Source organism: Dermochelys coriacea, chromosome 13 (genome assembly GCF_009764565.3).
Source record: "Dermochelys coriacea isolate rDerCor1 chromosome 13, rDerCor1.pri.v4, whole genome shotgun sequence".
Classification (NCBI taxonomy): domain Eukaryota; kingdom Metazoa; phylum Chordata; order Testudines; family Dermochelyidae; genus Dermochelys; species Dermochelys coriacea.
In genome coordinates this window covers 5987847-6273998 of record NC_050080.1, presented here as the reverse complement: position 1 = coordinate 6273998, position 286152 = coordinate 5987847, and the positions used below count along the sequence as shown (strand labels likewise).

General features: G+C 44.8%; 3 protein-coding genes and 1 long non-coding RNA gene across 14 annotated transcripts in view; 1 reads left to right on the top strand and 3 right to left on the bottom strand.

Moving 5' to 3' along the window:
* Positions 1 to 35587: 35587 nt before the first annotated feature.
* Positions 35588 to 44725, bottom strand: LOC122456556. The gene is made up of 3 exons (XR_006275488.1): positions 44712 to 44725; positions 44605 to 44611; positions 35588 to 35692 (listed from the first exon to the last, which is right to left on the bottom strand). It is a non-coding gene; the product is annotated as an uncharacterized LOC122456556 (long non-coding RNA).
* A 34659-nt stretch (positions 44726 to 79384) lies between these two features.
* On the bottom strand, positions 79385 to 195432 carry KCNQ2 (potassium voltage-gated channel subfamily Q member 2). 7 transcript variants are annotated; one of them, XM_043495802.1, is made up of 17 exons: positions 194883 to 195432; positions 149941 to 150031; positions 147673 to 147799; positions 143928 to 144103; positions 141666 to 141791; positions 135167 to 135277; positions 133235 to 133330; positions 130494 to 130588; positions 124240 to 124269; positions 117499 to 117567; positions 114789 to 114836; positions 114616 to 114645; positions 100418 to 100641; positions 99452 to 99560; positions 96875 to 97006; positions 83735 to 83858; positions 79385 to 82872 (listed from the first exon to the last, which is right to left on the bottom strand). In XM_043495802.1, the coding sequence occupies exons 1-17, from the start codon at positions 195176 to 195178 to the stop codon at positions 82135 to 82137; spliced, it is 2622 nt and encodes an 873-aa protein (XP_043351737.1). In that variant the 5' UTR covers positions 195179 to 195432; the 3' UTR covers positions 79385 to 82134. The 7 variants fall into 7 exon arrangements, with proteins under 7 accessions (XP_043351737.1, XP_038226311.1, XP_043351739.1 ...); XM_038370383.2 differs by lacking the exon at positions 114789 to 114836 and adding an exon at positions 109204 to 109257; XM_043495804.1 differs by lacking the exon at positions 114789 to 114836 and adding an exon at positions 91018 to 91125.
* Positions 195433 to 223479: 28047 nt separating this feature from the next.
* EEF1A2 (eukaryotic translation elongation factor 1 alpha 2) lies at positions 223480 to 249994 on the bottom strand. Of its 5 annotated transcripts, none has more exons than XM_038369358.2 (8): positions 249721 to 249994; positions 247356 to 247571; positions 242821 to 243000; positions 239108 to 239404; positions 228491 to 228641; positions 226501 to 226757; positions 225662 to 225896; positions 223480 to 223834 (listed from the first exon to the last, which is right to left on the bottom strand). In XM_038369358.2, exons 2-8 carry the CDS (start codon positions 247497 to 247499, stop codon positions 223707 to 223709), a joined length of 1392 nt encoding a protein of 463 aa, XP_038225286.1. In that variant the 5' UTR covers positions 247500 to 247571; positions 249721 to 249994; the 3' UTR covers positions 223480 to 223706. The 5 variants fall into 5 exon arrangements, with proteins under 5 accessions (XP_038225286.1, XP_038225287.1, XP_038225288.1 ...); XM_038369359.2 differs by lacking the exon at positions 249721 to 249994 and adding an exon at positions 249230 to 249556; XM_038369360.2 differs by lacking the exon at positions 249721 to 249994 and adding an exon at positions 247713 to 247959.
* A 26900-nt stretch (positions 249995 to 276894) lies between these two features.
* Positions 276895 to 286152, top strand: part of PPDPF (pancreatic progenitor cell differentiation and proliferation factor) — a 13196-nt gene continuing 3938 nt past the window's right edge. Inside the window, exons 1-2 of the mRNA XM_038370044.2 lie at positions 276895 to 277073; positions 284612 to 284701. Coding sequence (XP_038225972.1) covers positions 284647 to 284701 — 55 coding nt within the window. The 5' untranslated portion in view covers positions 276895 to 277073; positions 284612 to 284646. The remainder of the gene's footprint in view (positions 277074 to 284611; positions 284702 to 286152) is intronic.

The window sequence follows — 286152 nt, the reverse complement described above, 5'->3', positions numbered from 1 at the left end:
ACAGACTCACTGTGTCACATAATTGGTCTGTGCCTCAGTTCCACCTCTGTGAAATGAGTATAACACTATTTCCCTACAACGCAGAATGAGTCAAGAGCACAGATTCACTAATGTTTGTAAGGTGCTCAGGTGCTGTGATGTGGGGCCATCTAAGTACCTAGACAGACATGCATGTGCAACTCCTTGTGTCTACAAAACTGGGGACTACATGCATTTGGCACACACCACACTAATGGCCCTTCTCCTGTGCACCTAAGGCAGTTGGGCATTCATGTCCCCAGTATGCATGTGCTTGGCTACCTCTGCAGGCACACTTCGTTTGCATATGCAAAGGTGAGCACACAGCAGCAAGAGACCTGCTTGACTGTGATAGGAAAGAGAATTCTCCCAGGGCAAAGACTGGATTTTTTTATTTATTTGTTTACTTTAAGATCTACTCTAGTTCAAAAGGAATTATATGGGGGAAGCTCTCTGGCTTGTGTTAAACACAAGGTCAGAGTAGATGAGCACAATGGTCCTTTCTGGACTTGGAACCTACGGTTCAAAGAGGGAACGTGTTGGCTTCAGGGCTGTTTGGTTCCCCCAGGAAAATGGTTGAGACTTTTTTCCTTGAAAAACCAGTTATGTGAGAGCAGATGAAAAGAAAAGCAGCTTGTTTTCCCCCAGTGATGGCCATGCATTGTGTATTTCAGCCCAGTCGGTAAGGGGGATGTACCAATAAGGGATTGAGTTCAAAAGCACCACGCAGTAGAGGCTCAATCCTGCAAAGGTGCTAAGACTGCTCAACTCCCACTGGCTTCCCTGGACCCGGGAGGCTGCTCAGCAATGCGCAGGATCAGGCCATTTCTGCACGAAAGCGCATTTAGGGAGGTGATGCAGAAAGGGAAAACTTGTGAAGGGGGAGCAACACAGAGGGAGGGGCCTGTGTTACACTGATATCACCGCTAATGGCCTGTAACAAGAGGGGACTGCTGCCTGAAGCTTAAGAGACAGAAAATTGCAAACTCATTCCAAACACACACAAAAAGGTTTGCTTTCCATCCAGCAGGAGCTTCCTCTAATGAAATTTTAAACAGGAGACAGATTAGAGTTTAGCCAGCAGAGAGAAATCTGAGGCAGACATGAAGGACCCTCAGTGGCCTTCTGCCCTTCCTCGGCACATTCAACCTGACTGACATTAAGCGTACCCTGTACATTGACCAAGCATGGGGCCTCGCTCTGAATGCTAGAATGGCAAAGTGTGCTGTATAGCAAGGTTTACGGGGTGGGAATTTAGTCGAGACAAAACTAAAAGACCTTTTCCCAAGCACTAATCTTAATCCTTCTCAGGGTTTGGGGTTTTTTGAATTAGTATTATTATTCTTAAATCTTGAAACTGACAGATATTTTAATGAGGTGGAATGAAACGCTTATGAGAATCAATTGAAGAATGTCTAGAGCTTCAGAGAATGGGACTAATCGAATATATTAAAAAATATTACAACTATTAGTACTTGCCAGTTAGGTTCTTTACTTGCTGTGCAATGAACCTCCCTTTTTATAGGTTTAAATCTTTCTTTCAGAGTGAGATATAAATTTAAGCCAACATTTTCAAAGTTTGGTATAGGCTCCTAAATCCAGATTTAAGGTGGCTAAACAAAAAGTATGTGATTTTTTTTTAAAGTGGAGAAATGCACCAGAAGCTCCTACCAACATCTTTGGCTTCCAGTGACTTCTTGCCCTGGGGGTCCACATTTAGGCACTCACCTGCAAAAATGTTGGCCTAGATTTCCAAGCAGGTGAGACTCAATCTCCCTGGCTGTAGACACAATTTGGCCCAGATTTACAACAGTACATAGGTGCCTAAAGAAGCAGTGTCTACAGACCTTTGTAAATCTGGCCCTTTGGGCCTATTCAAAATGCCCCTGTATTTATGCTAAACTGGGTGCAAGCACAAATGTTCACATATTTGCCCAACTACCTGCTGGATTTTCTCCAGTGAGTTCAGGTGTATGTGAAATTGGTAAGCTTTACCCCTGCAGGTTCTGATGGATGAAAAAAAGTACAATTATGTGCATTGTTTGCAACTCAGATTATAGCTTGCTTCATCCTCAGAGTCCATCTGGGCTCACTCAAGTAGAGAGAAGGGTGTTGTCACAAGGTGAAGGTGTGGAATGGACATTAACAGCTGATTCTAGATGTGGTAGAAATGAGGTGGTGAAGCCATATCTTGCATGTGGAAAGTCTCCCTGCCCTGTGAAACCATTGGAAAGGAGAAGGCCTAGGTCAAAGCATCTCCCTTTCCCCTTCCGGTGTCTAGAGAAGGCAATATGGTCCAGATCCTTAAAGGTATTTAGATGCCTAATTCTCATTGCTTTAAATGGGAGTTAAGCACCTAATTACGTTTCAGGATCTGGTGTCTATGAGCTCCCAAGAGAGATCTGAGGTTGGGCATTGGGGGAAGGGTTGGGGGGAAATTAAGGGGAATGAAACTTAAGCAAAGGCTGTTGAGAAGAAGAAAGGGGGAGCAACACAGAGGTGTTGACTTGTCTACCCTTACATCCTGTAGATGGGAGACATGTAAGGGTAGACAAGTCAATTGGACTGGAAAATCAATGTGGTTAGAGATCTGACTTGTTAGCCTTGCACACTAATGAATGGACTAAAGAAGCAAAACTGACATCTCTCTGATGAAGTAATCACCATGTAATCCATTACACTGCTTCAGCACAGAACTGCTAAATTGAAGATTTTCCAGATCAGTGTTTGCACCATAGCCTGAAGGAACCCAAATTCTCTTTCCATCGGTCCTTCACATTAGAGGCTCGCAAGCCCATACCCCCATGTCCCCAGGCACCACCAGATTCTTCAGCTATGGACAGGCTTTGGCTGCATGCATTGGTTTATCAACATCATGAAATCAAATGATGAGAATATTGTATTTTACCACAACCCCTTACTTCCAGTTACCACAGTTACATCCCCTCAGTATCAGAAACTGTTGCAAAATCTCATCAGTAAGACATCCTATTCTTTTTTTTTCATCATTTTCTTTATAATTTAGCAGAATGTGGCATGCTTTTAAAAATGAAAGACAAGTAGAACATGTCACATTTTGAAGAACTGTATGGTCCTTTGGAGATATGGATAAATATCCTCAATGAACAAGGATGAGAAACCACAAAACAGAGTTAATTTGTGATGTAGCAGGGTAAAGTAAACACAGAACAGGATGTACATTGAATATATTCATTTAAAAAAAAATCCCCATACCATTTTCCTCATGGGGAGAAGAAACGAGAAAGAAAGAATGATGTGACAGGTACAGGTCAGGTGACTTAAAGCACTTCTGGAAGATGATCAGATCCGGAACAGTATCCCCGATACTGTCACAGCTAACCTGGTGGCAGAACTTTGTGACTTTGTCCTGACCCATAACTATTTCACATTTGGTGACAATGTATACCTTCAAATCAGCGGCACTGCGATGGGTACCCGCATGGCCCCACATTATGCCAACATTTTTATGGCTGACTTAGAACAACGCTTCCTCAGCTCTCGTCCCCTAATGCCCCTACTCTACTTGCGCTACATTGATGACATCTTCATCATCTGGACCCATGGAAAAGAAGCTCTTGAGGAATTCCACCATGATTTCAACAATTTCCATCCCACCATCAACCTCAGCCTGGACCAGTCCACACAAGAGATCCACTTCCTGGACACTACGGTGCTAATAAGCGATGGTCACATAAACACCACCCTATATCGGAAACCTACTGACCGCTATTCCTACCTACATGCCTCTAGCTTTCATCCAGATCATACCACTCGATCCATTGTCTACAGCCAAGCCCTACGATATAACCGCATTTGCTCCAACCCCTCAGACAGAGACAAACACCTACAAGATCTCTATCATGCATTCCTACAACTACAATACCCACCTGCTGAAGTGAAGAAACAGATTGACAGAGCCAGAAGAGTACCCAGAAGTCACCTACTACAGGACAGGCCCAACAAAGAAAATAACAGAACGCCACTAGCCATCACCTTCAGCCCCCAACTACACAACAGAACCACTAACCAGGGAACCTATCCTTGCAACAAAGCCCGTTGCCAACTCTGTCCACATATCTATTCAGGGGATACCATCATAGGGCCTAATCACATCAGCCACACTATCAGAGGCTCGTTCACCTGCGCATCTACCAATGTGATATATGCCATCATGTGCCAGCAATGCCCCTCTGCCATGTACATTGGCCAAACTGGACAGTCTCTACGTAAAAGAATGAATGGACACAAATCAGACATCAAGAATTATAACATTCAAAAACCAGTTGGAGAACACTTCAATCTCTCTGGTCACTCGATCACAGACCTAAGAGTGGCTATACTTCAACAAAAAAGCTTCAAAAACAGACTCCAACAAGAGACTGCTGAATTGGAATTAATTTGCAAACTGGATACAATTAACTTAGGCTTGAATAGAGACTGGGAATGGATGAGTCGTTACACAAAGTAAAACTATTTCCCCATGGTATTTCTCCCTCCCACCCCACTCCCCACTGTTCCTCTGATATTCTTAGAGACTAACAAATTTATTAGAGCATAAGCTTTCGTGAGCTACAGCTCACTTCGAAAGCTTATGCTCTAATAAATTTGTTAGTCTCTAAGGTGCCACAAGTACTCCTTTTCTTTTTGCGAATACAGACTAACAGGGCTGCTACTCTGAAATCTGATATTCTTGTTAACTGCTGGAATTAGCCTACCTGCTTGTCACCATGAAAGGTTTTCCTCCTTCCCCCCCCTGCTGTTGGTGATGGCTTATCTTAAGTGATCACTCTCCTTACAGTGTGTATGATAAACCCATTGTTTCATGTTCTCTGTGTGTGTGTATATAAATCTCTCCTCTGTTTTTTCCACCAAATGCATCCGATGAAGTGAGCTGTAGCTCACGAAAGCTTATGCTCTAATAAATTTGTTAGTCTCTAGGGTGCCACAAGTACTCCTTTTCTTTTTGCGAATACAGACTAACACGGCTGCTACTCTGAATACAGTGATAACGGCTGTATAAGCATTTGAACAAAACATCAAGTAATTTCAGTTTGTGTAATTTACACAGTTGCTCAGCCATTGCTTTACTGTTACTGTGGCGAAAGTGAGGGGAAAGCAGTTTACAGTTTATGCAGAATGCAAATAGAAAAATAGCTCCAGGATTATCATTTTCTTAAAAGTCCAAGTTGTGAATAAATAAAAATCACATCAGTGTAAAGTTTTCTCCAGGATGAGACATGAAAGCTAGCACAGGAAATAGGTTAAATAAACATAACTTAGTGTAGTTCAAAATATTATGCTTTCATTCCCCAAGATTTTCTCGCAGGCTGTCGGAAATCTTTGAAGCACGTCTCTAAAAAATAACACAGGCTGTTTTCGCTCATTTAGTAGAAGTCGCAGTGCCCGTGCAATGGGGAACAGCGAGAGGAAACTTCAAAGGGAGCAGAATGGGAGAGGAGAAGGAAATTATGGAACCACAGTTCTAAAATCCAATGAAAATAACAATCTAAACTCACGAGCCTCCTGCATTTGCTCATGCATATCACATAACTGTACGCCCAGACAGATATTTGTACACTCACCTTGATTTGTGCTGGGATTTTAAATTTGGCCTCATTAATCTGGCCGCTGATCCAGGATACTGACAAAGAGACAAACCAAATCTAACAGTGTAATCCAGGGGTTCTCAAACTAGAGGTCGGACCGCGCAGGGGGTCACAAGATTATTACATGGGGGGTCACGAGCTGTCAGCCTCCACCCCAAACCCCGCTTTGCCTCCAGCATTTATAATGGTGTTAAATATATAAAAAAGTGTTTTTAATGTATAAGGGGGGTCGCACTCAGAGGCTTGCTGTGTGAAAGGGTTCACCAGTACAAAAGTCTGAGAACCCCTGGTGTAATCCTACATCCAGGTGGCTGTCGCTCAGATTTAGCCAATTGGTTACGATCTCAAGCAGGCTAACCTGTGGGGCTTAGGAATTACTTTTTACGTGAGGAGGGGAACATGGAGATAAATGGTGAATTCGCTCAGAATCAGGGGCCAAAATTTTAAGCAAGTTCGGCATTCCATCACATGGGCGGATGCCATGCACCATGTATGTGTAAAGAGCTAAGTAGGTGCATTTTCCTGAGCCGCCATCCAGTTTACACCCATGTTCATAGTAATTGATTTCCAGGGGCAAATTAAGTGCGCTGCAGATTTCTGCGGGGAGGCTGTTGTGTATGAAACTCAGTCAAACAAGGCAGTTTCTATACCATAGATACACCCTAGGTATACTGGCAATTCACTATATAAGAAGAGCGCAGATACATTAGTGCCAAAGGCTTACTCATTGTAATAATTCAATAGTTATATTAGGTGCCAACTGGGGTCTTGTAACATCTTTCTTGTATTTTTATATTCTTCAAAGTGAAGCAGAAAATGACACTGAGGTTCAGTTTGCCCTCAGCCATATTGATTAAAAAAAATCACTTGCCCAGATCTCCTGGTTTCTAGTTCCAGTTTGTGGCTACCAATTTGACATTTGGTAGCACAGTCAGCCTGTGTTTTAAATATCTGGATGTTGGAAGGCACAGTAGCTTGGTAGTGAGACGCTTCTCTATCTGGATCTATAACAATCTATAGCTTGCTCTGCTTTTTTATTTGGTCTTCCGAGTAAGCAGCAAACTGTCTTTTGGGCTTTGGTCTAGTATTTTGAGATAACGTTCATCTACAAACAAAGCTGTTTGTAGTTTAGTTCTAGACATTAATGCTGGTGAGATTATAGGCCAAACTCAGCATCATTTATCTTAATGTAATGCCGCACCTTAGGGATTTGAATTAACCGGGATTCAGATCTGGACTACTCCAGTGTTGGATTATCAAAACAAAGTCTCCCCCTCTACATGATATCTCCCCTCCTCCAAGCAGATTTTGGGGTCTTGCATGCCAGCTTCCCAGTGGAGGAGAAACCAGTAACCTGGAGACTGGGGATTTTCTTAGTGTAACTTGTTTTATGTACACATATACACCAGTCGTTGCCCAAAGACACTGACAAACTTCGCTTCCACTAACTTCAGCCCTAATGCAGAGGCCCCAGGATGCAACTCTATTCCAGGAGTTGACTAGTCAAGGATGTTAAAGTGCTTCAAAGTCTCCTGCCTTAACAGCAACTCTCCCCCACTTCCCCAAAACTAATGACAATAAAGCATTTTTTCAAAGACTGAACAATGCTCGTGTGCTAAGAACTTGAAGGACTGTGTGAAACAGCACCTCCTGGTGACTCCTACAGCCTCTCTATTTGCAACCTGGAAGAGACGCCATGTAGAAATGGAGTGGAGCTTCAAGGCCACAATCTGCTTTCAGTCACATTGGTGTCTATCTGGTAACTCTATTAAAATGCCTGGCATTACTTTGGATTGACACTGGTGTAACTGAGCAGAGTTTGGCACTCACTGCCCTTGGACTTACGAAGCCTTGTGCCTATAAATCTTTATTTTAAAAAAAACCAAAAACTTAAATTCAGACTTCTGCTTGCTAGTAATTGGAAGTTAGAGACTGATTCTGTATTAATTACAAAGCAAGCAATCATTATATGCTCAGAAATAGCTCAATCAGAGGGGTTTTTTCCTCCCATAGATTCTAAAGCTAGAAGAGATCATTATAATAATTTAGCCTGACCTTCTGTAAAACCCAGGCCATAGTAATTCATTCAAAGCATTCAAAATGCATGGCAGCATTTTCATCCAAGAGCTCCCCACTTATGTATGCACAAAATACTGCACACATTCTTTAAACTCTCATACTTCCACTTGCTGCAGTGAATTTATCAGCTGCTAGCGTGACTGGGTATTGGCTTAGGGTCATCCAGAGTTAAAATCATGAATCTCTACAGCTTGAGCTAAAGAGCCAGACTCTAGCTGGGAACTGTAACACACTCACATCTTCTGTGGATTGGGTGCAGAGGGGGACCGGTTCCACAAGCACTTGCATCCACACAGGTGTCAGATTATTTAAAGATGCAGGTGCAATTGTTAGACCATGTGTGTGCTGAGCAGAGGCTATGAAGAGGCTTGGCTGAAAACTGATCCCACCATCTTATTTTTTAAAGAGGGTTTATTTTTTCCTTATTATTGGTTATTTTGCATTATGCTGGCACCTACTGGCAAACTGAAATCATGGCCACTTGGTGCTAGGTGCTGCACATATAGTAATAGTTTAGATTAATAGATTATAAAGCCAGAAGGGACCAATGTGATCATCTAGTTTGACCTTCTGCAGAACACAGGCTGCCACAGAACTTCCATGAATTAATTATGTTTGAAGTAAAGCAGATCTTTTAGAAAAACATCCAGTCTTGAATTAAAAATTGTCAATGATGGAGAATCCACCAACACCCTCGATAAATTGTTCCAGTTATTAATTACCCTCACTGTTAAAAAAGTACACCTTATTTCCAAGCTGAATTTGTTGAGCTTGAGTTTACAGTAATTGGATCTTGTTAAACCTTTATCAACTAGAATGAAGAGCACACTATTCTCACATTTCTGTTGTCCCAGACTGTGAAATAAGTATTATTAGCCCCACATTTCAGGTGGAATAACAGACACAGAGTGGTTAATGACTTGCCAGGGCCACAAAGAGAATCAGTGGCAGAGTCAGAATAAGACTTCAGAGGTTTCTGGCTTCCAGTCACTCTCAACCAAGCCTTGGAAGAGACTTCAGTCTAACATCTCATTTGAAGAAATGGATCCCAAAACAAGTTAAAAGTGGGGGGGGAGGGAGGAAAGAGAGAGACTATACTATTATTTGAAACCCTTCCCAAAGATTTGTGCTTAATTGATAGATTTAAATGAAAGGTCTGATGGCTTCTTGATGGCTCTGTGTTACGTTTATCTGAAAAGCTGGGAAGGCTGTGCTTGCCAGGTGGATGACATTTGTCAGCCAGCATCCCGGGTACAGGTGTGGAGTGAAGATAACCACCATCTTTTGCTTCGCTCCTTTTCTCCCAAACAAAAGTCTTGACAAATGATGTAGATAAAATAAAAGCATGTAATGTGCACTGTCCCTCTGTGCTAGGGTAGATTTTGGAACATACCCAGGGAAATATACATAGCCGAGTACAAAGGCATCATCCATCAGCAGCATGCTTATTGTGAGATCTTCAGAGCTATTGTTGCTGCAGTCTGGGCATTAAACTGTGTTACCATTGTCTAGCTGTTTGCTGTGAATTAGGAAGCAATAAGATTGGTAGTACAGCCAGAAATCTCAAAAAGGTTCAGGAACCCACAATAGGAGTCAGAGTAGCAACCATGTTAGTCTGTATTCGCAAAAAGAAAAGGAGTACTTGTGGCACCTTAGAGACTAACAAATTTATTTGAGCATAAGCTTTCGTGAGCTACAGCTCACTTCATCGGATGCATTTGGTGGAAAAAACAGAGGGGAGATTGATATACACACACAGAGAACATGAAACAATGGGTTTATCATACACACTGTAAGGAGAGTGATCACTTAAGATAAGCCATCACCAGCAGCAGGGGGGGGAAAGGAGGAAAACCTTTCATGGTGACAAGCAAGGTAGGCTATTTCCAGCAGTTAACAAGAATATCTGAGGAACAGTGGGGGGTGGGGTGGGGTGGGGGGGAGAAATAACATGGGGAAATAGTTTTACTTTGTGGAATGACTCATCCACTCCCAGTCTCTATTCAAGCCTAAGTTAATTGTATCCAGTTTGCAAATTAATTCCAATTCAGCAGTCTCTCCTTGGAGTCTGTTTTTGAAGCTTTTTTGTTGAAGGATAGCCATTCTTAGGTCTGTAATCGAGTGACCAGAGAAATTGAAGTGTTCTCCAACTGGTTTTTGAATGTTATAATTCTTGACGTCTGATTTGTGTCCATTCATTCTTTTACGTAGAGACTGTCCAGTTTGACCAATGTACATGGCAGAGGGGCATTGCTGGCACATGATGGCATATATCACATTGGTAGATGTGCAGGTGAACGAGCCTCTGATAGTGTGGCTGATGTGATTAGGCCCTATGATGGTGTCCCCTGAATAGATATGTGGACAGAGTTGGCAACGGGCTTTGTTGCAAGGTTAGGTTCCTGGGTTAGTGGTTCTGTTGTGTGGTGTGTGGTTGCTGGTGAGTATTTGCTTCAGACTAGGGGGCTGTCTGTAAGCAAGGACTGGCCTGTCTCCCAAGATCTGTGAGAGTGATGGGTCGTCCTTCAGGATAGGTTGTAGATCCTTGATGATGCGTTGGAGAGGTTTTAGTTGGGGGCTGAAGGTGATGGCTAGTGGCGTTCTGTTATTTTCTTTGTTGGGCCTGTCCAGTAGTAGGTGACTTCTGGGTACTCTTCTGGCTCACAATAGGAGTGATATCCTCAAACTTGCTCAGCATATTAGCTGCTGAAGTCTTTGGAAAATCTGGTCCCAATCGCTGGTACTAAGCACCTGAAAATTTGGCCCTGAGTTCCTCAGAAATTCCAGCCCCTGAATTTCAGTCAATAACCAATGCAAGATTCGACTGGATCAGTTGATCTTCTCTGAAGGGGACTTCCAATACTGGAAACACTGGGGGTTAGTGCAGGATGGAAAGGACACCTCCTCCCACACAATAAATAATATAAACAGGCTCGAATCCTTCTCCCCTCAGGTTTGGGTGGACATAGGCTTCATGTCCCTGGTGATTTTCCACCACCAATATTACATTGTCGTGAGCTTTTGTGCATTATCAGCAAAATAAATGTTTATTAAATACGACTTCTTTTGAGGACTAAGAGCTGTGCAATACTGAGATGAACAGCGGACTCCTAATGGAATGTGACCCACCTCTCAACAGATGACATCTGCCCTCTCAGAATTCTAAGGCCACGGAGGGGGTTGTGATCCACAGATGGTTAAAGGAGGTGGGTTGCGGTCCACAGGTGCTCAGATGTGACAGTGATGCAGGTCCAATACACATATAGGGTACATCTACACTGCAGCTGGGAGGTATGATTCCCAGCTCAGGTAGACATACATGCGGCTAGCTTTGATTGAGCTGGCACATAAAGTAGCGTAGTGTAGTCACAGCAGCACAAGCAGTAGCTTGGGCTAGCTGCCTGACTATATTCCCAGGGTCCTCCTGAGCAGGTTTATACTCTGGCAGCTAGGCTGAGCCACTACTTGTGTGGCCACAATTACGCTGCTATTTTTAGCATGCTAGCTCAATCAAAGCTAGCGCTTGTATGTCTGAGCTGGGAACCCACCCAGCTGCACTGTGGACGTACCCACAGAGACAGAGAAAGGGGCCAGCAGTGGAGAGTTTACAAATGTCATAGCTGTGTGACCCACCTCAACTCGTTTTCACAGCGTGACGTACATCTCAAACCCAGGCTGTGTCTGAATGAATAATAATTAAAATGCTTGGTACAGCATTTAGTCGCAGCCCTAGCAAAGGGAATCCTACCTCCAAATGGAAATAGGGAGTGCTGTTTAAGGTGTTGATATTGCCCATAAAGCTCTAAGTGACTTAGGTTCTTCCTATCTAGAGATCACTTCTCCCAGTGACCCATTGCTACAGCGGAAATCACCAGTACCCCTTTGGTATCAAACAGATGAGGAAGCTGGCAGGGCATTCTCTGCTAAGGGCCACTTTCCTCTGGAATGTGCTCCCCTGCACCATCGGTCCCAAACATCCTACATCTGCCAACCTTCCAGGCAAGCTGCAAGGTCCATCTTCTTACAAGGGTTGCAAATATTATCAGGGATGATGTGCAGTGGGAGACGGGCATTTGTGGTTTCCTTTCCATGCTGTCAGGTGATTGATTATTATTGTATGTTATGGAGCTGCGATTTCTCTTTTGGTTTATTGTGTTTGTTGGTTAACTGGCACATTCGGAGAGCCACCTGTTGCTTTATAAATCAAAATTATAAAATAATAATCTGTGTTCAGATTCAATCAGGGAAATATTCATCCACACTCAGCAGAAAGCATGTAAAAGGGTCTCTATACTGCCCGGTGTCATGTCTTAAAAATCTCCCTGGCAGCAGGGCCTAGTGATCAGCCTTTGGCAGCCTCACATGGGAGATCTGGGTCTGATTCCTTTTCATCTCCTGCTCCTTAAGGTAGACGTGGCTAGAGGCATTTGAGAAGGGGGAGAAATACCTTATTCTCTTCGGCAACCAGTCACCCCTCTGTGTGTAAATACAGCAATGGCACTTGAGGACTTCTTTATCCTCTGTTCTTTGTTTAAAATCCCATGTTTTTTCCCTTCTTGACAACTGACTCGTGTTAAACATCTCACTTGAAAGTGAAAAATCCTCAAGATCATTCAGTAAAGCAGCTTGCCAAGGTTCGTTTCGCACTGTCACCTCCAGTTGGGACCAGCCTCTCTGGTTAATCACCTGTAATTCTCTGAGAGTCTCTCCTACCGATCAATGCAAACAGGGCTGTGCTCTTGCTTGACAATTTTGAGGAGTCTTGTGCCAGGCACCTTCTGGGACCTCATTGGCCTCCCGTCTGGAGTTAAAATGATTTTTTAAATAAGAAGCACCAAAAGGATGGCAGGTCTTTTCTTGTGGGTGGGTGGGGTGGATCGTGACAAGTTGATGCATCAGACAGTTTGTTATTTTACTTATATGATGCATTGCCTGCCTCAGAAAAATCACCTAAAGATTCCCTGAATGTTCACAGGATCCTTTCTTAGAGCAAGAGGATTCCTCAGGAAGGGTGAACAGCAGGGATCTTTGAACAGGGTGAGAAAAATCCTAGTGTCATATTCTTGCACAGGATACACACATATATGGGGTGGGGGGAAGCTTGCTCAATAGGATTTTATTATTTCTGGTGTGGGGTTTAGAAGTGGAACAAATCAGTGTGCTGTTAAAGCAAATACTAACAAATGCATGGGAGGGGAAATCAGTTAGACCATATCTCCACTTAGCTTTGTTGGTACACATCCCATTATTGTGCAGTAGAAGCATTAGCATAGCCGGGCTTCGGGGGGTTTTACTGCCGTGTCATCCAGTGTAGCTCAGAGGAGGTCTAGAGAGGGCAGTGGTATCAAAGGCTTGTGGGCAGCCGACAATAGCGTGCCTTGCTAACTGCACAGAGCAGTGGGAGGCAGATTTCCCCAAACAGTCCAATATACACAAGCCTCCAGTGCCTGTCTGTGTGGCATTGTGTCTGCTAATTTCTTAAAGGGTGTGGCACAATGTGTGACTACCTTCCTCATGAGCAGTAAAGGAAGAACATGATAGAAGCTGATACTTACCAGCTGGAAAAAAGGAAGATCTAGCAGCTAGCTGCAAAAATGGCTACTTTAGGGCTGAAGGAGCCTAAGAGCTGCTAAATTTAAAGGGCCAGTCACAGAGAGGCATGCTGGGAAAAAAGGTTATATAAGTAGGCAGACTTGCAGCAGAGTTTAATAATATAGGCTAGGTATTCACAAAGTGAGAGGGCTTCTCCATAAAGGGCTGCTTGTGTGTGTTTTAGGGCATTGCTACCTTTTTAAGTCAAACACAGGTATCTTAGGGCTGAGTGTACTTGCTTTTCCTACATTCTAATTCTACTGGACATCAAGAGCTTAGAAATTTAAACTTAACTTTCCAAGATGTTTTGTTTTGATTGAGATTGGGGGTGACTGGGAGAGAAGAGAGCAAAGCAAAAATGGAGGGAGACAAAAAATCTTGCTACCCTGAAAAAGGTGAATAGCTGAGAGTAGGAAGGGAAGGTGTAAAAAAGAAGTAGACATTCTGTATGTTAGCCCTCTGCTTGTGCTAGTCTGTCTTAGGAGGAACCCTTATGTCCACTATACAGCCCCTTTAGCTCAAACACATAGATAGGGGTTGTAATGAACCATAGTGATCATCTAATCTGACCTCCTTTGTAACACAGGTTATAGACTTTTTCACCCCACTCCCTGCTTCAAATCCCCTAATGTGGACTTTAACTAGAGCACATCTTTTAAAAAGTTTAACCGATAGAAAGAACAGTTTGCAAAACTTCAGAGTCCACAAGCTTCAATCTGAATTAACTCAATTATCCAGCAGATTATCCACCCCAGTGAGTTGAACAGTAGCTCTCCCACTGGTCATGCCTCAGTGGATTTTCAGAATTAATGAATACGTCTGACCTTGAACTGGGATCCCTACAAATAAGAGGTTGCATCAGTATAGGCTAGAGCAGGGTGGCCAATGGAAAATGAATGATTTATTCATTGACTCAGACTATAGCTCTTTCTCTGGAGACATAGATCGCATGATCTTTCTTTTCCCAGATTGGATGTGTCACTCATTAATAATATGTGACATATGTTAATATGTGAAAAATCACTATGAAGAATATGAGAATTGTTTTTATGTGACTATTGTGCAATAATTACGTGAAATTCACTGTTTGGGAAAATAGTGCTGCCAGTAAATTAATTCACTAGAATATTTGAGGAAAGGGAATACAAAAGAGATGTGAAGTCAGTCCAAGTAAATTCATTTAAATATCTGAATTCACGTTCATGGACACTTCTTCTATTTTATTCACCAGCTGTTGCAGAGATTAAATGGGGAATGAGGACATTCTGATGCACAGAAGTGTTTTTTTCTCTACTCTTGGTCTCCAAACTGTCATTTTTAAGATCAATATAAAGCTCACTTTCAGGGTAGAAATTTAAGTATCAGAATCTCGTCATCCCAGTCTCCAATGACAATGTAACCAAGCCCTTTTGAGAGAGTTCAACTCCTTCCTCAAGCAGTGTCGACTTTGTTCACTTGCTCACATATATTATTTTTCTAAAAGATATGCTCTAGATCAAACAAATTTAATTTGGAGAAGTCATATGGCCTGTGTCATGTAGAAGGTCAGACTAGGTGATCACAATGATCCCTTCTGACTTTATAAGCTATGAATCTATGAATCTATTATAATAAAGAGAGGTGTTTAAATTTTCAGGACATTAGGACAGCAAGAGATTCCTGGTGTCGAACCAGAGGTGGGATTATTCCACTGTAAATTGGAGAGTGGTTTATTAATTATTATTTATTTAAAGAAAAAAGGCAAATCATCTTAGTGATATGATTTCTAGAGCTAGGTCCACCCAGCCAAGAATCTAGACCTGAATTCCCCCCAAATTTGGGAGATTTTGGATCCAGAGTTTTGGCCTGAGCCCATTTCAAGTGGCTTGAAATGGGCTCAAGTAAGCACATAACAAAAGTGTGGGGAAAACTGAAAAATCTGTTAGTTTGAAGGGGCTGGTTTGTATTGACGACATTTTTGATAAGACAACTAGCACACTGTATGTAGATTGATTCATTCACTGCTGTTGCAAAGAGATTGTGCTCAGAAACAAAACTGCTGATCTTACAAAACCAGTCGGACAAAGAAAAAATGATGGTTTGCTCCAGTTCATGCTGAACAGATTTGAAAGGAATATGTTTTTATGCAGCAAAAATAAAATCACAAGTGACTAACATTTTCAGTGCCAGGGGATCTTCTGGTACCACCCCAAAATTCTACAGAATTCAGGCATGTAGGGACTGCAACACCAGGGGCCTACAGACACTCCTTTAATGGTCACTGTGCAGCATGTCAGATGCCCACAGAGAAGTGATTAATTTAAATTAAAGTGTTTCCATACATAGTAGGATAATCAGTTAGAGAAACCAGCTGAATATTGTAGAAATAATGATCACACCGCTCCCAAATATGAAATCGCTCATGTCCAGGATCAGCCACTTAAGAAGTCTGTGCTTTTTCAATGCATGGGGCTTTACGCATACAATTCTCTTTCTATCACAATGAGACTAATTAGCCCTTTTGATCAGACCCTACAAAAGTGAGAAGTTCTTGCTTGGCAGTTACTTCCTCTCTACATTTTGCATATATTTATTTTGGTTCTTGGCACTCAAGAAGTATGTGTTTCCTAGCACTGGCTACAAATGTTTCCACTGAGGGATGGCATTATATAAGACCCGTTGCATAGTTCTGTCATTACATCTTATTTGTGACCTACACCACCCCCTGATTGATTCACTCCTGGGCAGACACTTCCAATCAGTCTAAGGCAATTAAGTCAATTTCCAAAGTGATTTGTTGCAAGGGACAAACATCTGCGAGAGACTTGATCGAAGCAGGCATCATGCTCATTTCACCTGGCACTTTATCAGTATTTGGGCCCAAAGGTCAGCTATATCAGAGGAGATAATGAGCATGTCTCTTGGGTTCCTAGAGTTGCTACTCACTGTGCCACTTATTGATGGAGCAATTAAGCTTTGTAAACAGAGAACAAGGAATCACTTATGCATGCATTCATTCTTCTCAATTTAAAAACTGTTCCCCACCCCTTCTTATAAATTTGTGGTGAATTCTTTGAATTAATTCATACAGCAAGGACCGATTTGCCATATAGAAATTCAGATTCCCGTTCAAGTCATGCTGGCCAAATGAAGAAGGATGCCCAGGTACCTCCCACTTCTGATTTCCTGAGCCCAGGCTTTGCCTTGAAACCGTATGTGGCATTTTCACAAGATACAGTCATGGTAATTCTAGTGGTTCTTCTAGCCACCACCTTCTCCCCATCCCCAGTGTTGTTTGTTGTTTATTTCTACATTTTCTACATTTGTTGTTTATTTCTATATTTCAACATTAGTTAGTGGATTGGTGTCAGGTGATAATGTAGCACTGAGGCATTCACAGAATATCAGTGTTTTTCCGCATGCATTGTCTTTTCAGAACAATTGCAAACATCTGCAGAGCACTCAGCAAGATCCTCCCCAAATGCCAATCTGTACAACTTGCCTGGCCTTGTCCTGGGATAGATAGGGTCAAGTTTTCGGAGGAGATGAAGTCAACTGGAGTTGTAAGTACTCAGCAATTCTGAAAATTAGGTCCTTACACTGCTGGCTGCCAGATCACCATGATAGATCTATTACACGACACCTCATCTGCATGGACGCTCCACCATGCTAAACTGGAGACAACATGTATACTCAGACTAGCATTTTGGCTCATGTGAGCAGAGTACTCAGCAAGGTGAATCCCCAAGAGGTAGGAGAAGGCTCTGAAGACAGCTCACAGAGACACAGGCCCGTGAAGGAGGGAAAGTTGAGAAGGGGGAGTTGCCTGGAGGAGGGAAAGTGAGTTGAGACCTAGCAACAGTCAAAATAGAGAGCAGCTGTTTCTCACCTGTTGCCATACAGTGTGGAAATTTCTTGTCTGATGATTCTGGAACGAGGAGAGAGAGTCCGGAGTCAGAGGCTGAAGCAGGGTCTTACCAAATAACATGCTAGTAAAACCTAGCAGAGATTTGAAAAGATAGAATAGACTCCTAGACTCAGCCATTGTCAGGACCATTCCCATTGATGCCTTGACTCTCAAATGTCAGGACTGAGACATCTTAACGCTAACGTCCATCAAAACCGGTGGATACCAAAGAGATGAATCCAAAGTGAGATCCAATGAGATGAATCTCTGGTGAAATCACTCATTTTCCATTTTTCTCTCCTTTCTTCCCTGTTTCCCCATCACATCACCAGGAGTATTTGCCAGCAGCCGTTAAGACAAATTTTACAGGATTATTGAAATAGTCCATCCCCTGTACCACAGGATGTTGTACAAGTGATAGAACCAAACTTCCCGCACAGAAGAAGAGACAACCTCATGGTGTGGATGGCACCCCCCTCCTCCTCTCTCCCCTCATCCCCCACCCAGCATTCTCTCCCTCCAGCTTTTGAAAGGAAAATAAAGTGACCCTTGCAAATGTCATTAGTGCTGACTCCAGACCTTAATATTGGCACAGCCTTGCTGTGTAGAGTCTAAGAGATCCTCACTCGGCCAGTGGGTTGGCTGCAGATGATCATTGAATGGAGCTATGGCAGCAGAGGATGTGCTCCTAAGATCCACCATCATAAATCCTCATTTTCAGAGATTTACAGTAGGAATCGAAAAATCCAGAATCATTAGTTTCCTCTTCCTCCTTTTCTTTCCCTTGATATATTAATTTCAATTTTCTGAAAGGAGATGGCACCTAATCCAAAGCTCTAGGAGCCCTGTTGTTGCTAAAAAATCATATACAAAATTGTACATATTTTGTCGCTTTTTTCCTAAGAAGCTAAATTAATCTTCTAATTAAATTAACTACTCATGGAGGAACTTCAACTGAAAAATCAGGCCCCTAATTGAATGTGTTCCTACATCACTGCCTGAGGGGCCAGCTTAATTGAAAAACCTCATTCTATTTATCATCACTTGTCTGATTTTTTGGTAAGTTTCCCCCCCACCCCCATCCTTTTTGATCATGTTTCTATTCCACTGCTCCCTTTCACCTCTCAGGCTTGGACACATTTCCTTTCCCATTGGCATGTTTATCTCTATGCCCTCTATTCCCTTTCCTGTAGCCTGCATTATTGCCAATTCACATCTACGTATGCCAATCTCTTATCTGATCTCTTAAAGGCCTGGTTTACCTTCTGGTTCTCTGTAACTCTGTGTCTCTCAACTTCATAGATTCATAGATATTAAGGTCAGAAGGGACCATTCTGATCACCTAGTCCGACCTCCTGCACAGCGCAGGCCACAGAATCTCACCCACCCATTCCTACAAAAAACCTCACCTATGTCTGAGCTATTGAAGTCCTTAAATCATGGTTTAAAGACTTCAAGGAGCAGAGAAGCCTCCCTCAAGTCAACCATGCCCCATGCTACAGAGGAAGGCGAAAAACCTCCAGGGCCTCTCCAATCTGCCCTGGAGGAAAATTCCTTCCCGACCCCAAATATTGCGATCAGCTAAACCCTGAGCATATGGGCAAGATTCACCAGCCAGATACCCAGGAAAGAATTTTCTATAGTAACTCAGATCTCATCCATCTAATATCCCATCTCAGGGGATTAGTCTTATTTACCCTGAATATTTAAAGACCAATTACTTAACAAAATCCCATTATCCCATCATACCATCTCCTCCATAAACTTATCAAGTAGAATCTTAAAACCAGATAGATCTTTTGCCCCCACTGCTTCCCTTGGAAGGCCATTCCAAAACTTCACTCCTCTGATGGTTAGAAACCTTCATCTAATTTCAAGTCTAAACTTCCCGATGGCCAGTTTATACCCATTTGTTCTTGTGTCCACATTGGTGCTGAGCTGAAATAATTCCTCTCCCTCTCCTGTATTTATCCCTCTGATATATTTATAGAGAGCAATCATATCTCCCCTCAACCTTCTTTTACTTAGGCTAAACAAGCCAAGCTCCTTAAGTCTCCTTTCATAAGACAAGTTTTCCATTCCTCGGATCATCCAGATCCTCCTGTATAATATCCCGATCCTTCTCCGAATTGGCAATACCTCCCAGCTTTGTATCATCTGCAAACTTTATTAGCACACTCCCACTTTTTGTGCCAAGGTCAGTAATAAAAAGATTAAATAAGATTGGTCCCAAAACCGATCCCTGAGGAACTCCACTGGTAACCTCCCTCCAACCTGACAGTTTGCCTTTCAGTAGGACCCGTTGCAGTCTCCCCTTTAACCAATTCCTTATCCACCTTTTGATGTTCATATTGATCCCCATCTTCTCCAATTTAACTAATAATTCCCCATGTGGCACGGAATCAAATGCCTTACTTAAATCTAGGTAAACTAGATCCACTGCATTTCCTTTATCTAAAAAATCTGTTACTTTTTCAAAAAAGGAGATTAGGTTGGTTTGGCACGATCTACCTTTTGTAAAACCATGTTGTATTTTGTCCCATTTACCATTGACTTGAATGTCCTTAACTAATTTCTCCTTCAAAATTTTTTCCAGGACCTTGCATACTACAGATGTCAAACTAACTGGCCTGTAGTTACCCGGATTACTTTTTTTTCCTTTCTTAAAAATAGGAGATATATTAGCAATTCTCCAATCATTCGGTACTACTCCTGAGTTTACAGATTCATTAAAAATTCTTGCTAATGGGCTTGCAATTTCAGGTGCCAATTCCTTTAATATTCTTGGATGAAGATTATCTGGGCCCCCCGATTTAGTCCCATTAAGCTGTTTCAGTTTCGCTTCTACCTCTGATATGGTAATATCTACCTCTATATCCTCATTCCCATTTGTCATGCTACCATTATCCCTAAGATCCTCTTTAGCCTTATTAAAGACCTAGGCAAAGTATTTGTTTAGATATTGGGCCATGCCTAGATTATCTTTAACCTCCACTCCATCCTCAGTGTTTAGCGGCCCCACTTCTTCTTTCTTAGTTTTCTTCTTATTTATATGGCTATAGAACCTTTTACTATTGGTTTTAATTCCCTTTGTAAGGTCCAACTCTACTCGACTTTTAGCCTGTCTCACTTTATCCCTACATGTTCTGACCTCAATTAGGTAGCTTTCCTTGTTGATCCCTCCCATCTTCCACTCCCTGTATGCTTTCTGCTTCTTCTTAATCACCTCTCTAAGATGCTTGCTCATCCAGCTTGGTCTACAACTCCTTCCTATGAATTTTTTCCCCTTTCTTGGGATACAGGCTTCCGATAGCTTCTGCAGCTTTGATTTAAAGTAATCCCAGGCCTCCTCTACCTTTAGATCCATAAGTTCTTCAGTTCAATCCACTTCTCTAACTAATTTCCTTAATTTTTGAAAGTCAGCCCTTTTGAAATCAAAAACTCTAGTTGCAGATTTGTTTTTGTTAATCCTTCCATTTAGTTTGAACTGAATTAGCTCATGATCACTTGAGCCAAGATTGTCCCTTACAACCATTTCTTCTATGAGGTCCTCGCTACTCACCAAAATTAAATCTAAAATGGCATCCCCTCTAGTCGGTTCAGCAACTACTTGATGAAGGAATCCATCAGCTATCGCATCTAGGAAAATCTGAGCCCTATTATTATTACTAGCACTGGTCCTCCAGTCTATATCTGGGAAGTTAGTCTCCCATGATCACGCAGTTTCCATTAGTATTTATTTTATTAAAAACACTAAAAAGGGCTCTATCCATATCCAGATTAGATCCCGGAGGTCTATAGCGCACCCCAAGCACTATCGTAGGAGAGGCTTTACTAGTTATCTTCCCCAATGTAATTTTTACCCAGACGGACTCTGTCTTACCCATTGCATCGCTTCTTATTTCTTTACATTCTACCTCATCATTGATATACAATGCTACTCCACCACCTTTACCTTTGTTTCTGTCTTTCCTAAACAGCACATACCCTTCAATACCTGTAGTCCAGTCATGACTACTATTCCACCATGTTTCTGTTATCCCTATAATATCTGGTTTCACTTCCTGCACCAGTAGCTCTAGTTCCTCCATTTTGTTACCTAGGCTCCTCGCATTGGTGTACAAACATCTTAATTTTTGCTGTTTGGCCTCGCTCACATTTTGTAGCATATTAGGCACAGTCATTCTACAGCCAGTATAACCTATTAGACTAGTATCTACACCGCCCTCGCTCCTTATATACATTCTCCTACCCACAGCTGTATCCTTTCTTACTTCGTCTTCTTCCCTCAATGCTAAAATCTGGCGTGGAGATTACCTGGACATCTCCCAACCATCTCCCCCTAATTTCTAGTTTAAAGCTCTCTTTATCAGTTGTGCCAGCCTCGATCCTAGAAGTCTATTTCCTTCCCTACTCAGATGAAGTCCATCCCGAGAGAACTGTCCTCTGTCCGTGAATGCCTCCCAGTGGCCATACATCCCAAAGCCCTCCTTATAGCACCACTGCCTAAGCCATCTGTTGACAGTCATAATCTTGTCACACCTTTGTTGCCCTTCTCTAGGAACAGGCAGGATCCCACTAAAGATCACCTGAGCCTCAATTTCCTTAAGCGTCTTCCCCAGCCTAGCATAGTTTCCCTTAATACTTTCCAGCGAAAATCTAGCCGTATCATTTGTTCCCACATGAAGGATAATTAGGGGATTCTTTCCCGCTCCCTTTAGGATCCTTTTCAACCTCAGGTCTACATCCCATATCTTAGCACCCGGAAGACAGCATACCCTTCTATTCTCTGGATCAGCTCTAGTTACAGGCCTGTCTATTCTTCTCAATAAAGAGTCCCCGATCACATAGACCTGCCTTTTCCTGATGACGGTGTTATTCTCCAGTCTCTCCCCTGTTCCCTCTGGCTGCAAGTTCTTTCCATTCCTATTTTCCCTTATAATCCTCTTCAACCCATCCTGTATCCTCCTGGGGCTCATATTTGGTGTAGTCTCCCTTGACTCTTCCGCTTTTCCTATAGGACTAGCCTCTCTTCTCTTCTTCCTTACCCTTCCACCTTCAACAAGTACCTCCTGAGCCCCTTCTTCATTTTCCAACTCTGCAAACCTATTCCTAAGCTCTATTTCTCCTTCACTAGCCCGTCTTTTCCTCTGCCTGGTTCTTTTAGTCACATGCTTCCACTGACCACTTTCCTCACCCAGTCTCCCCTCAAAATTCCCCAGCCCTGCTTCCATCTGTGAGTCTGAGCTTTTCTCTTCAGATACCTTATATCTTTGCTCCATCATCTGCTCAAACCCCTTCCTAAACTCAACGAGACTTTCCACCTGCATCTCCAAACCTCGGATCTTTTCCTCCATCAGCTCTATCAGACGGCATTTCATGCAGAAAAAACTCTTACCAGGTCCCCCCTCCAGGATCATGTACATACCACAGCTTCCACATCCAGTCATCCTCAATGTGTCTTTCACTACAGGAGTCACTCCCACAGCTGCCTCCGTATCTGTCATCACCTTCCCACCTAAGTCCTGTTAATCTGGGAAACACAAGTCACACCAAAAAGACCACCCCCCCAGCAAAAGCAAACACCAAACAAGCACCACAATACAAACTCCCCTTACAAACTCCCACTCAAACTCCCGTTTACAGCTCTGTTTGCTAGTTCCTGTGCCGCTGCAGCTGTCTGTCTTCCTCCCCTTACTATTCGCAACTACCCCCTATATAACAGTTCCCAGGTTCTCTTCTCCCTATACATTTATATTTGTGTAGCAAAAATAAGGCTTTGCAGACAACGAATCTTGCTTTCTATACCCAGTGTGCATTTTCTTTATCTTTTTTGACATGCATACTCAAAGGCACCCATCATCTGGTTCTGCAAACCGAATGTGCCAGAGCGAGGTTTAAATGCCGTTGTGCACACTCCAACACCTAAATGGCCTCCATGAGCTTTGCTGTGTGTATGGAGTTGGAATTTTCCCCTAGAGGCGGAGGTTGGTGTGGTGTATTGAGGTGTGTGTTGGAATTACAAGGTGGGGAAGGTTTTCTGATTGCAGGCTAGGGGGCTCTATAGGGAAGTGTGCTGTCAGAGTCAATCTGGTATTGTATGTTTTTGTCTAACTTCTTTGTGTGTATCCTGAGAACACAACAGCTGGGAACATAAAAACTGGTGGTGGACAAATAGTGTGGCCTATTGAACTCCGAATGTATTGGTGCCATTGTATTATCCGTATGATGATGTTTTCTTGTAAGCTCCACAGAAGTAACAACTAACCGGTAGGGGAAAAGATAAAGAAGGCAAGCTGGCACTGCAATCTCTTTCCCCTTTTCCTGAAGTTCTTCACTGACATGGAAGAATTGTGAGATGGTTTCTGAACACAGGATAGATTGAGTTGTGCAAATGATAGGTGGGGCTGTGTTGAGTAGCAGGGATTCATCCTATTACAATTGGAGCCGGGTGATGAAATGTGTTAGAAGGGTCGGAGAAGGGAAGAGTAGGAGAGAGGGACTGAGGAGGTCCAGGCATCACAGGGGGGTCCAAGAAAGGGATGGGACGCGACAAGGAAAGTAGGTAACATTTCAACAATGTGTTTCCAGGCCAGCAAAGAATAACCTCAGAATCTTGTGTCTGCAAGACAGCACAGTGCTTGGATGGGGGCAGAAGGCTTGCTTAGCACAAATTGAACATTAATATTGTTGTTACATCTCTTCAAAGTGACAAATACCAGCCCATAGTTGAGTGGCATCATCGAAAGGATAGAGTCAAGTATGCTGGTTGCCCTGACAGTCCTCTCCACATTTTGGTTGTGTTTACTTAAGGGATAATGACTCCTTGTCAGGACTAATTTTTTAAACGGTATGACAACCCATTTATCAGATGATTAGTGTCATCTGCTGTTGCTCACATCCACTTGGGCTGCCTATCTGCTCCTTTGTATACAAAATGACTTCAAATTATGCCATGTTTTCTTGGAAGATTTGGAGGAAGGCATGTGGTGGAAATATGGCAGGTCATGTATTTCTAAACCTTCCTGAGATAACTTGGATAAGTGGCAAGTTACTAGAAAAAGATTAAAATAAAATCCAATATTGTAGGTGGGGAAATAAAAGAGGTTGACCATCTGTTCTATGGATGGGCAAAGAAGCAATTTATGGTCCAAATTCTGCCCTTAGCTAAAATGTGTAATACCAATGCAATCAGTGAAGTTATTCTGAATTTACCCTAGTGTAACTGAGTGCAGAATATGTCTAGATCTCTGTTTATCTGGCCATTCCCCATTCTTGTAGTTCCACCTATCCATAAAACATCTGTCCTGTGTAAAATGGGGGAAGTAGGTTGAGTCTATTTCTCTACAGTTCTTGTGTTTTTCTTATTCTTTTCCTTTTTGGGAGACAGAAAGCAGTGAAATGCCCACGGGTATTTACAATTTGTCCAGATTTCCCCACGTCATGATCACTTAGATGAAAAGGCACCTTGAACTGTGGGTCTCAAAACCCTAGACAATATCCCCTTTACATTTACAAGGGACCTACAACACCATCAATGAGCTGCCAATTTGTGGGACCCAATACCAGTTCAGTTGTAAATTTTCTTGCAAAGCTATTATGGATTCCCCCTTCCAACTCATTTTATGCTCAAATGGCCTTGCCTGTCCTTGGAGGATGTGATTCATTATGCAGGCAGAACGTCATTGAATTCGCTGCCTGCAATGGATCAGTCTGATCGGGATTAGCTGAGTAATCTTTATTATATAGTTCTTTATATGTGGCATAATTAGGTCTCAAGCAGGGAAGCACCCTCTCCATTAATGAAGGGGGATGGAAGACCGTTGTTGTTAAGCCCACTTCAAACATACTTCTCTACTGACAGCTAAAAAGTTGATGCTATGAAATTAGTTGCCCCTTTGGTCAAATATTCATTACTTATCATTATTCATCTTGCAAAATAAAGACTCTCATAACTCTATTGCATTGGTGTCTTAATGGCCAGCAAGGTTTTGCCATAACAAGCCCTTGACCTTGATCAAGGACAAATCAAATAGAGTGGCATAGCAAGTTAGACAGGTTGCTATTCTACTAGAGAATACAGATTTGCTTTTCATCTATCTAAAGTTCAGTGGACTAGATGCTCAGCTGGTGTACATCAGCCTTGCTGCTTTTACTTTGATGGAGTGACTGTGATTTGATCTCATCTGGACCTGTGTATGCTCTTTCATAGCTCATGTTGTCAGTACGTTAGCAAGATTTACTTTCCTCTGGACAGAATGAAACTATTGTGGGGGGCAAAGGGAACTGCCAGACTGCAGTATGCCTACTAGACGAAGTGTGGAATCATGTCACTCTAATTACAGGAAACACTTACAGTATGTTGTCATCTCATTCATATCTGATTGTTGGATGCCAAGTTAAAATGCAGCAGAGTCCCCAGAATGAGGGAAATTCGTTGTTTTCTGACCTTGGGCATCGAATGGTATTAGTGTGTGCCTGTGTCATTTGTCAAGCAGCTCATTTGCTCTGACAACTTTTCAGGGTTTCTTTTCCTGAGTTATATGGGCCCTTAAAATAACTGATTTCAACATCTACCCTGCAAAATCTTGAAATAGAGAAGAGTGAAACTGGAGGGAAGATGATTAATCATATTTAATGATATAAAATCTGTGAGCATAGGAGCAATTATATGGACCTGCCAAAACAAGTCCTGAGAGTATGTGAGGGGATCTTATTATCTCCATACAGTTGTGGACATTTATTCTGTAAATTCTCTGTGGTACACCTGGCCTGATCTTCAGACACTTGAGGATAGGGCTTCATGATGTATGTTTGACTCATTTGCATACACAATTAGTGCAAATTGTTTCTACTGTAGTTCTCCTCATGGAGGGCTTGCAAGGTTAGATTTAACATGTATAGACACATGTTAGAGGAACACATTTCAAAACCAAATGTATGAACTCTGGGCTTGGCAGGTAGGAAAAGAAGGAATAGCTTTTCCAGTTGTCAGATGAAAGTTAATGTGAACTTGTGAAGCACTGAGTGTAAACCATGGAAGAAGGAACATGAGCTACTATCCAGGGTTCTAGTTGTCACTTAGCAATAATAATTTATTGAGCTAACATGCCAGGGATGACAATCAAAAAAGTGCATGGATAAAGACGTCAGGGCAAATCTTTCTCGAGATTGGAAAGAAAAGTCCTAAGGATGCTAAATGTGAGGTCTGAGTCACTGTGAATGTTGAAATATCTGACAGACAGGCAGGAAGTTCATGGAAGTGTAATGATGGATTATTAAAGCTGTCTCCACTGTTGAGAGAAGAGCTATCCATGTGCTGAAAAGAGAAATGTCCAGGTGCCAAAGGGAATTAGGCCTCTGATTTGTGACTATGGAGCCATGCTGGAGACTGCATTTAGGTCAGAGATGGGGGGAAGGCAAACTGGACTATACAATCTCCTGGATGGAAACTGAGTCTCACCTTGGGGCCAGTGAATTAGCCTGTGGGAAGCACAGAGCTTTCACTGACCCTTGTCCCTTAATAAATAAATTAATAATAATAAAAATTCTTACCTTTAAAATGTATTTTGTTAGATGATCTGAGAAAAGATATCTAACAACACTTTTGATGTTGTTTTCCCTAATTTGCATTACAGTGTAACACAAACTCCGAGGCAGAAGTAAATTCTACTACATGTATTTAGACATGCATAATGAAGCCTGCAGAGAGACTCATTTTTTATTTGTATCATGGTAGCACCAAGAAGACAGGGCCTCATTGTGCCAAGAACAGAACAAACAGATCAGAAAAATATCGCCCCATAAAAGAATTTCCAGTCCAAACTAATCTCATCTCATTGATCTTTGAAAGGAAGAAGTTTCATTTAATCAAAAACTGTGGTCTTCTAATCCCCCACCCAACTGCTGGGAAGCAGATGTTGATTCAGAGATATAGTCTATGACAGTTAGATTTTAACTGAGGGGACAATCTGCTTTTAATGCCCATTTTGATCTTCAAGTGTAACCTCCCACACATGGATGGAGAGAGCTTCTTCTACAGCTTCATATGACATCACTATTGATGTCCCTAAAGATCTTGCCCCAAGGCCCTCCAGCAAAAAGGGGGATGGGTGGGGAAATTATTTCTAATTTTTTTAAAGTAGAAAAAGAGTGTGCTTTTATTTTTTTTATTTTTTTTTTTTTTGGAAGTTGAGGCTATCTTTATTCATGAGAGAGAAGAAATCAAAAAAAAAGGAAGGGGGGTAATTTTCCCTTCACAAGTCACTTGGTGCTTCTACAGAATTGTGTGTCTTAAAAACAGAATCAACATCACCTGAATCCCAGCACTGTGCCTATCCAAGAAGTGCAAGTGGGCAGGGAACGAATGGGTGGAGACTTAGTTCCACCTCCTGCCCAGTGCAAAATATTTCCCTGTTTGTGCAGGGGGGGCAAAAAGCACATAACTGTGTGCCCAGAATCTCACTAAACTCAAGGGGTCCACGCCTGCAGTCAGTGGCAGCTCTTCTGATGCAATGACTGTTATGTCCAGCATATCTCTGTAACTACCTCAGAATGATACATTCCTTTGCCTGATTGGTCTTCTGTCTGTCTTTCCTCTGCCACCTTCATCCTCTCCCACTTCTCTTCCTTCCTCTGTTCTTTCTCTCTCTCATCCTTCCTCCTACTCCCTTCTTCTTTTCACCCCCCCTTTTCTCTTTTCCCCGACTTCCTTCTCACATCCTCTCCTTTCTCTGCTCCTCTTTCTCCCCCTCCCACTTCTTCCACTTCCAGATCATCGTAAATCCTTTTTGACGTCTGAGCTTTTGTCTCCCTCCTTTCCTGCTGGGACTTTACGCTACCTTTCTGTTTACACTCATGTCTATACAAATACTACATCTGCTAAACCCAAGAAAAATGCCCCGCTGAGACCAGTTTGCTTTTTGCAGAGCAGACTGTCCTTTTTGACACAACAATGAGTCAGCACCGCCAGGGGAGAAGGACCAGATTTATTCAGAGGGATGGCTTACGGGTTTCCAGAGCAGATGAGTGGCACCAGCTTTTGAATGACACCCTCTTGTAGAAATTAGCTGATGCCAGTCAAGAAAAACTACAATTAGGCTTCCCTGGGAATAGGAGTGGGATAAGGAAAAGGACTGAACATTTAGTGCAAAATGAAGTTTGCTTTGCTTCTGCTCTGCAGTAAGGAACCATATCTCCCCCAACCCCAATGCACTATTTAGAGACTGGCCTGAGGACAGGTTGAGTGTGGTCTTGGACGTCTCAGTTCTCCAGAATCGGGCCCAGAATGACTTTGGGGTCAGCGCAGGGCTTTTATTGTGCCATTGGGCACCTCAGAGGGACCTGGGATCTCACCCTGGTGCAAATGAGTCACGGTTCCATTGAAGTCAATGGAGCTGTACTGGTGTGTGTGAGATCAAAACGGGCCCCTGTAATGTCACTCATTCTTTGAGGCATTCACTCTGACACCAGAGGTCAGTGTCTTTATTAAAGATATTGGGCCAGAACCTAGCCTCTGATCCAGGAGGAACAGCAGGCAGAAGCCCAGCTTCACTGGCCAGTCAGGGACTTCCCACGCTATTCGGATCCTGACATGTCATCAGCCTAACTACTGTGCATCACCCCACTGTTGTGGCTCTGATGTAGGGGGCATGACCAGAATGGAGTGCCACGGCATCTTGGGAGATGTTGCTGCTGGGTACAAGTTAGAGCAGCCCTTATGCCTTATCGCCACATTTGACCCCTCCTTTGGATTATGCAGCACATGGATCCCGGTTATGAACATATGCAAGTGTCCATAAATAACAGATGAAAAGGCTACATCTCCCATGATAAAACTGTTACTATGGAATGTTCCATTACTAAATAGGATCCTGTCCCTATACAAATAAATGGAATCTTAAATCAATCACATGGAATTTTGGTGTCATTTGTGGGTCTGTTCATCTTGTTGGCATGTGCCAACCTATATTTTTCTTATTCTGCCTATCTCTGCCGCTTACCTGTGTCTATGCATTTCAGTTTTACCCACTTTGTAATCCACCATCAATTTCTCTCCGACTCACCGCATCTCATCTTAAGCAAAAGAAGAAAAATTTAGCAGATCCTTTTTTCCCCCTCTTTGCACAGAGCTAATAAAATTCCTCTTTGCATTTTTTCCACAAGTCACCAAATTGTCCCCTTCACTTCTCACCTAGAGCAAGGAGAGAAATTTTAATGAGTTACCAGCTTCCTAGTCCCAGTTACTGTTTATTATTTAGCTGCATTCTCATCCACTCTGTGGGGGGGGGGAGTTTGCAATTGCACCTTTTGTCAGTTGGTTTCTTATTTTACTTCTTCTAACATTGATTCTAGCCCAGCTCCTGTTGTCATCAGTCTGGTTTAATTTTATTCCTATGGTACCTTCTCTGCTCTTGGTACCTTTGGAAGATGGATTTGCCCTAATCCCTTTTTGTCCTGGTGGTATAAGTGGAAAGGCTAAGCTAGGATTTCCCAGTAATGTAGCATGAGGACACTGCTGTGAAAATAGTGATTTCACTAATACAAGATAAGTATGCGGTAGAGGTGATTAGTAGAACAGATTCATAATGAATCTTCCTGAGTCTGTAATTTTGTCCGTTGTCATACTAGCAGCACTGAAATGCCTAAGCACAAGAGAGAGAGACTTGAGTGAAGGGAGATATGGAAGCCATACATCAAAATTTCCATGTTTTCTGGGTTTATCGCAATCTTACTGACCCTTTCATTTTAATATCATGGGTTCAGATTTAATGTATAGTACTGGGCATGGCTTTGGAAATGGATAATCTCTGCTTATGGCATTTTGATTCAGTTTCTATAGAGATTAAAATAAGTTGTCCCCGAGACTCTCCGTCCATGTCTGAGGATGATTATCTCCCCCCCTTCCCCAGGACCCTATAAGCTCACCTTGCTTCCACAAAGCTACCTCTCTAGATTTTAATACAGGCTGGATATTGGGCAAGGCACAGGGAAGGCAGGATATTCTCCTGTGGAACACAATGTGGGATGGCAGCACAATAATAGAAGGAGTAGTTCAAAAGCACAGAGCCATATCTCTGAGTCTGGCTGACTAGCTCTAAGCCACCTTTCCACTCCCAGGACTCTTAGCCCTCAAAGGCTGAACCAGCTCCTGACATAACTAAGGATAGCCTTAGAGCTGCTCTAAGTTACACTGGCTGGACCTCTAGTGATCATTCTGCCAACCTGAGAATCAGAGGAGGCTCTGCCCCCTCACATCTTCAGCCTGCCCAGAAGTATCCTCTGTGCTGGGGCAGTGGGGTTGGAGGGGTGGGCACCATAGAACAAGGGGAGGTTGCTGGTGCAGAGAGGTGCCACTGAGTTTACTGAGGGAATTAATGGTGAACTCTATATGTCTGTCTAATCGCACATATATATATACATATATATATAAAATAGTTGCTCCCAAAAGACAACTAAGCTTTACCTCCATAAACTGCTACTGCAGCTGGGCATGTCACAGCTGAATTTCATGCCTACATATTAATTTCCAGGTGCATTTCTGTCTGTTTTTTTCAAATACACAATATAAAGGTCATTCAGGTGTTTCCTCATGAGTAACGTTTTGAGTGCTCAGAATTCCTGCATGACCCTAACTTTGTATGCAAACTGAAGTCTGCAAACAAGGTCTAACAGTGTAGCTGGGAAGGTTTTCACAGCACTGGGAACACTAGGAAACCAAAAGATCATATTTAAATGCAAATCTCCTGAGTGCCCCAAAATATCAGTCAGAGCTATTGTCTTCAGAGTTACAAACCCATGTGCCAGAGAGATGCTTCAGTTTGAAACTTGGGTTGTTGGATATAGAGAATGTCACAAAACGTTGGCCAAATGGAATCAGAAAGTTTGAACAGGCTGATGAAGGCAATGGGAAATTTCCCACCAAACTTCAAAATATTTCCTTTCCCTATTTTCTTTCATCTTTGGTTCTCCCTCCCCTATTCCCACATATGAGGTCCTGGAGGGTAATTGTACGTTTCATGGTTTATGGGGGCTACTTAAAAGTCTTAATCATAAAAGAAAGATCCTGGCCCTGAATTTGCAGAGCGGCCCTTTTTCAGTTTTGCTAAACTTCTGTCTTCACAGAGATTGCGCACTAATATTAATTAGCATGTGGAAGAGGAGCTTTTAGCCTGCATTATTCATCTCTGATTTGATTCACTTCCTTTCATCTGGAAGATAAACAATTCAAAGGCTACCATGATGCTTGGTCTAATGGGATTGACCAGAGGCACGGTCAGTCTTACTCGAGAGGAGAAAATGCTGTGTTATTTGAAGTTATTCAGAAAGTCTATAATGCCCTTCTGAGTCAGCTAGCACTGATTAGACCCATTTTCAAATGAGGTTGTATGAGCTTTTCTCTTGGTGATTCCCATTTAGGATACCACAATGCCTTTCATCCCTGCAATATTGTTTAGCTTTTTAATCACTGAAAGACTAAGGTTCACAGATTCTTAAATTAGGTTTAACAAGGCAGTCATCTGTATACATTTTAATAGAATAATTGATTTTTTAAAATAGCCATTATTTAATAAATGCACCCAGGATAAGCACGTCAATTTTAGCCTATGAATGGGGAATGAATTCTCCCTCCAAACCCACACATTTTGGAGGAGTAACTGACTCAGTGAATAATGTTGGGAACCATTAGGAAAGGGATAGATAATAAGACAGAAAATATCATAATGCCACTATATAAATCCATGGTACGCCCACATCTTGAATACTGCGTGCAGATGTTGTTTCCCCATCTAAAAACGGATATATTGGAATTGGAAAAGGTACAGAAAAGGGTAACAAAAATTATTAGGAGTATGGAACAGCTTCCCTCTGAGGAGAGAGTAATAAGACTGGGACTTTTCAGCTTGGAAAATAGGTGACTAAGGGGGGATATGATAGAGGACTATAAAATCATGACTGGTATGGAGAAAGTAAATAAGGAAGTGTTATTTACTCCTTCTGGTAATACAAGAACAAGGGGTCCCCAAATGAAATTAATAGGCAGCAGGTTTCAAGCAAACAAAAGGAAGTATTTCTTCACACAACACACAGTCAACCTGTGGAACTCCTTGCCAGAGGATGTTGTGAAGGCCAATACTATCACAGGGTTCAAAAAAGAACTTGATAAGTTCATGCAGGATAAGCTAATCGATGGCTGTTAGCCAGGATGGGCTGGGATGGTGTTCTGTTTATTCCCTTTGGGGCACCTGGCATTGGCCACTGTTGGAAGACAGGATACTGGGCTTGATGGATGTTTGATCTGACCCCGTATGGCCATTCTTATGTTCTGACCTGGCTTTATGGCTTAGGTCACAAGTGGGGCTGAGTTTGATGGTCTCATCCTACTCTCTAGTAAATGTCTGTCCACAGCACAATCACAAAACCACCGTACAGTACAACTTGCATGGGATGGCCTTCCACTGACATTACTAGCAGGTTATGTTTGAATCAGAAGTATACATGCATTAGCCAACCAGCATGGGGGAAGACTGCACATTCCCTAGTGCCATCAGGTTGTCACTTTCCACAAAGGGAATTGCTAGGAACAAAAGGGTCATCAGCTTTGCATCAAGCTAAGCAATGCTGGAGACTTTCATAGTCACTAACTATAGTATTTTGTTCTTTAGTTTGACTTGTATGATGGAAACTTAACAGGCTTGTGTTTCTGTTTCTTGGTGTTCATGTTTCATGCATCACTGCTTTAGTCATTCTGATGTCCTCCTATACAGACTGGGTATAGCCTTCGGCAATAATACATTATTAACCTCCTCTTTCTGGGCACAAGCAATCAAAAATTAATAAACTCACAGCAAGTATTTCAGTTCAGCTAACTCATTTTGTCCTCTTTTTCCCAACTAGCACTGTCAATACAATGCATTTGTGGAGCTGCCAGAACCTCATTGCAGTGGAAGTGGAATTTTGCCATTGAGTAAAAAGTAAAAGGAGGGAATTTTCAGTACAGAAGCTTTATCAAAGTTATTACTCAATACTAAAAATACTTCTTTACCAGGAGGATGTCAAATCCTATCTGTCTAGTCAGGAAAATATGGACCTATATCTGAAGTTTTATGGATTTTTTTTTAAAAAAATCATTCGAGTATTAGATTCTTGTGTCCCTTTGTGTTCCATATTCTAAGCAGCCAGCTAGAGTTCTCCATTCGACTCTCACAAGAGAAGATTAAATTTAAACTCTGCACCTCATCAATAAATCTTACTCACCTAATTTTTCTCAGGACAATGCCTTTGCAAAAGAGCATGTGTGGGATTTGCAAAAGCAGCATTAGCCTAGCTGTGCTCCTGTTCCATGCTAAAACTTGCACTGACTTGCCTGGGAAATGGATTGGGCTAATGCAGAGTGTTTGTGAAAATCTCACCCTGTGAGTGTCCTGCAAAGAAAACAGTCTGACAATTTATAAAACTTTCCCAGTCCTGCTTATCTCCTATCTTTCTCTGACCATCAAAGCTCCTCTGAACAGAGGAGTTACACTCACCCGATCAGGGAACAGAAACAATAACACATGGCATATATGACCAGTGATGACTAACCATCAGAGCTTGAATGTGTGCCCTGGATACTTGCTGATCCATTCACACTGGCTAAAAAAACCCACCATCAAGTACATTTGAAGAACGAGTAAATCGGGAATAGCTCCCATAGTCTGTGGGCAAGAAAAGACTACATGCTTAATTGTGACTAATTTATTTAACTTTAATTGCAGGGCACAAAAACAGAGACTGGGTTGAGGCCACATTACAAATCTGGCCATGGATGTGCCAGCCAAATGCTGAACAGTTGTTCATTGTTAAATAACCTGATCCCTAATGGCAATAAAATCCATCTGCTGATGAGATTTAAAACCCGAAGGACAAATGTAAACTGGGCAGGATAAAAGAATGATGTTGACTAATAAGTCACTGTGGAGATCCAGCTGTGCTGCAGCTGAATTACTGGTGGCTTATTTTTTTAAATGTTATAAAATTAACACATAACAGGGCTGGATTAAGGCAAGCCTGGGCCCCAGGCCACACCACAATATGTCGTCCCTTGTGGCTCCATCCCCATGACTCGGCCCCTGCAACATGGTCCCAGTTTCCAATTTGGAGTGCCAGGGGAACCCCTATTCCTGTCCCAGAGATGCAGGGGCAGAAGCACTGAGGACCCTTCTCCCTGCTCCAGGAGCACCGCTAGGGGGCCACCTTCCCTTTGAGAATAGCAAAGGGAGCAGCAAAGACGATCTGCTCTCCACCTGCTGCATATGTCCACTTGAGTTAGTAGGCTGAGCCCTCTGCGGTCTCTTCCACATCCTCCGCTGGCGTGGAGTTGGCAGAGCCCCCCTCCCCAGCAGTGAACCTTGGAGTTAACCCCTGGAGGCATGCATAGGGCAGGTCACACCTCTCAACTCAATTGTCTCAGGCTCTCTGCAGACTCAAGCAGAGACTCTGCAGACTCAGTTACATGCAGATCATATTTTCAGAGCTTTTCTGCATAACCACAAGGGCTTGAAACTCACTTTTTTTAATTAAAAAATAAAAGAGCTTGAAATTTTGATGCAGACATGTGAGTCCAGGAGCTGGGCTCCTAGGCATGGACCTATAATATCTATGCCTTATGAGGTGCTGCATAATAAAAACAATCAAAGAGGGACGTGATAAAGGAATACCCATAATTCCTGTGTGTTTAAAGGAACTATGATTCTGCTGTCGTGCCTTAATATCTATGCATGAAAGTATCCCGGCATAACCTCCCCGTGTTGTTTTATTACTCAGAGGTGACACAGAACAGAACTGCAGAGGGACTAGGATTCTGTCAATCAATTGATAGATAAGCCATAGCAGATGTGGTGAAGTAACCAGAGAAAAACGTTTAAACCAGCTAGTTAAGTCTCCTGTCCAGCAAAGCCCTCAAGCATGTGTTAAACTGAAGTAAATGGCTACTCATATGCTTACAGTAACATATGCTTAAGGGCCTTGCTAAATGAATATAATTCCACATTGTAATTCTTCACTGTTTAACGCCAAAGAGCAGCTTCACCAATGACCCGCAGGTTGAGGGCTGGCCTTTAACATTGCTACTTCAAATGCCAGCTGAGGTCAGCAGCATTTTTTAAGTTACTGTGACACGCGCGAGGGTGGAATTTCACAAGGCCGACTGAAATGGAGAATCCTGAAAGTACAGCTGCAGGAGGAACAAGTAAAAGACATCCAAGGAAGGCAAATAAGGACAGGTCAGAACAAAGGAAGGTGAGAGATTTTCGCTTGGCCTGAAGAATCCTATACACAAACTCTTATTCTGTGAGGAAATAAGCCATTAGGCCTGCTCCTGCTCCTGCTCCGACTGCAATCAATCAGGACTGGTTCTAGGCACTAGCAAAGCAAGCACTTGCTTGGAGCAGCACAATTCCAGGGGCGACATTCCGGCCATCCTTTTTTCTTTTTCTTTTTTCTGCTTGGGCTGTTGTGCTCTCGGAGCTTGGGGCAGCAAATTTTTTGCTTGGGGAAGCAAAAAACTAGAGCCAGCCCTGCAATCAACGGTAAAATCCCCAGGATTATCATGCTCTTTCCCAAGAGCTCATTGAGTCCTTTGTAGGACTGCTCGGTTTGCAAGTGATATTTGAATACCATCTTAGGAACAGCTCAGGGCAAAATCTGCCTAGCACAGAGTACAAAAGCTAGAACATTTGAGAGGGTTTTCATTAGAAGAACTCAACTTGTGTCTTCTGTTCCCTCTAATTCCTTCAATATCTGGCTGACAGATGCCATATTATCAGGCACGTATGAATAAAGTATTATCTGAATATATTCATTCAACAGCTTAGGCCAGATTTCAGTTGTTTGACATCCTAAAGAATCATTAAACTGCATATGATGAAGAGATTGTATTGACCATCCAAAGGCCAATGTTACATGAATCAATTATCACTTTCTACAATAGCCTAATATTTGATTCACTCCCTGTTAATATGACCTAACGTGGATAGATAGACAGGGAAAGTAGCTGGAGAGTGTGGAAACTTAGAATAGCTCCAGTAGCAACAGACATTTTTCAACATGATATAAACAGAAAATGAACAAGGAATTCTTGGGATTTTTCTAACAGAGACATAAGAAAATTTATATATAGAAATTAATAAATTGGGGTGAGATTCTGTTACCAGGGCTGACAGCTACAATTTAATGGCAGATAGATCTCTGGGTTTGTAATAAGGAGATAATTGGTAAAGGGAAATATTTATCCTTGAAAAGTTGCCTCAAGAAAGGGGAACTTCATCTTCTGAAATTGACATGTTGGCATATGCAACACTTTCACATTGGTGCACAGCAAAGGCAAAATTTTGTAACTCAAACTGACTGGCAAATGGGACAAGAGAATTCCCAACCATTATGGAGGGGGAAGCTATAGGGGATAAAAGAGGGGACAAATTATTCATGAAAATAGGTGGGGAAGAAATACAAATACTGATTTCCTTCAGTTTGGTTTCCCACCTAAAGAAGGTTTCTGGTTGTGGGATTTTTCTGGTAGGTCATTCTAGACGGAGTGTGATCTGGTGGCTGAATGGACCAAGTACTGCTGAATTTAACCAAAATCATACTTATCTATCTAAATTCTATGGTTGTCTCCCTTTGGAATGAATCCTGCTCACCTGAATCATGTAATTTGTCCTATTGAAGTCAATGGGGCTACTCATTGGAGTAAGACCAGCAGGTTTGTACCCCTTACCTTAATGCAGCAACTCTTCTGCATATTGAACTAATAACACACCTTTGTCCCAGTCCTGCACCTGACGCTCTGAAGTTCAATAGTTCTCTCTTCATCAAAACATGCCTCTCTCGCCTTCCTGTACCTCACTAATTCTCACTTCAGCATGAGCTCACCTCTCTGTTATTTTTGGTTTCTTCAAAATCCTTGAATGGTTGTTTTGATCACACCATGAACTCTGATTCATTCCTTAGCATGCTGGGGAAAATAGGGGGCTGGATCTTTCAGGTGGTGTAAATCAACATAGCTCCATGAAAGATGATGAAACAATGTTGATTTACACTAGCTGCAGCATCTGGCCCAGTATGTCTTGCTGGAACCAAATAAGGATTTGATACCTCTTATACTGTCAGTGTCATGATGACTCAGGATACATGGAGGTGGAAATAACAGTTTGGTTGTAGAAAGAACAATTATTATTATTATTATTTTAGAAGAAAATAAAATGATGGGAAAACGTTATTCAATGCTTTTTCTTTGCATCCCCTCTCACAGTCCATGAAAAGGTGTTTTTTTGGAGGTGGGGAAGCTAGGCCTTGTTTGTCTTTAAAATGCCAATCAAGCCAATTTCATCTAATTGTTATGAAAACCTCTATCCTCTGAAAAAATAAAAGGAGGACTTGTGGCACCTTAGAGTCTAACAAATTTATTTGAGCATGAACTTTCGTGAGCTACAGCTCACTTCATCGGATACTCATGAAAGCTTATGCTCAAATAAATTTGTTAGTCTTTAAGGTGCCACAAGTCCTCCTTTTATTTTTGTGGATACAGACTAACACGGCTGCTACTCTGAAATCTATCCTCTGAGTCAATCTAGCAATCTTCCCTCCCCCTTTGTCTTTTTGTACAGTTTGGTCAGTAATGCAAATTAAATGGGAGTTAGGACTCTCATCATCTGCCGTTCACGATGAAAATGAAACAGCAAGAAGAAAGTGGGGAAGCATATTGAAAATTCATAAAGGAGGAATCAGGGTTAGTAGATGGACCATGTCTTCAGGGGAAAAGGCGGTCCAGTAGCTCAGGATTTGGCAGTACAAAGAGGTACTGGATAAGCAGTAAAGGCTGAATTAATCCCTGGTATAACCTCACTGACTTCACAGGAGTTACTCAAGGGTTGTAATTGGCCCTTGATGTTTGTTTCAGTCAAGGCAGAATCTCAATTCCACTTTAAATAGGATTTGGAATCACTCAGTGCTGGTTTGGAGTGCAGAAACAGCAAAGCCAGTTTGACTGCACTAATCCAGTGCCACTTACCTTTTAAGTGTTCTGTAAATATAATCTTGTTTTTCCAGACTCTTATCTACCTCCTTATAAATTAAGAATTGGCAAACATTTCAACTTAGCCCAGGAAGTGGGAGGAGTAAGGGGAAGAATAATACATTTATCTTTCAGTTCTAGGATCAATCCCACCTACATTATGTGTTTTCAGTGACCAAGTTTGGATCTTTGTAGAACTACTTTACCATTTCATTGAGTGAATATCACTGCATGGTTTTTCAGAGCACTGTGCAAATATTATCGCATGTAATTAACGCTCACAACACTCCAATGAGGGGTTGCACATAGGCATTGTTTTCCCTAGATTTATAGATGGGGAAACTGAGGTAGACAGGTTAGGTGAATTGGAGTTTTATGCGTGCAGGGCTTGTAGGATAAATGGGTCAAAAAGTGACTTGTCCAAAATCAATCAATAGAAGAGATGGGATTATAACTCATTAGCTAGGAGGATGGGAATTTCCAGACTGGATCAGACCCAAGGTCAAGCTAGTTCAGCATCTTGTCCTCATCAGTGGCCTGCACCAGATGTTTCCGGGGAAGGTGAAAGGGCTCTCCCCTGAGAACGTTCTGCTCTCAGCCGCCTCCAATTTCCACTTGGGGCATCTCCATCTTCTCTGTCTCCATTGCTTGTAGCTCCGCTGATGGAAGCCGAAACCTTCACGGTCTAATTTGGGATTTGGGTGATACCTTCATCAGAACACTGTCTTTTGGGGTGTGCAGTCTGGGCTTTCTGAAGTTAACCTGGTTAAACTGAAGCTCTCTATAATGGAATGCGGCTCAAGGTACAGTAGCTCTATGATAAGGAACAGGAGACTTCTGTAGTATGGGTGGACTGTTCTTTTCTGATGAGATGTTAGCAGCTCCAAACCTGAGCACTGGGCAAGCTGACGCTCAGGAGCTTAGCGAATGCAAAAGAAAGCTGCCGTATTTCTCCCAGCAGGATTCATACAGCTAATAAAAGCCAGCGCTTAGTGGCTGTTTTTTGTTTTAAAGGAAAAGGGTAAATCCTCTGATGTCAGCTGTGTGTCCCTGGGCAGTAAACGCCCCTACGCCTCAGCCCAGGCAAAGAACTTGCTGCAATGTCTGTTTCCCAGGGCTCAGCCAATTGTTCTTTCCTTTAATGGCATTGGATCTGCCAAGGGCTCTGAAAAAACAAATTGTAAATTCAAATCAGCCATTTCCATCAAACTACTAAAAAAAAAAAGACATCTGCACCCAGGGTATAAAAATGCAGGTGTCTGAAAGAGTGGAGGTGTGTTGTGTCATAAAAATAAAGGGAAGGGTAAAAACCTTTAAAATCCCTCCTGGCCAGAGGAAAAACCCTTTCACCTATAAAGGGTTAAGAAGCTAGGATAACCTCGCTGGTACCTAACCACAATGACCAATAAGGAAACAAGATACTTTCAAAGCTGGAGGGGGGGAGAAACAAAGGGTCTGTCTGTGTGATGCTTTTTCCGGGGACAGAACAGGAATGGAGTCTTAAAATTTAGTAAGTAATCTAGCTAGATATGCATTAGATTATAATTTCTTTAAATGGCTGAAAAAATAAGCTGTGCTGAATAGAATGGATATTCCTGGCTTTGTGGCTTTTTGTAACTTAGGATTTTGCCTAGAGGGATTCTCTATGTTTTGAATCTAATTACCCTGTAAGGTATTTACCATCCTGATTTTACAGAGGTGATTCTTTTTACCTTTTCTTATATTAAAATTCTTCTTGTAAGAAATTGAATGCTTTTTTCTTTGTTCTTAAGATCCAAGGGTTTGGATCTGTGGTCACCTATGCAAATTGGTGAGGATTTTTATTAAGCCTTCCCCAGGCAGGGGGGTGCAAGGTTTTGGTGAGGATTTTGGGGGGAAAGACGTTTCCAAACAATGCTTTCTCAAAAATAAACCCACTTAAACATTTGGTGGTGGCAGTGGAAGTCCAAGGGCAAAAGGTAAAATAGTTTGTACCTTGGGGAAGTTTTAACCTAAGCTGGTAAAAGTAAGCTTAGGAGGTTTTCATGCAGGTCCCCACATCTATACCCTAGAGTTCAGAGTGGGGAAGGAACCTTGAGAGGTGGGGATAGAGAGACAGAAGTGGCTGACTGTAGACAGGGCCTGGAGTCTTGAGATAATGGAACCCCATTTGGTGAGGCATTATTGATAATTTGCCAATGGCCTGAGCCTCGATCAGAGAGACCAAGATCTCTCTCTCCAAATAGAGGGAGAAAGATGCACAAAGACCAAGGCCTAGTCAGGAGCAGCCTGCCTGCAACAGATAACTGTTCTGCTAGATTGCTTTGCGTAACCAGCCACGGCTTAAAGGATAAATGTAGAGGCCCTGTATTCATGTAACTTAATGCACTTTTAGAAATGGAGGCAGCAGTGATGTCAACCCGTGACTTTCTCTGAGTTTGCACTGCAGACATTTCCGCATGGGGTTGTTATTTTTTCTTTAGCAAAATAAAATTGTGGTGCTGGTGCAGAAGGGAGAAGATTCTGTTTCTTGCAACAGAAAGTAACTGGTCCCTTCACAGACAGACTATCTAAGGCCACGTCTATACTACCCGCCGGATTGGCGGGTAGTGATCGATCTATTGGGGATTGATTTATCGCGTCTAGTGTGGATGCAATAAATTGATCCCTGATCACTCTGCTGTCGACTCCGGAACTCCACCAGGGCAAGAGGCAGAAGCGGAGTCGATGGGGGAGCGGCAGCGGCCATCAATCCTGTGCCACAAGGATGCGAAGTAAGTGATTTTACGTCGATATAAGATACGTCAACTTCAGCTATGCTATTCTCGTAGCTGAAGTTGCGTATCTTAGATTGATCCCCCCCCGCCAGTGTAGACCAGGCCTGAGGTACTTACATTGCCCATACTACTGTAGTAGCTGAGTGTCAACACACCTGGAGGCAGGGCCGTGTTGTTATCCCCATTTTACAGATGGAGAACCGAGGTGCAGAAAAACTGTGATTTGCTCGAGAACACACAGGAAATCTTTGAGAGAGTGGGGACTTAATCAGGTGTCCCGGGTCCCAAACTAGCAACCCTTTACCATCCTTCATTTTAATGCCTTCTTGGGTCTAGAAATCAGATTAATTCATGTTCAATACAGTATGAAGCCCTTTAGTATATTCTATTTCTGCACATTTTGGGGTGTTTTGGATCTAAGGTTTTGCTTCCAATTTTGGATCCTGATTTGAATTTTCCATAGTTGGAGAGAGTTTGGATCTGGGGTTTGGTTTGACCTCGTTCAACTGATAATCATCCCTCAAAAAACCCCCTAAAGAACTGATAGGTCAGACTGCAACAAGCTAAGCATTGTAGGCCAGGTCCTCAGCTAGGGAAAACTGATGTGACTCCATTCACTTTAGTGGCAAATTAACTCAAAAAATATAGAGACAATAATAGCCGTTATCTTCAGACAGTTTTGAGCACTTCTTGTTTTTGTTACATCAAATGGGATCCGCATTCCCTATGCCCTCTTATATATCTAGATCAACAGTCTGTCAAGAAAGCAGCTATTTGATTGCTAACTGTTGTTTATTTTACTTGAATCAAGACACTTGGAATGTTTTAGTGATTTAAGACCTTTAAAGCCAATGGAACAATTCCCCTAGACTGGAATGAAGGTTGGATCAGGACCCATGTCTATATGTTAATTCAACCTGGCGTGGGTTATTATTTACGGAGCACCTTGGATGTACATAGTGGTTTACAGAACAAAGGAGGACACAATAGTTTATGGAATAAGGACCTCATCCTGCAGCCATTTGCTACCATGTGTATTTGATGGTACACACAGTGGGGCATACCCTCAGCTGGTATCGATTGTCATAGCTCCACTGAAATGCATTTTGTGGCATGCCGGACAGTAAGTGGTTCTAGGAGTAAACCTTAAATTAGCATGAGAACAATAGCCTTTCCTATAATTGTTTAGGAGTGAAAGGACAGTCTTATGGCTAAGGCACTTCTCTAGGAATCAGGAGATCTAGCTTCAAGTCCTGGTTTTGTCACTCAGCCCCAGTCTGATCTTGGACAAGTCATTTATTGCTCTGTTCTTCAGTTTCTCTATCTGTAAAATGGGAATAATGCTGCTTTCTTTCTCCAGTCCTATGTCTCTCTTGCCTATTTGGACAGTGTTCAGATCAGGAACTATGTTTTATGTGTATGTACAGCCTCAGCACAATGGGGCCTGATATTGGTTGGGACCTCTAGGCAATATTGTAATAAAACTAATATCTAAAGGAGATGATAATAAAGGGAGGAAATGGGAAAGGCTAGGACGAGGGGCTGAACAATAAGATGATCTGGTTACTGGGGATGTTAGTGCATGCCAGTTTTACTGCATTAAGCCGTTAACACTTTTAAGTGTTCTTTGAATATAATGTTTTTCCTGACTCTTATCTATTATTACTATTATTAACAATGATAATTTGTATTGTCGTAGCCCCTAGAAGCACCAGTCATGGATGGACCCAATCGTGCTACGGTTCTGTACACCCAGAGAGCAAAAAGATGGTCCCTGCCACAGAGATCTTACAATCTAAGTATAACACAAGAGACAACAAATGGATACCAACAGACAGACGGGGATGCACAAAGATACCATGAGACAATATTGATTAGCGCATCTATTAAAAACAAAGGCTTGACAAACACTTTAACTCAACCCAGGTCTTGGTGGTCTCAGTTCTTTTCTGTTTTCATTTATGATTAGAAAATATGTTGTGTTTTGACGCAATTTTCCTTTACAGGAGGTTTAAGCCAGCACTTGGTATCGGCATGTTAATGCAGGTGGAGATTTTAGGATTAAAGTTCATTTTGATTGAATTGTTTACAGAAGTTTTTCTCCAAGTGGCATTTGGGACGAGTATACAAGACTAGGTTGTGTGAAAGACTTGCTGGCTTCTGGGGTGCTGGGAAGCATGATGGATAGCCACTGGTGGCTCTATGCTCCTTGATGTTCCAGACAAGTTTTTGGCTCATTGTTCCAGACCAGCAGATCTCACTTGTCCATGTGATTTCCAGCTGCATGAAAGGATGAGGAAGGGACTGACAGGTTTCATTAGCTGTGGCTTTCTGAACACTCAATTCCTCACAGGAAGCCTCATCGATCCCACCAGCCAGCGTAGGCAAGGCTGTGACTCTAATACTCTGGTGACCCTAGGAACTTTTAGGAAAAAACTTTTCAAGCTAAGCTTCTAGTCTGTCAAACTTGCTTCCCAGATCACTCATTGTGTTTGCATGTCTTGTCTGGTTTCTGTCCCCTGGGATTCCCACAGAGACCATATCTGTCAGAGACAGAGTGCCAGAAAGCTTTGAATTCTGTCACTTAGGGTGTGAGAAAATAACTGCACACATCAGCAGAGTTTGAAGTCACACCACATTATTTTGCTGGGGACAATTAAAAATATTTTTCCACTAGCTGTATGGCTACATTATATGACTTGTGGCCAACCTACTTTCATACTGTGTCAGATTGCACTGCCCCTTACCAGAAATCCTTGCACTAAGCATACACACAAGGTCTTTACTGTACTCATAATATCTATTGCCCATGTTTCTGTAAACTGGCTAGCAATTATTTTCAACATTACACTTACAAGTCTGGGGAATCTGGGATCAAATATCTCTTGTCCTTTAGAGTAGACACAGAGGAGGAAATGGGTGAAAGCTTTGACTTGTTGTGGTAATCATAACTGCAGAAAACACCTGGCGTGAAGTTGGTCCAGTGTTCCAAAATCAAAGGAACTGAACGGTCTGTGACAATATACCTGAGGCCTCTGAACATATGCCCTCTTGGTCTGATGAGAACAGCCATTGTGTGGATGGCTAGCTCAACTTTGAGACAATCAATATATATCTCAATTGCATATGATTCCTGGATGTTATGTTCTGTGTTGAGAGAAGAAGATGGGGTGTGTGTTCTTCCAGACCAATGTTCATTTCAGCACTGGAATGGTCCACTTTTGTAAAGAAGAGCCTTTGTAAATTACAGTGCCAGGAAAGTTACCAAAGCATGAAATTCCTTCTTCACCGTAAGTATATTCAAACTGATTCACTGTCATGGGAAATGTGTTCACTCTTGCTCCTACATCCTTTTTCTTCTGTTTCAATCCACACAAAGCACCTACACGCAAGAATTGTTTTTCTCTGAGCAAACTGAAACTTTGGCATCCGTTCCTACTGCACACTGTACTGACACAGGAATTTCACAGGAAACAGGAGATCCTGCAAGAACACTTCCTTACGAAATGGAGCCACAAAATACTCCTTAGAATTTTGACTCCTTGATTTGCATAACATTGGGCCACATTTTGAAAAGTGTCTCCCACTTTGTACTTGCAAACTTGTGTGCACAACCTTTTGTCCACCCCCAAAAAACGGACTTTGCACGATCACATCCCCATTTTCCCATATTACCTGTGTGAGCAAATGATGGTTTGAACAAATCTAGAGCTGGATTGCTCTTTAAAAAATTGTCCCTAAGGACTTTCCTATCCCTTATTGTGTCACATAGTAGTTATTATTAGTGTTTATTTGTATTTCCATAGCACCTAGTCAGGGACCAGAATCCCATTGTGCTTGGTGCTATATGAAGACAAAACCAAAAGGCTGTCCCTGCCCCAGAGCATCCTGTCTCTTTGTTTTGTCTGGTTTGATCTGAGCAAAAATCCCAGTGGGAATCATGCTTTCATGCAGAAACAAATTTAGGAAACAAACTTGGCTGTTAGTAGCATCCTCCATAGCTAATAGTCTGGATTTTATTATAATCTTGAATTCTTTTTTAATATGAACCTGAGTCAGAGAAAACACAAAATCTCTTTGTTTATCCTTGTTGTGTCTTATTTCATGGCTCTGGAGACTGGATGGGGTTGACCTCTTATGACACACCCTGCTGTGCCAGTAGCAGCCTATGCTGATGGGAATTGGGCCAGTCTCATTGCACACACACCTTTCAGAACAGGAGCCAGATGCCATAAGTGTTTGGGTGTTTCAGACAACCACAAAACTAGGGATGAACCTGCCCCCAAACCCCAGGCCCAAATACCCTTGAATTTGGGGGCTTTTTGGAGTGTGGAACCAGATGGATGCACAAGGGGTGCAAAGAACACTTTGGCGGGTGCCACTTCCATAATGGGGGCAATGCAGAGCTTGCCTCTTCCTCAGAGAGTTCAAGAAGCACGTTCCCTCCCTGAGTTACGGCATGCAGAGGTGGTGTCGAGCCTTCACCATCCATTGGTCCTATATGCACTCTACCCATTCCTGCCCTTTTTGGAAAGCTCTGCCCCCTGAAGGAGAATATGGGAGCTGCTTCTTTGCTTCCCTCAGCTCAGGACCCTTAAATGGTGCTGGCTGTTATTTTAGGGTTGCCACCTAGCCAGTTTTTGACCAACCTGGCCAATTTTTCTAGTGCCTTGCTGGCTGCTGGTCAGAAGAAGTAATTTGCCGGGGGGGGGGGGGGGGGTTGCTGCACACGCAGTGTCTTAACTACCAGATGCACACATCATGGCTGGTAACATGCTGCAGCTATCTAGTCAGCACTCAGGTCCCACTCTGCGTGCATGCAGTGTGCCGGGGCAGCCACCAGCCAATGGGGAAGTGGCACACAAGTCCCGCCCCGAACCTCTCCTAGTCTTGCATAACTTTCTGAGAGCTGAGCCCCTCCCAGGCCTGGGACCTGGCTCTGCCCACAGACTGGCCCCCCACCCCTGGAACTTGACCAGCCCACCCCCAGAAAGGCGAGTTTTCCAGTGCCTTTGGAGATGGTAGGCCCTACTTGTTATGAGGTGTAGAAGGTTTTTCTTGCAACTTTCCACTCTGTGCATCCATGAGAGGGCCAGCAACAACCTGGCTCTGAGGGTGTCCCTGAAACATTCCAGATCCGGTGTATTGCAGACAGGATGGAGTTAATGGAAATAATTTCAAATGCAAATGTCAAGACAACAGTTTGCACTGAAAATCAGCAGCAGCTGAATGTCAATGAATGAGTTCTATAAGCGGCATCAGTCTCATTTGGACAGCGTGTTCAAATGTGGGCAGAGTTGCTATTTCTGAAGCCTTGTGCTGGAAAGACAAAGGTTGGCCACAGCTCAGGAACAATCGGAGAAAGGGGCTCAGCCTGTTTGCACTGGGGGTCCCAGAATTGGGAAGTTCTCAGACCTCTCGAAAGTGGCATGGACGAGCAGCCCAGAAGACTGTCAAATGATGAGACTGCAAGGGACAGGGTTACCTGGGAGATGGCTCCCAATGAGAAAGAAGCTATCACAAGCTTATTGACATCTTCCCCCTCCAAAACCGAGTGTTGGCCCTTTGGGCATCAGCCCTATGAAAAACCAAGAAAAGAGTCAGTCACCAAGTCCCCCTTATCATAGGATTATAGCAACAGGATGGCCTATTGGGATAGATGTGGCTGCACAGGGGACATCTCAATCTGTGACCCCCTAACAGGCTGAGTCAAGAACTATGCTACAGACTCCTGGGAGAACTGGTTGCCTGTTATGAAATCCTGGAATTCTCTGGGGAAGGAGAGCAGGATTGAATCAAATGAATGAAAGAGGCACTGGATAAAAATGAAAACTGGCACAAGCACAATAGAGCTGGAAACTTGGTGAATTTCTCAAAGTGGGGAAGTTTCAAAAATCTTGTTCAAGTTTGCAATCCAACCAACCCTCGCACCGAATATTGTCCACTCTTTTTTTTTTTTTTTTTGCACAAGAGAGATTCAGTTTCAAAGGAAAATCGTGCTTTTCAAACAAAACAAATGCAGATGCTACTGCATATATTTGGATCCACCTCTCCTTGAATGCTGATCTGGCACAAATAGGTCCTATCCACATGGTGTGTATATCCATGCAATGCTATCCATGTGATCCACTTTCTGTATCCACAGAGAAGAAGGCTGGTCTTATGATTAGCATGCAGCAAGGGACTCTGAACACCCAGGTTCAATGCCCAGCTCTGCTACAGATGTCTTGTGTGACCTTGGACAAGTCACTTATCTCTCTGTACCCCATCTGTCAAATAGGAATAATAATCCCATGTCTTCCCCCCTTGTCTATTTAAATTATAAACTCTTTTGGGGAGGGAATGCTTCTTAGTATGTGTACTGTGACAAAGCTCTGTCCTTGCCTCCGTGGGTCCCATGTTTCCTGGCAGATTTCGCTAGCCTCAGAGGCTCACTGTGACCCTCCATGTAACCCTTCTTTCTCTAGAGACAAGGGTCACAGTCTACTGAGTCGTTTTCATCATTAGACAGCGAGGGAGGTGAGGAGAAGATATCCTTCCTTGCACAGTCTCTGTCTCCCAGTCTCAGTGATTAAACAGGGGGCAAAGGTGGGGGGGGGCCCAGGCCCACCCTCTACTCCGGGCTCCAGCCCAGGGACCCTAATAGTATCAGCTATGGTAGCTGACCTTTTAGAAACATGACATGTACAATTCCCTTGGCTACTTCCCCTGCAGCAGCCCTCACTTCCTCAAGCTCCACTTCTCCCTTACCTCAGGGCCCCCTTCCTTTTGCCTGATATGGTGTGTACTACTCAGCCTCTCCAACAGCACAACTTCCTCCCACAGCTCCTGACATGCACACCCACCTGACTGACTGGGAGGCTTTAAACTAGTTTCAGCCAGCCCCTGATTGGCTTCAGGTGTCCCAATCAACCTAGCCTTCTCCCTGCCTTCTGGAAAGTTCTTAATTGGCCCCATGTGTCTTAATTGACCTGGAGCAGCTGCCATTTCACTTATCCTGGTACCAGGGATTTGTTTAGCCTGGAGCTAATATATCTATCTCCCACTGCTCTTCCATAGCCATCTGGCCTTGCCTCGTCACATATCCCCCGCCCCCTGCTCAACACCATAGAGTTGAGCAACTTGGGACACCAGGCAGTGTGCTCGTGACAGACCATCAGCGTTGCCATGGTGGCATCCAGCCCTGTACCGGATGCGGAACTGGAATGGTTGGAGGGATAAGAACCCCCTGGTGACCCTTGCATTCTTTTCCTTATTCCGCTGCATCCACTGGAGGGGTGCATGGTCCGTCACAAGAGTAAATCGCCGGCCTAAGAGGTAATAACGCAGTGTCTCCATAGCCCATTTGACAGCAAGACATTCTCTCTCGACTACTGCATATTTCTGTTCTCTTGGGAGAAGCTTTCTGCTTAGGTAGAGGATCGGGTGTTCCTCTTCTCCTACCATTTGCGACAGAACTTCTCCCAACGCCACCTCGGAAGCGTCTGTTTGTAAAACAAATTCCCTGTTAAAGTCCGGGGCTATGAGTCATTACAGAGGGCTGTCCGAAGGTCTGTAAATGCCCCCTCTGCTGCGTCGGTCCACTTTACCATGTCTGGACCTCGGGCCTTCACCAGGTCCCTTAGGGGCGAAATGGGGAATAAACCGTCGGTAGTAGCCTACCACGCCTAGGAACGCACGGACCTGCTTCTTTCGGGTCGGCCGGGGCCAGTTTTGAATTGCCTCTAGCTTATCCGTTTGGGGCTTCACTATGCCTCTTCCCACAATATATCCCAGGTACCTAGCTTCTGCTAGCCCTATGGTGCATTTAGCGGGATTAGCAGTGAGACCAGCCTGCCTTAAGGTGCGCAGTACTGCCTCAACTTTCTCCAAGTGGGTTCCCCAGTCTGGCATATGGATGATGACATCATCTAGGTATGCAGCTGCATAACTAGTATGGGGGCGCAGCAGCTTATCCATGAGGTGCTGGAATGTGGCTGGGGCCCCATGTAGCCCAAAAGGGAGGATGGTGTACTGGAATAGCCCATCCGGGGTGGAGAATGCTGTCTTTTCTTTAGCTTCTTTGGTCAGAGGAATCTGCCAGTACCCTTTTGTCAGATCCAGTGTAGTCAAGAATCAGGCACTACCCAGTCGGTCAACCAGTTCGTCGATGCGTAGTATGGGGTATGCATCAAACTGGGATATTTCATTCAGTCGGCGAAAGTCATTACAGAATCTCATGGTACCGTCAGGTTTTAGGCACTCAAACAATTGGACTGGACCACTGACTGTAAGATTCTTCAATAACCCCTAATTCTAACATTTTCTTTACTTCGGGCTTGATTTCCTCTCTTTTGGCTGCTGGGATTCGGTAGGGTATCAATGTTATCTTGGCTCCGGGCATCGTGCGGATATGGTGATAGGTCTCAGTCGTCTGCCCTGGTTTTGTAGAGAACACATCTCTGTTGCGATTAATCATGTCAGCTGCCTCGATCTTTTGGATCGGCGTCAAGTCGGATGATATCCTCACTTGCTCGTGTAAGTTATCCTCCTGGGGAAGGGTCTCCTGCATGACTAAGCATGTCTCTCGATCGTGCCAAGGTTTTAGAAAATTGATGTGGTAAATTTGCTCCAATTTCCGGCAGCCTGGCTGCCACACCTTATAGTTTACCTCTCCCACAGCTTCGATTATTTCGTAGGGTCCCTGCCACTGGGCCAACAGTTTACTTTCTGCTGTGGGCACCATTACCATCACCCGATCCCCTGGTTGGAACAGTTGAAGCTTTGCTTGGTGGTTATAATGGGTTCGTTGGGTCTCCTGTGCTCTCTCCAAGTGTTCCCGTACAATGGGCGTAACTCGGGCTATCCGATCTCTCATCTGCAGTACATGCTCAACTATGTTCCTTCTGGGATTTGGCTCCTCTTCCCAGGCTTCTCCGGCTATATCCAATATGCCCCGAGGGTGGCGCCCATATAGTAGTTTGAATGGAGAGAAACCTGTGAAGGTTTGTGGAACCTCCCAGATGGCGAACTTGAGGTAAGGCAATAGGGTATCCCAATCTTTCCCATCCCGGCTCACCACTTTCCTGATCATGGCCTTGAGGATCCTATTGAAACTTTCCACAAGGCCATCTGTTTGCGGGTGGTATACAGAGGTCCGTAGGGCTTGTACATAGAGCAATGAACAGAGATCTTTCATCAACTTGGACATGAAAGGTGTCCCTTGATCAGTCAATATCTCCTTGGGTAGCCCAACCTGGGAAAAGATCTGTACTAGCTCCTTAGCTATTGTCTTGGAAGCTGTGTTGCGCAGGGGAACAGCTTCCGGGTACCGGGTTGCATAGTCCAGTACAACAAGCACATATTGGTGGCCTCGGGCTGTCTTCTCTAAGGTCCCTACCAGATCCATGGCTATCCATTCAAAAGGAACCTCTATTATTGGAAGAGGTACCAAAGGAGCCCGTAAGTGCAGGCGAGGGCTATGTAACTGACACTCCAGAAAAGAGGTGCAGTATCACCGGACATCTTCATGTACTCCTGGCCAGAAGAACCTCCGCAGGATCTGTGCCTGGGTTTTCTCTACCCCAAGGTGTCCTCCAAACAGGTGACTGTGGGTGAGACTCAATATGGCTTTTTGATGTTTTCGTGGTATCAGAAGTTGTTGTATCTCTTGCTCCTGCATTTGCACCACACGGTACAGGAGATCTTTCTTCACTATAAAGTAAGGTCCGGGACCTTCCCATCCATGGGTATCCCATCAATCTCGGCCACCTCTTTCTAGGTGTTATCATATTTGGGGTCCTCCGCCTGGTCCCGCCCAAAAGTCTCTCTCCAGGGACTAACCTGCCCAAGCTCCCAGGGGCCAGCTTCTGCTTCTTCCAACGGCTCGCCACCGTCATGGCTGGGGACAGCTTCTGGCTCACCTTCTGTGGTGGAAGTTTCTCTGTTGGCTGCTCGCGTCCATCTGCCTACTAGGGAGGTCTTCTGGCCCTGGGTCAGGATCTGGGTTCCCAAGGCCTTTGCAGCCTTCCTCTCCTTTTTTGTCTTCCGGGTCTTTCGGGGGGCTGAGAACAGATCCTGAGAAATCTCAGCGAACATCAGGGATTGACATTCCCCCGGTGACGAGTCGCTGTCCTCAGGGTACCCACCTCCCTCCAGCCTCTCCGGGGGGAGTAAATTATCAAACCCTGGATAGTCCCTCCCAATGACTACAGGATATGGGAGTTTAGGAACTACGCCCATGGTCACCTCAATGGGGTTTCCCTGAACCTCTATCTCCACTGGGATGGTGGGGTAATGGCTCATGGCCCCATGCACACACGTCACTGCTACGCATTTGGCTTGTAGCAGCTGACTAGTTTTTACCAGCTTACCCAATATGAGGGTGATAGCACTCCCAGAGTCCACAAGCGCTGTAGTCTCTGCTCCATTTATCCTCACTGGCCTGGTGTAATTATGCGGGGCTAATGCGACCTCCACAAGGTGGATAAGGGAGCATGGGACCTCCCAATCCCCCAAGTTACATTGCATAGGCTCCTCGGTGCTGGGACACTGTGCTGCTATGTGTCCCCACTCCCCACATGCATAACATCTATAATTGCTTTTAATCACTCCCCTATCCCGGGGGTTTAGTCCTGGGGCTCCCCCCACTCAGGCCAATCCATTCCTTCTGGGATCCCCGCTGGTTTTCGCCCCCTCCTCCCGCCTTCTTCCACCAAGGACTCCCCAGGGGTTTGGCTGCCCAATCTTCCAGGGTTGGGGTCGGGTGCTTGCTTCGAAAGGGGCCTTCCTTGAGTAGTCGGGTCAGTCCCCTGGCTGTCATCCGTCTTTCTGCCAGTGTTATCATCTCGTCGTACGTGGACAGATCATTCTGGCCTACCCACTTGCGGAGATCTGGCGGCAGTCTCTGCATGTAATGGTCTATGACCAGGGTTTCCAAAATCTCCTCCGGCCTGCACACCTCGGGCTGTAACCCCTTCCGTGTGAGGTGTATGAGGTTGAATAGCTGGAACCTCGGAGGTTTGTTCTCCTGGTATTTCCACTTATGGAAACTCTGGGCCCTTACCGCTGCCGTTACCCCTGCTCGTGCTAGGATCTCGTGCCTTCAGACAGGTATAGTCAGTGGCATCCGTGGCAGGCAAGTCAAAGTAGGCCTTCTGGGCCTCTCCACACAAAAAAGGGGTGACAAGTAATGGTATGACAATGACCCAGTGAGACTCTTTTCAACTAGACTGCATCTTCAACTTCACAGGAGTGGGTCTCTAAGGTCTCTCATAATATGGTAAACTTACTGCATTACAGCTAAGGGCTAGTCTACCTGGGGCAATTGATCAGCATAGCTATGCCTGGTTTTCTGCAGATGGTTGCTGAGGCAGAGTGCAATTGTATAGGAACTATCAGAAGACACAGAGGTATTTAAATATATTGTATACATAGATCTGCTGCAGATGAATAGGTATATTGGGGAGTGACTGGGAAAATTCTCTATATTTTAATCAATCAAAGGGAAAAGTGCTTTGACCCTAAGAAACACAATCAAGCCAAGCCAGTATGATGCCTTTCTTGTCTTTTTCTTTTTTGGTATTGTTTGCTGTAGGTTTCTGCACAGAAAATGAATTAAATGTTTTGAAAAACCCCTTTAATGTGAGCAGCATTTTATAACCTCTAGAACCAAGAAAAAACATTTTATACATAAGGAGAAGCAAGTGGATTTTTAGCTTTTTCAAAAACACTATGGCTTTCTGAACAGATCTCCCCACAAAAAACAAAGATTGAGCTGCCTTTTGGGGGTTTTTTTTTGCCATTGTTGTTTAGCACATTTTGGCCAAAGGCAAGAGAATAGAACATTTTTCCCCTCCCTAGAAATTGCTTTTTTTGTTTTGCTTTGCCAGAATGAAGCATTGCACAGAAATGGAAGCTCATGCAACTGTGAATTCTCAGTGCTCTGATAGGAATCACATCAAACATCATGGCACGGCTATATATTTGACACACATGGGAATCTCTTTGACTGCACCACAAGCACTTACATGACTAGCTTCATGCTTTTAGGACCTGATCCAAAGCCAGCTGAATAGGAGTCTTTACATTGACTTCAGCGGACTCTTGATGGATCAGGCTCCTTGATCGGAGGTTCGACCAAAGCATTGCTATATCCAGTGGTTTAGTTCAGTTCTTCCTCCCATACACACAACCTCTGACGCACTCCATGTATTGGAGAACATGCAGGACATGTGTTTACTGGCAGGGGCGTGAGTGACACTTAGGAATCTATTCATTTAAATGAAAGTGCTCTCCCAGAAGCATGACCCATGAACATGGTGTATTAGATGTAGTGAGTTTGTCAGGCCTGATAGGAGTTGCTGTTACAGAATAGTGAATCCTTTGCCAAATGGTACTGAGGAGTCCTGAGGGTCATAAGTACAGCACCTGTTACTTTGATTCCCTTATCTACTGCATGTCATTTTAAACTGTCTCATTGTTTCCTTGTATTGTCAGCCTCTCTGTAGCTATTTGCCACCTCTTATGTTAAACTGAGATTGTAAGGTCTTTGGGGCAAGGACCATCTTTTTGTTCTGTGTTTGTACAGCGCCTAGCACATTGGGATCCTGCTCCATGACTAGAGTTCCCAGGCACTATGGTAATACAATAATGGTCGTAAAGGATTATTTTCGTAGAGGGTGACAGAATTGGACACAGAGAAGCACGTATTTCCATGGTTCTGCTGCATTTTACTGGGATCCTTTGTGCCAATGATGAATTTACCCCATTGAAATTGTTGGAAACTTCTGGGGTTTTTCCTTGTAATTGTATCAGCCATTCACAGGGTTTGTAAAAATCCATTCACGATTTGCTGGAAAATAAAATCACAAAATGATACTACGATGCCATGTCTGAGATCTGGTGTTCAGCATCTTTCCCACTACTCAGCTGATATTGATAAATCTCTAATTTAGCATGTCTCATTCCTCTTTAGCTTAGGAAAGAGAATTACATGCTGCCAAATCTGAAGTACTGACACAGCAAGGTTCTTGGGTTTCCCTTGAGGGTATCTGTTTTTATGGACTAGCCCCTTACATTACCTTTCTTTCTGGGTAAAGAAAACAAATGCTGTGACAAACTGCTATGATTTCATTACTGACTCACCAACCAGTTATTGTGCACAGGGGCATCCATTTATTCCCTATGGTTAGGGCCCTACCAAATTCCTGGTCCATTTTGGTCAATGTCATGGTTATAGGATTTTTAAAATAAAAAACAATTCATGATTTCAGCTATTTAAATCTGAAATTTCTCAGTGTTGTAATTGTAGGCGTCCTGACTCAAAAAGGAGTTGTGGGGGTGTCACAAGGTTATTGTAGGGGAGTTGTGGTACTGCTACCCTCGCTTCGGTGCTGCTGCTGCTGGCGGCAGCACTGCCTTCAGAGCTGGGTGCTCAGCCAACAGCTGCTGCTCTCCGGCCACCCAACGCTGAAGTCATCACAGAAGTAATGGTGATAATAACATGACTCCCCTAAAATAACCTTGTGACCCCCCTGAAAGTCCCTTTTGGGTCAGGACCCCTCATTTGAGAAACGCTGGTCTCCCCCATTATATCTGTATAGGGTAAAAGCGCAAAGAAAGACCAGATTTCACGGGGGGGAGACCAGATTTCATGGTCCGTGATGCATTTTTCATGGCTGTAAATTTAGTAGGGCCTTACCTATGTGTCATGGCTCATCCTTCTGCAGCTGTTTCACTCTGGGCTGTGTGATCATATCCAATTTCACAAGATGGCCTGGGTGTGAGATCTCCAAGGGAAGCCCAAGGTGTTACATGAAGTGATGCCACTATTTTAGCAAGTAGTGCTCTACACTGAGGCCATATTGAACCAACTTACCAACATGATGTCATGGAGCTCTGTGTTGTTGGAAGTGTCCGTTTTGGATGCAACATAAGACAGCTTCTCTCCACGAGTGGTCACTAAAGATTCACAGCTGCTTTTTGCAGGAGCAAGGGTGTCATGTCCCTGCGTCACTTACATTCTCCTGGAGTTTTAGCTGGACAAAACATTCTCCTGCACATCTTGTCCTAAATAATTGCACATTGTTGATGTACACAAACTTACTCATCCTCACCCAAACCACCCCCTTTCTCCAAAGATAAATCATCATTTTAACGCAATCCTCATAAATTAATAACATCTCCCCTACAGACCATCTCAAATCCACCAAACCCCTTTCCATTAGCCAGAGACCAAGAAAACAGATGAGCCTTTCAGCATGCCCTATAGGTCATCAAGTCCAACATCAGTTGGACAACATGTGACATTATGTTGGAATGTTGCGTCATGTGGTTGCAATGTAGAGTAATCATACTAAGAACTTAAGAAGTGCTTTTCAGCCTCAAGGATCTCTTTGTCCATTAGCTAAATGACACTGTTTATTACAGGCAGGGGGAAAGATCTTTGTTGTGTGTGCTACAGATTGCCTGCCTGTATCAAAGTTGAGTTGGTCTCGAAGTTTCTTTCATATCCTGCCAAACAGGGTCGCAAGTCTTGGAACACAAACAAGGAAATTGGGACTGTCCTGAGTTTGTTTTTCAGGACCAGAGGCAAGCAGCTGTAGCGGAAATAGGGCTTTGGTTAAGTGTAACCCTACTAAATAACATTACCATGCCAAGTGAGACGCTACTGAAACCCTAAAATTATGTGACAGCTCCCCCTCCTGGTGGAGGGATTTGTACACATCCATTATCTGTGATATATTTTTACCTTATATGTATAAAAAGGGGATAATTGTTACACTTAGAGGGATGTGGTGAGGCTTTGATTATTCATGTTAATAACGTTCTTTGGGATCCCTGGAAGCAGGTTATAATGGAGAGATAAAGTACCATGTACCATCATATATTTGACATACATTTGGGAAAACTCCCCTTGACAGTTTTGCTCCAAGAAGACCACATTCAAATATGGTTTTAAATTAAATGCTTCAAGAGATCCACTTTAAATGGCGCTTTAGAGCAATGGTTCCCAAACTAGGGCCGCCGCTTGTTCAGGGAAAGCCCCTGGCAGGCCAGGCTGGTTTGTTTACCTGCTGCATCTGCAGGTTCAGCCGATTACGGCTCCCACTGGACACGGTTCGCTGCCCCAGGTCAATGGGGGCTGCGGGAAGCGGCATGGGCCGAGGAGTGTGCTGGCCACCGCTTCCCGCAGCCCCCATTGGCCTGGAGTGGCAAACCGCAGCCAGTGGGAGCCGTAATTGGCCGAACCTGTGGACGCGGCAGGTAAACAAACTGCCCCGGCCTGCCAGGGGCTTTCCCTGAACAAGCGGCAGCCCTAGTTTGAGAACCACTGACTTAGAGGAATATACAGAGTACGCTTTAAAAAAAAAAAACCCTCACCCTCTGATAAACACAACAAGGGTCCAATTACATTTTCTTTTTAAGGTAGGCGTGCTCGAAAATAAAGAGCAAAGGTTGGAACCAGCATGGTGAAACAGCAAATCACCAGGCATGCTGCAAAGACTAAAACCTCGAGTAGATTTTTAGAGCTTCCCCACGACTTTTTTGCTGTCCGTTTCCCTGCTGACTTGAATGACAGTTATGAGGCTTTGTGTCACTTCAAAATGGGGATTAAGCATCCCAGATAAACAGAGGGGAGAAGCATCCAGACAGAAGGAGAATCTATTCCCTGTTTACTCCCAGACCAATAATCCTTTTATATCCCCCTGGTTTAAAGGTTCACCACCTCAACAACTTTTGAAGAAATCTCTCATCTGAGGATTTGCCTGGAGCAGTGTTATTTACAGACTCAGTCATCCATCCTTTATGTGGCTGGTGTCTCTAGAAAAACAGCATACACTACATTAAAGAGCACTAAGTAAAGGGTTGGGAGACAGGAGCTGGAGGAAACTCAAAAGTTTCCAACATAGGAAGAAAGCTTAGGAGGAAGATGAAGTTTAAAGAGCGCTGGTAGGGGTAGTTGGACAAACTGAAAGGAGGGCCAGTAGCAGCACAAAAGAGGAAAAGCTGGGTTTTGAAACAGTTAGATGAGCAATTAACTCAACTGTGTGCTTAAAGTGGGCAACAGTGCGTGCAGGTGGTCAGCCTTGTCATGAGCTGGCGGGGGCAGATCTCAGTTAACTGAATCCGGAAGGAAAGGCATTTAGTTCAAGAACAGTTCACTGGGACACCAGGCAACAGATATACAGGGCAAAGACTGCAACTTGTATAAGTGGGTCTAAGTCACCCAGGCTTTGTTGGACCAGCTCCTATTATTCTCCATCTGGCTCATGACTTCCACCACCAACAGCAGCACCTCCCAGGACGTGTTTCTCCCACCTTTGGCTCCAGGTGTGTCTGGAACCAACTTATAAAGTCCTTCAGAAGGATCAGCTGGCATGCAGCTGGCCAGTTAGGGGCCAACCCCTCCCTGAAGCTTGTCCCAGGCAATCTCATCCTGCTTTACTCCTCCTCTCTTTTTCCAAGTTGGCTCTGGGGACACAGGAGCCCAGATTTCCCCCTTCTTTTCTCGTCTTGAGCTTCCCAGCACAGGGGCAGCACATATGGGTCTGTCTGGAACTAACAGTGTGAAGCGCATGGTTTGATTTTCAGCTCTAGGCTTACACTTGTGCACTCACACTAACATCTACACACACACTTGCTCAGATCAAAGATTTGGGTATTGTGCATACAAATGCTGACAGCCACATACACAAGTGCAGGATCACTCAGCCATGCACAAACGTGTGTGTGTGTGTATGTGTGTGCGCACGCAGAATTATCCAAACAGAAACAGAGTCTGGTTGTGGCTTCACTGAAAATCAGGCCCTAAACCCAATTAAAATCAAATCCCTTCATTAAAAGTCTCGCCACACTCTTAATGAAAAATCTTGGAAGGCTCTGCACAGTTCCCTGAGAATAAGAAAGCAGCTTCTAAAGCCTGTATCAGAAAAGGATCTATTGCAAGCTTAATTCCTTATGATCTAGTTAAATAAAGATACACTTATCTGATTAACTGTGCTCTGAAGTCCTATTGTGCTTCTATCTCAGCACACAAAAACAATACCCTGGAGATTTAAAAATTGGGCTAGGGAGCAGATTGTCAGCAGGGGAGAGGTCTGACTTGCTAATAACTTCCAAAGGCTCAGACTGATTGTGTCCTAAACCAATGGAGCTCCGAGTTCCTCTCTGCAGTGTGATAACTGTGACCAAACAGCCCGATGGGATCAAATGAAAAAAATCAGGTAGGAACTTTTAATCTATTCCTCCCCTCAGGGGAACAGGTCTTGCCATGGATGGTGCCCTTTATGCTATGTATGGGAAGGCAAGTGGGGCCACGCACAGTTGCCCATTAAGAACCAGGAGGTGAGCCAGGCTTTCAGAAAGTTTCCCAAAGTTGGAGGAAAGGGGCAGGTGAGAGTGGGCCCAATGCACAATAATAATAATAATTTTGCTTTTAATCTGTAGATTTCAAAATGCTTTATGAAGGTCAGCGTTGTTATTCTCAGTTATCAGATGGGAAAACTGAGGCACAGATAAGGGCAGTGATTTGCCAAGTCACCCAGCAGGTCGATGGCAGAGCCAGCACTAGAATTCAGACCTCTTGAGTCCTAGTCAAGTACTTTCTCCACTAGGCCACATTGTCTGTCTTGCTGCTGTTACTTTCCTACAGGAGGGCTCGTTCCAGCCAACATGCCAAATTCACATTGTGCCACTTGTGGTTTTGAATGGAGTAAACCAATGGAGTTATAGCAGCCTGAAGCTCACGTCACCCCCTTGTGAATGAGAGCTAGCCGCTAACACAAACCTGCAGAGAATTGCTCCTGCATTTAAGAGATGTTCAAGGGTGAAGTGTGACAGCCCGAAAGTGACAGAGGTATAAAGGCATTTAGAGTAAAATCAGGTTTGGTTCCCACCCCCTTTCTCCGTTTACATAGAACTGGAAAGCAGGTCACCGCAGTTCAGGAGGAGGCTTTAAATAATACAGCATGCACTATAAATAAATCATCAAATAAAAGCAAAATGGTGTTTGTCTCCCTCTGTTGCCCTTGGTTTGAAGGGAGAGAGGTCAGGTGGGCAGGGCTGGAGGATTTGAAAAGAGGGCAAGGCCTTTTTCCCACTGCAGAGAACATGCAGGAAACAGGTTAAATTAGTTTGTTTGGCCAGCAATTTTAGGGAGTTGGGGAGTGTGTGTACGTGTATCTCTTAATTCCTGGCACCATGACAAGTCTGCACCTAGTTAGCTGAACACTCTAGTGAGGGAGCTGCATTGTTTAGAGATATGTTGTTATAAATCTGATAAATATTATCATCCTTGGTAGGGAACCCCCGCATTTCATGTGCCAACGGTCTGAGAGGGTCATGTGTGGCTAGAGCTGGTAGTTCCTCCCACCAGCTCTCCTCCCGTTGAAGGATGGGGATGCAATTAAAGCAGGGAGCGTGCAGGCTGCAGGAGACGGCCCCTGCTCTGTTGAGCTCAGGGCAGCAGGGTCAGTCCCAGGGAACAGCCTGCCTGCATGGCTGCTACGTATGAGCATGCACCATGCTGCATGCCAGAATCAGCCGGTGCCCAAAGGGAAGGAGGTGCACTGATTGGTAACTCAGGCACGGATGTTGGGGGGGGGGGCACTTGGACTGTTTTCATGTGAATTTCTAGGTGAATTCCTGCCTCCCCAAAGGCTGTAGGGCAAGGCACAGGGTAGGAATTTGGAACTAGCCTCACCACATTTGCTGTAGCACATAGAGGCTGTAGGCAGGGGTCATGGCTCCATAGCTCTAGGTGCTGTACAGACATGTATCAATGCAAAGTTGGCCCCTGCCCCAAAGAGCTGGTAATCAAATGAAAGTAAAAGACTTAGAGCCATTGCTCCCTATCCTCCCAGGCAAGGGGAATCATCAGGGGGTGATAGGAAACCCCAGGCCTTCTTTTCTGACCAGCTCCCACAAAATTCATCCTCTCTTTGACTCTGAGTAACTGAACGCACCTGGCTTCTGCGGAGCCTCCTGACCGCCAAGGGGAGGCTCAACCAATCAGGACACGGGAAGAAATGCCACTTGACTCCAACCATTGACCTCAGACCATGGAAATAACCCCACACTGAAAGTACACGGAAAAAAAAACAAACCAAATATGGGCCCCACTGGAGTGACCACTTGGCCGATGCAAAGCATTTGTCTGCAACATGGCCTGTGTGTATCAGCTCTGCAACTCCCCCAACAGGCCACAGGAGACTGTTTTACATTTGGCCCTGACGAGCTTGTGACCCTGCCTTGTTGTTGTAATCTGGGGCTCCACACAGCTGTGTAGAATCCCACATTCCCAGCCTACATTGTCCATCCAGCCGTCCCAAGCTCAGGTTTGCTTCCATTCCATAGCATGGGGTGGTTTTAAGAAGACAAATGAGCAACCACACAGAGACAGCCAGACATGACCTCAGCAGGATTGGAACCCCAGTCTCTGGAAAGGCAAGGCCCAGGATTTAAACCTGGGAGCAACCTCACATCCTTGAGGGAATATTGATTGTTTTTAACGCAAAAACTGCATTCCTTTTAGGGAATCAGGTTTTTTTTTCTCTATCTGTGTATTTTTGCCAGGTTAGGGCTGTTTTTCTGAATGTGTAAATAACAGTGTATAGTTACATACAGCAGATGTTTTTGACATTTACTGGTAATTTAAAGCAAGAATATAGTGACTTCCCTTGCAGCATTTATATCAAGGCAAAAGATCATAGTTTAAACCACTGCTTACTTTGCATGAAGCTGATATCTCTTTGAAAAACCTCCTATTGAACTCCAGCCCATTGATGTAAATGAGAAATCAGCATCAGAGATTTTTGCTTCCTTCTTTGTTGAAAATGGTGCATTTGTGAAATTCAGGTTCTTGGCTCCTTAAGGACTCATCTGTTCCTGCAATTTATGTGCAATCTGAATTCACGAGTAATCCTCTCTTTATGATCTCGTCATTATCTCCTATGCAAACATTAATTCTAAGGTACGAGTGGGCTGTGTAATTCCCAAGGAAATCCATTTGAGTTTGGCAATTTAGTCATTTAATTTAAATTATTGAGCAAGGCTAAGGCTAAGTGGCTTTTTGGATTCCTCTGAGCTGATAAAAATAAAAATCAGACGAGAAAGCAAATGCTTTCAGATCCTGAGTTTGCATGCTAGTGGTGTTCTGACTTTGCCATAAAAAATTCCCTCCATCCCCAAACAGGGAAGGAAAGCCCCTGGAGATAGCGCAAATGGCCATTTAACTGCATAGGAATGGTTTGATTTTGTTGCCGGTGGACTATGTTAAAACAAATAAAACAGGATATATTTTTTTCATTATTTAATCAATCGGCTTTTGAAGCGCCAGCCCCTGTAAACTGTGCAAGGCCAAAAGCATGGTTCTGTCCAGCAGCACAAGAGACTTCTGTCTCTTGCACCACCGTTCCCTCTGAGGCGTGTTAGCTCTGCCATCTAGAGGGCATTCTTGGTGGCTGACTCTTGCAGCTTTCGAATGTGTCTGATTTCTTCACTGGGTAAACAAAGGAATGGTGAAGGGTTTTTTTAGGAAGGGCTGAGCTCATTTGGGCTTTGATTATCTGTGGAGGAAGGATAGAGAGAGAGTGTGAAGCAAAAGGAGCCATTTTTATTATTATTATTTATTTGTATTACTTAGGTTCCCTGATGATAAACAAGGATCACGTGGTGCTAGGCACTGTATAAACCCAGAACAAAATTATTTAATTACGGCTGGATAATAAGAGGCAAGGGTGATGGGGTTGTTCCATTTATGATATAATGTACGTGATCTAAAGTGGCATCCTGGTGTCCACAGCTTTACAGAGGAAGGGTGCCTTGTTATTTTAGAGAACAAAATGTTGCCAACTCCTGTGACTTTATAGTGAACCTTATGATATTTAGGGTTTTGCAAAAAGCTCTAGCTCCTGGATTTATGTGATAATTAGGGGGAAGGGACAAAATATAGGGAAAGAACAGATTAATGAATATTTAGATAAATTTGATGTATTCAACTCATCAGGGCCTGCTGAAATTCATCGCAGGGTACTTAAACATATAGCTGAAGCCATCTTGGAACTGTTAACAATTACCTTTTGAGAATGCATGGAGGACAGGTGAGATCCCAGGTGACTGGCGAAGTAAAAAAATAATTCCTATCTCTCAAAAGGGGAGCAAAGAGAACACAGGGAATTATAGGACAGTCAGCCTCACTTCGATACCTGGAAAAATACTGGAACAAATGATAAATGATTTATTTGTAAGCACCTAGAGGATAATAGGGTTATCAAGAACAGCCAGCGTGGATTTGTCAAGGATAAATCATGCCAAACCAACCTTATTTCTTTCTTTGACAAGGTTACTGGCCTAGTAGATGAGGGGAAAATAGCAGATGTGATATATCTTGCTTTTAACAAAGCTGTTGACACAGTCCCACATGATATTCTCATAAGCAAACAAGGGGAAAAGACAGTTACCTTTTCTGTAACTGGTGTTCTTTAAGATGTGTTGCTCATGTCCATTCAACTTAGGTGTGTGTGCTCGCCACATGCAACAGTGCTGGAAGTTTTTCCCTCAGCAGTATCTGTAGGGGACCGGCTCTGGCACCCCCTGGAATGGTGCTCACATGCCCACGGTATATAGGGTGCTGCCAGATCCCCCACCCTCAGTTCCTTCTTGCCGGAAACTCTGATAGTGAGGAAGGAGGGCGGGTTGTGGAATGGACATGAAGGCTGGGTGGAGCCGGAGCTAGACCTTGTCCTTATAGAAGACCATGTATGGTGTGGTTCTGAGGTCAGGGCTCGTAACTCGGAGACTTGCCCTGCCGATGTCACCGCCACCAGGAAAGCTACCTTCCATGATAGGTGAGATGGAGCACGAGGGCTAAGGCTCAAAGGGTGAGCCTGTGAGCCTGGACAGAACCAAGTTGAGATCCCCTGAGGGGCCGGGGACTGTACTTGAGGAAAGAGTCTCTCGAGGCCTCTAAGGAACCTGACAGTCACGTCATAGGATAACACAGTCTGCCCCTGGATGGGTGGATGAAAGGCCGAAATGGCCACCAGCTGCACCCTAATAGGAATTCACCAGGCCCTGATTCCTCAAATGAAGCAGGTAGTCTAAGATCGACTGCACCAAAGAATGCAAAGGTGGCCACCCAGTGGGAGAACCTCGTCCACTTTGCCAGGTAGGTCTGCCTAGTCGAGAGCTTTCTACTCTCGAGGAGGACGTTCTGGACCCCTTCCGAACAGGCCTGTTCATTTGGGTTCAGCCACACAACATCCACACCGAGAGGTAGAAGGACGCATGGTTGGGGTGCAAGAGTCGTCTGTGATCCTGTGACCGCAGGTCCAGTCAGTTCGGCAGGGACTACGATGGGATTGCTGACAAGCTTGATAGCGTCCCGAACCAGTGCTGGCAAGGCCACACCAGGGTGATCATGATAACCTGCTCCTTGTCCCTCTTGATTTTCGCTAGGACCTTGCTGATGAGTGGAATAAGAGGGAACATAAACATCAGGCTTCCTGCCCCCCAGCAGGAGGAAGGCATTGGAGAGGGAACTCTTGCCCAGACCCTGCCTGGAGCAAAACCTGTGGCACCTCCTGTTCTGCCTGGTGGCGAAAAAATCCACTTGAGGAGTTCCCCACCTCAGGAAGATCATGCCAGCTACCTCCAGGTGGAGCACCCACTTGTGGTGAGAGGAGAAGTCCCTGCTTGCATGATCCTGGCACCCGGAAGGTGACACACCTCTAGATGGATTTTGTGGTCGATGCAGAAGTCCCAGAGACAGAGTGCCTCTTGGCAGAGGGCCAGATTTTTGTTGTTCACCAACAGGTCGAAGTGATGGCAGGTGGCTAACAGCATCGCAATATCCCTTTGGACAAGGGACCTTGCTCTGACCTTGACTAGTGAGTTGTCGAGGTGCAGGTAGATCTGGACATCCGAATGTCTGAGGTGGGCAGCCACAATCGACATGCACTTGGTAAATACCCTTGGTGCTGTTGCTAGGCCAAATGGGAGGACTGCAAACTGACAGTGGTTGGGACCTAGTGTAAACCCGAGGCAGCGTCTGTATCCTTTGAAGATGGCGATTTGAAAGTACACATCTTTCAGATCGAGGGCTGCGTACCAGTCTCCTGGATCCAAGGAAGGGATGAGGGAGACCATGCAGAACTTCAGCTTTGCTAGGAAGTGGTTCAGGTCTCGCAGGTCTAGGATAGTTCATAGACTGCCATTGACCTTAAAAAGTAGCAGGAATAGAACCCTTTGTTCCTGAACTTTGGAGGACCGATCTCCACCGCACCTAACTGCAGTAACCCCTCTACCTCCTGCATGAAGAGACTCTCATGAGAAGGTTCCATGAACAGGGACGGAGGGGGTGGGTGGGAAGGAGGGGTAGACAACAACTGAAGGGTGTAACCCCACACCAGCATACTGAGGACCTATCAGTCCGATGTTATAGATGCCCACCCAGGGAGGAAAGGAGAAAGGCAGTTGGCAAAAATAAGTAATCTATAAACACTAGCAGAAAACTATATAGTGTATACAGAAGATAACTAGTTCGTACGAACAAGCAGCTACAGCATTAACTGAAGCAGCAACAGTTTCAGCACCATCGCTGGCGGCAAGAAGGAACTGAGTGTGGGGGGAACCGGCGGCACCCTATATACCGCAGCATGTGCATGCCACTGCAGCGGGCGCCAGAGCCGGTCCCCTACAGTTACTGCTGAGGGAAAAACTTTCAGCACTGATGCATGAGGAGAACACACACACCTAAGTTGAATGGATGTGAGCAATCACTCGAAGAAGAATGTGGTCTTAATGAAATGACCATCAGGTGGGTGCAATGAGTGATTATCAATGGTTCACTGTCAAACTGGGAGTGTTGGAAAAATATTTGTACCCAAGTGTGCTGCTTTTACTATAGGTATAGTCATTATTTTATATTTTAATATAAAATACTGTGTGAAATCACAGTAAATACATGCATAAGATAGCTGGGCATTTTGTGTGCATAAGTGCAGACCTAACTAGTTTGAAAATCTCACCTTAACGCTATCTTAACGCTATTCTCAGAAGCCAGCACCTTATTTTTAGTTAGCATTTCGTGCAGTTCCACACACTGATGCGGAGCAGTCAGTCTTTCTGCCTTGTCCTCCCATTGGAGAGCAATGGGACTCTTGAGGAAACTGACAAGAAACTGCAATATTGACATTAGTCAGCCATGAATAGTCTCACCTTTTGGCTTTCTGACCATGCTAGCTTCAGCAAAATTACCAGGTGTGATGATTTCCAGGAAACAAACTGGCTTTTAAAAACTAAATTCTTATGTCCTGCAATGTAAGTTACCTTGGAAAAGCTGCAGAAGGGTGTAAGTAGAACTGGTTGAAGTGTAACTTCCACTCCATATACTTGAAGTATGAATATGCTTTGCTGCGCTCTGCTGGTATGAACAGTACCTGGATAACAGTTCTTTAGCTTTCTGGGTAGAATTATGTGCTTCTGGCACCTCAGCTGGAATCTTCAGTGTACAGAGCTGCCCGGGATGTCTGTATTGATGTGCACAGACAATTGGATCTCCAGGTATGCCAGAGCACTGCTCAGTAGATCTGAATGGGGAGGCCAGCCCAGGTGACTTTCTACCACTGTGGTCCATTGCAAGTTAGAGCTTGAAGGCTGCTCTAACTTGCACCAATAAATAATAGGCCCCTAGACACAGATCCATCAGCCGGAATCCCCATAGTGTATTGCACTCTGAACCTACTGGGTGAATTCCTGACCCCATTGTAATCAACAGCTTTGCCACTGACTTCTATGGAGCCCCCACCCACCTTCTCCTGGTCGTGAGTCAGCCTAGCCTATGCTAGTGTTTTTTTCTATTACAGACACTGTAACTAAGAGCTCTGAATTTCACGTCTACTGCTTGAGTATGCACACAGCATTGATTAAGCTTCCACAATACTGTCCCAGAATGGACTGGGCTCAATGCCAAATTTGGAAAGAATTCATTGGGGACTGTCTCTTTTGTTGTTCTAAAGTTCTGGATGGGATAGGCCCAGGGCATTACATTGCTGCCATGTAAATGGACATAATATTTACCTACTAGATCATGTGTGTGATCCTGTGATGGATGGTGCTAAAGAAGGATAGCCTGTTATGTGTTAAAGGTCGTCTTTAGTCTTAAAATTAAAAGCTGCTAAAAATAGTACTCTGAAATATTCTGCCTGGATCAGGCCCCAGGATCTGTTGTTAAGCGTTTTTCAAGCTTTGCAGTCCTTTTTGCAGCTTGCTGTTCGGTCTCTCACCACCCCAGTAACTGGCCTCTCTTCTGCGTCACTTGTTAATAATACACGTTTGTCCACATAGTGGTTTTAACTAAAAGAAACAAAGTGAACTGCAGGAGAAGTGCAAAGAAAAATAAATGTGTATTTCATCTCACAAAGGTTAAGTCTCTGGCATATTTACTGGATGCAAGTTGTCCATTCTGATACTTTGAGACCATTTTTTTTAAACTTTCCTCCATTTCCCTTAAGATTGCAATGATTTTTTTTTAAATTTCACACATATACATTTTCTTAGCTGTCACTCATCCATTTGAATTATTAATTATTTTTCCCAATTTAAGCCAGTACTTACCAGCACTCTTTTGTAAACTAGTTTTCCCCCAGGAAACTGCCAACCCTGCATCTCATCCTGTAAGGTAGTCAGCCAGGCCCAGATACACATGGTTTCATGCTCAGTGTTTCCATGTAAAAGTCTGTGCTACTTAGCTCGTCAGTGGTAATCGTGTAAAACCATCTGTGATTGTATAATTTAATATCTTAGCTATTCTAATAGAAAACTGTAGGTCATTCCCTTGGAATCTATCCCTATGAAATGTACAGTGCACAAAATCCATGATTGAAATGTACAGAGGAAATTACACATTCACACAAAAAGTCAATTTGCTATATTACAAGAGAAGTGTTTACCATTTCAATACATACAAAATGTTTAAAATTGTACATATGTACGAAAGGCATTATGAAATATCCTTTGGAGCTGGAACAAAAGTGCAAAAAAGCCAAGGCAACAGAGCAAATTAAAGGAAGCAAAGTAGCTGTCTTTGCTTTCTAAAGGACAACCAAACTTTAATGCTTAGTTGAGTGTCTGTGGAATTTTATAAACATGCTTGAGAGGGAATATACTGACTATCACCCAGTCAAAACTCTGGGGTAAGGTGAAATTCATCTCTTTGCAGAGAATCAGCACAAAGTATATGTGCTAACTGTCTTCCAGTTAAACTCTATTCGGACAGATCCTCTGCTGGTCTAAACTGTCATAGCTCTACAATGGAACTATGGCAATCTACATGAGCAAAGTCATCTGCCCCTAGGTTGAGGACATATGTGGGACTTCAGTAGTACCTAAGTCTGCTGCAAACCCTCTGCTGAGACAGATTTCATGCCAAAGAAGAAATCCAATCACAATTCATTCAGATATGTCTTATGTTGGAAATCTTAATTCTTCTTCTTCAGGTATTTTATTTTTTACTTTAAGTCTTTGAAAGAAAGACAAATACTACATGGGCCAAGAGTGTAGGCAACACTTTAAAAGATTAATAAAACCACAGGGGCTGATTATCATATGTACTGAGACATGACGGCTTTTCTGTGGATTCAGACTGGAGGCCAGGGTGCCGAGCCACCTGGAAAATCAGGTCCTTAATTGCTCAATATTCATTGTTGTATTCATCTCAGCCTTCAGAAACTGAGTGGTGTTTGTGCAGTTACTAGGCCAAGGTTTTAATAAATGGGTGCTTAAATTTAGGCACTGAAGTTCATATGTAGAAACCAAAATTAAGGGCAAGATTCATGACCCACTTAAGTCAATGGGAGTCAAGATTCATGGCCCATTGAAGTCAATGGGAGTCAACTGCTGAGATCCATGGGGACATATGACATTTTTCTCATGAATCTCGGAAATTGACACTTTGTTTTAGTAAAGATTGAGCATCAAGTTTTGCTCATGTAGACAGATATGTCTGAAATTGGCACTCTCTAAGGGATGTTCTATTCCCATTGGAGTCAATGGGAAGTTAGCTATTGACCTTGGTTGTAGCAAGTTTTGGATGCAGAATTGGTACTGGTCCATCCAATAGATTTGCTTTTAAAAAAAGAAAACCAAATCAAGTAAATGATGGTGTTTTTTAAATTTCTAAATGGGCTGTGATTCCTTTCAAATTAGACTGCCTAGCTGGGATATAAATCTGTGTCAGTCCTGTTACAAATCAGAATGGTTTTCCATTTTGATATAAATGTTATCAAAATAGACTTTCCTTTTGGTTTGACTTATTTACTCAGATGAGAAAATAATGTACTTTCTTTTAATCTTATATGCATTTTTCTGCTTCAAAGCATGCAGTGTATATGTATATGTACACACATAAATATATGTACATGTATATATCTACGTGTGTCCAAACACACACACACACACACACACACACACCACCTTTTGCAGCCAAAGCTATGTTGTCCTTTTATCTTGCAGTTAATGACCGAGGTACTTTATACATCATTCCATCTGTACAGTATTTACAGCTCAGATGAATAACAATGAAGAATATATAGAAATACAGTATTTTAAGTATTTCAAAAAATTAACACTCCAGAAACAGTTTCACTTATTTTTGCTTTCTGGTAAAATATGTTTAGAAGCATTCAAATGCAGTGTATCCCTTAACAAATGAGGATTCTCCCCCTCCCTCCCCCCCGGTACTTTGAGTGACGTCACAAAATAGGCAGGTAACGCTTTATATCTGGTGTCTATGGAACGCATACAAGCTAAATTACATGTAACAATATCTATCAACAATTGGCATGTAATGTGCAGTTCTTGTGTGCTTCAGGAATTTACTATGCCAAAGTGATGCTAACAAGAAATCTCATAAATACAATGCCTTTACTGATGACACAGGAGTATAGTTTTCGTATATGGGGCATTACTGTTAAAGTACAGTGAAGTCTGCATATTTGAATTACTGGTAAAAGAATGAAACATTTATAAGAATAATTTATTTCATCTCCCAAACAATTTTATACATGCCTTTGTAATGGCAACTATTTAAAAACCTGCTGTTAGATCAAAACAAGGAACATCATAACCCCCCTGTAAATGATCAGTTATACTTTTTTTTCTGAAAACTTCAGATTCTCCCCCAGTGCATGACTTTGGAAGCTGTGTAGCCAGCACAAAATGTTCTGCTTAAATCTTGGGACGAGGGAAAGGTAGTTGTTAGCATAACCAGCATGGAATATTCCACATTTTGGTCCTAGAACAGAGGATCTCAATCTCCAGAACAGATGCTAAGCCAGCGAAAGGGACAGTGCTTGCTCATTGGCTGGCACAGAAGAGCCCAAACACCAGGAGGAGTTGTAATGACCATCATCACCAGGGATTGAACTGGAGCATCCAGAGCTACAGCTTGGACTAAAGGACAAAGCCTTCCAGCTGGCAGCTATAGCAGATTGGTATTCTGCATGGATCAGGCATAGACGGAGATAGGTTACGCACACCAAATGGTGGATTAGTCAGTGTATTTGTCAATTTTAAAATACTACAGTAAAACAACTACTTATACTGTAATAGAAAGTGTTCACTGCATGCTAGAGTGGTGAGAAATTAGCCAGGCTGGGTTCAGATGGTGTACCCACCTCTCCTTGTTCGGTGGGCAGAAGGAGAGATTGTCCCCCAAGTTTCAACTTAATTTCAAATGTACCTGAATTTTCAAGTGAAACTCAGATGCTACCACCATGTTTCACCTGGTTTCAGATCAAAACTATTCAAACTGTAGAGATCAGCATGGTTTCTACCCGAAACCATCAGCCCTGTCCCAGCACCTGAAAAACAGGCCCAGTTTGGCATGAAACTCTACCTGAGCTTTGCATTGAATCATATCGCAGGTAGCTTCGGTTTCACTGGGAATGAGGGGAGACATCACAACTGCAAGGATGAATCTGGTGCTATGACTATGGAGGCTTAGGAGCAGGCAAAATGGTTCCTTATGCGGCTGGAGCATGCTTGCTAGCCTCCTTTAAAAACAGCATAGCTTGTGCTATCCACCAGGCCTGGCTCTCCACTATCAAGCTGGTTCCTGGTGTGCATGGCCATGGATGTGCCACTTCTGGGAGACTGGGCAATACTGAGTGAACTAAAAAGCCTCCACTTGCACTCGGGGAGCAGAAGCAGCCACATTGCTAGGAACCACATGCTCTTTCTATGAGCTCAGGAGACCAGTTCTCACATAGTTTTATCATGAACTGCTATTGACATGATATCAGCAGCATGTTGGGTGCTGAAGAGATGGGCAAAATGGCTCAACCTAAACAAACGAGGGACATTTTGGACCCACAGATGGCTCCAAGGGGTGAAAAAGCAATAGCTGATGAAAAGCAAACACCGATCCATGAACTGATATGTAAGAGATTGTAGGGATGACTGTGGGGTGTAGTCATGTGAAAAAAATCAAGAATAGGGTTGCAGCCCTGCCAAGGCAGTAGCTTCCTTTGTATATGGTCTGGACTAGGAACACGGACAACAAGGGACCCGGTGGCCACAAACAGGTACTAGATTATTAGAATCTAGCAAAAAAATAGTGCAGCAGGGACTGAGAATTAAGGAGCATGGTAAAATTTTAAGGACAGTCTCTGGAAGGGGTACTGTGATGCTCTGTGGGAAATAGCATCAAGACACTTAGTGGGTGTTGAGGGCGTTCAGCACCTCACAAGACCAGGTAGAGAAATGATCAACTACACAATAGAAACAGTTGGTAACTTTTCAAAGGGTGGCCTCTCTTCGCATGGGCCCAATTTTCATTCAAAAAGTTTGTACTCTCATTTTTGCACCCACGATTGAACTGCAGGCACAAGGCTATAAATACCTGTGATCCCCGTTACCCAATTGTAGGTGTCAATGAGATCATGGTGAAATTAGAGTGCTCTCATCTCCTCCTGCAGTGAATTGGACAGGCAAGAAGTGTGCAGGTGCCAGTTCAGTGGTTTCAAGTTGCATCCACTAAAATGGAGTCCTTCAACATATGTACCCCAGTATCCCTCCTCCTCAATGCTTTCCACAGCCCTCCGGATAGGGTATTCCCCTACTCCCCCTCTAGTATGCTCCTGTTATCACTGCCTGCATGAAATGCACAAGATTTCATGCAGAGCCAACTACCATTCTTTTTTCCATATGCATATTTCTACAAACCTCTTCACCAGTGGGTGCACATGACACATGTATGCACCCCTCAGAGTCACATGTAGCAGAACCAGTATTGATGCATGTCATACTAGACATAAATAAATTAATCACAGTATCAAAGACACATGGTATATTCGTGTTACCTAAAAAACCCATTGGGTTGTTAATGAACTTTGACACCCTATACAATGTATAACTGACAGCATGTTTGGTTTTTAAAAGAAATGTTTTGCAATTACTTTTTAAATTCTATTTCAGATACAGATATAAGGGTACCAATTTCTACTCATCTCAGATAGCATGCACTAGCAGGCAAAATTGAGAGTACAGTATGTGACAGTCTGGAAAGCACATTCATATGTTGAAAATGAACTCTCTGCCCCTCCTTGGTTCATCTGATAGGAGGGGGGCCGCAAGTGACTCTGGCTGATATCTAAAATCTGAGCTTGGTTACTATTGTATCAAAATATTGTATACAGCCTTTCCCTCTAAACATAATGTAAGGCAAGCAATATAGTGCCAGTGGAGAATCGAACACTAGATACACTAAAGATTCCTATGTATTTATATTAATTCTTTAAAAAAAAAATCAGTAGCCCACACCCTGACATTTTAAATAATGTTCAGGTTGTGATATGAAGTGGAGAAGTCAGGGAGGTTGACTGTAAAGGCAAAAGTTCTCCTTTCTCACCATTGAGTAATAAAATTACCCCCACAAGAACAGGACCAAGATGTAGAGAAATTTGGTTTCCATTTGAACGTCCATCACATTATCATTATGTCTCTGCCTTGTGTAAGAGGTTTTGTATCTGATTTCCTTGTTTCATTTTTGTTAAATGAAGTGTATAAAATGAAAGCTATTGACCCGAGAGAGAACGCAAAGGGAGAGTAATATGGCTCTGGCTTTAACTGCTGCCACTACAACCCAGGTACAGTGGAAAGTCAATTTGGGGATGATTGCTGAGGCTGTGCTCAAAAGTGGTAGGTGCTGGATGGAGAAGATGGTGTGGCCAGCACACTCTGAGGACATGTGCTCACTCAGTGCATTCCTTGGCAACTCCACAGGCAAGGCTGATGGGAACACTATGCAGAAGTCCTATAGGGTTTAACAGAACAAGCTAGCCTAGCTATAGGGTTTTAGACCTTTGTCAGAACATAGTAGAGAATTTATATCCTTGCTATGGAACTTTATAGGATGGTTAAAAAACAAAACAAAGAAACCTATAGGAAGGACAGAATTCTTTGTTACATTCTATAGGACTTTGTCCAAAGGAAAATACCAGCTGAAAGCTAAAGCTCCCCTTCTTTGCAAATAGCGCCGGCGTTTTCCTAAGAATGAATGTCCCATTTGGGATACAATAACTCCAACTGCCGCAGGGCCCACAGTTTACATGCCCTGCTCCAAGAGCACTGAATTGAGCTGTTCCTATATAACGCACGCTTCAGCCTGTAAGGGAAAGGGGAGAGGGAAAATCCAAGTCTTTCAAAACTGCATGAGACTACAGAAGCTTGAATAAATCAGCAGCTTGCAGAGCACAGAAGCCTGGCACTGTTTTTGCAAACCCTTAGGTAGTTTTTTTTAAGAACATTTATTTTATAGCTGACAAATGAGAATTATATGTATGGATCTGGGGTTTTGTACTTATGGAGCATAATGAGCTGTAAGGGTCTGTTCCAGGCCTTTGTTAAGAATAGAATTAAACAGTAGTTGTATTAGCATGTAGGCTCTGTATATGGTACCTGTCAAACCATGATCTCACTAGAATAAGATGATGCCAATGTACTAACTCTTTCTATAATTACATATAGATATAAGGGCTTGATTTTACATTGTACAGTTCATTGCTATTATTTATTTTAAATATGCAGTAGGAGCATTCCTAGTCTGCCAGGCACCTTATACAGTCCCACACATGCCATTTCCGTGCTCAACTGAAGCAATCTCTCGGCTGCCTCATGCTTCCTAAGTACAACAACCCCGATTGCCAGTGTTTGAATGGAGTGGTTGAAAGAGAATGAGTTGGAACCTTTGTGTGTGTGGGGGGGGGGGGGTGTGCACATTCTACCCCAATAACTTTTTTTGGATGTGCCTGACATTTGGCAAATTCCAAAGAAAAACTATTTTTCACCCCTCAAGAAATACCTTGACGAACCCGGAACGAAAGTCACTGCTGGTAGGATTGGGTATAATGGTATCTAGAGAGGGACAAAAACAATGACAGCAGGATACCAAGGGAGGAAACTGTCTGAAATGGGCCACTCTCATTACCACTTCAAAAGTTATTTTTTCTCCCTTGGTATCCTGCTGTCAATTGAATTATCTCGTTAGACAGACCTCACACTTGATAAGGCAAGTCACAACTTTTCATGTATTTATACCTGCTCCTGTATTTTCCACTCCATGCATCTGATGAAGTGAGTTCTAGCCCATGAAAGTTTATGCCCAAATAAATTTGTTAGTCTCTAAGGTGCCACAAGGACTCCGTGTTGTTTTTGCTGATAGAGACTATCACGGCTACCACTCTGAAACCTGGCATCACAGAGAGGGACAAACTCTCTGAGATAGGGATCCCCACCTCACCACTTGCACTTTCATAGAATAGATCCCTGGAGCTCCATCCTGATGACCTGCTTCGACTCTTAGATCTTGTCTGTGATCACCAGGAAGTAGTGGGGGCAAGAAGCCTAACTGGTTCTAAACTGGAGCTTGATATGTTTATGAAAGCGATTATATTATGTGGTTGTCTGCAGTGATGGGTACTGGATTTCATTACCCTGGAGGTCCCTTCCAATCCTTTATTCATAGATTCATAGATACTAAGGTCAGAAGGGACCACTCTGATCATCTAGTCCGACCTCCTGCACAGCGCAGGCCACAGAATGTCACCCACCACTCCTATGAAAAACCTCACCCATGTCTGAGCTATTGAAGTCCTCAAATCATGGTTCAAAACTTCAAGGAGCAGAGAAGCCTCCCTCCAGTCAACCATGCCCCATGCTACAGAGGTAGGCAAAAAAAAAAAAAACCCTCCAGGGCCTCTCCAATCTGCCCTGGAGGAAAACTCCCTCCCGACCCCAAACATGGCAATCAGCCAAACCCTGAGCACATGGGCAAGATTCACCAGCCAGATACCCAGGAAAGAGTTTTCTATAGTAAATCAGATCCCATCCATCTAATATCCCATCTCAGGGGATTTGGCCTACTTACCCTGAATATTTAAAGATCAATTACTTACCAAAATCCCATTAACCCATCATACCATCTCCTCCATAAACTTATCGAGTACAATCTTAAAACCAGATAGATCTTTTGCCCCCCCTGCTTCCCTTGGAAGGTTATTCCAAAACTTCACTCCTCTGATGGTTAAAAACCTTCGTCTGATTTCAAGTCTAAACTTCCTGGTGGCCAGTTTATACCCATTTGTTCTTGTGTCCACATTGGTGCTGAGCTTAAATAATTCCTCTCCCTCTCCTATATTTATCCCTCTGATATATTTATAGAGAGCAATCATATCTCCCCTCAACCTTCTTTTAGTTAGGCTAAACAAGCCAAGCTCCTTAAGTCTCCTTTCATAAGACAAGTTTTCCATTCCTCGGATCATCCTAGTAGCCCTTCTCTGTACCTGCTCCAGTTTGAATTCATCCTTTTTAAACATGGGAGACCAGAACTGCACACAGTATTCTAGGTGAGGTCTCACCAGTGCCTTGTATAACGGTACTAAAACCTCCTTATCCCTACTGGAAATGCCTCTCCTGATGCATCCCAAAACCACATTAGCTTTTTTCACAGCCATATCACATTGGCAGCTCATAGTCATCCTATGATCAACCAATACTCCAAGGTCCTTCTCCTCTTCCGTTACTTCTAATTGATGCGTCCCCAACTTATAACTAAAATTCTTGTTATTAATCCCTAAATGCATAACCTTACACTTCTCACTATTAAATTTCATCCTATTACTATTACTCCAGTTTACAAGGTAATCCAGATCCTCCTGTATAATATCCCGATCCTTCTCGGAATTGGCAATACCTCCCAGCTTTGTATCATCTGCAAACTTTATTAGCACACTCCCACTTTTTGTGCCAAGGTCAGTAATAAAAAGATTAAATAAGATTGGTCCCAAAACCGATCCCTGAGGAACTCCACTGGTAACCTCCCTCCAACCTGACAGTTCGCCTTTCAGTAGGACCCGTTGCAGTCTCCCCTTTAACCAATTCCTTATCCACCTTCTGATGTTCATATTGATCCCCATCTTCTCCAATTTAACTAATAATTCCCCATGTGGCACGGTATCAAATGCCTTACTGAAATCTAGGTAAATTAGATCCACTGCATTTCCTTTATCTAAAAAATCTGTTACTTTTTCAAAAAAGGAGATTAGATTGGTTTGGCACGATCTACCTTTTGTAAAACCATGTTGTATTTTGTCCCATTTACCATTGACTTCAATGTCCTTAACTAATTTCTCCTTCAAAATTTTTTCCAGGACCTTGCATACTACAGATGTCAAACTAACTGGCCTGTAGTTACCCGGATCACTTTTTTTTCCTTTCTTAAAAATAGGAACTATATTAGTAATTCTCCAATCATTCAGTACTATTCCTGAGTTTACAGATTCATTAAAAATTCTTGCTAATGGGCTTGCAATTTCAGGTGCCAATTCCTTTAATATTCTTGGATGAAGATTATCTGGGCCCCCCGATTTAGTCCCATTAAGCTGTTTCAGTTTCGCTTCTACCTCTGATATGGTAATATCTACCTCTATATCCTCCTTCCCATTTGTCATGCTACCATTATCCCCAAGATCCTCTTTAGCCTTATTAAAGACTGAGGCAAAGTATTTGTTTAGATATTGGGCCATGCCTAGATTATCTTTAACCTCCGCTCCATCCTCAGTGTTAAGCGGCCCCACTTCTTCCTTCTTAGTTTTCTTCTTATTTATATGGCTATAGAACCTTTTACTATTGGTTTTAATTCCCTTTGCAAGGTCCAGCTCTACTCGACTTTTAGCCTCTCTCACTTTATCCCTACATCTTCTGACTTCAATTAGGTAGTTTTCCTTGCTGATCCCTCCCATCTTCCACTCAGTGTATGCTTTCTGCTTCTTCTTAATCACCTCTCTAAGATGCTTGCTCATCCAGCTTGGTATACAACTCCTTCCTATGAATTTTTTCCCCTTTCTTGGGATACAGGCTTCCGATAGCTTCTGCAGTTTTGATTTAAAGTAATCCCAGGCCTCCTCTACCTTTAGATCCATAAGTTCTTCAGTCCAATCCACTTCCCTAACTAATTTCCTTAATTTTTGAAAGTCAGCCCTTTTAAAATCAAAAACCCTAGTTGCAGATTTATTTTTGTTAATCCTTCCATTTAGTTTGAACTGAATTAGCTCATGATCACTTGAGCCAAGATTGTCCCCTACAACCATTTCTTCTATGAGGTCCTCGCTACTCACCAAAATTAAATCTAAAATGGCATCCCCTCTAGTCGGTTCAGCAACTACTTGATGAAGGAATCTATCAGCTATCGCATCTAGGAAAATCTGAGCCCTATTATTATTACTAGCACTGGTCCTCCAGTCTATATCTGGGAAGTTAAAGTCTCCCATGATCACGCAGTTTCCATTAGTATTTACTTGATTAAAGACATTACAAAAGGCTCTATCCATATCCAAATTAGATCCCGGAGGTCTATAGCACACCCCAAGCACTATCGTAGGAGAGGCTTTACTAGTTTTCTTCCCCAATGTAATTTTTGCCCAGATGGACTCTGTCTTATCCATTGCATTGCTTCTTATTTCTTTACATTCTAACTCATCGTTGATATACAATGCTACTCCACCCCCTTTACCTTTGTTTCTGTCTTTCCTAAACAGCACATACCCTTCCATACCTGTAGTCCAGTCATGACTACTATTCCACCATGTTTCTGTTATCCCTATAATATCTGGTTTCACTTACTGTCTTACCAGGGACAGCAGAGATTGGGTAGTATCTCTGCAGGGTAGGGCACTCAACTTCTTTGAGGGGTGTCGGGAATAGCTGACATTTCTGAACAGCACCATCTCTGCTTGGTACAAGAAGATCACTAATGTTGGTTGGACAGCTGAAAACACAGGGATCAGGAAGTGCAAACACTACAAATAATTCAAAAAGCTTCATTCAGGGATGTAAGAAAGATGTGGAGCAACCTTATTCTCTCTTGAGTAAATATTATACTTCTTACATTTCGATTAGCATATTTAAATAGTTTAAGTATTATGACTCTTAAGAAATTTTGTTGATCTTTTCCCAATAAAATTCTAACTAAACAAAACAACATGCTCAAGTTAAAAGCTTTGTTTAAATGACATTAGGTTTCTGACCAAACTGAAAGCCAAGTCATTCAAAATCGTAGGGCCAAATTCTATCTTCGAAGCGGGTGTTTATTTGTCACTGACTTTTCTTGGTATACATCTCAGGGCAGACTATGGCTCACCGGTCTTGACTACATTGGGAATTTACCCTGATCCCAGCCATTGAACCTGAAGTGTAGACATGAAGAGCCATGATTTGCACTGGCACGGCTTCCGTTTGTTTGAAGCATGGCTAAAATCAGGGCAAATTCTTGCTGTAGACAAGACCATAACTGCTACCGAGTCATTCCAGCAGGGTGTAAAACTGATGTTTCAGCCCTGACTTTGGATTTCTCCATTTGTTCCAATTATGCCAGATCACCCTGCAAATAGAAATGACCCTACTGAAGATATCTGAATCCCTGAAGCTACTTTAGAAATATTTTTTTACATACCTGATTCATTATGTGGTTTGCCTAATGACATGCAATGGCTCTCTGGGTCAAACAATATGTTTTTCATTAATTTCCTTGATATTTTTGTTTGTTTAGAAATTAATATTAAGAAAATGAGTCAGCAAGGAAATTCACATACAAAATCTATATTTAAATAACATTAAAGTTCTTTCCCAAAAGTTGGGAAATTCAAGCTGGCGCTGGTGCTCCGCTCTAATGTCTCAGGGCCATAGTCTCCAAAGGCCTTCTCTGGACCGAGCTTGTGATGTCTGCAACCTCAGTTCTTTGTCAGATGTGCACAAATTGCGAAATTTGCAATTGGACTTGGACTTGGACTTTGAACATCCCCAAATTCAGTACGGTTTCATACCCAGTTTTTGAGCTGGCCCATTACAAAGATGGGGGCCGTTTACAACATTCAAAGCAAGATCTGGGACCAGATTTTGAAACCTTTCAAAGTTTCCTGGGGTTTAGATCCTGGGTTTTGTTTTAAGGACATTTTTTCTTCTTCTGCATGCATGTGGACACAAACCCAGCTTCTGTACGTCCAAACAGACACAGTTACGAATACCAAAAGTGCAGGTAAGAAGGCCCATTGAAAATTTGGCTCACAGCTTGTCTGGAACAGTGTCATTCACTTTGAATTTCCTTGCTTTTCTTGGGCTTGTGTCACAACTTAGCAGCTCCTAAAACTAGTTTCTGTGTTTGAGTGTACAGATTATATAGCTAGAAACACAGAGATGCAACAGATGCTACAGATAGGCTAAGCAGCAGTGAGGCAGAGGGGAGAAAGTTTACTTGGCATTTCTCATTAAACATCCTCATTGGAGGACATTTATGAGCCAAAATCAAACCTTTTCTCCAAAAAATTAATGTTTCTCAACCATCAAACTGAGAAACTCAGAAAATGTTGCATTACTGGCTCTCTAGTAACTGCATATGCAATGGGAGTGGGGGAAGGAATGGAGACAGAAGGATCGCGAGGGGAGTCATGGGGAGGATTAGACTGGAATTTGCAATGAGAAAAACTATGCAAGTGGATGAGCAATAAAACCATCCATTAGGTCCAAATTCTGTTCTGAGTTACACCAGTGTAAATATGGAGGAAATCCACTAAAACCCAGCCATGAGTTTTTCTTTGCTGTGTAGAACCCAAGTACCCTGGGTTTACTTGCATGTGCAAAAGCACGTGTTCCTCGAATTGGGTAATTGTTTACAGCTGAGCAGTCAGCTTTGCAAATGCAGATTTTTGCATAAGTAAATGGAATTACCTGCAAATATCATGGGTACATTTTTAGTGGCCCATTAGAAGATGCATCTTTGTGGGCCCCATTGGAGTTTGCCAGCATTTTTGTGCCCACCTATATATATCCTTTTTTTTGCACATGCTTAAATACAGTTGCATGGGCAAAAGCCAGATTTATACATTCATGTGCAGCAATTTTCCATGTAAATGTAGCCTGTGGGCCACATCTTATGAAAGTCAGGCCGGGTGAGTTTAGAGAGAGCGTGGGAATAACCTGCCCTTTATAAATATGGATTTTAATGTATGATAGTTCCAAATTCAAAGCAAACACTCTTATTAAGGTTAGGTGTATCATACACTAATTACTTTTAGTTAGATACATCACAGGAGCTACTCCTGATTAGGAATTCTAGAGCCAAAAGAAGGCTCCAGGCAGCTTGAATGGGGAAGAAAGAATTGCAGAATATGGCAGAAATAGGGAGGAAGCTCTGGACCTGCAAAGGTCCCTCCTCTCTATCCTTGGAGACATAGATGCACAGGACCCCCTAAAAAGAGTAGGTTACTTCCCTTTCACTCATATATTGAGGCTAATTGGATTTGAAGATTATATATCATTTTCCCCCACCACTCCCAGGCAAGTGCTGCATGTTGGCCCTGATTAGATGTATAAAAGAATTGTTTTATTTTCCCTCCAGAAACCATAAAGACCCACCTGTTCAGCAGGGAATTTCCTGCCCTGGTGGGTAAATCTCACAGACTCATAGACTTTAAGGCCAGAAAAGACCAGTGTGATCATCTTGTCTGACCCCCTTCACCCTGCAGGCCATAAAACTTCCCCCACCCACTCCTGCAATAGGTAACCTCTCACTAAAGTCCTCAAATCTCGTTTTAAAGACTTCATGTTCTAGAGAATCTCATGGAATCACATTGAGTTCTGGGACAAGAGCTGTATGTTTCCCTCTAGATGGTGTTTTATGGCTGCCAGATTGTGTGCACCCCCCCGATACCACTGAATTGCAGTGCATTATGCCTAAATTTGTCTTTTCCCTCCTTAGCTTCCCAGGATGCTTCTCCTAATGACCGGAAGGAACTAATACACCAATTTCTCCTCTCACCATCAGAAGGTCAACCTTGCAAAATGAAAGGATCACACTTGTATTAGATGCAGCAAGGCCTAAGGGAAATGGGGGCATGCCATATATTTGAAATATCATGAAAACTGGCCATTGACATTGGCGGGGGGGCGGGGAGAGAGAAGGACACAAATAGCTGGCACAATCCTGACTCCACTGCAGTTTATCCCTTTCAGAAAACACACAAGGTGTAGGGCTCCAGGTAAATGGGTGCATTCAGTGGGCATGGGCTCCTGTGTAGCAGCCCTGACTGTTGATCCAGATTTCCTATGACCCATCCCCTTGAGTGACCCCTGCAGCTCTGGGACAGTAAAAGATCACTTTGTGACTTTGTTTTGGTCCTGAGAAAAACCTCCTGCATCATCAGTTTTCCCCCAGCTTCATGCGCCAATAACAATGACATGATCTTTACCTGGCTTTTCAAGAGAAAGAGGAAAAAAATAGAAATTCTTCCACTGCCAGCACTTGTGGATAAATACAGGTCACAGGTGTATAAAAAAATCAGGAGGAAACAAGGAAGCACCTCATGACTCAACATGAAGGATCTAACCAAACAATGGAGAAGTCCAAAGGACAGCTTTGTGATCCAGGATCGGGTAGTGGAGGAAAGGAGGAAGGAACTTTGCTGCAAAAGCATCCAGACATAATGCGAATGGTGTACGAAATGGGCAATATTTTGAGTTACAGGGCTCAGGCGCTGCTGGTTCTCTCATTCCTTGCCTTGCAACAGCAGAGGGGTCACAGTATCTCGAGTAACGTCCCTCTCCCCGTAGCTGTGTCTCTTGTGGCTGTAAGTTCACCACAGTGCTGCTGGCAATATCAAAAATTACGAGAGCAACTTCAAGTTACTACAACCCCATTGGTGGAATTATGGCTTCCCGTTCTGTAAATTTTGACGGGTACACTATTAAATATAATACATAGTTTAAATGTAAAATGCCTTATCCCATGTCCTATGTGGTGTTCCTCTTTGCCTTCAAAGACAGATTTTGTGTCTTTGACCTTCCTCCTCCACCTAAGCCATGTAACAAATTTAATTTGAAAATCATTCTGGTTTCAAATGGTGCCTGCTAACATTCTACCTCGACTCATCCTGACAGCATATGTCTTTCTTAGGGCAATACTGTAACGTGAAAGTAAACACCCCAATTTGCCAAGAGCCAACTAGGCTTCCATGAATTATATGGTAATCACACTACATTCCCGAATGGTTAATGGAGGATCACGTTCCGCAAATTCAAAAGTAATCATCGTGTAACCTGGAATGTTTTACAAGACAGAAATAATCATGTAATCGCATTGCAACTCCAAAGTATTTGACTGTGTAATCACGCAGTATCACGGTATGGTAATTACCATGTAAAAGATATGTTCAGTCACCAGTTAACCCCCTTCCCCCCCAAAAAAAACCCTGGCAGGTGATATTTGTGCCCTGTACCCTAAAGGATTACCAAGAAATGTGGTTGCCCTACCCTGTACTGTGATATCGTTTCACTTAATTATCTTAGAAAGATAGTATGAAAGAAATCAAGACACTTCAAGGCTCCGAATTATTCACCACAGTGGCCTCTTTCTACTGAATGCTGGCTCAGCGTCTGTCCCCAGAGTAAGCTGTAAGTAAATATCCACAAGCTAAGTATGTTCTGGATTCATAAAACCTTAGCTGTAGATCTCCTCAAGAAGTTCGACATGGGGATGGCATGAGTGGGTGGCTGGCCAGTGCTCTGACTTGGCTCAATAGATGTCAAGATGCTTCACTGTCTTGGAGCTGACCAGCCCATGTCACTGAAAGGTCCTTCACCTGTGGCTGACCTGGGAGGTGGGCCACAAGGTGTGCAAAGGTCAGAATCAGTGTCTGACTCTCCTTCTGCAATGTAGGGTCTGATTTTGGCACAGGGAGCCACTGCTGCATAGCAACCATTGTTAAGGACGTCCAAATTTTCTTTGGACTGGGAAATGCTAAATCCACTAAAGGAGCGTTCCAGTTCCTCGTGATCGACTGATGGAATGGAAATGGACGTGTCACTGTCTCTCAAGGCGCTGTCATGGTGTTTAGCTGTAATGTCTTCGTTCCTCAGGCACTCAGCACTGGCCCTCTTCCCGCTACTGTAAGCAGACAAGGAGCGCTCATGTGAAGGTGGGGGCGGGATTCTTACCAAAGAGCCAGGATCTCCAACTGGGGAGGATCCATGGCTATGCCGCTGGTATGGCTGGTGCTGCCAGGACGTTGAAGGGGGACATGTGTTGATTGGCATTGTTGGGGCTGGTGGTGCAGAGAAATTCTTTTGTCCCACTGAACTGGTAGACCTGACGATCTTGATGATGCAGCCATTTTTGTCCATGTGCTCCCGGCTGTCTTCTGGACTGTGGTAGGGTGGCGCCGGGTCTGGTTCTTTGGACCCAAAATAGGCTTCTGCTTCCGTTGGTGGGATACCCATCCTCTGCATGTAAATATTCACCAGAAAGTCCAGCTTCTTCTCCATGGACAGAACCTGCAAAATGCCACACAAGTGATATCTATGGACCAATACCCTGTATCCAAAGAGCTCTACTCCAGTCCATGCTCAAACGGGGAATTTCATAGATAACCCCTTCCTACACTGGCACAAACTGGACTTCCTTGAACTTTGAGAGAGAGCTGGGATCCAAATCCAGTCTGAACTTTGGCAAGGACCTCTCTCTTTTTATGGAAAATGGATTTTTAAAAATATTTTTAAGTTATTGTATCCAAAAAACGCTATTTAGTGCATTCATTTGTGTCTGCAATGGCCTTTGTGTTTTCTTTAAACAAGCATAAATGCTTGTGAAATGTGACAGATTTCAATAGGACTGGAGAACACTTAGCACCAGGCCAGAGGTGCTCAGCACTTCATTGGGTCAGGCCCTTACAGTGCGTGTATGGGGACTTTGAGCAAGCCTTGTGCTCTGGAGTGAATTTCACCTTGAACGAGGCATGGATCCTGTGGCAATAAAAATCACACCAACGGCCTTACTTGAAATTGTTTAGGTTAGAAAGGGAACATTTCAAAGGCACCTAGGTCACTTTGGAACCAACGTTCTGTTTTCAAAAGAGACTTTGAGACTTAGGCTCCTAAGGACCTATGACTTTCAGTGTGTCTTAGGCACTTAAGGCTTAGATCCTCACAGGTATTTTGGTGCCTAACTTCCATACCTTTGAGTCTCTGGGCTTTAAGTACCTAAGTCACTTTTATAAATAGGGTTTAAGCTGCCAAGTTATTTAGGCACACTTGAAAATTTTATCCAAATCTTTCCTCTATTCTTAATTTTAACTACTTTTAAAATCTCAACATACAACATGAACTTTTTCCTTATAAGAAACATCTGCCCTCATACCTGCTTTTCAACTTTTCCAAGCCTCCCCATCATGCTTGGGTCTTCTGGAAGCTCCCCCTCTGCTGGCCCTTTAGTTCGATCCTTGTCTGTCATTGATGTCCCTCGTCCAACAATCTGGTCAACTCTACCAGGAACAGAAACAACCCCCCCCCCGCCCAGAAAAGGCCGTTGAGTTAGTCAGATACGTCAAGGAAACAGGACTCTGCTAGCTGCTGGCTCTTTGTGGACAAAGCAACAACCTCTCTCCCAATTAACCCTCAAAATTACTTACACAAACAGGGAGAGGCAGCTGAGTGTTATCTTCGATGTAAATAAGTAGCTATATTTTCACAGTAGTATTAGCAGAGTTTGAAATCTATCAATACTGTTTCTATAGATATAATCTGGCACGTTATGCTCAGTAAATTTGCCCATTGGGAAGAATTTCACTCTAAGCAGGGTTTCTACCACATTAATTAGCATTGTATTTGTTACCGGTAATAATTTTGCTGTGGATAAAGTTGTGTGCCTAGTTGGTCTAGATGAAATTCATGTTTTTCCACATCTTTACAGCCGAATCTTCTGCTTCTTTCCTACATACTCATGTCCATCGAAATAAAAATCTTTAGTTCAGCACTGAAATGGTTACATCCCTTATTTGTAATCCCTTTTCCCCTGTCTAAGAATTTAAGGCTCCACATGGAAGTCAGAGGAGTCTACATAGAACAGGGGTGGCCAACCTGGGGCTCCAGAGCCACATGTGGCTCTCAGACGTTATCATGTGGCTCCTTGTATAGGCACCGACTCCGGGGCTGGAGCTACATGCGCCAATTTTCCAATGTGCCGGGGGGTGCTCATTGCTCAACCCCTGGCTCTGCCACAGGCCCTGCCCCCTCCATCGCTTTCCACCCCCTCCCCTGAGCCTGCCATGCCCTCGCTCCTCTCCCCCCCACCCAGAGGCTCTTGCACACCACAAAACAGCTGATCGGGAGCTGCGGGGAGGGAGGGAGAAATGCTGATTGGCAGGGCTGCTGGTGGGCAGGAGGTGCTGGGAGGGAGGGGCGGGGGGAGCTGATGGGGGGCTGCTGACGTATTACTGTGGCTCTTTGGCAATGTACATTGGTAAATTCTGGCTCCTTCTCAGGCTAAGGTTGGCCACCCCTGGTATAGGAAGTCACAAGCTAATTATGTTTAATGCATCAAACCTAAATTTGCTCTATAGGTAATTAAACACGGGCATCTTCTGATCTAATAAAAAACAATAAGACATCTCCAAGCTGGGACATATTCTTAATCTTAACCCAATTTATAGCTATCTCCCTAAGCATAATCCTCACAAATTTTACTCATGCATAATGTGCCAGAAGTGTAGGTGACAAAAAACAGATAATTAATCTGGTTGAAACCAAGTTAGTTGTCTTGAGCGGAAATAAAAAATGCTTCTTATGCAATTCTGCAGTGTGGGTAATGGATCCATGCACTAGTATGAGACAAAGAATGGGCTGAACGCAGACAAAGGAAGATTAACAAACGAAACACAAGGAAAGGGATGAGCCACAAGGCCATTTCCAACAACAGCACCATCTAGTTGGCTTTTCTTTTGTGTGTGGAGGGGGGGCTAGTTTCTTACACTTTCTTTTTTTTAAATAGAGGGTGAGATCATCCGTTGATATGCAGTAGCACAGCTCCCTGGACTATATTAGAGAGACAGCAGTTTATACATGCTGAGGATCTGGCTCAGGGAGATAGAGCAGATGAGCACATCATAGCTAAGGTAGCAAATATATAATAAGCAAAAATTATTTAATCCAGGTGAACTGACATAGGTAATACTTTATTTGGGCAGAAATTTTCAGTACTACTACTTCACCTACAAAGTAATGTCTGACCATTTACTTACATGGTGAGTACCATGTGCTATAATTACAAGAGTAAGTAACATACATGCCTTATTTCTGTGTTGTATGCAAAGTGCACATTATTTACATTCATGAAGACTACCAAGTGTTCAGCAGAAGCATGTAATTATCAACATGGTAATGTTGTAACCTTGTAAGCAAAGAGACATTTAACAGGAAAACTGGGGCTTTTTCTTGATCTGGAATCAGAGGCCATGGTGTAGTAAAGTCATACTCTTATCTCCTTTCCTGCATATATAAACATGTAGACCCAGTAAAACAATGGTCAGGGCATATGTTTTAAGAAGCCAAAAGTCTAATCGCTCCTGATTATTTGGAGAGGCCAAGGAAAGAGGTTGCTTTCTTGTCCTAGTGTAACATCCTGCTGTAGTCATTGTACTGGAAGAGCTTTAGTATTCTATTTGAAACCAAAACCAAAATGTCCTTCAGTAATAATTGCCAACTAAGGAAACAAGAGAGAACAATTTGTAGTATAGAGGAAATTAAGGCAGCCCCACTGGGATGCCTCAGAGCATGCGCCAACCCTAGAAATACTCTTTTGCTCTTATAACCCTGCTCCAGAATTCACAGATGACAATGTAAGACTCATATTGACTTTGAGGCAAGTGACTTAGTGATCCAACTATTCAAAGGAGGGAGGGAGCGGAAAGCCTGAGCAATGGGTGCCTTCCTGCAACTTTCTCCCAAACCAGCATTTGCCTACACCAGCTTACAAAAACTGGCTTAACACACAAGCAAATGAATGCACCACTTCCCAGCTGGTGGCCACAAATATTTGTCCTCCCCAGAGGTATTTTTGTATGTGCATTGTTTGTGCATAAAAGTGAGTCTCAGCTTTAAAAAAAAAAAAAGTGTCCCTTATAGCTGAACATTGCTGATGAAAGGGAAAAGAGAGAATTATTTTATAGCCCTTGTGTTTTGTTTCCATTTTAGAAACATTGTTTGGCTGCATTTGGTGAATGTGGTTACTAATGGCCGTCAGGAACTTTCAGCATTGATTATCAACAGGTATTTTGCAGGCTGGCTGCTGTGCAAATTTCCCAAATACACTTTTGCCTACATGTACATCCTTGGCCTACAGCACCCTTTACTGGTCTAGTCGTAGGCTCTTGCAGGGCACAGATTGTTAACTGCATGGTGTTTTCATTGGAATGTAACTGAGACTGACCATAGTAATATCTGTGTAATGCTTTCTCATCCAGATTTCTAGCAATGAAAGTTAGTGTTAGGATAGGATTTCTAAAGGGGCATATAAGGAAATTAGGTGGCCAATTCCCACTGACTTTCAGTGGGAGTTAGTCCCCAATGCTTAAGGCATTGTTGAAAATCCCTTCACTTGCAGTACCGTTAAGCCCCTTTTTCATCATTTTGTACTGCCTTTTTTTTTTTAGTTCAAGTCCATGGTGTGCATAAAGTTTCAACGATAAACCAGCACACTTGGTCTTCTTTTAAGCATGTGGTCATAAAATGAAATCAAAGCCATCAATTCTTAAAGCCAGCGCTTCAAAGGCAGGTGCCAGAGTTGTGCCCCAAAGCCTTGTGCGCCAAGCTTTTGTGTGCCCCACTTCCAGCAAATGAGCATTTCACACCTAAGTCAGGTAATGATGTTAGCAATCCAGCTGTCTGGGCAAATGCTGGGTTTGCAAGCAGAAGGCCTTCTGTGTGTGTGTAAGCGTGGGTGTGTGCATGCACTTAAGGGGGCTCCTTTCCCCCTCTTACATCCCTGTGCAGGAATCAGGCACAACTGCATCCCTGTGGTCATGTGAGTGAAGAAAAGGCTCCTTTGCCAGCATCCCTGGGGCACTAGCCACCCCACACAGAGCAAAAAAAGGAGCAAAGGAGGTCGAGAACATGTTACAATTTCCTAAGGGGTGGTGCAGGTGAGCACGGTCCCTGATGCTGGGGGAGCATTGAGGAGGCCTTAGGCCTTCCCTAAGTTGCACATTGTCTGCTGGGGGTCCCCCTGGACCAGTGTCCTTTACACTAGCCTCAGGGAAAAGGCTTGTGCCATAAAGACACTATCTGGTCCCAAGTGGGTGCACTCACAAATTCCTGGGGATTTGTCTTAGGCATCATCCTTTGAAAAATCTGTTCCCTTGCTTTAGATTTGTGACAAAACAGGATCAAAAGATTGCTGATGGTATGTGACCTACTATATCACCTGCAAGGTTTGCCTGGTTCTGCTGCACCTTTAGTTTGAAAAAGCTTTATTGATTATTATTGTATTATTTATTATTACATTTTAAATAATATCTTTCCTTCTTTTGAATGATACAGAAAAATGTAAAATTCTTGCATCAGCCATGGTGCAGTTTTTCTCATGCTTCATGCTTACAGTTCATGCAAAGAGGTGTGTCGAATGCCACCCTCCGGCCAGAAGCAGACATCAAAGGTCAAATGGCTCAAATGAGGAAAAAATGAAAAGTTTGGAAATATTTATTCAGTTTCTTTTTTTTTTTTACATAATCCAGGCACAGACACCAAACCCCCTTCATCCATGTCACATGACTGGCTACTTATCTTCTGATTGGTTAATAGTATTTGTACGAGACATATTTAATCTAATAATACCAACTACTCATGTCTATGCTGCTCAAAAATAGAGTTGGGGCTACCTGGATTTTAAAGTGATTGTATCTTGAATCAGCTGAGCATTCGAAGTTCATGAGCATACAATATGTGCTATACACTATAGGCTACATTCTGCCATCAGCTACACACTAGCAGTCCGTTGTCTTCACTGTAAGCTATATACATATATCTGAAGGCAGAATGTGGTCCTTACACACCCTTAGGCTGCCAAATACAATCCAATCGGTTGAGAGGGTTCATGTGACTTCCAATAGTTTGGCACCATTGTTCTTCCAGCTGACTAACAGGTGATTTTTATTTTATTTCATGTTTTTTTAAATTGTCTGGCCATCAGTTGGCTGAAATGAGGACATGTGATGTAAAATAGAAGCTCAATGCAGGGTAGCTCTGCTGTTGTGGCACATTTAGGGCAAAACCACCTCAGAGCTGGGATGATTATTTTATCACCCATTTAGGGCCAAATCTGGGAGCTCTTACTCAGCTATAATGTTTGCTGTAGTTTTGCCTGAATCAGAATGTCTGGATTTGGGGCTTGAATCCTGCAGGGTGCTGAAAGCTCTGGCCCCAATCATCAAAGCACTCAAGCAGGCGCTTAACTTTAAGCATCTGAGCAGTCTCCATTCAGATAAATGGGGCTATTCATGTCAAAGTTAAGCATGTGCTTAAGAGTTATGCTGGATTGGGGGAAAAGTGCTCAGTACCCTTCAGGATTGAACTCTTGGTCCTAGGGTCCATTTTGGGGCTCCTCTGCTGCCTGCACCCTAGTAAACAAAAATAATGGGGAAAATTAAATGAAAATGGGGCAATAAATACAAAATACCCCTAGGAGCCCCAGAGGGTAAAGCCCAATAATACTGCAGGTAAGAATGGAATTATTTTCTGCTGCTAAGGGTCAGAAATTGTTTATATAGCAGGGAAAAGTCACCCCAAACAGTGTCTTAATTTTAGCTCTGCAGTCAACTGAAGAGGGTCAAAGTTCCCTGAAAGCTAAAAATGGAAGCAAGTTATAAAAAAAAAAAATTTCCCAAGGGGTTATAATAGTGTTATGCATACAAGCATCCTGTTTTCGATTGTGGGAGTTATATGCTTGTGAAGGAGCAGTATTAGGCTAATACAAAATAGAATTTTTAACATATGGGAGATAATATTATGCCTTGGGTTGAATGAGTGACCTGGAAAGGATAATATAAATACCCTCAGTTTGGCATTTTGGGCATCCTCTCCCATTGCTGGTCATTTTTTCAATCTGCAAGGCAGTAATTTTAGTGTATAAACCTCCACTCTAGCCAAGATGTTTTGTACATTGTATATAGTTGTAGCTACATATTATGTACAATCTTCCCATTTTTTAAAGTGCATTTCAAAATATTGTTATGGCTGAGGAAACAATTTCATGTTTAAAACCTGTTTCAGGTCCTGAACTTTGAGAAACAACTGTTACCTTTTGGGTTGAAATTTCTCAAGCTAGATCTAAGTTCAAAGTGGGAGGTTTCTACAAGGTGCAATCCAACTGGGTTTTTTCCATCTTCAAGTTAACACAGTGTGAATAAATCGGTTTGAAAAAAAAAATTCACACACATTTCTCAGGCACAGATAACTCAAAACAACTTATATGGAAAACTACAGATCTGTCATGTATCCATGTTCTTAGTTCTAAGTGAGGGCAAGCATATTTGGAAAAATATTTTGAAGGAATAACATAGTTATGTTTGAAATCACCTTCTACCTGTGCACCTAATATGACTTTCTACCAAATATATACATATGCATTCAGGTGTGATGCTCTAGATAAATGGGGAATATTTTGGTCAAAATGCTTGTCCCCATTTTTGAACCCACCTGTGAGCGTAAATCTGAGTATTTTGAACTTTACTTTGAACTATCTCGTTGGGTTAACTACTCGTGTTTGTGCCTGCAACACATTTGGGCAGTGAAAACTTACAGACACATAGGCGAGACCTCCCTCCAGCTGAAAATGTGCATATAACTGAGAACTGTTGTTTATTTCACTGATAAGACATGCAGGAGTAAAATTTTCAAAATAACTTGGTGTTTCTGAATATTTTACCCAGAGTGAATCCTCAGTAATGTCAATGGTAAAATTCCCATTGATTTAAATGAGGCAAGGATTTGACAGAGAGTTTATTTCTGTACACAAAATTAAGGATTCTTTTGAACACTCGGCCCAGCGTATGTGACACTTTAAGTGATGCTATACATTTACTCTGGTCAATATAGTTGGACCAGGGGTGAAAATGGTTCTGTGCATTTATTCACTTCCTTCCCTATAAATATGAAACAGGTTTGATTCTAATGTTGCCCACTGAAAAAAAACAAGGAATATGTTCATTACAATGAATATAGGTGGGTAGATGCAAGCATATATTTGCACCTGCTTGTATACACACACAGAGTGAGAAGTTTTCCATTCTTTAGTTAATCTTACCTCTTCTTCTAGATGAAAATAACAAATCTTGTTGCTCTTGAAGATATTTTTGTAGTCTTTTATATTGGCTGCAATATCATAACAAATTATGATTTTGCCATCCCAAACAACTAGTTGAGGATGACTGAAATATGCTCACAGGAGAAATCAATGGTTGTATATTTTTTTTCCTTAGACTTGCCTTAATGTGAAAACCCATCACCAAAAGTAAATCCAAGCGATTTTGAGTTATATGTCAATGAGCTGCCTTATTAAGTGATACATGCCGTCATATACCTGGCATGAAAGGGGTTTGACATTAAGCAAATGAAAAATCCAGAGAAAGCGCCATTTTGGTGAATCCTAACCTAGACGAGTATTGGGGTGACTCTTTGGAAGAGAGCATGGGTCCTTTGGTTGAATACTTCTTATGCCGGGGAGTTGAAGGGGGCGGGGGACCCACAATCATATCTATCCTGGCAAAGTAAATAAGAAAAAAGACACCAGCAAAATGCATAATGAAGCAACACGTAGAAAGAACTTGGTCGGAAAGTTGCGGAAACATAAAGAACAACTAAAAAAATAAAAAATAAAAGACAGAGAGAGAGAGAGAGAATTGGAAAATATATTCCGCTCGAAACAGAATGCAGCATTATATTGCCTGATCGTTCATGGTTAATGCCAAATCTTATCTGGCCAAACATAAGATTCACGGAACCGGGCATCAAAAGAACGTCACTACTGCTTAAAATGGGAGTCACTCTGCATATAATAGGCAACATACTGTACACACTGGAATATATTTGCATATATGTGGCAATGTCCCATTGGAAATGTCAGATAAAAGACAATATATATTCTCATTTCTATTACAGTGATAGATAAAACATCCTCAGCAAGGTGTAAATGAGGTACACTGTAGAATTGTACACTCAGTGAATGAAATGCATCCATGGTTGGAAAGATGTTGGAAAGGGATGTGAGCCAGGGTCAGAATACCAAAAAGAACCAATTACAGACATGTCACAAGAGAGGTGACAGAGAGTTATGAATGATTAAAGAGAAAAGTGCATGTAAACACCCCCACAAGTTTGCCTGAATAAAGCTTTAACCCAACAAAACACTGGCCACAGAGAGCTAACATTAAAGATCATCACAAATGCTGATCATCACAAACTGTCTCTCTCTCTCTCTCTCTCTCTCTCTCTCTCAGAGAATGTATTGCCTTGGTCCTTCATTGCTGCAGGGGGTATTAATCTATCATTGCTCTACACCTGCAATAAATTGCATTGCCCCACTTCCCTCCTCTCTGTACCAGCTCCACTGTGCTGATCAGCATGTTGTGGGGTGCACCCAAGTCTTGTCCTCTTCCCCATCCATACCCTGCTCATTCTCCACCAACCTGTTCTGGGGACGGGGGAGTAAGTAGAGAGAACAATGGCCTGCGTGCATCAGATGAAGCTCTAGGTAGCCTACCTGGGCTCTAGGAGATAGTTTTACTCCTTCCTTCCTTCCTTCCTTCCTTCCCAGGATAGAAGGAAATATAGTCTACGTCACAATCTACCCCAATGATTACTGCATCCCACTGCATGGATGCAACCGAGAGGAGCATTTGGCCTTCTCTTTCTGAACAGCCACTCCCGGTTCCACCCAAAAATCAACCAGCCAAACTACTTTCTCTTTGGAACACATAATCTCAGAACAAGAAAAATGCAGGCAGGACTGGAGAACCTTACTGGGGATCAGGTTCAGCTGAAGACCCCAAAAAGTACGGGTGCCCATCTAGATCTTCCCTAACCTAGACAGACTACTTTACTGTGCACACCTCGGCTGGAAATCTCAAAAGGAGAGATTTTACTCAAGTGATTTCATACTCTTACAGCTAAACCTGGGCTTAAGTGCTTTTCTTGACACAGTGAGTTTGTGATAGAAAGCTCAGTCCTGCTCTTTGAACGACTTGAACGAAAGGATGAGGTGGATGAGGCTTTCTTCCGGCAACTCACGGAAGCTACTAGATCGCATGCCCTGATTCTCATGGGTGACTTTAATTTTCCTGATATCTGCTGGGAGAGCAATACAGCGGTGCATAGACAATCCAGGAAGTTTTTGGAAAGCGTAGGGGACAATTTCCTGGTGCAAGTGCTAGGGGAGCCAACTAGGGGGAGCGCTTTTCTTGACCTGCTGCTCACAAACCGGGTAGAATTAGTGGGGGAAGCAAAAGTGGATGGGAATCTGGGAGGCAGTGACCATGAGTTGGTTGAGTTCAGGATCCTGACGCAGGGAAGAAAGGTAAGCAGCAGAATACGGACCCTGGACTTCAGGAAAGCAGACTTTGACTCCCTCAGGGAACAGATGGCCAGGATCCCCTGGGGGACTAACATGAAAGGGAAGGGAGTCCAGGAGAGCTGGCTGTATTTCAAGGAATCCCTGTTGAGGTTACAGGGACAAACCATCCCGATGAGTCAAAAGAATAGTAAATATGGCAGGCGACCAGCTTGGCTTAATGGTGAAATCCTAGCGGATCTTAAACATAAAAAAGAAGCTTACAAGAAGTGGAAGGTTGGACATATGACCAGGGAAGAGTATAAAAATATTGCTCGGGCATGTAGGAAAGATATCAGGAGGGCCAAATCGCACCTGGAGCTGCAGCTAGCAAGAGATGTCAAGAGTAACAAGAAGGGTTTCTTCAGGTATGTTGGCAACAAGAAGAAAGCCAAGGAAAGTGTGGGCCCCTTACTGAATGAGGGAGGCAAGCTAGTGACAGAGGATGTGGAAAAAGCTAATGTACTCAATGCTTTTTTTGCCTCTGTTTTCACTAACAAGGTCAGCTCCCAGACTGCTGTGCTGGGCATCACAAAATGGGGAAGAGATGGCCAGCCCTCTGTAGAGATAGAGGTGGTTAGGGACTATTTAGAAAAGCTGGACGTGCACAAGTCCATGGGGCCGGACGAATTGCATCCGAGAGTGCTGAGGGAATTGGCGGCTGTGATTGCAGAGCCCTTGGCCATTATCTTTGAAAACTCGTGGCGAACGGGGGAAGTCCCGGATGACTGGAAAAAGGCTAATGTAGTGCCCATCTTTAAAAAAGGGAAGAAGGAGGATCCTGGGAACTACAGGCCGGTCAGCCTCACCTCAGTCCCTGGAAAAATCATGGAGCAGGTCCTCAAAGAATCAATCCTGAAGCACTTAGAGGAGAGGAAAGTGATCAGGAACAGTCAGCATGGATTCACCAAGGGAAGGTCATGCCTGACTAATCTAATCGCCTTTTATGATGAGATTACTGGTTCTGTGGATGAAGGGAAAGCAGTGGATGTATTGTTTCTTGACTTTAGCAAAGCTTTTGACACGGTCTCCCACAGCATTCTTGTCAGCAAGTTAAGGAAGTATGGGCTGGATGAATGCACTATAAGGTGGGTAGAAAGCTGGCTAGATTGTCGGGCTCAACGGGTAGTGATCAATGGCTCCATGTCTAGTTGGCAGCTGGTGTCAAGTGGAGTGCCCCAGGGGTCGGTCCTGGGGCCCGTTTTGTTCAATATCTTCATAAATGATCTGGAGGATGGTGTGGATTGCACTCTCAGCAAATTTGCAGATGATACTAAACTGGGAGGAGTGGTAGATACGCTGGAGGGGAGGGATAGGATACAGAAGGACCTAGACAAATTGGAAGATTGGGCCAAAAGAAATCTAATGAGGTTCAATAAGGATAAGTGCAGGGTCCTGCACTTAGGATGGAAGAATCCAATGCACCGCTACAGACTAGGGACCGAATGGCTCGGCAGCAGTTCTGCGGAAAAGGACCTAGGGGTGACAGTGGACGAGAAGCTGGATATGAGTCAGCAGTGTGCCCTTGTTGCCAAGAAGGCCAATGGCATTTTGGGATGTATAAGTAGGGGCATAGCGAGCAGATCGAGGGACGTGATCGTTCCCCTCTATTCGACACTGGTGAGGCCTCATCTGGAGTACTGTGTCCAGTTTTGGGCCCCACACTACAAGAAGGATGTGGATAAATTGGAAAGAGTACAGCGAAGGGCAACAAAAATGATTAGGGGTCTAGAGCACATGACTTATGAGGAGAGGCTGAGGGAGCTGGGATTGTTTAGTCTGCAGAAGAGAAGAATGAGGGGGGATTTGATAGCTGCTTTCAACTACCTGAAAGGGGGTTTCAAAGAGGATGGCTCTAGACTGTTCTCAATGGTAGCAGATGACAGAACGAGGAGTAATGGTCTCAAGTTGCAATGGGGGAGGTTTAGATTGGATATTAGGAAAAACTTTTTCACTAAGAGGGTGGTGAAACACTGGAATGCGTTACCTAGGGAGGTGGTAGAATCTCCTTCCTTAGAGGTTTTCAAGGTCAGGCTTGACAAAGCCCTGGCTAGGATGATTTAACTGGGACTTGGTCCTGCTTTGAGCAGGGGGTTGGACTAGATGACCTTCTGGGGTCCCTTCCAACCCTGATATTCTATGATTCTATGATTCTATGACTTTCACGATGACATGACGAATCCAGAATTAACTGGGAATATAGGTAACACACAGTATTCTGGCAACACAAGTACTTTTATGGGGAATATGAGGTAACAGACATGGATTTATCTCAAATCGTGGCTCCATCATTTAGATTTTGAAATTAAAGAGCCAAAGACAATGTTCACTGTTTCCTGTCATATGCCTTATCCGTGCAAAGGACCCAATCTAAATCCTTGTGAAGTCAATGGAAAAATTTCCATTGGCTTCAATGGGGGTTGGAGAAAGACCCTTTTAGGCTGGAGAGCCATGTCTACTTGAGCACCCATTTTTCATCTACAAGTTTGCAGAGGCAAATATTTATATGACATTACTTGGTTGCCTCTGTCTGATACACAGACACAAGCAGTGAGTTAGGCATATAAGTGACATTCACTTTGATTGAAAGTAATTTAAGGTGCAAAGACATGCCTTGAGTTACATGTAGCTACACGTTGTAGGCCGCAAAGGGCAGATTTTCTTAACTGACACGATTGAGGGTTATTTGTAAGGAGAGAGGATACTATTCTTACTATCAATGGCTTTTCTCTCATCCACGGCTCATAGGTTTGAATTCAAACTTTTCTGAGGTAAAATAATTTGGGCGTTGGAAAGGAAGGGTGGAGTTTAAAGTATCTCTCTCTCTCTCTCCCTCCTTTTATACTCTTCCTAATGCTTCCTCTTCCATACAGTTTAAACACAAGGAGCTCGATCCTGTCCTGTGTTAAATCCCCTTTATGCACTCCCTCGCCTATAAAACCAACTCAGTACGCACGGACAGTTATACAGCGGATGTAGTTTAGTTCCTGTTCCACTGAGGCTACCCAGCCGGGCTGATAGGTGAAACTCCCATATTTTTAAGACATTCTTCCCCCATTCCCACCCAATCCAAACAGAGGTCAGACTTCTCCCACTTCCTAGGGCAAAAGATGTCAAATATTTACAAGAGCCTCTCATACTGGGGCCATTTTTCTAATAGCTCCTTTTTTCTTAACAAGAGGGCCAAAAATGGTACTTTCAAAGTAGCTCCTTTATTTTATTTCACTGCTGGAAAGGACACCCGATATGCCACCCAGCCACCCGAATGCTGATACCAAATCATAAGTATCCAACAGCAAAGCACTGAGACATATGTCCCAAAATGTTTCTGAAAGATTTACATACACCCTGCTCTGCTCTTTGACCACATGCTGGGCCACAGGGAGGGAGGTTAACATACTCTCTGTGGGAGGGTGAAATGTGAACCAACTTGTGTGTGTGGAGTGGGATGGGGTGGAGGGAAGAGAAGGATCCTTCAGTAAGGATTCTCTGGCGGTGCCATGGCATGGGAGGTAACATGGCTTTATGGGCACAAAGAGATGGAACAGGGTTTGCTTCTGTTTCATAACAGAGCCTGAGGCTGTTTCTGGAGCCTGTCTAGCACCCTTACCCAGAATTCCCAGCTCCCTCCCCTAGACTGGACACTTACTTATCCTTATTCCCAATGGAAATAATGGGCACTGTAAAACTAATCTGCCCTCCAGCCACTCTGTGCCAAAAATTCACCCCTTGTGGCCAACTCACAAGCAGGAGTTATTCAGAAATCCATTGTTTTCCTTTAGGCCTTTTTTTAGAAAGAAAAATAAGATGTGGGTGTTTAAAAAAAAGGGACTTTATCTTGACCCTCTCACTCCTACAACCCACCCCTGGGGTGCAATCACAATCAGCAGTGGAGTCTCTTGCCTGGACTGGAGATTTTTAATCCGGGACAGCATATCCAAGTGACCGGCTGAATACTGCTCGATGACATCCATCACATCGTAAGGCCGAAGGCTCTCCTTGAACTTCCGTTTGGAAACAAGAAATTTCATGATGCTAGGGGAAAGAGAAAGGAAAAAATGTGATTCCTCATGCTGGAGCCATGTACTGTAGAGTGATAGGCATGCCCATGCTGCAGAGAGTGACCTGGGAACCAGAGTGGAACAAGACATTTGAAAAGCTAACACCATCTGAGGCTACTTTAGACAAAGCAGAGAAAACCAAGGCTCAAAATGTAGGGCTCCGTATGCTTTCAGGGCTGCTGGTCTCACTAGCCAGCTTGGTGGAAAGTCTTTCAGGCAGGGGAGGAGCCTCAGTAATGCACAGCATCCACAACCCCCAGCTTGCCCCACTGGAGATCTTGGGGGCAGACTGGACCAACCCAGCTGACCAGGGGGTAGGGTTTGAAGGTGCTGATTCAGTGCCTCTCCTAGGTGGCCTTCTGTGGAGTCCCACAGCAATTTAAAGCTGCTCCCCCTGGCAGAAGCCCTGGGGAGGGTAATGGCAGTCAACAACCCCCCACCCCTGGCCCAGAGGTGTGCAAATGGCAATCCCTAATGCCTCAAAGCTGTAATTGTGATCTGTGCATTAAGGCATCTAGGATGGGGAAAGGACAGCATTTTCTTAGGCTCTTTAATATTCTCCTTGTGCATTTCACGCTGATGCCAGCAGGAAGCATAGATCCAGCCAAAAAAAAAGTTAATTATTGGAAAATATTCTCTGGTGGGTATGTATTTTTTCCTGCTTTGATCTGCATGCTGGGCAGCAATGCATTTACTGAGGGGGCGGAAATGGCATCTATAAATCCCTGCCTCCCTGAGGATTGAAGCACAACTCCCCAACAAAGCAATGGGCCCACCCATAATCCAAGCAGTACAGAAGGACAAAGCTCTTGGCATTTGGATGGTGCACATTAGGTGGGGGTTACCATTATCTGAATACTGTCTGGATCTCAGCTAGGAGCCGAATAAGAATAACAGGCCATCCCTTAGCCACGGGACATTCCTCTCCTAACAGCGAGCCCTGTGCTTCTCTTTCTCTGCTTACCTTTAGCCATTTTCTGAGGAGAGACTGATTTTTCAGACCCTCCCAGAAAATTCTTAGGGAAAATGGCTCCTCCTTTAAGACAATGGAGAGGAGGGGGATAGACAGCCACTAGGTTTCTATCAATAAATGGCTGAAAATAATGGAGCAACCTGGGCCTGGGTGGGGTGGGAGTGGCAGGGGCCTCTGGGAAAGGAAGGGAATGGCTATCCCCTGCTGACAAGGATTGATTTCCTCAGCCTCTGATGGAAGCCTCCCGTAATGACATGATACAGTGACAAAGGGTGCCAGATGGTTAGGACATGAGCTCCAGTGGTTCCTTGTAGCTCAGAAAAAACTTCCCGAGCTGGAGGGCACGTATTATACTGGGTGATCTTGTCTGAGTGTGCATGCACACCCCACTGATCTCTAGGTGCCAGAGGACTAGAGGCTATACATCTTAATACTGTTATTACTATAGCTAATAGAGATGATCATTTAGGGCGAGTCAGAGGAGTCCATGGTTTTGACGCCCAGGGGCCTGCGTCCCCTCCCCAGATCGGCACTTGTGTGTTGTAGATGATGACTCGTATGTCTCTATCTGTGCACCTATGGATTTGTTACAGTGGCCTATTTGCAACATGGTGAGTGAATTCCAATGTTTTCACTTCTTTAACCTTGCCACTCTTGAGGTGCCCCCAAGGCACTGGTCTAAAGCTACCGCCACAGGCCTTCCAACAGGAGGAGGCTGGGTCTAAGAATAAGACCTGGATCCTCTAGGTGGCATTTTGTTTGCTAGGGCTTAGGTCACTGGACAGGCATCTTGACTGAACAACACAGGAGACGAATGGAGATGAACACTGGTTCTAGCACCCATGCCCCAAACAATAAGTTTGGCTCTGGATCCAGAGCCGCATCTGAATCCTCCAGCTCTATACGGAGGAGGAATACCAGTGCTAGACACCGCCAGTTTTGCGGGACGTTCAGTCTTGGATCCAAATCCAAAGTGTGTGGCTTGTAGAGAGGGGCAGGCCAGCTGGACCCACCAATGTGAGTGGGGAAGAAGTGGGGATTTAGGTAGGGATTTTGTGTCAATACTTCTGGCAGCTAAAAAAAGGACAACATAGCCCCAGTATCCTTCGGTCCGTCAGCCTTGTGTGTCTTCTCTCCATCTGGTTTTGTAAATGTCAGCATTTAACCACAAAGTGAGCGATATGGTTTGGATGTAACACTTTTAGAGCGTTTTCCCATTTCTCCCTTTACTCCTCCTCCAAGCAAAAACTGCTTTTCCCTGCTTAGCTTTATACAAAGGAAAACAGAGCACCTGGGGGGGATCCAGCCAACAGCGATGGGATATGTGTGTTATTCAATGCTGCTTGGTTTACAAATACCCTTATTATTTATTTTCCTTTAACATTTCACCATGTAAGGAGGTCTCTCCATCTTCCTTCATCCCCCCTCCTCCTTTTTCTTTCTTACCACACTGCCCTGATGCTGACTTTAAGTCCTGGCGTTAAATCTTCCGTCACAAACTCGCAGTTGCAGCTTTTGTTATCATCGGGAATGTCTTCTCCAGGAAGACTTGCTTCTGGGTTTAAAAAAAAGAAAGAAAAAGAGAACTGACAGCTAATTAGAGCGTCATTGCAGCAGGAAAAATGGAGTGTCAGACTCCCAGAAAAGAGCACATGGAAGACATAAATGGCATGTTACCTTTGCATCTTAACAAAAGCTTTCTCTCCCTCTGAGCTAGGCTAAGATGACATCTGATACCACTAGTTTTAGTCCCTAACTGTCTTTAAGGGCATCACATAACTGAATGAAGCTCTCTTCTTTCTGCTCCCACCCCAGCATCCTCATGTGGATAAAACCATGCCTTATGTGCTAATAAGGGAGAGAATGAAACAGTTTGGTAAGTCTAGATGGTTCAAATCCCCTTCACCTCCTCCAAACCAGCTGAGCGAGGAAGGATCCTGTTTAAATGAACTGCCTATTATCCAAATCTTCAAGGCATAGAATGAGTAAGAATCACTGAATATAGATTCTCCAACTTCCCCTGCTACTGGGTAATCGGTATCTGATCCCTTTTGTGGTGGGCACATAGATGGCTGGAGATAGAGAAATATGCACAGAATATCCAAAGACAACTCTTGATCAAAGTAGTCTGAGAAGCCTAAATATCTAAATCAGAAGGTAAATAATTTAAGTATCAAACCCCCAATATTTCCTATGTGAAGCTGATTGCCTTATACTGTACCAAGCAATGGAGATGTCCTTACTGACTATCTGCAGGATTCACTCCAGCCAGTAAAATTCCTGTTATGGCAGCACCATGCAGATCTTCTATCCAAGCGCTGACCCAGCCTGACCCCACTTAGCTTGGGAGGAAACCAACAGGATGACAGTCCATGGTGACAAGGCAAAATGGCTGCCCTCAAAAGCGCTCACCTTCAGAGTTCTGTCGAGACGCAGCTCCCTTGATCCGGAATGCTTGCCGGGCTCGGCTTCGGTCTCCGAAGCTCCAGCTTTTGGGCACCTTGCTCGGGCTATCTTCAATGCTCTGATCAGCGCTGGGGGATCTCCGGAGGCTCTGAGCCTGTGGAGAGCTTTTCCCTTTAGTTCCAGAACCTCGGGGACTGGAGAAGACACGGTCTTTCAAGCTGACCTTCTGACTATTCATGGAAACAAATTGAAACAAAGACAAAAAGGAGACAGCAGGGGGAGTCACTCTGGAAACCGAACGTCCCTTCCCCTTCAGTCCTTAGAAAACCACGGCATTACAAAGCAGCAGTGAGATGTTCCAGTTTTTATTTTTTTTAGAGCATTTCAGAACGGTTTCCATCATCATGAATGAAATGCGAGGGGTCGTTAATTGGGAAAAAATAATGGAAGTTTAAACAGAAACCCCTCCTATTATTAGAGGGCTTGCCGAACAGAATGGCATGAAACAATGATGTTGATGATTCCTTAAATAATTTATTGGTTCCTATCATGAGTTATGATGCTTTTTTCCACAGTTTCTCTCAGAAAACCTTTTTCAATAAGAAAATATAAACAAAAGTTTACCAAAAATGTTTCAAAGTAAAATTAAAAAGCTATTTATGACTTTTCAGGCTAGTCACCTGTCCCTTTTCCCCTACTGCTCCCACCATCTTTCTACCGACTGAAAAAGTTCTCAACCCATTTTCAATCTTCAGGTTAAAATAAAAATCTTTTTTCTATACGCGTAATGAATGTTAACTACACAGTTGTGAATTAAAATCCTAATAAGGATTTGAGGTTAAAAAGTGCTTGCATATTTACTAGGGCTGTTCAAATATTTGCAGCAAAATTGGAACACTTCAAAATCTGAGATGTTTGTATTTAATTGCAATTTCTTTTAAATGACCCAATTTTATTGCAAAATATTCTATTTTTTGTTTGAAAACCATCCTGTTTTTGGAGTAAAGATGATTCCCATTGATAAACAGTCTTATTGTGGAGCCAAACCTCTCTATTTTCAAATTTCTGAATTCTGAAATTTCAAATGAAGATGATGAATTTTCACATGAAATTTGCAAAAAATGATTTTGTGAAACTTTATGAAAGGGGCAAAAATTGATAATTGCAACATTCCCAGGAACAAAACTGAAAATATGTTTAGTTTAGTTTAGTTTTGACCTAATATTTACCAAGTATGAACTGATTATTAACAGAAGACATTTATTGAGAATAGATAACTACTACAAAGCACTTCCTTGTTTATCCAATATTTTATATGAATGGAAATGAGTAAAGTTCAGATGTAATTTTGAAGTGGTTTCTATCACAATAACAGTTAACATTCTGCATTGGAACATCTTACAAATTCAGCAACAGAAGTGCACATGAACTGACTGAATCAAGTAGCTGATTATGCTTAGAAAAGTGAATCAGAGAGAAGGTTATTGTGGGAACCTATCCTATCTGAATGACTTCTAGGACAAACTTGCTTAGTTAAAGTAGCAAAGATTTTTTTTTTTAGCTGTCTGTGCCGCCACCTCAGATCTAAGAATTAAGCTGCCTCTTATTTCATCATTAATAATAAAGATTCTGCAGTTACAATATAGCTGTGGATATGTGAGACAGTTTTCTCGGCTGTGCTGCGCTACGCTGCCAGGACTGAGCATTTGGTTTTGTCATTAAAGAAACCAGACACGCAGGGAGCAGATCCCTTGTGCTATTTTTATATAGTCGCTTTATATTGTGAAACCTCATTGTACAGACTGATCCAAATGCTTAACTACAACTCTAATTCTAAGAGCAAAACACAGGTGCCATAAATTAGAAGCACAGAGAAGGCTACTTTTTAAAGCTAATCCTAAATGAAGGGTGTTCTTGGAGCCTATTCATTTGGAAGGCTCATTTGCGTTGCATGTACAGTTCAAATTTCTTTATTCTACAAGTTTCAGAGTAGCAGCCGTGTTAGTCTGTATTCGCAAAAAGAAAAGCAATACTTGTGGCACCGTAGAGACTAACAAATTTATTAGAGCATAAGCTTTCGTGAGCTACAGCTGTAGCTCACGAAAGCTTATGCTCTAATAAATTTGTTAGTCTCTAAGGTGCCACAAGTACTGCTTTTCTTTTTATTCTACAAGGTCTGTTTAAATGTTTTTTCTGACGAAGTCGGCCGAAAGCTAAAATCCAGAATTCAACCCTATCTCTTAGCGCTTCATCCTGAGAGGTGCTGCATGCCCAAATTAGTTTTCTTGAGAATTGTGCATGCTCAGCATGTAAAGATTGTTTATCCATCAGAACGGCCAGACTGGGTCAGACCAAAGGTCCATCTAGCCCAGTACCCTGTCTTCCAACAGTGGCCAATGCCAGGTGCTCCAAAGGGAATGAATAAAATAGGGAATCATCAAGTGACCCATCCTCTGTCACCCATTCCCAGCTTCTGGCAAACAGAGGCTAGGGAAACCATCCCTGCCCAGCCTGGCTAATAGCCATTGATAGACCTACCCTCCATGAACTATCCAGTTCTTTTTTGAACCCTGTTATAGTCTTGGCCAGGGGTCGGCAACCTTAGGCACCTGGCCCATCAGGGTAAAACCTCTGGCAGGCCGGGCCAGTTTGCTTATTCGGAACGTCCGCAGACACAGAGCCCCGCAGCTCCCACTGGCGCGGATCGCCGTTCCCGGCCAATGGGAGCTGCAGGAAGCAATGTGGGCCGAGGGACGTGCTAGCCACTGCTTCCTACAGCTCCCGTTGGCCAGGAACAGCGAACCGCAGGCAGTGTGAGCTGCGGGCCTCCGTGTCTGCGGACGCTCCAGATAAACAAACTGGCCTGGCCTGACAGAGGCTTTACCCTGATGGGCCGAGTGCCAAAGGTTGCTGACCCCTGGTCTTGGCCTTCACAACGTCCTCTGGTAAGGAGTTCCACAGGTTGACTGCACGTTGTGTGAAAAAATACTTCCTTTTGTTTGTTTTAAACCTGCTGCCTATTAATTTCATTTGGTGACCCCTAGTTCGGTGTTATAAGAAGGAGTAAATAACACTTCCTTATTTACTTTCTCCACACCATGGAAAATCACCAGTCATGATTTTATAGGCCTCAATCATATCGCCTCTTAGTCGCCTCTTTTCCACGCTGTAAAGTCCCAGTCTTATTAATCTCTCCATATATGGAAGCTGTTCCATACTCCTATAATTTTTGTTGCCCTTTTCTGAACCTTTTCCAATTCCAAGATATCTTTTCTGAGATGGGGCAACTACATCTGCACACAGTATTCAAGATGTGGGTGTACCATGGATTTATAGAGAGGCAATAGAATATTTTCTGTCTTATTATCTATCCCTTTCTTAATGATTCCCAACATTCTGTTTGATTTTTTGGCTGCCGTTGCACACTGAGTGGATGTTTTCAGAGAACTATCCACACTGACTCCAAGATCTCTTTCTTGAATGGTAACAGCTAATTTAGACCCCATCATTTTATATGTTTCCCAATGTGCATTACTTTGCATTTATCAACACTGAATTTCATCGGCCACTTTGTTGCCCAGTTGCCCTGTTTTGAGAGAATCTTTTGAAGCTCTTCGCAGCCTGCCTGGGACTTAATTATCCATCACTGAATAAAACTGGGCCCTTATTCTGGTGGCTCCTATCCCATTTCCCAAGAAAATATGTTGCAAAAGTTTCCATGAACTAAGGATGGCAAATCAAAAAGCACTGAATTTCCTACAGAACATGAGAAAGAGGAATTTCATATTAGGACACCACAAGGTGCAATATTTTACTCATTAAAAATATCACTTATGAATCTGAGGAACATCTAAAATCCATTCAGGTCTGAACCCTGAGTACTCAAACTCTCGACATTTGGAATGCCTCCAACATTCCTTTGTATTAAACAAACAAACGTTAACAATAAAGACAACATTGGTAATCCATTAAGGTTTTCCTTCTGCCATGCAATTTTTTCAATGTAAAAGCTGACTACAATCCGCATGCAGACACAGGCCCTGCAGTGGAAAATGCAGGTGAGAGGCGGCCGGAGCTGGGGAGGGAAGAATGCAAAAGAAAAGCAAATGCTTTCAGCAAATCTAAGATCATGTCCCCATCCAACCAGAACGTCATGCAAGGGGAGGTGCAGTGTGTCAGAGAAGTGATACTTAGATGCCAACCACGCAGATGGTAGATGGACATTATTTGGTTGTACAGTATGTGCGCTGCTTGAAAGGGGGAAGGGAATGGTTATTCTGACACACACAACTGCAAGAAAGGAGGCTTGTAACTGTGACTCTTGCATGAACTGAGGGAGAATGGGACATTCATTCTGCCTGTTTTAAGGGCAAGGTAGGAGAAAGCGAATCACAAGTTTTGTAACCTGTACCAAAATGTATGGGAAATAATAGTAGAATTAGATGGTCTGGCTGGTTCCTGTATCAAAACGAGGTAGCTACTCTTGGTTAATATTTGTTTCAAACCCATTTTTTTACTATTATTAAAAAAAGAACCCTACAGCATTACTGCACAGACTTAAATGAGAATTTGCTCAGCGTTTAACCTGAATCCAATGAAGGGTGGAAATGTATAATTTACCTTTTCTCTGTTACTGAAATGTGCTTTTACTTTCTAACGCAGGTTCCTAGCAAATAGCTATGCTGATAAATGAAGTCCATACTTGACTCGCAGCGCACTTAGGGCCCCAATCCAAATTCCAGTGAAGTTAATGGAAAGACTCCCACTGACTTCATCGGGCTTTGAATTGGGACCGTCTGGCATGTGATGGTTACAACATTCACCAGAAAAGTGGTTAAGAACTAACCCTCTGTGTACATACACAACACAGAACAGTTGGTTGACACACAATGTGTTTATGGATATTGATGGATTAAGTTCTTGTTGGAAATCTCCTGGGTTTTGTGGGTTCGTTTCATAGCCTTAGCAATCTCCTGATGTTCTGTTTTTGCATTCCCTTACTCTTTGAGGATTTCCTGCATTCACAGTAATTCTGGATCAATAAAAATGACTACCTACTGTTTTCGTCATGTATTTGAAATTACACTCATCCAGCTGCTTTATTTTCTCCTTTTGCCTGCATATAGCAAAATACTAGCCAGACTGATCAATACCATCCAGTATGCAGTGTTGTTGTAGCCATGTTGGTCCCAGGATATTAGAGAGACAGGATGGGTGAGGTGGTATCTTTTATTGGACCAACTTCTCTTTGGTGAGAGAGACACAGAAGTTGGTCCAACCAAAGATAGCTCACCTGCCTTGTCTCTCCAATACATCCTGGACTAAATAGTCATTTATATGCGAACTAAGCCGGCAATAATATATGTTCTACTGAACAGTATATCCAGGAGAGGGAGAGAGAGAGAGAGGAAGATTATGTTCTGTTGGAAATGGGGCCATTGTTCAAACCACAGTGTGTGCCGAGTTCATGGCCTGTCAGAACACTTTGTAAAAGGTAGGCAGAACTGCTGAGATTGAAATAATAGCCATTGTTGACCACTAGGTTTCTGGTGTGAATAACGGGTAGAAGCCAACTGCTGAAAAGATCAAGGAAAGAAAATGTGGGTACACGAATGCTTGCCGTGGCTGGCTTAGAATTCAAAAGAGGACAAAAAATCATGTCTGGTGTATCTCCACTGGCTTCCGCAGAGTTAGAGCAGGGGTGAATACAGCCCATGGAACAGAGGAGAAAGTAGGGCTCACCGAGTAAAAATTCCAAGTAGAATTTGGTGGGAAACCACCATTTCCCCTGCTATAACCTGAATGGACCGCAGTGCTCGTACTGGGGTGACTATCTTCCTACCTTCCGCACTGAGTTTGAAATAACTGAAAATGCTCAAGCTGCTTTGGTGCTCGAGGCCCAAATATTGGAAGATATTTGGACATTGCTGCACTCAGTGCCAGAAGGCCTCACTGATTTAGGAGCCTAGATTTCATTTCCAAAAGGGATTTAGGCACTTAGGAGCTAAAATCCCACTGAGAGTCACTACAATGCTGCCTAAGCCCTTGAGACCAGACTGAGCAGGGAAGCCAGGGAAGAAACACCTCAGAAATGCATCTGGCTCCTGTAGTGAAGCAGGAAACCTATTTCACCCTGTGGTTAGGTATTTTTAAATTACTGCTGACTTTTTGCGCTGTTCTCTGCCTCGGCTATTTCTAGCACAAAGCTTTTGTCCCCTGTGTTTTTTCAGCAGATAGAACTAGTATTATGGGAGAACATTCTAGAACGCACTATGCATGACTGAGAATCTTCTAGAAAGTCCTGACACCATCTGCTCTTTGCAAATTAAGCCAGGTTTGTGCCTGTTTTGCATTGCTGGAACAGTGCTAAGCCTGCAGAGCACATCAGCAAATCTCACCTATTCTTTACTCAACCAGAATCACCTAAACTACCATATAGAAACATCCTACATTCCATTTCAGGCATCCCACCATCCCCATTCCTGACCCCATGCTACCCCACTGTTCTGCAAACACCCCTTGTCCATTATCAGTCCACACATCATTTCCTCCTATGATTGGTAAGAACATCTTTCTTTTTCCACTCTGTCTGGGTAGACTCCAAATACGTCTTCTCCTTCTACAAAACAAAATATGCCATCAATGATTGATACAAATAATAAAAGAGATCTACCTATACCAAAGACCAAGATTCCTTTATGGCTCTAAGTCCCCAATTCTTAGAGACTCCCTCTTGAGATCTTGTATAGATTTGGAAGGATCCTTAGTTAATGAATTGGTTCCTTTCCTCCTCCAGCAGAAGTCAAGAAGGGGGAAATAAAAGAAAAAGCCGAGTGGGAAGGAAGGAGTTAGATTTCTTCTAAAGAAAGCAAGGGTGAACAGTGATTTATACTGCCTTTGCATATAAGAAAGTATCCATCCCTAGGAAGTAATACAAATTCACTTGGCCACTGACACCAATGTCAGAAGACAAACAAGTGAAGATCAGAGCTTCCAGTTTTCCAGGAGGTGTACTGTGTAATGACAAGCGAGAAAGAGTGTTATTAATATCATTCATAAATGCCAAAAAGAGCCCTAAAATTAAACTGCTGGCACCATCAATGTGCAGGAGGGAGGAGCCTTCACCAGCTAGAAGCATACACCTCCAAGGATAGAAAAGTCTGCACTGGTAGATGGGAACATGGAAGATAAGATAAGATAAAATTTAAATGTTCTGAATGAAAATATATAGTAATGACAGCTCTAATTTGAAGCAGACTTTTTGTAGCTATGTAAGTAATCTCTATGTAACTAACCATGCGCCAATGATATTAAAGTCAGACATTCCTAATATAAACTCTAGGGCGGCCATAGCATGTTTCGAACATACAGCGGGAGACCATATGAAGATTCTGGCTATTAGTTAAGCTACAGATGAATCTCACTATGGAGAATTGGTTACTGTGAACCTTCCTCTTTGTCACCCATTAAGACATGGGATTTACCTCTGATTCTGAACTTCTGGTATATAAAAATATTCCCAGATAAACTAGAAGCTATCCATTCATGGCAGGTATATATATTTATATATATATATAAAAAACAATAGCAATCAAGGAAAAAAATACACAGGGTGAAATAATTCATTGAGAAAACCAGAGAGATTTCTTTAAAACTCTACTTTAGCTGCTTTCTAACAAAGAGACAAGGACTCGTGATCTTGAGGATTAAAATGGATTCCAAAAAGAGCATGCATAAATCCCATGTCACAATCATGCTGCATCACTCAGCTCCCTGCTGCCCCTGTGCTTGTGATCCTGCACTCATTGCAAGAAATAAATGGGAATTCACTGTCACCATTCCAAGCATGCAAATGCTGGGGATTAGTTATTCAACCACAAGGCGCTTGTTGGCTGCCTGTAAATTCAGTGTTGGGGAGGGGAGCAGTTGAATCTAATGTGAGCAGGAGAATAACGGACATATTTCTACGTCAAGAAAAGAAAAAGGACACTGGAAATTCCTTATGATCCTCAGACAAGTGTGTCAAGGAACACAAGTTTGGGAGAAGTCTTTGAAGATGGTTAGCAGTCATGTTGTCAACTTGATAAAAGACACTGTGAGTATCAGACTCTAAAGTCTATCTATTTATTCCCCACTCGACCTATATGCAGGATCACTTTTAATGCAAATAGGAAAGATGCCCACAATAGGAGAGACAATATATCCTCTCTGTCGATTACAATAGGTTGAAGATTAGTCCTTCTCTAGCTGCATAGTAGAGGTGCTAGATAGACAAGCCATGCTTCCAAATGCCACAAGATTAGGAAAGGCCCATTCATAGGTATTCAGAGAGCCAAAAGAACAATGTTTAGCGGAGGTGGAGAGCTGGTGGTTTTTCTGTTACTAAATTTGTATTGCTTTATAATATACAATTAACTGTGCAAGGGTTCCCTGTTGCATAGGGTAGGGTAGAGAGATGATGAATGTTTTTTTTTTAAAATGTTCTATTTTCCATCATTGTTTAAGCTCAGTTCTTGGCCTCCTTCATTGCTACCAGTCTCTGGCTTGCTAGCCCATATCCAGTGTCAGCATTACACATTTCCCCAGCTTCTGTTGATTCTTGTGTGCTGCATTATTGGAAAATGAGAGAGCCTCTGATTTCGGAGAAGGACATGGGGAGGCTCTTAAATTTGTTTTACTCATCTAGTACCTCTATTAAGCAGGGAAGTGATCAGAACGGGTGGTAGCAGGGTAGAGAAAGAATGAGCCGTGCAGCTTTAGATTAGTTCCGTGCGACGCATTTCCCGTGGTACCTAGAGTTTCCTGAGCAGCATCCACATAGTGACTCTCTGCATGGTTTGCTTTTACTGGAAATGAGGGGAGAGTAAAGATTAGACCCGGAAGCAAATGCCAAACAGGAAACTTTGATGATCGTTTCTAGGTTTAATAGACAGGCTTTTTTGATGGATGCGTTTGTGATGGGATATTAACATTTGACCATTTAAGAAAAAAAAGGGTTTTATTTGTTGCAGTGAGATTCATGAAAGGAATTGCTCTGTAGTAACTTAGGAATGACCAGCTATTAGGAATGACCCCTTCTGCACTCAGTTGGTTGCATTACTTCACCAACTGTTGACTTTACTAACAAAATGAGTCCACCAGGTAGATCCTACCACCTGCTTGGAAAAAAAATAGTCCCTCCTTAATTTCTTGTAAATAAATTTAATCGCTGATTTTTCAGTTCCCCGAGCACGTGGAGTCCATGTTAATGTCCCAGGATAAAAACAGTTTCCTCCAAAGCCATTCAAAGGGTTTATTTCTCTTCTTTTGAGTATTTTGTTATTAATGTTTTGCTCCTTCTCTGCTTGCCACAGTGCTATGTGAAATTAGGTGTTAAAAACCCACGTCAATGCAACGTGGCAAATCCCCCCGTGCTAAGGAATTGGAATTTCAAAATTCACAAAATCCATTTTTTGTATCACTTGCAAATCAGGATCTAAAAAAGTGTGTGAGGAGGGAGGCAGTTATGGACTTGTTAATGAATCTATAAAGTTCCCATGAATCTGACCCGAGTCACCCTCTTTTCTGTGCTCAGGGACTCGCATACCGTTAGCCATTCACCAAGACAGGGTTCCCCCGACACAGAGCTGCCTTCTCTTTGCAAAAAGGTTACAGGATAGTCCACTGACATAACCTGAAAATGCTTCAGACAGCTGTGCTCAAGTATTACTAGACGACTTTGGAATTATATTTAAATTTCAGAAGGGGGGAACCCTATTTGGCTTTCTCCCCGTTTTCTTAAATTTGAACTTGGCATCCTGAAGGGCTCGTGTTTAGTAACAGAAGGAATCTGTAAAATTCTTTCTGCTTTGTAGCAGCCAGTGCAAGTTCAAATGGAATCCACCCTCTCTTTCTTTAGGACTCCGAAGGCCTCTGCAAAAAGTTCAGTGCAGACAGACCCTGCACCCACATAGAGCCCAAGTGACAGGTTAGTGACCTGGATAGCCATACAGCTGGGCTCTATAGATAACATCATAGACAGAGAATATTCAGCATGCACAGATTTGGAGAGACACATTGGTTACTTGGTTTCTTAATCTCCTTTTCAGTCTCTAAAGAAAGTAGCAGTCCCTTCTTTTCAAATAATCAGTCCCCATTATGGCAACTGATTATTCCCAGATTATATACGGTCACAGCATGAATATCTGACACCATTTTAATAACAGTATCATTTTAATAATAATATTATATATAGATATATACACACACATATTTTTTAAAATAAATATATTGCAGTGGGACCCAATCCTGCACCCATTTAAATTAATGGTAAAACTCCCTCTGATTTCAAATGAAGTGGGATGGGGAACCACAATCTACAACTTGAAGATGACCTTTTAAACTGGTTGCTAGGCTTATTTACACAATCTCAGGTGACCCTAACTCATGCTGGAGCATGTAATCTGCTTCTTCTAACTCTACAGTTCCCTAGAATTCTCCTGTTTCTTTGCACTCTGATTTTTTTTTTATTTTACCTGATCCTGTCCTGAAAAATACAAAAGGAAGGGCATAAATCTCATCACAGATGCCTACAGATGTTCAACAAACCATTTTTAAAGAACATCTGACATATATTTCACATAGAAATCTCCACAGACCTAGCTAAGCCATACATGTGCCCCTTAATACTTTGGTCAGAAGACAAAATAAGCAGAGACAACTTGCCACACTGAATTTTCAGCCTGATTAGTACGTGAATAATCACATCCCATTACCCTATCTGAATAGTAAGCCTTGCTTAGTAGGAGTAGTGAGAAAAGTCACACCCCCTCCCTTCTGCTTCCCCTGAAGCTAACAGACAGGGCAGCCAGCCGGCCATACTTTCATCTCCACCTGGAGAGAGACACAAGAGAAGTGTGTTCTTTTAGAGGGAGTGATCATAGCTAGCTGCACCCTATAGGTCAGCCATCAAGACGTGAAGAGTGCTGCTTCCTCACCCCTGTCATAAGCCGATTGCGATGCAGACGGACAGACAGCACCCAAAGCACTTTGCAACAGAGCAGACTTTATGAGGAGTTAAAAAAAATGTAGCCAAATACCAACATGGTTTGTGTCCATCACAACCTGCACTGCAGGTCACAGAGAAATGAGCTTATGGTTCTTAATAGATGATCAGCAAACAACTTCACAGTGCTTGGTAACGGGATGAATGCAGACAAGTTTGAGCATAAAACATAACAGAAAAATGGCAAAGACAAAACCCATCTCCAAGCTGCGATGCCTAATTCAAATCCAAGGCAAAATAAACTAACTCCCTTGGTAATTAAAAAAAAAATACTAAAGAGTTATACAGTAATAGGATAACCCCAAATTGGGTAACTGCATTACGTGTAAAGGGGCATTGACTGTCAGTTCTGTACAGCCCCAAGCATACTGGGCTGTGATGCATGATTGGAGCCGCTATACGTAATACAAATAATAAATAAATTAATAATTGAATCCCTGTGGGTTTAAGGGTACTGCATGTGAAATTAGGGGCATGGTCTTCCAGAGTATACCCTGGCTTCTATGAGACCTTCCAGTGCTACTCAATGTAAGCGTATTGAGGTCTGTTCCTAAAGGGTCCAGACATCTATTTGAATGGAAAGAATTTCTTTATGGGCCCTGAGAATGTTGGCAATCTCAACCCTCACATGGGAAAATGTGCTGATCTTTGTAAAATGCCTTCATCAGTTCTGCAGCAGTGTCAGAATAATGGTGTGGAAGGAAGGATTATTACACTAGCAAAATATCGGGGGAAAATTGGTTTGGCTGCGCTAAGGAGGCTATTGAGAACAATATGGAAAATATTTTAATGCCATTATAAAAGTAAACAGCACACCCTCAGCTTTGAGTACTCCTGTGTAGCCACTTTTCTTGAAGAGCAACAAAAATGATTTGAAGCATGAGGGGAATATTATAAGGACTAAGAAAACTTAGTCTGAAAAGGAGACAAGTGAGGAAGTTATAGAAAATAATGAATAGGAAAGAAAAGGCCAATCATGCCACTTCCATTTACCCTCTCCCCTAACATAAGAACAAAAGGGCACTGGATTCAATTAAAAGGGAAAAAATTAAAACCACTAAAAAAATATTATTTTAAGATGTGTATTAACCTGTGGATCTTACTGCTGCAGGATGTTAGTGAGATGACAAGAAAAATGCTTCTATGATTGAGGATAGCATCTGCAGTTACAGTTACACAGGCTAATATAAAATCACAAAGATCTATCAATCCTCAGACTTCGGGGTCTAAACAGGACCTTGGCTGAGACCAAGTAGAGATTCTTCTTCATGGCACAACTAGGTGCAATCTGGGGATTTTAATTTTTCCTCTGAAGCATACAACATATGCCACTGGCAGAGACAGGATACCAGATTAGCCAGATTCTTGGGATGACATCCTGGCTCCACTGGACTCAATGGTACTGGGGCCAAGATTTCACGCTTGGTCTCTTCCAGGAAAGCACTCGCTATGTTGTTTTCCTTGCTGATGATATTTGAAGTGGAATGGAGGACGGGAGGCCATATTCCTTCTCACTGCACAAGGTTAGGCCTCAAAGCAGAAGAAAATAAGGTCTGACTTGTGAAAACGTGATGTTGGTGATTAGATTTATTTGGCAGCTTGTGGATGGAGCACTCTGGAGATCCTACATGCACAGAAAAGCTCAGATGAGTGACAGGAAGGAAATAAAGTGGAAATAACAGTAAAGCTGGGCACTTAATCCTCTTAGCTGGCACCTTATCTACTTAAATATCCTTTACTGGATTTTGTGCCAGGGAAAAGTTAACTTGTTTCTAGCCCCTTAGATTGAAAGGTGCAGCAGACCTTTACAGCCAATACAGGAACACCATCCTTAGACTAACAACTGTCTTGCTATATTTACAATGTTAGTGAACCGCAAGAAGTGTTTAGATCCAACAGTATTTCCTTCTTAACATATTTAGGTCATAAACTAAGTTGGGTGGGATGGAGGGTTAAAAACATCCAGTTAGAAATTCAACCTGAAATTATTGCCAAGAACAACTAACTGATGGGATACTGACATGCAATTAACTAGGTTGAGCTGGATGGAAAATGAGGAACATTTGTCTCAAAAATTGTCATCAGCATTTCCCTCTCTCCCGTTTTGCATTGGAAAATCTGTTTAAGCTTAAACTTTCCAGTAGCTCTAGTTGACCGTTGGCATGCAAAAACATCGGTCGCATACATTATTCAGCAAGTTCTAAGGCAGGGAGATCTGTGATCCAATGAGGTATACCCTACTTTAGGTGATTCCTCAGTTCCAGTACCTGCTGCCAATCATGCTAGTGGCATCCTCTGTATCTTGCAGTGATGGTTTGAAACAGGCATAAAATATTATGCCCGTGCTCTTTAATTATATTGGGCCAAATCTTGAAGCTTTCCTTATTCATGCAAAACTCCACCTGAAGTTAGTGAGTAAAGACTATGTGATTGAATCCAAAGAGTATAATCAGTTATTGTACAACGGGTTTGGCAAGAAGGGGTAGCAGGGGCGTGCTGGGAGGTATTTGGAACTGTTGACGTACAAAGTGATTGCATGGCATGCAGGGCCTGTGGACGTAGGCAATGCTACATTTCTCCTAAACCCATGACCTGGGAGAGTTCTTAGAGTGTCTGGCTGAACTCACTTTGGTTTTTTGGTACAGGGACTGAAAGAAAGGCAGAGCCAGGGTTGGGCTCAGTCATGGGACGTGCGGTGGCAGGGGAACAGAACATAAAGTGTTAAAACTGTGTCTATATTATTATTTCAGCTCTCAGATTCTGGAAACAGGCAGAGGAAAGAGAGGCATAAAACAGTCCCCCTTTTCCCATGTACTCTGGACACTCATCTGCCAAAAACTCAGAAGACATCAGCCAGTGACAATACATTTCTGAGGGCAAATTTGACACACCTCAAACTTCATCTGCTGCCAGCACAACCCCCATAGACACTATCCACATAGCTACAAAATATAGCCAAGGTATACTGCAAAGAAGGAAAATTTGATTTAAGGCCCAGCATTACATATATGTATGACACACGGTGACATGTCCCACAGCACAGAACAAGCATGACAACCCGCTATGCTGGTTTTAATCCTTGTTGGTACTGGCATACGCAGCGCGCGCACTCTCACATACATGTAAAGCATGGAAATGGCATGTTGGCAGTGATACAGACCTGGGTGATGGCTCAGGCTGCTGCTCTTTCCTTTAAACAGAAGCAATAGTACATTATCAGTGGTGTCAGGTGGGAAGGATGCAGCTGCATTCACTGTTAAAACATAACGAAAGGACAGTACCAAACAGTACAACTAAGCGAGGTGGATGGAAGGGAGGGCATGGAGCACTTACTCCTGGGACTTCCGGACGGGAGAGAAGATAGCCGCAGACTCACACAACCTTGGGAGGAGACACACGAGACGTACAGGGTCAAAAAGTCACAAAACCCACCTCTTTGTGCACACAGATTACTACGGAGCCCCGTGGTTACACCACTCACATGAGCAAACGAGGGACAGCGAATGGTCATGCTACTTTGAAAATTTGAGTTTGTTTCTGAGCAACCCCCCAGGACTTTCACAGACCTTTCATAAACTTTCCTTTCAGCTCGTAGGCATAGAACCAACTGCGATGTACCAGGCATTTGCTGCCCCCTACCAGAGGCCCCGCCCAACCTTTGCACACCCCTCTCTACAAAGTGGTCCCTTTGGAAATGATTAAAAATGAGTCTGGACCTCCAAAAATGGTCTACAGAGATCTGCCAGGATCAGCTACCGGTGGAACCAATGAGACTTGGTCCTCCTGCAGCTAGAAGGGCTGGGAGCAGGCAGAGGCCAATCAGGGTTCAGCAAGCAAGATAAAAAGAATTGGCTGCTTCTTTCAAGGGCCAATTCTGGGTGAAGCTGTGACAGCAAGCTCTCCCTCTCTTAAACTTAAGAAACCTGGCCTATCAGGGACCTAGCTCTAACACCATTTTGATTGGCTCAGCAAAGGGCTGGTTATTTTATGTTATGATCTTTAATGTCCAGGTGGCCATTTTGAGTTGTATTAATTTATTTTTCTGTAAAATTAAGGCAAGTCGGCTCTGCAGGATATCCTGGCTCAGGCGGGCCTGTTACACTAACTCTAGGAGATGTTGTTTCATCGATGCATCTGCCCCACGCAGTGGCTCAGTAGCGCAGAAGTTTTGTTGTTGTTGTTGTTGTTTTTTTGGGAGGGGGGTCGGCTGGAAGGTGCACACAACTCTTTTTCCAGCTCCTGCAAGAGCCTCAGCTGTGACTAAAGGCTCCACATGAAAAATTATCTTTGGCAACTGCTCATTGAGAGAGAGAGAGAGAGAGAGAGAGAGAGAGAGACACGAGCCATGTTTTCAAACTCTGGCAATTTGGGTCTGCAGTTGTTGCATGTCATTTAGATGTCTAAATACCCCAGTAAATCAAGGGCATAGAAGACAAAGTGAACTAAATGGCACCTTTACAATTTCAAGCACAAAACCAGAGGCCAAGTTAAGGCCAGGCTGAAAATCTCACCCAGGGTTCATATACGATTCAAGAACTTCTCTCTCCCAACAAAAAAAAAATGATGAAAAATGGCCTGGTGGCCTAGTGGCAGTTCTTTGCATTTCCACCTAGAAGAGCTGCATTTGATTTCTGGCCCCCATCTCCCATTCTCCAAGCTGGCAGGGATTGAGAAAGCTGCAGAGGCAGCTCACTTGGTCCTTGGGAGAGAGGGAGTGACACATGTCCCCCAATGAGGAGGGATTTGCCTGAGCCAGAACACAAGATCACTCTGGGGAAGTTCAGATGCAAATCCAGGGACCAATTTCCTAAAACTCTAGTGGACATACAAATGCAGATCTCCTGGGCCTGGCTCTACTCAGCAGTGACCATTTTAGGTAGTTAAAAAAAGTGGTATTGATGAGCTCTGAAGAGAGTCCCATCCAAATTCCCTTGAGCAGAAGTAGAGTAGCCATGCTACAGTGCCTGGGGGGAACATAACACAGATGACATTTACAAACAAGCCAGGAGCCATGCCCAATCCTGGGATTAAATATACAAATTGTAAAGTCCTTTAGTCAGGCATGTTAAGCTCCTGATGCTTTAAGAAATTTTCTGAAACATGAGATAACTCCAGAGGTCTTAAAAAGCCCCACTCCCCTTCAGCACTTTGCTCAGACTGGCCAGGTAGCCAGAGTGGGAACCACTCTTACTAAGTGCAGTGCTGCACCTTCCAGGGACCACGACTCCTTAGGGAGGTCACAGTCCACTAGGCGTAGGGAGCCTTGTTAGTTAAAAAAAAAATTACAAGGGACCCCTCCAAAACTCACTCTGAAGATATAAATTGCAGCGGGGGACAGTCCTTCCAGGTGCTCTCATTTGTAATTTATCATAGAGGGCCTATCAAAAATGAGTTGGATGCTTCTGATTTACATTGATTAATATCCGTTGGCTAGTGTTTTTCACCTGGCTAGTTAAGGAAAGAAAAATAAATCTGCAAATAGCGTCCAGGCTTTGTGGCTGGGGCAAGATAGACCGCAGTGAACGTCCCTTCCATTTCTTGGTTACTAATTCAACCTTACTGGTTCTGAGGGAGCAGCGGAGGTGGGGGATTTAGTGGGCTGCAGAAAGAGCAGCGTGGTAAGTAAGGACTCAGACCCCAGGCTGGGCTTGACACTCCTCTCTCACCAGTGAAAATCGGGTGTAACTACATCCAAGACAGTGGAGTTATCCTGGTGTATGTGAGAGGAGAATCAGTCCCTTTATCTCTTATCTACATCAACTACAGGACTCAACTCCAGGCTTTACCTCATGACATATTACTTTCTGTTATCAGCTGAACACCCAGGGAACGTTTAATAGAAGATGATGTAGGAAAGGGTCTAGCAAAGGAATTTACAAGCATCACCTGGGGAGAGGGATGGGAGCCAATGCACCATATATAACCCATTATATGGCAGCATCCAGGTACACAGAATTATCCAGGGCTGTGCACATACCAGGGAAGGAAGGAAATTGGTTTACCAGCTGGGTGTTTTCTGAGCTCTCCCAGCTCTGTTGCTAACCTGAAAGTCAGTCCCGATTTGCTCTTCAGGTTCCTGAGGAGTTCCAGCTGGTTCAGAGGCGGAATGAGTCTAAAGTGAGAAAATGAGAGACAATGACATTCAGGCAGAGACAATATCACAACTTCCTGTCGCAGGAACTCCCCCACCCACCTACTTTCAACCAATCTGAGCTTCGTGTCGTGGTTTGCAAACACTGGGTAGCTTGGGGAGAATGAACAGGGATTGGACTGCTAAGGCCACTTTTCCAAGTGCCCGAAGGTTGGTGCAGGAGAGAGAGATAGCAAGGCAGTGAGAGAAAGAGAGAGAGAGAAATTTCATCTGCATTCTTGTATCTCTAAACTCTCCGAAGTTGAGCAGTGGCCATGGTTCCTGTACAGTACTGTTACATTTGGCAAGGCAGATGTTTACAGCATGGTGTTTAGCAGTTGGCCCTACTTTGTTAGAGGTGTCATGTAGGCCCCAGAGACTAGGGCTGGCAGAAGAACTCAAAGTACACTGTAGTGTGATTCTGTTGCCAGGGGCAGAACTCCAGAAATTGGGAGTATACTGGAGGAAGAGGCAGAATCTTACAGTGTGAGGAGGGGACAGACTTCCAGAGGCTGCGACTATCCAAGGAAACTGGCAGCAGTTTTTAAAACTTATAACAAATACTCGGTCCAGCTTTGAATTTGGATGAATGTTTTATTCATACTTCATGCGTCCGGTCCTGGTGAAGACAAAATAAATGGATGATATGCCTTGTATCTTAGGGTAGAACTGAAGTTTCTTCCTCATCTGTGATCTGAAAATTACAGAAAAAAGAGACTGACCCTACCACTCTGATCATCCATGGGTTCATGGAAAATTCTGCCTATCTGGCTTTATCTTTCTAACAACATAAAACCTACTGAGTTGCAATAGCACGGCAGGTATTAACTGTGCTGCCAACCTGTATGTCAGCTGGCAGAAGTGAAGGAGAGACGTTTATGTAAAGGGCAGAAAGAGTGCTATTGTGAGTCCAGGAAACCTTTACAGAGCTGAGGATGGCTCTACAAATATTTTACATTGATATACACGGTAGAGTTCTCAGTTACGAGAGAAGCAGACTGGAAACGTCGGGAGACGGGATTCGTCTCCGTAAAAGACACAATTCGCTGGAAAGAGCAGCATCCACTCAAGCGTCTGCTCAGGGACTCTGTGCTCAGGATCAGGGGCTGATGGGACAAATCCAGATGCTTGTTGAGACTTTCTTGGCACAACCCTGGTGTGTCCTTGTCAATATCCGAAACTCCTCCTTCCAGCATGTCTTCCCGGAGGGCATGAAATCAGCACAGATAACCCTCTGGCCTGCCTGTGACAAGTCTCAAAATATTCACACTCTTGCCTGAAATAAATGGGCCCAGACACTAGCTAGCTGAGCCTGGAATGGGTGTAAGAGCTTGTCTTCACTATCACGCTACATCGGTGCAGCTGCACCAACATAGCACGTCTGGTGAAGACGCCCTGTGTCGCTGGGAGAGAGCTCTCCTGTTGACCTAATTACTCCACCTCAACGAGAGGCGGAAGCTATGTTGGCAGGCGTTCACACCCCTGAACGATGTAAGTTACATTGGCTTACGTGATCGTGTAGACAAGCCCTAGCTAGCCAGACCCCTATGCAGCTCTTGGCATCCTAAGGCAGCACATCAAGGAATTTATGCTCATTCAAAGGACAGTCACCCATCCTGGACTTCTGCCTCCTCCTTCTCAACATACACAACACCTCCTTCATGACAGCTGTCTGGGTTCCTTAAAAATGTGCCACTCACAGCATGTAGGGGAGGGCAGTCCTTAACATCGGAATATCAATGCACAGTTAGCAACTAAGGAGGGCAGAGCATCAAAGCAAGCTGCTCTTTCCCCCACCATGTTCTGTCAGATGACCACTTCTGTCACGCATCCAGTCTCCTGGTGAAAAGAGCGAGAACCATGAGGTGTCTCCTGTATGGGCAGGATCTCTTTGCTGAGCTATGACCCAGCCGTTCAGATCCAAAACTGGACTCTACCCTTCAAGTAAAGGAGATTCTGCATTAGCTGTCAGCAGTCACAGGACTGATATCTAGTCATTACAGGGCAAGAAGCATTCCCGAACTTAGATGTTCCCTATGGATTGGACGCACCTGTCTGCCCCAGATAAGCTATCACACTGGTCATAGACACTGGTCCACGTTTCTTATGCACCTGCTCAGTCAATCTTGGAACAAAGCAGGGCATAATTATGGACAGTGTTCTTCAGCAGCTTTAAATTATAAGGGAAACATTTTCAGTGGTCTTGCTTAACTGAACACACATGATTACAAGAGCACGTGTGCTGCATGGACAAAACTCACATTTAAAAGCACAATTATCCATTCAGTGAATGTAATGGTTGGGTTTTTGTGTGCCCGAAATGGAGGTGATCAAAAAGTTCCTAAAGTGGTTGACAAAAATAGGGCCTCAAAATTTGGCCTGGCTTCTTTCCAGAGCAGTACAGCCACATTCCTCTTACATCTCTCAGCCAGAGTTTTGTTTCCACCTAAAGGATAACACATATTGAAGCCAGCCATCCTGATGAGTTAATGATCCTACCAGGAAGACCCTGATCTCAGTGCAGTGGAGTGATGCATGAAGCACTTCATCATTATGTTCATTCAGGGCCACTGGCTGTTTTTGTAGATTCCTTGCAGGGCATTATCTGAGCAGATGTGTGCACAAAATCAAGCACAAAATGCCGCTGATTTTTACTGGAAGTTGTGCACCTAATTCCTTTTTGTGGATTACTTTCTTCATCTCCAGTAAAACATCTGGTGATGGCCCTGCTTTTCTGCACTAGGGTGAGCAAACTAGGAGTCCAAATGGCCTGTCCAGTGTGACCCAGCAAGTCGGTAACTCAATCAGAGCTAGGTCTCAAGATCTTCCTGTTGCCTCCCAGTCACTTGCTCCGACCACTGGAACAAACGCATTAGGCTCACATTATGCTGAAAATGGCTGCCTCTCTGTAGAACAGGTTCAGCCATGTGGCTTCCAAACGCCAGCAGTTGAATGCAGCACTGAAGCCAAAGGAATGAAAGGGAGTTTGCAAATGCAGATGTTACATTTTAATGGTGGAGTCTGTGCATTTGGGGAGCAAAAGAAGGAAGGTTGACTAGTCTTCTGGCGACCATCACTAGAGACAGGAGCAAACCTGAACATGCTGAACCCAAAACCTAGATGTGAGCACCGCCGCTCGGCCTCCTCTCTAGCTATCATACCAGTTCAGGAACCAGTTACTGAGCTGCCCTCCCAGTGAGGGACACTGTGGCTTTTATGTCTTTATATGCCTCATATGAAGGGAAATGGAGGGCTCAGCTAACAACAAATAATATTGGTTTCGCTGAGTTTCATTACAAACTGTTGGATCTTGCCATCTTTGTGCCTCTAAGGGTACGTCTACACAGCAAGTGGGAGTATGCCTCCCATCTCAGCTAGACAGACACGCACTAGCTCTGCTCGAGCTAGCATGCTAAAAATAGCTGCGTGGCCATTGTGGCCTGGGCGATGGCCCAAGCTAGCCACCCAAATATGGTCCCGGGGGTCAGGCGGGCTTGTACTCTGGCTGCTAGGCCATGCTGCCGTCAGGGCCGCAAAGTCCACATTGCTATTTTTAGTGCACAGCTCAAGCTGAGCTAGAGTGGGTCTGTCCACCCAGGTTGGGAGGCACCCTCACAGTTGCAGTACAGAAGTACCCTGAATGTGCACGGGTGGAAGAGAACTGTGTGTGAAGTAGGGTGTTGTTGTGTTTTGCGCTACGATGTGGAAAAGAACCTGAGATTGTGGTGTTTGACATTTTCTCTCTCTCGTCCCAGCATTCGTTTCACTTGCTTGAAGGGTGCATGTTTCAAGACCAGCAAGGCAAGAGGATGCACGCACCAAGGTACAGTACTACACGCAGCTCATGCTACCCAACACAGCAACGGGTTAGAATTTCCTGCTCGCTGCACAGGCTCCACTGGTTTGTACTTGTGGCTCCAGAGTGAATCGTCTCCTCTCTCTCATTAAATTGACCACCCTGCTCTTGTTGATACATCACAAGAAACACAACACTAACATCAGGCATTCCCTGCCCACAGCAAAAGGAGCACAAAATTAGCGTTGCTGGGAGCACAAATATTCAAGCATAGCAGAGCCGGGGCCGTGGGGTTCTCATGCCTCAAAGCCTTCCGCAAAAAAAATATGATACCATCACAGAATACAACACGGGGAAAACAGCTGGACGAGGCAGTGTGCACGCACACGCACATGCACACACACAGAACCGATAGTCATTATTTCATAATGCAGCCCCAGGGAGTGAGGGAGGAAGACGGAACAACAAAGTGATGAGAAGAAGTGGATGTCAGAGCTGGGTGGACAGCATGGTACCGTGAGAGGCCCAAGATGCAGCAAGTCCTGTCTCTGAGAAGAACCAAGTGCCCACACTCGCAATGAACCCTCCTTTGCATTGTGGTTTTGTCTTTATGGACCGAGACACCACAAAACTGATAATGAGGATCCCTGTCTTACAGCTTTTACTCACACAAGCAGTCCCATTGACTTCAATAGCATTACTCATGTGAGTAAGGCTTGCAGAATTGGGCCTTATGGGCCAGGTCTTTGTTGGCATAAATAGAGCTATGCTGATTTATACCAGCTGAGAATCTGGCATTGTATGCATATGAATTTTGAATGCATATGAATTTTCAGCTGCAGTCCCTGATTTTTGCATACCCATGTTTGCATATGCAACTGATTCTGCTTGCAAAAATGCATAGACTCATTCTGCACTTAAATATGGGTACTGGGGGTACTGTTGTCAGGGTAGGCAAATGTGCTCACACAAAAGTTGAAGGCCAATTTGAGGCTGGCGGAAGTTTGGGCCTAGTAACTTGCATAGGGTTTTCTTATCTAAATCCCATTTTAGCTACAGTACATAACAATTTTGCAGAGAATATCTGGGACCTGATCCTTATTCCAATGAAGTCAATAGCCTATATGGCATTCAGGACAGAAATAACCATGCAGTTGCTTTGTAATTGTAGAATAGTAAGTCTGTACACAAATGGCTAAAATATAAAAATTGAGGTGAAGTATGTGTCCTGTAAAATAAACTATTTTCTGAAGTATGACTTTGTGGCTCTGACCTGAACAACTCTTCATAAATTTTCCAACTTCTGGAAGTTTGTAAATACCTTTATTTTATGGACTGCAAACAAGAGGCCAGTTTTTTATCTCAATTATACCAGAGTAAAGGCCTGCTTTTCAAACCGAGCTTCCATTCTGTGCCACAGTGAAGTATATCCGCAACTCTGTACCTGTAGTTCATTGTTGCTTTTTTCCTGTAAATTAACTGCAGGGACAAAAATGTGACTGCAACTCACTGTGGCTGTAAAACGTGCAACTGCAAAACCTGAAACTGGGTTTGGAAAAACAGGCCTTAAATCAGATTGACATCAATGGAGTGTATGTGGATTTACACTGGTTTAACAGAGAACAGGATCAGGCCTGCAATTTTGAAATGCAAAGCAGCAAATAGGTGATCACTGTTCTCCTTTTTAAAGTAAGTATTTACTTTCCTTTGGGATTTCCTTCATGTATAACATATCCCTGTGATTTGAAAATCCACTTTTTAGTAGCCCCTGAGATAATATTTATTCATAATAAATCTTTTACATGTATCATATATAGACCCTTTCAACCTGAAAGACCCCAAAAGGTTCTTGTTAACTGCTGGAATTAGCCTACCTTGCTTGTCACCATGAAAGGTTTTCCTCCTTCCCCCCCCCCCCCCCCCCCCCGCTGCTGGTGATGGCTTATCTTAAGTGATCACTCTCCTTACAGTGTGTATGATAAACCCATTGTTTCATGTTCTCTGTGTGTGTGTATATAAATCTCTCCTCTGTTTTTTCCACCAAATGCATCCGATGAAGTGAGCTGTAGCTCACGAAAGCTTATGCTCTAATAAATTTGTTAGTCTCTAAGGTGCCACAAGTACTCCTTTTCTTTTTGCGAATACAGACTAACACGGCTGCTACTCTGAAACCCAAAAAGTTAGACTCACTACTCTGAAACCATTCACTGAATGAATTATTCATTGGAAACAGTTCGCTCAGCTCTAGCTCTGACCCAGAGGGAAAGCGCCACCTACTGAATTGCCAATAACTCTCATAAACCTTATTGAGGTTAAACTGTCCCTTCGAATGCTAGCATAAGCTGTCAGGTGAGGTCAAAAACAGTCATTTCGGTTTAACATATCTTCACTGGTAGCTAATGGCCACAGCTGCTACAACAAAGAGTGGACTGGGATAAGAGAGGGCTGGAGAGGAGGAAAAAAGGGTTGAAGGAGAGGAAAAGTTGAGAGATGGAAATAAGAAAAAAAGAATGGGAAAAGGGCAGAAGAGAACGGGGAGTTTTCTTATTAACTGTCCTATGAATTTGAAGATGTTCATAACTTCAACTTAGAAAACCAAGCTCACTGAGAAATCTCCTGTTCTCCTTCCTGACATTGCCACTTAGATGTACAGTTTCCCAACACTTGTACAAACCACCAGCTAGACTATTGATGAAGATGCATGGAATTAGCCTACAGACAGTTGAGCGGGGAGGTTGATTTTGGAGCTTTTTTTAAAAAAACAGGGTTTTGGTTGTATTACAGCTTTACCATATTACAGTCCCAGACAAAGAAGGAGTGACATAACACATGGTTTCAGATTCACATGCACTTCATACCTGGAGGCACCATACGTTTGCGTTTGTGAGCTTTTCAAGTGTTTTCACCAAAGAAAACAAAAAGAGCCAGAGAAAGAAAAACAGCAAAAAGGGTGGAAGGAGGGAGAAAAGAAACAGAAGAAAGAAAATTAGCATGTGAGCTACCTGTATTTCAATGAGCAGATGTACTGTGAACCGGGCTTACAGGTGGCTGGCAAATCTGAATTGGCTCCAGCTTTCCCAACCTCAGTAGGACTACAAATTGCTGCAGATCCGTATCACACTTCAATAATGGCTAGTCTAGGGTTTGCTCAAAAAGCAAAGGTGAGCAAAAGAGATTGAGGGGAAAAATGTAGAAACCTCCAAGCAACCTTTTGCAGACATTCCCTGGTGAGGGGGTTCCCTGGGTGAATCATTACACTCGGAGGTTCTGTCAGCTGGGGCTTCTTCCTGGAATCACATGATCTCCTCACTCTGAAATGCTAACTAATGAGGTACCTCTCCAGAAGCATAGCTCCTGGGTTCAATGTGTCCAAGAATGAGGTTCAGAAGACCTGCACTAATTCCATACCATAAGCATATCTCTAGTGGCCATTGATTTATACCCTATGAATGCCAATACACAGGGAGAGCACTCACATCAGGAATAATAATGTAGTCGAGAGCTGGGTATTGTTATAACTGGTAGTGATGAAGGACACAGTCCTTTTAAGCAAATCTGGTTACAAATGTACACAAACGTTTCTGATGTCTTGGTGTATAAGTATGTACATGCATAAATGCCCATTACAATGTGCTTTTCTATGCAGATTCAATCCATATGTTTCACGTTTTATTTATTTGAACTTTGGTACTGACATACTTTGAGTGTAAGGGTTCAATTTTAGATTTTCTTTGGGAATAAAATATCCTCCCAAGAAGTGGGTCTAACTCTACTGCAGTAGGTCATTGCAATGAGGTTCTGGAGAAATCTGATGTTCCCGCAAGGCGTATGTAATAATTTTCCAGTATGAAACAATCCATTCTTTATGGGAGCAACATCGAGAAGACATGTAAGCCCATGTCACAGGGCTCCTGCTGACAGCTACTTAATGAGGAAGCAGTACAATGTGAGCAAAAGATGCGTCAATGCCAACCTACCAGCTTTGTGCCAAGATACCAGTCACCACATCTTACTTATCACGCAGAGGAAATACCCACTTCCCCATATGCCCTTCCAAAACAGACTTATTCATCTGCTAGATTACAGCAGAGGTAACCCACAGGAGGGCTGTCCTGTGTCATTTCAGGCCATGTGGCATTCCATCAGTGACTTATATTGCTTATTTCATCCAACAATTTGAAATAACATATGAATTCCTTAGGGAAGTGGGTAGAAGAAGGCAGAATGGACACTGTGCCTCTGTGTGTGATGAAAGCTACAGCCAGAATATCAAGTTAACCCCCCCTTCCTTTTTTTAAGGGGGGGGAACTATTTGTACTGAGCTTAGCCTGACAGATTTCAAGGGATATTGACATGGAAGGTGATACATTATGGAGTGAACCCCATACATTAAATCATTCACTGTGAGAGGCTACTGATGTTTCTGTGCAGCATCCAGGAGAACTTCAGAGGATGTACCACATCGCATGAGTGACACTGGCACTCAGTGCTCAATTTGTAATGAAAGCGGTGCCAGGGCACAAGCAATTTTTTTAACTTTAATAACTGACGTGGCAAGAGGTGCCGGGGCTATGAACTGCCCAGCCTAGAGGTGCCGGGGCTCAGCCGACACCATGTTTTATCCAGTGTGTCGGGCACATTATGCAGCAGCACTCGGGTGGTTCATTTATATCATGGTAATTTTGGTTCAATGGTACACCTTTGCACGTCAATTTAGCAACTGTAATAAGAGGATCTCCGATGGTTTACAACCATTTATTAATACGCCAGACACCCACCTGAGGCCAGGTTTATAATCCCCATTTACAGTCAGGGAGATTTTGTTGTAAAGAAGTTACAGTAAGTGACTTTTCCAAGATCACACCACAAGTCAGTGACAGCGCTGAGAACAGAACTCTGTCGTCCTGGCTCCTAGTCCCATGTCTATAACCTCCCGCTCATACGTACTCCCCTGGATATGGTGTTATATGGGACTTCATAGTAATGACAGTGTTGCTAGAAACTGATTTAGAAACTGATGTACAAGGGTTCTCAAACTGGGGGTCTGGACCCCTCAGGGGGTCGTGAGGTTATTACATGGGAGGTTGTGAGCTGTCAGCCTCCACCCCAAGCCCCGCTTTGCATCCAGCATTTATAATGGTGTTAAATATATAATATAAAAAAGTGTTTTTAATTTATAAGGGGGGGTCGCACTCAGAGGCTTGCTGTGTGAAAGGGGTCACCAGTGCAAAAGTTTTAGAATCACTGCTGTAGTACAATCGAAACCTGTTAAGCATTAACGAGGTGCAAACCAAATCCCTAGACATGCCGACCTGCCATTTAAGGAAGTTCATCAGATCTTGTTCCACATTCAGATCTGTCTCCAAACTATGTAGTTTATGCCACATTTAACATATTAGTGTGACATGGGTTTCTTTTGACCTTTTGGGTGACATTCACTGAACCTGCATACAGCACAATAATCAGGGTTTATACAGATGAAATTGGTGGGAAAGGAAAGTGAATTGGAGACAAAATCTACCCTGCCCAACCCAGGGAAATTGCATTGGGATGCAGCCCCAGGGATAGAATAATGGCCATTGTTTGTGAGGGGTGTTATGGCCAGTGAACCCACATATTCAAATGTCCCCAACCCTTAGTCATCTCCAGCTCCACCCTCTGGGCCAGCCTGTACAGGACTAGTGGTAATACCTCCTCCAAGGACCACAGGTCATGCAGTTGTTCCTCAAACAGAGCTTAATTGCCTTGCATCAGCCCCTCACCCCCACCCACCATGAGTAACTCATCCTTGAGGGGTTTTTATTTAAGATGGCTTTACTCTTTCAAAGGCTAAATTTCAATTCAACGCATCCAAAAGGTCTTCATTTACCTGACCAGATTAGCTTTCCACCTGAATTTTAGCTTTTGGTCCACGTGATGCAATGATTTTAACAGGCTAATTGCTTTAGCAAATAGTCATTGAAAAGGGTTTCACTGTATGTCCGGCTCTGTCCAGAGGCTTATTCTTTCAAACACCCTCAAGGCCTGATCCATGGCCCACTGAAATCAATGGCTGTGCTGCCACGGACCACAACGGACTTTGGATCAGATCCAGTGCTCTCACCCTTGCTGAGAGCTGACTTCAGTTGGAATTATTTAACCTCAATTAAAGGCAAGGAGAAGGGAGGGAGAGACTCACTGAATGAGTGCAATGCTATTGGGAAACAGGCTTTTTAAATAAAACACTGAAGGTGGTTCATAAATGTCTTCAGCTAAAAGAAATAAACATAGGGAATGGATCCTGTGCAAAACGTGCTGATCATAATAGTAATGTGAGTTCCAGTGGACTTTGAAAATGGATTAACAGACTGGCTGCAGGGTTTCTGACAGGCCCACCCACCCAAGGAAACATATTCTGATTGTCTGCTAGGATTCAAACACACACCAATAATCAGGGAGAACAGAAACAGATTTTGATTTCTAATAGACAGCTCTTCTGTCTGACAGTTCCTCCCGGGGTAACAGACCTTCCGTTCCAATACTATACCATGCTATTCTCTAGTGAATAAGAAATAAGAAATCCATGGGCTGTCTCAATGCCTGACAATGAGAATGACCAGACAATGGCCGGCACCATCAGTCTATTCCTACTGTGGGACTCACCCGGTTGATTCATTCAGCATCACAGACCGTCCTGTGTAGCTCCATGTATGCACATTAAAATGACAGGGATGCACAATGCTGCCTGGCGATGCATTGCACATTAAGCCTTGGGTGTGTAAAATGACACTCATTGCTATTTTTAGCATCAAGGGAAATCCGTAAAACCCCCCCATCTTGGCATTGCCATATTGTCAAGCCTGCCTGTGGGGGTCGGGGAGCACAGGCTGTTTTGCCACATGCAGAGGACAGAGAGGGGCTGCTGAAAAGGTTCCTTACTTTTGTGAGTGTCTCTTCAGGGTATCATGCCTCATTCTGGGGATTTCCTAGGGAATTTCAGTGCATCTGCAAGTCCCACCCTGAAGGGAATGCCACTCTCCAGCTATCCCCACTCTAACTGGGGTCATTTAAGCTTCAAGTGCTGCCTTAATATTAGCAAGAGGTCATTCCATTTAAACCATGCCAAATTGACACGGATGCCACTCAATGTGGCAGCTGCCCTGCGGCCAAGCAAATCAGATTTATTTCTTGCAGCTCTTCAGTCTTTCCCATTTGCGTGGAGCTGCTGCTGGTGGGAGGGAGGGACAGCACACCTGGAATCTGAATTTTCCCCCTTTGGGAGAAACTGCAAGTGACATGAGTTGCGGGGAGAGGGATCTGACCCATGTGCTACCTGGCCGTGGGGTGGGGGTGCTGCTGGCTTTCCGGGAATTGAGGATCAGTGGATCAGCTCGGGGCCGCACAGAGGATGGCTGGTGGGTAGGTGCTCAGAGCTGTATGGGAAGTGACAGCTTCTGGGGATTGTGAGGGGAAGGATGGGGGTTGAGGGCTGTTTGGAGGGTGGGTAGGGAAGAGGGCCGTGTGGGGACAGGCGGGTGGGTCAGGAGTGGGCTGGGCACTGTGTGGGGTTCAGGCCTGGATTAGAGGTGAGGGTTGGCAGCTGTATGAGGAGAGACTAGGGGGCTCACTGGGGACAGATGGAGGCTGGGAGTTGCCTGGAGAGTGAGGGTGGTAGGTGGCGGCTCGCTGGGAGAGCATGGTGACATTCCTTGAGCCCCTGCCCTTCAGTCCCTGCCGATTGCTGTCTCCTCCTCCTGGATTCAGCAAGGGCAGCAGAGAGGCTGCCTGGATAGCAGGCACCACTGCAGCTCCCAACTGCCAGGAGAAGCATCTGCAGCCCTGCCCGATGTGGGTGGGCACCCCTATGGGCTGTGTGACAGCACGACAGCACTGCCAGGTGTATGTGCGAGTCACACAAGATGCTGGGCTCTTGGCAGCCCTGGGTTGCCCCCCTACCCAGGGTGAGCTGCAAAGGCAGTTCAGGCTGCAGGCAGAGCTGTTACATACACAAGCAGTTGCTCCTATAGGTCTGATATCAGCAAAGCTGGGAGGTCAAACTTATCCACAGGCATCTGATAGGATGGGTCAAGCCTCAGGTCTTAAATAAGCTGTATACCCCCTGGCGTAAGAGCTATGGAAGATGCCTGGGCATCCAAACCAATTGTTTGGAAATAAACTTTTCTGCTGCTCTCCTCTTGAAGATGCAGGAGAACTCACTGGCGCTGTGGCAGTCCTGCCTACTGACATGTCTTTGCTATCAGTCTGAGAGATGCTGTTATCCGATGTCACAAAGGCAAGCATGGATTTCAGGCTGGGAGCAGTGTGTCCCTGGTGCCATGACTGTCAGAAAGTGTCCACTTGCAGGGAAGGCAGCTGTGACTATTCTTTTCATCAACATCTACCTTGGGTTGCCATTTAGGATTTCTCTCCTATTGCAAGCAATTACCTGGTCTCAATATTTGAAGAGATATAGAAGGGGAGGCTTTGCCTCATTCAAACCCCCAGAGAGAGACATGTTCTCTGTTTAATTTCTGACTCTGAGAACCATTACAATAAAGCCCAACATCACTGCCCCAGGGCCTCATCCTTTCTGTATCCCACCAGCCTCGGTGGAATCAGAGGAGGCTGCAGACCCTGTAAATGCCAATCACAACTCAAGGAAGCAGTGAACAAAGTGCTGTACTCTGGGAGAATGTCAGGACCCATCAAGGGATGGGAGCAGAAGTTTGCTGAAAGGCAGAAGAACCATTAGAATCTGGTTACAATGACATGATATCACAACTCAGAACTAAGATCTGCATGGCAAGGCAAAGGACGCATTTACCTACTTTCCAAGGCTGCTCTGGAGAAGTCTTCACACTGCCGTAGCAACTGTCACAACACAATGCAACTACCAATGGATACAGAGAAATAAAGGTGAAAACAACAACACGCACAAAAAAGTAAATTAATATCATGGACATTAAAATAAAACAAAAAAAAATAAAAAGAAACTTAAAATTACACCAGCTCTTGTAAGCTTTTCAAATCAAATTTTAAAAATGTATTTAATTAATATAAAAAATGAATGGGCTGGATGGAGTCATTGGCATCAGGAAAGAGGAACCTGTAAGAAGGGGTTTAAAGTTGGTACCTGTACATGGGAACGGTGACTGTCCGTTCATAGTACTCCCAGGTAGAGTGCAGGTCAGTTCGAGAGAGGTTGGTGGCATAGAACCTCCAAGCAGCCTGTGGAGGAGAAGGGAGCTGTACATGTGAGTGAAAAACAGCTATAATTGTCCTTTGCACCCCAACCCTCCAATCCACAGCAAGAGAAATATGATCAGCAGATTCATCAGAGGACCAGAGTGCTAGCCAGCTGCGAATGGAAGGGTTCTTCTGTTGATTCAGACCAGAATTTCTAAAAGAGATGACCAGACCTCTATGCAATAGATGAGCCTATGAAAATACACAGTACCGATTTGTACTGCTGCTCAGTAAACAGTTTAAAATTGAAGATCTATCCCTGCCTCATGGCACTCGCCTCTGAAAACACTGCCCTCGCTTTGTGGCTGGTTATGTTAAAAACAAAATAAGCAAGGCCCACAAACAAGGCTTAGAACCTGACTGTTAGAAGTACTGTGCTTACAACCCCAGCTGAGTCAAGGGGAGCTGTGAGTGCTCAGCATCTCTGAAAATCTGACCCTTCAATCTGACCCTTCTCAGAGAACACATCCTGATAGTCAATATCCATTCAGCTGGGACACACATCAAAGTTTTCAAGTCAAAGGATTACATGGTTCACAAGTAGCTCAGTCTAGTAGCTGAAGAGCCTTTCCGCTTCCTAAACCCAACGATTCAGGCTGTCACAGATCCACTCTTTGGGTCTGATTCTGATCTTAAATTGGTGCATCTACACCGACTCCAACACCGCTGCTACACTTGATCTATGTGAGTCTGTCTGAGATCTGAATCAGACCCTCTGCCTTGAGCCAGCAGCTCCCATTGGGTTCCTGCTCTGCTGGGTTTTATTGATAAAGAACAGGGTCTTTCTGTAGACTGGAAGACCTGACAGTCTATGCCTTTCCTGCTGCAATAGCAGACTGTTACTTAGATTACAATAGTGCCTTATGCACAGACTTCTGTTTCCATCAAAAAATGCTCCCAATTGCAGCATCACATTCATATAAATTTTCTCTTTGCATAAAACCAATTTGGGGAAAACAAGCTGAATTAATGAATTGTCTGCATCATGTATTAACTAAATCTGCTTGGATTTTGTCTTTTTCCCCTCAGACTGGCTGACAGCATCAGCTGTCATCCTGTGGATGATTTCCTTGCATTTATTTTCAGGGCTGCTATCTAGCACCTTTTGAGCTGTCTCAAAATGCCACCTTCCCTCCTCCTCCAGAGAGTCTCACAGAATAATGAATCAGAAACAATTCGTCTGAGACAGTTTAATATAAAGGTTCCTTGCTTGAGTCCCAGATGTTGATCCCTTATGTTCATTTCCCACCTGTAACATTCTTAAAACCTCTCACTTGCACTGTTTCATGGCTTAACGGTATTCTTCAGTGCAAGAATAGAGGGTACGTCTACACTGCAACACCCGCACCTCTCCCCCGCACCAATGAGATGCTGAGCCTGGATCAACTGATTTGAGCTCACACGGTTTGCACAACAGGGCTAAAAATAGCAGTGTAGACGTTTGAGCTCAGGGTTGCTGGCTTTCAGAGCCCAGGCTCCAGCCCAAGTCAGAATGTCTACATGGCTATTTTGAGACCTGCAGCCCAAGTCCTGAGAGCCCTTCAGTTGACCCAAGCTCGGAGACTCGCTGCCACAGGTCTATTTTCGCAGTGTAGATGTACTCTGTGTGTCCATTCCCAGAAGGCTGGTTAGAATGAGGGTTAGAGTCTGTTCCACAGCTTAAGGAAGTCCATGAGAAGCCTCCCATCGATTTTGATGGGAATTAGGCAAGGCCCACAATGAAGAAGACCTTATAAGGAAAGGGAAGTGCACCTGAAGCTCTTTACTTTGCACTAGGATGACTTTCAAATACTCCACGTAGAAGCAGCATCAGTACCTGCAGGAGGCAAAATGGGGTGGTTTTTTTACACTGGTCTTTCTACACTGAAGACATGGGGCTAGACCATCAGCTGAGTTGAGGGGGGTGAAGAAGAGGTGGCTTTAAGCCATTTTTCTGTTCCCCAATTCTGGACTGGCTGGGGGAGCCAAAATGGCCCCATAGGGACCACTGCACCAGCTGAAGGCCAGGCAGAGCTCTGGTCACTTCACCCCAGCCCCTCCCTGCCCCCTATGTGTAGGTGATGTGGAGCCTCTTTGTCAGCAGGAATCTTCAGCTGTCCCATTGGGGAGGTTTCTGTCTGAGGCTGTGGAAAGCAGCCAGAGGAGGGACCGAAGACCTGGCCAGTTGAGTCAACTATGGGTTAGGCCAGGAGTGGAATGAGTGTGCCAGCCTCAGCAGACCCATATTCACTTCCCCCAGGGTGTGATTTCCAGGCTCCAGGAGGGCAGGTGGAGATGCAGTGACAGAGCTAGGTGGAGAGAACATGCACAGCACTTGCCTGCACTATGCCTTGTCTGGCAGTTCCGAAATCCTCCCAATTCTATGAGTATAAAAAGATCTCCCTTCATTAAAAACAATTAATCAGAAGCAATTCTGCTGAAACTGTCCAGATAGACGTGGCTCCTTTGTGTTAGTTCATTCCTAGCCATCTATTGTTACCAATACAGAAATGTAACACACAAAAATCCCAGCCACCCCTGGACAGTCATCTCTGGGCCAGAATGTCTGCTGAGACAGAGCAGCTGCTGGCATCAGGGGAGTTCATGCAGCGCATCTCTGTCGTCAGGATCGGGGCACTGCTTGCTAACCTGAATCAGGCCAGCTGCAGGGTTTCGCCTCTTCTCAAAGTGCTTTTGCCGATGCTGTTCTTGAACCTTCAGGGCAAAGCCAGAACCTAAAATGCCCTGGTAGAAAGAAAGAAAGACCATTTGCTCTAAAAGATTGTGTTTGTAATAGCCCTACTGACAGCTCACTCTCTCCTTTGATTTGTTCTCTTCTCATTTTCTGTCCCATTGAGATCATCTTGTACTTCCCCTCTCCCTAAGCTAATAATTTCCACCCACTGTCAAATTCTATGACTGAGCGATATGGAGTCTGGGGGTAAATGTTTTACTTCTCTCAGGTGTTGCAATAAAGTGTAAACTGTTCACCCAGTGCTGCAGTTCCATCAAGAAAAAAGGAGTTTTCTGCAATGAACTCCCAAACCTTTGCAAAAATGATTGTAGTAGCTTAATAAAATCTCTCCAGTGGCCCAGGAGCAAAAAATGGCACTATCACTGGCTTGTGGGGATTGCAATTATTTGGGGACAAAAACAAGGCCAATGGTTTCAGTTGCCCAAATATTTTTATTTATTTTGCAGCACACAGTCCATAAAATTTATCCTGTCCTATAACTCCCATCATGCACTTTATGCAGTCATATCTAAGGAAGCCAGTGAGTGCATGAAGTACGAATATACAAGTGTGCCTCTCTCGTGTTGTCCCTCTATGCTGATTCAAAGGAGTATGTGTAGCCAGAAGACAGAGATACATGGAAGTAGTATGGAACATATTATGCTATTGTTACTTAGTTGTTTTTCTGTGATCAATTCCAGTCTACACAGATGTAAGCCCAAATAGTCTTCAGTATTATGTGGTTGTTGTCTTGTTCCTTGAAATACCATATTTGGTGGCAGGAAACAAGAAACCAAACGCAGGACCAAACTTTCATAAATGTGCAGCCCCCACAATTGGGACCAGGTTTTCAAGAGAGCTCGGTACGTTTAAAAAAAAACTTGCGGTCTGTGGGAGCTGAGAGCTTTTGGAAAGTCTGGTTCTAACTGAGGAGTCGAAATGGGAGCTGAGGTTGTTGGAAAATCTGGCTCCAGTTATGGGTGCTGGGCACTTGAAAGCTAATCTGAAGGGCTTTGCTGCAACTAATCATGAAAGTGCTCACCAAGGGGAAAGGGTTGTTCAGTCAAACCCTTTGTGTTTCTCTCTCATAAATAAAGATTAATTACAAAAACTCCTTTCATGCATAAGCCGTGGAACGGATCCTTTGCTGCTGTAAACCAACATGGCTACACTGATTTATACCAGCTCAGAATCTGGCCCTAGGTATCTTATCTATGCAAAAGATGGAGCTGTTCTAATCTTTTAATTAAGAGGACTAAATCTTGAGAGGCACCAAGCAGCCACAATGCTCACTACAGTCCCTGGGCATCTCAGGTGTCCTGCCCTTCTTAGTCAGTGTTGCCAACTGTCATGATCTTATCACAAGTCTCACGATATTTGATGTTTTTCCTTAAAACCCCAGCTCCTGGACTCATGTGATTATGTGTGAGTCTCAGATTTTATTTAAAACAAAAATAAGTTTGTCACCTTCATGATTACAGAGAAAAGCTCAAAAATGTACATCCTAAAAGTTAAAAAAACAGAAAGCAAATCAAAATGAATCCCAAAATGTGTCCTTTTATTTTATTTTTTTTTTAATCTCATGACTCCATAGGGCAGCCTCAGGACCTTCTGGGGCCTGACTCATTAATTTTGAACACTGGGTTCTGGCAGTACTGGGATTTGGCCATTGAGCTGAAATCCTTTTGCTGCAGTAAGTAATTAAATGACTGCAAAGTTATCAACGTCATCAAAAAAATCTGGAGAGAGCCGTACAGGCAAGACGGCAGCCTCAGTGAATGTAAGCGGGACTGTGCAGAGAAAAAATCATGTTCTGTTTTCACGGTAACGTTTGGGTGCTTACTTACAGCAGGGAGGGCGAAAAAGGAGACCCCGATGAGGGTGAAAGTTGCAGCCAGGAGACGCCCATTCCAGGTCTGTGGATACTTGTCCCCATAGCCGATGGTGGTGAGTGTAATCTAAGGAAAGAGAGAGTCAGAGCCTGTTCACTCCAGTGCCTTTTGGCTGGCCCTGTATTGAAAACTGAAACAACAGCTGAATGCAATTCTCTCTTCAGCATAATCTCCCCTTCCCTGGTTATTTCTAGACCAGATCCCAGGATTTTATCCTGTAGAGTACTTCACTGGCATATTCATCACAGTGGCTATTTCGATAGAAATACATATGCACAGAGGGGTGTTGGAGCCCCATAGAGAAGTTTACAGGATCTTTTATGTTCTCTAGAGCAACGGAACCACGTTACTGAGTACTTAGTGTGTTGCTGTTACAGAGGCAAAGTTCCTCTGCTTGCTATATCTTTTCACAATGGAAACTGGTTTACAAGAATTGAAAAACTGATCTGTTTAGTCTAGAGAACAGAAGGCTCAGTGGGGACATAACAGTCTTCAAACATGTAAAAAACGACAATGATCAATTGTTCTCCAGGTCCGTCAAGGGCAGGACAAGAAGTAATCGGCTTTGCAGCCAGGGAGACTTACATTAGATATTAGGAAAAACTTTCTAGTTATAAGCTCTGGGTTACCTAGCTGGTTGCGGAATCCCCACCCCTGGAGGTGTTTAAGAACAGGTTAGACAAATCTCTGTCAGAGATTATCTAAGTATACTTAATCCTCCCTCAGTGTGTGTGCTGGACCTCATGGCCTCTCGAGGTTCCCTTCCAGCCCGGCATTTCTACAATTCACTCACAGCACTGTCACAAATTCTTTCTTTCTTGTGCCTATGTATCTGCCTTAGCACAATGGCTGCCACCAGCAGCAGCCACAGAAACAGCCAGCTACAATCAACAACATACTGCCACAGACGCTCTGCCTACAGGGGGGAAATGGCATCTTGCCAAGGCAATTTCAGAGGTGTTCTAGCCATCTGCCTCGGCATGTACAGAATCCCCATCACCCGAGTATCTCAGCCCCTCCCAAAGGTTTGTGGATTTATCCGCAGGCACCCTATATATTGCTATCCCCATTTCACAGTGGGGGAAGCTGAGGCTCAGAAGACCAGATTTAACCCTTCCTTGGTGCCACTACCAGGAGGCAGCTTGTATCTCTGCTACTATGAGGCTGCCCTAGTGCCATTGGCAGGGCACACATCTCCCAGGCACATGATCACCCCAGCCATGCCTCCTCCCGTCCCGCTCTCTCCCTTCATTCTCTGGACCACCCCAGCTGGTCCCAGACCACCTCTGCAGTAGGAGGGAGGGGCTCAAAAGAGGTGCTGTGGAGTTTACACCAGTCCTAGGGCCCCTTTCTACAGCTTATCTTGCCTATGTTCACCCAGGGAATCTGTGTCAGAGCTAGGCACTGCACCCAGAGCCTCTGATTGCCAGTCCAGTGCGATAACCACCAGGCCATCCTTCCTGCATGCTGTGCAGAGGGATACGAGCTTTTACATCCATCCCTCAGAATGGGCAGCTTTTTGCATTAAACAGGCATATACACATCACTGCCTTCTGGGGAGAAGGCTTATGCGTTTTAGTCCAAAACATCCATTCAGGAGATGGAATGGCTCCTTCAGGACTGAGAACAATAACCGGGATTCCCCAAACTCACATCAAGCATTTCAGCTGTGGCTCTTTCAAATGAGACAGAGTTATTTCCACACATAAAGGTCTGAAAGTGTTTATTTCTAATCCTTCCAAAAGTGCCTATTAACTGGCTTCCCTTCCTATTTCAAAACAGCACAGTCCCCTGAAGGTACGAATTACTGCTGCTTAATACAGCCTGATTCACGACTGCGAATATATTACTGATTATATTGCTATAATATTCCAAGCAGGGGTTGGGACGTTTGGCATGTATGTGTGTTGTGGGAGATTTGCAAAGATACCCTTGACCTCTAGAATGCAGGAGAAGAGACAGGTATAGCTTTACTGCCATGATTCTGCTGGTAAAGGATGGAGAAACTTAGGCTTGTAGCCTCCAGCAATGGGAAGTCCGCCCAGAGCAGGGTCACAGCGGGCTACAACCCTGCTTCCCCAGGTGGTCCAGCACAGCCCACGAAGTGGGTGGAGCAAGCCAGGATGGGGTGAAGCAGGCAGGGATGCGGTGATTCAGAACATCTTCTAGGCAGCCTCTACAAGCAGCACTCCTATGTATCCCTCTCCAGAATTGAAGCTGCCCCTCTACAACTGCTTTGGGCACAGCTGCCTCTGAGGGTTCAAACTGCACCTCAGCCCTGCACCTATGGGGTTAATTAAACCTGCTGCACATTAACTTAAAACAAGCTCATTTTTATATGAAGAAAAATATAATCAGTGGCTTTCCCTAAAGCATTTTATAGAGATAAGCAATATAAAATTTTTCCATTAGATGCCATTTAGACAAAATATGTAGCAAAACGCATCTTAATGATTGTTCTATATTGAAACATATCTTGGAAACAGCTTTATTCTATATTCACTGAGAGGTTACTACACAGATTTCAGCAGGGAGTTATCTAGGCCAGAGCCACTAAATGCAGATCCAGAAAAGGATCCAAACATTCCCAAAATATGGGGGGCGCTTGCATTTGGAGTTTGAATTCAGACCTACCTCTTTGTTGCTATTGATTTTTGTATGGAAGTAGTGCGTACAGGCCAGACCCCCTTGTGCTAGGCACTGTACAAATATATAACAAAGAGCCAGCCTCCTGCCATGAAGAGCTCGCAATCTAAGCAATATGTGATCAATCTCTCCTCCATTAAAGAAAGTGTTACTACAGACATAAAAACAAATCCAATCCTGTAAGGAAGCATTGAACTTAAATACAAACTCGTCTTAGGTAGTTCTTCTGCCCTGTACCATTCACTTTCAGTTCCAGGGCCACTGATCAGGATTTCAGGACCATGGTCAGTGGCCAGAACAGTCGAAGTTAAGATTTGTTCTTACCCTAAAACGAATCTAATTTGCAAAATTTGGAACTTTCGTGATATTCTGACCCCACTGACGTCAATGACAAAACTCCCATTGATTTCAATGAGGCTAGGAGGTCACCCCTGGATTTCAAACCCCCTGTGGCTGTCTGTTCCCTGACTTCCAGCAACCAGGGAGTTAAATCTCTATTTAGACCTCTCACAAAGTGAAATATTGAAGCAGGGTTGGGCGTGACAGCTCAATAAGACTCTCAGAGGAATACCAGAAGCTGTACAAGCGGTTATTTGATAGTACAACTGTTCCAAATTTTCAATGGAAATTTTCAGAGCAATTTTAAATATCAATGAACAAAAACCTACAGGAAAAATATTTAAGGAAGTGTTTGCAATATTTTCCCCATTTTTGAGCAGTTCTGTTTGACAGATAAAAAAGATAGCTCCAAGTCTAGTTGTCTTGGAAAGGAGGGGAGGATAGTAAACTTGGCTCTGAATTTTTCTCATTGTTTGTTTTCTAGTTATTTCAAACCACGCTTTGTTTTCCTAACTGTAACCAATGTGCTTGAAAACCTTGATGAACAATTTACTAACAGTCTTCCCATTGTTGGATCAGCTGATTCCTCCCAAAGCTTGGAGCTGTTAAGATCTCGGATTTTGGTTGGGGGCCCATCTGTAGGTTTTAACAAGCTTTGTACTGAGGTCGAGACTGGCTTCCAGAAGTGTTGGAGCAGGAGAACAATAGACAAAGTAGATTAGAACCTCGTTAATTCTCCCTTTGTTAATCTGATAATCCAATAATTCACATACACACACACACACAAAGAAAAACTAAAAAGCAGTGTCCTCTCAGCACTTGTCGGCAAGATTTAATAGCAGAGTGACTTCACGACTGAAAGCATTCTATTACTAAGACCTCATTACTTTTACAAAATATGCTCCACGCATTTAGCAGCACATTATGATGTATTATTATGAATAATTAAAAGCAAATAGCACTTGTCAAAATACATGATCAAAATGCATTTAGTAATTCAGTATCTCTGTTAGATATGGCTCAACTGTTCTGGTGCAACTAAGTCCATGGTAGGAGGTGTTATTGAGTTGTAATATCCGAGGGGGAGGTCTTGGAAGCATTGTGCCTCTGGTATTCCCAGTGACCCCACAGAGCACAAGTGTTGTACCAACCTTGAAAGCCATGGTCCTGACCACTTTGAAAAGATTGGTATGAGGAGCATTTCCTCCAGGAAGCCTAGGAAATGTTTGCCAACTAACACTGACTCGGCTGAAGCACATTTAAGGATTGAGGCTATTTAGTGCTTGCTAAGTGAATATTTCGGTTGATTATGTACTTTATCCCTTTCTGCCAGCCCTTTGGAAGAAGCCTATTGTCTTAGGCGGTCAACTGTTCAGGACTGGAGCTTGGGTGGGATTCTCCAAAATGCTAAAGCCCAATGGGACTTGTGTTGCTAAGTTACTTAGATCTTGTCTACACTTGTAGGGTACATGTGGCTACATGCTGCAGCACAGGTGCTGGAACAATTTGTATAGTGGGGCTGCTGAGAGCTATTGAACCACACTGTAAACCCTGTATATGATGGAAACCACTTCAGGCTAGGGGGTGAGGCAGCACCCTCAGCACCCCTAGTTCCAGCACCTAGGCGCTGCAGTGAAAAGCAGGATGCATCCCCACTGTCTGCGGTGTCTTGCAACACGCAGCAGTGAAAGGCTCTGGCAGAGTAGAGCCTTTCCCCGCTTCCAGAGTCTTTCATTGAGATGGGGAAAGGAGCCAGGAGGCAGCGGGACATTACAATGCTAAAAACAGCAATTTAGATGGGGCAGGCACTGCCTTGGCCTGAGGGTTCAGGCACATAGGGCACTCGACTTGCCTAAGAAGTGCCTCACCATCTACACTGCTATTTATACCCATGCTAGTTGGGCATGCAGTGTCTGTACGCTACAGCCACCGTAAGTGTAAACCTGCCCTTAGGCACCTTTGAAAATCCTATTCTTTGTCTATGGTCAGTATCTAGCACTTTTTCGACGCCAGTGGACTAACAACAGCAGAACTTGCCTCAGACAGCTCTTGAACTCCCAGCATTTAAAGACTTCGATTGTGTCCAACTTGTATCAAGGTTAAGTAGGAAGGCCAGTGAACTCCTCCTCCATCTTATGTGCCTGCTTAAGCGCAGAGCTCACTCTGGTCCACATTGTTTGTTGCTTATTCACTAGGAGTCTACTCCAAAGCCCATTGAAGCCAATGGGAATCTTTCCAGTGGCCAAATTCCATCACCACGCCAAGTCCCCCAATCATTAGCATGAATTAATTAGGTTCTGCTGAACTGCTCTCATTGCAGAAGACCAAAGCTTGAAGGCAGATCACATTTCAACAAGGCTGCCTAAAGAATAATGCCAGTTTCATGGGAATTGCCTGAGGCATACGGGACCCTTATAAGTGAGGAAAATTAATTGAGGGAGGATCCAGAGAAAGGTTGACAAGCCCCCTTGTGGCCACAATCCCAGAAGATACGTGGGTAGTAATACTTAGCACCTCTAGGTAGCTTGAAGTATTCAAAGCACTTTACAAAAAATGAGTCATATTCTCCTCTCAGTTGCCCTCAGGTAAGAGGAGAATTAGTTAACTAATCCTGGTCATCCCTCTGTGAAGTAGGAGAGCATCATTATTTCTATTTTACAGGGGAGAAAGCTGAGGTACAGAGAAGTTAAGAGACATGCCCACGGCCACATGATATGCTGTAGCAGAGCTTAGATCAGAAGGCAGGAGTTCCTGGCTCTTTGATCAGCTCAAGCCACTAGACAATGCTGGTAGTTTCATATCCCAATGGTGCAAGACTGGCATAGGGCAAGTCTGAATTGATTGCCATTCCACTCCATGATTTTCAAGTACAGTCGAACATTGTTTAGTCGAACATTGTTTGATTCTTCTTCTCCTTTCCTGATTTTGCTCACATTTCCTCCCTTTCTTTCCACTCCCCTGCCCCCCTCATGGTGCTAAGCTTCCTTGAACCCTACAGAACTGATGTCCAAGATCAACCCAACCCTCTCAAAACGCACACCTACACGGTGACATCTCCGAGGTGCTCACGTGGGGGGAGCCACTGAGTGGCACCTCCTATAGCCCAAGCTTCATTTTACCGTGGTTAACCTCCCGCCTGCAGAGCTGAACACAGCTCCCTTCAGAACTTCATTAAAACAGTCACTTTTTGGTCAACTGGTGCCAAAGTTGCAATGGCCAGATTGTCCTTCCCTAGTCCTGGGAGCAGAGGGTGCCTCTCCTGTAGCTGTCTATGATCTGGCTAACTCAAGGAATGAGATAGTGTAGCATTCTCTAAGGGGAATATTTGTGAAAAGGCTGGAAACCATTTAATAATAATGTTAACTAAACACGCATCAGTCAACTTCTCACATAAGTGATAAAGGATGGGAGGGTTAATAGCCATTTCATTTTAATAACCGGCAGCTGCTGTTTTGTGGAAATTACTCACCAGACCCCACCAGAGCGCATCTGCATATGTATCAAAGTGCTCATTTTCTCCTTTCTCAGCCAAGTACACCAGGAAAGAGGCCAGAATGAGGCACAGAAAGCCAATATACCAGGCAGTAATCAGCTCCTGCAAGATAGTTAAGGAACAGAATAGAATGATGTGTTTTCATACTATGCATTTCATACTCGGGGTATCCCCGAATGCAGAGCCAGGGTTCAAAGCTCAACTTTCCCAAAGTTTGTGAGTGTTCAGCTCTGGGGTTTGGTTTCAAGATTATTAGTAGAAGTAGTATTACAGTAGTGTTCAGACACTCCAATGGGCAGGGCCCCATTGTGCTAGGAGCAGTACATACACATAAAGTAGAGACAACTCCTGCCCTGAAGCACTGACCACCTGAATAGATAAGACAAGATGGGAGACAGGAAGTATTATTATCCCCATTTGAAAGATGAGGAACTGAGACAGAGAGTCATTAAAGCCCAGATCCCAAAGGTATTTAGGTGCCTACCTCCAATTGATTTCTAACTACCTTTGAGGATCCAGGCCAGAGAGATTTGCCCGGGGTCACATGCAGAGTCTGTGTTAGAATTGAGAACTGATCTCCTGGGTCCCAGTCCAGTGGTCTAAGCACATTGGTCTCATTATGGAGACCACCTACAAAGTTTGAATATGCATCTGGATCTTATCCCCACATTTCAGGGGTGTTTGGATCCCAGGATTTTAGTGTGGGCTTACCCCTGCTAGAAACTTTATAACAGTGAATTATATACTGAAGTGGCAAGCTCATGGCCATTAGGCAGCTGAAGCAGAGATTTTAAGCTGAGCAGCAGAAGGCACATAACCTTATTGGAACTTTCATGATTTCCTACTTGTTTAGGAAAAACACCACAACTTGGATAACCATCAGTGTTTGACACAAGAGAGTGTGATCTAACGAAAGCTGTATGGTCTTGGCTTTAGTTCACATAGCTTCATGTAAATGTTTTCTTTGGTTTGGATTTGGGTGGGGTTTGTAACCCTGAAGTTTTGTGTAAAGGTTCACACCCAAGTGAAGCAAATGCACTGGAAAACATCAAGTTTCATTCACCAAAACAAAAAGCCCTGATTGGCTTTAAATCTTCTAATGGAATCTGGATGAAGTTTGTAACACATCAGGAAACTGCTAGGTATTGTATTGTCTCTGGTTTCCTTGGGAACACTTTGCACAGCTCTAGGTTTAATATTTCACCTGAATGGCAAAGCATCTAATGGTGCAGAATCAGAGGATACCACCCAATCTTTCTCTCTCATTTTTCCACTGAAGTCATACAATGTCAGAATGATCACATACTTGATCCACACCTAAGGAAAAGGTTTCAATAACCAAAGTTGCTAAATCAAATACTGAGGTATCTCTTTATCACATTAAACTGCAGATGCAATAGGATGATTCATGCTTTCCCATTTCCCCCACCTCAGAACCGCAAAATGATTCTTTAAGAGACCTTATTAGTTTGTTGAGACCCACTATATCCACATTTCAGCAAATTGTAGAAGAAAGGTCGCATTAACTACATAGGAAAGTATGTCAGAGGTAAAATTATGCATCTTTAAACTGTCACATTCTTGGACAAAGCTAATACAAGAGCAGATGAAGGAAACCTGGTGGACTGTAGTTTTCTGATTCTTTTACTAAGCTTTTGATTAATTTGCTACGGCTCTTAAGGAAAACAAATAAACCTCAAGATAAGGGACAAAATATTGTCATAGATTAAGTGATAGGAAACAAAATGTTGTTGTGAACGAATGCTCCTCAAATGGCTGGAAGGTGAATAATGGAATATGCTAGGGATCAATTCTGTGCCTGGAACTAGTTAATACATTTATTAATGATTAGGAGGAGGACATGGTCAAGATGGTGCTATCTGCAAATGGATGACCCCAAGGGGTAAATTTTCAGACATGCAGCCTTTTTGAAATACATGCTTTATATAAAGCATTTGCAACACCATCAGCATTTAATCACATATGTATTGGCTGCTGCCAGATGCAGTTTAACCAGCCTCCCAGCTCCTTCATGGCTGTGGGTTTGTGCAGGCTAATTACTAACCCACATTGCTTCTGCAAATAGCTACTGCAGCCACCTTCAAGGTACTTCCCACAAATGATATCACCCACGCATCAAAATATTAGGGGTGCGGGGGGGGGGGAACCAAAGTAATGTTCATTGTGGGGGAAAACGTGTAAGGAGCTGAACAGTCCAGTTATCCAGGTCTCACTCACCTTGCTGTGGGCATAGACCACAGACCCCAGCAGCTTCCAGGTACCACCTCTACGGTCCATTCGTATCATGCGTAATATCTGCAGGAACCGCAAACTCCTGAGAGCCGAGGTGGCAAAGACATTCCCTTGGGATCCCGCTGCCAGCACGGCAATGGACGCAATCAGCACCATGATGTCTGCAAGGAAGCAGGGCATAAGAGGAAGGATTTCATGGACCTCATACACCAACCATCACCTCTCCTGGATGGGCTTTTAAAAACAGACTCCTCCGTCTTTCCTACCTCTTTTAGAGTAGCAGCCGTGTTAGTCTGTATTCGCAAAAAGAAAAGGAGTACTTGTGGCACCTTAGAGACTAACAAATTTATTAGAGCATAATAACATCCGATGAAGTGAGCTGTAGCTCACGAAAGCTTATGCTCTAATAAATTTGTTAGTCTCTAAGGTGCCACAAGTACTCCTTTTCTTTTTCCTACCTCTGTGGGTGATGAGACATGAGGCTGGCACTACTCTAGGGTGAGCCCCTTGCCTTTGGTCTGGAAAGGATCCCTCACTCATCACCTCTGTTCTCACCTTCCCTTATTAGCTGGAGTCAGTTTGGTGGAAAGAAATAAAACAGTTTTGGTACCATCAGCCAGGGTTGGTGGTGACTCTGCTATTGACTAATCATGCCAGTTTAGTGATGGATGCTTCTTCCTCAGGCTAAACCCTAGAACAGCATCTTTTATCCACACAGGCCCCCGCATCCCAGATACCCCACTTCACTGCTCAGTGTTGGGCAGCCACATCTCCCAGCTGGCCTCCTGAACTCCTCTCCCTCTTCCACGTCTTTCCTATCCAGGTATTCAGGGTATTACACTGCACCCATCTCCATGGTATCTGAGCTCCTAACTCTGCAGAGCTGGAGAAAAGATAACATATCACCTCAAAGATTCCGAAACGTATATACTGCTAGTAAGCCCATTGGGAATAGGGGTAGGTGCGCGCATGTGTGTGTCTGTTATAAAAATGAGTGATGTGTCTGTCACATCCTATGGAGGAAGCACATGGCCACGTACAACTAATATTAACCCACGCTGTGTGATTCACTGCACGGTTTAATGAATTCACATTCCTCTTCTTCTCACACCTCCTCCACCAGGAGAAAGGTTGCCAAGACTCTAAAGACTGAATTCTGGCTTGATCCACAATGCAACATTTCTAGCCTGGAATAAGCCTCTGCAAAGTGCATCAGCAGAGGTGCACGATCTTCTTTAGCCAGTGTACGGCCGTTTCTAAGGTCCACCTTGACATGGGAGTCCCACTGCCCAACGCATTCAGGAAAAGGCTGAGTTTTAGGAAGGCCTGTTTCTGCCACTGATGGAGGAAAGGTGGGTGCATGGGAGCACCCACCTTTGCCCAAAGCAAAAGCCTAGGTCTCAATACCCCAGGGCTTTCAGGGATCTGAAAACCATTATTCAGATCACTGTGAATTTTGTAGATGCCTCTGGTTTTATAATGGGCTAAACCAAAACCCTGCATAAAGCATCCCCAGCTCTGTGATGGTCAAATCAGGGTCCAGATCCAAATGTGGTAGCTTGAGCCCATCTCTAGAAAGCACTGAGAACAAATGCATCCCTTCTCTCCCTCTCCCTGCCCACCTCTGACCCCACCTCACCCTGTTAAAAATAACTGCTTTGCACAGAGACAGCCCCTTCCACCACAGAATCTCAAAGAACTTTACAGCCAATAATTAATTAAGATTTATAACTCCCTTGTGAGGCAGATAATTACTGTAATATCAGTCTTATGGAAAGGCAAATGGAGATACGGAGTGACTTGTCAGATACAGAACCCCAGACCCTAGCTCCCATCCCCATGTTCTAATGGTTAGATCACTTCTCCTCTCAAAGGAGACACAAAGGGCCTGATTCTGAACTACACTTATACTATTGCATCCTTCTCACACCCATGTTGGCACAGAGGGAAGAAATCAATCTCTTCCATCCCCCTCTGTCATTAGCTGCTGCTTCCATCTGCTCCAGGGTATTGAGATCAGCTGTTCTTCTCCCCCACCCCCGCTAAGATTTCTCTCGGGCTCCCTGTTTCCTCACACTAAGTGGTTTTCACTTGACAGCTTCGTGGAGGAGTCTGTGCGTCTGGAGTACATGCCCCAGATATGGCCAATGCTTCCTTCTAAGTCTAGTGGAGACCAGCTGCAGGTTGGTGAGTTCTCGGATCTCTTTGTGAGTGGTGAAGTCTCTCCACCCTATGCCCTGAATCTTTCCTAAGCGCTTGTTTTCAAAGGGATCTAGGTTTCTAGCTAACATTTTAATAAATCTTCAGCTCTCACAGCCATATGTTGGCTCTGAGGTTACGTTTGAGTGGAAAATCCTCCCTTTTGTTTTGGTGCCATTTAGCTTTAATTTCCATACATTGCTGAATTACATGAATGCTGCAGATGCCTTTCCTATCCTTGATGTCACTTCTTTCTTGACATTTCCTTTGGCTAGCATGGTGCTGCCCAGCTAACTGAGCTGTTCTACTTCCTGGATCTTTTTGCCCTCTGATACAATATTACTGCTTGACATCTGGGTTTCAAAAATATTTGTTTTGGTGTAACTGATTTTGAGCCCTGCTTGGCCTGCAGTTTTTGCTAACGATTCTATCTCTGTAGCTTTTGAGGGGTATTGCTCAAGCGCATGACATCAATAGCAAAGCCGAGATCTTCTAGGTATTTGCCATCTACCCATGCTTTGTCAGTGTTTGTGCTGCTAATACAATTCTTCATTATCTAGTCTATGGCAATGCCAAACAACAGCAGAGATTGAACGCAGCCCTGTTTCACGCCAGCATCCACACTGAACCACTCTGTTATCTGGTTATTCACCCTTCCGGTGCCCTTTACATTGATGATGTTGATGACGTCAGCTGGAATTCCATAAGACTGAAGAATATTGCACAACATATGTCTATGCAGGCTGTCAAATGCCTTTTGAAAGTCAATGGCATTGATAATACGTTCTATGCATTGTTCTATGATAGGCCTTAGTGTGAATATCTGATCTACCAAGATCATCTGGGCCTGAATCCTCTTCCCTAAGCTTTGCATCCACCACCTCTTTCATCTTGTATAACATCTTACTACAAAGGGTATGAGGGGTCAGCAGCATTCTCTGCTGAGCAGCCGCCGTTACTGGAATGGCAGCCTGGTTTTGTTTCTATCACCATGGACTTTGGACTTGGTTTGTGTTTGGTTGGTTGTTTTTTATGAGGCTAGGTGGCTGGCCTTGCACTCAACTCTCCCCCCTTTATCTGGGCATAGGAGCGGCAGCCACATCAAAGGTCACTTTATGCCATTCTGAGGCTGCTCTAACTTTATCTGGGACTGGGCAGGGCCCTGCACAGGTCCAGGACACGAAGAACACAAAGATGGGTTGCAACCACCTTTGCCCCATCTTCCATCCCTGCTCCAACCATGAGAATGCAGTAGCTCAGAATCAGGCCCAGGCCTAAAATAAGCCCGAATACTCCATGGCAGGCTCACTGTCCTCTAGCTCCCTGTAGGACCTCTACATCAATACTATGCATTCCTCCCAGGGCGGCCTTGGGCCCACTAAGCAAACCAGACAGCTCCCCTTGACCCAAAGTACAGCAAATTCAGCGGTCATCCTGAGCACGGCCCACAAGGCCCTTATCCCATTTGTTGTGCCCTCTCAGCAGTAGCTGCTGCCATCCATCAAACCCACTGCTGGGCAGCAGTTCTTACCAATGACACAGAAGGGTTTGCGGGCAAATTTTAACCTTCCCCTCCAGCCCCGGTATCGACAGCAGCAACCGGCAGCCCAGATTCTCACGAAGTATTCCACACCAAACACCACGATGGTGACTATTTCCTGCATGGGAGACAATGCAATTAGTCCAAGAAGAAGGCACAGGGAAGAAAGTGTTGCAGATTCAATGCAGAGGGCTGAAACACCATCTACTAATAAAGCTCATTTTGTTCCTCACTGTTACAGTCCTTTCCGAGGAGAATTATGACTCTGACCAAAAAATGGAATCTGGATCTGGATCTTGAGTTCTAACAGTTCCAAAGAGATGAGATTGTGATGCAAGATAAAGATAGAGGCTAATTGCTAGAGTCATGTCAAGATCCAGATTCAGCTTTCAAATTCCTCCAAAATTTGGGGGAGGGGGTTTTATTTAGCATGGCACACTGTGTTCAAGTCCTTCCCTATTTTGAAACCTTCTCCCTCATTACAAAGTTAATCTTTCCCTTGGAAAAACAGTTTTAGCTCTGTAGGGAGACAAAAGTTTAGCTCTGGCCCAGAACTGACCGTTTCCTATTTTTGACCCTATCGTTGGACTTCAGGACCCGAGGGAGGTGATGGGGAAAAGAGAATTATGAGCCAGATTTTTAAAAGAGCTCAATCCATTGGGCAGTGATCAATTCTGAAAAATCTGAAGACAAGGGTCACAACAGGAGCAGCTGGTGAGTAAGCACCTTATATCCTTATTTTGGTGTCTAAGTGGGAGCTGAGATCTTCTGAAAATCTGGCCCAATTATCAATGCTGAGCAATTGAAAGTCTGGTCCTAAGCCCCTTGGAAAGTCTGAGCCGTGTTCTTCTATGTCTAAATATATATATATATATATATATATATATATATATATATATGTTTCTGAACTCTAATGGGTTAACCCAAACTACCGAAAATCCACACCAGTCTCGACTGAGTTCCTACCCTGTTCCAACAGCCTTCTGCCTCGCCAGTTGAGACACTTCACTATTGACCTGCTGTTTGTGCCAACACACAGTTGCTTTTCTCCCCACAAATAAAGATACAGAGGGAATGAGCCCACCATGCTACAAAGCTCCACTCGCTGTCAGTATGTTACGTTCTCTCTGATTTCTTCACTCACGGTGTTCACCTAACGTGGGCTGACGCTGAGTCGTACATGACTCTCATTAAACTTTCAATAGCTTCTGGTATCTGGTTGATGTGCGGAGTGGGAGTGGAGGAAGGGAAAGGCAAAGACAGGGAGATGCGATGAATTCTGGGACCCTATGAAGTAAGCATCTGTGCCGACAGGAATTCTGCTACCTATCACTCAGCATGTTACTGGAAGCCAAATTGTCAGCGGAAGGCATGCCAAGCTGTTTAAGTAGTAAAACCATTCTGCTTTATGTCAGCTCAGATAAATGCAGAAATGTATAGCATGGGGAACGGAGGCAACCCACCTAGGCTGATTCTGCTGTGATACAATGTCAGCTTAGCCATTTAGAGCCATACTTTTAAACGGGCATCAAACCAGCTTCTAAATGCAGGCCCACAATACTGCAGGATTTTGCAATTGCAGAGAAACACACACACACACACATACACACACACACACACACACACAAATTGAACATGCACCAGTTCAGGTTTTTAAAGTCATCCTTGAGACTGTGAGTCACATTCTTTCCTCATTTACATTGGGGCAAATCCAGATAACTTCAGATTTACACTCAGTGTAAATAATAATTGATTTCGGCCCTGTGAGTGCAGGCTAAATGCATTGTTATTGTTACCCAGACCTGAAACAGAGACAAGAAAAATTAAAGATGATTCAAAATGAACCAGGTGGCACCAGGAGCTAATACACCCCAGCTTAGATTTGGAGTCATATTTGTCTTTCACCTTAAGAGAAAGTGGTTATTGTTGGATCTTCAGGATTTTTACAGGTTAATACAAACGCTCCCCATTCCTTCCAAGGGGTCTTACTCTTCGGTGCTTGCTTTTAAAGATTTACATAGCTTGCGGTTGGAAAGCATGTCAAATCCAGACAAATGTTTGCATAGAGAGAAAATGCTTATCCCTCACTTAGAAGGCTGAATCTCTCCATACCCCAGTGATGTCTCAGCCAATTCTCAGACATAGCCTCTGCCCCATCCATCCTGAACACCACAGCTCAAATGTGTGCCATGTTTGAAAAGCCCAATATTGTTTGTTTCTTGCTCACGCTCTATCTTATGTTTGCAACTCCCAACTTACCAGGATGTAGAGGGCCCCTTCTGAGCTGTTCTGATACTCATCGATGGTTGAAAAGACGGATAGTACCAGGCAGGAGAAAACTAGGAGAAAACTGGATGACACAAAGAAAAGGAGAAAAAATAATGCCAATCTTTAGAGTGTACATTTTGAGTAGTTCATCGAGCTATTTATCCTATATCACACTTTCAAATATTCCAGACAATGCTATTTTAGTAGCGCTGTCCCTCTTTATAAAAGTGGTCTCTAACAGATCGTCAGTGGAATATTTGACCTGTGCTCCCCAGGCATTCTAAAATGGGTAAGTCATTGATGAAATTCCGCAGTTTGTTGCAAGCATGCAAACTGAGCCGAATGTGGCTCCACAAAATATGATCCGAGTTCTCATTTAACAGCTATTAGAAAAGTGTGTGCACTGGGTCATTCCCCAGTTACTTCACTTTACTTGACCAAATGAAATTGTTGCAAGTTTTGATAGCAATTGCATGGGAAGTAACTGTGAAATGAGTGCATATCACCACTGTATATGCCAGGCAAATACATTTCCATATATATTCCCATAGCAATTATGTACTCCTTCACAATTTCTCAGTTATTATATTACTCACAAATTAATTCAAAATCTCTGCCACATCACACGTTGTTCTTAGCTCTCCAAAGAGAACTTTGGTTTAGGAAACAAAACAAAAAGACCTCTGATTAATCTCTGATTAATTTTTAAGGCCAAATAGGCCTGTGCAAAAGGGCAAATTTGGCTATTAAAATTCAATTCTGTTCTCAGGTATGCCAGTATAGACCAAGTTTCATCCCACTGAAGTGAACAGAATAACTCCAGATTCACACCAGCCTCAATGAGAGCAGACTGTGGTCCTCAGCCTATCCCTACAGAGCTCAGTATTTACAGCATGGGGTAAACTGGTTTGGGTGGGACTGGAGAATGAACAGTCAAAATTTTCACTTATCCCTTGAACTGAATTCAAATCTTTTCCCCCATGTTTGAACAGCAGCCAAAAGCAAACAAATGTTAAAATGCACAAAATACTACTGAAAATATTATGATGCCATTACATAATTGAATTGTACACCCTCATCGAGAATACTGTGTTCAGGTCTGGGGCACCCCATTCCAAATGAGGTACAGCAGAAACGGCATGAAAAGATTTCCAGTGACTGGAAAAGATTAGGGCTGCTTAGTTTAGAGAGGAGGCTAATAGGGAGGGCTGACATGATAAAGGTATACAATATAAACACTCTAGAGAAGAAAAGGAGTACTTGTGGCACCTTAGAGACGAATAAATTTATTTGAGCATAAGCTTTCGTGAGCTACAGCTCACTTCATCGGATGAAGTGAGCTGTAGCTCACGAAAGCTTATGCTCAAATAAATTTGTTCGTCTCTAAGGTGCCACAAGTACTCCTTTTCTTTTTGCAAATACAGACTAACACGGCTGCTAATCTGACTCTACAGAAGGTAAATCAGGTGTTCCTATTTACCCTTTTTCAGGTCACCAATAGAAGTGGATATGCAATTAAACTGAATTGCAACAAATGTAATATGATGCAAATTTAACCTGTGGAATTTACAGGATATTTGGATAAAAAATGTAAGGGATATCAATCCTCATGGATCAGGGCATAAGCAAATCAGTAATTGTGAGAGTCACGAAGAAATTTCCCTAGGACAGGTTATCTTACACTTGTCCATTACTCTGGATTCTGAAACATCTGTCTTGGCCACCATCAGAGACAGACTATTCTATCTATAATGAGGAGTCCTTGTGGCACCTTAGAGACTAACAAATTTATTTGGGCATAAGCTCCATCAGACGCATGAAGTGAAAATACAGGAGCTGAAACCTATTCTATCTTAGGGTTCTCTACTGCTAATAGTATCTGAGTGCCTAGTGCTCTGATATGGGATGGCAGTTCCTTTGTTCCTATGGTGGAAAAAGATCCAGCTTTCCTCTCTTCCAAAATAGATGCCTCTCCTTCTTCACAACCTTCCAGTAACATTAAAGGGAACCACGTGGCTAAATCCTCGCATCTTGCACTGAATATTTAACACTGAATCTTACTTTAGCACACTTCTCTGTCCTGTTTGCTTTTCTCTGGGGAGTGAACTTTCTCTCTGTGAAAATGAAGAATTAATCTCGCTGTCTGGCAGCAGGCTTGGTGCCATGCCTGGGGGAGGAGGGAGAGGAGAAAAGCAGTAGGCTAATGATGGAGAAACCTTTCCCTAGAGGTGTCACAATTCATTAAGCCCACTGATACAACCCCACAAACCCCAGGGAAACTAAAGGGATGGGAGAGTTAAAAGGCCAAAGGTACTGGGAGACTATGGGGGCAAGACACACAATCCACTTTCAGGCTAAAACATTAGCAAGCCACTAATAATTCAAAGGCGTTTAATGGCAACCTCATGCTTTGTACGGCCCATACATGTTGGCAAGTAAGCACTAACGTAGATTACAAATACCCACCAGCTTTTTGAAGAGATAATGTGGCCTGTAGGCGCACTGTATTATAGCTGGATAATGTATAATATATATTAGCTATCTACAGAAACTACTGATATTATTATGATTTATTTGTATTGCAACAGTGCCTAGAAACGTCAATCTCTGTGTATATAAATCTCCCCACTGTATTTCCACTGAATGCATCCGATGAAGTGAGTTGTAGCTCACGAAAGCTTATGCTCAAATAAGTTAGTCTCTAAGGTACCACAAGTTGTTAGTTGTTAGTCTCTAAGGTGCCACAAGTCCTCCTTTTCTTTTTGCAAATACAGACTAACATGACTGCTACTCTGAAACCAATCACAGAGCAATGTCCCATTGTGCTAGCTGTTGTACAGACATGTAACAAAGAAGACAGACCTTACCCTGGCCAGCTCGCAATCTGAATGACAGACTGGATTCAACAAGTGGATGAAACAGACAAGCTGAGTGGGGGAAGATAAGGTGACAATAAAAATAATTTATCAGAAAAGATACCCCCTGGTGCCTTTTTATATAGAAACTAGAAGTGAAAAACTAGGGTGAAAATACACCATTCAAAATAATGTCAAGAGGATTCTTAAAAATGGTGAAGAATAGTTAATAAGAATATGACTCTGTAGAGTACAGCATCTTTCTCTGAAAGAGCTTAATTCATTTTACAAACATTGTTGAATTAATCCTCCATGTGAGAGAAGGGTAGTGTTACTGCCAGTGTTCATGGGATAAACTGAGGCACAAAGGAGTTATATCAGCGGTTCTCAAACTGGGGGGTCAGGACCCCTCAGGGGGTCATGTGGTTATTACATTGGGGGTCGCAAGCTGTCAGCCTCCACCCCAACCCCACATTGCATCCAGCATTTATAATGGGGTTAAATATATTTAAACGTGCTTTTAATTTATATGGGGGGGTTGCACTCAGAGGCTTGCTATGTGAAAGGGGTCACCAGTACAAAAGTTTGAGAACTACTGAGTTACATGATTGTCACATATCAACATCACTAGTGATACTACCCAGGAGTCCTGCATCAAAATTGAAGTCTGTAACTACTAGAGACCATTTTCCGCTATAACATTAATTGAATATCTAGGTTTATCTGCAAAAACTAAAGACGATTACTCTGTATTTGTACAGTACCTAACACAATCTGGTGCCATTCTTGGTTGGCCCTTAGCCACTACCATAAGAAACATGATTAATCAATTAATTAAGTAACAAGTGTAAAAATAGCACTTTGGGCAAAACCTACGAATGCTAAAACCCAGGGTAAAACTCCCATTTACTTCAATGAGATCTGGATTTGGTCTTTTGATATTCAATTAGCCTAGCCAGTGAGATTGTGGAATGTTCAAGGGATGAGGTTAAGAAGCTGCAGATATGATGCTGTCAATAAAGCAGTTTCATGATTCCTCCTCCCCATCTCACACGCACTGCAAATGAATGGAGGATCTTCATCATCCCTCCTGGAGAATGCAAAGGTTAATAGGCCCAATGGAAGATCACAGCTGATGATGTCCTAGCTGGAGAAGATGGCTGCTATGTTTTCATTTGCACTATGAAAGTAAGGGGCTGACTGCCCTGGCTTTAGCAAGGCATATTACCAGCAGGCATTGTACTAGCTTCTTCCACAGTGCTGTCCAAAACTATGTCCTGACCTAGACCACAACCTGTTTAACCCAGTCCTACTCCTCCCCTGAGTAAAAAACGCTGGCCGCACATAACTGAATAGTGGACTGCCCACCACCAGAGGCTAGGACAAGAACACTAGTAAACTCATACCTGGGGTAACCTCATTGACTTCACTGGCCTACTTGCTTTTTAAAGGTGTTCAGAATGTGAGTGCAGATCTCTCATTTAAGAGGCTCAGTGGACCAGCCCTGTGTACCACTTCATCCAGCATCTCTGTTGCTTTCCATGAAAATTATGGGTGAGGTTTTCAAAAGCACCTAAATGATGTAAGAGAACATGAATGGCCCAGTGGTTGGGGCCCTGGCCTAGGTCTTGAGAGACCTGGATTTTAGTCCCTGCTCTGCCACACATTTCCTATGTGACCTTGATTAAGTCCCTTAGCCTTTCTGTGCCTCAGTTCCCCTTCTGAAAAATGGGGGCAATCGCATCACTCTACATCCCAAGGGCATCATATGGATCAATACATTAAAGACTGTAAGGGGCTCTGGTGAGGGGGGGCCATGTGACTATCTGAAATCGACAGATGTCCCATTGGCTTCCACTGGGACTCATGTTCTTAATGCAATTAAGCACTTCTGAAAATCCTGCCCCATCTGGATTCTCTGAGATGGATAGTGAGGTGAGGAGCATTTTACCACTCAGTCTCCAGTTTAGATCCAGCCCACAGGAGCGAGAAGTATTATCAAGTGAGCAGTATAACCATCCAGTGGCTCTTTGGTGGCCTAGGGGAAACAAGGTGGTCTCCGTCTAATTCCTAGTGGTCAAACACCTACAAATCCAAAATCTACTCTTTGGATTGGCATCCTCACGAGCACTCTCAGCAGAGAAATGCCAGGGACGAACAGGGCCCTGGTTCCAGCAATCTTGTCACCCATGGATCCGTGGATAAAGGCAGGACTTCTGTCTCCGAGGCTGTCTGTTTTGTACTTTTTTCAAGTACTAGATGCACTAAAACCAATTAAAAGACAGAAAGAGAATGACCCTGACTATTGCCTGAGGACATAATGAAATCTCAGGCTATTTGGACGCCTTGTTAAGAAGATATGTGGCATCAAATCACGAACCAAACGGGTATCAGTCAGTCAGCAGCAACAAGAACTGGCTCAAACAAGATGAGTGAAATTAATTTACTAACAATATATTTAAAATACACTAAAGGACGCCAGCTCGGAGAGAAACGAAAAGCCTGCACTTTGTAAAAACATTCAATAATTCATCCCGCTGGTTCCGCTTGATGCCGCTGCAAATTGAATTTTGACTATTTCTAAGACTATGTTCGTTTGGGGGTTAGCGTTAGCTTATGCTACAAATAAAATGTGTTTTGTTCCACAGAGCTCAGCCGATGCCACAGATCTCTAGCCTCGCAATGGCCATAAACATGACAGCAACAAGTCCAGGTGGGACAGAATTACAGTATTTATTTGAACCCTGGTATATGATGAAAACTTGCGGGCTCCTGTAGGTTGACAGCCATCCAGAGAAACCTCAATAATGCTGCATTTTCGTGAACACAGGCCCTATCCCGGCAGATGTCGTGCAGTGACTGTGAAGACACGGACAGAATCCAATATATGCTTGTTCACTCTGGAATCCTTTTTATGACATCATGTTCAGCGCACAAAGGCTGAGACAATGAGGGTGAGTAACTGACTAGCCGTTCTCTCCTTATAGGCTAGAGCTTTTATACATCTTCCATATGGCCCGCAGTGGCCTGTCTAAACAGTGGCTCTTGGCAACCACAGCTAACACACCTGTGACTTCCATGTCACTCAGCGGGAGCTTCGGATGTGCAGCACCTCTCAGGGTCTGATCCCAAGTATTATCTCCTACTTTATGTATCTTTGGGAGTGCTCAGCATTGGAGCCTGAGTTCAAATTCTCAGCTCAGTCACAAGTGAAATTAACGACAGTTCCATCTTAGCGCCTGTCCCCATCGCAAAAGCATCATGTCACTAAGCACAGGTGGGAGATGGCGCTGCAGATCAGGAAGGACGCCCCAGCCTCTGCCCCTAGTGCTCTGAGCAAGTGCTTAATCACAACCTCGGCTTGGGTGGAGAGTGAGGTTTAAGTTAAGAACCTTTAGTGCCAAAAGCATGAGCCTCCATCACTTGAGCTAAAGAAGTAAAACTATTTGCTGGAAACATCAAATAATCCTGTCAACACAGGGACCAGCCTCTGGAGAGGAGGAAGAACCAGACTCACACCTTATATTTCTAGGAACTCCGCTTATCTTTGCTGCTAGCTCTGGCAGATGGGCACAGCCAAGCATGGTTCCCTGCAATGGAGGCAGATGCAGATAACCCATCAAATAAATCAGAAAGGACAATGAAAGCTTCTTATAGACGTGCATGTTCACCAGACTACCCAAAATCCTGGGCTGCAGAACTCAGGGTGTCTGTATGAGGAAGAGCCAGCCCCGGTGTCTCTCTTCCCAGGTAGTCTCTTTAAACCTGACTAACCATTGTGACTCATCCCTTGGGCTACCCATGGCTACAGCACAGAGGGGAGTCCTCCGGGCACCACGCACCAAGAAAGCAGTGTCCTTGGCCAGTAACATACAAGGCTCATGGGAAGTTGATGGGGTCCAGTCACAGGATTCATCTCCACAGTGAATCAATCCAGGCGGGTAGGCAGCTGAGCACTGAGGCCATCCCTCTCTTTCTACAGTGGAGAGAGGGTGGGAGGCTCTGACTGGGTGTCTGGGGGACCCGTCTGAGAGCTGCTCCCCCAGACTGTCTCTTGCCCAATTCACATCTCTCTCTCCTCTTCCAGCTCAGCATATTTTAGGGGGGAGTTGGGGTCGAGATGAGGCTTAGGACCCTCACCTCGCTGAGCAAGCTGCATTGCTCTAAGGTAGCCAGCTAGCTCCTGTTCCTAAACGGAGCTATAGAGCAGGCTTGCACGGCCGCACTGGGAAGGTCGGCTAGAGTTCTGTCCAGTGGGATCGACAATCAAACCCGTCACCCTCACTGACCACACTCCACATGGCCAGGACAGCAGCATGAGGTATTCAGCCACTGCCACTACAAACACAAATGATGTAAGAATCAGTCCAGAAGTTACCCACCGCGAAATGGGTGCCAATGGAAGGAGCACTCGGCGCTACGCTTTCCGCATCCAGTAGGAATGTGCGGGTGCTCTTTAGCCGCACATGAAATGTTCCAGCCACTGGTGAGCCCAGGGTAGAACATCACTGTGGAGTGAGACCTGCTCCCCGGAGGGACTTGCTGCTGACCTTTGCTACAGCTTCTAAACCCAATCCAGAATCCTTTGCCCCTCTGTATTTTACAGTGAATCCTCCACAGAAGAGGCCACTGATTTGCAGCAGAGATAGCCACAGTTTTACTGGAGGACCACATATGAGTTAGCCATCCCGCCAGCGTGCTGAATGGCACCTGGTACAGCACTCAGGTCTACAGCCCAGTCTCTCCGTAGCCAGTCTAGCGGGCAAGCAGGCAGCCACCTGAGTCCACTTGCTCTTGATTTCCCCCCCTTGACAAAGCAGAAATAACGGAGCAATTCAGCCTATAAGGGAGTGTGGGAAGGGAACCACAGTGGGCTGAGACACAAAGAGCAAGTGGCCTGTGGCTGCATGATGCATCAGCAGGAGGGAAGCTGAAAGAAGCAGCAATCTGGAGTAGCTGCAGCTCCAAGTTGCAATCAATAGATGTGGTGCTACCCATGTGCCAAAGAGCTTTGACCTTTTGGATCTCAGGGTCTCAGCATTTGGAAACAAGGCTCCAGCCCCCAGGCCTTCAGCTTGCCAAACTTAAGCAGCTTCTGGTTATTAGGCTCGATTCTCTCGTGCCTTGCCAGGTGTGCCATCAGTTACAGCTGTGCAAAGTGGGTGTAAAATGCTACCATTCTGATTTAGCAAGATCGGGCCCAGGGTGTCCCTAAGATGTTTTCTCTTCCACAGTGGATATTGATTCCCAGATCAGCTCACCGTTGTTGAGATGAACTGCTCCGGCCTCAAGTGACTCACCCTGCAGCACAAATGCTCCTGGAGTAAAATTGTTTCCTGACTGCACAAAGCCAGGTTATTTCTGGTTCGTGCAAGGAATTCCACAGGAGTAGGGATACTCGACTGGCACATCTCCAACTACAGGAAAGGAATCAGATTACAGCACAGCCCTTCCGCGGCTACTACCTCTCCATTAACCCCTGCGTAATGTATTGGGGCCACTGGAATATCCCCTGACCTGCCCAGTGTCCACCCCAACTGACCTGTACATCCCTGCCTATTCAGGGATACTCAAAGCCCTGCTTCATGCTTTAAGTGGTGCCTAAGGGGTACGAAAGGCTTTGTATGGAGGCTCAATACTTGGTGAATTTCTCCCTTTGAGACTAGCTGCTAGAGAGAAAGAAGAGCTCAGGTCCCATAGTGGAGGAGAAATTAAGGTGCAAACATACAAACAGGCCAGGACTTCAGTGCTAAGGACAATACTCAGAGGAAAGGCTGTATTACCATTCAGAGTCAGGAGCTAGGGGCCAGTAGTTGCTGGTGGTGGATTTCATCTTCACCCAAAGCTTAAAGTAGGAAAACAAAAGTAATATTGCAAAGCTAGGAAGCAACACAGGGTAACATATGAGCGTTAGCACAGCGGGACAGTTTCTGAGTTAAAGGGACATTGGCAAGACAGGCCTGAATTGGACACCCCAGCTGCACTTTGGTTTTCAAGAACACAATTCACATAACCCCAGTGCTTTCCCTGTGCACAAAGATGGGGCAAACCAGCAGAGTAAAGGGGTGACGTGTAACAAAGCACACACTGAACTGGAGAGGGACTTAGTACCCTGGGTTTGTCGTTGGCAAGTCAGTTGGTTTTAACTTCTGCAGCAACCTAATTACATTCACTGCACCAGTTCCATTAAGGGCACTGGAAACAAGCAGCCCCATGGAACTCTGGGTAAAAGGGACACCAGCAGGCTCATTTGTCTCAAAAAATCCTACAGAAATGCACTGTTCATTGTAAGTCCTTGTAAAGTTTCCAACAGATGGTGCTCGTTGGCACTGACTACGGCCTCCATTATGAACCACACAGAGCCAGAGCTGTCACTCTGATATCCCTTCCTTCACTATTAACCGCTGGTGTTGGCCCCTGGCCCTGCTCCAAATAAGGGTAGGAAATCAATCAGATTTCCCCGCCACTCTGTAAGCCGCGTGGGCTAATGGCACTTCACTGGACAAGCAAACAAAGCTCCACGTGTACACAGGAATGCATTGCCCAAGTGAGGAGGGAGTGTCCAGAGGACCACGACCAAACCCATGGCTTTAAAAAAGCAGGCGAGATGAACACATTCTAAGTGACATTCAATATCCTGATGCAAATCACATCTGACCTTGGCTATGAAGCTTGGGGACTTGCAACAAGTGAAACTCCTCAGGCCCCAAGAGGTTCTTTTCATCCCTAAGTCCTAACCAGAGAAACCATGTCCTGAGAAGACATGACATTTTAATGAAGACATATGGGCACCTAAATGGAGGTCCCATAGAATTAGACCCTGGCCTGCAGTCCTTCTGGAGACCCAGGCTTGATGCCTTTTCTTGGCTTCTTCTATCCTCAACCAGCTGAGATCAGGAGCACAGCGGAGGGAGCCCTCTCAGCGCTGGCAGAAGCATTGTCAGAGAGAGTTGCCCAGCACTGATTCTTTAGAGGCTGATTAAGGAGTAGAAGCATGGTCAGACTATGGGGAAGAGCTGTCCGATCTTCCTTAGCCAGAAAAACTCCACACTAGTTTTTTTTCCCCCACAACTTGCCACGGAGCCGATCCAAGAGCAGAGCCAGAGTAATTCTTCAGCAGGTAATAGCTTCCTGCAGTACTCAAGCTATTTCCAAAGATTTGGAGTCTGCCAGGAGATTTACAGTTATTCATCTCATTTACATGGATCAACCTCCTTGAAGTGACAGATTGTAACAGAGAAGCCAATCAAGCATTACAGAGTGAAAGAAACCAGTCTGGCTCAGCCAACCCTATTTGTGGCCTGGCCTAGATTTTGCTGCAAAGACCTACTTTAGAGAAAGAAAGAAAGAAAGAAAGAAAGAAAGAAAGAAAACTTACAGGGCCTGGTTAGTGAACAAGGATGTGGGTTACATTTTTGATAGCTTTATTGAGGACATTGATAACATGACCTGAACACACACACAAACCATTTCGCCCACCTAAGGCCGCCACCTCTGCTGGACCTAGGAACATGGCAGCTGTTTAACGACAAGCCCCAGGGAGAAAAGAATGCTGTGGCCTGCTGCAATAGCATTTTTGTCAGTTATATTTGTCATTTGCAATTGTTCCCTGCTAGGTATGGAAAAAAAGAAAACTGTATCTGTATAAGTACCAAGGGGCTGAGTTGAAAATATAATTCAGTGTGCGCAATTACTGGACAGGAGACACAAAGAAGACACAGACCATGTGCACAGAAATGACAAGTGATCTTTCCTTTGCGCCTGCAAAGTGGATGTGCAAATGAGGTGCCTTGCTGTATGGGTGTTGCTGAGTGCTGGTGACGGTGCAGCAGTGGGGGTGAGGGCGGCTGCCTTGGGACACTGGTACTGAAGGGTGCTGGGGCTGGTTGAGGCTGGTGCAGGAAGTGATGCTGGGTAGAGAGGGCTCCGTTTCCTCCACCCTCTCCTCCACCATTCAGCCTCTTGAAGAGGTGCTGAGTGTGGCATCAGCGGGGAAGGGAAGGGAGCGTGAGGAGCTGCAACAGAGCATGATTAGGGTAGAAGTGAAGCTGGGAGTGAGAGGAGCAGGAGCAGCAGCAGGAAGAGGGAGGGGACGAGTAGTTTCTTTCATCCCCTTCACTGATGCCTCCTGAGACCTTCCCTCCATGGGAGTTTGCTGCTTTTCTTTTTTTTTCTTTTCTCCACCCATGGGGTGCTGCAAACCAGCCCAGCCCCTGTGCATCCGACCCCAGAGTGTAGATGTCTCAGGCCCATCTTTCCCCTTTGGATGCCTGGGTACAGAATGCAGCATGCATTCCTTTACACGACAAAAGGAAATATGCAGAACTGCTGCCTTTCCCATCAGTCCCCAGCTGTGTCTCTGATATCCGAAGACGAGAGTGAGATGGGAACAGTGACATGTGATTACTCTGCTCGCTGCCAGTGAACAGTCTCCTTAGTGTTATAATTGATTTGAGCAATAGACACAGGTGCTTGCTGGTAAGCGTTCCCCTGAGCTCAGGTTGCCATGGAGCCCAATTAAGAACTGATGCTGATGACACTGCCAGGTCCAACATTAATTACAGCATTGCCACATCCCTGCGCTATGTGGGAGGCTGCAGGAAAGACACTGGCAGTCTGATGGCCAGGCTACTTCCTGTTCTCAGCTCCACTGGTTCTATTCATCGCTGAAATTCCACAAGCAAAATTCCCTCACATAGACCAGAAACCAGAAACCCCAGAAATACAGGGTCCACCAGGAACCAGAGCAAGACACGGTACCTCGTGATTGGTACAATTGTTAGCAGCAAGGCTGAATAGTGGTGCCATCAAGGAAATGGCTTTCTTTCTTTCTTTCTTTCTTTCTTTCTTTCTTTCTTTCTTTCTTTCAGAGGCTGTAACAGAAGAGCTGGCCCTTTAAAGACAAAGTGCCACCATCTCCTCCATTAAAGGGTCTTTTAAGGGATTCTGAGAACATGCTGACTGAGAGACAGGCCTGCTGGGATACAAAAGAGGCAGCCTTTCCCTCAGGGAGAGAGAGTGTCTCTCCAATGGGACCATAAAGAGCTGGCAGAAGGGGCGGAAGAAGGGCTATAACCAGAAACTGGTGAGCAGCACAAGGGCAGCCTGAAAAGGGCAATGCAGACTCTTGCAGGCAAGGGACGATGGAACTCTCTGCAAACCATAGGGCTGTGGGAAGAAGGGTTATTTGCAGTCCCTAGGGAGAGAGTGGTGAGTGGAACGACAACTAAACCCTGTAGTTGTAGGAAATGCTAGAACTCCTGTGCAGCTTTAATTCAGCCCTCTTGTGTGTAGGCTTTACTATCCAACCTTTAATTCCATAATCTCCCTTTTTTCCCCCACCGGACCCCTGCCTCATTCAGTGTGCACAGGCTGGCCCTGCTCTGGAGATGGATCAGGGTTGTGTAGTGAAGGAGAGTGTTGTCTGTAGGACCCCTTCCTTATTTGCTATAGAAGTTGGAAGGTTTGTAGTGGGAAGGCAGGAAGAGAAAGGACGGTCGCATGGTTAAGGCAAACTGACACCCTGGAGGATTGGATTCTATCCCTATCTCTGCTATCGAGTTCCTACAGGATATGCTGAGCAAGCCACCTAAGTTAAACTTTTCACGGGTGCCTCATTTTTATTGAGGCACTTGGGATCTGATTTGTAGAGGCTCTGGCCACTTACAGCAGCATCTACATTCCATACATTATTAATAAGTACCAAAACACAGGACTGTCTGCATAAGAGAATGTCAATGAACGGGTGTCCTGATTCTCCAAAAGCAATGCCCTAATATAAAATAGTTCTCAAAATACCATCCTAGACTAGGGCTTCTAAGCATTAGCACTGCACAATTAAGAATAATATAATCCTTACTGGATTTAACAGGCAACCAGCTAGTATAACTTAACCGCCATGGAATGATGCTGATTTCACCAGATGGAGAATAAAAAGTGCCTCCCCAAAATGGTAGAGGGGAGAAACAGCTCTTAGAAGGACTCCATTTCTAAGAATTAAGATGGTATCTGTTCCCATGCCACTCACACAGATAGAAAATCTGGAGAACAATAATTTTTGAGCCTGGTTTAATTTTGCCTAACCCACCATGACAATACAGAAAAGGGCTAAGGACAGAAATGGATAGCTACAGAAAGGGAACTGAACCAGCAAAGGGTGTGGAGTTTGGAAAGAAATCTAATTTTTAAAGCAATACATCAAATCAGAGCCAATTATCTCTGCAGCCCTGACTCTGGGTAACGTTAACATGCAATAAGGAACATTAATTTCAAATTCATTGGAGGGGACCTCATTAAAGGTGCCAGTTCTGGTTAGAATTATGGAGAAGACAGTATCCTTCTCCAGAACAGGGGGTCACAAGGCCCTGCAGGATGTTATCAATGGAGTAGCAGTATTGGCTTGCTCTCATATGCAGAGATGAATATTTATCAACTGGGCTAGATAAGAGAGAGGTATTAATTATTATTATTATTGCTACTTGTAGAAATAAAGCTGCTTGTAGGATGCAAAGCTCAGATCTGGTGAAACTCTCTGAAGCGCAGGGGTACACGGATATGGGGTCATGGTTTTGAATCTATTTTTAAGGCAAGTATGGACCAGCGGGTTAGAACACAAGCCTGGAAGTAAGGAGATCTGGGCTCCATTGCTGGCTCTGCTGAGTAACACTGGGCAAACGTTTCACCTCTCTGTGCCTTGCTCTACCCATTGTCTGTCTTCTCTGCTCAGACTGTAAATTCTTCAAGGCAAGGTACATCTCCTGCTGCAGTTGTACAGTGCCAGGCACCATGAATCCCCAACTTAGATGAGTCCTCTAGGTGTTCCTGTCACAGAAATAACTAATAATAATAACAACTCCAAAGTCCGCTGAAATAAATGCATGTCTGTCCAAGAGAGATCCACATGCTATGTTAAAACAACCCTGCAAACTGACAATTGACCAGCCCTGGCACAAAATCTGCTTGCCACTCTGATTCATGACGATTAATGATAATGAAACATACGTTGTATTTAATGTACCCTCTCTGGAAAAAAATAAATAAAATAAAGCCACTTGCCCCACTGAGTGGAAATGAGTGAAAAGATTTTTCCAAGGCTATATTAATGAATCACTGAAAAGCTAAAAAACTGACCTGCTCTAAAGAAGTATGTACTTGTGAATCCTCTGAATCTAAACATCTCTTTTTCATAACAATAAAAAGTCCATCAATTTTGTTGCTGAACTAATTTTTTTTTTATAAATAACCACTGTTAACATAGGTCCTACAGAAATGCAGTACCATGCACCTGTGCTCCCTCTGGTGATGCAGCCACCATATCATTTTTACCATATAGTTATAAAATAAATCAATTGGAATATAAATATTGTACTTACATTTCTGTGTATAGTATATAGAGCAGTATAAACAAATCATTGTATGACATTTTATTTTGTACTGTCTTCGCTAGTGCTTTTTATGTAGCCTGTTGTAAAACTAGACAAATATCTAGCTGAGTTGATGTACTCCCTGGAAGACCTCTGCGTACCCCCAAGGGTGTGTACCCCTGCTTGAGAACCACTGACTTAAACAACAGACGAGAAAATTGGAAGGGAAAAAACATTTTGTTTTATGGCATTTTAGAGTCATACAATAGAGAATAAAAATAAATTTCAAAATATTTTAAAGGACTTGACAATGGTCTTTGGGGAAATAAACTAAACACTAACTGTTGAACTACAATAAAATTAAAATGATTTCTGGCAATGTGCCAGTAGTTCTGTGCTGCGATCTCTGGAAACTGCTGACTTTAAAGGAATTCAAGACGTAGTGTAAACTGAAGGCTATGCAAATGCACCCCGACAATAAACCAAGGTGAAATGGCATTTACATTTAAGGTGACTAGAGCTTGTAAAACCCCATTTAATACCCTGAAAGCCTCATTACAAGCACCAAGTACCAGAGGCATTTACAGCTACATTTTAATCATCCGGAGCTCTGATGAGAACCCTGAAGATGGTATGATTTTACGCAAAGAGGTCAAGTTTTTCACCTATTTCCTGCAATTCTTTAGCCACAGGAGTAGTCCAAATTCACATGAGTAATCTCAGCATCCCTTAAAATCTGGCCACTTAATTTACATGCACAAAAATGAATTTAAGTGCCAGATTTTAGGCTCCCACGTTTGAAAATTCAGGAAGCACCTGAATTTCTGGGAGCTTTGGATGTCTTTCTAAAAGCTTCTCTCTAGCTCAACCACAGGTCACTGAACCTGATGGAGAAATCACTGGAGAATGTTCTAATGCCTGTGTTAGGCAAGAGGTTGAGCTAGATGATCTCAGTCATCCCTTCTATGACTCCAAACCCAAACCCAACTCCCAACCTTATGAGATCCATGTATCACCAGTAATGGATGGAAGGAAAGCAAGAGGATTATGGATGAAACTAATAAAAAATAGCTTAGACCTTTATCTATCCCCCACCCAGAATGACTGTGGCCTCCTTCTCTCTCCACCCATTAAGACTCAGATCTTTCTTGCCTTCCCTTTCGCCCTCCAGAAGGACCCCGATCTTCCTCCTTTCCAACCTGTGGTCTTCTAAGCAGTAATAAGAGCCACCTGTGTCAATGACCTAGGAAGTGGCAGGAACAGACTTGCTTGTTTGGACAGGTCCAGTTACCATGTTGAACTAATGCACTTAGAGCGAGTTGAGTCCTGCTGAAAGTTCCCGAAGCTCCATACAAATACAGCTTCTGTGGCAAGAAGAGCTAGCAAGACCCAAGAACGATTTTCATGGTTTATAAACTTTTAAATAGCTAAATCTGTCAGCAGAAGCCTGCTTGGATTAATGTTCGCATTTTCTGTTCCATCCAAGCATATTTAATATCCTGACAGCTGAGAGCCTCAGATAAAAGTTGGTCTGTAAATGCAAAGCCCTGAGTATTATGAATGACAGCAGCATAAAGTGGGAAGTGTAATATCTACAGAACCCTATAAAAGGGACAACTTCTGGTCACAGCCTGAACATCTGGGGAAGTCCATAAGGGGTAGGTTGGGCTGGAAATCTCCAAGTTGCAGAGGGGAATCCCTGTACAGCGCAAGCAATATGGCTGCTCTATGGATGGTCCTCTGGATACTGCTGGGTTGGGCAGCAACCATTCCCCTTGGATACAATGGAATCATGTTGCAACAGTGGAACCAGATTGCAGTCAGTGCTGTCCGCAGATCCAGAGAGAACATGGGTAGGATTTGCCCCACAGAGCATGTCCTAATTTTCAGAGACAAGTCGAGATGAATGACGACACCCTGAAATTAACCTTTCATCTATTTCCATCATACTACAGGAGGCTACTACGGGAGCCTCACCAGGGCACTGGGGTTTGAAAATGGACAACGTTATCATTAGGTCTCCCTATAGCAAGTCAACAAGCAGGAAGATAACTTAATCAGGCCCTTCGCTGAAGACACAGAAAGAGGTGCTGGAAAGGTTAGATGGAGCCTCTCGGCATTTCTTTTGAGCTGCGGGGGAGGGGAAGAACGGGTCATTCTGAGTAGACTGAGGCTTGTTAGGAAGGAATTTTAAAGAATATTTGGTTCTTTGAGCTTTCTGTGAACATAAGGATACTGGTGGAAAAGTGACTCTTTAAACACAGCACTGTTTGCACACATCACTGTGTCTCCTTTTGTCTATCTAGACACGTCTGCATATTTACTTCCCACGACCATTTGTATGAATGAGGTTTTGACTGCACCAATTTTAAGGGTGAGGCTCATTTTCATTTTTGTGCAGGTGCAGGTATCTGCAGCTCAGTGGCCCACGTGGTTGTCTTAGACTGGCACTGAGGAAACAGATCAAATGGGGCATAAAAACTAGTGGCCACAACCTTCAGAAAGACGGTCTGTAGTTGTGTACACACACACACACACACACACAAAATAACCTTGGTATGGATGCAAGAAGAATAAACTGAATGTAAATTCTGCTGGAAAAGACCACTACTACCAAGAGCTCATATCCCTCTCTCCTTTTCAGAGAGGAAAGAACTGGATATTTTAAAATCTGAGTCCCATGTATTTAACCAGTAATGCTTGTTTTAAGGAAAATTTCCTGCCCCTTAGAGAATCAATTTCCCCTCCTCAATCCCAAGACCTGCAGCAAGCATGTCTTCACTACAGTCACACTGCTGCAGCGCCATAGTGTAGACACTTTCTGCATTGACAGAAGGGAAATTTCCGTAGATTTAGGTAATCCACCTCGCCAAGCCACAGTAGCTAGTTGATAGAAGAATTCTTCCATCAACCTAGCTGGGTGTGCACTAGGGGTTAGGTCATCTTACCTATGACCAGGGTTTACTAGGCCTTTATTAGGCCTTTTCCTCCTGTTTATAAATTATAGCCACCCAACCAAAGTATAGGAACAATGCCACGTGGCTTGGTTTCCCAGTCATATAGCTCAAAAATTGAACAGCAGCTACTGAGAAGTTGTATATTAGTGGCTCAGTCCATGAGCAACCCCTAGGCTGAAATATTTTTTTGCACAGCGGATCTGGACCCCATCCCAGCAAAGCATTAAGCATATGCATACCTGGAATGCATGTGGTTAGGTGGTTTGCTAGATTGGAGCCTTGTAAAAGAAATACAAAGAAAGAAAAGAAAAATGAAAACTAAGCTCTATTTGTGGAATATCCACAAGTGCAGGGTAGAGGGAAGAGTTCAAATTGAGAACTGAAGTGTTAAGAAAAGTTTACCTGGTGCTAATCATTTGACTTACTTCGGGCATCTGATCAAGGAATAAAAACCTTATTAATAAAAATCCATAAAGGCAAAGTTCCAGCCTCATTTGTTTCTCTTTGTCCTAATCTAACATGAATTATTTGGTAACGCTCATCCGCATATTCACTTTGCACTGTGCAGACAGCCACAGAAGAGCCAGATGTCTGGAGAAAAACCCTCAGTATTAATCAAGACAGTGCAGCTGTCAAGAGGGTCTGTGCTGTGCTACAATGCAGCTCCGGAGTGCACTGCTGGGCTGAGAGATCTTTTTATAAACTGTATGCAATTGACCAACTGGTATGTATGAGAGAATTGGATAATTCCAGCACCTTATGAAGGGAAGTACACATAAGTCCATTTATGTTTAGCACACATTGTTTGGCATTTAACCCATTTCAAAGCAGGCCGTGTGGGCGTTTATTCTGTGCCCATCCTTTGAATTTAATATGAGTTACAAGGCTCAAACCCCATGCAATACTCTACAAATGTTATTCACCCTGAAATAAAAGTGCAACCTTTGATTCTACAGCGCACTCCAAAAAGGTTTCAGAGTAGCAGCTGTGTTAGTCTGTATTCGCAAAAAGAAAAGCAGTACTTGTGGCACCTTAGAGACTAACAAATTTATTAGAGCATAAGCTTTCGTGAGCTACAGCTCACTTCATGAAGTGAGCCGTAGCTCACGAAAGCTTATGCTCTAATAAATTTGTTAGTCTCTAAGGTGCCACAAGTACTGCTTTTCTTTTTACTCCAAAAAGGGTGTCTCCTCTTCCCCGACCCCTTCTGAGAAACTATCAGTCCCCGCACCAGAGTTCTCTTCTTGCATAAACAAACCCAACCCCTTTGATCCTCAGATGTCAATCCCTGCTCTGCCTTGGTCTCTGGTTTCTCATCAGAAATACACAGTAACACAGAAGAAAGTTAAGAAAAATGCCGTGTAATCTAATGGCTCAAGCATGTGAAGCATAAGGGATCCTCCTGCATTCTTCTCCTCTTGCTGAGGTCGTGCTTCTCTCTGAGTGACTTCAGGCAAGTCATTTGACTTGAGTTAATTCAACTGTAAAACTGGGTGAAAAGCAAAATTTTGGTGAAGAACGAGATGTTGCATCTGGTCTAAACATTCCTTGGGGGAAAACGAAATATACAAAAATAGGACTCTCTAAAGGATGCAGCCTAACTGCAGGCAGGAGGACTGTCTCAAAATGCACACTTACTGGACCTTACTGCATACAGAAATTGTAGTAGGCCCGCCCTAGGATGTGAGATTCAGCTTGCACCTGTAGTTTATGCCATATGAAGGACAAGATCTCTACCTCTCAGCACACCTAGGCTTGACTGTGTTCTGCTTGGCTGTGTGTGTGCAGGAACACAGATTAAAATGTCTTGGAAACAAGCACCAGACTCTGAAAGCTTACGTAGGGGATATTTAGGGTTGACAACCTTCCAGGATTGGCCTGGAGTCTCCTGGAATCTCCCGGTGAGTATTGGAAGCAATCCGGGAGATGTTAATAGGATATTTTAAGTAAATGACATTACATCATGTTGGGGGAAAAAATCTCCTGGAATAGCTTCAGTCAGAGTTGGCAACCTTAGGGATATTGCGACACAACTTGCATTCACTTCAGGAGGAATGGAATGGCTAAGATGGCTTTGCAAATTTCAGCCTATAGGTCCCTGGTCCGGGCCTGCCCCTAATTAATGCTTTATTCAAGGAAAATCATCAAGTCAGCATCCACAGAACTATGCTCCCAGGGGCACTCCATGAGAGGATCGAGCTAAATGAGGAGGCAGTGTGGCCTCATAGATAGAGCAATAGACTGGGACTCAGTAAACCACGGTCTACTCCCAGCTTTGCCTCTGGTTTCCTGCATGACCTTGGGCAACTTCTGTCCTGGCTCAGTGCCTCAATTTCCCCACCTGTAAGATGGAGATAATGACACTGACCTCCTTTTCCAAGTGCTTTGAGATCTCCTCATAAAAAGAGATGTACAAGAGCAAGATATTATTATTAAATGAACAATTAACACCAAGTAAGAATTATTTAAGGTGCCTGCATGATCATTTTGATGGTTCATAGGAGGGTTTGTCAGTTCAAAGAAGCCTGTGCTCCATTGTAACATAAAGGCATTCCTTTCTTAAGGAACAAGTTAGATTCAGGCCCCAGCACTGTGACTAGCAGCAAATTATAGCATTTGTTTGCAATATTGGGAGTCAGGAGACCTGGATTCTGTTCCTGACTTGGGCAAGTCACTTCATTTCCCTGTGATTCTCTCTCCCTGCTTGCATTTTGCCTGACTTGTCTAGTTAGATTGTAAGCTCTCCAGGGCAGGGATTGTCTGTTACAATGGGTGGGTACATCACCTAGCACAATGGGATCTCGAGCTCCATTGGGGCTTTTAGGGACTGCCATACACACAAGAACAACCATTTTTATTGTGGAATATCTGCCCCTGTTTGTTCAAGTCATTTGCCAGCTGTCTTGTTCCTCGCACTGCCTGGATAATGCAAGAAAATAAGAAATTGGTGTCTCAGAGCCAGAGGCTAATGAGCAGCGCAGATCTGGGAGGAGGGACACTTCATAACCACAATTAATTTCATTTGCTCTTCAACTAATTTATTTAATTAACTGAGTTCGGGGCGGGGGGTGAGATATTTTCAGGCATCTAATGTGCCTTATACTTGGTAATTCCGTCGTCTGTTTAATTGTATTTTCTTCTATCTCACTTAGGGATGAAAAGAAACTGAGGGCCAGGAGCCAGTAGCTCTGATTCCTGGCATTTTTCTCATTTGCTCTCCAGAGGCTGGAGGACCCGGAGACGGGCATGAGGAGGAATGTACACGATATAAAGAATAATGGGTGGGGGCTGCGGAGCGGGGAGTCACATTCCCTCTAGCAGTTCGGCAACATGAAAACCCACAAGACCAGAGCAAATGAGTCTGATTCTCCTCTCATTCATCCCAGCATTAATCAGGAGTAGCTCCACTGAAGTCAATGGAGATGCACTGATACAAGAGGAGAACCGGACCGACTTTTACCAGAACGCAGTGACATGGTATTTATTCCCTACGCCTTTCTGCAAGGCCAGTTCAAACAATTAAAATGCTAATGCTCATAGCTTGTAGAAATGATTGGAACTATTAAAAAGGGCCCTGGATTAGAGAGTGCTTAGTTGAAGTTTGTGAATAAACTGAGGCCAATGGGAATTTTGCAGAGATGAGTCTGATAAGAATAAAAGGGAAAGTACTGAAGTCGCTTTCAGACTCAGTATTCTAGCTGCCTATTTATTCCGGACCAGATTCTGCAGCCTTTACTCACATTGGCAGACGCGCTACTTCTTGTGAATGTAGGTGGTGGCATCTAGCCCTTAGTGCATTATACGAGCAAAACTAGGTTTCTGTCAGGACCAGAACATTTCCCATCAATTCCCCACAGGGATGAGTGCATTAGAAACGCTGACAGGCTGAGCAGCTAGGGGCACCAATAAAGAAGGGTTGCAGAGTGAGCTGAGATCCCTAAAGAGTTCTGAACAACAGGGCAGGACCTCTGGCCCCAGAAAAAAACCTGCAGCAGTGAGTAATGCTCCTGGAAGTTGCGGGGGGGTGGGGGGGGCAGAAAGCTGAGGAGTACAGTATAAATGTAAGTGGCTGTGAAATTGTGTTCAACTCCTCCTGCATTACGATTGTTTTAGTTCTTCAAGCAATGCAGATGTTCTTTACGGCTCTCCTCCCTTTTATTTTGGATGGATATTTGGGCAGGCAATAAAACTGCTTCTTCGTCCTCCCTTGAAGGAGGCAGCGAAGTCTCCACAGGGGTTTTTGTTTTGTTTTGTTTTGTTTTTTTGCCTGGAATAATATTGCAGTTATACAGGACTGCTACTCTTCCAGGCACTTTACAAACACAAATTACGCCTCGCAGCAGTCCTCTGAGAGAGACAAGTGAGCGGTGTTTATTATTATTATGCCCTGTGTACGCGCAGCGCATGTGAGGAAGAAAAATTCCGCTCACACACTCAAAAATGGCCTCTGAGTCTCCATGTTCATTGGGCCCTTCTTTGAGGGGCTGTGTAGTTACAGCTCCCACGGCTTTTCCTTCGAGTTGTGGGCGCTCAGCACCTCTGACAATCAGGCGCTAGATGTTTTAAATGTCAGATTAGGGCATCTAAACTTAGAAGCCACTTTGAAAAGCTGACCCTAACATGAGGTGCGTGAGGCCAGAGGAGTCAGAATCAGAGCTGGGAGTGGAAGTGCGCAGTTCCTGGCTCCAGTCCTGAACATTTTCACGAAGCACAAACCCCTCCCACATCTTGCTTGCAGCACCCAGCCGGCTTGCTCACCACAGGCCTTCTGACCGAAGCTCCAATAAATCTGCACTGGTGCAGAGAGAACCAAGTCAGACCTACCATCGCGAGGCACCGCCCTTTCTTTGCAAAGCGGTGTGAATCAATCCCCAGTGGCAGCTGGGAATTAATCACTTCTATTATCTCAGACTTCATCCCTGGCATAACTCAAACACAGCAAGCAGGTGAGAGGAGGGGTTGGGCTGGGTGCTAACTGGAGAATCAGCCTGCATCATGCATCACCTGACCGTCTGGAGAGTGAGGGAGATGGGAGACTATGCCTGGCTCCGAGGTTTAAGGCAGTCAGTAGCTTGATTTATGACTTACACTGAATTAGGAGTTAGAGAGCAGGCTGGGGAGGGTTCCTCTGTTCTTGCAAACCTGGGATCTTCATGTGAAGCAAAGAGATCCTTTTCCCCAAGAATTAGGCAGGCACAGACAATCTTAACTCTTGCCTAACACTCAGAATGCAGGGACCTCCTGTATTTAGTAACTAGGACATGCCCATTTTTAAAGCCTTCTGAGTTATAGTTTTCAGAGTAGCAGCCGTGTTAGTCTGTATTCGCAAAAAGAAAAGGAGGACTTGTGGCACCTTAGAGACTAACAAATTTATTTGAGCATAAGCTTTCGTGTGCTACAGCTCACAGTCAGTTGTGGTTTTTTTAAAATTACTCCAAGGCTCAGTTGTACCATGCCATTTAGTGACAGCCCATTGTGAATGGCACTGCAGAGCTGCTCAATTCTAGGGCATGCATGGGGGGCATTCTTGCGGGATGCCTTCAGAAGCTCCCTGGCAAATACAGGACACAGCTTACTACCATTGGCCTATCTCCTCTCCAACATCAGTGGACTAGGGAGGGAACAGTCCCTGTATTCCCCAGGGTAAAATTCATTAAAGTGTGGAGAGCTACAATGAGGCCTACACGCCACTTAGGCCCATATTTAGTAGATTTTAACGGATGCCTAGCTCTTGTGCTAGCTCTCTAACTGCTCAATGTCACATGTGCACCCAGCCCGGAGCTCGAGGGCTGGAAATCTTGTGCGAGCAAATTACATGCACAATTGTTCAGGAAAGCTGAGACTTGGTTAATAGTGTGAAGTAGGCTCTTCCACTATTTTTAGCGTTCTGTTTTTATTACAGTGTGACAGTAAACCCCACATTAAATGTAAAGTTGCAGCAGAAAGAAGAGAGTGTTGAAAAGAAGGCACAAGCTCAGAAAATTATTAAAATAAGGAGATGAGAAAATAAACAAGCCTGATTATTTATCATCCTTCTCTTATAATGGTTTCAGCTGACGAAATGGGATGGGGACCAGGAGACGTTTCCTAGCCCATGTGGCAGATGTACCTGCTGCTTCTCGGCTCTATTTAATCCTGTATAACTCGCCACATCATCCAGAGCATTAAAACACTGCACATTCACCCTAAAAGTACCCTCCTTTAGTGCTAATGAGCACATATCTGTCCTTATAATGGGTCTGATCCAGCAAATCCTGGCACATGTCATCCTTACACAAACAGTCCCACATGACGAGGATCTTCAAAATAAGTCAATGGGCCTGCTTATGAGAAGAAAGACTACTCTCAGGAGTCAGTCTTGGCAGGATCAGATCCATGGTCTTGTTATGATCCCCACACCCAAGAAGAGAGCAATAAAACTAAAGAGAAATGATCTAATTTCCACTTGTTAAAGTCATACAAATGAAGATACAGAGGAGCTGCACGCGCCTCTGGAAAGCTATCCTTTTTGTTACTTAGGAAACATTCTTTCCATTTAAAATGGCACGACAAGACTTGGCAAAAAGGGTAACTTTAGCTCCATCGTATTTTTGCAACTAAGGAGGGGTGGTGGAAAAAGGAGAACATATTTGCACATGTTGTGTCCGTGAATTAGAAAATTAGACAATCTGAAGGAAATTATTAAAGAGATTCATTTTATGACAAAATGCCAGCTTCTTAGAGGTCTGCTGAACTGCTGACTTAATGCTCCAGTAAAAGATCGACATTTTAAACAGAACGACAAACAAATTTATTTTCTGTTGTTAGCAGTTAGACTCTGTCTTGCACATTATTGGAAAAGTGTGCCCCCTTCTCCTATGGAATTGTGGTACAGTCAAATATGGACTGTGCTGGAAATGGACAAGCTGTCATACCAAGTACATACACAAAAGAAGCACCAAAAAGAGGACAGGTATATTATTAAATGTCTAGAAAACATGATCTATGCGGGAAGATTGAAAAAATTGGTTTGTTTAGTCGGGAGAAGAGAAAACTGAACAGGAACATGATAACAATTTTCAAGTACCTAAAAGGAGGTACAAGGAGGAAGGATAAAAATTGTTCTCCTTAAGCTCTGAGGATAGACAAGAAGCAATGGGCTTAAATTGCAGCAAGGTCGGTTTAAATTGGATATTAGGGGAAAAAATTCTAGCTGTCAGAGTATTTAAGCACTGGAATAAATTGCCTAGGGAGGTTGTGGAATCTCCACCATTGGAGATTTTTAAGAGGAGATTAGACAAATACCTGTCAGAGATGGTCTAGATAATATTTAGTCCTGCCGTAAGTGCAGGGAACTGGACTAGATGATGTCTTGAGGTCCCTTCCAGTTCTATGATTCTATGAAATTTGGTCACCCTTTCTAGCATACCCGGTGGGGAAGGTCTCCCCAGCCAGCTAGCCAGAATCTTTAGCCAGGTTCTTTGAATATTAACCTGATCCTGAATAAGTAATACACAATGTAGAATATTAGAGTTTTATTGTAGTTTTGCCTTAATGAAAAGGGATTTTTTTAAAGGGTAACATTATCATTGCTTAAAGCTGACGTTTCCTACTTAACTCAGGTGTTGAGTGGATCTTACCTATAGCTGGTCAAACTGTTGGCTACCAAAGTTTGTTACAAATGTGTAATCCCTTTCTGGTTAGTGAACAATTCTCACGCCCAATTCCTTTGAATTTGAAAAATCTGTGAGAAATTGCCAGAATATTTGCATAGATAACTTTCCGATTATGGGTTATTTACAAGCTGTTCATAGTTTGAGTGTTGGCTATTCGTTAATTGCATTAATTTGCCTAGGACATGTGTTATTGTCTCTGCTTCCAGATTGGCTCAATTAAATTTATTGAACAGGAGAACAATGAATAATGCAACTCTTGTCTGGATTATTCCTGCTAAAATCCGTGCACTTCTGCAACCACACAGCTGCACTCTGTTTTCTCACAAATAATAAAAATATGACCCCATGAATTATAGCAAGCTGAACTTGGCATTTTAAAATGTCTATACATCAAATCTTTTACTAAATCACCTCTAGTCTTCACCTGCATACAAGACCCCTTTCATTTGTACTTTCTAACTCTAAAATAACAACCATTTTAGACTGGAAGTCCATATTTTGCTTATGTAAGGGGACTGTTGCCCCCTTACTAACATTAAATGGCGGTGTTTTAGTTGCTAGCTCCCAGTACTAAAAGGGGAAGGGTCGATGGGGAATCAGGACCCTGAGACTGATAGTCCACTGGAACAATGGGGAGAGGCCAGTGCTCCAGGTCGGCCTGAATGACAGGGCGGGCAGGCTAATCAGGGAGTCAGGAGGCCAAGGAGGTCCCGTCCTCCATGTGAGCTGGAATTGCCTGGGTCAGACAGAGTGGGGCCGAGCTAAGGAGAAAGCAGGGGCTCAAGCTGAGCTGGGGAGCAAAGCTGTGCCAGATCCAGAGAGAGCAGCCCCTGGCCTGGGAGCAGAGCTGCAGCCCCAAAGCCAGAGGCACAGCCCAGAGAGAGCAGACTTGCCCTCGGAGCAGAGCTGCAGCAACCAGAGCCAGAGGGCCAGAAAATCAGCCCAGGAAGCAGGTCAGTGCTGGGAGCAGAGTCACAGAAGCAGCCTGCAGAGCAGACCTGTCCTGGGAGCAGAGCTGCAGCAACCAGAGGCAGAGGGGCCAAAGAAGCAGCCCAGGGAGCTGGAGGCAGAGCAGCAGCAGCAGTCCAAAGGCAGAGTGGTAGAGCTGGGGCTGGAGCAGTCCGGAGCTGGGTGCGGTGAGCAGCTGGGGAGACCAAGGGGGACCCTGGTCAGCGGGCCCAGCACAGGGAGACGCCTCAGCCAAGAGGCTCTGCAGGCCAGGCTTGGATCATAACCCCGACAGGGCGGGGGAGACACTGGGAAGAAGGGTCCTACCACTTAGAGCCTGAGAGCGTGTGGCCACCACCAGAGCAAGTGTCCAACCCACAGCATCCTTGCAGCACAACCAGGGCCGGAGAAGAAGGCCTGGGACTTACAAGGAACAGACTGTGAACTGCCCTGACGTTCCAGAGACACTGTTTGTGATGTTCCCTGCCACAGAGCGGGGTGATGTGTTTCCTTTAACCTTTCCCATTTTCCCTTATTCTTTTTAAAATTAATTGTTGATTAAATAACTTGCATTTGCTTTAAATTGTATGTAATGGTTAGTGGGTCGGAGAAGTGCCCAGTGCAGAAAGAGTACCCCGGAGTGGGGACACCCCAGCCCCTGTCCTCGGTGACCACAGCAGGGTTGGGGATCGAGCCCTCCAGGAATCCTGGGCCCAGCCTTGTTGGGTAAAGGAAGTGGGAGCGAGGACTCAGATCCTTTCGCTAGCCCACTTCACCGGGGTAGTGCAGAAGCCAGAAAAGTTCCTCACAATAGCGGGACTATTCCCCCACTTACACTTATTGTGTAGGAGAAAACAAAAGTACAGAAACACAAACCAAACCACCCTTATCCTCCCTTGGACAATATTCTAGTCTGGATTTGTCACTGGTGCTGTCTGGAGAACACAGGCTACACCCCCCCACTTGCTAACAGGAAATGTTGGGCACCTAGAATTCCCAGAGCACAATGGTGGGAATTTATCTCTGTAAATCTGGCATCTTAGAATTTACAACATCAAACACTCTGCAGCCTAATTACCATCACAAATTCCAATTCAGAATGTTTCACCATAGCAATTGTTGCCAAGGAGATCTGCTTCTTGAGCTACAGGTCCAGGCACCTTCAGACACAGAAATAGCTGAGACAGCCTGCATAGACACTGTTAAACGCCATGCTGTTCACCCCCAGTGATATGCTGCCTTGCTCTGAGTCCATCCTGGGTCCATCATTTATTTTCTATGAGACATTCAAGGTATTATCACTCAGGGGCAGTGAAGTAAAAAGGAGTCATGAGTGAATTTTAGGATGCTATCAGGAGGGAATGCTTAGATGCAATAGAGATGGTTTCTCCATAAATCAAGCAGACACTGTTGACAGATATGCCAAATAATTTTATCTGTTATTTTTTTTAAGCTAAAGGAAACAGGCAAGTAACTTTTTCCCACAGATTCCGGATACACTGAAAGCCTGGTAACCACTCCATCATTACAGATCAGATTTTTTTTTTAATTCCATTCATTGTACATCCCAGAGGCAGATGAAGCTGTATGTTTTCTGTGGTCATGGGTTGTTTAGTTAGGAAAAGGGGAGATCTTCCATGCTGAGAACTAGTTCTTTCATAACAGCTTTAATAATGGAGCTCAAAGTACTTATTTAATAATTAGAGGTCTGGGAAGGCCTTGGACAAGAGATATGTTTTGGCCAATGTTCTAATCTCAGTGGAGATTAGTATTGTCATCAGAGGATGGATGATCTTGTGGTTAGGGCATAGGACTCAGGACAGGATCAGCTCCTGGCTCTGCCACAGATTTCCTGAGTGACCTTGGACAAGGCACTTAGTCACTCTGTGCCTCAGATAATGGGAATAATAATGTTTCCCTCCCACATGGAGTTGCGGATTGAGGCTAAATCCATAAATACCTGGGAAGTGCTGACCTCCTACAGTGAGGAGGGCCCTCTCGGTACGTTTACCCTGCCGCTGGGAGCGAGTCCCCCTGCCCGGGTCAATAGGCTCCCACCAGCTCCTGAACCTAGTGCTAGTGGAGCCTGAGCTAGCGCTTGGAAAATGCCATTGTGGATGTTGCAGCTCTGCAGCCTCTGGGGTCAGGTGGGCTGGAGAGTCCGAGCTTCCGCCTGGGCGGGAATGTCCAGATTGCCATTTACAGTGAGCTCACTACCACCCTGCCAGCATGAGTCTGTCTAACTGGCCTGGGAGATTCGCTCCCAGCTGCAAATTAACAGACCCAGACAGGTCACACTGAAATAGCTACCTAAAGCATAGCATGTGTAGACACTGAAGTGCACCAACACTTGCCACTAACGCAGACCGCTGCCAGGGTCTGACCATAGTGCACAAATGTCTGTGAGCCAGGCGCACCGATTGCCACCCACTGTTGTGTGGCAGGAGTGCACGCCCACATCCGACACTGGCACCTGGATCAAGATGCACCTGAGTCAGACATGTGGCCTTCTCTTTGCTATTGATTTGCTGGCAATGGCTCATACTTCGGACATCTCATTTACCCAAACATAAGAAACCCATTTGAAAATAAAATGTTTCAGTATTTGAGGCACAGTTCTCTGCTGGGCATCCTGATTCTTTGCTCCCAACTAAGCCGGGTGAGTCACCTTCACTTTGTAGCATCTTAGAGAGGTCTCCTTGGTGACCCAACAGCAGACCCCTAGATATGCTCAGCCTGTTTGGGAATTCTGTCCCCAACCATGACAAATATCACACAGATATTTTATAATCTCTCTCTCTCTCTCTCATTCCTTTTCCTTCTCCTAGCAGGGAGCTGTTTTGACCTCACTGGGAATCTGTAATAAATTAAGGATGACAATAGTGCTAAAAAGCAGTGAACAAAGAACAGCTGTGCAGTGTTCTGATCGATGGAATCATCAGCCTGCCTCTCCCCAGATTGTAAGGCTACTCTCAATAGCTGCTTATCAAGTGTTGCCCATGGTATATTTCCCATAAATAAGGGGTCGCTACCCTGCACTCCCATGAGAGTGCAATGGAAACAGAATTTGCTCAATGAGAGGGGCTGTGCAGTTTCGTTTCCTCTGTATCCCATTACGTTAATCCCTTTCCCTCCCCGCTCCACACCAGCTAGAAATAGCAGAGTGGGGAAAATTTAGCTTCCATTAAACTTCATTTAATTTCTGCAAGGCCTTCAGCAAATGAGAAATCACTGAACCACCCAGCCAGGTTCAAGCTGTCTCGGCTTCTCCCTGGGCCAGCTTTCTGCTGACTCACTGTCTTTCGCCTTCCCAAGATCCAGCTCCACATGGAGGCTTGCAGAGCGGCCCGCAGCTCATGAGACGCTGGTTAACGCATTGCAGGGGCAGGCTCCTCTCCAGCTGCTGGTGTATGCTTACGCCACACTGGGATTTGGGTCCTGCCAATAGGCCACTTCGGATTTGGAGGGGAAATAACATTCCATTCGCGTAATGAATTTCTCCAGGGTAGCTTAAAGAACTGCCTGTTCTCCCTGCAAGAGATGGGCCCGAATCAAAACTCCAGCTATGGAAAGCAGATCAGGAAATACCTGGGTATTGGCCAGATTGAATGGAACTATGGGTAAATCTGAGAAAACTGCATTCTCTCTGCAGAGAGTTTGCAAAGTGGCAAAATTCACTGAATAAATTACTCCTTAGGAATTGTCTCCCCTGCACCAGCTATAACACACTGGGGCAGCCTGGTAAAGAGCTACTGTCATGTCTCTTAAACGTGTCACTTCACACAGGTCACATGCAGGCAACTAAGAGATTTCTGGGAACCTGGGGGGAGGGGGGAAGGCTTGGTGAGCAGGGCAGGACCTGCTGTACATTCAAGACATTATCTCGCCAAGGTGCACTTGGAAATTGGCCAATGAATTCAGAAGCAGGCAGCCAGCACGGGGCTCTGAAGTTGGAGATAGTGGCAACATCCCACACTGATCCAAGAGTGAGTGAGCACCAACACAGCTCCCCAGGCTGGAAAACGGGGTGGAAAATCATATTTCAGGCATCTACGTGTTAAACTTGCTCTGGCTCAGGCTTGGGACACAGGAATTCACAGGCTAAGGTTCATTAGCTCATTCTGGATCACTCATCGTAACTTGTGAAACATCAGCCTTCTGCAAATGTGACTCTTAGCTCATTAAGGGAATGCAGCCCGGGTGTCCTAGAGGGGCAGGCAAGAGGCGACGTCAAATCATGTCTCTTTTCCATTGTACAAAGAATGCTGTTTTCTGGAACTCTCCTTCCCTTCCCTCCATTAACCAACTGCAATATGCTAAGAGTCAAGCCAACAAATAGTGGAGTACCATTAAAACACCCAGCTGTTAGCACTGGGCCGGATCCTACCCACTCTTAATGGAAACATGAGCACTTGATTTCAGGACTGGGCCCTTTGATTTTTGTGGTCTCTTGTGAACTACTCAGAATGAATAAACAAAGGGTTAATTTTTCCATGCAGCAAGCACAAGGTCCCATCTGCACCTCTGCCTCCTGGTCCATCAAACTCCCCATGTTGCACACTGAGAAGTTTCCCACACCCACCACATCCATGTATATACCACAACATGGTGCCTGTACTCCAACCCTCCCAGTCTCTGCCCCAGCCTCTCCCAAGACCCTGACTAAAGAAGGCAGCTCGCAACACCTGGGAAAGGCAGCAGACACCCCTCCCCCTGTGCGCCTCAGGAACAGCTCCCTGTGGTGTCTTTGTCTGTATCACATGGACTGGTCCCTTCAAAAGCATCTCTGTTCCTGTCTCCATGATGCTGCTGGAGGGAGGCTGAGATGGCTTCCCTTCAAAGCAGTCACAAGCTACAACACTCAGCAAAAAGATAAAGAGAGCTATTTTTCCTCCAGGTTGCATTTTCATGACTTAGCACCTCACAGCTAAAAAAAACCTCGGTGTCAGTGATTTTCTGGATGATGCTAATTTGCTACCTCGCTGTCAGCCCCTCCACAGCAATGTGAACCCAATCTCCTGAGAAAAGAATCCAGGAGAAGAGGTCCCCGTATCATATCCAGAAGGTGCTGGAGTGAATGGAGTGAAACTCTGTTTTTAAAGGGTGATGGGCACAACTGTGAATTCAGAGTCTGGTCTCTATCCAGAGCACTCCAGTCCTTTGGGTGGCTCTGGATTTATACCAGTAAGCCTGAGATCAGAATCTAGGTCTAGATCATGCCCATACACAGGGAAACTCTTTGGGTACTGATTGCCCCAAAAATGCAAAAGGGAAGGGTGCCCAGATGTCTCCAAAGTACTATCCTTCCCCCTTTTTAGGACCAGTGAAGCCCTCTTGGTGGGGGGAGATGCAGCCCCACACTGAGTGGGATTGGGGTCAGGGAAACACTGTCCCCCAGCCAGCCACACAGAGCTTACCCAGAAAAGGTAAAACTGCCTAAGGTGTCTCTGATAGTACAGCTTAATTGAATCATGGAGGAAGGCCAGCTGGGGCATAAAGTCAACGTGGGAGGTCAGGTAGCCCTGACTTTCTACAGAAGCTCCCTGGAGATCCTCCAAGGGATGGACCCTGTAGCTCCTTCCCTGGGGACAAACTCAGTCCCGCCGCAATAGAATAACCAAGGATCCACAAAAGGCTCTTCATGAGGTTTTTACCCTTAACCTCCTCCTTGATTTTACTGCAAGAGGGTGTGTTCCAGCTCCCAACCCTAGCTCTCTATTTGTGTTCCGGTCAGATCAATTAACTGTAAGACTTTGCAATGACCCGAGGCCAGTAAAACTGTTCACTTAAAAGTGTATTTATTTGGATATGTGATCATCTGAATCTCACACCCCTACTGACTCTGATAACTGATGTGAGATGTCAGTGTGCTATTGCTTACAGTTCTTTTTATTTATTATAAAAGGGAAAACCAAGGAAATTCAATGCAAAGACCTTTGGGAATGCAATTGCTGATGGAGAATTTAAATGCAAAGAGGTCAGAAAATAGTATGTATTTATCTAGGTTTTTATATTGTGCTCCTCCCCAGAGTAACTGAGCACTTCTTCAGAGAGAGAACAACAATGATATTGGTATCTGTCCGATTGTCATACTAACCATAGCCTGACTGCACTGCATATACAGAGACACACGTTCTACACAATGGTCCCTAATATAAGATAATGGACATGTGCAAAAGAGAGTGAGATCCCAGTTGCTGGGGGAAGCACAATGTGTGTCTGACTCCTCAACCATAAGGTCACATTAACAAAGTTTGTTTTGCTCAGAATACATATTAAATTCCTCAGTCCCCCCAGGCTTCCGTTGTGCAGCCCACATGAAGCACTAGCAATTTAGTTTTAAGACATAATACCATGAGGACTCTCCCCGCTGGCTCAGAATGAAATGCCTAATTGGGTATGAATGCAGCTTTAGGATGAACACTCACTGCCATTAGCTAAAAAACAGCCTCACTTCCTTATGGAAGTTCGATACATTGCAGGTATTTGGGGATCCATTACATGGATGTAGGCTGATCAGATGTCCCGATTTTATAGGGACAGTCCCGATATTTGGGGCTGTGTCTTATAGAGGTGCCTATTACCTGCCCACCCCTGTCCCGATTTTTCACACTTCCTGTCTGGTCACTCTACATGGACGAGACCATTTCTTGCTCTTCCAAACTCCGAATGGCAGTTCCAGTGGGGTCAGACACATCAAAACAAGAAGGATTTATGAAAGGAAAGCAAAACAATGACCTACCAGCTCAACAGCTACATCAGCCTGATACCCCCACCTGCTCCAACTGCCCTAGCTTTTATACTGTGACACTTTGGTCCTCATTACTTAGCACAGGTTCTGTAACTGCAACATGTGTACAGTTTGGCTGGATCAGGGTCTTAGACATCAATTGCACTACTAATTTCACTGTTTACTTTGGTTGGGCAAATTCAAAAGCACACCTAGCTGCAGAATCCATCATAAAACAGCAGCACAAAACAGAACTGGTGGTTTTGTTTCACTTTTCTTACCCTTCCCTTTATTAAACGCTGAACCATCAATATTATGCTCGCATTTCTAAACGGGCAAGAGCAATAAATAAAATGAATCCATGATTAAAAAAACCTTTCTTCTTCTGAGCCTACCTTCAGGTATTTTCATTAATTATTATTATTACTATTTATTATTCGTATGGAAGTAGCTCCTAGGAGCCCATTGTCATAGGCTCTGTACAAACCCACAAAAAGTGTATGTGCACACATTGCATTTATTCGAATTGCAGAGACTGGACCAATCTCACCATATGCACAGGTTCACTGCTAAAGCCAGATAAGATCAGTGGATGTTTTGTTACTGAAGTATGTTATTCTGTATTGCACCAGCCCAACATAAATAGGAGTTTCTGCTGGGACACATCACTACAAAAACTAATTTCCACCTGCTGATACTCACACCTTCTTGTCAATTGTTTGAAATGGGCCACCTTATTTACATTTGCCTCATTAGCACTACAAAAGTGATTTCCACCCCTTCTTGTCAACTGTTGAGAATAGCCCACTTCCACCTTAATTGAATTGGCTCGTTAGCACTGACCCCCCCACCTCCACACACACACTTGGTAAGGCAACTCCCATCTTTTCGTATGCTGTGTATTTATACCTCCCTACAGTATTTTCCACTCTGTGCATCTGATGAAGTGGGTTTTAGCCCATGAAAGCTTATGCCCAAATAAATTTGTTAGTTTCTAAGGTGCTACAAGGACTCCCCGTTATTTATGACTATGTTATTCCTGAACAGGATGTTCAGGATCATCATCAGCAATCATCACCAATTTCCTATTGGGTTGTCTTTACCATTCGTATTAGCTTCTTCTTTACCATTCCAAGTTCCTATTAGCTCCTCCTTTACCATTCCACGTTCCTATTAGCTCCTCCCGTCCTGCCTTCTCCTCACCCGACCTCAGCTCCAAGAACTTCAGAAATTCTTTTGCAAACCCCACAAACAAAAACTGAAAAAAACCAAAACAGAAATAACATCAAAAGATAGAGTGGAACTAAGATGATGTTTGGGCAGACATCATCCTGATAGCTGTCTGCTGCAGCCCTTTCTCCTGTCTTTCATCTGTCTTGTCTTTTTGATACAGTAAGCTCTTTGGGTGCGGGACGGTCTCTACAATGTGTATGTGCAGCACCACAGTGGAGCTCTTGTTTCAGTTGGGGACACTGTTATCATAATATATATGGATTATCATTACTTTTTACTACAGATTAAGTTAATTAATCTTTTCTTTGACTTTTATATTTTACTGTTGCATTGGTTATTGAAATTACCCTTCAGCTGCACTGAACAGATATCACAATAAAGAGATGGGCTGGCTGTCTACTAGGAAACAAGCTCCCATGTTTACTCGTTCTTGAAATATGAGACGGGGTAGTTTCTGTACATGTGAGTCACCTCATATGTCATTATTTTATGGTAATGTTTTTCCCCTGTGTGAGGTAATAATTTCATAGGGATTGACAGCTCATCAGCAGAAACTATATTCTTATCTACTGCCCTACAGCTGTAAGCTATTGCAGTACACAGCAATAACTTCAGCTATCTCAGCTGTATTTCGCTATGATTTTGTCACCTCCCTAGATGGCAAAGTTATAAGAAGAGAGCAGCATAAAACAAAGCTTTCAGGAAAGCAGGAGTCTATTTACGAATGAGGAATCTGGAAATCCACTGGCCTGAAAGTTCATAACTAAGAGGGTCTCCTCCTTTCAAACTACTGGCCAGTCCACACACGCTCAGAAGGGAGAATAAACCTCAGTTCTCCAAGAGACGAAGTGCCAAATGTCTCATGATTCACTTGATCCTGCAACCAATTCCTCTTAGTACAATGGCTAGTGAGCAGTCTGGCTGTGAGTGCTGCTTACTTTATCACTGTAACCTTGTCCTTTCCCTCATTTCTCTATCCATCTCCAATTGTTGTCTCTCATCACGTGTTTAGAGAGTAAGATCTTTGAAACTGTCTCTTTGCTACATATTTGTACCGTACCCAGCACAATGGGGCCTTGATTGGGGTTATTAAGCACTACAGTGATTAATAAATTAATAACAAAATAATAATAATTCATAATAAATAGTAGTTCCATAGGAATTGATTCCTTATCACACCTTCCCACATTTCTGTACTCCTGCATTCTCTCCCACATTTTTATTGGGGTCTGTTGTAAAGTTCTCTTTTGTCCAGAACTCCTCACACACTGAGCTGAGCAGCACCAGTGGTTGGTTTGGTTTCTCAAAACCTCATCAGCTGGGTTTAGGCTTTGCAAAATCAAACCCTGGGGAGGCCCAGCTCTAGATCTCATATTGCCTGAATGTCAGGGACTTTGGAACAATGGCTCTGTACCAAACCCATCTCTAGTTTCTAAAGAGATGGACCAAACCTGGGCTGGGGCTAGGTTTGGCAAAGTCTTGTCAGTCTGGTTTTTAGTTTGCATATCAAGTCAGATTCTGTTTTCAATTCCTGTTCCATTTCAGTTCTTCTACCATCCTCACCACCAGAGTATCTGAGCACCACGGGCCCTCTGACTGCATCCTTTTTAAGATGCACGATCCACACAGGACATGTCAGTACTTTGCTTTGGGGCACCTGTTGACACATTGTCTCAGTTGAAACAACTGAGTATCTCACTGACACTATTAATCTGTTTTTAGCTCATCAAAACAGCAGCTTCTCTGAGTGACTTGTCTTCTGTAATCCAGCTAGAACTCTAACAGCAAAGGAAAAAGCATCAGTCTCAGCAGGTTTTGACTGAGCACGTGCCATGCAAGTGCATAGCTGTGGCACATCAAGGTTGCTAACCAGTTCCACTCCACGAGATCCTATAGAACAATCTGTCACGGGTCTAACAGATCACTCAAGACAGGGCTCTTTAAGGTTCAGGCTATATCCAAGGCTGTATATCAACTAAGCTTCATACACATCACTCTTGGTGTATCTTTCAAACACTCTCAGAGAAGCACAGCAACGAGACAGAAAAAAAGAACTATGAGACCATCTAATCCATTCCCCACCCCAGGAGTAAGATTATCCCTTACAAGACATTATCTTTCTATAGAGGGCATGAGTTAAATTGGTCCCTATAGGACATCACCTCCCATGGAATCCAAGGAAATTTTAAGTGTCTCAAGTAATAGGGATCCCACCCATTCACATGGGGAGTGATTCTGTAGTCAGTTAATTTTAGGGTGACCAGATAGCAAGCGTGAAAAACTGAGACAGGGGATGGGGGGTAAACAGGTGCCTATATATGAGAAAGCTCCAAATATCAGGACTGTCCCTATAAAATCGGGACATCTGGTCATCCTAGTTAATTTCATGGTATTCAGCCTATATCTTCCCTTTCTTAAATTCATTTGATTGCTTCTTACCCCCATGTGACATCCGAAAGGTCCATTTCTCTTCCACACACCAGAGAGCACTTACCCCTAGGAGTAGTCCCATTGTAAATGCTTAAAAACACAGGGGTTACACAGCCAACCCCGAAATAATGGATTTCATCCTGACTGCCCTTTCTCTTCCTTTAAAACTTAAAGGGATACTATATCCTTAACATTCCCCATCCCTGCCCTCAACCTCTTCCCCCGCAAACCTTGTTTCCCCACCAGGTGTCTGTTATAGCACAAAACGACATGGGTCTACGGGGTTTGCTGCTTTTTGCATTATTTCTTTGTGCATGTGCCACAGCCACCAAGAATGTCAGCAAATTTCTGGGACTTTGATTAGTTAGTTAGCTTGGGCTCCCACTGAAAGAACTTCTGGGGTTTCCACTGTGTAGAGCAGGGGTGGCCAACCTGAGCCTGAGAAGGAGCCAGAATTTACTAATGTGCATTGCCAAAGAGTCACAGTAATAAGTCACCAGTAGCTTCCCCTCCAACCCGCTTCCCAGTGCCTCCTGCCCACTGGCAGCCCTGCTGATCAGCACCTCCCCTTCCCTTCCCGCACCTCCCGATCAGCTGTTTTGTGGTGTGCAGGAGGCCCTGGGGGGTGGGGGAGCGAGGGCACGGCAAACTCAGGGAGGGGATGGGAAGGGATGGAGTGGGGGCAGACCCATGGCAGAGCCAGGGGTTGAGCAGTGAGCACCCCCCAGCACATTGGAAAGTTCGCGCCTGTAGCTCCAGCCTCAGAGTCGGTGCCTATACAAGGAGCCGCATATTAACTTCTGAAGAGCCACATGTGGCTCCAGAGCCACAGGCTGGCCACCCCCCAGTGCAGAGTGTACACAGTACTCCACATGAATTGCTGATTATAACATTTGTTAGTAGAGTCTTTTTTTTTTTGTAGTTTATGGTTTTTGGAGCGGGGGAAGTCAGAAAAATAACTTTAAAAAGTTGGCCAGCCAGCGACCCTTGTTATAACCAAAGAGTTGGCTTTAGGGGAGAAAGGTTCTAAGATGCCAACAGCACCTTAGAAACACTGAAGCCAGACAGAGCTGGTGGACAAAATCACAGAATCATAGAATATCAGGGTTGGAAGGGACCTCAGGAGGTCATCTATTCCAACCCCCTGCTCAAAGCAGGACCAATCCCCAACTAAATCATCCCAGCCAGGGCTTTGTCAAGCCTGACCTTAAAAACCTCTAAGGAAGGAGATTCCACCACCTCCTTAGGTAACACATTCCAGTGCTTCACCACCCCCTTAGTGAAAAAGTTTTTCCTAATATCCAACCTAAACCTCCCCCACTGCAACTTGAGACCATTATTCCTTGTTCTGTCATCTGCTACCACTGAGAACAGTCTAGATCTTTGGAACCCCCTTTTCAGGTAGTTGAAAGCAGCTCTCAAATCCCCCCTCATTCTTCTCTTCCACAGACTAAACAATCTCAGTTTCCTCAGCCTCTCCTCATAAATCATGTGTTCCAGTCCCCTAACCATTTTTGTTGCCCTCCGCTTGACGCTTTCCAATTTTTACACATCCTTCTTGTATCGTGAGGCCCAAAACTGGATACAGTATTCCAGATGAGGCCTCACCAATGTCGAATAGAGGGGAACGATCACTTCCCTCGATCTGCTGGCAATGCCCCTACTTATATAGCCCAAAATGCCGTTAATTTCTTGGCAAGAAGGGCACACTTAGGTGGAAGAACTGCTTAGTTTAGCTCCCTATTGGCTGTTATGCAGTTAAAAAAGCCCAAAGGCTATGATAAAGCAATCTCCTCTCTACACCAGCTCATGACTTCTGCTTGAGATATTTCCCACCAAGCCGTCCACAATTTTATATTTTGGTGCTTTATAATAAATAGATATGATCCCCCAGCTTCTTCAATTTATATATTATAGGGTGTCGTATTCTGGTTGGCCACGATAGAGCTGATGGAATTGTGTGGGGAGCTGAAGTCACTTGGCATGTTCAGTGAGGCGAAGACATGGCATCATTCATTTCTATTGTGGAAGAATGATTCCTGCCCTGCACTCTGGATGGAAAGGAAAGACAATTGAGGGTCCGCAATTAAAGAAAAAGTACTTCTCTGCAATCTCGAGGGTCCATTCTTCTCCATGGGGTAACTGTCAGTACAGCTCAATTATTTTTACTTTGAATCTAGTTAGTGTCCCTTTAAATAACTGAAGTTGCGGAAATGGAAGATTTAACAGCACTGGGTTGAGCCAGATAGAGGGCTGGCAAGACCCCCAATATGCAATACGCCTCTGTGCCAATCTGTGATACCTTTATTTAGCAGCAGTGAGGTCACCAGTCATCCCCCTTGTAATGTGGGTCTCTTATAACTAGGTAACAATGTCTACTGTAACTATGTTAGGGCGACCACATTAAGGTCACCAGAATAATTTTATTTTCATTTGAGACTTAGGCCATTTTTGACCCTTGAGTACCAGAAGCCATAAGTGAGGTTAATAACTTGTAACTGTGCAAAATACTATGTGATGAAGGGCCTGATCCTGCCAGGCACTGAGTGCCATCAGCTCACATTGATTTGATGGGAATTAAGAGAATTCAACACCAACAGAAATGGGTCCACGGTTTTGTAGGAAAGACAATCCAAAACCAAAGTCACATTATTTGATATGGCTTCACTGCACCAACCTAACCCTGTTCTCTCACAAACACTGTAGTGGAGCAAAACATGGACGTATTAAACATGGGTGTAATTTTTTTTAACATGGGTAAAACAATGTATTTTCCCCAACCTTGTTCTGAGAAATGGATGAACGATTCTGGCTGAAATTAAAAAAAAAAATCCACCTGAGGCGCATAGTGATGTGATAAATGTACTAGTAATAAGTCACCAGGACCAGATGGGATTCACCCAAGAGTTCTGAAGGAACTCAAATATGAAATTGCAGAACTACTAACTGTGGTACGTAACCTATCATTTAAATGAACCTCTGTACCAGAGGATTGGAGGATAGCTAATGTAATGCCAATTTTTAAAAAAGACTCCAGAGGTGATCCTGGCAATTACAGACCGATAAGCCTAACTTCAGCATCTGGCAAACTATTTGAAACTATAGTAAAGAACAGAACCATCAGACCAGAAAGAAAACAATATATTGAGGAAGAGTCAATGCGGCTTTTGTAAAGGAAAATCATTCCTCAGTATTCTATTAGAATTTTTTGAGGGTGTCAACAAGCATGTGTACAAGAGTGTACTTGGACTTTCAGAAAGCCTATGACAAAGCCCCTCACCATAGGCTCTTAAGCAAAGTAAGTAGTCATGGATTAAGAGGGAAGGTCCTCTCATGGATTGGTAACTGGTTAAAAGACAGGAAACAAGGAGTAGGAATAAATGGTCAATTTTCACAGTGGAGAGTGGTAAATAGCGGGGATCTGTACTGGGACCAGTGTTGTTCAACATATTCACAAATGATCTGGAAAAGGGGGTAAACAATGAGGTGGCAAAACTTGCAGATGATACACAATTACTCAAGGTAGTTAAGTCCAAAGTTAACTGCGAAGAGTTACAAAGGGATCTCACAAAACTGGATGACTGGTCAACAATATGGCAGGTGAAATTCAATCTTGATAAATGCAAAGTAATGCACATTGGAAAACAGAATCCCAACTATACCTATAAAATGATAAGATCTAAATTAGGTGTTACCTCAAGAAAGAGATCTTTCTCTGAAAATATCTGTTCAATGTACAATGGCAGTCAACAAAACAAACAGAATGTTACGAACCATTAGGAAAGGGATAGATAATGAGACACAAAATATCATAATGCCACTATATAAATTCATGGCACACCCTCTTATTCAGCTTGGAAAAGAGATGATTAAGGTGGGGTATGATAGAGATCTATAAAATCATGAATAGTGTGAAAAAGTGAATAAGGAAGTGTTATTTACCCCTTCGCTTAACCCAGGAACCAGGGCTCACAATGAAATTAATAAGCACCAGGTTTAAAACAAACAAAAGGAAACACTTCTTCACACAATGCACAGTCAACATGTGAAACTCGTTGCCAGGGAATGTTGTGAAGGCCAAAAGTATAACTGGATTGAGAAGAGAATTAGATAAATTCATGGAGGACAGGTCCATCCATGGCTATTAACCAAGACGTTCAGAGACACAACCCCATGCTCTGAGTGTCCCTAAATTTCTGACTGCCAGAAGCTGGAAATGAACGACAGGGCATGGATCTCTCGATAACTGCCCTGTTCTGTTCATTCCCTCTGAAGCATTTAGCACCACCCACTGTCAGAAGACAGGATACTAGATATTGCATCCTGTGAACAGATTACAGTGAGCAAGATAGAGGAATTTGAAGAAATACGTGAAATAGGCAAAAGGGAAAGACAACCTCAAGCCAGAGTACCAGCCACCCACACAACCTCTGTGTAGAAAGCCAATTCAAGGCCTATGCACCAGCCTATCTCCCAGGAAAAGCTTATGTTGGTACTTAAGTGGGACTTCACATAAGCATTACCAGGCCACATTCTGCTTAGATCAGACTCTGACAGGAGAAGCAGAGGGGGCAGGAGAGAAATAATCCAATGGAAATCAGAGATACAATGGGACTGATTTTCAGTCGGGGCAGAACCCAACTTTCACCCCAGCAAACACCATTTTACACCTGAAAATTCTGTCCCCTGCATGCTCAGCTGTTAGTGCATGAAAGAGCTTGTGCAAAATTGTGTGTTTACAAGTGAAGGCCAACGTCAGAATATTAGGCCCATTATATATCCCATGAACAGGCCACCACTTGTGTTAGGTGTCAAAAATTCAATCACAATATAGAGACACAAAACTGTGTGTGTTTTTGCCCCCAAACTGGCACAAAGGGGCAAACAGCACACGTCCAGAGGGAAGTAGACCCGTTGGCATCTCACCTGGATTCCTGTGGTGAGCTAATCATCAGCTGTGAAAACTGATCACCAGCACTAGCAAACCTATCTGCTCACCTCTCCAAGCGGAAATTCAGGAGATCTGACCTTTTAAAGCCAAAGTATCAGCCACCCACACAAAGTCAAGAGAACGCCAGCACACTGCTGTGGGTTGCCAAATCCCATAATTCATCCCTGAAAGAAGACCAGGTCCAACAAGAGCATGCAGAGTGAGCACTGGCTGCCAAAGCGCCTCTATGCCCCAGAATGCCATTACAGCTAGGGGAGTGGAACAGAAAATAATGGCACAAAGGACAAAGCAGATTAGTCCCAATTGTTATATTGCTGCTGTGCCATAACTATTAGGCTTTAATATAGTCAACCACAATACTGTTTTAACTACATTTTTGGACTGAATTTCCTTTGTTTTGTTTTTTTTTAAACAATTATCATAGTGTGAGATGTGAGGGTCAAAAACAAGGAAAAACAAGAAAAATCCTGCTGAGACCTGCCTGTGTAAATGGACATACCATGCACATAGATGTACAATAGTTGACTTCACTGTGTGATGTCAGACTCTAAAGTGTGGTGCTCCAAATATACTTGTCACAGAGTTGCCTATGCAAATGCATCTATCTGCATTTAAAATAGAATCCATGTGCATTTTTTCAATGTAGGAAACAAACGTGTTATGACGTTTCGCTATAAGGAGACAATATTTGAGAGTCTAATCGCTGACACCAACACACCTGCCTTCATTTCAGTGGGTGAAGCACTCACTACCTGCATTATGGCGCATGAAAACGCCCCAGAGCTCCGCCCCAGTGGAAATTGAGTCAAATACTGCACATGTGCATCGCAGATGAAAATCACTCCTGTGTAGAAGGCCTATGCACCACTTATTGCTCCCAAAACAGGGTTCAACTGAGAGGGGAGGTAGCAAGGTCTAGTGGCTAGGGCACTGCACTGGGCGTCAGGAGACCTGGATTCTGAGCCCAGCTCTGCCAGTGACCTGCTGTGTGATCTTGAGCAAGTCATTTCACCTGCCTGTGCCTCTACTCTCTCACCCTTTGTCTGCTTTGCCTACTTAGACAGTAAACTCTTTGTAGCAAGGACTGTCTCTCACTACATGTAGGTACGGCACCTAGCCCTATGGGACTAGTGTTCTTTGGGCTCTCTAGGCACTAATGTAATACAAATAAATAAGTATAAAAACAAATGGGGCATAAATGGTGCATAGGCTTTCATTCATCTATATGGGAATTATGTACTTTACATCTGTAAATGAGCAATGTACCCGGGCTCACTCGGGTACAAGTATGGGCCAAAAGACTAGAATGATAGCCAGCTTCCCAGTACTGTGTAACACGCATCTGAAGCATCATAACATGTAGGCCCATGAAATGATCACTGGTCCAGCAGCTGAATGCTGTATAAGCTTAGACTGCATTTTCCTGATTGATGCTTGAGGGGAAACAGTTTTGGGGCAGAGCTTTAAAAAACAAAGTGTCTGGAGGTTTGGAATGCTCTGAAGTATTCCTGAGAGAGAGGGATAGGTGGGAAAAGTTCAGGAGAGGTGGTCAATGGTGCGTCACATGGTGGTGGAAATAAACACATTTATTCCCTGGACATGGGGCCAACATATGGAGCATACAGGCTGAAATTCAGACACTTACCACAAGGTCTAAACACCGCTTAAGCCCTGTTTTGAGGATTTCAGTAGTAGAGGTCTTGTGATGGTCCTCTGCATGGGGCTGGATTTCACCTCTGGGGAAGGTCCATGAAGGATGATGTAAAGTTTGTAGCTGCATGAATCTGGGATGTTTCCATTACTCCCTCATGAATTGCAAGGGACATTACAAAGCTTTGTTTCTGAAAAGGGCCCTGAGGAGATAAATTCAGGACTGTGTGTCTGTCTGGATTAATCACACAGGTCAGGAGTCAGACAGGTTAGCTACACTATCCTCTTTGTACTAAAAAAGCTTCTTTGCATGGGGTTAACTTGCCATGTGCCATTTTGCTTTCATCCCATTCCACTTTTGTCATCTTTATCCTGACCCCTGCAATCACACTGGCTATTGCAGCTACAGAGTCAGCCCCTAAGGATTGATTTTGCCTTTATGTGTATTTAACAATCAAGTATCCTGTGCACACATACACAGGGCTTGTTCACAAAATACGAGCCTGATTTTCGGAAGTGCTGAGCGCTTGGAAGCTCATGAGAGCCGAAGGTGCTTCGCAGCTCTGAACATTGGGTAATGTATTCTAATTGTAGACCAAATGGAGAAATCGAGATATATTGGCATGATTTGCTTCTCACTCCATTATGATCTCTCTGGGAGAAACCTGGGTCCCACTGAAGTGAACAGCCATGCTCCCATGTATGTCAGGGGAGCCAGAATTTCATCATCTAAGTTTACTCAGCAATAAGATCTCTCTGAGATGCTTCCACCTACAAAATGGCTGAGCACCTGAATGCACTTCCCAACGACTTTTGGTACCATCGCCATCACGTAAAGGGAAAAACTTTGAAAACCAGGTCGGGAGGAGGCGAACCCTCAATTCAAAACAAACCCAAAACATACCACAACAAAAGGACAAGCCAGATATATGCCTCCACTTTACAGCAGGTGTGGAGAATAGCCTGGTGGGGACCATGGAAACTCCCAGAGGGAAGGGAGCAGCAGTAACACAGCAGCAGGTCATGCAGCTTGGCATCCCCTTTATATTCCCACAAACAACAGGAGCTCAACTGCGCTTATGTCCAGCTGATCGGTGGGATACAAACATTCCTTGCTAATAAAGGGCATCTGAGTGCAAACGTCCGCCTTTGCCTGCCACTCCCTCTCTCTGCTGTCAGGAATCAGACACTGAGCAGCCTTTCTTCCCTGGTACAGCTCTACTTTAGCAGCTGTCCATAAATATCTTCCAGTCCACAGGCCAAAACGGTGCCAGACACAGATCAATCAAAGCTGGGGATAGAGGAAGGGGAGAACTGTGGGGCAGAGAAGGGAGACCCAGCACAGACAGCAGCGCCTGGGTCAGATTGTTTGTTCCTTGCTGCTAACAGCATTGCTCGGAGGATTCCAAGCAGGACCAAAAACAACCAGCCACTGCTCCAGCTAAACCAGAACCAAGTGATTAATGAGCACAGCCTGCCCCACAGCACCTTGTCATCAGGCAGAGGAGACAAGCGAAGGAGCCAGGCGAGTGTATTCACCTAAGAACCAGACGGGTTTGTATTGCATCTGGTTCAGGGCTGGGAAATGTGCATCGTCGCTATCACACTTCCTGGGTGCATCCGATGCAGTGAGCTGTAGCTCACGAAAGCTGATGCTCAAATAAACGTGTTAGTCTCTAAGGTGCCACAAGTCCTCCTTTTCTTTTTGCGGCTACAGACTAACACGGCTGCTACTCTGAAACCTGGGGTAAGCGACACTCCAATTTTGCAGGGCTGCTTGTTTGATTTTTTTTTTTGTAGGTGGTCCCCCTTCCCCCTCCCCTTCCTTCTTAATAATTGCACCGTGAATTGGGGCAGCCAGGGCTCAGGAAGGGAAGGCACAAAACCGGCTGGCTCCGCGGGTGTTTCCGAGCTGCAAGATGCAGACAGGCCAGCGTGGGGAGGAAATAAAGGGAGCTTAAACCCTGCCACCCTGCAGCTCGCCCCTCCTCCTCTGCTCACATCGCCTCTCCCCCTGCAGCTCGGTTTTAGCCACCCGGGGGCTGAGCTGCCAGGCATCGGCTCCCGCCCGGGCTGCCCCAGGCATGGCCCGCTGCCCCCCCCATCTCCAGCCTCCTGCCCCGGGGCAGGCTGCGCAAAGGCGCCCGCACTCGCTACTCACACGTAGGCGTGGTAAATGAAGGCCCAGCCGCGGGGTCTCTCCAGCACGTTGTAGAGGAAATTCTGCAGCTTGCGGTAAAAGGCATTTCTCTTGGGGGGCTTCCCCGTCCCGGAGATCCCGGAGCGGGGCTTGCTCAGGATGCTGCCCCGCTTGGTGCTGTCCGAGCTGGCTATCAGCAGCGCCCCATCCCGGTTGGAATCCGGGGCGCCTGGATCCAGCCCCACGAACCCCACTTTCAGCTTCTTCTCTCCGGTCGCACCCGGGTACACGCCTCCGTTGCGGGATTTCTGCACCATCCTTTCCCCGGGGCTCGGTCGCTAGCCCGGGCTGGGGTGAGGGAGGGGACCGATCCTGGCGGGCTTTCAGAGGGGGCGCCGGGTAGGGGGCGGCGGGCAGGGCAGCAGCCCGGGGCCGGAGAGCGGCATGGCAGGGCCGGGGGAGGCAGCCGGGCCGGGAGCGCGGAGATTCGGGCAGGAAAAGCCGCAGGGGCCGCTCCGCAGCCTGGCCAGCCCCCTTCGCCGCCTGCCAGCTGCGGCTCCGCCCGCCCTGCGCGCGTTCCCGGCCTCTCCCGGGTGGGGCTGGAAGGGGGAGCCGGGGGGGGCACCTCCGCCCCGTTCCACATGCCCCCGGCTCTGCAAAAGAGCCTCCCCCCGCCCCCCCCCTCCATGCATGCTCCTTTGGGGAAGCCCGCGGATGAAAAGGGCCTGGGGATAGATTTATTGGTGTTCAGTGTCCTCCTCCTCCTCCTTTCCCCGTTAGGCTTTGCACATAAAGAAAGAAAATCCAGGCTGCTATACACAGGGCTTAATTTGTGCCAGGGCTGAGCCCCGGCCCCTCTGGGCTTGGCAGTTCCTAGCCCCCGGCACCTCTTGGCTTAGCAGTCCAGAGCCCCGGCACCTCTGGGCCTAGCAGTTCCTAGCCCCCCAGCACCTCTGGGCTTGGCAGTTCCTAGCCCCCCACAGCATCTCTGGGCTTGGCAGTTCCTAGCCCCCCACAGCATCTCTGGGCTTGGCAGTTCCTAGCCCCCCACAGCATCTCTGGGCTTGGCAGTTCCTAGCCCCCCACAGCATCTCTAGGCTTGGCAGTTCCTAGCCCCCCACAGCATCTCTGGGCTTGGCAGTTTCTAGCCCCCCGGCACCTCTGGGCTTGGCAGTTCCTAGCCCCCTGGCACCTCTTGGCTTAGCAGTCCGGAGCCCCGGCACCTCTGGGCCTAGCAGTTCCTAGCCCCCCACAGCATCTCTGGGCTTGGCAGTTCCTAGCCCCCCACAGCATCTCTAGGCTTGGCAGTTCCTAGCCCCCCACAGCATCTCTGGGCTTGGCAGTTTCTAGCCCCCCGGCACCTCTGGGCTTGGCAGTTCCTAGCCCCCTGGCACCTCTTGGCTTAGCAGTCCGGAGCCCCGGCACCTCTGGGCCTAGCAGTTCCTAGCCCCCCACAGCATCTCTGGGCTTGGCAGTTCCTAGCCCCCCACAGCATCTCTGGGCTTGGCAGTTCCTAGCCCCCCGGCACCTCTAGGCTTGGCAGTTCCTAGCCCCCCACAGCATCTCTGGGCTTGGCAGTTTCTAGCCCCCCGGCACCTCTAGGCTTGGCAGTTCCTAGCCCCCTGGCACCTCTTGGCTTAGCAGTCCAGAGCCCTGGCACCTCTTGGCCTAGCAGTTCCTAGCCCCCCGGCACCTCTGGGCTTGGCAGTTCCTAGCCCCCCAGCACCTCTAGGCTTGGCAGTTCCTAGCCCTCCGCAGCATCTCTGGGCTTGGCAGTTCCTAGCCCCCTGGCACCTCTGGGCTTGGCAGTTCCTAGCCCCCCGCAGCATCTCTGGGCTTGGCAGTTCCTAGCCCCCCAGCAACTCTAGGCTTGGCAGTTCATAGCCCTGGCACCTTTGGGATTGCCCCGTCAGTTATGAAAGTAAAAAAATGGCACAACCCCATCACCTCATTCATTACAAACTAAGCAATGGTTGTACACCGTCCAAAGGTGTACTCGACTCACCTGTGGGGAGTGCATGGCCTCCCCCCCCATTAGCCATCAGCTCCCCCTCCCCAACATGCACAACTGTATCCCCTCCCAAACCAGGAAGCCAGCCCCCTACTCCTCCCCCACACACACACACTTCAGGTCCAGAGTGACTCCCCTCCCTCATGCAGATACACAAATGGCTCCCCTCCCCAGGCCCAAATGGATCCTCTTCCCCCAGTTCTTCCCTGCCAGACCCTGATTCTTTGGGAAACAGCCAAACAAAAACCCCTGCCACTGGAGGCGCTACTACTCCCCCCCGCCCCCCATCCCTCTGTTGAAGGCAGAGAGCAGGAGCCACCCCCACTCCTACACAGGGAATGAGGCCAGGAACCACTGTCTCTCACTTTGCTCTTCTCTGCAGGAAAAGGGAGAAGATTATAACGGGTGGGAGGGTGGGGCTGCTGGCTGTTTCTGTCATTTTTGTGCCTTGCTCCTTTCCCCTCTAGGTAGGTGATGTGGGAGGAGTGGCACCCAGTGCCGGGCACTCCTCTGCCAGAGTCCTGGCAGAACTTCAGGACTTCAATGCAGCAATCCTGCTAAGGGCATCAGGGCAGAGCTAGGTCTGCCTAATAAATCATGTGTCACCTTGATGTTTAAGCCAAGTTTCAGGGAGACACCACACAAAACCTTGCAGAGCATGTATCCCCAGGGCTGGCTCTGGCTTTAGGGTCCTCTATCTACCTACCATTGGGTTTTGTACAATCTCACATCACCGTAATATTTCGACACCTCCCAGGAGAAGCTGACTTAGTAAAGTGAAGTCCCTAGCGGACTAGAGGAGCTCTGGAACTGGAACCCTGATTGTCTACTCTTCAGATTCTTCAGATGTGTGGTCCAGAAATGAGTTAGTTTTGGACAGCCATACAGTAATGTGCACAAAGGGGAACCCCTCTAATGTCCCTCCAACATAGGTCAGAAAGAGAAATCATCCTGTGCAAGTCGTTCAGAAAGCAAGAGCAAGAGCTAGTTGAATGATGGAAAGACTGATGTGCAAGTATATCCATGAAGAAATTACTCAAACTCAGTGTAGGGTCATGCTGTTCCTTGTTTGTGAATTTTTGTGAATAGTTATAAGATCACTCGTGTTCTTTAAAGATTTGTGCCCAGAATGCATTATTATTCTGGTAAGTAGTTTCAGCCATGCCAGCAGAGTGCCGAAACCATATTATGCGAGCAATCCCATGCCATGAAAAGCGAATGACCTAGCTGAAGTGAGCAGTTTGAAAACTATTTGTCCAAACTGTTGGGCAAGCGTTTACAAACTATACATTCACAAGAGTTTGCGAATGTTTTGTGAGCCCAGAAGCAGCACTTACATTCATTGCATCCTACTTGCCCAGCTCACCTGCTCATTATTTTGTGTCGTATTTCAGTGGTACCCAGAATGCCACCCATGCCTAAACGACAGGGATAGAGCCCATGGTCAGAGGAGGCCAGGGCAGAGCCACAAGTGAGAGACAAGGAGGCCCACACCTGCATGCTGGCAGCTGGCCGTTCTTATTGCCTTACATGGGAGGAAGTTCCGGAGTGAGTGGAAAACATGGAACTGAGAACAAGAGTTGGTGAGGGAGATGGAAGGAGCCTGACGTTTTGGATGAAGCCCTAATGTAACGGAGCTGCTCCTCCCCAACCCAGCTAACTCTGCTTTGGAATCTAAGTGCATCCCCATCTCCTCCTTCCAGGATTTCCTATAGATTGTATTCTGTGGCACAGTGTCGACTGTCACGGTTCTGCATATTGAAAGGTAGCATGATTTAGTGGGTTAGGACGTCAAGAGAGCTGAGTTCTATTCTTGGCTCTGCCACCAACTGCTGTGTGACCTTGAGCAAGTCACTTCCCTTCTGTTTCCCTTCCCGCTCTTTGTCTGTCCTGTCTGTTTAGACTGGGAGCTCTTTGGCTCAGGGAGTCTCTCAGTCTGTGTTTGCCCAGTGCAACAGGGTCCTGTTCTCCCCCTGCAGCCCTTAGGTGTGACTGCTATACAGACCAGAATAAATCAGAGAAGGGCTAGATCTTTGTAGAGCAAGGTCATATCACAGAGTACTTCCCCTTGCGCTAAGATATTTTTGCCAGGGGCACAGAAGACAAAAGGGTTTGTTAAAACTCTGTGGTTTAATTAGGCGTGTGTAAGACAGACTGGGAATGGGCTTTGATCTGCTCCAAGGATGTTAAGACCCACAAACAAGTAACTAGAAATATGAAATCAGCCCCTTATTTTCAATATTACTGATCGCTTTAAAAAGAATGGTGTGGTGTTGCCCCTTCTGTGAAATGGATCTTTCAGACTTGCTAGATAGTTGGAATATATAGATTAACTAATATACAGACTTAATTAATTATTTGCCTCTTGGAAATCCTTTTTATTACAGGTGAAATATGTAGAATGACAGCACTGTTATATTTAGTGGTTAGCCCAAACCAAACCTTTTGTCCAAGTCTGCAGTGGTTGGCATGAATTGGTACCAAGGTCTGAGCTTTCCTTGGGTCTGGTCATGCAAAACCAAAATTCAACTTGGGACATGCAGTTTAGCCAACTTGGTGCAAAGTTGACAAAGTATTTTGTGTGAAAATATGGTTAGAGATGGGCCAAAGAGGCCAGCTTTTGGTTTTGAAAATAGTTCATATTAACATTCCACTCATCATCCCTCTTCCCGGGCTCAGTTACTTCCCTTTCACCACCCACAACCCACATACATATACACTCTTATCCTGAACAAGCAGCAGGACCCCTTGAAGGCCAATCATGTTGATTGCTTATATGCTGGTGTGTTGTGATGATTAACAGAGGCTGTCGTGGCTGCTGACCATTACATGACTACTCTTTTTTAATCTAATTTCAAATGTGGCCTATATCTAAGATGTTCAGAATGTGCCTGTGTGCATGAAGTTTGGCATTTGCAGAGTTTAGCGAGAGGAACCCAAAGATCTATGGTAAATAGTGCAGGATTTCCAAAAAGCAGCATTTAAAAATATTTCCTCTACAAAGGTTAGAAAATATTTAATTGTGCCAAATCTTGAGACTAAATCCCACCATTAAAGCATGACACACGGGGATTTTAGTAGTGTTTTACATGCAAATCTCAGTGCAACCTGAACTATGAGGGCGCTCCTGAGGCCTCCCTAACTATATAGGTGAAACACGATCATTTTTATCGGAGTCTTTCTCTCAACCTATCTATCAGTAGTGCTGATGATTAGGTGTAACAAATATCAGATCATTTTTGGTTTTGAGCCCAGAAACCCTGCATTAAAAGAGAGCACTGTTCATACAAAGGAACTCATCCTCAAAAGAGCTACAGCTTTAGGGTTTGAGTCCACAAAGGAAAATCCTCTACAATTTAAGAAGGTACCTTTGCCATTGGCCAACACCCCAAACCTAGGAAGGAAGGTCTGTCCACAGGTAAAGAAGTCAGTACTGTTCATTGTATTACAGGTGACAACAACAAGCCAGGTGTATGCATGTTTCCATTGCTTGGGTATATTGTATTAACCAGAGCATTGTATCGTCCATAAGCTTCAGTGTAGTAGCTGTGATGAGAGGAGACAGAGAGGCATGTCTTGTGCCACTACAGTGCAAAGAAGAAGTCACTAACATCTACAAATATGAACCACCCAATTGTCTATTTGACTATGGAGGAGCCGGTATCAGGGATTTTTGCCTCTTCTTGATGAAACAGTTTGTGAGCTTAGGTTATCTCTGTAATGGTTCAGATCAAAATTAGCGCCAATTCTACATATTTATTATTATTTATTTGTATAACAGCCTAGGAGCCCTAGTCATGGACCATGATCCCATTGTGCTAGGCGCTGTACAAACACAGAAAAAGATGGTCATACATTGTGTTAATGTAAGTGTAAATGATGGGAAAGTGAGAATAATGATGGACCCAGGAGCAGCAGGATCTGAGATTCCTGGGGGAATGTGAACGCCAGTACTTCGTCAGATAGAAAGGAGAGACATGGATGCAATTGCACAAAAGTCATGGTATAAAGGAGAGGTACGAATTAAAATGTCACCACGTCACTGTAAATTACAGTTAATTGTGTCAGAAGGGAATGGGCCTTCACTGATCAGCAGAAATTGGCCGAACAAGTTTAAATTGGATTGGAGATCTGGGCACCATTTGTCCAATTGGGGAGAGGATTAAAAACAAATTGGAAATCTGTACTGGATGCAGACATGAGGCTAATGAAAGGTGCATTGCCATAGTCCCATGCCATAGTCTGAAACACCATTCACAAACTTCCTAAAGGCTTGTCCTGCACCTTAGGCTTTATAGGCATCCATAGAAGGGCAGAAGGACTGCAAAACCAGGGGATCGTTTCCCCTGCAGAGCTGAGTGGGCTCCACCAAATGAGTGTGATCCCTCAAAAAGATGGAAACATGCAAACTCTAGGGGGAAGAACTGCAGAATCACCAGAAGTCCCTTAGTAGTAGGTGACCCTCAAAAAGGGACTGGAGGAAGACACATGCCAAAAGCCTGTTCTTGACAGGCATCTTCAACCACAACATGAGCACAGATCTCCCTCCATATTAAAAATAAAAAGGACAGGAGGGTAGAGTGGTATATATAGCTTATTATGCCTTTTACTGCAGCTTTAATGGGACATTGGCAATTTAAAAAATAGATGGTAAGCTGTTTGGGTCAGGGACTATGACTTCCTATGGGTATGTACAGCTTCTGGCACAATGGGGTCCTGATCCCTGATTGGGACCTCTGGGCATTACTGTAATAAAAACAGTCAAGGATTTTTAAAGGAACCTAGAGAAGTGAGGTGCCTGGGATAATGGTACTGATAAATAAATCAGCAGCAGCACTTCTGTCTAAACATGTTCTGTCTGCTACTGTTAGGAGTAATATCTAAGATGACTATAAATGAAAGAGTTTTCCTCTGTTCCCCCCCTCCCCCTTGGCCATTTGTCAGCACTTTGTGTCGAGTCAGTTTCACATTTCATCTATTAATCACCAGCTGGCAATTCAGTTTCCCTTGTTGTTTGTCTGGATCTGTCACATGAAAACATGGCAGAGAAAAATGTTTTTAAAAATAGGAAAATGTGATTGTAAAATCCATATATTAGCAGGGGGCTCAGGGAAAGATGTAGAACCTAAAACTACATTGTAAGCTGTTTGGGGCAGGGACCCTCTTTTTATTCCGTGTTTGCACAGTGCCTGGCACAATGGACTCCTGGACCATGCCTGAGGCTCCTATGTACTACAGACTACAAAGACATTCATGATGATCCCTTCTGGCCTTAAAGTCAAGGAGTCTATAATAAATAATAAGTTTGACTTGATTTCAAATGGATGTGTCTCTTTCAATTGGGAGAAGTCTCCTTCCATGCTGCAAAAGTAGCTGCTGTTTTGCATTTCAGTAGAACATGCTGCAGAGGAGAGAGACACACTACGCTCTCATGTGGAAACCTTACTGTGGTTGTCCTCTTAATATAAAGTTAAAATTGCTCAGACTTAAGAATCAGGTTGTCCTCTGTACCAAGAAATAAAGTCGTTTGAAGTAATAGCTGCCTGGCTGAACATGTTGAAATAGGGAACAATAGAGAACAAAATGACACTGGATTTTTGTTAAAGAGATTAAGTGTATGTCTTTGTGGTCTAAACATTGTCTGGCTATCTGCCCATAAACTCAGATAACTTCCTGTAGCATCCTATTGTTAGCAATGACTATCTTAGCTAATTTGCCAATATAAATATTAAGGGCTAAATTCATGTGCATGCCACTGAGGTCAGTAGGATTGAACCCTCTTGCATCAGGGTAAATTTGGCACTAAGGGCCAAATCCCAATCCTCGCCTAAATGCTCTTTGCACCTGTAGCAGCCAAGGATTTCCATGTGGCGGGGCAATCTGAGGAATCTGTCTGGTGGGGAGAATCAGAGCATGATGCATCTGATCCTGGCCAGCAGAGCAATCCCTTGGGAGTTGCTGGGGCAACCTTGAAGATACTGTTGCTCATACCAGGACGTGGTTTCCATCCTAGCAGCACTCACAATGAGGGAAAGGCAATAGAGAGCCACCTACGCCCCTTACCACCATCCCAGGAGTGCCATGCTCTGCTGTGGCATCCATGAAAATGAAGCCCAAAATATTGCTGCTAAAAAAATCCCACATTTCCTTGCACTGAGTGTTTAATAACAAGAACATGCGTGGGGGTGTTTGTGGTGCTTGGCTTACATTTGGGTGCAGCGCGTTTGATGTAGTTCTCCCTGAATACCGTATGTGACTAGCCTACAGATGATGTCACCAGAGAACCAGAAGGGACCCCCGCATACCCCATCCCTCCCAGTGGCAGCTAGTCTGATGTCTCTTGTGCCGGATCAACCCTTGCCTCATTCACCCCTCATCTAACTAGTTCTTGAGCAGCTGCAGTGTTAGTACCACGCCCGGCTCTCTTGACAGCCTGTTCCACTGCCCAGTTACCCTCAGTTAAGGACTTTTTGTCCTAATCTCTAGCCTAAACTTTTTCTTCTTTAGCTTCCAGCTATTGCTCCTTGTCCTACTTTCCTCGGAGGCCATGAACAATTGCCTTCCTTCATTTATATTGTTACCTTGAAGGTATTTTTAGACCATGTGACCCCGAGTCTTTCTTTTCCCAGACTCTATAAATTTAGCTCCCTTAGTCACTCTTTGTGTCCTCACTGGCAACACTCGCGTCGTTTCCATTGACCTCCTTGTGTTTGTACACCCACGGGGACATAAGTGGCACATAGGCTGGGTTCAGATCAGTGTATTATCTCTGCACTTTTATGTGACACCCTTGAAAAGAATGCTGCTTTCCCCCACCCCAGCCATCTCCTTATTTAGTTAGCGGCCTTTTAGCCTTCATTGGATTTGAACACTTCCAGTTAGCTGTCCCCCTCCAGTTTGTTTTCATTGGTTACTTTCTCTGTAGATGGATGGCGTTATAGTCGCGGATCAAATCTTGTTTTGTTGGGCCTCTGAGCTAACCCCTGCAGGCCTCTCAAAGTTTGGGTCCATCTTATGACCTGATTCTGCTCCCAAAGAAGTCAGTGGCAAAACAACCACACTGACTTCAATGGGAGCCGAACTTGGCAGTTCACTGAAATCTGGATGATCAGAGTTAGAGACCATCATAACAGGCACCCCCACCCCTAAAACATTGGATTTCTTGTGTTTATTCTGTCACTCCACATGGAAAGTAGCATGTTCCCAGCATTGCCTCAGCAACTGCGTCCGTGAAGGGAGCTGGGACTAGCCTTTGTCTGTGAGCTAAAAGGTCAACAAGTAGCTCACTTTTGGGGTGCAGAACTGCAGGTACAAGGGAAGTTCCTACAGGAGGATGGTAGCCTCACGTCAGGGAATGGTCCTGGAAGGGGACTTGCCACACCACTTAAGTGAAAGACCTGGCTGGGGATCCCTGGTATGTAGACAGAGGCTGAGGTCTTAGGAGGGGCCAGGTGCAGGACCTGGTTTAATTGGTGATGAACAGTGTTTGCATTTGAACAATAAATGCATCCCTGAGGGAAGGGATGGAAATACTGACACTGTTGGAAGCATTACTAATGCAGCAGACTAGTGAGTCTGCTAACTATTTTACATGGGTGTAGGGAAAATGAAGCACAGACAGGGTCTGATGCTGGGTTTGGGGAGACAGGGCAGGAATCTGGCTGAAAGCTGTCACTGACTGACTGGCACAGTGCTGGAATAATGGGAAGGCAGGTAGAAAGGGATGCAGGATTCCTGTGTGGGAACAAAGCCATATGAATATACCAATAGGAAGGTAGGGACATGATAAAAGGACAGATCCAGAGCTCATGTATATGGGTTCCATTTATTACAAAGGATGCCAGTTTACACCCCTTTGCATCTGGCCCCACAAATATGGAATAATAGAGGTACTGCGAGCGGTCTCCGATTGTTACCATATTCCTTGAATGTCTGTTCAAGTGACTTATCCACATGTTACACGGGGAAGTCAGGCTTTTGAAGGAATTACCTGCAACTTGATGCCAATTTGTGTTTTATAACTATAGTGGGGTTTCCCTACAGGTTTGTTTCAGACCTTCCCCTCTTTGGACCCTCTGGAAGTATTCTCTCTCGTTCAGGGAGCAGGAAGAAGCAGAGAATTGTGATGATTTTCTTTATTAATTTACTCTGGCCTCATGCAGGAGAAAATGCTGCCAGCCCAGCTCCAGTGCCTGTATTATTCCATATTCATGGGGCCAGTAATTCCCCTGCGAGGTGAGGAGCACTTCTGAGAGGTGCTGAGTGCACGCACCTCCCATGCTGTTGTTAAACATCCTGCAGAATTTGGGCCATGGGTCTAGTTCTCAATGAACAGGGCTGACTCTGCTTTCATGGAATATAATTTTCTTTGCAGGATGGTCCCAATTTTCCTTTAGCCCAAAATCCCTTTTTGTTCTTGTAATTTTGCAATGCAAACCACTACAGGAGCAATTTATATTCTTTAGGCATCTTTAGGCATACAAAACAAGTGATTGCTCAAACAAATACTGGCTCAGTAACCCAATCTGCATTGTCAAATGTGCGGTTTGCAGGTGCTGCTACCTATTCCAGTGTGCATGCTGATTCTGCCCCCTCCTTTGAATCATGCCCCCAGCCGCACATTTCTCTTCTATGGTCCACACACAGACTGACATCCACAGGATATATCCTAGTACATGAAAACGCTATGTATGTAATGCATAACAACGGCACTGCTTCCTGTAGCAGCGGCTATAATAGGGTACCGCTATACTGGCTAATCCCAACTGCCTCCTACTCCACTGCACTGGATATGCCCGTTCTTCACAGCGATCTGTCCCATGAGAAAATTTCACAATGAGTCCTTGAAACTGGCGAGCATCAACACCATTGATCATTTCTCTCTCCCTTCCATATCATTACTATTGTTGCTCTATCAGATGAGTGCTGGCGGTGACCTGGGTAAAGTAACATAAACACAGTCCCCTGCCCCAAAGAAATTACATTCTACAAAGCAGGGCTATCAGAAATGTGCAGCATGCACGAGATAACGGCAGTCACATTATTCTATGGACCTGTCAGTTGGTGAGTAGACCTTGAGCTCAGCTGGAGAGTATGGGGAGGTGGGTGGGTTGAGCTGTGACCTCCCCATGCCCACTTGCACTGTGATGGTAGGAAAGGCACCGGTACCTCGGTTCAAGCCTGGATAGTACTCCACTGCCATTCCCAGCATTCCTTGTCCCTGTATCTTCTGGACTGTCCATGTGCTAACTTCCCTCTCACCCTCTATGTACCAGAAGCCACCTACAGGCTCATGTATTCTGGCTTTGTTAAATTTGTTAGTCTCTAAGGTGCCACAAGTCCTCCTTTTCTTTTTGCGGATACAGACTAACACGGCTGCTACTCTGAAACCTGTATTCTGGCTTGACATCTAACCCTTCATCTTCCAAGTGCCCTCCTCCACTCTCTGATCCTTTTCTGAACAACTCAGCATAGCATGGAATGTGCCCACCAGCTGGCCTGTTGCTACCTGGCCAGAGAAGTATACCAGAGTACCAGAAAACCTCTGGCATTCAGGGTGAGGTCTGCGGGGTATTAATAGGAAAGTACTTGGAAGCTAACATACCTCCTAGCCACGGCACCATACCATACAACTCTATTCTTTCTTTCATACAAACAGTATCCCCAAATGTCCTACTAATACAGCACAAGAGTAAAACAACAGATGGAGAAGGAAATTCATCAGTGCACCTAGCTCCGGTCAGTGCTACTAGCTCTTTACTTTCCTAAGCACTGACATGCATCAGATTCCCTCAAACCATGCAGAAATAAAAAGAAAGAAATTAGCTAAAAAGTATCTGCCGAGCTCATCGGTTTCATCCTCCCACAGCAATGTATATAGTGCCTACATTTCGCTAGTCTGCAGAGTTGGACTCTCCTAAGCAGGTTATGAAACATTGCCGTGTATAATGTTTGCCTTCCCCAATTTCAAACATTTCAGACTAACGATTCCCAGCAGATGGCTTCCAATCGTGGCTGGGATCACACCGCTGCTGTGCTGATGCTGACTCAAGATGGCATTCTCCGAGCAAGTGTGGGAGATGCACTTTGTTAAAGAGCCTGTAACAAAGGCAAAGGGAGGAGCTTTGGAGTGTCCAACTCGGCAGACTCAACAGGCTCTGGCTGGATTTTTCTCTGTCTGTCTCTATCGCTCTTCTTCTTTCCTTCCTCTCTATCCTGTAATCCATTCAATGAGGCAGAGCCATCCTTAGGATCTCGGGAAGCCAGTAGCCTCTGGCCTCCCCAACTCAGAGGAGTTACCATTGAAATGTGTGGCCTCAGCATTTCTTAAAAACCACTGGACAGTCCCTAAGGCTGAAGGGAACAAAAGGCTGGGTTCAGCTGCTGCAGCCCGAGGCTGGCCACAGAATTTTGGAAAAGCTCTAAATAGTATTGAGACACGGTAGGTGAGGTCATAAGTTTTGATGGACCAATGTCTGTTGGTGGAAGGGACCAGCTTTCAAGCAACACAGAGTTCTTCTTCAGGTCTGGGGAAGGTAACCAGGGTGTCTGGGCTAAATACAAGATTGTTAAGCATAAGGGGTTCACACATGCTAGAAGTTGGAGACCTCTTAAAATAAAGGGGCATTCTGAGGGAGAGCTCTGTGTCCCGTCCACCACCAGAAGTTGGTCCAATAAAATGGCTACCTCCCCCACCTTGCCTCTCTCACATCCTAGGACCAGCACAGCTAACAACAGCACTGCACACTAAATATTGTTATCAGGAGTGGGACCCTCTTGTGCTAGGCGCTGCACAAGCAATGGAGGTGGCCAGACAGGGCCCCCCAACCGCTTCCAGGCTAAAGGCTAGACAGGGACTTTGCAATGTGCCCTGCTGCAGCATAGCATCCTCCTGCCTCCCTTCTCCCTTGATGTCGTTCTTCATGGAGGGACGCCCCACCAGCCCTTCCCTCGGGCACCATACGCCCCGCCACGCACCAGCTCACTTGTTTAGCCCAGCACTTTGGTGGGGCGGGGCAGCATGAGCTCCGCCCACTCCTCACCCTTGCCCGCCCTCGTCCCTGCCCGCTTGCCCGCGCGCAAAGATGGTAGCGTCACCGTAGCGTCTCTTCCTCATGCTGGGACCCACAAGGCAGGCAGCCTGTGCAAGGCCGTAAGTAGGTGAGCTCACACTGTAGCCCTATGGAATCCTCAGAAAGGGCCCTTAACCCCCCCCCCACCCCCCACTTTGGTGAAATACTTGAGGTACCTGCCTCCCTCCCGCTGGGACCAAACCAGTGTATTAACTTCCAGCCCCTTTGTCATTCTTTTAAATTCTCTTGACATGTTTTGACAGATCGCTGGAATTGCATCTTCTCTCGGCAGGTTGCGGCATTGCGGCCAAAGACTATAACTGCCCATAATTGGGGGCCATCTGGAAAACTACCAGCCAGTGTAAATGCTTTGCTAGGTGGCACTTGCCGCGTGCTCTAACATCATCAGAGGGTACATCTGCACTGCACGAGAGGGGTGTGGGCTTTAGAGCCTGAGCTCCCTCCCGAGCCTCCACGCCACTGTGGTGCCTGTTTTCACAGCACGAGCATGAGCCCCATAAGCCCGAGTCTGCAGACCTGGGCTGGGAAGCTCCGTGCCGACCTATCCAGAGAAGGTGATCGAGAAGTACGGCCCAAAAGACCAAGAGAGTGGACCGTGAAGCCTGCCCGCCCCCTCAAAGGTCTCTGAGACACCGGCCTCGTGCTGTGTTACTGTCACTCCTATCTCTGCAATATAGCCGCAAGGAGTGGTTCAGTGGAAGGCTCCATTAGTCAGTGGAGGCAGGACCTGCTAGCGTGTCATAAGAGCTATGTCCCAGGGAGGCACTATTGTTATTCTTAGTCATGTTTACTATGGGAGAGCCTAAGGGCCTACCCACTGTGCCGGGCACTGTATAGCGTCACCGACAGTCCCTGCCCTGAAGAGCTTACAGTCCAAGAGAGAAGCCAGACACAGGAAGGGGGAAGGGGTAGAACACGTGAACAGAGTGAACAATGATGTGACAACTGGCATGTTAGAGGGAAGAGCTGCAGGGAGTTACACGGCTGCTTTCTGCTGAGACAGACTTGGATCCGGTGGGGATTTCGCTGCTCTTGCTGCTGCATTAACCTGCCTCCACCCATGGAAGGGCAGCAGGTGGATCAGATTCACCCGACTCAGCATTTGCAGCACAGATACATTCACAGCCGGTCAAACTCCTTATGAATTTTTTAGAGAAGCCCAAAGTGCCTGCTGAGTCTGCCAATCAGCTACAGTAGATTAATGAAACTTAGTTTAAATTATTAAAGCTCAGCCGGGCATTAGGCTGAGGTGGGGAGTTGGGGAGGGGGATGAGTGGAGAGTGGGAGTTGCTAATTTCCCAGATAGAACTGAAAGAATTAAATGCCAAGCGCCCAATGTAGAAGACATTGCCATAAGTCAGGCCCCAGGTCAGAGAGCCTTCCAGAAAGAGATTACCTAATGCATTAGGGGAATGACCAACCCTCTGCTTGGCACCTGCTCAGTTGTCTTGCTTTGTAGAAGCTCCAAGGACTCCACCAATCCCATATTATCCAGAGGGTGTGCATGTGCACTTTGCAGAACAAGAGCTGAGCCCGAGATTTGTCTATCTGTAAAAAGGGGATAATGAAACTGACGTTCTTTGTAAAGCCCTTTGAGATCTACAATTCAAAAGCACTATAGATCAATCTATTGATCTCCACGTATCCATACTGTCCATCCATATGTCTGTCTGTCTATGCACTCCCTCTCCATCGCTATCTAGAGAGATTGACACAGAGAGTAGTTTGTGTTGTTTGATTCACACACGTCCTTGTGTCCTTTAGCAATCATCATCTGCCTCCTGCTGCATACCCTCCAGCCTTGCCTGCAAGGAACATGCAGGACTGGAGCAGCTGCAGGCAATCTTATGGTGCCTGACAGTCAGGCTTTGCTCTTCTTCATCAGAGCTGCTGTCCTCTTGGTACTTGTTCATTTGGAAGCTGGTCATCTTGACATGGGCCTGGTGCCTTAGTAAACAGCTACCCTTGTCCCTGATATCTGGGCTATTCGTGGTCTCAGCCCAGCTGGTATCAGAGCAGATTCTTAACTTGGTGCAATGAGAAATGATGGTGCAGAGAGGTGGAGTGTGGGGATCAGCAGACCAGGGGGTCAGGGGGCACTTTCGTGTATGCTGACAGTGTGCTATCCTTGTTCGCACCCTGTGTGCGGTCCATTGGCTCTAAATAGCTTAGGTTAAAGAAGAGAACACCCGAACCAGGGCACGTACTGTGTAAATACCAGTTCCAAAGAGTTAGGAAATGCCTGGAAGATGATCCAATAAATCCCAAGGTTAATTGCTGTGTTATTACCTGAGTGCTCAGGGCCTGTTAGCCTCTTCAGAAGAATGAGTTACACACCGGGTGTAAATATTTTGTTCATTTATTTTAATTGGCACATTCTAAAACCAACGTCTTGATCCCCCAGCCAAGGTCATGGAGCAGCAGAGGGATCCTTCCCTGACTCCCACAGCCACATGACTCCTCTTCTCTCCATCCATAGGGTTGCGGAATGAGGAGTCCGAAGGGGGTTTAGCCAGTGGATCCACTGCCCTGCCACCTCTCTCCTAGCTTGGCTCTGCCTTGCCCCCTCCTTCTGGCCAAATCCCACAGTAGATACTCCAGCACACCTGCTATTGAAGCCAATGGGGAGTTTTCCCTGACTAATGACTGCGAGAGAGACTCCTTGAGAATTCATGACCCCTCGGGATAGATGTGGATCTGAGGTTCAGATCGAGATCCAGACCCTAAATTTTCTGAAGGGTAGGAGAGCTTGGCAATGGTTAGGCAGCTGGTGGGCTGAGACCACAGTCTGTCAGGCTGACCAGTGTGGTCTGTTTCCTTATACCTTCCCATCTGGCTGCATTCATCCATCTGTTGTCTCTTGTCTTATACTTCGATTGTCAGCTCTTCGGGGGCAGTAACTGTCTTTTGTTCTGGGTTCTTACAGCGCCTAGCACAACAGGGTCCTGGTTGCTCCAGGGATACTGCTGCTACTACTACTTCTAAGTGCTTGGAGTTGGGTGGTTGGTTTGGGCCAATCTCCGATTTCTTACTGAGAGTTCACAGTGAATTTTAAACTCAAAGACTCAATCTGAGTCAATAGAAGGGTTGAGAGAGCAGCTGAGTGCTTTTCTTTTAGATCTTTTGTGTGCAATGATGATAAGATACCTCCTAGAACACACACAAACGCACACACACAAGCCTGGGAGGTTTTGGGAAGTTGTCCACAATATTCTGGCAGCACCTGCACTTACTGGCATCCACAATCAGCCTTTTGAAAAGCTGGGGCATATGGAGGAGGGGATACGCTGTCACTGAAAACATAAAATCCTCCCTCAGTCTCCATGTAGACCTTGTCACAGCTGAGCTGAAGTTTCAGTTTGACCACACTGTGTCAGTAAATCAATATCTCTGGCAATAACTTGCAAAGTGATAACAAGAAAATCTGGTCATTATATTTAATAGCAGTCTGCATTTTAAATGTTCAGTATGTCTTGGCTCTACACCACCCTTCCCCTGATCCAAAATGGCACCTTAAGCAAATAGGTATACACATTAGACAGCTTAGATGGATCAGAAACTCAGACTTCAGAGGCTGTCAGCTGGAGCTTCTCTCTCTTTCACTCTCATATCTCAGATTCAGCTGACAGATTCTGAACTCTCAGCCCCTGATTTAGAAGTAGAATCATAGGATCAAATGCGTCCACAGGTTCAGCCGATGGCAGTTCTTACTGGCCGTGGTTCGCTGCTCCAGGCCCATGGGGTCTGGCCACCTTTCCTGAAGCCCCCATGGGCCTGGAGCAGCGAACCGCAGCCAGTGGGAGCAGCAATCCGCCGAACCTGTGGACGTGGCTGGTAAACAAACCTGCCCGGCCCACCGGGGCTTTCCCTGAACAAGTGGCGCCCTAGTTTGAGAACCACTGATCTAGACCATCCCTGACAGGTGTTTGTCTAGCCTGCTCTTAAAAATCTCTAATGAAGGAGATTCCACAACTTCCCTAGGCAATGTATTCCAAAGCTTAACCACCCTGACAGTTAGTAATGATGACCAGTGCTCTAAAAAAATTTTCAAAGCATTGAATTTCATGCAACATATTCAAGTTTGCAAACTGTGTTCCCCATAATTTAAACTATCATTCGCCCAAGGAAATATAATAAGCACTTTGCATGCTTTTGGAGCTACATCCTCCTCCTTATTATTCCTACCACTGCTTCTACCATACGGCTGGGTATATTTTAATTTAATTCGCTTTTTTCCCTTGCTGATGCCCAGAGCCATACACCAGCAGTTACAGATCGGGTGGGACGCAGCCAGCATTTTGTTTTGGATCCTAGAATGTAGATAGCTCCGTCGTTCCAAATAATCTGCAGTTCATTTGTCCAGGCTCATGAAAGAAGAACTCCAGAGACGACGGAGCTGAGGATGAGTCATTTGCAGCGTTCATGGCTGGCACAGTGAGAAGCAGCACTGTAACTTTTCTTGGAATCATTTCTCTACAGTCACAGATGCAGAGCAGCTGCCTATCCATGATGCCATGCAAACTGGAGAGAGCTGTTTTACTTTGCTGTACATACATGGAGAATACCCTTCACCTGGCTGTGATCAGCAAGCGAGTTCTAGGTGGCAGCACTGAGATTAATGCTGAGAATTGCAGTACTGACCAAGCTTGCATCTGAGACAGGAAACGTACATATATGCACTATGCAATGTGGGCAAAGAAGACAGCAGGATGCACACAGCCACATCCATCCTGAATAGCCCCGAAAAATATCAGGGAGAGCTTGGCTGTGCTGTCCCAGAAACACATAACTGACCTAGGAATGTCCCATGCCACCGTAAAATGAAAGCATATTCCCTTCTCTCATTGGCTCAACTCATCCCAGCCTTCTAACTCTAATAGTAAGCTCCAGCCTTCAGAATCAAAGCAAGCCTACTATATAATCGAGACCCTGCATGTTATGTGGGAAGCTGCACCTAAACCGTGTACCATGAAGGGTAAAAACATACTTTAAAAAAAAGAAAGCCGAGACTCCAGAGTACCCTTCCATTTCAAGGCGAGGATTCTGCAGAGACTTGGGAATTTTAAAAGATGTGTGTCCTTAACTGCAACCAGCAGTGCCAAGTGCAATGTTTGCCGCAGAGCACTCTCCCCGTTTTCACAGTCCATCTCCCAGTTTTCAGCTTGGCCCCAGTTCACTGAAAGGTTTACAACAAACCCTGACCCAGTCTGGAATGATCTTGGATCTATCTATGGTTTTGCAGGAAGCTAGAAAGGGTCCAAGCCATAAAATGTGGATCCAAATCTGGATTTACAGACACCTTGCTATTTGGGTGAGAACTATATTTTGGGATGTTCCGATCCAAGGTTCTGGTCTGGGAACAGTCCATGCTTTCATGTAATTTTGATGTGAAACCCTACGAAACTGAGTTTGAGATGCAAACAAAACGAAGAGCTCTGCATGAAATTCACTCAACATGACAAACCAACACTAATGGGATGTGAATCCCAAGTGGATCCAGATCTGAATTATTCCACTTATCATGTCCCTATGCTGGGCCAAACCAGAACCCCAGAACTTTGAGGAAGTTTCCAGATTTGATTCCAGATCAAAAATTCACAATGTAGGACCCATCTTGAATTCTAAGGCACAAATTGCATTAGAATCATGCTGAGTACATAGAACCAGCTATGAGTCATGAGTGCTTTTGAATCAAATCCTTAGAGTTTTTAATTTCTCTTTCTCTGAAACCACATTGTTAATTACTCCACCACGTGTAGAATGCTCCCAATACGTCATCTTAGGTTTTTCTAGCAGCTTTCTGTGGAACCGTAGTTGGGATTGTCAAACTTGCCTTTGCTTAAGAACCGTTAACAGTGACCTTCGAAGGGGGTGCTGAGTTTGTGCCTTGTTTAGTTTCTTTCTAATCTATAAAGAAGGTCTGAGAGATTTTGTTGTAAGAAAACCTTTTGGTTCTTCCTTGATTTTGCTGGAGTTCTCACTGGAGTACCAGTAAAGTGGAGTTGGAGCCTTCTCAGCTCTTAATTAAATCGTTATTTTTCACTCAACTGTTTATTCAGCATTTGAGTTAAATGAGTATTAAACAAAAAACAAAACAAAACAATAGTCTACCAGAAATCCTTGTCCTCTTTCAACTGCTCCAATTTCACTTCCTTGATACTTGTGATCTCAAACTAGTTGTCCAATCACCCAGAGAGTCTTTCAAGAAAAAGAGGGCAAACAAGCACTGCATCTCAACTGTAAATAACCAGCAGAAAAAGATTGATTGAAAAAATAGTCAGCCCTTTTAAACATTCTTTAATTATCATAAAGAAACAAAATAGGGCCACAAACGTACTTTCTCCCTTCTCTCAGGTCACTTATAAGGAAAAATAGTGGGTAGAAAATGCAAACTAAAGATTCAAAAGCAAGGGCAAAATTCTGCCCTTGGATGCACAGCGCTGAGACGTGCCAATACGGTGATAATACTTGCAATGCAACAGGCTACTAAATCCAAATGGGATGAATGAAGAAGAGACGCACACACTAACGTCTGCCAGCTTTGCACATTCAACCACTTTAAATCTCAGCTGTGGGCCAGTGGGGCTTTTTATCTCATTTGAAAATGGTGTATGTATGTCTGGAATATCATGGGCCTGACTTTAAACTGCTTCCAGTTTTCCAGGTAGTTTTATAGGCACCAGTGATTGTGGTAAATGCACCAGTTACTTAATTGTTGCAGCAAAATCAGAGACTGAATCGAGGCCTGTAATGGGGTCAGCACCCGCCTCTCATGCGTGCCCCCTTTTCTCTGGCTGATAGTGCCTGCAAACAGTTCTTTTCACAGGGGGCACCTACCTCTTATGGATGGCCCCCTTTCTCTCAGGTGTGAGCCTGATTTTCTTTTTTGGTCTTACATCAGGGTGGCACCTGCCTCTCGTGAGTATCCCCGGCCACTGGTCTTCTCAGCTAGTCTTCGGCAGCTCAGCCTTCCGGCCGAGCCACACATGCTGTCCCCCCTTCCAGGGTATACAGTCCCAAGTTCTTATCACGGCCCTGGTATTCTTACCCAAGGCACTGCCTTCTTCAACCACCCAGCCAGAGCCCATCTTGGTACCCTCAGCTTGTGTCCTTTTCAGCAGCCATCCCTGGGCTCAGTCTGCAACCAGACCAGCAGGACCCCTCGCCTGGTCTGACCAAGTCCTGGCTCAGTCCCTTGGCCTCAGCTGCCCACACTGACCTTTTCATGGTCCTGCTGCTGCTCTATCCAGCCAGGCAGGCACCTGGTCTTTGGCAGCCTTCCCTGGGCTCAGTTCTGCCTGGTGAGCTGCCCATGGCCTGGGCTCATCTAGCCAGCATTTCACATACAGAGTTTGCAAGAGCAGGGACCTGGTTTGCAGCAATTGTCCTGCTTTGTGTTCTGCTTCCACGGACACCTCAGAGCAGAATTTGGCCCTCAGATGGACCCCAATGAGTGGGTCACAAGTGAATAGCAATCTGGAAAGTCTGCCTTATAGATATTTACACAGCAAATATATATATATATATATATATATATATATATATATATATATATATATATTTTAAATGCAGTAGCGAGTCTCAGAGCCTGGGTCAACTGACTTGGGCTCATGGGGTTCACACTCTGGGGCTAAAAATAGCAGTGTAGATGTTTGAGCTGGGGCTGGAGCTTGGACTCTGATACCCTCCCCCTTGCTGGGTTTCAGAGCCCAGGCTTCCGCGTAAGCCAGAACATCCACACGGCTATTTTTAGCCCCAGAGCGTGAGCCCCAGTCAGTTGATCTAGGCTCTGCAACTCACGGCTGCAGATTTTTTCCCCCGTGTGACCACCTACAAAGACATACCGGGCACCCACCACTTAGTAGGGGGCATAGTTTGCTTGTCATGATTAGTTGTTACTAGGAATTATCATTACATTGGGAGTTCCATGGGAGACAGTGTTGTCTAGTAGTTAAAAGCCAGGACTCCAGACTCCCAGGAATGGTGCTCCATTTTGCTTTGCATTGTAAGACAGACTCTGACCAGGCCTGTTCTATTTCCAGCTGAGCCACTGATTTGCTGTCTGATCTTGGGAGTCATGAATGCTCAGAAGCACTGAAAATCAGGCCCTTAAATGCTCTGTGCCTCAGTTTTCCCAGATGTAAAATGCGGATACTAGTGCTTCCCCATCATCGGAAAGCATTGGGAGGACCCTCAGATACCATTGTTTGTTCATTTTAACATTCCTTGTTTGTCACTCTGTGCAATTCTCTTCTCCTGAGGGGCGTCCATGCCTCTGGGGCTGATTAACTTTATGATGTATCTTTCCTACCTTAAAATGTATTTGAATCAGCTGGAATAACACTCTCCCGCTTGGCCGTGTTGCAGCTCTAATTGCACAGAGGGGATTTTGGTGCCTCCATAAGCAAGGAGCACGAAGCTTGTGACGGGGTTATGAAAAAGTGATTATTTTCCCAGTTCCTATTATTGTTCAGTGACTGAAGTCAATGCTGAGACAGGGATGCCTGGCAGGTACACAGTGACAATGTTCTTCGGCAGGATTTGGGGATATACAGGACTTTGGAGATGAAATGCCAGGCTGTGGGGAGAGAAGAGAAGCAGAAAGATGGCAGGAAGGGGTATAGAAATACAAGAATGAGGGGACAAGAGAAACATACATATGGGGAAATAGCATTTCAAGCTCTGCCTAAAGCGGAACATGAACATAAACTGAGGCATTAATTCCATGTGGAGACTCCGGCATCTTAAGCTTCACTCTTGTGGTTTATAAAATCACTTAAGACCCTGGATGGAATTGCAGCTGTGTTATCCACAGCACACTCACAAATTAAAAACTAGAAAGCAAAGGAAAACCAAAAAGCTGAGATGTGGAGCTATTTCATAACTGGAGGTGGAGCACCACGCTGTGTTCTTACTTCACGGGCTGCTTTATGCAGTTACCTGTTGTATCATCCTTGTTGTTTATTCACTGCATGGGAAGCAGTGTGGTCTAATGGTCTGGGAACAAGACTGGGCGCCGGTTCTATTCTGGTGGGGCTTTTGGCCTGTGTTGTTTATTTAGATGGTAAGCCTCTGGGGGGCGGGGAATGACTTTTCTTGTAAGAAAGCAGTTATATCTGGTGCAAAGGAGGAAAAAGGCAGAGGACACATGTGAATGGTAAGAATGTCTCTTACTATAATTAAGCTTATTGTAAGCTCTTAAGGGCAGGGACTGTCTGTGTATGAACAGCACTTAGGACACTGGGGCTCAGAACCCGGATAGGAGCGCCTGTAATACGATATTAGTTGTCTCTGTCTCTCTTGGAGGACTCAAACAGTCCTGATCAACTGTTCAGATGAAGGCAGGGCACGAGCGCCTATGCATGTCAGCTTTGGGAATCATATCCTTTCGAGTAAGGCCCAGGTTCGCAGAACAAAAATAACACTCATGAATGCTATTCCGATTGGCAGTGCAATGTGTCTTTAACCAGGAAACACTCCTTTAGCCCCAGAGCTGTGTGGCTGGTGGGAGAAGATGCTATCCACATCTCCATCTCCCAGGAAATGAACAGAAAAAATAAGCTTTCAGGCCCACATCTGAAGTGTGCCCAAACTCCTTTTCCCCAGGCCTGGCTAAGGTCTGTGTGCTGGGAACGTGCGGTGAACATCCTCTTTGCCTTTCCCAGGGCCCATGTCACAGTGACATTCCTTAAACCAGGAAGGCGGGATGGGACTTCATGGGTGCTGCACCTGACTCCGCCAGAGGAGGCACTCTAGAGCTGCATGAGGCACTCTCACCCATGGACAGGCTGGGCATGCTTTCTCTGCAGGCACTTGAGGAGATTATGGTGTTTAGCATTAAGATCCAGGCCTCTGAATGAACATATTCAAGGCAACAGAAACCTCCCTATCGGCACTGCCTTCTTATTGCCTAGATTAGAAAACTATGCATGGAAAGTTCTCTGGCATCTGAAGCCTTGTTACCAGAAAGCAAACAGCATTCACCCCTTCCAGCTGTAGCCAATTAGGTCATTTTAATCATTTAATTGTGTTATTGTTGTGATTAACTCATGTTATTTCATATGTAATTAACATGTGATGAATAGATTTATGGTGTAGGTATAGGAATAGCTATAATTAGGCTAGGATCACAGGAGTATAAGTGACAAGTATTTATGAGAGATGAGTGTGTAGGAGCAAGGTACGGCAAGGCCTACAGGCTAAGGCCTGTAATATTTCAGCTTAGCCATATAGACCTCAGGCCTAAGGCGGCTTGACATAAGTAGATGACCCAGGAATCACCCTGTACCAGTGAAGTTACAAGATTACTGGAAAGAATGTGCCAATAGGTGAGGTTTGGGAAAATACATCACAATGTGCCTGTCTAGACCTTGCAACACCTGACTGTAACATCCTGGAAAGTTTTGCTCTGCAGGTTACCATGGGAACATGTTTCCCTAGATGGTAATGATATGCTAATAAGAATAAAGGAAACTAAGAGAACAGCCTATGAAAAGAAGGTCACCCCAACCTTTAGGGGGTATGGAAATACAGATAAGGAAAAGGGGGTTGGAACCCTCATGTATATGCATAAGGTGATAGACACAGTCATGACACAGGCTAAAAGGGGTTCTCCGGTAACGTTATAGAGGGAACAAGCAAGTCAGGAAAACCCCATCAGGAAACACCCCCTTTTATCGATGACAGCCTGTCGAGAGATCCATCCGACACTATGATATATGAGAGTATGAATACAGAAGTGGCTGTCACATGGGCTCTCTCAGGGTTCATGTATTTATTTGTGATTTTAACACTGATTATCTACTTGGTGAAATTTATAATACAGACAAAATTTAGAACATAAGAACGGCCATACTGGGTCAAACCAAAGGTCCATCAAGCCCAGTATCCTGTCCTCAGACAATGGACAATGGCAGGTGCCCCAGTTTCTTTCTTGTGACTGTGTGTGTGGTCGCTGTATTCATTCTTTGTGAACGCCTAGTCACCCTGGGTGACTCTCAGCCTGCGAATCTTAAAACTGTGGCCACACAGGCTGGACTCCCTCACTAGACACACTGGGCTTTAACACAGAACTATCAGTTCAATTTAAATCAAGGCTACACAGCCACAAGGTGGAGCATGGTCATCTTGTGGGTGCTGAGGAGCTAATTCAATGGGTGACACTACTGGAAGTCCTCCCTCAAGGCAAAGCCTTTGTTAAGGTTGGGGAGACTTTTGCCTCAGGAAACAAACTGGATACACAGGCTGTCTCTCTTTGCTAGATTGGTACCTTTTCTCACTGTAATGTAAGAGTTAATACCAGTAGAAAGATTGAAAACTGATGTTTCTTTTTAAAGCCAGGAGACACTGATCCTGTGACGTTCTGCTCTGGTGGCTTAATTTCTGATAGATCAGATGGCGCGTGTACTTAGAGGGACAACCAATGCTGTCACAGAGACAGGCACAGTGTTATGGCATAGCTATAGTCTGCATTATTTGGCCTATATTTTCAAAGCCTCTGAAAATGCATCCTCAGCATCTGCTTGCAAGTGCATCCCTCCGTATTTGATGCACCAAGTGGATTATTGCACGCCAAAGTGCCCAGCTGGCTTGCTCAAATACAGGTTTTTGTGCATATCCATGGGTTTGCCTGCTAATATTGAGGATGTCATTGTCGATGCCTTTTAGAAATCTGACTCACTGCATGTTCCAGCCAATCGGAGAATAGATTCACCCCCTTTTAAGAGACAGGGATTTGGAGAGCCCATATTGCCTTTACATACAAGCTGGTACTGCCAGGGGGTTGCAGATCAAGTTAGAGGTGCACTGGCACAGCTGCATGGGGAAGCTTGCAAATCACGCACTAATATATTACTTAACTTCAGCCAGTGCTCTCAGTCTCTCCCTTTTGCAAGCCCTGGCTGAGGTCAAGTAATATATTAGTGGGTGATTTGCAAGCTTCCCCACGCAGCTGTGCCATTTTAGGGCCCATTATTAAATTAGTTCCCAGGCTGTGCAGCCCTGGGCACCTGATTCCCAGAATCCTTGCTGGAATTCAGTTTCTCTGGGATGCCTCTTGCTTTATTCCCCACACGTACATCAGCCTTGGCAGGCCAAAGGGGCCCATTTGTTGGTGTCAATCGGATGCTAGCTCCAAAATAACCATGAGCATATTTCCCTGCCAGTGCCAACTGCTTCTCTGAAGAGGTTTCCTAAACCTGACAAGGCTGCAGACCAGTACTGATTCATACTTTGTCCAGGCGAGCACCAGCCAGTCCTATTGCCTGGCATCAGAATGGCTCCCTTTTATTTTACACCCTCAGTGACACTGTGTCACACTTATAAATGTGCCACCCACATGCGCCTAATGTTCTTGCTATACTGAGTCCCCCTGCTTTGCACATGCCAGTAAGCCATGATCAATCTAGCGACTGGGTTTAACCAGCTCCCTGGATTTGAGCATCCCTTGTCCTTTGGAGCGTTCAAAAAAAAAATCCGATTCCAGGTCTGAATTTGATAAATGGGCCAAACCAACATCTCACCATAAAACACGCTGAATTTGGGGGCGAACAGACTCAGCGTCCAGATCGGAATTCTGTAGCTTGAGCCCTTTGTTCCTATGATGCCATTGAACCGGGTTGATGTTTTGAGTGTCATATTTTCCCCTATGCCAGACATTCTGCAAATAAGTGCCTTATGCACACAGACAAGACATGCTGGGGCCGCTTCTCCAGAATATCGCATGGTTATTATTAAGCACCTTTCTGGAAGCATGTGACAAGCTCTTATTTTCTCTTGGCAAATGAAACATTTAAAAAATGTTAAGTCAAGCTTTAGTGTTCATGTGAAGTGTCACGGTGCAGGGATTGACTGTCAACGTGCTAGGTAGGGCAATAAAATGGTGCAGAACGTAAACAGCTTCTACGTTAATCATAACCGTTGGGACTGTCTTTTTGGTTTGTTTGTACAGCGCCAAGCATCCTGAGCCATAACTAGGGCTCCAAAGCACTACAGTAATAATGGACCAAGTGGTGAGGGGCTCTTACTCAGGTAAAAACCTCTCACTGGGCCAAACCCTGCTCTCCTTCCCTGAGTGGTGCCACTGAAATCAGTTAAGTCTCACTGTAACCAGACTAGGTCTGTAAATCAATGGAGCTACTCGTAGGAATGATTTTAGCCCAATTCAGTCCATGAAAATTTGGCCTGTCTTAAAGTGGGAGAGACTTATAAAGGTGCCTCCTAACTAACCCCAGCTGAGTCAGCATGGCAGGATTTACGTAAGCACTTCTCTTTGAGAATGCATGGAGGGCGTGTGACGTCCCAGAAGACCAGAGAAGGGCAAACATAGGACCATCTTTCAAAAAGATGATCTGGGAATTATAGACCAGTCAGTCTAACTTCAGTGTCTGGAAAGATATTGGAACAAATGATGAAACAATCAGTTAGTAAGCACCTTGCGGATAACAGGGTAATATGGAATAATCACATTAAACCAACCTAATTTCTGTCTTTGATGGGCTACTGGTCTAGTGGTTGGGAGGAAGCACTAGACATGACGTAATATCTCTTGATTTTAGAAAGGCTTTTGATACAATCCCTTATGACATTCTCATAAGCAAACTAGGGCAATGTGGTCTAGGGAAATTACTATAAGATGGATGCAAGACTGGTTGAAAGGCCATCCTCTGAGAGGAATTATCAATGGGCGTATATAGTGGGGTTCCACAGGGGTCACTCCTTGGTCTCTAACTCTTCAATATTTTCATTAATGACTTGGATAATGGAGGGGAGATTATGCTTATAAAATTCGTGGCTGATACAAAGCTGGAAGGAGTTGCAAGCACTTTGGAAGAGAGGATTCGAATTCAAGATGACCTTGACAAATTGGAGAATTGGTTTGAAATCAATCAGATGAAATTCAATAAAGACAAGTGTAAGTACTTCACCTAGGAAGGAAAAATCAAATGCAAAACTACAAAACAGGAAATAACTGGCTAGATGGTAGTACTGCTAAAAAAGATCTGGGAGTTATTGTGGATCACATATTGACTAGGAGTCAACAATATGATGCTGTTGCGAAAAAGGCTAATTTAATTCTGGGCTGTATTAACTGGAGTGTGGTATGTAAGACATGGGAGGTCATGGTCCTGCTCTGCTCAGTGCTGATGGGGCCTCAGGCTGGAGTACAGCATCTAGTTTGGGCACTGCACTTTAGCAAAGATGCGGATAAACTGGAGAGAGTCCAGAGGAGAGCAACAAAAATTGACAGGTTTAGAAAATCTGACCTCTGAGGAAATTTAAAAAAAATCTTGAGAAAAAGACTACTTTGGGGGGACCTGATTATAGTCTTAAAGTCTGTTAAGGGCTGTTATAAGGGGACGGTGATCAATTGTTCTCCGTGTCCACTGAAGGTAGGACAAGAAGTAATGGGCTTAATCTCCAGCAAGGGAGATTTAGATTAGATATTAGGAAACATTTTCAAACTATAGGATAGTTAAGCTCTGGAATAGGCCTCCACATGAGGTTGCGGAATCTCCATCATTGTAGATTTTTAAGAACAGGTTGGACAAACAACTGGCTGGGATGTTCTAAGTCCATGGTTCTCAACCAAGGGTACGTGTACCCCTAAGGTACACCGAGGTCTTCCTGGAGGTACATCAACTCATCTAGATATTTGCCTAGTTTTACAACAGGCTACATAAAAAGCACTAGCAAAGTCAATACAAACTTAAATTTTATATAAACAATGACTCAGGTATACTGCTTCATATACTATACACCAAAATGGAAGTACAATATTTATATTCCCACTGATTTCATAATTATATGGTTAAAAATGAGAAAGTCAGCAATCGTCCAGTACGAGTGTGTTGTGACACTTTTGTATTTTGATGTCTGGTTTTGTAAGCAAGTAGGTTTTAAGTGAGGTGAAACTTGGGGGTACGCAAGACAAATCAGACTCCTGAAAGGGATACAGTTGTCTGGAAAGGCTGAGAGTCACTGTTCTAAGTTTACTTGGTCCTGCCTCTGCCCAGCAGGCTGGACTTGGGGACATCCCAAGTTCCCTTCCAGCCCTACATTCCCATGATTTTGCAGTTACTTGGATGCAGCTAGCCACTTTCCGTGAGCAATCTCCTATCTGCAGGCACAAGTGCAGGGTTGTGTGCATGCAAATACTAGTCCGGTGGCTCCTTCAAAAATGCAGCCCTGGTTTAAATAATAAAGTGCTTCTGCTCGTAAAGCAGACTGGGAGCTGGGTCAGGGCCTGAATTGCCAGTGTCACAGATGCTGCTGCCTTTCAAGATGGACAGCAAAGCATGTCTAGCAGTTAGAAGACTTGCTTAGGCCTGGGGAGTCCTGGGCTCAAATCCCTGCTCTGCTACAGATTTCCCATGGGACCCTGGGCAAGTCACAATCAGTTATCTGAAATCAATGGGCCTTAGGTGCCTAAATACCTCTGAGGCTCTGGGAATGGGATTTCCGTTTCCCAGCCATACAATGGGAACAACAGACACACACGCGCGGACACACACTGTCACTGTGGATGTTGCACCAGTTTATTGGTAAAATTAACATGAAGCCTCACAAACGCTGGAACATGCTTTTCCTTTTAAAGAATTTCCACTGGACCTTAATGGTTAGCATCCAGTCGTTGACATATAAACTCTTACAAGCTGATGTGCACACATGCGCCTCAGGGAGAAGATGGCAGCATCCTGGTGACGGGGATGGTTTCTGCGCAATGCACGGGGAGCCTACAATTCATTTGCCAGCCTTCTGGGCCTTCTGCGCCGACTTGGTGACCTTGCCAGCACCACCGCTCTTCTTCTCCACGTTCTTGATGACGCCGACAGCCACGGTCTGCCGCATGTCGCGCACGGCAAAGCGTCCTGCGGGGTGGGGAGGAAATGGAGAGGAAGGAGATGGTGTGAGAACAACAGGAGAACAACTGTCTCCAACACTTGTAGAGCCCCATTTCAGACGGACCTAGAGACCCCTTCTGACCAGTCCATGCCCAGAGCAGTCAACGGACTTTACCAGGCAGACGGTGGTCAGAACAGAAGAGGAAGGATAGCTCAGTGGTTAAGGCACTAGTCCAGGACAGGGGAGACCTGCACTCTATTCCCTGCTCCAACACAGATTTTGTGTACGATCAAGTCACTAAACATCTCCAGGCCTCTGTTTCTCTCTGTAAAATGGGGACAATAGTCCTGCTTACTTCACAGGGAGAATGTCTGTTAACATGTCTGAGGTGCTCAGACACTACATAATGGGGGCCTGATAAGTACTTAAGACAAACAGACCTGCAGTAAGGAGGGACAGTGGGCTGCCCTAGGGGGACAAGGCATTTTGTTTCTTCAACCAGGAGGAGCTGAGCATGTTGCACTCTGCCCCCCAGGGAGGCTATGAAGAGATCCTCATATTTACGGATGGCAGCTCCAGGCTAATGCCTCATTCAGAGCCCTACACCTCCTGAGGACCCCTGTGCTGCATAGGGATGCCCCCTGTGCTCTGAGATTTGTTTGCCAGCTCCTCCCTCTCACTCTGACAGAGAACCTCACCTAGTGGCTCCTTCACTATCCCCCACGCTTGGCTGATTCAGGCCCCTTCAAGACTTAAGGCATCTCCTGAGCCAATATAGTGAAAGGAAGGGCAAGTCAAGGACATCATGACCTCGGTGCAGGTGCCTATCGCAGACCTCATGCAGTTCCTCCTTTGCTCCATGTAACTCTATTTCCTTAGGGTTTAGTGTGGCTGATTGAGAACTGGCCAAACAAATGTCAATGCAATTGAGAAAAAACGTTGATATTCCTGTCCATTCTGCAACCACTTCCAGATACTAAGCACCACGCATGTGGGCCACATGAGCCCTGCAATGCGATCCCATGGCTGCTCTCCTCTCAGATTTGGCTGAGACTACAGATCCCAGCATGCAATTCTCCTTCTACACTCTAGTGCAGCTGTGTGAGGTGTGCACAGATTGCACCTTGCCATTAGCTGTATGAGCAGGTGCACTAAACTCTGTTCTAGGCAAATAAGCAAGGCCTGCAAGTTGCTACAGAGCTGACTATCAGGCTCTCAATTGGGAAAGGTACATAATAACAATTAGTTTAAATTATTTAGCCCAGCAACAGTTCCCATATAACCTTCATTCCTTGCTTAGAAGTACCAATAATAGGGTAAGTGTTCAGTAAAGTGGTATTTATCAAGCTAGCCTTCGCACTGCTGCTCAGTGAGCTGAAGATTCTGTAATCAACCCCTTATTAAAAGGTTACTAGAAAGTTGTGCTGTGCAAGTTTTGCCACATAAAGCATTGCCACATAAATACACCCTGGTGCATGACAGCATCCAAATGGATCTGCTTTAACACATTCCCCCTTTGCAGGAGCTGGGACTCCTTGCCCCAAAAAGATCCATCCCACTTTGTGCAGTAGCCTGTTCGCAGACAACATGCTTTGTCAGCTTCCAGGATTTGATTTAGACTAGAGAACCCAAAAAATTCACAGCCCGCATCATAAATGCTACATCATCGGACTCAGAGAGACTCTTTTAGTAGCTCAAGGACCTTTCCAATTAGGGACCTTCTCATCCTGATGTGACACGTGGTTTCCGGGAAGTAACAATTGACCACAGCCTGGAAAATAACCAGCCTTAAGCCCCCTTTTGTGGGCGTGTGTAGTCAGAACGGGAGGTAAACAATGAACCTGTTGTCTCACCAAGGGGTGGGTACTGGGAGAAGCTCTCCACACACATCGGCTTCCCAGGGATCATCTCCACAATGGCAGCATCTCCGGATTTCAAGGATTTGGGGTTGTCCTCCAGCTTCTTGCCGGAGCGTCGGTCGATCTTCTCCTTCAGCTCGGCGAACTTGCAAGCGATATGCGCAGTGTGGCAGTCGATGACAGGGGAGTAGCCGGCGCTGATCTGGCCGGGATGGTTCAGGATGATCACCTGGAACACAGAACAACATGGAGCTCGCCAGGGTACACGGAGGCAAAAACCATGAAGGAAACCCCGTGCCGCTCCCACGCAGCTCAAGTACGCAATATGTTGTGGGGGAGGGGAGTGAAAAAGATACTTCCATCTAGTGGCTGGCACTCAGTAAAAATAAGACCCTGACTTTCATTACCAGCTTTCAGAGTTCACCCTTAGCTTAGTAATGTTGTTGTGCACTGTTCAACAGCTGCTGTGTTCTACCCCAGAGGTAGCTACATTTCAGAAGCGGGGAAAGCAATTCTTATATATGCAGGTACACAGCTTGAACGCCAGGTAGTTAAGGGCTCTGGGATATTTCTGGGAGAAAGGCACTACATAATTACAAAGCCTTCACCTTGAGCTGGCTGTGATATTCTCTACTAGCCACTCGGAAGTGCTGCTTCCTGGGGCAACCCTTCTTGAGATGATCTTATCCATCCCAGCAACCTGATGTGCCAATAGGCTGGCCACGGGTTTGTTCCGTACCTGTGACCAGAAAGTCCCCAGCTTGTCCATGCATGCGCTGATGAATGTGACTCTCACAGACCCCGTTACCTGGTCACCGTTCCATGCTGCTGACCTGAGACGTGAACTGAGCTGCCTCCTGGGGCGGGTCCGACTTGCTGTCCCCGCAGACGTTCCCGCGGCGGATGTCTTTGACGGAGACGTTCTTCACATTGAAGCCAACGTTGTCTCCTGGCAGGGCCTCGCTCAGAGCCTCGTGGTGCATCTCCACCGACTTCACCTCAGTGGTGATGTTTACTGGGGCAAAAGTCACCACCATGCCAGGCCGGAGGATCCCCGTCTCCACACGGCCCACTGGGACGGTGCCGATACCTGCGGGGGAGGAGAGAGCGGCGACATGAAGACAGCTGAGCAGAAAGCAGTCAGCTTATCATATTCCCAGAGACTGTGGGCCAGACCATCAGCTGGTGGAAAGCACTGAGGTCAGTGAAGGTATGTCAGTTTACACTAGAGGAAGATGTGGGACTATTTGCTTCTTTACGGCCTAATCTAGAACCAAGGTGGGCAAGATCAGCTACCAGGATGCCTAGCAATGCCTTGTTCTGTGCCTGATAAATGATACCCATTCAGTGCTTTGAGAAAACCTCTATAGCTCAAAGAGGTGGCCTCAGAGCCAGGATTAGCTGTACAGCCCCATGTCATCTGAAAGCAGTTCCATTCCACCCGTGTAAAGCCTCTTGCTTTAAATTCATAGGGACAGGAAAGCAATCTCCTGGCCTGAATATTGCTAAGTGCTTTCACACCGGCCCTGACAACGCACCTGATACTTGCTCAGAATTAGCGCCTAGGTCCAGGGAGTGACAGAACGAGAGAGGGTATTAACCAAAGGGAGGCCTTTTACCAACTTGCTCCGTCTCAAGAGTTTGGAAAACTCCATGAGTTATGTAAGAAACACCAAGAAAAATGACCTTGCAAAGAGGCCAGAAAGCCTGGCTGGATCCATCCCCTCTCTGGAGTCAGCTCTTGAACTCCCTGCGGTATCGTTTTCCTCGAAACGCTCGTCTTAGTCCATGGGAAAACCCTCTGTATCTGTTGCTCATATGCCCTTGACTGGGACCCACTAACTAATGACCATGTGATCTTCTGCGGCAGGCTAACGATTAACAGACCAGGCCGCAGCAATGCGCTTCAGGGGAGCAAAATTCAATCCATGCCCGACATCCACACTGAGCAAGTCCTAGCTAGGGTGAGGGAAGGGGCTGTAAATTGATTGTGTGAGAGTCAGCAGACATTGCCTTGTGCTCTAAGCAGGAGGGAATCCTGCAAAATATTTATATCCACTGAGACATCAGTTCACCAAGGCAAAGGAGACAGTCTGGCTTAAATATCCCATACACACTTTGCTGGACATGCTAGCTAACAAGGTGTTACTGATTGACACAAGCAGCTGGAAGGCTCCTGACTCTGGGGGGGGACCAGGAGCCAACAGGGCAGAGAAGGATCTCTCAAGGGCATAGGCTATTGGCTTGCTGATCTGTCTTTTTCTTCAGTGAATTTTAGTGCTTGTGTGGCCGACAGTGCTGGTGACACCAGGGCATAGCACCAGCAGCCACTGAGCAAGCTTCCTTCCCCCGGAGAGCTAAGCCTCAGCACCTACTTCAGAGCCTCCTTGCTATCCTGATCCTGGCCTCTAGCACAGTTTTGCCAGGAATCATAAACTTGCATTTCCTTTTGGGCCTTAGACCAGATTTCAGCAGACCCCCATTTCCAGGCACAATCTTTCACCCACGATATTCATGCTCAGAAAATTAATTCTGGGTGCAGGTTGTGCCCCCAAAAGCCACGTTCTGCAAATGCCTCCCCAAATCTCCAGCCGTGTAAAACTAGCCAGTGATTGGTCTCTTTGCAACGGTCCTAATTCAATGTTCCCTTTTGCTTCCTCTGCTCCAACCCTTATAGGTCTGATGTTGGGTGGAGTTTGCAAAGTCCAACTAACAGCCCAATTAGACCTGGAAAATGCAGACAACTATGGGGAAAAAAGTCTCCGCTCCAACCACCAGAGGGTGCTGTGCTGAGGGAGAGACGACCGCAATAGCTTTGCTCACCGCCGATCTTGTAGACGTCCTGAAGGGGCAGACGCAGAGGTTTGTCTGTAGGGCGGGTGGGAGGCAGGATGGTATCCAGAGCTTCCAGCAGCGACACTCCACTAGCATTTCCTTCCTTACGTTCTACCTTCCAGCCTTTGAACCACGGCATCTGGCGAACAAAAGGGCAGAAGCATGCCAGTCCTCTGCAGGAGAACCCTTCAAACCCAAAGTCCCCTAGAAATGTCCGGCAGGAGAGAAGCATGCTAGAAGCCCCGAATCCACATTGATGCTGAGGCAGCCATTCAGCCACTGAATCTGAACCCCATTTTCCCCACACAGAGAGGCTCATTTCTCTCCAGGAGAACAGAAAGCTCTTTATATGAGCTGGGGTTGCAGTCACCTGCTGACCTGTTCACCCAGTCTTAATCTGGTTTGACTCATTTAGCAAGGAGCAATCCTTCTGCTATATCATCCCATGTGTTAATCTAGATCTGTCTGCCTTAACTCACCATCTGCTCCAGCAAGGCCTCCAAGCCCCCATTCTCTCCTCTCATTAGGAGCAGCACATACCATATGTTAGCACAAGTAATCCAGTGACACAGAGCCTGCTGGGAGGGAGGGATAGCGAACAAGCTGGTCTTTTTAATTGCCTTTGCATGCTGGTATATGCATGGATACACTGTTCCCTCCAACCACAAATCTATCCCCATTCACCTTTGCCCTGATGACTCACTAAACCTCAGCAAATCCGAGCCTGCAGACTGCTGGACGCTCTAGGGAGAGGATGCCCCCTATTTTGTGACAAACACAACGGGTTCATCTATGGGCAGAGTTACAGTGGCTTAAACTAGGGGTGCATCTTAAAATTGACATCATTAAACCAGGCAAACGTCTGCGTGGATCCTCTGAAAATGGATATCAACCTGATGTCTGCTGATGAGGAACAGGGTTAAGATAAGTCACTCTTAAACTGAAATAAAACGCATTCACACAGGGGTCTGCTCGGTTTCACTGAACTGGTTTAAAATGAAGTTAAACTTGTGCAACTCCAGTGTGTAGAGAAGGCCAGAAAGGGGCATGAATGGGAGGAGAGAGGGAGAAAATGGTAAGGTGGGCCATTGAGAGGAAAGTTTCTCAAGTTAGAGGGAGAAAGAAAGACAGATGGAAGGGAGTGCTAAAGAGAGGAGGAAAAGCAAGACAGGTGACCTCAGGACAGGGTGGGCTGACTCTGAGCTGAATGTTCAAGATGCCTTCAAGTCTTGCCAGTCTCTAAAGTACGAGTCCACTCAAAGCAGCAGGTGTCCGACGGTTTAACTGCCTGATTTAACTGGCAGCTTGCTCCGGGCACTGCAGCTAAGCTCCCCCCAGACTTGAATGCCATTATCGTCCCAAATCCTAGCAACCCTCGCTGGGCACCATGCCAGGAAACTCCAGCTCATGTTTGCAACGCAAATCAAGCCTGTGGCTGGCTTCTGGCAGCAAGCGGCACGTTCCCTGACCTCCCTTCGCCTTTGGCTCCGTGGCCACCGACACAGAGGCAGTGTTAGGCACCTGCCGACCGTGTGAGACAGAATTGCCAACCGTCAGCTCTAGAAAACAAAACTCTTCCAGGTGAGCTGCAGCAGCAACACCTCAGCTCAGCCAGCAGAAGGAGCTGAACCTTCGCGCAAGCCTGACACAGTCCATCCAATAGACAGCGGTGACACAGGGACACACACCATCAGGTTCCTTTAACCCTGACATTAGGGGTAACCGGGAACACCCAGCGAGGGGAGCCCAGGTCTCCCGGTGCATTCTGAGTGCCGGACTTCCTACCCTCCAGAGCGGCTGCAGAGGTGATAGCACAGCCCTGCATCTCCCAGTGGCCACCTAAGGAAAAGAGTCTGCAGAGTGGATTTTTTAGCATAGCAAGCAGAGGGCTGTTATTTTATTATTTGCATTACAGGATCAAACAAGATCAGCCCCACTGTGCCAGGCCTTGTACAAACACGGGGAGAGGCAGCCCCTGCCCCGAACAGCTTACCATCTGAAGGGACAATAGGTAGGAGGAGAAACAGAGGCATGGAGAGGGGACGTGATTTGCCCAAGGTCACCCAGCCGCTCAGTGGTAGAGCCAGGGATGGACCCAGGCCTGCTGACTCTGAGCCCAGGGCCCTCAGAAAACAGCCCATGCCCTCAGCTGGGAGTCACAAAGGAGAGAGAGACAGGAGAAGTGGGGACAAGGAGTCACAGAGTTGCGTTACCAAGACCTCACTCTGGAGAGGTGTCTAGTGACAAGCTCCTGATTCAGAGCCAATGGCCACTCTAGGTGGGTGTTGACCCATGTGAATGTCAGAGCCGTGCCAGTCTGCTTCCCCTGTCACTTGGGAGGTCTCTGGGAGCTTCCACTCTCACTTCCCTGATGGCTTCGGGCAGGTGGAACAGCCCTCTGCTGCTCCCCATTGCAGAGCTCAGTGCAGAACATGCCGGGGAAGGAAGGACATGAACTGGAGCCATTCCTGGCCTGCTTTAGCTCACACCGGGGACTGGTCTGTCTCCTGGTGGCTCTGGAATCTGGGAGGTGCAAAGGTAGCAAAGAGGCACCTTCCTTTCCTCCACACCCCCACCCACGCTGCTCCAAGTCAGCCCAGCCACATCCCAGGAGCTCTTAGTAAAATAAAACTGGCGGTAGGATGCTCTAGTGGATGGGAGCCAAGAGTGGCACCTGGAGCTCTCAAATTCAATTCCCCTCTGCCGCTCACTTGGGCATGCCACACGGGGCCCGATTCCCAGATGTCCTGAGTACTCCTAGTCCCCACTGACTTCAACTGTGCTCAGGACTACTAAAACTTGGTTAACTTCTCTGGACTTCTCTACATTAGGAAAATTAGTACCAATGGGTTATAGCAATGGCCCTCAGAGATGCAGCCCCACCAAGGGTAGCAACAGCATAGGCCCTAGTGTCGACAGTGCTCCGTTACATATGCTTGTCACCGTACACTGGTCCAGTTGTACTCTTCATATATTACAGGCACTCCATGTTCTAGTGTGATGCACCTTCTGTGTCAGAGGTTCCCTATCCATAAGAGGGCATCTCCACCTCCCAACGGTCTTAGGTTTGTAAAGTGCTTTGAGGATGTAGCTTTTCAGGGTAGGGACTGTCTCGTTGTTCTCGGTTTTCACAGTGCCAAGTAAAATGGGGCTCTGATCCCTGACTGGAGTTCCTAGGGCTACTGGAATACAAATATTAAAGCACCATAGCTAAGCACCAAGTTCTATATTTCACACTATCTTGGCCTGCTATACCAGTTTCCCCTCGTGTTACTTTTAATTTACACTGGGGTAAGTGAGAGAAGAACCAGGCTCCCTGTGGTGTTGCCAGCTCTGGATATCTGGTGTTTTTCGTAAAGCCCCAGTGCTTGGAGTCAGGTGATTCCATGAGAATCTCAGCAGGGTTTGTTTTGTTAAGTAGTTTCCAGCAACTACACACCACACCACAGAAACACTAACCCAGGAACCAATCCCTGTAACAAACCCCGTTGCCTACTCTGTGTCCATATCTACTTTAGTGACACCATCAGAGGACCCAACCACATGAGCCACACCATCTGTGGCTCATTCACCTGCACATCTACTAATGTGATATATGCCATCATGTGCCAGCAATGTCCCTCTGCCATGTACATTGGCCAAACTGGACAGTCCCTAAGTAAAAATAAATGGACACAAGTCAGACACCAGGAATGGTAACATACAAAAGCCAGTAGGAGAACACTTCAATCTCCCTGGACATTCTATAACAAATTTTAAAAGTAGCCATCCTTCAACAAACAAACACAACAACAACAACCAAAAAAACAAACACTTTCAAAAATAGACTTCAAGAAGAAACTGCAGAGCTAAAATTCATTTGCAAATTTACCACCAGTAGTTTGCGCTTGAATCGAGACTGGGAGTGGCTGGCTCACAACAAAAGCAATTTTCCCCTCTCTTGGTATTGACACCTCCTCAATTATTGGGAGTGGGCCACATCCACCCTGATTGAGTTGGCCCTGTCATCGCTGGTTCTCCAATTGTAAGGTAACTCCCTTCTCTTTGTGTGTCAGTATATTTATGCCTGCATCTGTAATTTTCACTCCAGGCATCTGAAGAAGTGGGGTTTTTGACCAATACGAAAGCTTATGCCCAAATAAATCTGTTTGTTAGTCTTTAAGGTGCCACTGGACTCCTCGTTGTTTTTGTGGATACAGACTAACACGGCTCTCCCTCCCCGATTCTTTCCAGTTCTGGCTGTTCCACAGAAAAGCCTGAAAATGTGACTTCTCCAGGCTCAAAACCAAGAAGCAAATAAAAAAAAAAAAAAAAGGGGGGGTTATTTCCAAGCCAAATCGCACAATTTTGGGGGGGCTGCCTGGTGAGTTTTGTGCCCTGCGGGTTGGCGGTGCCGCCTTGGGGCCCTGCTAGGGTTGCTGGAGGTAGGTGGGTTTTCCTCAGCACCTCTGCCCTTTCAGCACCTCAGGGCGGGTAAATGAGCGAACCTTCCTCCGCAAAGCATGGGACTTCGCGCCTCCCACGCCACAGAAACCTTTGGCTGAGACTGTGTGAGGCAACATCGCCATCTGGTGGACAGTCTCCTTCATTGCCATCGCTGACATGCTCTCTGGAGATGGTTTCAGAGTAGCAGCCGTGTTAGTCTGTATTCGCAAAAAGAAAAGGAGGACTTGTGGCATCTTAGAGACTAGCACATTTATTTGAGCATAAGCTTTCGTGAGCTGCAGCTCACTTCTCACGAAAGCTTATACTCAAATAAATGTGCTAGTCTCTAAGGTGCCACAAGTCCTCCTTTTCTCTCTGGAGATGCTACATTTGCATTCCTCCCTGACAGTGACAATACCCCGGAGATCATGGGACACCAGAAAGCACAGAACTGTCTACAGGGACATTTCTGCCTGGGTCCCTCATTGCTAGCCCCTCTAGAGTTTCCTGCTCTGAACATTTCTGGTATTTAGGAGGCAGTTCAGGGTCAGAATCCATTAGCTACTCCTCTAGGGGCTAGGACTGGGAGCCATCAGCAAGTAAAATGTCCCTTTATCCAACAGAGACAGACTTAGGAAACTCTCCCATTTTCCTCAATTTTCACCCATGTCCACGTCCCATCACAGACACACTTGTCTCTATGTACTATAGATGTGGGCTTGATTCTCTGCTGCCAGGCGCAGTCACATACAGCTGGGGGTATCCAATGCTGCCCCTCTGATCTGGTACCATTTCACACCCTCTTCCCACAGGTGCCAATGGCAACACAAGTGTGAGGCAGCAGAGAAACTGGCTCTCCATGTGATGCTTCCCGCCCGGCGCCTTCAGGCAGGGAAACACTCACAATCCAGGCCTGGCTCTGAAGTCAGCTCACCTGGATCTCCTTATGAATGGTCTCAGCTGTGAGGCTTTCTACTGAGACAGGTGTATTCAGGCAGGGCGGAGGCATGGGATGGGAGGAGCTATACCATGGGAGGGACCCTGGGAAGAATTTGGGTGAATCATCTCACTCTATCAAGTCCTCCATTGCCTTCTCAAGGATGCAGCATGAGGACTCCCACCATCTCCGCTTGGAGGGACTCTCACTGTTCCACCAGGCCCCTGTGCTTGCTTCCAGGTACCTAACCCCCACTGAGGTACCAGCAAGGAGCAGTGACTGCTCTCCATGAGGAGAAGGCATAGCTCCATTTCACATCCCCAGTGCACCCGCCAGGGGCAGGTGCATTCAAGCCATATATATTGTGATGGACTCAGACCAGAAGGATATAAAAGAGTAGTGGAAGGCAGGTATATCAGCCTCAGAATGAGCAGGTCCCCGTTCCCTGGATAGCCAAACAAACAAAGGCTACTCCAGGCCAATCAAGACACCTGACGCCAATTTAACCCGTTAAGGTCGTTAGGCTAATGCCTCAATTAACTGGCAAAGGGTTAGTTAAGACCCTTATGCAAATGGAGACAGCTGGAACAAATTAAGGTCCTACTCATACTGCTTAAGAGCTCTCCTCTCCAACTCTTCTCTGGAGAGAAGTTCAGGTGAAGGGAGCTGGAGGAGAGAAGCATTGCTGGAGCCTGAGGTAAGGGTGAAGCTTGGGAAAAGGGGACTATGGGGAAGCAGCCCAGGGAATCGAAGCACATCACTGGTGAAGGGAAAAACTGACAACAGCTGCTACCATTAGAGTCCCTGGGCTGGAATAGAGGGTGGGCCCAGGTTCCTCCCCCTTCCCCCATGCTCTACACAGATCCCCTTGAGAGGGGAAGCAGACTTTGTTCCAGGCAGGAGGCCAAGCTGAGCCTACAGACTCTAAGGAGCAACAGAGACTGTGGGTGTTCCACCTTCCATACTGGCCTGTGATGAAAATAACTCAGTAAGCTGTGACCCTTGCTGCTATACTGGGAAAGGGAGGTCATATTGAGGGTCTTGGTGAGCTTCTGAGGCCACTGAATCTGCCTGGAAGCATAGGACCCACCAATACAGGTTTGAAGCTTTGTCTGTCTCATATAACACACACACACTTTACTTGACCTTATTTGAGGGCCAAGGCTGGCAGGTGAGAATGGAATCTGCTCCTGGTGGTCAATGTCCAGGTAGGGATGGGTTAAAAACTACAGAGAGTTGAAGCTAGAGCTTATGCAGGTACAAAGCTGCTAATTGGAGACTATGCCTAGGCTGGAGTTTAATTTGCTGGAGAGATGACTGAACAGTTGAAATCAAGACCAGCCAAGCTGCATTTCTCTGTGCTGCACCCTTTGTGGCCTGGGTCTATAGGGCCAGAAGGTGCTGGTAGACCTGACCTCCTGGCTGCAGGAGCTTGGCCTTTGTGGCTCTAGTAGACAGAGGGTACAGTAACCACGCTAAGGAAAAGGCAGAGAGGACTGCTACTGTTGATTAAAATGGCTCAGCCTCTCCAGGAAACTGCACTGCTCCCAAGCCCCCTCTGTTCTGGCAAGTGACTGTGCATGGAGGAGCCTCTCCTGTGCGGCTGAAAAGGTTAAAAGTGCAGTGGTTGGCAGCCAGCCCTGCACCTGCCTCCTCCTCCAGCCAGTGCAAGAGAGAATGGGCATCAGTTTCCAGGTTGAATTTCATGCCTTTGTCTAAACTACTGACTGGGACGGAGAGAGCAATAGCCCGGCAGCCTTGAGTCGCAGGACTCTGTGTGATCACAGGCCCTTCGCAGGAGCCACTCCTTCCCACCCAGAAATTCAGGGAAGAAGCCCCAGATCCTTTAGCGGCTCATTCGGCAGAACTGCTCGGAAAGTATTTCTAAAGGAGAAGATCCTGGGGTGGATGTGGGAGTTGGAGACGCTGCCTGACCCTGGCGCCTCTTTCATTACAAATTAAACACTGCCTTCAGGGCTGTATCAGGGACCTGATCTTTAAAGAGACCTGTTGCTTGTCAGCTCAGCTCACAAGTGGTGAGCCTGATACCAGATTGCCAGCCACAGGGGTAAACAGCCTCTGCTCGGTTGAGACACCTTCCCTGAAATAGCTTTCTAAGCGACAGAAAGCTGCAAGAGGAAGGGAAAAGCCAAGTTTGCCTGCCCACTGAAATCCATGGACATTTCTCTACTAACTTCAGTGAGCTGTAGATCAGTCCCCATGGTGTATAACCAACCTAGGCCTAGGAACTGACGGTTCAGTGGAATGCATTATATTTAACCCTTAAACTGCTGAGCACATGCTAAAATCAAGCAATCCACTGGCCTGTTCCAGAAGCGTCGGTCTGATAGCACGAGCCGTTAAACCAGGTCTGAATGGAAGTGGGGTGTGCCAAGACGATGGGGAGCGTAGCACAGAATCTTCTGCCGGCCTGCGTCTGTTACTTTCGATATCCTCACTGCTTCCAAAGCAGGAACTGGGGACTTGTCCAAAATGACTGTCTCACAAAAGATCTCCTGCAGCAAATGCAGCCAGGCTGCGTCCTGTCTTATTTGGATGAGGCCACTGCATGGCATGGAGGAGAATGAAACTGCCATGGGTTCCAGTGGTTTCTTGGAATTCTAATCCCACGGGGGCTGCTGAGCATGTGACTGCCTTGTGCTTTAATGGAACCCAGCCAGAAAATGGGGGTGAAAATATCAAGACTTTACTGTAAGGGGGGGAACCCAGAACCCTCCTAGGAGAAGTGGCGGTAGGGGTGCTAGTCTCATCTTTCGGGTAAGACGCAAGACTGAGGTCCTGGTCATTTGCCTGATCCTGCAAATTGCTGTGGTCACGGGCTGCAATCCAACAAAGCCAGCAAGCAAGACTGAAGTCAATGGCATTATTCATACACTTAAAATTAAGCATGGGTTTAAGTGCTTTGCTAGACTGGGACCAGAGTGCTCGGCACCTTGCAAAAGCTTGTTACTCAGCCTGATTGAGCCAGTGCTAAGGGTCTTGTGGTGCGTCCATGAGCATAGAAGTGTTAAAATTCTACCCACCCAAGCTCCCGCTGCAATTTCAATTGGACTGGGGCATTTTAATGTGCTGTTCAAACAGCTGCTGGCCACCCACCCCAGAGACAGCTGCCTCTGTCTGGCATGGGAAAGCTATTTCTGCACATAAGCTTTGCACAACCAAGGAGTAGCGTTTAGAAAATGCTATTAGGATGAATGGGGCCAGCTCACTCGCAAGTAAGTTTAAAAAAAAAAATAAAAATTTCCTGTGCACCACAGCCTCTCTCTGCACCTCCACCGCCCGACCTATTAATAGGAGGGTTGCTCAGTATCATCTTCCCAACCCAGCAACTGGTGACATTTGGAAGCCTAACTTGAGTCTAGTCAAGAACACTGGTACTTTCCTCATAGTGACCAAGACAGACTTTACCCTAGCTTCACGGAGCATAGGAAGAGAACCTCTAAAGTCCAAGGGGACAAAATATTCTCTTCTAAGTTAAGCCTGGTCTTCTGACCAGTTTGTCCTATGGGGGTTCAATGATGTTTGAATAAAGTTTCATCATTATAGGTATAATTACAGCACAGCCCTCCTTTAACCGAGGGATAATGTATCCGAGTACCTCAATCTTTATTTTCATAGCAGCCCTGTTTGGAAAGACAGTGCTATTATCCACTTTTTTTTTATAGGTGGGGAACAGACTCACAGAGAAGCTAAATGGCATGGCCAAGATTAGGGAATTGAACGTGGATCTTACAGGTGCCAGGCCACCAGCCCAGCCACTGGACCCTTCTTCCCCTTGGGTTTTGGTTAGTTTTTTCCAACCAAAAAAACTTCACTATATGAATGTCACTATAGTAGGAGCCAGGCTGTCTGGCAAAGGAGTACTGACAACTGCGGGAGGTCCTGGCAAAGCCCTATTGTCGCACCTGTTGGAGAACAGCTGCTGCAAGATTAAGAGCTTAGATGTTTCTCTTTATCATGGGAAACAGCAACGTCTCTTCTCCTCCCATCTCAGCTGAGCAGAGGGGGAGGTGAAGTTAATTTTCGTATTTTGATTTCGCCAAGCAAAAAAATCCCAAACTGTGGCCCCCAAGACATGCCCTAGGGTGTGTCTGAGGAAACCAAGAAGCGGCCCTACCATGTGGCAGCAGACAGAACTGTCTCACTGCTAGGTCATATGCCTTATAGGGGAAGGAGCTGCTTCGGGTACGATAAACCGTCCCTGAAATAGCTCATTCCATTCTAGGTACCACATCATCAGAAAGGTATGGACAAAGGAGGTCTGAGGAGATCAGTGGGATGGAGGACTGATTTAGGAAGGAAGAGTGAACGAGCTAAATCTGCACAGCTTGGGGAAGTGAGGCTAAGGTGGGAATAGGAGAACAATGTAGCAATATGTTCAGGGTGTACCTGCTGAGGAAGGAGACGGACTCTCTAGCATAGTACATGGCATATCACTAGGAGGAGTGGGAACAAAATTTAGACAGAAAGGGACTTTTAGAATTAATGTCAGGAAATTCTTCCTCAGTTGGTCTCTGAATGGTTTCAAACGGGGAGTGGTGAAGCTCCACTGCTTGGGTCATTTAAAAGTAGAGTGGGCATAACCCTTGGTAATGTCCTGTAGGGAACAATCCTGGATGATCTGATGGACCATCACTTCCATGGCTAACTTCTTGGAGAGTCTTGGGTTGCCTGAATAAAGAGACTTACCCAGTGACTGACACACACACAATCAATGTGTGGTTGCTGTATTGACAGACACTTCTGGGAGAATTTTCCAATGCCAGTTAGGCAGAAACTAGACTGAATAAAGGGAGCCATTCCAAGGGCATGACCTAGTTGGTGTCATTTCACTGAACAAACAGTGCACGAAAACATGTTATGCTCCCCCTGGGTTTGACAACCACTTTGGATGGATCTGGTTACTAGGAACCAAAGGCCTTCAAATTTAAATCCCTAAGGAGCAGAAATTACTCAAATCAATTCCTGCAGCTGTTTACCTTATCCGCCATGATATCAGTCCAACATCGGATGACAATCAGGGCCCTGAACACTAGGCCCATTTACATTTGGTCAGCTTGATTAAAGCTGTGGGACAAAGATCTATTTTTGCAACACGGTTGTTTTGCATCACAGGAGTGCGTGCAATCTGCATTCATTTTGCACAGCACAAAGGTCAACCTCAGCCTGGATTAGAGCAGCTTTGAGGCGGCAAGTCTAGCACTGCACCCATGCACACTTACATTGGGAGATGGCTCCAGCATGTTGTCCCCATGCCACCCAGAGATGGGCACGAAGGGGACTGTGGCAGGATTGTAGCCGATCTTCTTGATGTAAGCGCTGACCTCCTTAACGATCTCATCGTAACGTTTCTCGCTGTACGGCGGCTCTGTAGAATCCATCTTGTTGATGCCCACAATGAGCTGCTTGACACCCAGCGTGTAGGCCAGGAGGGCATGCTCACGGGTCTGCCCATTCTTGGAGATGCCAGCTTCAAATTCACCTACACCAGCGGCAACAATCAGCACGGCACAGTCAGCCTGGGAGCAAGAAAGACAAAGCAAATTAGGTGTTGATGTCAGCCCAAAGGAGATCTGTCCTCTGCTGCTTTGTCCTTGGTTCCTCTTGAGTGAGAAGGTTCAGAACCTCTCCATGCAGGTTCCCTCTGACCTGAGTGCTCCCTCTAGCCTACGTGATAAGTAACTGCTTCCTCATCTTGAAAGCAAGCCTCTTCTTTCCCATCCTGCTGACCCAGCTCTGCCCTATTAGGAAATTATTTGCTATTGTACTAGGAAGAGAGGATGGTCTTGCGGTGAAGGCCATAGCCTGGTACACGGGACTTCTAAGTTATGGTCCTGCTTTTGCCACAGGTGATCTTCAGCAAGTCATTCTTCTGTGCCTCAGTTCCCCTATGTGTAAAATGGGGCTAATAATACTTTCCTACCTCACAAGAATGTGGTGAGGGCAAGTTCATTAATGCATGTGCAGTGCTCACCTGCTAGTGACTGGGGGCTACCTAGGAACCTAAACCAATTCTCAGACCATATTGATCCTTTCAATCTCTCGTTGCTTGTGGGTGGCTGCCCAATGCCCACCGGAACAGAGTAAGCCTGCTCCTATCCAACACTTCTCTCTGCAGTGCTTGTTGAGGATTAAATACTGCTCCTAATCACATCAGTGTGAGTATTGGCAAGGATTTTAACAGGTCCAAAAGGAGTACTCCCAAGTCTCTCGAGACAAGCATTGTTTGAGCAGGTGCTGTTGAAACTTCAACCCATACAACTCTTGAGTGCCAATTGGGCTATGCCAGACTGCCAGTTGAGCTTGGTCTTATGACATGAGCTGGGAACCAGGACAAGACCATCCAACTTGAGTTTGATCCCATTGAAAGCTCATTGAAGCCAATGGAAATCTTCCAACTCACCTCAATGGACTTTGGATCAAACCCCATGTGCACAAGCCTAGCATACTATTATCTATTCCCTCTCCCAGGCAGGAGTTCTCATGACCACATTCCCTCCTCAGCTTCATACAGGGACTATAACGGAAGCTGCCTGCAAGCATGAGAAGGCAGTACATGACCCCAGCTGAGCATCAGGATATGAATTTCACAGGATATAGGTTATCTAACTCCCCACTGTCATTTACAGCTCATCCAACTCGCAGTGAAATCAATGGAACGATCCCTGTAGTCTAAAATGGGACCCATATGCGTTCTGTACGCCAAGCAGCAGAATGGGAGTAGCCAGAGCACATTTAAAGTGTTAAGGATCAAGGCAGAATTCATCTTCATAACTGCAGTGGGTCACTATGCAAGACTGAAAAGCCGCTGATAAGACTCACCTGGGATTCCCATTTAGTCCAACAAAGTCCATGCATTTCGTGTCATGTGACAAAGTTTTGCTAGCCAACATTTCCCGCTCGCAGGTGGACCCCAACAACTGCTATATTTTGTCACAGCGATCTAGTAAAGTAGCTCCAGGTCCTGAACTGGAGAGCTGCTAACCACAGCAGGAGTTTGCAGCTGCTCAGAAGCAAGCCTGTGGTACGGACTGCAAGGTAGGGTGTGCCACAGCTGTGATTCCCACGGCACCGCAGTCCAGTTTAGCTCGGGGGCGCTGCTTGCTTTGCGCGGTAGAATGCATGAACTATTCATCCTTCTCAGGCCAGTCTAAACACTGGTGAATGGTCCCGTCCCCAATACCACCTGAACCCTCGCTTTCCGCAGCTATTCCTAAACTGCTTGAGCTGTCTGCACTTCTACAGCTCAGACAGCGTATCAGCAGCGTTCTGAAAATGAACTGCAGCTGGCTCATGTTCAACAGGGGCACCTGTATCTCTGTCAGATGCCTCCTGTCTACATCACCAATGAGCATTCATCAGGACAGGCCAACAGGAGTCCAGGGTTTTTGCATTCTGGTGTTTTGCAGGGGTATTGCTTGCTCAGACCGATAGTTCTGGAGCTAGCGCAATGCACCAATGAATGGCGAGATCCAGGTTCAAAGTTACCACCTTGCTTTCATGCCTCTGTTCTGGCAGCAGCCTATGGTGATAAGGGGAAAGCTACCACCAGCCTCCTGGAAGGCAAGTGACAAGGGCCATTTTGCACTGATCTAGAGACCCTCCCCCCCCAATGGTTATCTTAAAAGTAGCTGCTAGAAGTCTCAAAGGAGGCCTCTAGCCTTCTCAGCTATATGGTCAGGTACTGCCTGGTGGCTGTGGCAACATGAGGTGCAGGTCAAGGAAAAGCCCTCCCTCACTGGGAACCCCAAATTTCATGACACCTTCCCCCCCACAACAAAAACTATATGCAAATCCGTCTGCTTCTAACTGATGGGAGCCGGGATTAAGAATTTTCCTCCTTGCACTTGAACAGCCAAGGGACTGAGGACACACCAAGATGCCACTCCTGCTTCCAGGCTGCTCCCGCAGCTTTGCTAGAACCCAGCCCACTCTCATCCCAAAGGGGAGAGTGTACAGGGCCCATGCTATGTTCTCAAATGCCCCTGGCCATTTGATTATAGAGGGGGTGACTCAAGCAGGGGATTGGGAGCCAGGACTCCTGGGTTCTGCCCTTCGCTCTGTTGCCGACCCTGTTCCGGGATGCTACGCAAGCTGCTTGGTCATTCTGTTACCAGAGTATCTGCCTCTGAAACGAGGCTAATAACATTATGCATCGGGTGGCAGCAGTGTGAGGGTTAATTAATAAAACTGCATTTCATTAGCACCTTCATCCGAGGATTTTAAAGCACTTTACTGACCTGAATTATGACCATGGGATTCCCTCTCCTCTTGCCCCTTCCCACCCTCTGGCTGCAGAGAGTTCTGCAACAGCTGTCGGCCATGGATGGACAGTTAGCACAAACTGGGAGGAAATCAAAGGGGGGGGAGGGCCTTTGAGATTAGTGGGTGGGCCTTGCCAGACACAGAAAGGCCCCATGCACATTGGTTATCAGTGGGTGTTTCTACAGCACACTGTACTGCCACCATGGGAAGGAAGTTACTGGGCTCAGTATGGGGGTAACGGCATGAAGTTTAATGGCCTGTGATATACAGGTCAGATCTAATGGTCCTTCTGACCTTAAACTCTACAAAACATTAAGTTGCAGCTGATGTTGCATTGCTATGGTTGCCACTGCAAAATTCCAAATATGGGAGGAGGTTGTGGGTGTGGCATTTCTGGATTTTAAAAAAAGTGGTGCAGCGTGATGTGTAGATGAAAGAGCTTCCAGTTCGTTTCAATCTGCATCTGCTGGATTCTGAAATGAAGTCTGGTAGAAAAAACCCTCCCCAAGTTAGGGTTTCAAAAATATGCATGGGCACCACCCATCCCCCCCCTGCACCCCAGGGTGTCACCCAGCTGCCCTGTCCCCTTCCCGGGTGCCACCCATCAGCACGGCACACTTTTTATTTTCAAAGTCCTACAATCCTTCTGCTCCTCCCTCCTTGTTCTCACCTGTGAGGTCCCTGTGATCATGTTCTTGATGAAGTCTCTGTGGCCTGGGGCATCAATGATGGTGATGTAGTACTTGGTGGTCTCAAATTTCCACAGGGAGATGTCAATGGTGATACCACGCTCACGCTCAGCCTTCAGCTTGTCCAGCACCCAGGCATATTTAAAGGAGCCTTTCCCCATCTAGCAGGTGATAAAGAGAGAGAGGAGAGCACCTGGTGAGAAGAAACCTGAGCCCAGAAACAGGGTCAGCTGATGATGCGGCATCCCTGTAACCTGCCTTCACGAGCTCAGATACCCAACTAGGGAGTTGTTGGTTGCAAACATTAAAGACAAAAATTCTAATGCAGCAGGCCCAGGTCCTTAATCTGTATTGAAGGAAATATGCTCTTCTTTTGGGCAAACAGGACATGATAGTAAAGAATTATGGTGCAATACTGGAAAAATCCATGACCCCATGTTGCTGGCTATTAGATGAAACTGGGCCCTATTGCTGGCTAACCGAAAACACTGTTTCTCAGTCCAGAAGCCCAGGTGTCTGTGTAGCCAGCCTATAGTTGGAACACCGCCAGATTAATGCCGGATCGATTAAATCAATAAGATGATGATGGGATATTGTTGGCTGCTGCCTAAAAGAGCCATGTGATGTTGCTAAGCAGTGGATGGATTCATGGGCAAAAACTATGCTAGGATATTGCTGACTAATGGATGAAATCATGGCCAGCAGTATCCAATGCATAAAATGCTGAGTGGGGCTAATCAAAGTAAATACCATCATGGTGTGACAGGCCTCACCCATAGGTAACTCATGCTGTGTGCGGTGTTTGTTTCTTTTTTTTAGCTAATGAATAAAATCGTGTTTTCTTTGTTGTATTGTTTGTCAATTTAGCATTATCCCCACATATTAGTTCACTACTTGTGTCTTCCCCCTTATGTCTCAATCTACATATATTCATATTGCTGGGGAAGCCACTAAATTAGGTTTTGCCACTTGTTGGGTCCATCTTCCTCCCTCTGGCCTTTTTTGATGCCAAATCTTGACCAGAACCTTCTGAAATCACACCAGTAGGGGGAGCTGCTCTTTCCCCTCCTGGATTGGAGCAGTGTGTGTCCCTCCCCAAGTGTGAACCTTTCTACCAATAAAAATGAAGCCTCAGAGAGGGGTGGGCTGGGGCGGACACTATCCTGCAATAGGCTCCGACTGAGAAGCACTGTAGTTACATGGCTGTTGCCTGGCAGCGCTTGCAGAAATAAAGGTGTTAATGCTCAGATATTCCGGTCTTTAAAAACACCTGAAATATTCTAAATTGGGGGGGACAGGGGACAAAAAAAACCCAAACAAACCTTATCTAGAGAATTAGGTCATTTGCCAGGGTATGCTTCTCCACTTCCTATGCAGTTCTCAAGAACATAGCAAATGCCATAGCAGATTCATCTAGTCCAATACTCTGTTTACAATAATAATCAGTACAAGATGCTTCAAAGAAAGGTGCAACAAACTTCATAAGGGGCAATTATGGATGATCTACCCCCCGTGGAAGTTTCTTCCTAACCACAGGCTGTTAGTAGCTGCTTGTGTCCCGAGATATGAGAGTTAATATTGCTGCATAAAAGTTTCTCCTCTCTAACTTAACTGGATGTTCTGCTACTGTGTTCTGTTAGGTCCATTGCCATCAGAGTCAATGGAAAGACTCTGATTAACTTCAGTGGACACTGGATCAAGCCCTTAGACAGTTGCCATGTTCCATCCCAGAGGTGGTGGTGGTGTGATTTCCCCTATGCACGGTTTGTGGAATAAAAATTATTAATGGAGTGCAGACTGCTTACACAGATTTATATCGGGAATGACTTTGCATCTGGCTACTGAGGGTGATGGGCATAGTCCTAAAATGGTTGAAAAACCTACTCCTTGCTACATGGAAATAAACAGCCATGCCGAGCAAACAAAGCCTACATCTTCTGATTAGATAGGAATGAGTTTCCATGCATTTCTAAAGATGCATCTTCACATGTCCTTAGATATAGGTTGGTGGCACTGGAAAAAGCTATACAAAGAAAGAAAGATCCAAAGCAGTCCCTGTGTCCTTACAGCTAATCTAAAAGAAATAGATATTATAATCAGGATCTGAGCAAGTGCTAACAGTTTAACTCTTTTCAAGCTTGCATACTTATTTGTCTAGCACATTACTACAAATGGAAAAGGACGGGTTATTCTTACTGCAAATACATTTTGAAATAGTGTGGCTGTATTAGAGAAACTGCTTTAGCTAGTGGAATGGATGAACAACAATACATAGTTCTGATATAGCACTTTTCATACAAAGTGCTTTGCAAGAGATGGAATCAACAGCCACATTTGATAGATGAACAAACTGAGGCAGAATGTGAGGAAGGTCACAGGTGGAGCTAAGAGACGAGACTCCAGGCTCACAGCCTACTGCTCTGCTTGCTTAAGCATGCCGCCTGACAAACTGCTTTTCTGGGAGGAGACGGGGATTTGAATCTAGGCTGAATGTATTTGAGATGGCTCTTACCCTCATCTCTATAGACCATACCTTCAACATACAACTGTGCCTTCTTATTTGATACCTCACAACGTTCCTCCTCACTCAGAGGAGCAGATGATTGAGAATCATCAAAGAGAGGATTATTTGCTTATCCCCCCCTCCAGAAGGGGGGGGGGCGCGCCCTGGTCCTTCCAGATAAGTGCTGAATTACACTAAAATTTGCAACGTCATGCATAGCTTGAGGACAAATGTGAGCCTTTATTTAACAAACAGATTCCCGTCCCTTTCACTGGGTATATTCAATTACCCAGAACTGGTGTGGAAAAAAACCTGTATTATCTAGCTTTGCACAATAACTCCACTGTTAAATGCCAGAAACTGCCTGATATTTCTCGATTAAGCTAAGCATCAAGGACAGTTATGTTCCGAGATCAAAAATAATGAATAAAGAAACCTTCCAAGCTACTACAACCTCTGTGCTCTAGTGAAATAATTCTCTCCTTGTATCTTTTCTCCTTTAAAAAACACAACAGGACCAGGAAAGGAGGGGGCAGGGGGGGGGAGCAGTGGTGGTTGTCATTTTGTTGTTTTTTTTTTAATTCATGCAGGCCTCCATTTCCTCCTAATGCAACTTAGTGAAAGAAAAACCCCTCCACAGCCCTGCATCAGAAAATGGAGTCTGGAAGCTCAGTCAATAGGCTATTAATAGCAGCTTCTAGCCCCTGCATATTCTGGCAAGTCAGTGAAAGTGTCCGTTCAATTAAAGTGGCTGCAGTCACACCGAGAACAACCTAATTATACCGAGTCTCACTCGTCGGTACAGGACAAAAATATCTACGAACACAGCACAGTCCATTTTAAAACAGAGTTTAGACACAGGACTTGCTGAGAGAGCAAAGGGAACGGATGACAAGGTACAGGGAAAAGGTGGTTTATCCTGGGTGTTCTTCCGTAAATGCGAAGGGTTAAGAGGCAATTGGCAAAATGTCTATTCAAGACTGGCAGCTCTAAGAATGCTGCCATTTTTGTATACTATACATATTGAATTTTAGAAAGAAAAATCAAAGTATATATGCATCAAAGACACAGATTTATGATGGCCACAGACCTTTTGAAACAATGCATCAGGGCTCCTAATGGTTCATTTCACTAGAATTTACCATTGCCACATTCTGAGCTCTTTTAATTTAAAAATGTCATTCAGCAATGGTATTTCTTCCCTTTTACTCCTATGTATTTCCCTTGTTATATGCTTTGGTGAAAGCCAGATCAATGCACTTGTTATTATGCTGCTATTATTTTTATCTTTATAAAAAGAGAAATCATAAAATTAAATGAAGTGAACGTATTTCAGACCAGGTTTTCTACTTTGACAGCTACTGTCAAAACTACAGACAAGATCCCAAACCCAAGAACGTAAATCAGTTTTACCAGACTGGATCAGACCATCTACCCACTATCTAGTCTCCAACAATGGCCAATACCATCTGATTCAGAGTACAATGCAAGAAATCCAAGAGCAGGCAACAATGGAATAATCTCTTCCTAGGGAAAACTTCCTTCTAGCTCCCAGTATTTAGATGTTGGCTTATGCCCTAAAGCACAAGCATTTATCTTGCTTCCAGAATCTATATTCTTTACCGTTGTAATTTGTTATCCCTGTAAATCTCCCATATAGCTTTCAAACCATGTTCAGCTCTTATCCGCCTTGATATAATGTAGCAATGAGTTCCACAGCCAACTGGAAGACCCAGAGTAAAGGTTGCAAAATGCCAATGCCAAAATGTCCTCTTTTACCAAGGCCAGAAGAGTTGGAAAGGCCCTGAGGTGAAGGGATATTGAGAGAATAGGAACAAAGGAGGGCAGAGGAATAGAGGGAAGGTTGAGGAGGGGCACAGGAAGAACGGAGGAAATGTAGGGAACAATCCTGCACTGGCAGGGGATGGACTGGATGATCTACAGGGCTTGCTCAGCACCCATTTGCTGAAGAGGGGACAAAGGGGAAGGCACGGGAAGGGTCTGAGGTCTCACCTCAGCAGCTTCCTTCTCAAATTTCTCAATGGTCCTTTTGTCAATGCCTCCGCATTTATAAATGAGGTGCCCAGTGGTGGTGGATTTCCCAGAGTCCACATGTCCAATGACGACAATGTTGATATGTGTCTTCTCCTTCCCCATCCTCTCGGGTTATATTGGAAAGGGCCGACGCTAGCGAAGGAGCGGAAGCAAAGCTGCGATTTTTTGTGGAGGCTGGGGAGAGATAAATAAGAACATCAAAAGAGTCTGACAGCAACAGCAACACGACCCAGGGCAACCAGAGCTTCCCAGTAGTTTCACCCAGACTGAGTCTGACGGCCACGACAACACTGTTTAGCTATTTAGACACATTACCTTTTGCCTCCTGAATTAAGGCACTCTCTCCCCGGATTCCAGCAAGCGAGATGTAGGCCAGACATAGTCAGGTTTGTCTGTCCATCTCCCTTTTTTGTACCGGTGATGGGGCCCGCTTGCTTCTGGAGTTGCTGTGGCTGATGCCAACCCCGTTCATGTTCTATTTCTGTATTCTGTATAAACCCCTCCAAGCCCCGTGCAAGTCACCATCTTTTCAGCCTTTGCAAGCAAGCCAAAGATAGGGGAGGAGACCATTCAAAGGGACACGTCATAGGGGCCCCAAAAATATCATCCTAGTTAGCCCTTGAAACCCTGCCAGACTGACAGCTCCCCCTCTCCGTCTCACTTACAGGGGGTTGTTACTGATTTATTCTTGGTGCTTCTGTGTCAAAGATTCCAGTGATTTTTAGGCACTGCCTCCATTTCATGCAATGTTCTGCTCTCAGAGGAGCTCTCAAGCATCCATTCTTGCCTAGACTTGTCTCAATAGAGGTCCTATAAGATACTTCAATTCCTTTCTGGTTGCACCATGGACTGAAATCTCCCAAGAGCTCATGGTTAGGATGACAATATGGTGCCCACAAAAGGGAACAGACAAAAATAACCCATGCTCAGCCGTCTCCCCCTAAAGCTGAAATGGAAGCAGCCTGGGCGCTTGCAGAAAACTCAGCAATGGCGTCAGAGCACGCAGTAGCGTGTTTTCTTCCACGCATCAAGATAAAATTGAAGAGGAGGCATAAAAAGAAGGTATAAAAGCAATACATCCAGCTATCTACCTCAGCATCTCAAAGGACCCTGTAGCGCTGCACCTGCTATAGTAACTGTGCAGAATAGGAGCCTAGGTCGTTGCCTAATAAAATCTAATTTTCTGTATCCACCCTTAAAGTTAAAAGAGGTCGGGGAAAGTTTGCTGGCGTAATACAGATTCCATCATGCACTCGGTTATATCCCCTGAGAGCAGCCTTCCAGGACAGGACCAAACCCCTGCACCTTTTTCACCCTTCATGGACCTGGCTCATATCATTAAATCAGTTGTGCTAATGCACATTATAAGCCAACACAAATGAATGCATCTCTTCCAAGTCTGTGCACCCCACATCCTCCAGCTGCAACCCATTCAAGATAAGCAACCTCCAATCGTTTCAGAAACCTCTCCACCATCTTTTTTTCCCCAGGGTTAAAGATGCTAAGTGCCTTTATTTTCAAGGGGGGAGGAGGGTCAGGCATCTTGGGCTGGAACATCTAGTTGGGTACAAGCTCTGCGAACGGTCAAAGCCCCTCCACAGCACCTGCTGGAGCCTGGAGACACAGCCTCCCCTTCTCTGCCCCTCCCTCTGGGTTATTTTTAAACCCTGCTGGCCCCAGACTGGGCTAGTTCAAAGCAGTTAGGGACCCATATTCCCATCCCTTAAGCCTTTCCTAGCACCCCAAATGCTGATTTCTACCCCAAAATGTTCAAACCCGGCCACCTTTTCCGACCGATCTGCAAATCCCAAACGTACGCGTTTCTTCCCTACCTTTCCTTGGGGGGTGTCGCCACAAGGTCAAAGCCAGCCGCTGCTCCCCCTGGCCTGATTTCCTTCTCTCCCCCCACTCCCCGCGACCACCCCCAGCTTGGGAGCCGTTCCCCAGCGCTGCAAAGACCCTGGCGTGGCGAGCGCAGAGGAGACGCACTCGCCAGCCGCCGCAAGGGCACTGCCCCGACCGAGCCGCTTAAGAGCGGCGTATGCACCGGCCAGACAGGACCGGCTCCGGGCCGCCTGTCGCCCCGCTTTTTTGAGCCCCTTTTATTCTCCATCGCCGGCGACCACGGCTCGCCCTTCATCGCTGCACGGGCATCACTCGCTGCACCGCCGCCGCCGCCTCCCCCCCGCGGCTGCAGCCCCCCGCTTTGCAGGCGGCCCCGGCCGCGAACTCGCGGCCCGACGCTGGAGCCCCGGGTTGGAGCCGGCCCCGGGGCGCCCGGTTCTCGCAGCAAGCGGCGGCGGCGGCGGCTGGGCGCTCTTACCGGTGGCGGCGCCGGGCTCAGACAGCAGAGGCTGCCAGTTTCGGCTCCGGCGGCTTTATCTCCCTGGGAGGGGGTCCCCCTATTGCCGGTGCCGGCGCAATGCAGTGACCCCCTGCGCTACAGCAATGCGGTACCGAGCGGGGCGGGGCGGGCCGGCGGAGGGGGAGGGCGCCTGGGAACAGCGGGGGGGAAGGGCAGGGGAGGGGAGGGGAAGAGAAAAATAGAGGGTGGGGTGGGGAGGGGGAGCTAGAGGAGGGGCATAGGGGATGGAGGGGGGATGAGGAGATGGGGGGGAGATGGGGGAAGGGAATGAGGAGCTGGGGGAGGGGGAGATGGGGGAAGGGAATGAGGAGCTGGGGGAGGGGGAGATGGGGGAAGCGGGAGTGGGGAGAAGATGGGATGGGGGAGGGGGAGATGGAGATGGGGGAAGGGAATGAGGAGCTGGGGGAGGGGGAGATAGGGGGAAGTGGGGAGGTGGGGGGAGGATGGGGAGATAGAGGGAAGGGAATGAGGAAGGGCAGATGGAGGGGAAATGGGGGGGAGGAGGGGGAGAGAGAGAGAGAGAAGGGAATGGGGGAGTGGGGAGAGGAGGGGGAGATAGGGGGAATGAGGAGATGTGGGGAGGGGGAGATAGGGGGAAGCGGGAGTGGGGAGAAGATAGCAGGAATGGGAGGAAGAGGGGGAGATGGAGGGGGAATGAGGAGATGGGGAGGGGGAGATAGAGGGAAGAGAATGAGGAGGGGAGAGGGAGGGGGAGGAGGGGGAATGAGGAGATGTGGGGAGGGGGAGATGGAGATGGGGGAAGTGAACAAGGACCTGGGAGAGTGGGGAGAGGAGGGGGAATGAGGAGATGGGGAGGGGGAGATGGAGAGGAATTAGGAGATGTGGCGAGGGGGACAGAGGGGGAAGCGGGAATGGAGGGGGAGATAGGGGGAAGTGGGAATGAGGAGCTGGGGGAGTGGGAAGAGGAGGGGAAGATAAAACGGGGATGACAGGAGAATGGGGGTCAGAGGAAGGGCTGGGGAACCAAGGGAAGTGTCTTGCAATAGGGCAGCAGAGGGATGTGGGCAGGAGGTGAGGCTCAAGGTCCTGTCCAGCCGCAGGCTGGGCAGAGTCAGGCCTAGAGGGGATATTTGCACCGTGTGGCACTGTCAGCACTAGGCAGCTGGCTGAGGTCAGCCGCGGCTGACCACTGCCACCATCTGAAGGCTGCGGGATGTCCCGTGTGATACGAGCTGGTGGGCTCAGAATAGTGTAGGGGACAAGCATCCACGTTGCTGAAACCAGCCATAACGATAGCAGCAGCAAGGCCAAGGGCTGAGTGGGCCCTGGAGAGAGAACTTCTCACCAGCCTCCCAGTCAGGATTGAGGCACATGGCTGGGGCCATGTAAGGGAGCTTTCACTTCCAGGCCCTGTGCTGGACCTGTTCTCTGGCTCTGAACGTGATTCCCTTTGCAAACCTTAAATTCACAAAAGAAAGAGAGGGTTGCTCTTGTGTGGCATCATTTATCATTCCCCAGTGTAGCTGCAGGCTGGATTGCTGAAACACGGCTGTCCCTGGGCCCTTTTAGAGTAGGCTGCATTTGCCCCCAAAGCCTGCAGGACATAGCGAGCTGCCTATGTGAGAGCTGAAGGCCTAGTTAAGCATTAGCAGTGATTGATATTCACCACCTAGGAGAGGCTATTGCCATTACAAATTGAATTCTGGCAGTAATCACAAGGCTATCAATTCAGTCTCTCCCAACTCATTTTAGCCCATCCATTACTTTGGAGAAGACACCAAGGCTGGCCTGACCTGATTAGATTGCAGATTTACCTCAATGGCTAAGATGTAGGCTTAAAAGCTACCACTCCACATTTTGTTAGTGGTGAAAGGAACTGTGTGCAGGACAGGGACAGTAGATACCAGCAAAGAAATGCTATAGAATAGGGAAACTTTTACAATGGAATACTTCAGAGGGAGGGAAAACTAGAATTGTAACTACTAGCACAGAGAGGTGTTCAGAGCTCTGATGCATGTTCACAGAGGGAAAGACATGTTCAGGTCTGCCTGGCCTGTTTGGAAAGAAAAGGCTTATTTCTAGATTTGCACAATAGGGTTTCACCATGGCTTATAAATAATAATAATCATACCTAGCTTTTTTATATAGCACTTTTCACCAGTAGGTCTCAAAGCAAATCACAATCTTTAGTGTATTTATCCTCACAATAGCCCTGGGAGGTAGGGAAGTTCTGTTGTTCCCATTGTACAGATGGGGAACTGAGACACAGAGAGACCTAGGAAACTTTCCCAGGCAGCACGGATAAGATTTTGGATTCGTCAAATGTCCATGTGTCTAGTATTTAAAGCAGGGGACTGTGAGTTAGGACTCTTGGAGTCTATCCCAGGCTCTGCTATTGATTAGCTGTGTGACTTTGGGCAAGTCACTTAACTTCCCTGTGCCTCAGTTTGCCTATCCTTAAAATGGGGCTAATGATTATCTTGCTCACAAAAATGCTTTGGGAATAATTAATTCCTTCTATAGCTCTCCCAGACCTTCAGTGAAAAGTCTAATTATTAGATTCAACACCTGTCATTTAAAAATGACATCAACATACATTATTACAGCAGGAAACACCACGGTTTATCAGCAAATATACAAAGGAACAAATAAAGCAAAATATATATGTATGCCCTATGCTGATGCAGCTGATGTGCATATTGATTTACCAAGAATCAGAGGCTTATTAACATCATTTTGTTTGATATGATAAATCCATGAGAAGTGGTTGAGGCTCTGATGGCACAAATATCTCGTAAGTACTCTCTTCTTGTGCAGTAACTTGATATTGTACTTGCCTGAGAAATACCATGTGTTGCCAGAATATTTACGGACTTCGTGAGTCATGGAATTGTAAGACTAATGTAGGAGATTTCTATCTTCTAAAGCTAGAGGACAGGTAAAAAGATCATTAGTTTTGACCTAAACAAAGCATTAGCCAAGCAGGATTTTTAGGATATGGACCCATCTTTTTGTTCTGTGTTTGTACAGCACCTAGCACCATGGGGTCTTGGTCCATGACTGGAGCTCCTAAGTGCTAGCATAATAAATAATAATAAATCAATTAATTAATTAATTAAATACATAACAGCAAACAATTTACATACCACATTTTACCAGCTGAACCTGACACTTTTACTTGTGTCATTAAAGGGTTAAATAATATCTGTACCAGGTAACTTACAGTGGTCCTAACCTACAATTATTTATTGAATAGGAGTTATATTAATGGAATACCAGTTAAAATATAATAGAAACATAATATTTTAGTACTGTATAATATAAAATTATATGAGATGGGGCCATTTATTTTTACATATCATTCCCTGTATAAAATATAATGCAGTGAGACTCAAATGTAAGCCAGAAAAGATGCCTTTAAGGCAAGATTTAAAAGGCCCAATTCAGACCAGTGTTCTCCTGATGGAGTTACATCCGGTTTGAATTTGGCCCAGTGAGTGTAAATTATACAGATTGTTCATAGGGGATTATAATAAAGACACAACTGAGTAAACAGGACACAACACCATAGACTTTAGTGCCAGTGATGAATTTGGCCCATTGGGTGAAATCCTGACCCCACTTAAGTCAATGGCAAAACTACTGACTTAAATGGAACCAGAATTTCTGCCATTATGTGCAGTAGTTGGAAGAATAAACTGAATGTCAGGCGTACTTTCTCGTCTGAGTAGCAGTCTGTTTTGCGTGTACATGAAGCCCCTTTGTTCCCACCATCTGTGCCTTACTGCCTGTGTATTGCAGGGAAATAGTCTGTGCCCTCTTTTACTCCTTCATGCCGCTAACCAGGGAATAACCCTAAATGGGACATGATCTGAAGTTTGTTAATAGATTCATCTTCACTAGCTGAAAGTTCCATCCTGGAGCTCACAAGGACGAATGGGTCCAATGTCCATGCTCTGTGCAGGACCACTCCAGAAGACAGACAGGAAAGGAGAGCAGATAACAGCCCTCATTTTATCCTCTGCTTTCTCTAGCAAGGTTAGGCTAAATTCTGTGTTTGCCCCTACTCAGCTTAAGGCCTACAACTGTCAGGGAAGAAGGATAAAGGACCGTGTATATTAGAAACTGTACTTAAAATAATGTGGCACATAATCATTCAGTCCCCATATAGCTGAGTTCAAGCAGGAGAGTCACTAGGGGATTTGCTCACATTGCACTGCAAAGTGGTTTCTGAATTTTAATATGTTGTTTGTATCACCAAATTCTGCTCTCAGTTATACCCATGCTGTCCCATTGACCTGGAGCCACACAGCATAAGACAGGGCAATCTGATGCATAGCACACATCTTATTTTAACAATGAAACCCAGTCTGAATCCTTCGCTGTGGCTATTTTCACACCAGAATGGGACTGGTTTCCCCCAGCTTTTGAGTAAAAGCTTTTGGATCAAGAGCCATTCAATAGAGACAATTGCAAAATACTACACTGAGGAAGGAAAAATCAAATGCACAACTACAATATGGGGAATAACTGGCTAGGCAGTAAGCAAATAGGATATGTGGGTTATAGTGGATCACAAATTGAATACGAGCCACCAATGTGATGCAGCTGAAAAAAAGACTAATATCATTCTGGGGTGTCTTAACAGAAATATTGAATGTCAGAGAGGGGAGGTAATTGTCCTGCTCTACTCAGCACTGGTGAGGTCTCAGTGAGAGTACTGTTTTGGGCACTATACTTTAAGAAAGATGTGGACAAACTGGAGAGAGTCCAGAGGAGACCAACAAAAACAATAAAAGTTTTAGAAACCAGCCTATGAGAAAATGTTAAAAGAACTATGTTTAGTCTTGAGAAAAGAATACTGATTGGGGACCTGATAACAGTCTTCAAATATGATAAGGGCTTTTATAAAGAGGATGGTGATCTATTGTTTTCCATGCCCATTGAAGGTAGAACAAGAAGCAATCAGCTTAATTTGCAGCAAGGGAGATTTAGGCTTGATATTAGAAAAAAACTTTCTAACTATAAGGACACTTAAACTCTGGATTAGGCTTCCAAGGGAGGTTGTGGAATCCCCGTCATTGGAGGTTTCTAAAAACAGGTTAGACAAACACTTGTCAAGGATGATATAGGTTTACTTGTTTCTGCCTCAGTTCAGGGGGCTGGACTAGATGACCTCCCAAGGTTCCTTCCAGCCCTACATTTCTATGATTCCATGAAAAGTGATTTTGTAAAAACACATTTAAATGTTCAGGAATACAAATCCCATGACTTCCAGTAGCAGGGTGAATGCTCTAGCTTTTCCCGTCTAGATACCTGCATTCAGAACGTATTTGGATCTCAGGTGACACTACTTTGTTAGGTTTCAGAGTAGCAGCCGTGTTAGTCTATATCCGCAAAAAGAAAAGGAGTACTTGTGGCACCTTAGCGACTAACAAATTTATTTGAGCGTAAGCTTTCGTGAGCTACAGCTCACTTCATCGGATGCATTCAGGGGAAAATACTTTCTTAGTTTCCATGTACTCTCTAGTGGGCACTTATCTGTATCACAAAACCGTCACCACACAGTTCAGGATCATTCAAGACAACTTACAATCTCCAGTCAAGGAAAGTCCAGGACTGACGTATTCTATCTGGAGTGCTATACATGAGGATTGAGATGCAGTGGAGGAACATATGCCTGCAGTGCCAGGATCTGCCCAGAGGCAGGGCCTCATGCTACCTTCTGCAACTCAACGTGGAGGGTAGCAATAGGCACCTGCAAATCCCCCCAAGCCTATGTGTAGGGACAGCAGCTATTCCTCTATCCTCTCCACTGGTCCCAGACGCTACAATGCCTCCACTGATGCCGGTCTGTGCAGAAAGTGGCTCCCAAGAACTCAGGGAGCAGGGTGAATGAGAAGCTATGTAGTAGCTGCTCTCTAGAGCATCTTCCCCTCACATCTGAGTTATATTGATACCTCATCATGAAATGCTGAATGCTTACCTCCCAGGTACACCACCTTACAGAAAGGGCAAATTCTGTTTCACGCTATGCATGCTATGTCTCGCTCATTATGACAGCTCAAGAGTAGCATAGTCATTCATGATGCTAAAAGGCCTTTGCCTTCTTGTTACTATAGCCCCTCTAGATAAATTATACTTAGGGACTGGTTTTGAGAGTATTAACAGTAAAATATTGCTGGCAAGGGGTAAAAAAAATACTGAAATTGCATTATACACCTAAACCCAATATTCAGCTTGGCTAGTGACACACAAAGTTGGTCACATACAGAGCAGGTCTAGCCCTGAGCCTAATTACTGGAAAGGATGTGGTTATGAGGAATACACACACACACACAACACCAACCCAGAATCTATCCTGGACTGAGCAACCCCTCCAGGCTCAGCTCAGTACCCGCCTGGTCTCCAGGCAAGAAACAGCAACCACAATGAACTACCCTTAGAAGGTCATGGAGCCAGATAACTTCCAAAACATCCTTGCAGGTAACTCCACTAGAACATTGAGAAGCCATTGAATAGAACAAGGACTCTCAGCCCAAGGATTCCCATCTTAGTGGGACAGGGATCCTTACTACATGAAGTGATCCTGGCATGCAAAAACAGGTGCTAGCATAGAAACAGTTGAAAATCACTGGAATAGAAGATATACTAAGCTCATTAACCACAGCCATTGACACTCTGGTACTGAAGGGTCCAATCCTAATGCCTCCTGCAGATCTCCATGGATCTTTGATCACCTGTAGCAAAAGAACTGGGAGGGAAGAAATCTTGAGCCTCAGTTGTGGAAAACCCAACTGGACACAGACAGGCTCCAGAAGGAATTCTTTAATGGACAGCAATAAAAACACCAGCATTTACTATTTGCTGTAGATAATGCACTGTGTGTTTGAGGTAATTCCCGTCTGAGCAAACAGAATATAACAAATCCCTAGACCAGTGCTCCAACCCACTACATCCTCCTCATGAAAATTCTCTCCTAAAAGCTCAATTCTTCATTCTGCTCTATTCTACCCAGGCCCCTATACCATCCTCCTCACTGTAGTGTCTGCGTGTCTTCAATGATGCCCACACAAAGTGAATTTATAATTAAATAATTATCATGATAATGATGAGGATGATCTCTGTTACTCCCTTCTATTGATTTCCCAGTGCATGTCCTTCTAATGGTCTGTCTTTTAGATTATAAGATCTTTGGGGCAAGGACTGCCTTTATTTTGTGTCTTGTACTGCACTGAACAAGTAGTAAATAATAAATGTATTAGAGCTAAATGAATAATGATGGATCATCAGTAATCCAGCAAATGGAAATAGTGTTGTGTGGTAAATGGGTGGGAGTTTCCAATTCATACCTAACAGGTGGAGGGTTAGATTCATAGATTCATAGATACTAAGGTCAGAAGGGACCATTCTGATCATCTAGTCCGACCTCCTGCACAGCACAGGCCACAGAATCTCACCCACCCACTCCTATGAAAAACCTCACCTATGTCTGAGCTATTGAAGTCCTTAAATCATGGTTTAAAGACTTCAAGGAGCAGAGAAGCCTCCCTCAAGTCAACCATGCCCCATGCTACAGAGGAAGGCGAAAAACCTCCAGGGCCTCTCCAATCTGCCCTGGAGGAAAATTCCTTCCCGACCCCAAATATGGCGATCAGCTAAACCCTGAGCATATGGGCAAGATTCACCAGCCAGATACCCAGGAAAGAATTTTCTATAGTAACTCAGATCCCATCCATCTAATATCCCATCTCAGGGGATTAGTCTTATTTACCCATAATATTTAAAGATCAATTACTTACCAAAATCCCATTATCCCATCATACCATCTCCTCCATAAACTTATCAAGTAGAATCTTAAAACCAGATAGATCTTTTGCCCCCACTGCTTCCCTTGGAAGGCTATTCCAAAACCTCACTCCTCTGATGGTTAAAAACCTTCGTCTAATTTCAAGTCTAAACTTCCTGGTGGCCAGTTTATACCCATTTGTTCTTGTGTCCACATTGGTACTGAGCTTAAATAATTCCTCTCCCTCTCCGGTATTTATCTCTGATATATTTATAGAGAGCAATCATATCTCCCCTCAACCTTCTTTTAGTTAGGCTAAACAAGCCAAGCCCCTTAAGTCTCCTTTCATAAGACAAGTTTTCCATTCCTCGGATCATCCTAGTAGCCCTTCTCTGTACCTGCTCCAGTTTGAATTCATCCTTTTTAAACATGGGAGACCAGAACTGCACACAGTATTCTAGGTGAGGTCACACCAGTGCCTTGTATAACGGTACTAAAACCTCCTTATCCCTACTGGAAATGCCTCTCCTGACGCATCCCAAAACCGCATTAGCTTTTTTCACAGCCATATCACATTGGCAGCTCATAGTCATTCTATGATCAACCAATACTCCAAGGTCCTTCTCCTCTTCCGTTACTTCTAATTGATGCGTCCCCAACTTATAACTAAAATTCTTGTTATTAATCCCTAAATGCATAACCTTACACTTCTCACTATTAAATTTCATCCTATTACTATTACTCCAGTTTACAAGGTCATCCAGATCCTCCTGTATACTATCCCGATCCTTCTCCGAATTGGCAATACCTCCCAGCTTTGTATCATCTGCAAACTTTATTAGCACACTCCCACTTTTTGTGCCAAGGTCAGTAATAAAAAGATTAAATAAGATTGGTCCCAAAACCGATCCCTGAGGAACTCCACTGGTAACCTCCCTCCAACCTGACAGTTCGCCTTTCAGTAGGACCCATTGCAGTCTCCCCTTTAACCAATTCCTTATCCACCTTTTGATGTTCATATTGATCCCCATCTTCTCCAATTTAACTAATAATTCCCACGTGGCACGGTATCAAATGCCTTACTGAAATCTAGGTAAATTAGATCCACTGCATTTCCTTTATCTAAAAAATCTGTTACTTTTTCAAAAAAGGAGATTAGGTTGGTTTGGCACGATCTACCTTTTGTAAAACCATGTTGTATTTTGTCCCATTTACCATTGACTTGAATGTCCTTAACTAATTTCTCCTTCAAAATTTTTTCCAGGACCTTGCATACTACAGATGTCAAACTAACTGGCCTGTAGTTACCCGGATCACTTTTTTTTCCTTTCTTAAAAATAGGAACTATATTAGCAATTCTCCAATCATTCGGTACAATCCATGAGTTTACAGATTCATTAAAAATTCTTGCTAATGGGCTTGCAATTTCAGGTGCCAATTCCTTTAATATTCTTGGATGAAGATTATCTGGGCCCCCCGATTTAGTCCCATTAAGCTGTTTCAGTTTCACTTCTACCTCAGATATGGTAATATCTACCTCCATATCCTCATTCCCATTTGTCATGCTACCATTATCCCTAAGATCCTCTTTAGCCTTATTAAAGACTGAGGCAAAGTATTTGTTTAGATATTGGGCCATGCCTAGATTATCTTTAACGTCCACTCCATCATAGGGTTCATAAAGCCCTTTAAGAGGCCAGTCCAACAACTCTTCCAAACCATTTCAGTTTGTACAGGCATTTCAGTATTGAGAGAGTGGGGAGTGAAATGAGGGGCAAACAGAGAAAAGGAGGGGAGAATTATGGAATATTTTGAATGGCTGAAATCATTGCGTGCTGTTGATACCAGCACACTTGAGCCAGGAATTTAAAAATAAACTTCTGACGTGAAAACAAGATCTTAAAAAATGCCAGCAGCCCAGCCAGCTGGACTCTATATCCAATGCCAACTCTTCTTTGCCAACAGTTATATGGCCAGTTATGAAGGTTGCTTTAACTCCTGTGCACTTAAGCACATGCCATCTCTGTTCAGCGCAGGGATACTGCTGTGATGCCAAGAACATAGATTGGGTACTACTGTACCCCATTAGCTAATACCCCACCCCCCATTCATTGCTTTTGAAAGGAATGCAGGCCGGTCATTTACAAAGCAAAGAGTGCATGACAAGAATGAGGATAATGACATCTCTGTAAAAGAGGATACGCCTGAATAAAGCACAGTGTGTGATTCCTCCAGCAGAGACAATATTCAATGATCGGTGCAGGCCTCATGCAGGTTTACAACCCAACGTGGTTTCATTCATGTCATGGAGCAGCCCTTTTGGAAATTCTTCCCCTGTTCCACCAAATTGTTCCACTAGTTTATTGGTGCTAAATAAGCAGGGTGGAGACAGCATAAATATTCAATCCTTCTTATTACAGGAGTACTCTTGGGACAGCTTTTTGAATGTTTTTAGGCCCCCATCTGAAACTTTAGACCTCTAGATCTTTAACCGCATTTCAGGAGTTGATCCAGGTGGAACAGAAGGTTGAATTTCTAAGATATATATACAATTTTGACTGAAAAAGATGTTAAGAAAACAACCCTGATGAAAATATAGTACAGAGATTTGGAGAAAGGTCTGGATGAGTGGGTTTCTACATGGAAAAGAGGATATACGTCTTCAATTTGTATAGCTCATACAAAAAAATTGTATAAATTATTGTAGAGATGGCATTTGACTCCAGTTAAGATCCATATTTTGGCTACTAGGGAGGTGCTCCATTGGAGGGGTTTCAGGTAAAGGAACATACTTGCATATATGGTGGTTATGTCCAAGAACCAGACGATTTTGGATGGAAATTATTAAAGGGATTCAATTTATGACAAAATGCCAACTTCCTAGAGATCCCCTGACCTGCTTACTTAACAGTCCAGTAAAAGGATCTACATTTTAAACGGAACAATAAATGTATTTATTTATTATTGTTAGCAGCAAGACTTTGAATTGCACATTGTGTGACTTCTCCTCCTATGGTATTGTAAAATATGGACTGTCCTTGTAATGGAAAAGCTTTCACCCCAAGTATGCACACGACAGAAGTGCCAAAAAGAGGACAGGTATTTAGAAATTTAGTCACCCTTCCAAGCATAGTCAAAGGAGGAGGGCTTCCCAGCCAGCAAGCCAGAATCATTAGTCAGGTTCTTTGAATATTAACCTGATCCTGAATAAGTAATACATGATATAGTATGTTACATTTTTCATTTTAACTTTGCCTTAATGAAAAGGTTTTTTTTTAAAAGAAAACCAATAAACTGGCGTCACTGGAGGAAGGACTCTGGACTGCTAGCTCCAAAGACAAAGGACTTTTCCTTAGGAGCTAAAGGATTGTCTCTGTTAACTGAGGGAGCATTAGGGATTCCACCTTCTCTAGGCCAGACACAGGCCACATACACTTGGGCAGGTCTGATCTTCTTCCTCCAGAGGGCAGGATAAGACATTACATACTTTGGCCCTGACCCTGGGGCTCTGCAGAGGTCACTATGTTAGCAGATCTTGGGTCCTCTGCCAGTACATTCAATGATGCACCCGCTCTCTGTGCTGAACAAAGGGCTGAGGACTGTACCTCTCCAGTACCGATGGACATGACTCCTATGTCCTGGTGGTGCCATCCATCTCAAAGGGTGTCCTATAGAACCCACTGCCCAAGAAGGCATGAAAGGATTAACACCATTGCTGAGAAGCAAGGAAGGGGAACATTTCTCCTCCTAAACAGATCCCTTTGAGGAGCACTCACTGCAAATATAATTTCCCCTGGGATCTGTCTAGCAGGAACATGTGCTCAGAGTCCAGTTCCTGAGCTTGGACCATCACTTCTCATGCCATGAAGGCCTGCAGAGGGCACTGTAGAGCAGCCCCACCCCAGGTAGAACTCAGGGCAGTGCAGGTGTTACGCACATAGGACTGTGTAACACATGCTAACTTCTAGAGCTCACCAGCTCTGCTGATGAGGCTGAGAAGGGGCAAGGACATGGCCCTACCTCCTCTGGCTTTTTTGGAGAGGCCAGTGGCTGCAGGAGCACAAGGACAGGAGTCCCCTTCCTCCTTGTACAACAGGAGAGGGGCTGACCATAACCTGGCCCTTAAGGGCAGAAGAGAAGAGACACAAAGGATAGGTGGACAGGAGACAGAGAGAAGAGTTGGGGTGAGAGGGGATGTTCAGTGTATACACAGCAAGCAGGTTTAATCATTTAGGATAAAGTAGATGTAAAATCCCACCAGATGATTTGAAGTATGCTTTATCACTCCATATATTCTCAGTCTTTTGGAACTGCCTTCCCTGGTTCAGTCAGAGGAGCGGAGGAAGACGCAGCAAGAATTTCATTTCCTTCTGTCTCCAGGCAATGCTTGTGCTTTCACGGGACAATGTAATCTACAGGCAAATCCAGCTAAAATTAAACTTTATCATGAAATGTCTCAAGAACCCTGGATACGAATGCCGCTCTCTGGTTGGCTGCTGGTGAGGTTGTCTCTGTGTGTATGTAGAAGTAATGACCTTTTCATTTTAATAACTTCCATTTTCTAATAACAAGTTGAATGCTCCAGGCAGCCAGTGCGTTTCTGGGGATTATTTGCTCTTCTTTCGATGGAAGTTGGGTTGCTTGAATAATCCCTTCACCATTTAACACACAAAGGTCACACCAGGGGGAAAAGGTGGTGTTTTGAGGACCTAGCATTTGGTGTCGTTAAAAAATAAATGTTTCTAGGGAGGACAGGGTGTTCACCACCCTCTCCACTGTTGCAGGAACGTGGTTTAAAAGGCAGTGAAGATGATGCAATTTGTACACTGATTCAATGAATCCCCTTGGGGAAGGGAGAGAGACATGAGTAAATTGGTTCTGTATCATTCAAGGAGAATTGAAGCCTTTGGGAGCTTTGGCTGATCTTTCTAAACCTCTTCTATCCCTCAGGACCCAGAATTCTGTAGGCCTTGGCAGCAAGGCAATGCAAAGGTTTGTAAAATCAGAATGAGCTTCAGGACAGTAGGGTAGAGAATCGCATCCATGCTGGGAGTTTTAAGGATGGAGATGCACTGGCGGGACTAGTGCTGATCTCTCGTCAATAGACTGCTCATCTGTATGCAGACAGGAGACAGCTCTCTTACATGCTCCTGTAGCACAAGGCACAGAAAACAGAGGAATTCATTGATGGGAGAGAGTCGGTAGGAGACAGATCCCTGGCTTCCCTGAAACAGGTTTGCCAGCAGAGACTCATTGACTCTTTAACTTATTGTTTGTCACCATCATCATCATCATCCTAGCACAGCAGGAGCCTGGGTTTACTCTGTCCGCTTTCCAGGAAGAAGAGAAAAAAATTCTGTCTCTAGACACCAAATTACCGCCCCAAAGGGCAGACATGAAGGATGAGTGATGCCTGCTCCGCTCTCCTGAAATGCCGGCAATTTACGACACTCAAAAGCCCTCAGCAAGCAAACGCCTTTTGGGCCGAGATGTCAGCAGCCCACCTGAGACAACCAGGGGACCATGCAACTTCAATCCAGCTCCCCACAGGCGGTTCGCAGAGAAGAGAGAGCAGCAAAGGCGGAAGCTGGTTGCCATGGTGACGCTGTGTAGCATCAACAATCAGCATCCACGCCAAATACTACGTTAATGGAACGGATGCGCCTGCGTTTTACATCAGCAGCTCTTACAGACTTTGGGGAGGTGAGGATCCTCGACTTGCAGCTCCAACACACGAAGTGTGTGTGTGGGGGGGGGCTTTCTTTGTTTAAATTCCACCTGCCCAAGTGCCCATCCTTTCCTTTGTGGCTGTGGACTGCAGAGAGGAAGGCTTTTCGTTGACTGTCTAAAAATAGAGCTCTGTGTATCTGACCAGCAAAGCAGCATCTGGGTAGAGAATTCACCTGTGCAGCCCCTGAAGGATATGAGGCCCTTGCAGGGAATTGAGCTGTGCTTCTAAGGAAGTCCTGTAATGCTTAGAAACAGGGAGGGATGATGGCTAGACATCTTCCACTGATGGATGCCTAGATTCCCTGGTGGGAGGGCTTATGCTGAGATGGACAAAGGATTTGAGGAGGTGGAAAATATTCAATGAGAATGCTGTCGGGACAGTGCTGCCTGAAACCTGAAGAGTGAAATCCACAGCTATGCGGGGGCTGGAAAAAAACCCTAAAGATGCCAGCATCTGGTTAGGTGACCTAGATGATCCTGCTTTAATCTGCCATTGTTGTTAAAGAATCTGCGCGGGGGAGGAGTACAACATCTGTGTGTATTATCACTCCATGGATAAACGGATAGGCCCAAATTTAGCATAGCGGGGAGTGCGGGCTGTCAGGGAGCCAGCTCCCTGATTCTCAGTCTAGATCTGCGCCACTCAGGAGCGCCATGTAAGTGGAGCAGCCTGGGGTCTGCTCTATATTACATCAGCTGGCAACAGTCCCCACATGCCAGCTGGGCATAACCAGATCATAGTGTGTACCAGATATGTCCCCTATATATGCATACTGGGCTGGAGCTGCTGGGATGGTGGTGGCTCAGGAGGGTGGCTATATTAGCTCTGTGCTGGCCAATAGCTTCCCCATGCTGGGGCAATTCTTAGCTGGCTGGATCCAGTTCCTTCCTGGCCTCTTTGTGTCTCAACAGAGAATCTGACCCATAGGATGACAGAAGCTGGGAACGCATGATGACACGGAGGGGCATAAGAGCTTTATTGGCATGCGTTTGTGATGGCTGCATGACAGAGCTCACCTCGGCTGAGCAGCAATCCTGGCTTCATACCACTTGCTTTATAGAAACCTGTGGTCAATATGTCTTTAGGGAATGGGTTTCTAACAAATGCATTGGGTATGTTTCTCATACTCCTCTGCCTACAAAGTCAGCCACCAGGAAGGGAGAAAATAAAACCAGTGGATGTGAACACCTCAAAAAATGACCTAAAATAACTTTTTCAGACATTAAAATGTCACATTTTTAAATCGCTTGGGCCCTTCGAGGCCTAGAAGGAAATGCTGTGTGGTCTGTTGGGAATCTTCCCTTGCCAGTGGTATAAAACTCCAGAGCCCAGAGAGCCAGGTGATATCAAGCCTTAAAATGACATGGGTATAGGGCTGAATATTGCCCATCTTGAACCTCAGGCCAGCATATTTTTTTCCAGGGAGTGGGGAGGAGAAAGTGGGAAAATTCACATGTGGGAGAAAGAAAGACCCTTCTTTTTAGTAGTAGGTTGATTTTTGTAAGGCAGGGGTTTGGGATATTAGACTAAATCCCAGGGAAAACAACGGGGATGGTGGCCGGAGTGCAAGTGAGGTGGTCAAAACTGCATGATGGATGAGTTGGGTTTGACAGATGGCTCCCTGATTTCCCCAGGGACGTGCAATTGACCAAATGACTGTCTCTACTACAGCCCCCTTAAAACATAACCATAATACTCCTATCTTGCAACTCCATTGACTCCCCCATCATTTCAAGATGCAATTCAAAATTGCCCTTGCAGCCTCTAGCCTCCCCACCTAATGGTGCTTGCCTCTGTCTTTCTCTCTATTCCCCACCCTGCTCCATTTGCTCATCTAGCACTGGCTAGCTTATCAGATACTCACAACTCTGTTGATGCCAATTACCTTCTCCTCTGCAGCTTCTGCCATTCAGAGCAGACTTCCCATAGCAAAATAGAGCAACTCTTCACCTATATTCAGATCGCCTCTGAAAATCTAATACTTGTCTCCTTAATTTCTCGCTTCCTTTGCTATTATTATATTGCTACCTTATTCCTTAACTCCCTAAAGCCTTTTGAGATACACTTGACGTGAAAGAGGCCGTACAAAATAAAGTTGCATGGTACAACTGGATGCGGTATCAATCCAAGAAGCAGCCAATGCAGATGTTTCTATATCCAATGCAATCTTTTTAATTCGAGGAGAGGAGAATAACAGAGAGATGTGAAAATTCATTTTGTTAGGGACATTCTTGAAGCACAGGGGAGCTGTGTGCATAACACCCGATAATGCCAACACAAGCTCCTCAGGTAACTCTTACCCCACACTCAGAAGAGAATAGAGTCCCCTCTTGATTCCTAATGTAGGTCAAGTTGGAGAGAGAATGGGATATATCCATGCAGTACTGCCTTAATGCTGTTTACAGCATGTTTGACATCTATCAGGCTGAATTGTTTATACGACAGTAAATGTCCAGTACTATCAGGAAACTGCATTAGATTTTATTTGGCAGCTGTGCACATATGTGAGTTGGCAAAAGCCAAGGCTTTGTTTATGAATCCATGGGTGCTGAGTTAAAAGAACTCTGGCTGGACACATCTTCTAACCACCTCAACTGAAGACCTACTAAAGGAACGACCGGGTTAAAAAAAGAATAAACTTTTACGGCATTCAGAGGGAGATCACTACAACACTGATCTGTTAGAAGTACAGGTCAGTGAAATGGATGAGCCAAAATTCATCCCTGAGTAACGCCTAGTAAAGCCAATGGTGTCACACTAGTGATTAATTTGATGCAATATATTTTCTATTCATCCAAATGTGCTAAAATTCTATTCGGTGACCACTGATCCTGCCAGAGGGCCAGATGTGTTAGTCAATATGGTCAGCGGTTTGCTGAGACAAGAGATGACCTGAGAGCATCCTACCTCTACAAAACCATTTGCAAGTTTGCCAAGAGGAACACAGTGCTTTGTTGGTTAAAGATGTGCTACAAGCAATTCCTATCTCTGCATTTTCCTTTACGAAAGACTTTAAAAGGAATGCTGGCTAAGGGAATAGACAGATCAAAGTTATGGCTGGCAAAATTATGAGCTAACTCTTCAGACCTAATTTACATAAAGCTTCCTTAGTTATAACTAGTATTACTACTCAGCCTCATTATTATACTTAGCACTTGTATTCATCCATACAGCTCAAAGAACTTTACAAAGCTGACTACATATTATTATTCCCATTTTACAGATATTTGTACTTCAGATTCACTAAGTAACTTTACCAAGTCACACACTGAGCCACTGGATGAGTAAAGACCAGAACACAGGTTGCTGACTCCCAGTTCCAGAACACACTGTCTCTCTTAACTGCAGCCCCAAAACGAAAGGAACATCATGTATATTGAAATCAAGTAGTTAGGTATGTAATTATCTTTATCTTCTTTACACATACCTGTGCTTATTTGCCTATGAAAATCAGACTCTTGCCCTCACTAAATATACACATGCAATTGTTGCAGATGAAATTTAAACAAACCCTTTGAAAATTTGGCCCTGAAAGTTAGACTTCTAGACTAGAACTGCAAATGCAAAATACATGTGGGATTCACAGAGCCACTCATGACCCCCTGAAAGGGGCAGTGAAAATGGCTGTGGTAAAAGCTTTGTGCTGATATTACACTGACAGAGCATGCAATCACATTAATTCTGCATGCATATTCTGCAGGCCACTATTCTGAATATCCCATATTCTTCTGTCAAGGAGGACACATTTAAGACCATTTGAATGCAAGAATGAGACAGGTTTCAATGCAGGAACAACACAAATCTGGGTAGACAACAGGTTTACCTCTTTAAGGGGTTTTGCTATTTTTTATATCTCACCTCTTTGTAGGATTATCTCACCTTCTGGTGTGGTGCATCTTACTGGTTAGAGCTGTGCCTAAAGGTACATGTAGCCCTTAGATTAAGGTCCCATCCATAGGCCCCATGAAGTGTGGTTAATTGTTAATACCTTTTCCTGTGAAGTTTTCCATGAAGAGCACTTTGCAGCCTGCTTCTGATGTGCATAAACTGTGAAAAGTGTACTTGTGACCCACGAGTTCCACAATTAAACAATGTTCCAGAAACAGTGTGAATTAGTGGACCTTGCAAAGGTGTAGTAGCAACATAACCTCTCCAAAATCCTGTCCATTTCTATCTAGATGCCCCTCTTCAAATGGTTTTAGGATGACCGTTTGCTGCCAATGTCCTGAAAATACACCGCAGGGCTGCCTTCCTCATGCTAACACTTTACTCACATGATTAGCCATTGGTAGCCCCTAGACTAGCAGCAGTGAAAGAGTCAACTGCTATAATATTCAATTATCCGTTTTTGTGGTTTTGCAACATTACAGCTACATTTGGCAGACTAAGTCTATTAGTGTCTGTTGGTGTCATTTTCCTTAGAGGTGTATTTTTCGGCTTGAAATGTTGGAAGCTGCTTTAATGAATAAGCCATTTTGAATTCTTCTGCTCTTGCATTTTTACACCATGTCTGCTTCTGCTTCCAGTGATGTGACCATCTGCTTGTTTTCAGTCCTATGGTTATTCCTGCTACGATCCCCCTGATACTAGAAGGGGTCTTGATAGAGCAGCCTTCAAATAAAGTAATAGAGCTAGAATGGCATTTGGGAAAGAAGGTTAAGGCTAATATTTATCCATAGGTGGCAGCAGCTCCCCACAGCGGGCTACAGCTGATTGACCTTTGAGCCTGTCACGGAGCTGCCCTGTCTGAACTGTGGGAAATTTCAGAGACTTGGGGGTAGGTCCTAAGCTGGTGTGAATTGGCAGAGCGCCATTCTCAGTGGAGCTCCAAGTCAGACCAGTTGAAGATGCGCCCCAGATAGTTTTCCCCGCTGCTCAACTCCAGATACTTACCTGGAACATGAACGAACTCACACCATTGTTTTTGCTTCTCAAACACGAACATCAAACCATTCCAATTCCTTCTACTGGGCATTTGGACGGACTGTAGGTTTGACACCACAAGGCCTGACACCCCTTCTCCCTTCAAACACATTATTATCCTCACAGTGAGGTTCTCTTTCATTGGATGTTTCATTGATTATTTTTATGAATAAGACAAAAGATGTACGGACAAAATCCTCCCTCGCGAAACTTTCCTGAAGTCACTTGCAAGTGCAACAGCTCTGTGCTCCAAGTATGGTCCTACTTAGTGTGAGGAAGAGGGGCAAAAAACTAGCTCTCTGGAGTAGAATCTGTGAAGTATAGTCATTGGATGTTTCAGAGTAGCAGCCGTGTTAGTCTGTATCCACAAAAAAGAACAGGAGTACTTGTGGCACCTTAGAGATTAACACATTTATTAGAGCATAAGCTTTCGTGGGCTACAGCTCACTTCATCAGAGGCATAGAATGGAACATATAGTAAGAAGATATATATATACATATAGAGAAGGTGGAAGTTGCCATACAAACTGTAAGAGGCTAATTAATTAAGATGAGCTACTGTCAGCAGGAGAAAAAAACTTTTGTAGTGATAATCAAGATGGCCCATTTAGACAGTTGATAAGAAGTTGTGAGGATACTTAACTTAGGGAAATAGATTCAATATGTGTAATGTCCCAGCCACTCCCAGTCTCTATTCAAACCCAAGTTAATGGTATCTAGTTTGCATATTAATTCAAGGTCAGCAGTTCCTCACTGGAGTCTGTTTTTGAAGCTTTTCTGTTGCAAAATTGCCACCCTTAAATCTTCTACTGAGTGGCCAGAGAGGTTGAAGTGTTCTCCTACCGGTTTTTGAATGTTATGATTCCTGATGTCAGATTTGTGTTCATTCTTTTGCGTAGAGACTGTCTGGTTTGGCCAATGTACATGGCAGAGGGGCATTGCTGGCACATGATGGCATATATCACATTGGTAGATGTACAGGTAAACGAGCCCCTGATGGCGTGGCTAATGTGATTAGGTCCTATGATGGTGTCACTTGAATAAATATGGACAGAGCTGGCATCGGGCTTTGTTCTAAGGATAGGTTCCTGGGTTAGGGTTTTTGTTGTGTGGTGTGTGGTTGCTGGAGAGTATTTGCTTCAGGTTGGGGGGCTGTCTGTAAGTGAGGACTGGTCTGTTTCCCAAGATCTGTGAGAGTGAGGGATCATTTTTCAGCATCGGTTGTAGGCTGTCTGCTACCCTTCCTTGCAATGAAAGATACTAGTCAGAGTGTGAAAAGGTGACACAATTGGGCCTCTTGAGTTCACTAAGGCCCTGACTTGGTCCCATTGGATTTAACAGTGCAGCATCAGGCCCTATAGCTTTAGTAGAGCAACTAACTATGAGTTTCCTCTGCACTGAAAGGATAATCAATAGCCAGTGCTACCTCTTTCCCAGCCGCCTCTATTGCTCAGTGCTCTGGAGCAATCTGATTCCAACAGGACTGGCGGCCGCTCAGCTGGGTCGGGGGGAGGAGCTAGGTTATCGTTGTTCTCTGGGTGGAACATTCCACTCCTGCTGCACCAGGGGGTGTCACCTCCTTAAAGGAAAAGCAGCAGCTTCTTTAGCCGACCTATTTTGAGTGGTAAACCCTTCAGGCAATGTCTTGGGGCTAGGGAGTGCTTTGGGCCATCAGGGTGCACATACACGCTGCCCCAGCCATTGTGGACCAGCACGACCTCCCCAGCTTTGGGTCCCAGGTGCCTCCTTTGGCTCCCCCCCCCCCACACACTATTTTGCACCTGCACAAGGGTGAGCTGGGTGGAGACCTGGCTGAAAATGGACCCCATGAGGTTCATTTCCCTTCCTCCTATCACCTGTTTAGTAATAGGAGTGCGCTCTGCAGTACAATTCTCTGCATAGAGCACCGGGCTCCTGGAGACAGGGCAGCATCCTGGAATGAGCTGCATCTCAGGTCATCATGTGACTTTTGCCTGGGCTACAGGCCCCTCATACTGCCCATGGTACCCCTGGCCGTTGCCAGAAAAGAGCTGACATCATTCCAGTGTCCACTGAGCTCTCCTAAAAGGCCGTCTCTAGGAACAGAAGTAGTCATAGGAAATGCTCAAAGGGCCTCTTACTTCACGGCCCTGAAATCCACACTGCCCTGCAGCAGCTCAGGAAAAGGTTGTCCCCCAGGGAAGCGCTGTCCCTCCCTGAAATCCCTGGGCCTCTTTGGGGATGGCGCCTGCCCCCCTCGTCCTCCCACTCCCACCCTGTGGGTCAGTGCAGAGAATACAGTGCTGCCAGCTCTTGGGATTTTGTTGCTGATCTCTCAATATTTAATGCATTATTTGAAGCGCTGGACCGAAGTGATTCCAATGGGACTCTCAGCTTGCTTTCTTCTCTTTTTTTTTTTAAGAAAAGTAAGTTTCTAGCCCTTGTGGTTGCAGAGGGACGCTCAAAAACATGCCCAAATGCCTTTCAAAGGCTCAGAAACCAGAAGGGAAACAAAAAGAATCAATATACTGAGAGGGAGGGTGTAAAGTCTCATTATGTTTAAGCTGCTCTCATGATTGGGAGAGGGCTGACTCATGATTTTTGAACGTTTAAGGTCAGCAACAGTGAGCATTGGTGGGGTCATGACTTTACATCCCCTTAGCTACCTATCCATCACCTTGGAGATCATGCCTGCTCCCGGGGGGTGGGGGGCACATGGAAGTGGGCAGTCCCTGCACTCTCCACAGCACAGGTGGTGCAATTGTCCTTGGCCCCTTGCTCTGGGAACATGGGGAAGTGCAGGTAAGATGCTCCCTGTGCACTCTTCCCCTTGTGCAATGGCACAGTGGTGACCATGGACAGTCTGACCTCACAAATTCACTGGACAAGTTTGGATAAATATCCTGGACTTCAGGAAAAAGTTTCTTGCTTTGTTGCTGCTCTGTTTGGGCCATATTTCCAGGCACTGGCCTCCATTATTATGCATGCAAACAGGGGCTTAAGCACCAACAGGACCCAAACTGGGAACACACATAATTGTATGCAGCAACTCTCTGAAGGCAATACGTCGGTTACAGAGAAGGGATAACGCTGCTACCAATGAAAAGGCCCATTGCTCTTTGGCACATATGCTTTGTATTAGTTATGTCCTGGTCTAAGCTCAGACTCTAGGATGCACGAGCTGTTGGGAAATGTTGACTTCTTTAGTGGCGCTCCCAGCAAGTTGTGTTTGTTGGGGAGAGGGAGGTGATTTTTCCATATGCTGCAAGAGACAATGCAACATGTCTACAGTATTTCACCAGGCTATTGCACTGTCTCCCCAAAGGAATGATGTACAGGTCTATTGTTTCCTTTCCGAATGGAGTATTTACAACAGGCTGATAAAACGACATAAGTGCATATGAAAATGCTCCAAGTTTTCCAATGCCCACGCAGAAAGGAAAGATACGTTTTGAGCATTGCCAACACCAAGCATTCAAAAATCCTAAGATTGGCTTTAAAATCATGAGATCAAAGATATACATTTGTGGTTCTTTCTTTTTGCCTTACAGTTTCTAAGCTTTTAGGATGTGTTTTGGGCATGTTCCCAAGCTTTTCTTTGCAACTGGAGGACTAGAACCTTTGTTTTGTTCTTGGTTTAATGAAAGCAGAGATTCTTACACAAGCTCATGACTCCAGGAGTTGGGGCTTTAAGAAAAGCACCAGGGGATGGATCACTTGATGATTACCTGTTCTGTTCATTCCCTCTGAAGTATCTGGGCATTGGCCACTGTTGGAAGACAGGATACGGGGCTAGATGGACCATTGGTCTGACCCAGTGTGGCCGTTCTTATGTGTTTATGTTCTATTGCCAGACTCATGATGATACTGCAAGAGTTGGCAACATTGTTTTGTAAGGAAGAGAGATTTTTGGATTTGCTTCATATGTGCATGGAATGTAACATAGGAAAGGAGTTGTTTTTGTTACAGTTCATGTATGAGTCACACAAACCCAACATATCAGACATGACGTGTATATTCTGTTTTCCACAGTAAGCTGCAGGCAGTGTGAAATGTCATGCTGGTGCTCGTGGAGCATCACTGTAAACTCATATTGCTATCCCTAAGGTTGAAGTAGCCGCAGAAGAGGAGACGTGGCAGGAGATTCTGACCCCACACATTGATGCAATTCTCCCTGTCACGCACCCTGGTTACGTGGCTTGTGCACTGATCAGAAGTGATCTCCAGTTTCTAAATATTATGGGCCAGTTTTTCCCCTGCACCTGAGCTCTGCTCATGGCACACAAGTGGAGAGAATGTTAGGGAGCTGCCTCTGGCTCTCTGATCCTATGGACCAGTGCGGGCCCCAGTCCCAGTGTTAATTAGAGCAGCCTAGGGACTGCTGAAACATATGCCACAGGTGTATAGTCTATATAGGATCTTAGTCCAGTAAATGATCAGTGTAGGAGACCAGAGCCTTTCCCTCCTCCGATATGCCCCAATGCCAGGATGGGTTTGGCTGGTGCAGAAGCCCACTCTACCAGCTTTATGCCAGTGAGAAGTTCCCTTTGACCAAGAGATTTCTCCACTTGTTGTCTGTGGCCAGTATCCAGCCCTGTTTTTTTTTTAAATCACCAGTTTAACAACAAACAACTCCCTCCCACCAATTAACATAAAGAAACAACAGTTATAGTTCTTGTAGGCCCTACACAAAAAAACAAGTTTGGTGCTCTTATGATCCCCTAGCTCTGAAGCAGCCAGAGCCCAATCAAAACTATTCCCCGAGTTTTCCTGCAACCTAATCATCAGAGATGCCGGTACAAACACAAGGAAGCAGAGAGTTACTCCATTCTCAAGCCCCTACACAGTTCAGTGGTTGTGTGTGCCTCTTGAGATGTAACTTTCCTGTTTGGCAAATAACAAGGTGTGCCAGATAGCAAAGGTAAAACTCAGAAGAGGAAATATATCCATTTTTAGACTTCTAAGAAGTTAGGAGTAAAGGGAATGGTACACTGTATTTTGAGTGGGGGGAGGGGAAACAGATAGTGTTCTTTTATAATTCAGGTTTCAGAGTAGCAGCCGTGTTAGTCTGTATTCGCAAAAAGAAAAGGAGTACTTGTGGCACCTTAGAGACTAACAAATTTATTAGAGCATAAGCTTTCGTGAGCTACAGCTCACTTCATCGGATGCATCCAATGAAGTGAGCTGTAGCTCACGAAAGCTTATGCTCTAATAAATTTATTAGTCTCTAAGGTGCCACAAGTACTCCTTTTCTTTTTATAATTCAGTTAGAGCTTTATTAATGTATGCCTTCACGTCCTGGTGACTATGACAGAGACCAGAGGCCAGCTGCTCCAACCAGCTCTGTAGAGTTGGTTTATTCCCGATGTTTTTGCCAAGTACATTGCGTTGCCTGAAAGGCTTTATCTCCTGAACGTTCACAACGCCGAGTAGGGACAAAAGCCAGCTGCCAGATTCAGCATTGCCTTTCACACCCAATATGGAATCCGGAGACAGCCTGGGTGAAAAGCACAGCGCTGAATGAAAACAGCTGCAGGAGAAGAAGAGGCTCACGGTAGATGGGAATCAGAGAGAAACCCCAGCCAATTCCTGACTTCTGTTCTGGATTTTAAATGGCTGAGTATCACTCCTAGTAAACAGTAAAATTCCCTTTCTCCACCCCCAACACATTCAGCCTGCATAGAGAAGCCTTGTGGTGGTGTGAAGCAGGTGGGAGTGGGGAGTATTGACCTGGAAGTGTTGTGGGAGAGTTTCACAGGGATTGGGGATGCATTGGGGATGGGAAACTTCCCTTGAGGGAAGATACCTGAGCCTGTAACCTGAGCCAGGAGGGGGATTGGGGCCAGGTGACACCTTCTGCCCGGGAAACTGGACAAAGGCTGGAGGAGGAGCTGGGGGGAGGCTGGGTGGGAGGGGGTTTCAGTTTTGGAGTTGGCTGGGGAAGAGGAGGGAGTCTCAGGGCTGGGGTCTAAGCTCCCTGCCCCCCTAGAGGGACCCGACAGAAGGGTTCTGTCTGTGCCTACAAGCTCTAGTTTGGACTGTGTTCCTGTTGTCTCTAATAAATCTTCTGTTCTACTGTCTAGCTGAGAGTCATGGTGAATTGCAGGAATTGCAGGGCCCTGACTTCCCCTCACGCCGTGACAGGTGGGAAACTGCATAGGGTTCTCACCCCCAATCCCACTAGCCATCTATTACTGCTACTCTAGCCCCTCATCTGGAAGTGCCCACAATGACTCTCCCACTAGGGCTGTGTAATGGAGGACCCACTGGCTTTCCCATACCTCTCCCACGGCCTGCCTCCGAGCCCTCTTTATCCCCCCTATTCGGAGACCTGTTCTACAGTGTGCAAGTGTGTAGCGCTCCCCTGTGTACCAGAACTGCAGCCACCCACTCCCCAAGCAGCAAAAACATGGCCATTCCACGACCTTGAGGCCTCTGCTTCATGAATTTCACCGCAAGTGACTCTTCCTGAGACTGAAGTAATGTAATCCCAGGACACACTGCCTTTTTATAGATACTGGCTTGGCTTGTACATGTGCATATGTGTTGCAGAAAAACAAAACATAACTGGCTAAAAATAGATTTGCATCTAAAGCTACCAAAGAATTATTTAAACAGTCATGTGTTTAGCATTTCTATATTCAAAGTCCATTACAGTATTTAACTAATCCCTCACAACGTCCCTGGAAGATAGGTCAGTTTTATTATCCCTATTTAATTGATCGGTAAACTGAGGCCAGAGTAGAATTTAGGACTTTCTAATTCCTAATCCCTTGCTGATTCTGCCAGACCTCGCACGGAAAATATGAAAAAGACCCAAATTCATGTATTGTCACTGACTTCTAGGCAGAATTCCCCACTGATTTCAGTGGGGAATTTTGCTTAAAAATCAATGAAAGGATATGTCCCTTAGAAAGTGTCCTTTAAAAATAATTTGTTTGCTGCATACGGAGAGATGACAAAGTGAAAAATTGCTTCCCTTGTTACTGATACTGCAGTTCGATCCACACTGGTGAGCCCATGAAGAGAGGAGTGCAAAATCTGGGCCTTTAAGCACAACTTGTGCTGTTTTGTTGAATTTACCCAGATGTTGTTATTATGATGGACTGAATCTTTGTTTCAAAGGGAGTTTAAATTGCCAGAGAAAGGTCCTTTGCTTTCTTTTTGCCCAGGAACATCCTGTACTATGCTTCAAGCAGTTCTTCACCCTTGGCTCAACAACGCTAAAGTGAGAAAGAAATATATACCTAATCCCAGATGCTTCCTTCACTTTTGTAAGAAAGAGTTGATGGGCATTCATATCTTGCTGCCTTTCCATAACCCAAAGTCCCATCGAATGGGAATATTCTGTGAGGGCTGCAGGATCAGAGACTTGAAGTAAGCAATTGCTTTGCTGTTTTGATTTATGTCATAGTATGGAATTGCATTTATGCTTTACTGTATATGGACTCAAACCTGCAAACACTGAAGAACATTCATAACTTAACTACGTGAGTAGTCCCACTAACAGCTATGGAACTAGTCACCTGAGTAAAGTTATGTAGTAGCTTGAGTGCATATAACATAAGTATGGACTAGTGGATAGGGAACCAGACTGGCAGCCCTGTTCAGGTCTTGGGTCACCATCAGCCCTAGTCTTCCTGTGTAACCTCAGGCCTGCCACTCAGTTCCACATCTGTACAACAGAGATGATAGCCTCCTACCTCAAAGGGATGTTGTGGGAATAAAATCCATTAATGATTCTGAGGTCCTCAGATACTATGGTGATAAGGGGTCATATAGGAGATTACATTGACCAAAGCATTTGTAGGATTGAGGCATATGCTCCCAATCCTGCAGGGAGCTCTGGGCAGATGAACCCCTGAGCTCATTGCAAGGACCTCAATTTCCCCTTTCTAATCCTTACATTTTGTATTAATTTATTTACACGGATGAGTGTAAAAGCCAGAACAAAACAAAATATTATGTATCTAATTTCATTAATAAACCAAAAAGAACAGGAGTACTTGTGGCACTTTAGAGACTAACAAATTTGTTAGTCTCTAAGGTGCCACAAGTACTCCTGTTCTTTTTGCACAGTTGCTACTCTGAAACCTACCATTAATAAACCAGATTCATCCCTGGGTGTAACACCCTTCACTTAAGCAGAGTTGCATCAAGGGTGATTTCCCCCTATTAATTTAATCATTATTATAATTGACTCCCAGGGGTAGGGGCATGGCTGTTTGCAAAATGTTGCCTGTTCTTTTTCCAACAGGAGGCACGTTTTGATCTGCAAGGTGACCCCCTCCGAATCATTTCGCTCCCTCTTCCTGCTTGCTTCAGCAGTGTGAACTCGGGATTTGCACTATACACAAGGCACCAAACAACAACACAGAGAGTTTGTGCAATAACCCGTGGGGCTGACACCTTCCAATCCCAGCGCGGACAAGACGTCCCAGCAGCCCCTAAACCAAGAGGGCCCTTACTTCCAGGTTAACACATTTATTTGAGCATAAGCTTTCCTGAGCTACAGCTCACTGGCTTACGCCCAAATAAATGTGCTAGTCTCTAAGGTGCCACAAGTCCTCCTTTTCTTTTTTGCCAATACAGACTAACACGGCTGCTACTCTGAAACTCCCAGGTCAGGGGATGGAAACCTCCTGCCTCTTTCCCTCCCTCCCTCCCTTCTCCCCTCTCTTTGGGGGCGTCCCCAGCGCGTAGACGAGCTGTGACGAGCCTTGGGCTCCGGCCTATATAAACGCATGCTGCGGCCATGCTGCCTCTGAAATCCCTGAGACCTTGGCTGTGTTTTGTGGAGGTGGAGTGCACTCCCAGTATCTCCTTTGCAAATGGGTTCTGTAGCCTAGCGTTTACTCCCCTGAGCCTCGCCACCTGTGATCTCAAGCCGTGAGGGTGCTGCTGGGAGCAGCGCTGACAAGAAACAAGGTAAAACAACAGCACCCCCCAAAAGCAGTCGGGCGGGGGCTTCCGAGAATAGCTGCGCGAAGGGCAAACTTTGAGCAAGTGGTCGGTGGGGTGAACTAGGGGTGCCTCCAAGAGGGGTGGCGGGTGACTGTAGCTCAAGTGATCTGGGCGACTGCAGCTTTGTTGAACCGAGTCTTGTGTCGATGTGGGGAAGGGCTGATTGCTGTGTGTTCTCCGGTTCCAGACACGCTGCCAAGCCTTGCTTGCTGGCCCTCGATCTCCCTTTTAAAGACTCTGCCCAGTGCGCTTCTCTCATTTGGAGGGATTTCTCCCTTCCCCCCCCCCCCCCGGCCCCGGCCCCTTTGGCTTTGCGTTGTAACGAAAGACGCGATCTCCCTCGGTGAAACTGTCCCAGGATTGACAGGGCCTTTCCAGCTCACCCCCTTACAGACCGTCTAGGTACGGGGCAAGGGGATGAGGGTGAAGATTTTACGCTAAAGGGGGAGGGTTTCCCCGTGTCTCCCCGAAACAGGAGCGAAGTGGGCTTCCGGTGGCTTTGTCTGTTGCATTGTAAGTGACAAGGATGGAGTTTGCTTGTTGCCCGTGGCCCGTGGCCCGACGTTCCGTGGCCCGGGGCCCACCTGGGCTGGCACCAGTCGGTCAGAACTGCGGGCACCCTAGGGACACTTGCCCTGAGTTCGTTCGGGATGTTGGCAACTGTTTCCTTTCCGGAGAGGCCTCTTAACCCCCCCCCCCCTCCCAAGTGCAGGGTCTGCTGATCTGTCTTTGTCTTGTTTCCCTCGCACACGACTAGGGAATCTTTTAACCCAAACCAGTTGCTGTGCAGCCTCCAGACACAGCTTTGCTCTGGTGGTGTTACCGCAGCTCCCCTTTGCAGATCGTAGAGCTGAGAGGGGGCATTGCTCCCCTGCTCTGTGCAGGGCTTTGTTATCCTGGACGGCTGGAATGCCGCCCCTTGAATTGTGCTGCTCCAAGCACACGCTTGCTTGGCTGGTGCCTAGAGCCGGTCCTGATCCTAGGCTATGAGACTGAACATCCGGACACCCCCCAAAAAATCCTTGACATGCTTTCCCTCTCTACCGCTCTCCTCTCTCTCTCTCCCCCCCTTCCCCTCCCCCCTTTGAGAGACGTGCTGAGCAAGCTGGTGGAATCGAGATCATGCCTGTAGAGAAGTACAGGACTAGAGGCTAGGCTAGGGGGATGGGATGGGACTCTCTGTGGGTTGCTGCGAGCCAGTTCAGTCTGGTTTTTGCAGCTTGTGTGTTCTAGCAGAGTTCCCCACCCCCAGCTGTAGGCAAGTAAAGAATTCTCTAAAAGAGAGAGGAGAGACAAAAGACATGGCCACTTCCTCCCAGCCTGTAAATCAAGCAACATGTTTCCACCAAATGCATCCGATGAAGTGAGCTGTAGCTCACGAAAGCTTATGCTCAAATAAATTTGTTAGTCTCTAAGGTGCCACAAGTACTCCTTTTCATGTTTTAATGATTTCCCTTCAATTTACATAATCCTAGTCTCTGACTCCCTTCCCCCCACAACCCACGCAGCTTTCTAAAAATGTAAAAGCCACCCCACATATGTAGTAGAGGCTTATTTGCCAGTAAATATGCAGCTATTACCCTTTCCATCAAACCATTTCTGAGGAATTTCAGTCATTCTTGATCACAGAATGAAAGTGAATTCTGATGAGGCACTTACTATCCATAGCCTGATACTTTAAGGAAAAGTGAACTGGATACACCAGAGAAAATTGATCACATCTGTCCGCTGAACTGCTTTCATGCAGCAACATGCTTGAATGCTGATAACTTTATTAAGGTGTATTGTTTTATAAGCTTGTAATAGAGATTCTTTATTGGTTCATGTACTATCTTCTTAAATTATGAAATTGTGAAATGAACTGATAGAAAATATCAAGCTGATGTACCACACGCAGTTCGGGAAGTACTGGTTTAAGTGGAGTGACTAAAAGCAGAAACTGTCTTTTCAAACACTAGAGATTAAGGACAATTTCTAAGCACATGTGCTACTGCCACAGAAATGCCTACATGAGAAATAAATCTGTCAGTATGTTACTCTGCTCATCAGAGGCTTGAGTGTGGCTTTACACTAAGAATTTAGCAGACAAGGACAAGCCAAAATAGTTTGTTTTCTCTCTCTCTCTCAATAAACTCTGACCTGAAGACCCTGCGCCTTCATCATATAATGTGTGTTGCTTAAAATGTGGGACGTGAAGTGACCTGCATCTGGCTGAAATTGGGATGTGATTTGTTTTAATGGAGTTTATTAAGCAGAGAAAATAAAATAAACTTTAACCTCAGTTTGAGGCTGCATCCTTCATTGGCAGTTGAGGTTCTGGTTGGTTCTTTCATACTGGTCATGTCTATACATTTGGTGGTTTTGTTTTTTCAAAATTGAGATTGGCATAAATCTGTCTTTTCACATGTGGTGAGTAAATGGTGAAGAATGTGAAAAGCCATTTGCCCGTACACCCGTAGTGATCAGGTGAGTTCTTTGTTACACAAATGAGCTCTTCTCATCCCCTATCAGCATCCTAAGATGCTGAAAGAGAGCACGAACATGGGTCTCCCAAATCCCAGGCTAAATTACCTGTTCTGCCACAGATCTCCTAGGTGACCCTGGGCAAGTCACTTAATTAGTGCTTCCGTTCCCCATCTGTATATAGGGGATAACACTTCCTGTTTCACAGAGATGATGTGAGGACAAACACACTGAAGACCATGAGGTGTTTAGATACCTAAGGTAAGGTGAGGGACATGGAAATACAAAGATGTATTTAGTAGCAAGATGGAGCATAACCAGTTTTATATAATACACAGCTACCATTTCAGTAATCTCTTGCTTTAGTAGCTGAAGGTCAAAATAAAGCCCCACCCCTCAATCATTCTTCCCTCCATTGAAAGGTGGTGGATTGTAGAGAATCTGCTTGGTTGGGAATAGTTGGATTGACCTTGTCAGTGGTGCTGTTTGTTAGGACGAGAGGTCTCTCTCAAAGCTCCCTGCTTCTCTAGCTCTATTGCCATGACTACTACTGACTTACTCAGAGCTGTTACTAGGCCAGACCAACTTACTAGATCATAACCTGTCCCCTCATCTGCCCCTCTTCTGTATTCTACATGGTCACTTTAAGACTAGATAACTATTCACACTGTAAACGAAACGAGGAGTACTAGTGATAATTTAGACTAACAAATTTATTTGGGCATAAGCTTTTGTGGGCTAAAACCCACTTCATCAGATGCATGGAGTGGAAAATAGAGTGGGAAGATTTATGTAACAGTACATGAGAAGATTTGGGGGGGGGGGTCCGAGTAAATTCAATTAAAATGAGCTATTATCAACAGGACAAAAAATCACTTTAGTAGTGGTAATCAGTGTAGCTCATTTCAAACAGTTGACAAGAAGGTGTGAGTAACTGTAGGGGGAAATTAGTTCTTGTAGTGACTCATCCACTCCCAGTCTTTCTTCAGGCTTAATCTGATGGTGTCCAGTTTGCAAATTAATTCCAGTTCTGCAGTTTCTCATTGGAGTCTGTTTTTGAAGGTTTTTTTGTTGAAGAATTGCCACTTTTAAGTCTGTTGATTGTCCAGGGAGATTGAAGTGTTCACTGACTCGTTTTTGAATGGTCTAATTCTTAACATCTGATTTGTGCCTATTTATTGTTTTGCATAAAGACTGTCTGGTTTGGCCAATGTACATGGCAGAGGGGCATTGCTGGCACATGATGGCATGTATCACATTGGTAGATATGCAGGTGAACAAGTCCCTGATGGTGTGGCTGATGTGGTTAGGTCCTATGATGTCCCTTGAATAGATATGCGGACAGAGCTGGCAACAAGCTTTGTTACAGGGTTTGGTTCCTGGGTTAGTGTTTTTGTTGTGTGGTGTGTGGTTGCTGGTGAGTATTTTGCTTCCGGTTGGGGGGCTGTTTGTAAGCAAGGGCTGGCCTGTCTCCCCAGATCGGTGAGAGTGAGGGATCGTCCTTCAGGATAGGTTGTAGATCCTTGATCTTTTTGCTGATAACGACTAACAGGGCTACCACTCTGAAACCTATTCACGCTGTGCTGCCCCAGTAATCAGCAGCCGCTGCGGATGGCTGACTGGGCACATGCTAAACCAGTGAGACTCGGGCCAAGTCTTGGGATCTGCAAGCAGCTCTTTAATGTGTCTCCGGTGCCTTGTAGCACATGAGATTAAAACGCTGTGTGACTGGTAAATAATTAAATTGGGATGCTTTACTGTGCTAACCAATTATAGTGAACAAACTAATACTTGGTCTTTCTTTTTTTGCTGTGAGAATAATATATAGCACTAAATATTTTCCATGTCCTACTGTTTTTAAATATGAAATTATAGTAAATTAAACAATGAATTCACACTACTATGGCTCTTTTTTTGGCTAATGTTGATTGCTAATTTGGCTCCTGGACCACTGAGGTCTGAGTATCACTGTCCTAAACACACCTTGCTTCCTGTATCTGACAGCGCATCTGTCCAATAAGTAACGGCACAGGTGTGATTGGCCTTGTGGGATGTTTCCCACGGGAAGTGTTATGGGATTCAGATTTAAACTCCAGTGTGTTAATGTGTCTGGAGAAGTTTCTTGGGTCAACTGTACTTCCCTGGATGGGATTCCTTAACTAATCATTTTTGTAAATGTTTCATAGCACAGATAATTGAATCATAGTGCAATTAGGTGCTATGGCTACGGGCTTGTCGCATGCAAACAAATAACTGTTTGTTAAACTGAAAAGTGAACAGACAGTGTGTTCGCCAAAGGAAGGCGAGTCTTGTACTCTGCTTGGAAGACTAGCAAACTCTAACTCTGGCTTACCTGAACAGGGAGGGATTCCACAGTGGGGACAATCTGGGAACAGTTTGCCTCCAGGTCTTGATGTCTGGGGACTGCATCTTAGCAGCCATGATGGCAAATAGGAAGCGGTAGTTCCTTAGGTAGCCAGATTGAAAAACTCCTTGACTTTTGCCTGGAAACAGACCGATGCAAGATTAGTGTGTGAAGAAGAGGTGTAATGTGACTGCAGAAACACTCCATTAAGCCAGTGGGCTGTGGCTTACAAGTGACACTGCTGCAGTGGCTTGGTTTGCCAGATGTGTGCCCCTTCCAAAGTGCACATCAGGAAGGAAAGGCTGCCACACCCTAGTTAACTTTGGATGGCAGCTTTGTCTTTTCTAAGTACCACTCATCAGCACATACAGGATGTTTTGATAACTACTCAATGCTCTTTGAGGGCCATGGGCTGCCTTCGTCTCTAACTTTCTACCACTTTCTAGAGCTGGCTGGAGCTTTGACCAAAAAAACTTCTTTTCCCCAGCCAGCTGTACTCTACTCTCAGGTCAGCAGAAATCTGATATCAGCAGTGCTGACATTGTGTCCAGAGTATGTGCCTGTAACCAAGCTACATTAATACTTAATATTTTATACCCTGTTATTCACGGCTAATGGTGAATAATAAGCTGTATTAAGAGGTGCTGCTTATAATTAGCTGACTGTTCTGTTTGACAGGAAGGAGTAAACTGTCACTTTGAAGATAGTGCAGAGACCTCTGAGTGATTGAAGTAAATGGGCATATTTATTTCCTTCATTATTTCTACTTGTGATAGCCTGACTGTGTATGTCAGATGAGGATGAGCAGTGGAAACTGAGCACCATACAACTCTTTCTTACAATAAAGTAAACCAGGGGAGTGGGAGCCCCACTATGCTGGATGCTGCACGTGTCCCTGCCTCAGAGAGCTTGCAATGTAAATAAATGGGAAAGGAAATACTATCCCCATTTTACAGATGAGGAATTGAGGCACAGTGACTCACCTGAGGTTACCCAGAAGTCTGTGGTAGAGTTAGGAACTGAACCAAGATCCCATGAGTCCTGTTCCAATGCCTTATCTCTGTAACATTGTGTGATGTGATGTGTACTGATTTGGAAGGATGGGAGTGATTTCAAGTGAGCCATTTTTCCTGCATTTATTTCTGTAAGTGTTTGTAAACACATCTACTTGGCTGACAAGACAGACATACAGAACAGATGGCAGTATGGTGTATGAAATTTGCCTGGGTGGTGACTGCTCTGGAGATGTGACTGTAGCTTGCTTTCACAGGTTGTCCAAACATTAAATGTACTCTAGCATTTTTTTTTTTAAAACATGATTATTGGAAAGTCCTATCTGCTAATTGGTAGGGGGTGAGAACTATAAACAAGTAATTTATCCATGAGCTTTGTCCTTCTGTTAAAGGACATCTTGTGTAGGGTAACTTCCTCACATGTTAGAGAAGTTAGATCTTGGGGGAGGGCGGTTTGTTAAACAATGGGCTGATCAAACAACTTTGCAGTCTGCAAATGTCCACTGTTAGAGCAGTGATGTCTAACTCTGATTTGCTACGAGTCACATGGTGTCTAGTTGAATGAGTGCACAAGCATTTCTGCTGCTAATATACAAAGCATAGGGATGAAAACGAAACAGATCATGACACCATTGTTATGTTCGTCAACGTCCCTCTTGTGTCATTCACACATACTTCATTAGCCCTTCAGGGCAAGGGACCATAACTTTGTTTGGGGATGTGGTTAGCACACACACACACCCCTAATTCCAGCACCTGTGTTCACAGTAATGGTAATATGTACTAGCAAGGATGATCTCATTTTGAATGGAAAAGTTGTGCTCATGATGGTTCCTCCTGTGACTTATTGATTAGCTTCTGTTTAAGACTATACTTCAGTAGTTAAAAGTATTAGTCCATGGTGATATGGGCTATAGGTATGTACTGCATACAGAGGAAAACAATTACCCTTAATACAATCTGAAGACCCAAGAAAGCAGAACATCATCAACAGTGAATTCTAGCTAGCACATTGTCAGAAATGTTGCAAGATAAACTTACTCAAATCGTTCATGTGCATTAGGAATTGTTTTAAGTGAAAGTTGAGATCCTGAATCTATTGCAGTAATCAAGGAACACCCTGAATGATGTCTCATGTAGCATGTGGGGTTTTTTCCTCCTTGTTATCCCATGGTTTAGGCTTCTTGAGGATGGTAATAGAAGGTACTTTGAGTCTTGTGCCACATTTGTTTGCTCTCTACGGTATGCACAGTTGCCGACTTTCACAATAAGCCAAAAATCAAGCTAATGCCATTTCAAAACAAGGCCAAACCAAGCCACTCCTTAAGAACCCCAATACTGTGACTAGATCTCTTCCTCCCCCCCCCCTCGGCCCCCTCAGTGTGCAGTCTGGGACAGTGGTGGGCCTGCTGTGCAACCCTGACTCTCTTCCTGCCTTGCCCCTGCTTGCTGGGAGCCGATCAAAAATAAATAAAGCAACAAGCTGCTACATGCAACAAGCTAAGCCAAAAACTAGTCAAGAAGCAACTCACAAGCCAATTAAGCCAAAAACAAGCCCAATTTCTGCGCTGCTTTTTTTTTGGGGGGGGGGTTGGCATGTCTGGTGGTATCTGGTCATGGACACTCCCCATATTCTGAAGGCTCACTCCTTTGTCTTGCAGGGTTGATATTAGTACAAGAACTAAGATCAAGTAACATGGCAGCAATCCCATCAAGCGGCTCGCTTGTGGCAACCCATGACTACTACAGAAGTAAGAACTGCTACGCTGCCCTTTAATGGGTGCAAAATTGAGTGCTCACAATCCACACTGCAGACACTCGTGTTGGTGGGTGGGGAACATATCTATCTAGTTCAAACCTTTTTCTGTGGCATGGGTCTTGCTAAGATAAGTGCTGAACTCTCCTCTTACCTTGGTAGAAGTCTGTAATGCCCATGTAGAACTGCTCAAACAAAAGGAGTACTTGTGGCACCTTAGACTAATAAATTTATTTGAGCATAAGCTTTCGTGAGCTACAGCTCACATCCGATGAAGTGAGCTGTAGCTCACGAAAGCTTATGCTCAAATTTTAGTCTCTAAGGTTCCACAAGTACTCCTTTTTCTTTTTGCAAATACAGACCAACACGGCTGCTACTCTGAAACCTGCTCAAAAACAGTCAAATTTTGCTTTCCAACCGCAGTGTATTTATAGGTTCCTTGGAAATGCAAGTTAAAGAGGAGCCTAAAGGAGTTGGGTGCTCATCCCTCACTGAATTTCAATGGAATTTGAGCACCCAAACTCCCTTAAATGCCTTTTGGAAATGCTTGAAAGCTCCTATTCTTGCTTACTGTGTGCCTATGCCAAAGCCATCTGCTTCTGTATCCTTTCTCAATACATAGTGAATGTACCGTTTCTCTCTTGATTGTTCCTTTCAAAGAATCACCAACAGAACACCTTACAGGACCCGAAGTATGGATTAATTTAGAAGTAGCCACTGGTGACAATGTCATGGCATTTCAGAAATGCCATGATCCATCCAGGCCCTAAACAAAGACACCTTTTTGTTCATGCAAAAAAATGCCTGACACTGCAGCATTTTTGTTGAAAAGAGGCTAAGAGCCAAGAAGGGGGGGGGGGGGAAGGAATCTTATTTACTAAGCAGGGAGATAACAAGCCACACTTCCTTAATTGTGCCAGCATCCGCTGTACTCAACCATATGACCTACCATACAAACAAAGGAACAATGAGTTCTCAATAGGTGGTTTAAGGGCTATTTTCCTCTTCTTGAAAGTGGCTGCCTCTAGAGTTACCTTAAAGCTCCTGGGAGCATATGGTGGGTGGGGGTGACTAGCTAAACAGCTGTGTAGAATAGAATAGGTACTTCTGCAAAAGGCAAAGTAAATAGGAAAAATACAGCCTGGCCACATAAGCCTATAGTACAGGGCCAGATCCTCAGGTGGGCTGAGCTACCATAGCTCCACTGCCCATAAAGCTTTACCAAATAGTACCATCTGAAGATTAAGAACATAAGACCAGCCATGCTGGGTCAGACCAAAGGTTCATCTAGCCCAGTATCCTGTCGTCCAACGTGGCCAGTGCCAGGTGCTCCAGAGGGAATGAACAGAACAGGTAATCCTCAAGTGATCCATCCCTTGTCACCCATTCCCAGCTTCTGGCAAACAGAGGCTAGGGACACCATCCCTGACTATCCTGGCCTAAGTT

Bases quoted from the DNA above. Each gene is read 5' to 3' on its own strand.
- EEF1A2 (XM_038369358.2), bottom strand. From the start codon at position 247,499: ATGGGGAAGGAGAAGACACATATCAACATTGTCGTCATTGGACATGTG. The intron at 226,758-228,490 runs GTGAGCAAAGCT...CCTCCCCCGCAG, and splicing joins GGACGTCTACAAGATCGGCG to GTATCGGCACCGTCCCAGTG. The intron at 223,835-225,661 runs GTGAGACAACAG...CCCACCCCGCAG, and splicing joins CTCCCAGTACCCACCCCTTG to GACGCTTTGCCGTGCGCGAC.
- KCNQ2 (XM_043495804.1), bottom strand. From the start codon at position 195,178: ATGGTGCAGAAATCCCGCAACGGAGGCGTGTACCCGGGTGCGACCGGA. The intron at 141,792-143,927 runs GTGAGTGAGACC...ACTATCTTGCAG, and splicing joins TGGTCTATGCCCACAGCAAG to GAGCTGATTACTGCCTGGTA. The intron at 82,873-83,734 runs GTATGAGGGCAG...GGCATTTTGCAG, and splicing joins TTGGAAAAGTTGAAAAGCAG to GTTCTGTCCATGGAGAAGAA.